Source organism: Plodia interpunctella, chromosome 12, assembly GCF_027563975.2.
Source record: "Plodia interpunctella isolate USDA-ARS_2022_Savannah chromosome 12, ilPloInte3.2, whole genome shotgun sequence".
Lineage (NCBI taxonomy): Eukaryota > Metazoa > Arthropoda > Insecta > Lepidoptera > Pyralidae > Plodia > Plodia interpunctella.
The window spans coordinates 1,454,029-1,742,386 of NC_071305.1; the positions used below are offsets into that span (position 1 = coordinate 1,454,029).

A 288,358-nucleotide genomic window follows, 5' to 3' on the forward strand; every position below is an offset into this window, starting at 1 on the left:
AAAGAATGTGCAAGTTTTATTTTAATATTAGAAATATCGAAACTTGATGTAAATAATTTTAAAATTGTTATATTAAAATAAATGCAACGATAGATTTACTATATTTGTGTCAGACATAATAACGCAAGTAAATCTTATATATTTACTCGTGTTTGAGGAAATTTGGTATAAGGTAAGGAATATTTCAACTATTCCTTGTCCGATAAAAATTCTGTCAAGACAAAATAAATTCTTTTAGTCGTCACAACTGCACATAAACAGATGATGTCGATCAAAAATTAATGGCGGGAAAAAACGAATTTCTGCTTAATGGTGTGTTGTAAAATTTATATAACATCACGGCGAGTGATCTCAGTTTTATCGTGTTATTTATAAACACATACTTAAAGCGTACTTTACTAACCGCGCCAAATTTTAAATGTCTACGTAAAATTTCTCATAAGCTGTAATATTGTTATGTTTGTTATAAAATTAGGAATAATATGCCCAATACAACTAACTGTATGTAGTCTTTGTCGGTTTAGCATTAAGGCTATATAAACCTAAGCGCGTCGCGCATCCTAGCAACACATACATTTTTATAAAACTCGTTTATTATCGAAACCTACTCGTATCGCTTCGAGTTTATACACCAATCTGTATTTGATTCCGATAAAGAAAAATATTGTGAGAAAAACAGTTCGCTGGTTGAATGGTTATTTAGGGTGGGTTGCATCAGTCAACTTTGACGTTAACTTCAACCTGCGCGCCGCCGTCTCGCGTCGTTTAGATAAAATGGCGTACTATGCGCGTTTTCTGCGCATATTAAAGTTAAAGTCAAGATGGTGCAACCCACTTTTAGTTTACTATTGTGTATTTGCATCTATTTGTCGCTAGATGGCGGTAGGTAGTAAAAGTGAAACCAGAGTTGGTGACACAATAGATAACAAAGAAACGTTTATTCTGTTTTTTTTTTAGTGTTTGTTTTTATAGCGGCAACAGAAATACACGATTTGTGTAAATTTACAGTTGCAAAGTAGATGAGACGAAGAAGTAGGAAAGCGGATTCGGGGCTCCGACGCTCAATACGCTCAAATAAAAGACAGACATTATCAGTGAGGATGTAGCAATCATGCAAAAATCTCAAAAATCAAATTACAATGGATTTTCATGAGTTTTGATCACAATTTACTTTTGGAATCCTTGCGCAAGCAAAGCATACATATACTAGCTCTAGTAGTATATATATTTTTAATAGCCTGTGGTGTCCCACTGCTGGGCAAAGGCCTGCCCTCTACTTTGCCATCCATCTAATAGTTCATCCAGTAAATAGTTACGTAGAAATGTTTAGAGTTCAAAAAATATTCTGGATCATAAAATAAGCAAAATAAATAACAACCTTTGGATATTATGAATCTCTCATCCCCAATATTAATACCTTACAAGGGCAGGGCGGCCCTTATCCAGTGAACAAACAAACAAATTACAATTTTCCACCGGGGAACGCTTATGAAATAGTCGTTCGTCAGGATTCAGGTAATAAAATATACAAATCATAGAAAGTTCAAAGTTCTCGTCAACGACACAGATATAAGAACATTATAATGTTCTTAATCTGTGTGGTCAAGGACGATGGACGAATTTGGTACTCCGGCGCCAGTCATATATAAGCGAAGAAAACGTCTACGCGACAGAAAATTGCGCCAAAAAAAACTGTTGTCTTTCGCGCAAGTGTTATCGCGCAAATGTCCTGAAATGCTGACATACATTCTAATGGTCTGACAACTCGGATAGAAAAAAAAAAATAGATCCTGGGCTCCTATGCTCTGCAACTGCGGAAGTAACCGGGAAAATGCTCACATATAACAGAGGCCGGCGGCACATGTTATCGTTTTTCAAATTCCGTAAATTATAAGTAAACATCGACTAGAGCTGGAGGAGACACAATAAGTATTAACTTGTGAATTAAATACATTGTGGAAATTCAGTAATCGATAAGAACACGAATTTGTTCACTACAAAACAATAATAATTCATTAAATATTAAAAAATACTTAACATTTTTGTCGGTCACTTTTCAGTTATTGTTTTCTCCTTCTGTCCTTTATTTGGTCTTTATAAGCCCTTCTTGGCTTTTCTCTTCTATTTTGCCCGTTATTGGTATTCTATTTTTAATTATTATTCTATTTTTATACTGACTTAAAAACCTAATTTTTCACGCATGCTCTGCTCATGAGAAAGGTCACATCTGTGTATACTTACAATTTGCGTCACTGCTGTAAATCATTTCGTTTCAGTGTAAAACACGGTTCCCATGATTTTCCCTTTTATCTTCTCTGCCGGGATTACCAAACGGAATTTTTTTTAAAAGATTAGACTAACAGTGAAATAAAATGAACTGAGTTGATTTTTCGAAGTTGATTCAACTATATTTGTTGATTAAAATTTTATTTGTCATTAACGCATTCGTAATCTTCACAGTCACATTTTCGACCGATGCTGAGAAGAAATGCATATTATATCATGTCTGAAGAGTATTTTTTGAAGTTCAGCCGAATGGAATATTATTTATTCGCAAAATGCTCTTCAAAACATATGAATTTATAAAACATAAAAAAAAATATAAATTGATATTAAGATCATTTACGTAGTGTAGTATTTGTTAAGATTATTGTTAAGTTTTTGCTGATAATTAAAAAAAAATGTTCAATGAAAATGGGATGATGGCGCTAGTGTGCGGGTAGGTATGGCCTTAAATGAAGTTATTAGAAATGATGCGACGCAAAAGCAATGAATACTTGATTAAAGACTAGCACCTCGAGATTTCTTCTAAAATTTACTTTTGAGGATTTGGCGACATGATTTATGTGACAATAGCAACTCGATTTTACGTTTTATTTATTAGGGAATTGTCGTAAATTTAAGGAATTCTTCCTAAATGTAAGTCAATGATTACGATTTTTATTTATTTTTTAAAATATAATAAAAGAAATTTGACATTTGATTCAGCAGTGGTCGTTCCGAAATGCCAGTAGTTTGTAGCTTGTGAGAAATAACTATAAATATAAAAATTGACGAGAAAAATTGCCTGTGAAGGTCTAATTTCTGAATAAATGATTTGAATTTGAATTTGACGAATTCTTTCTAAAAAGAAATGACCCATTGACAATTTTATAATCTTTTGCGAAAAAACAACACTTTGGCAGACACGTGGCAGTGACAGAAATAGTCGCCACGTACGACATCCACGGGAAAATATGGAATTATCAAGTTCTAGGTTAGAATCACACGCTTTAATGATGACCTCATCTCATCTAAGCGTTTTTCCGGGTTCTTCCTTATCTGTTAAGCATCGGCGCCCATAGTCAGCTTTCCTACATTATCGTCTCCACTTCACACGGTCGTCGGCATCCCTATTTGTCAGACCGTTGGCACTCGTATCATCCTTGAGAAAATTATCATGACCGCATGAACGACGAAATTACAATGGTCAAAGGTTCAAAGAAACAATGTCCTTTTTCGTGTTTAAAGCACCTTTGTCTAAAATTTAATGTCACTCATAAAATTACTCAAATAACAAAATGAAAACACGACATGAAACGCGGTGTTCCAAAATGCTCATATCTTATTTATCGGGGCTTGATGAAGAATTAATTAATGTTACCGCAAAACGCGAGGATACGAAACAGCCCAGGTTTTCCTTAAACAACCCTTGAAACCACAGAGCTTGGAATTTTAGACAATAGAAGTGTCAAAGATCAGAAAAGAAGAAGAATTTGCTGTTTGCCAGGATAAAAAATAAAATAAATAAATGAATAAAATAAATATATTAGGACAAATCGCACAGATTGTGTTAGCCCCAAAGTAAGTTCGAGACTTGTGTAATGGGATACTCATGCATGAAGGTACTCAAATATTCAAACAAGATTATTAAGTATCAATATAATTCATCGGTTTTATTATAAGAAATAAAATATGTTTATTGGGTATCTACGAATTACAATGGTTGTGCATATTGCTGGAGCCTCCTTTTAAGCAAAAATATGCTTGTGCCAGGAGACTCCGCTCCTTCCTTCCTATGTTATTTAATTTAATTCTACATACACATTCTTCTTATTCTACAGATACAAATCACAATAATTTCATTAAATTATACACTTTCAATACGTTAACACAATAGAAAATAATTTTATAAATAGCTATTATAGATAGACAATAGAAAAAAATTAAATTTGAAAATGAGTCTTTTTGCGGACCCTGCTTCCTCGGTTGCTACTATGGGTGCAACCAAGTGTACGCTTGCTATGATAACACTAGTATATTTATTAAATTACAATTTTATACCTATACATTATATACAATACATATATACATGTATTCAGATATAAATACAATGAGTAATAACTTGTTTGTGTGTAAGTTATGAGGGAGGATCACTAATGAAAGCTTCTATTTCTTCATACGTTTTAGTTTTTAGCCAAGAGATTAAATTTTATTAATATGAGATTTACCATTCTTTTGTTATGATATAAAGTCTATTACAAATGTTTTTTATCTCTAATATGTTGACGTCACAAAATGTCACCGTCGTACAAGCTCCGTATAAAATGTTGTTTTTGACATAAGAAAAAGTATGTATTTCGTATTAGTTCTCAGTACAATAACTAAATAATTAGTTATTCCTATTATATAGTGGATAAAATGTAGGTGTAATATGTAATATCCCGGCCGCTATCTGTCGATTTTACACACAATTAAATGTACTGTACCAATTGAATAGAAAAGCAGATTTTTAGCCAACGTAAGAAGTAAGGCGATTTAATGAGAACTAAAGAAAGAAAAAGAAAAGTAACAAAATTGCGCTATATTGTATTGTAGCCACACAGTAATATGAAGCGCGCAAAAGCCAAGTTCGTTTCAGATACGAGTTCAAAACCACGAAACATTCTAGAAAAAAGGCATGTAATATTATTTATACCATTAATGTTTTAGTGAAGGTCATACCAATTGACATTTCGAAGAGAGCAAACGGCACTTCTATTTGATTTATATTATTCAAATTTCTATGCATGAAACGCCAGAAATTTCACCCTCAAGAATGATCGGCCCGAAGATATAGAGCTTTTGAGGGAGGTCTTAAGTAATTGACCATAGAGATGCCAAGGTAAGAGCTATTTAAAAATTTCAGGCAAAAAGGTTTTCTTAGAGGCTTTGAACTTGAGATTGATATACTTTTAAAGATTTTTTTTCGGTTACCAGGAAAGGAAAGTTTTTGAGTGTTTAAATATAGGAAACGTTTTTTTATACAAATACAAAGTGGGTTGCACCTTCAACGTTGACTTCGAAGGGATTTTCGTGGTTACCCGCGTAAGCCAAAATTCTTAATTGTTTTTTCTAAATAAATAATAATGGGGATTGTATGTTTCGGAGTGGAGATAGTTTGAGGAATAGAGCGTTCATATAACATAAACTATTTTGTACTACAGGCGGTACCATGGGATTTTTAGTAGGTATAAAATATTTAGATATATAATAATAAACTGTCTTTTAGAATAGATAATTTATCTTTTTGTATAAATAATAGAAAAAGGCACAGAAAAAAAATAAAGACTTGTTGCTCAATATTTATTTAATAAACAGATATAATTATTGGTTTAAGTCTATTAATAATATAAAATTCGGTAAATTTTATATTTATTTTAAGACAAGTAACTGAGTAGCTTCACGTAACTTAATTTTAATTTTTTCAAAAAAAAATGTTTCATTCCTAAAATGTGTGCAGTACAAAAACGGTAATCTACCGGTAAAGTCTAACATTGAGCGTAGAATCAAATAAAAGCCCGATATTGCATTTAACTTAATAATTTACCATCTAAAAAACCTGCGGCAAACTTTTTAATTCTTTAAAAGCCAACACGCGCCGAAACCGAAGTTTTTCCGGGTTGCCGTCAGATGGCGCTGTCGCTTGTATAAAGTAGAATATAGGGGTGTCTCGGTGGAAATTGTCGGTGAAATCCGGTAGAAACATCAGTCTATGTTTAGCGTCGGAGCCGACCTGTCGTGCGGTTCGGCGTAGTTTCGTGATCGTGCGAAAATGTTTGCGATTGTTTTGTGTTTGTGAATTTACGTGTTTTCCAAAGGATTTGGCCTTTGATAACGAGTTTGAAGGTGAGTCTCACAGTTTTTGATCTTATTTCTGTGTGATAAGTTTTTAACTAGCAAAATAATGTAACTTTTTAATTTCATATTGTGTATTATATAGATAGTATTTTAAAATTACCAAACTTTTTGGGGATATTTAAAACGAACATTGAAGATACGTATTCGAATCATTTTATTTTTTATTGAATTTAAATAAATGGACAACATAAAGTTAAATTATGTACCTATATTTTTTAATATTATACAAATTTGTAAATAGATTTATTTGTAAATATATTTTAGAAAAAGTATTCGTTTATTTTAAATAGGTACGACAATATTTTTGTCCGAACATAAATATTTTTATACATATATATATTATTATAATTCTTATATAAATATATCTATTAGTAACGGAAATCACTAAATTAATACTATTAGCTTTTAGAAATTCCGCAAACACTCGTAAATTTAGACTCTTCAAATATTTTATTCCTAATATTATGTTTTTATATACTGGTTAAATAGGTAACTATAATTCAATATAAGAATTATATATACAACAATTACAAGAACTTTAAATATACATTTAAAGTAAAAACACATGAGTATATTAAAAGTACATTCGACGTAAGTTTCTCTACTTACTACTTTCTCTACTTATTTCTTTTAATCTCATAGAAAATTTAACTTACAATTTAATATTTATTTATTATAAGTTTTTGCCCGCGGCTTCGGCCGTGTTTATTGTGTGTCCGCTCATAAATTATGTTTGACAATATCTCGCGTTCTAAGCAACGTATCGCGATGAAAGCTATACCAGATTTTAAGTTAGATCATCTGCTATAACACAGATAACATTTCCTTAACATATTCAGTTAGCCACTAAAACATAATTAAGAAAATGTATAAATAAAATATTTTTAATGTTTAAAATTTTATATAAATATTATTAATCGGTGGACTGCTGAGGCCTTCATTTAAGCAATAATTATTTCAGGAGGCACAACTCTTATAATTGTATTATGTATATCAAAAATAATATACTTTTCTTAGTCGTTTTGGAAACATAAATCTTACTTACGGACTTTCTCCCAAAGGAGATGCGCATTGTCGCCTTTTCTCCGGAGAAACGTTAATTTTTTTGGAACGTGAACTTTTTCATAAAGCGATAAAAAAATTTCAAGCGAGTTTTTGAGTGTGCAAAGATTAGGACATTCCTTTTTTTAACCGACTTCAAAAATGGAGGAGGTTCTCAATTCGTCGCGATCTAATTTTGGTTAAATTGGACTAATCTGCTGGCCAAATCGGCTTTTACGCGAGGTATTAAAACCATTAATATGGTCCATGAGCGAGGCGACATATTCTCGTGCGCTTTGAGTGAATTCACAAAAGTCACTTTGTCATTTGTTATGTGTTGTAATTAATAGTATATAAGTCTGCACTATCACATTAGGTGTATACGTGTAATGGTAGTTGTATGAATAAATAAATAAATAAAATAAAATAGAAACGTAACGCTATTTTCGATATGAGTTACTATCGAACTGCACTTGCATTACTATGCGATTATATGGGCTCATTGTGACGCTTGCTGGTAAAAGATCGATTAGTCTATACACAAATCGAACTGATAATTTTAAAAATGTGTTTCACAAGTTTTGGATAGTCTTTGATGACCAGTCACTTCAGACTTATCTAAATGTCAGTTCATTAAAAACTACTGCACAGATTGTCATGAGTTTTTAACCAGTAGACAGAGTAGTTTGGCTGTATAATTTATTATGTTTTTACACGAGCGAAGTCGGGCCACAAGTGTTATATAAGATTTGTCATGAAAAGTGTCTGTGAAGGTCTAATTTCTCAATAAACTATTAGTTTTTGACTCTGTCCGACTACTCTGACCTGGTGTTACTCTTAGCTATACCGTCACGAAGCTTCTATGACTGTTCCCATTTCTTAAGTCTGTCAACAGCATATTCCTCATAATTATAAGTACTAGATGTTGCCCGGGGCTTTGCTCTCGATGAAATTTTGACATAAAATATAACCTATAGCAATCTTGGATAATGTACCTTTCTGAATTTTTGAAACCGGTTAGGTAGTTTCGGAGATTACCAGTCTCATAAAAATCACAAACGCTTACCTTTTTATAATAATAGTCGACAGCACATCAACCTACCCAAACTCATTGAAAATTCGCACCTAATACCATGAGATAAATATCTAAAGGGTAACTTTAACATGCGGTCGGCTGTACAAGTATATGCATATGAAAGTATAGATAAATTTACCACCCGCCTACGTGATTATCAGAGCGTGTCTTATTATCTTGAATACTGAAGCTAAGTAGACGTACCAACGCGGAGAATTAGCTGGCTTAACGAGAAAATTACATGCATTTTTATTACACACTTGATGTACTTCAAATTAAGTAGGGGACGGATTTTAATACTTCCATCCTAAATTTGGATTCACGCAGAAGGCCACTGTAAATCATATGGTATATGGTGTAGTAAGGTTTAAAAAGCCTGAAAAGTTACATCTAAAGCTTAAGTTTACTATCACTACTAGCCCACGAATACATCGACCGCCTTTGTCAGTACCACAACATAGAGCGATCCCGTTTAGGGGCAGTTTCCGTTTCCAGGCGACCAAATGTTGGAATGATATATCTCTTTTTTTATACCTGTTCTTTTTTGTTAAGTTTTTCATTTGATTGTGACAAAAATAAATTCATTATCTATTTTTGTTGAAATGAATTAACTATTTATCTATTTTTGTTGAGTAGCCTAATAATTCTTTCACGTGTTCCCGTTTCGGCATTCGGTGATGCGACGCCGCTAATAAGCACGATATTGTTAAATTAAATAAATAAAATTAAATAGGTCAAGACGTATATATCTGCAATGTATTAAAAATAATACAGGTATTAGATAGCGCCAATAGAGGTGCTAGTATATTGTATTTGTATTGTAGCTTGTAGTAACCGATTAAAATATATTGTGTACCGCTTATGTGTTTCGAGTATTTATAGTTAACTAGGTGTGTCTTGAGGCTTCGCTCCTGTGGGAATTTTGGGATAAAAGTGATGTGTGGTTCCAGGTTATATTCTAACCGTGTACCAAATTTCATAATAATAGGTCCAATAGATTTTGCGTGAAAGAGTAACAAACTTACATATACACATCCTCACAAACTTTATACTATAATTTATAATTTAACTGATGTCAGCATAAGAAAAAATCCTTAAAAATGTAAACATTATGTGATGGGACCCGTGTGAAAGTCAGGTTGGGTGGGCGAGACATTAAAAACGACTTATGATGATGAAAACAACTCGACACGATACTTACTTAACCTTCTTTAAAGTACATGTTCTCAAATAGGCACTTTTAGAATGACATGAAAATTCTCCAATCATATCGAGTGTGTAATTGCTAACATTGGTGTCAGATTTTATTTAAGTCTCCTAGAGGCATCTGACATCTCTTTTACGACTACTTACCGCCATCTAGTGGCATGTAGTCGCGTACACACTAGTGAACTATACTGTCCACCAGTGTGCAGGTTTCCTCACGATGTTTTCCTTCACCGGAAGCAAGTGGTGGTCTATGAAAATTGGTGAACAGATTGGTATACAAACTCATGTGGCACGAGTAGGATATGAACCTGACACCTTTCGATCCACAGGCGGGGGTCTTAACCATTACACCACCACCGCTTCAATTCTCCAATGCTAAGCTTCATGTCCACCTAGTACTTGATCACTTTTTTATTTGCCCAATTGATATTTCTCACGTACAGCCTAGTGTGAAGACACCCTTAAATTGAAACGGTAAAATAGGGTCTCGGAAGTAACAGACTCAATTAACTACCGTTACTGCATTTGTCCGACAAATTGTAAGTATCTCATAAACTGGGGTCGGTCCCTGAGGTATGAGCCATCTTTTTTACATCCTGGCCCGAAATTTGTATAACTCATATATGTGTTTATGTATGCTTCATAATAATTTTCTGAATCACTCTGTGGCCCACTATTGGATATAAGACTCCTCCCGTCTACAACATCCTTGTCTATCCTGCGCCATCCTTACCCAGTAGCTGCCAGCAATTTCTTTTACGTAGTCAATCCCTCTATATACTTATTTCGCTTGTACTCCAAGGTGGACCTTTTTAAATTTTCAAACATATTAATAACGTTATTTAAAATGAAAACTAAATGAAACACCTAAAACCAAATACAAATTTAATTAATGTTTTATTTACTTCTATCAAATTCGTTGCTGTATATATGTAATAATAATAATGACTTTTCTTTTGATGCCGAATGCCGGTCAATTCGTAAGTTTCATGTCAAAATTCTTAAACTCATTTTTCTTGTCACTTGGCCAGGCCACAAATCCGCGTAATCAATTATTAACCCCGAATTTTATTAATTTGGGAGAAAAAATAAGAAAATACATATAAATAATAACAATATACAAACTAATTACACGTGTAAAGGTAAATTAATATAAACTTGACCCATACAATGTAGCAATTTAGGTTGATGGTGGTTTATTAACTTTCCTTTACCAATTAATTTTACAGTATTGAAATGGAACGCTAATGAAAGTTTTGGTAAAATTTATGTGGCTAACTGTAAAACCAGTTATAAATAAATAAATATATTAGGACAAATCACACAGATTGAGCTAGCCCCAAAGTTAGTTCGAGACTTGTGTTAAGGGATACTAACTGAACGATACTATATTTTATAACACATACATATATAGATAAACATCCACGACCCGGGCCAATTAGAAAAATATCATTTTCCATCATAACCCGACCGGGGTTCGAACCCGGTTCAGAGGCAAGCACTTTACCACTGCGCTACCGAGGTTGTCAAATTACCAGCACACAAAAAATTTCAAATAAATTGGCGCAATTTGTATTTTAATTTTACCGACATAATTTGGTTCTGGACATTATCGCGTTCGAACAAAACAAACAATCAGGTTTCGTGTATAAGTAGTAAGCCCTGTAAGTAAGACTGTTCTTTGGCCTTACTACCTAACAGCAATCGTATTCATTCGGCACTACATAAATGGCGTAACAAACGAAACTGTAAATAACTAACAATGCTTTTTCCCTAGAGATTTGAACAGGATTCTTGCGATTAAATTTAATAATCTGATGAATATTTTAATATATGCTATGAAATAATTACTGCAAACTTATCCGTAGTTTTCATTTAGATCATTATTAATACATGTATATTTTTGTCTTAATGGTATTTTTTCTGCTTATTTTTATATTTTTATACTATATAGTTTTTATATTTTTATGGTATATAAAAAAAAACACTGGATGACTGTGACTTATCAACGCACAGCGCAAACCGCTGGGTTTAGAAGCTTCAAATCTAGTACGTAGGTTTCTTATTCTGTCTAGGGGTAAACCAAGAAAGGTTTTTTCTAAATTCATCCTTTAAGGGGGTAAAAAAGGGGTTCAAAGTTTGTATGGGGAAATTAGATTAGTTGAAAGAGTCAAAATATTTCACTGAAGGGATAATCACGCAGGCAAAAGCTGTTTTTATATATGGCTTTAAAATCGGTCCAGGTTGTATAAGCAATTTATTTCCTATAAGACGTCAACAACTAACGCTTGCGCTAATCCACCCTAACAAAAGTATCTCTAGGGTCCTTTATCTAAATCCCTTTTATTTTATTAACGGGGAGGGCGGGGTAAGGGTTCCGTCATTATTCGGTGGAAACTCAATAAGAAATTGTCCTCTCATAGAATTAGGTTTGGGCAGATTGGAAGGAAATGGACGGACGCTGATGGATTTAAAGAGGCACCTAAGACTTATATTTTATGTCTGTAATAGATCATATATTGTTTCATAAAACTTGACTTCATTAGATTCCTTCATATTACGGGTACAAATAGGTTAGGATATTTAGGATATTAGTAATTGGTATTCAAGTTCAACTTGGACGTTAATTTTGACCCGCGCCGCTGACGTTTAGACAAAATGGCGTAATTTGCGGTTTTCCAGGTCACAGTTTACGCCAAAGTTGACGATTTAACCAGTTTTCATTAAGCTGTTATATTACTGGGTCTGTTTATAAGTGTGATTCGTCATTTCATTTTAATTCAATAAATATTACTATTATATGTACCTATCTCATGGTATTTACGGGTCGTAGCCTGGGCTTTTAAGGCTTGAATGGGGACATAGGTCCATGTTAGCTTTTGCCCGCGGCTAACCCCGCGTAAATTTCCCACAAGAACACTTTTACTGAATGAAAGGTAGCCTACGTCCTTCTCCATATTTCAATCTACATGTATGCAAAATTTCAAGAAGATTGGTTAAATAAATAGAGCGTGAAGAGGTACAAACTTACTTTCGCATTTATAATATTAGTTAGAATTTATTATCATTAGTAGTAATTCATCCGTTTCAAGTTCAGTCATGCCTCCTCATATAGTAAAAGTAAATTTTGCAAATTTAATACACGGATCCTGTTTCCAAGTATTATAAAATTTGACAACGTAAAGCTGTTATATCGGCAATGAAATTTCTGAGAAAACCTCTACTGTTTGAACTAAATATTCATACAGAATATAGCCATTTGCTTGGTCGAATAACAGAAATTTTATACTTAATAGGAAATGAATATATGGACCAGGTGATAGATCAGATTAAATTATTTGAAGACCTCCATGGCCTAATGAATATCACGCCGAATCATTATTACACAGGGAAGGTCCTTTTTGAATTTATTAAAATCATTTCGCTAAGAAATTAAATATGATAAATATGTGACTGTAATTTTTGTGTTTGGGCCTTAAGAAGAAATACCATAATTATTACCTATGCCATCATATACATACGTACAAAAAATAAATATATATTGTCTAAGTAAAAGAGGTCTTTGTGGTCATAGAGACCCTTCTAGATCACTTCAATTGTATGTAATTTAACTCAACATACCATTTATATATTCAAGACAATTCTGTGAATAACAATGGCCTTTGTAAGTCAAGCCGAAATGATAATGTGTCTAATTTTCGTTGAAAGGGATTTTTTGCGGAATGCTCGTTTAATTATAAGAATATATAGAATGTTTTTTATGCCCCTGAAATATAAAGCCCATAAACAAAATCAAAAGTTCTTTATCGGTTTTATTTAGGACTTACTTCCATTGGGAAAAAAATATTTACGTATATACACAGGTTAATCTATTTGTTAAATTAAAAATTAACTCACATCATAAAATTAAAAATACACACGCAATCAACTTTTTCTTTTTCTGGTCTGAGAGCGAGATAAACCAAATAATACGCCAGCTTCCGGCATAGAATGTAAAAGTCGATTAAGGGAAAGGGCAATAAACTGGACATTCCTCTTATAGACTAGGCTCATAAACTGGCTCTGTTTCAGAATCTTATCCATCAAGAAGCTCACTATCCAGATAATAACGAGTTTCACGATTCCTTACTCTGTCTACCTCGTGATAGATAAAAACGTGATGATGCAAGTTAACTAGCCCCTATATCACGTCAATGTCGTGGAAGAACACTAAAATAACAAAATTTGATTGACTTGAAACTAGATTAAACAGTTTTGTTTTCCACTCCGTAGCCAGCCCTTAGGGCCCAATTCCAATTATTACTAAAACCTTTATTTATCCGTATTTGTATAATTCAAACTGACGTGGACGGCCATCGGGGATACGATCCATTATCGGGCCTAGTCCTATTTATTATGTTAACGATGGAAAGATAAAAGGGATCCAGTGTTTGTTTAGATGAGTTTTCCAATAAATTCAAATGTTTTAATTAAACCCCCTAAACAATAGGCTGTCGATTTGTAAAACTTTATGAGGTTCGGAAATGGAATTTGGAACTAGTTATTGGTATTTGAACTATTATGGAAGCCATATTGCTGGCCGGATATCAAAAAGAAAAATATTTCCCGTTTGTTTTATTTTTTCCATACTATTCCAGCCAGCCAGTATAGTTATTTCAGAAGAAAATAATAGGGAGTATTACTGCACATTTATACCGCCAGAGTACAGCACTGTATGTTAGGTACACAAAAGCTTTGCCGCCTTTTGCTATGTCGAACGTAAAACGTTTATTTTAGAGTATTTTATTAATCCTTCCATTATGTAAGCATTCGTTTATGAAAATATACAACAATGTAGCATATTCGTGTGCCGATATATTGGGAAAAATCGTTTTACATATGATAAAAAAACTTCGAAAACTATGAGATACGCCTCACGCTGTAAAATTTTCGAGCCAGAAAACGATCCAAAAGAAACTCGGAACACTTCACACGTGAAGACTTATTAAAATATGGACTTCATACAGGTAAGATCTTCAGTCAAAATCAAGTTTATATCAGTTTATGACCACAGTTGACCAAATAATGTAGAACATAACCTAAAATAGTGCTGTTATTTTCAGGATAATCCACTAAATCTTTCCTTTTTCCTTTATTTTCGCACCACGATTGCGTAAATCTGCAACAATATTGAAAATTGGCGCTTTTTGTCTCCATTGGCAATGTTTGTGTACCTTAGTTGTACCAGTAGCGCCATCTGCGATGAGCTTTGCGTAATATGCCCTATTCAGTGCAAAATGTGTCCCGAGCAGCAAATTTTACACAGATAAAATCAGATTGTACAGTTGTGTACTAAAACTAAACACATGAAATCGCAAAATGCTCCAAAGAATATTAACAAATTATTTTTCATTTGAATGCTCCGTTACGCACAAGAAAATACTGGCAAAATAATTAATTCAAAGCTTTAAAAAATTGTCTAGCAAAGATAAATTAGGATCATAAATCCATGTCCGCTGTACTAGTTAGCCTGCTGTCATGACTTGCTGATAGCTCGCTTATAACTTAACATTTTGCAAGAATTAAAAATACGACATGACATGACTTTATTAATATTTTTTAATATTTCCAACTACCTATCTTTACAACAAAAAATACTATCAATTTTAATGTGTCATTCTGCCGTGAAAGTACAGACTTAAAACATCCTTTTAGATATATATATATCATCCTCGCGCCAAACAGGAATACTCTAGTCTAAATTAATTTAACCTAGTCCGACAAATCAACGCTTTGAAATAGCATTACAAATATTGTATTTTTATTATTAAAAATACTTTATTATTTGTTAGAATGCGATTGTATACCGGCCAAACCCGATACATATATATATATATATATATATATATATATATATATATATATATATATATATATATATATATATATGTATATATATATATATATATATATATGTTATAAAACTTTTTAGTGTTGTATAGCTTTTGAATAATGAAAAAGAATACTAAGACACTTCAAAAATAAACTCTGTCATAGAAACATTTTAATTTCTTTTAATATCTTAATATTCGTTATCAGCACGAGGAGCTCTAGAATTTAAAGGAATTTAAGCAGATATATTTTTGTTGTCACTATCGCTGTGTATTTTGTAAAGATTTTGTGGTTTTCTTTCGAATAAACTCGGAGTTCGAGACTAAACAAAAAGGACTCGAAGATGTCATCTGGAGATCAGTCAAATGGATCAAGTCTACGTTCTCTCGCGGGGATCACTCCACTAAAAGGGCGAGATGGATATGCGATTTGGAAATTCCGAATGAGCATGTATTTAAAACATGAAAATCTGTGGAATTGTATAAGGGGTTATCCAGAAGGTGACAGTACTCCAATAAATGTGAAAGAAAGAGATGATGAGATCACTTTGGCCAAGATATGCTTGACTTTGGATGGCCCAGCCATCACAAACGTCAGGAAATGTAAGAGTGCTCAAGAAGCATGGACTGCTTTAGCAGCTGCTTACGAGGATAAATCCTTGGGACGTAGGTTAGCATTGGAGCGGAAGTTGTACAGGTACAATTTAAGTGATTTTGATTGTATGGAAACGTACATAAATGCCGTGATGTCTACTTGTCAGGATTTAGCAGATATAGGCAAAGAGATTGAGGATACATCTTTAGCAGCGATACTACTAGGAGGTTTGACAGCCAGATATGACCCTCTAGTAATGGCACTCGAGAATACTACGATTCAGATTACGAGCGAATATGTCAGAGGGAAATTGTTAACAGAATTTTCAAGGACATCTGTAACTGAAATGATAGAACCTGATACTGCTATGAGTGTTCAATGTAAGAAGCGCAATAAGAAAAAGGAGATAATTTGCTTTAACTGCAAGAAGCCAGGTCATAAGAAACCAGACTGTCCAATTTTGAAAAAGAAACGGGAAGGAGAAGAAAAAGGCAGATCTTCGAATTTACTTTATGCTTTGAATGGACATACAGTAGGGGAAATCAACAAAGATAAATGGTATGTAGATTCTGGAGCGAGTGCGCATATGTCCGGTCGGTCAGATTGGATGGAAAATATTAGAGATTTTCCAATAACTGAAATAACCATTGCAAATGGAGAGACTTTATTGAGTGCCGGAGTAGGTAATGTTCCTATTACCACTAATTCTAACTCAAGACGTGGTATTAAAGAAGTAAAGAACATTTCTAATGTAGTATTAGTTCCTAACTTAGCTACTAATTTAATTTCCGTTAAGAAAGCAGTCGAAAACGGATTTACTGTTCTTTTTAATCAAAAAGGTTGTACATTTTTTGATGCTCTTACTTTTTCTTACACAGGTGATGCTATGTTGCATGGGTCCTGTAATGGTGGATTGTACTCCTTAGATTGTACTGTAAGTCTTCCCAAACAGTTATCAGCGTTCGAAGTACAGTGTGATGTATCAAATTTTCGTTTATGGCACAAACGACTTGGTCACTTATGCCGAATAGGATTACATACATTAAAAGGTAGTAATGTTGGCGTAGAGTATAAAAACGTTGATAAAGAGCCCTGCATAGCGTGTATACAAGGTAAACAGGCTAGGAAACCTTTTAAACCCATAAAATACCGCAAAGCAACATCTAAGTTAGAATTAATTTTTTCCGACCTCATGGGACCTTTCCAGGTAGAGTCATTTCAGGGTAATAAATATACTCTAACTTTTATTGACAATTTTACACGTATGGTTTTTATTTATTTTATTTCTTCGAAAAGTGAGGTGAAAAATAAATTTTGCGCTTTTAAGGCCATGATAGAACGTGAGACAGGGATGAAAGTCAAAACTTTACGAACTGATAACGGTACTGAATACGTTAATAAAGAGTTATCAGACTATTTAGAAAAGGAGGGAATTAGACACCAAACTACGGTTGTATTCAGCCCACAACAAAACGGTGTTTCTGAAAGAACAAATAGAAGTATAGTAGAAAAGGCACGTTGTATGCTTTCAGATAGTTCTTTGCCTAAAAGTTATTGGCAAGATGCTGTACAGGCTGCGGTTTATTTGAAAAATCGTTGTCCGCATGCAAAGCTGGACGGCAAAACGCCTTTTGAGGCTTGGTATGGTAATAGTCCTAATTTATCTCATTTGAAGATATTCGGTTGCCGAGCAATGGTGAAGGTTCCAGATTTTCATAGAAAGAAATTGGATCCTAAGGCGCAGGAATGCATTTTTGTTGGATATTCAGAAGATCCACGAAGTTATTATTTTCGGAAACCAAGTTGTCCTAGAAAGTTAATAAAAGCTAGAGACATCGTTTTCTTTGAAAATGTGTTCTCAGACTTGGAAGTTCAAGAGACAGAATCCCATCCTTCAACATCAGTTGATGTATTTTTTTTAGATACGCCGAGTAGTCACACAAGAAGTCGAATTTCATCAGAAGAAAATTCTGTGGGTGTTATACCTTCGCGACAGGAGCCTGAAGTGGATCTTCATCAAGTAAATGATCCAAATACTTCAGAATTTTTTACTGCTGATGATATTTCTGATGAAGATGATTCAGGAAATCAGACAGTAATTTCTCCTGAAGAACGATATCCACTCAGAAATCGTTTGGCTAGACGTGATGATGCTCATATTGTCAGCCATACAGGTGACATTGATGAACCCCAGAGTTTCAAGGAGGCTATAGAGTCTGGAGATAATTTTCAGTGGCGATCAGCAATGGAGACTGAGTACAACTCACTGATTAAAAACAAAACCTGGACATTAGTAGAAAGACCAAATAAAAGGGTTGTGCCTTGCAAGTGGGTGTTCAAGATCAAAAGAGATTCGGATGGAGCAATTGTCAAATATAAAGCAAGACTAGTTGCAAAAGGTTTCAGTCAAGTTTGTGGTATTGACTACAATGAAACTTTTTCGCCAGTAGTACGCAATTCATCTCTCCGTACGCTGATAGCATTGGCGGCAGAAATGGACTTGAAGATGCATCATTTAGATGTAGATACTGCATTTCTAAATGGCGATTTGGAAGAAGAAGTATACATGCAGCAGCCTGAGGGATTTTCTGAACAAGGGGCAGAAGGGAAAGTATGTCTGCTCAGAAAATCGATTTACGGATTGAAGCAGGCGGCTCGTGCTTGGAACATAAAATTGCATCAAACTTTATCTTCTGTAGGTTTTACACAAACTTCTTCGGAACCTTGTATTTATTTGAAAAAGGTTGGTAATGAAACCATAATTATTGCGGTCTACGTTGATGACATTATTATTTTTTATAAAGAAAATATATCATTAGACAAAGTCAAAAGTGACTTAATGAAGTATTTTTCATTGAAAGACTTAGGCCCTTTATCTTATTGTTTAGGTTTAAATATAAATAAATCCATTCAAGGGGAAATATATTTAAAACAGAAAACGTATATTGAAAATGTATTGAGTCGATTTAACATGACGCAATGCAAAGCAGTTTCAACACCTTTGAATAACAACAAATTAGAGAAGAGTAAAGGTAATAGCGATTCTTCTTATCCTTACCAAAACTTAATTGGTTGTTTAATGTACCTCGCGGTTAATACTAGACCTGATATTGCGTATGCAATTAGTTATCTTAGCCAGTTCAACAACTGTTTTGATAAATCGCACTGGTTGGCAGCTAAAAGGGTTTTACAGTACTTGAGAGGTACATCGGATTTCTGTATTGTTTACAGAAAAACTGGCAAATATTTGGTAGGTTTAACGGATGCAGATTGGGCAAATTGCATAAGTGACCGGAAGTCATACACTGGATACTATTTTGTACTTGCAGGGGGTCCAATTAGTTGGGAATGCAAAAAACAACCAACGGTTGCTCTCTCTTCGACAGAGGCAGAGTACATGGCTTTATGTAGTGCTGCAAAGGAAGGCGTATTCTTACGCAGGTTAGTGTGTGACATAACTGGTAGGTTTGATACATTGACACTGTACAACGATAGTCAGAGCGCTCAAAAGATTGTGCACAATCCCGTCCATCATAGCAGGACAAAACATATCGATACAAAGTATCATTTTATCCGTGAAAAGATTTCTGAAGGAATAATAGATGTAAAATTTCTAGCTTCGGATAAAATGAGTGCCGACATTCTGACTAAGCCTTTGAGGCGAATAGCACATGTCAGGTGTATAAAGGATATGGGTTTGATAAATAGATTTTAATTTCTATTTATATTTCTTTATATAGCTATATCGGTTATTTTGTATCATTTTTCAGATTTTTTTTCTGTACGTTTTGATTCTTTTTCATTAAAGGGGAAATATGTTATAAAACTTTTTAGTGTTGTATAGCTTTTGAATAATGAAAAAGAATACTAAGACACTTCAAAAATAAACTCTGTCATAGAAACATTTTAATTTCTTTTAATATCTTAATAATATACCGGCCAAACCCGATTCCAGGATAAACTAGTTTTGCCTAAGCTAAACAAATTCTTCCTACATACGATGGGATAAACTGGTATAGCCTAGGCTAAACTAGTTCGTCCTAAGCCCGATAGGATAAACCAGTTTAGCCTGGGCCAAACTAGATTATCCTAGCAGAAATACACACTCTCAGGATAAACTGGCATGGCCTAATCTAAACATTATAAAATATCTTGAAAGACAAAATAAATAGGTAAATCGAAGCAAATACTTTTTAGTTAAAATTAATAATATCATTAAAACGATAACGGTAATACAAACAATCGCATTCTAACAAATAATAAAGTATTTTTAATAATAAAAATACAATATTTGTAATGATATTTCAAAGCCTTGGTTTGTCGGACGAGGTTAAATTAATTTAAACTAGGGTATTCCTGTTTAACCTGAATGTGTTTATTTTTATTTTCTATTGATAAACAAGTTTGGCCTAGGATAAACAAATTTATCCTACATGCGATAGGACGAACTAGTATAGCCTAGGCTAAACCAGTTTAACCTATCGCATGTAGGAAGAATTAGTCTGGCCTAGGCAAAACTAGTTTATCCTGAAATCGGGTTTAGCCTGTAACATATATAATAACAAAACTGGAAGAAAGCTTTGTCTGTACATAGGAGATATTAAAAAAGACATAATTATGCTAAATTATTAGAATGCAAAACATTTTTTTTTAGAATTTTTGTCTGACTCTCTATCTTTCTGTCTGTATGTCCGTACGTACGTATGTTTGTATATGTATGTATGTACGTTTGTTACTCTATCACGCAAAATGTACCGGACCGATTATTATGAAATTTGGTACACGGGCAGAATAAAACCTGGAATAACACACAGGGTACTTTTTATATCGAAATTCCCACAGGAGCGAAGCCCTGAGGCATAGCTAATATTTCATAATTTTTACACTGGCTTGTAATCTTACAGCAAATGATTTGATTTTTTGATTTGATTAATTTTTTTCAGTCAACTTGTGTCGTATTTTAATATAAATAAAATTTTACATAATCGTCAATACGGTTTCACCAAAGGTCGTTCAACTACTGATGCAGCAGCCACTTTAGTCGAAATAATTAATGAAGCTTGGGAATCCAAGCAAGATGTCGTAGGTATTTTCTGTGACTTATCGAAAGCTTTTGACTGTGTAGATCATAATATACTCAAAAATAAACTTCAACATTATGGTGTCACTGGCGCGGCTCTTAGTGTTCTTTCGTCTTACCTAGATAATAGAACACAGAGAGTAGAAATTAACAAAACAATTTCCGATAGTGCACCTGTTCACATAGGCGTACCTCAAGGCTCCATTATCGGTCCCTTTTTATTTTTGATTTATATTAACGACCTCCCATGCCTTGCCCAACATTTATGCGAAGTAGTTCTATTTGCAGACGATACATCCTTATTATTTAAAGTCGATAGAAAAAGTGAAAACTATAACTTTATAAGTAATAGCATGTCGGTAGTGCTTAACTGGTTTACAACCAACAACTTAGCTCTAAATACAGAGAAGACAAAATGTATTAAATTTTCTCTCTTAAATAACTCGCACAATGTTATACCTTTAACAGTAAATGGTAAAGCTCTGGAATGGGTACATAGTACTAAATTCCTGGGCATTACTGTGGACGACAAATTAAAGTGGGATAAACATATTGAAATCACGGCCAAAAAACTTAGTACGGCAGCTTTTGCAGTGAGAAGGATCAGACAGTGTACGAACATAGATACAGCTAGACTTGTGTATTTCAGCTACTTTCATAGCATTATGTCCTACGGACTATTAGTTTGGGGTAATGCAGCTGACATAGGAAAAATTTTTGTATTACAGAAAAGAGCTATCCGTTTTATTTATGGGTTAAAACCTCGAGATTCTCTTCAAGAACTCTTCAAATCAATTAACATCCTCACTGTGGTATGTCAGTATATCTTTGATGTGCTTATTTTTGTCAAATCAAATTTACATTTATATAAAAAATTAAACGAAGTAAATAGTGTAAACACTAGAAATAAGCACAAACTTTGTATGAATAGATTCAGGCTTAAAAAGGTTCGGCGGTCTTTCGTGGGTCAAAGTGTAAAATTATTCAATAAACTCCCTGCAGAGGCTATTAATCTGCCAATGAAAAATTTTAAAATTTATGTTAAGAAAAATTTAATGGATAAAGCGTATTACACAATTAACGCCTATTTGACTGATAAAAACGCTTGGATCCTCCCGACAACTTTGCCACTCCACACATGATCTCCTAATTTTTATTTTACTGTTTTTTATTATTTTATTCACAATTTTGAATTTTGTTATAATAATTCGTATGGCATTTAAATTTTATTTGTAAAACATGTACGTGATTTGTGATCTTCAAGTGTCTGAATTATACTTCTATTTCGACGAATAAGAATTGTAATTATGAAGTCATGGGAATCGAGTGTGTCATGCTCACTCAAATGGTCAATCTGGTGGTGGCGTCGTGGGCCGGGTCGTGAGGTTCCCTCTATTATGGTTGAGCTACGCGATGGCTGTCCCATGCGTCAACTCGTGAACGGGTGCTGCCAGAGGGAACTGGTCATCTCGTTTCTCATATATTTTCATGTAAGTTAATTGTGTTTCACATCGATATATAAATATATATATATATATATATATATATATATATATATTATAATCAGCACTCGGATCACAATCATAACCTGTTTTGATATACCTTTTGACTATGTACATTATGTACTTTTATATATTATTAGAAAGAAAAGAAAAAAAATTTTTTTTGTAAGAAACAATAATGGTAAGCCGATCTGGCATGATAGGGACCAACACTGTTCAAATGAGTTTCTTTCGGCATTTCTTCTCAGCAGTGGTCGTTCCGAAATGCCAGTAGTTTCTAGCTTGTGAGAAATAACTATAAATTTAAAGATTGACGAGAAAAAGTGCCTGTGAAGGTCTAATTTCTGAATAAATGATTTGAATTTGAATTTGAATTTGATTAAATTAAAATCTTCTCCGCTAATTAAGAAATGAGAAATTCAACCCGGCTTAAAAATTAGGGTTTAATTTCGCGCCATTTAGAAGTCTGCGTCCGGCATTTGTCACTTTCCGTCTTGAAATGAAGAATGAATGAATGAAGGAATGAATGAAAAGATCACAATCCCACGAATAATAAGCCCTTCGTCGGTTTTTTTTTGTTGGGATCTCGACAAATTAGCCTTTTGTTTCGTGGCCGCTTTTAAAAAGACATTTAGGGAATAGTATGGTTATAGTTTGAATGAATTATATTCATCATATTTCGAGTACTGTATTGGGAAAATATGACTTTGTTTATGTAAAAAATATTGATTGTTAAATATTTTAAATTTTCTTTACCTTACTTTTTTATATCATACATCTATTGTAACAGACACTCAATTATTATTGAAACTACGGCTATGATTTTATGACCAGCCGCCTGCCTTATATTAACCCTTATTGGGCATGCCATTTTTACTTCTATAATAAGTTTTTTTCTTCTATTGCATTTTTTAGTCGCCTTCTAAAACATTCATGGCAGGATTTTATTTATTTATATTTATTATTTGAACAAAACAATTATTGTTTTAATTTATTTTCGCTACACGCCGAAAATAAAGCATTTGATATGATTTTATAAATGGCACACTATAAGCTATAAATAAATCTCTGGCATATCAAAAAATAGTGCTTGTTCGTTGTCAGCTCATTCTTGATTTATGTTCATTCTTTTTGGGCTAGTGGGCCAGTGTAAGCCGAGCGCATCAATATGTTAAACTATTCAGTCACTGTGGTACAGTTCGTACGTTCGTACATAACGGTATGTACAATACCTTGGTCATCCCAGATTCATACACAATTTTTTTTTATGTAAAACTACAAGTGGTCTGTCTGTACATTGGAGATATTAAAGATAAATAATTATGGTGGCGATTTATGGGACTAATAAAAGCCAAAATATAGTTTTTTACATTTTTGTCTATCTATCTGATCCATCATAATCGGTGCTATAGATTATTATATGGAATGGTCCTATTCTAGGGCGGAAGCACACGCCATCCTCGCCAGCCTTTATAGTGTATTAGACAAAATAAGTAACATTTTTTAATCATTTTTGAAAAATCCATCTAAATATTGGGCGTATCGTATAAATATATCAGAATATACTCCGTGATATAGAGGTCTGATTCTCTTGTAAATAATGAATATTATGCCCAGCGGTGGGCGTAGATAGGCCTTGATTTATAATGCTATAAACAGGCCAACATAATATAGTGTGAATTGATCCACTTAATGTGATTTATTAATAGATTTTGACATGGTGTTATATACAAAATAAACTTCCTTAAATACATACTAATATTAAATGCGAAATTCTGTCTGTCCGTTTCGCTTTCATGGCTAAACCTCTGGACTGATTTTGATAAAATTTGGTATGTATATAGTTATAAGATCCATGTTCAAAAATTAATTTTTTCAAAGACCAACCCCCATATAACTATAATGTGAGGTAAAAGTTTGAATGAATCATGTCTGTTTCGCTTTCGCAGAGAAATGCACGCGGTAGAAGCCGCGGGAAAAAGCTAGTTAATTTATAAAAACTTTTTAACCATTAGGAGAAATCGCTTTTAGCGATAAGACCGCCCATATGGCGGTTAGATTATTATTGCTTCAGTTCCCCAATCATTAATCTGTATTCTACAATAAAGTGTTCATTCATTTAAAAAAATAAATAAATATATAACACACAACGGCCGAATCTAATTTAGTAACATTTCATAATCGACCATAATTATCTTAAAATTAATTTTAGTTGATTCTGAGAGAAGAATAAATATCGGCAAATAAAAATGTCAATATTTGCGTGTTGTTTATCGCCGATGCGCTATGAAAGGTGTTTATTAGTTACTATCTTAGATCGCGGCTTCGCCCGTGTAAATTTCCTACGGGAACAGGATTTTTTCCCTTGATACTTGAAAATTTCGAACGTGTACAAAATTTCAAGTAGATTGGTTGAGTAGAAAGAGCGAGAAGAGGTAACAAACAAACAAAGAAACTTACTTTCATATTTATAATATTATTAATAACTTTGGCTAAAAAATAAGATCATTTTTAACTTAAAAAAATGAGGGATCATCATTGCGAAAACCAACCGAACTTCAATTTTTCTGAAATCATCCAATTCTTCTAGAACCGATATTCTTGAGCTAAATCCCACGGTGTCAGGTTTCCTTGAAACTTTTTTGATGAAGGATTTAGAAAAGTGTCGTCGGTTCAAGGTTTTTGTTCCACGAACGATAAAGCTCGGTACAGTATAACAATTATGTTTTCCTGGGGGAAAAAATATTGGTATTTCTTTCCGAACTGAAAACATGGCTGCTTTTAGCTAAATATTTCCAAACGATTGTTATATTTCAAATTTTTTAAAAGAAAATCAACAAAAAGGAAAAAAATAATATGAGAAAATCAAAACGATAACTTCGAAGGTCGCTCATTAACAAAAAAGTGGTGGAATTTGAAGCATTTTTTCACAGCTGTATAAGGGATAGTCAAACTTAAAATATGACATAGGTTTCATCGCGATACGTTGCTTAGGACCCGAGATATTGTTAATAATAAGTTATTAGCGAAATTAACGCTGGAAAAAGTTGGTAAAACAATAAATAACTAGCTCAAATGCTTAAAATAAATAATGGGATGAGAACCTTGCCCAAGTTGCAAACACTTCAGACTTTTCTTCCTGGCCCCGCAAACTCTACGATACTACTGATTCTGATTAAACTGGGATTAATTAAAACAACCTCTTAAGCAATATCGGTAGAATGGAGGGAAAGTTAAAAAGTTTTGCATATTTATAATGCGATTTTTATAAAACACTTGGTAGCGGGAAAATTGCCTAAATTGAACTTTGGTCTTGCGTCACATTTTTGTTGCCACTAGCTTTACCGCGCGGCTCACGTGACAATTTAAGGATTCTGGATATGTTATACAGATGAAGATACGATATGAAAATGTCATTTATATTTTTATCCGACTAATCCAAGAGATCAGTGCATTCAATCAAACAAACTCTCCAGCTTAAACACTATCGCTTGGGATATATATAATTTTTTTTTTGTGTCAAGTCAAGTGAAAAGTCATTCAGTAGGTTTTTCATGAAAACTTACCACTTAAAAGGAATATACCCTACTCCTAACATTTAACAACACCAATATTTATTGACACATTTTTTTATTGTTATCTATTAGCTGTTTGAGTCCCACTGCTGGGCAAAAGCCTCCCTATCTAGCTTCCTCCACGCATTCCTATCCTTTGTGATCTCTTGCCATTCTTTGTCGATTTTTTTACGTCATCCGTCCTAGGCCTTCCTATTTTCCGTCAGTTGGAATTCATGAGGTTATATGGCCTGAAAATGCAGGCTTCCACAACAGGTTTAATCCACAATGAAGTTATTGGGGTTCGAAATTGACCTGAATTGCTTCGAGAAACGGATGGTACGGCCGTGCCTTTATTTTTGTGCCCCCGTGCCCCCAGATTTAGGTCATGGACACCAAACACTATAGCATGATGACCGCACTCGGTTTGGCAGACATTTTTGTATAAACGAACGTCCATCAGAGGATACAAGCGTTTGGACATCATCCAACCTGGAATATTTTCGTATAGGTAAATGTGTATAAGTTTGGAATAACACAAGCCAACATGAAATTGGCTTAAATTCCTTATGTATTTTATATCTTCATTAGCCTAATACCTGGATGGACATAAGCCTCACCAGGGTTTGGATTTTACGCATCCAGTTGTACACTGCAAGTCCTGCAACCTTCCGCTGAAGCGGTGGTGGTGTAATGGTTAAAACGCCTGCCTGCGGATCGAAAGGTCTCAGGTTCGTATGCTACTCGCGCCATATTAGTTTATATACCAATCTGACTCATATATAGTAGTTTTCATAACCACCATTTGCTTCCGGTGAAGGAAAACATTGTGAGGAAACCTGCACGCTGGTGGACAGTAGTCGTAAAAGTCATGTCAGATGCCTTTAGGCGATTTGAATAAAAGCTGACACCAGTGTTAGCAATAACACACTCGATATTATGATGACCTTTCGCAAGTCATCGCGCCATCTGTCTGCCCAGTGGGAGTCCCAAACTTTGTTTACCCGGGCGCGGTCTCCACTGGAGAACACGTCTATTTAGCCAGTGTCTGTTCTTCGTTATTACCTATATCCTAATGGAATCGTTTAGCACATTTATTTACCAGCAATGTATGCAGAATAAGCCAAAATTTGGCAAACTGTTCTACGACAATATGGAGCCGGCCTGGCTTACAACAAACTCCTTGAATGATATTGTTACCTATCGGCTGCCTAGCCTGCCTATGTATGTATGTGTGCCCTTGGTTGGAGCTGATGATATGAAGAAGTCTTATTATAAGGCGGAACTAGACGCCACACTGCGACACTCGATAGTATATATATATGATGGAAAATGATATTTTTCTAATTAGCCCGGGTGTTGGATGCTTATCTATATATGTATTTGTTATAAAATATAGTATCGTTGAGTTATTATCCCATATTACAAGTCTCGAACTTACTTTGGGGCTAGCTCAATCTATGTGATTTGTCGTAATACCTATTAGAACAAATCATATGTTAAGACATACCTAATATATAATTTGTTCTAATAGGTATAAGTATTTTTTTCTTCAGGCTACTGTAATTGTATTATCCAACTTTTTACTCATCCCCTTTTATCACAAAAGTGTTACGTATTACCTACATTAATATTCTCTAGGCCTTTAATGCTCGTTTCCGTAAATAAATTAACTCGGTAAATAAGTTAAGAGTTCACGAACAGTAATAAAGGCGTAAGGTCCAGAAGTTGAAGTATTCGAACAGTTTCACCAAGTTTTATCATACTGGTTATTTGGTATACTGTTAAATAAGGCTTTATCCTTATGGTTAAGTTATTTTAAGAGTGAGTTACACCAGTCAACTTTGAAAATAATTGTAACTTGAAACACATTTCTTAGTTCAACGCCCGACTTTTTGCGAACAACCATGCATAGTGCACAGCCCAGTTGAGCGGCCCTTAAACGAGTAACTTAACTCCCCATCAGTCACGTCTGTAGCCCTAGATTGATTCCCAGCTCGCATTAAACTCCTTATAGGCATAAAGCTTACAAATAGGCTTTTCTTCACAGATAAGCAAGAACCAATTTCCGCACAGAAGCAAATGTGTTTGCGAGAACTCGTAATAGAATCGGTAGGGGATCGATTCTGTGCCATGTCCCGAATAATGTATGAGATTTTTACAATATACGATTAAGTTGTGTGGATGTTTGACTTTGTGAGCTGTTTTCGATTTGATACTTAAGATGATACACACGCTTGAGTCAAAACGATATATTTTTTTAATATATTTTTCTTATTTAGGTTTATGTACGCATATTAATATTACATGAAACACTATACAATAAAAACAAGTAATTATAAGGTACCTACTACTTATTTTATAACCGGCGTATGTATTAAATATAAATACATACACACACACACAGAAATAAAAGAAAGTTTATTAAGCCCATACAGTCAAAAACATAGTTTCGTTTTTACATTATTATTAATCCCAACTAATATTATACTTAAATGAGAAAGTAAGTTTGTTCGTTCGTTAGTTCGTTTGTTTATCTACTGAACCGATCGTAATGAAATTTGGTACACGTGTATAAAATAACCTGGAATAACACATAGGGTACTTTTTATCGCAAAAGTCCAACGGGAGCGAAGCCCCATGGCGCTGCTAATTTAATATAATTTGTACAAATGTAATGTAATATAATATAATATATGAAAACATTTGTATAAATTAATACTTATATAAGCTATATAAATATATACCAAACTACGCAAACAGACGGACAGACAGAAGTTATCAACTTCTGTCTGTCCGTCTGTTTACGATAAACTCAAAACCAACTGGATTTTCATGCGGTTTTCACCAATAAATATTGTAATTCCTGACGACTGGTTAGATGTGTATGATTTAATATGTTTTTACTCCTGTGAATCCGGGACCGGCCGTTAATATTAGATAACATAAAAAAATTTCCTTGTTTATTACTTTATCCCTTTGTTTCATGACAATATTATGAACAAATTAACTGAAATTCCACTACGTACAAGAAAAGTCAGTAATTTCCTTCTCATATCAGTCCCAAACAGACAATTATCACCGTTTTACTACCCTCAGAACCCTTATATGACCCATTTAGAGATTCTATCGTAATTATGAACCAACTGCCTTTTCTACCTATTATTACATTTAGTTTTGTTTGCTTGGGAATTTCGGGAATATTCTATGTGTTAATTTGATTTCATGATAGTCTGGGAGCCAAAGAAAAATATAGAATGCATTTGTGCATGTGACCAAGTTTTTAAGAATATTTTATTTATATGTATTTTATTCTGTAAAGTATTTATAATATGGGTCACTGGAATTTGTATTAGGTTTTTTATAGTGTACTTATGTTATTACCTAAAATAAAATGATTATTATAATTTAACTCTTTCTCCTCAAATTAAATTGTAAACAATTATGGGAAAGGATTTACTGTCGCTAAATTAGTCGCACATTTAGCTAGATAGCGGGCTTATTATTGGATGAGATTTTGTAATAGTGAGATTTTGTTTGATCAAGATCCGATAGGCATCGGACTTCCTGAACTAGGGCTCAGTTAACTCGGCTTATAAAGAAGAGAGACATAATTAAGGATTATACTCTCATCCACCAATAAGCCCGATAAATCAAAGTGGCCATCTCTCTACCACATGCTATCTCCGTACGAGGTAGTCAGAGTCAGAATTTAATACATCCGAAGGCCATATTTATTTATTGGGTTCATTGATGGAAAAGATTATGTAATATGTTATAATAATAACTCATGTTGTCCGGGGTTTCGCTCTAGTGGAAATTTTCACATGAAAATATAGCCTATAGCAATTTTGGATAATGTACCTTTCTAATGGTGGAAGAATTTTTGAAAACTGTTCGGTAGTTTCGGAGATTACCCGCCTCAAACATGCAAACTGTTTGTGAGTTTCACACAAACGCTTACCTCTTTATAATAATAGTATAGATTGATATATAGCTCAAGGATGCAGTGGCTACCGCGCTCGGCCTGTGATAGTGGCGGTTAAGATACTCTCAGAATGGTCGGTCATTGGATGGGTGATCAAAACATAAACAAATACATATATAAATACATAGATAAACAGCCAAGACCCGGGCCAATCAGAAAAAGATCATTTTCCATCATGACCCGACCGGGGATCGAAGCCGGGACCTCTCGGTTCAAAGGGAAGCACTTTACCACTTCGCCACTGAGGTCGTCAACAAGAGATAGAAGGAAAAGGAAACACTAGCAATGATGGACTTATCCCATGGAGGGATCTCTTCCAGTGAACTCGCAGGGGAAAAACATAGGGTATATACACAGAGGGCCAAAGAAGCAATACAAGTTTATTTGTTAGACAAATTAAAAGACCTTGAAAAATTAATATTGAAAGTCGGGACTTTCAATATTCATTTCGCTACAAATTTTGAACAGCTTAACCGATTTTCATGAAACATGGGTGAGAACACTCGGTATAAAATTATCTATGACACAAAAAAAAATCTAAACGAAAATCGGTTCATCCGTTTGGGAGCTACGATGCCACAGATGATAGACGATGACAGATACACAGACAGATACGTTAAACTTATAACACCCCTATTTTTACGTCGGAGGTTAAAAAATAAAGTAAGTTACAAGTAATATCAATCAAACAAATAAAGTAAAATCTGATGTCTATCTGTAACATATGGAAAAGATAGTATTAAATTGTGTTTCACGAGTGTTGGATCTAGTCAAACTTATCAGGCCGCTTTATCTGGCAGTTAGTTTTATCTGTTTTATATTACAATATATTTTATCAGAAAGTAGTGAAACAGGCAGAAAGTAGTGAAACAGAAAGTATCTTCATTGAATAAAATTACCTATTTAGAAGCCCTATTACCAGTTCAATGTTCCGCAAAATCTATTAGATATTTTAAGAAATTCTACACTACAGTATAGCAATAATAACCTGTGAAGGAAAACGTCGTGAGGAAACCTGCACGCCGGTTGATTCTTATTAACTTGTGTGTGAAATGGAGAAGGCAATGGCAAACCACTCCATTAATAATGCCAAGAAAGTTGTTGTGTGTGTTTCATTCCACGTAATGACCACGACCGTCAGCCATGAGGAATACGACTATGAAGAAGATAGCAATAATAACAGAATAGGTAAGTATCTATTCCCGAATCCCAATGCAATTTTGCTTGAAAATTTGATATGGGATCGACACTTTGAGCCCTTTGTATTCTCCAATTTTCTAACCATATTTGTTACTTTTTGAAAGAATATATTTCTAATAGAAAAATATTATTGAAAACAAGATAAATCAAACATAACATATGCATTACTAACGGTCCGTAACAGATCGGGTAAAAACTTAATAATTTATACACCTAAATCTTCCTCAGGAACCACACTATCTATTGGTGAAAATCCATGCAGTAGTTTTTGAATTTACAGAGAACAGATCGACAAACTGTCGCGGCAGAGAACTTTGTTTTATATTGTATAAGGAAGGATATAGTACATACGATAGTACTGAAGCATGCAGGTGGTAGAACACTCAGGGCAACAGTTTGTGTTTTGTATAATATGAGCATCATCTGTTTATTACATACATTTTATAAAAAAACTTGTTTTTATATATAAATAAATATATTAGGCAAATTACACAGATTGAGCTAGCCTCAAAGTAAGTTTAAGGCTTATGTTATGGGATACTAACTCAACGGTACTATATTTTTATAACAAATACATATATAGATAAACATCCAAGGCCCGGGCCAATCAGAAAAAGATCATTTTCCATTATGACCCGTCCGGGGATCGAACCCGGGACCTCTCGGTTCGGAGGCAAGCACTTTACCACTGCGCCACCGAGGTTTTAAGATTTTTTGCGATTGACTAAAATACACTCACACTCTAAGCTTTTTACAAAAGTGACATTTTTGATCACAACCTTTTATTTGTTGTCAAATAGATCTTTGCGTTATAAAAAATAATGTCCTTGCGTAAACCGTTGAGTTCTCTCATCGGGAGTCATTCCAGGTTGCACCATTTAATCATGTTTATCGAACAAATTGTACAAGTGTACAAATTTTCAACACAATCAGTTGATATAATATATTCTTCAAAAATTGAGTTACAAGATTCTAACCGATTAAATTACATTGGAAGTTAAAAAAAAACCGGGTTGCACTCCGAGAGTACCGGCAGAAGTGAAAACTTGAATATTAGCGTTGTGCATTTTTGACGTCTTAAGAATTTTCGATGAGGGTCACGTGTCCTGACGCGAGTTTAACTTTTTTTACCCATCAACAAAAAGACAACACCCACACATCAAAAAACTCGTAAATAAAATTGAGAAACATTCAAGCCATGGCATTTATAATATAACATACTTTTATTAAGTTTGCTTCAATAAACTTTGCCTTAGAAATTCCTGATTGTGGTTGTCATCTATTTATGGATCCGGAATATTTATTTTTAGATGTTCCTTGAGACAATACAAGTTAATGGTCTGATTTGTTCGGATGAGTTGCGAAGCTAAATTTATAAATGAAAATAGACAAGATAAAATTTGCTTCGATATTGAATTAAAATAAGTTAATTATTTGCTTGCTTTATTTGCGGCATTTATTCGATTTTGAGTTGCGCTTTTTACACACGAAATATATCTTTTTGATAAGTTGAAAAGTTGCACAGATCACCACAAATTGACAGGTTTGACATTGAGACAGATTTCGGCGTGGTTCGCAACAAATGGCTCAGTATAGAGACCTTTGGAAGACAGAAGGGGAGGCATTTGCCCAGCAGTGGGACACAAAAGTTGAAAAGTAGTAATGTTAGTAACGTGCTACGTATTTGTATGTTTCATAGTAGGCCTTGTGAGTGTAAATAGGACATGACCACGTTTTGAGGAAAACGAGGAAAATTTCAAATCCACAATGTCCACGCCCGTCCACGCCCGTCCACGCCTGTCCACGCCCGTCCACGCCCGTCCACGCCCGTCCACGCCCGTCCACGCCCGACCACGCCCGTCCACGCCCGTCCACGCCCGTCCACGCCCGTCCACGCCCGTCCACGCCCGTCCACGCCCGTCCACGCCCGTCCACGCCCGTCCACGCCCGTCCACGCCCGTCCACGCCCGTCCACGCCCGTCCACGCCCGTCCACGCCCGTCCACGCCCGTCCACGCCCGTCCACGCCCGTCCACGCCCGTCCACGCCCGTCCACGCCCGTCCACGCCCGTCCACGCCCGTCCACGCCCGTCACGCTATCTGGGGGTACTGGGTTCGTTTCCCAGTAAGGGCAATTATAGAATTCGAGATCACATATATAAATCTGTGGAGATCACACATATTTCTTCTTCTGCTTCTGTACACGTTTCGTGTTTGTTTCTATCGACGCATAACAAGCTTAGTGCTTAGCATGTGCCGTTGAGTATTAAATAAATAAATAAATAAAATAAATTATTAGTTGAGTATTAAATAAATAAATTAATTAAATTTAGTCATCATCATATCGAGTGTGTTATTGCTAACACTGGTGTCAGGTTTTATTCATGTCGTCTAAAGGCATCTGACATGACTTTACGACTACTTACCGACATCTAGTGGCAGGTAGTAGCATACACAAGAGTGAACTAAACTGTACACCAGTGTGCAGGTTTCCTCACGATGTTTTCTTTCACCGCAAGCAAGTGGTGGTCTATGAAAACTACTATATATGAGTCAGATTGTTATACAAACGTATATAATTGATATATAATACGAACCTGAGATCTTCTCATCCAGAGACGGGCGTCTTAACCATTACACCACCACCGCTTAAATAAAATTTAGTACACGGGTAGAATATAACCTGAAATAACACAAACTTTTATCTATCGATCCTACGAAAATGGCAGATGGTCAGAAATTCTTCATTCTGTAATTTGTCGTCATTGGGACGTTACCATAATTTATGTTACAATATAATTAAGAGGTTCTAATAATATTTTTTCGTTTCAGATACAAAATATTTACCTAGCAATTGACTGACCCCACCGTTATAGGCAAATATTAATTTTTATATATTAATACTAAAAAAAAAATCATATCGTTAGTGAAAATAGAGCGAATTAATGTGATGCGGAAAAAGTGATTGTCGCAGTAACGCCACAGGAAGTAAGTATTATTAAGTAAGTAAGTATTAATTACTTATTTCCTGCTACCATAAAAAACACTTAATTGTGTGAATATTCAAGTTATTTAAATTTTAATCTCAGCTTTATTTTCTTTATGAGTATTTATTTTTATATAATGAAAGTGCCGTATCCTTGTTTTTTTTAAATCGTTTAGGAGCAATTTATGTTTTGTTTGGTAATTTAAATTAGAAGAAAGCTATACTTTCTTATTTTAAGGTGGAATCACATTTGTTTCCACTATATTTGTATCAAATAACAAGGCTATGCTGTACAGTTTGCATAACGATATTTCTACTGGTTGTCCGAAACTCGGCACAGCACATATTCTATCGAGTTTCAGCATTTTTCAACTGTCTGTACCAAATAAGCTTATATTATAACTAGATTTTGCCCGCGGCTTCGCCCGCGTGTATTGTAAAATCTCGGTCATTCTTTAAGAAAAACGATGAAGTGTATGTTCACCAATTTTCATTTTTTTATCTTGAAAATTGTATGAAGTCCCATGCAATCTTTCACACCCCTTTTTAATGGGTTGAGGGTTAATTTTCAGAAAAATCTGAAACACGTATTCATTAATTTGTTGTAAAAAACTAAAATCCAAATTTTCAAGTCACCAACTTCAACGGTGTAGAACTTTCATATAAAAGAATTTCACCCCTTTCATCCCCTTCGGGGTGCAATTTCAAAAAATCCTCTCTTAGTGTGCACCTACACTCTCCGGGGAACTTACATGCCAAATTTCAGCTTCCTACGCCCAGTAGTTTCGGCTGTACGTGGTCTGTTAGTCAGTCAGTCAGTCACTCAGTAACACAAGAGTTTTATATATATATAGATGGTATTTTATTTCAATGAACCGAGTCTAAAGGCATTAATAACATCGATTCAATATGGTCCAAATTCAATTAACAACGCGTACAGGCAATGCAGTTTTGCGTTATTCATTAATTTCCGAAGGCACTGTAGCTTCCAGTGATTTTATTATTCGCTAATGGAATTCGGCAATATGTTTACCAGGGTTGATGTAAACTTTTAAAAATAAAATTTGTTTTCCCATTGTGAGAATGCGCATTTACATATTACTAGAATTTATCCGCGGCATCGCCGGCGTAAATTTCTCCATGGAACAGTATTTTTTCAGAAATTAAAGGTCTATCAATTCTTGCTATATTTCACGCATGTCAATTGAATAGAAGCTTGAAGAGGACATTAACGTAAAAACTCACTTTAACTTTTATAGTAGATGAAAATTTCAATCATTAGAACAATAATTGAATTGAATATACGAATAAATGTAAAAAATATTATGAAGAGTGAGCGAGTGAACGATTTAGATGGCCCTTTACATTTTAAGATTGCGATGTGGTTTAATTTATATCTGTGTCATCATCAATCATTTAAGAACTTGAGGTTCTTGTCGATAGAGTATTTTCCATTCTACTCTGTTTTATAGATTTTACGTCCCAATTCGCCACGACTTTTATCTTTTCTCAACGTAACATTATTATAAAAAAAAAATCTACTCGATTTTCGAATCGAGACACTTTCAAATCTGTACAACTTGGCCAGTTTTCAACAAACACCATTGACTGTACTCATTACATTAGTAAATATTTGTCCCCGAATATATGTTGATTTGAAAAGTTCCAGTTGAGAATCTGCGAAAAATACTATCTTGCAAGATTTGGTTCAATCCTTAGACGACAAGTTTAAAATTCTATAAAAATAGTAGAGTACGTGAGACCGAGGAAATCTCAACTAGAACGTCCAACCGGAATGGAAATGGAGAGGAAAAATGCGCTTGTGCGAGCAGAAAGGATTCCGCCACAGAATTTAGAATTAAAAGAAGTGCTTTCTGCTGTCTTTTGTAATAAAAAAAAGTAAATAATACCACAGAACAACGCTTACCGATGATTTATATACTACCAGTACCCGACTAGTATTCGAAAATTGAAATTCGAACTGTGGGTTTAGTGTGGGTTTGCATTACACCATCGAATCGATTCGAAGTGAGATGCAGAGAACCAATCACATTGCAGGGTTGTCGTGCGTCACAAAGGTGCAATGTGATTGGTTTGCATCGCAAACCGGCACTAACAACTCTGCTTCCGTAATATAATGTGCCACTTGCTTCATGCCTCGCGGAACGTCATTCAATAAAGTCTAAACCACTAAACTGTAAATTCTTCTCATAGGCGACATGCTAGCAAGCTATTTTAACACTATTTAACTATTATACCTAAATGTGACTTTTGAGTTACGCAACTCTCGCCTCTATCCCGTAAAAGATAAAACGTTATTTGTTTCTGAAATTTGAAAAAAATACCAACTTCATTCAATGATTGCTTTACTTCGTGTCACTGCGAAAAGATTCGATAGTTAAAAGCTACTTAAAAACTCGCACGACAGAGTCTCAGGCAACAAAATAACAAGTCTTTGGCATTTCTATTCTATTTTTATTTCAAATTCTAAGGATTCTACGGATTACGGGTATATTATGTAAGTGAGATTTAAGCGTACGCGCCGGGCCAATGAATATTATATTTGTAAGAAAACATCAGCGTTATGTTTGTCACTGTGGTTCAGTAGACCTTGTGTATCTTATTTAGTTATGAGATATTTTATAGTACATTATCGAGGATGTCGTATGAGGAGACTAAGCATACCATTGAAATAGTGTTTTTTTTTTTGGTGGATTTCGATAAATGTTAGTCATACAATAACAGTCATCGTCGAATCGGGTCTTATTCCAATGTGAAAAAGTCTAAAATCGAATACAGTTGCAGGTTCCATTCTAGCCATAGTCATGTGGTTACGATATTAGAAGTGTAATATTAAATTGTAAATAACACTTATATCAAAAATTAGGTCGTCAAAGGATAGAATACAATTGCATTGTTTAAACATAAATATTTTATGAAATGTTCGAACGAATTTTCTTCTATACTTCTGTCATTTTGAGAACCTGGGTTGTAAATTAAAATTACCCAGGGAGTGTGTTCTATGAGGGTGTGTGTTGCTAACTGAATTTTGATATTAAATTGATTTTTTTCCGTTGAGAGTATGTTTTATTAAAAGAAAATACGGATTTATCGTTGTTGCTTACTGTTCAGTATTTCTTTTATCTGTTCACCATTTGACCACATGCGTGGCCAGTATCGTGTGGACTCGTCGTCTATATACATATATACATATTGTAATAAACGAAAATAAATAACGCAAATAAATAAATAAAGCAAAACTCGGACTTATACATTAAAGAGATTGAGTTTAAAAGAAGTTCTATTAGACTTTAAGTATATATATTAGGACAAATCACACAGATTGAGCTAACCCCAAATTAAGTTCGAGACTTGTATTATGGGATACTAACTCAACGATACTATATTTTATAAAAAATACATATATCGATAAACATCCAAGACCCGGGCCAATCAGAAAAAGAACATTTTTCATCATGACCCGACCGGGACCGATCGAACCCGGAACCTCTCGGTTCAGAGGCAAGCACTTTACCACAGCGCCCACCGAGGTCAACAGAACTAAAAAATAAAAGGATATTCTAAAATCTTTTATTATTTTCAGGTTCTATTCTCGGGGGAAAACCATACGCCACATGGATTTTTAGGATTCCGTACCCAAAGGGTAAAACGGAACACACTAAGACTCCGCTGTCCGTCCATCTGTCCGTCTGTCAACAGGCTTTATCTCATGAACAGTGACAGTTAGACAGCTGAAATTTTCAGAGATCATGTATTTGCTGCCGGTGTAACAACAAAAAAAGAAAAGAAAAGCGGAATAAAAGAAATATTGTAAAATATTCTCTTTGGCATTTTACAGAACTAGATAGAGCTTTTGTCCCCGGCTTCGCCTGCGTATTTTTCCCAAGGAAACAGTTTTTTCCCGATTAGATTAATCGAACATTTCTTATTATCACATTTATATTAATTAGGATTGTACGGAACCCTTCGTGCGCGAGTCGGACTCGCACATGGGTTTATATTGCACATTTTTGTTTTTCATTTATGCGCCCCTAATAAACTAGGTCACAAATGTTCCCCTTATAATGAACTTCCTTCATAACTCTTCGCAGTGCCAGCGGAACGTTCACTCAAAACTTGTGCATCTTCACAAAAATATGCTACAATAGACTTGGTACCTGTTCTCTATTACTTTATTATATAGAACTAGATGTTGCCTCGGTGGACCGTCGTTTTTGAGTTTATCACGAGCAGACAGATAGACGCGGCAGAGGACTATGTTTTAATATGTAAGGATAAGCATCTTCTTCTTTTAATGCCGTCTTCATGGAAGGTCGCCAATCATCAATGCGATCTGTATCCTTGAAACGCCCGCTCGGAACAAAGATCGCGTACTTTTGTTGTACCATAGGCGTAGGTTTTTCAACCACGAAATTCTTCTTCTACCATAAGGATATATTATGTACTAATTTATGTATTTAATAATTATTAAATACAGTTTATATGAACAAGGAAACAATATACTAAAACCTTAATATCCCTACAGGCCCAAAGCAACAATTAGTATATTATTATTTTCCAACATAACATCGCTCTTGACAACAACATGTCAGAAATGTAACAGACATTATACGAAGCTAACCAGAAGTATTGTGAGAGACATCAAACGCACAGCCGTCTACCGCCTTCCGTATCCTTAGGATATACCCTTATTGTTGGTATCCTGGATTTATGGGACTGGATGTGACGTTACCTGTAAGGTAATATATATTTGAATATTCACTCTTATATCCATATTCTTATATCCGTATTCTTATATCCATATTCTTATATCCGTCCACTTATATCTATGTTTATAAATCCATACTCTTATATCAATATTAAATGTTTGAAAGTTAAACAATGTTGGTCTAGGAGTTTTATAAATAGAATATGCCAGCTGTCACCTCTCCCGCGCAGATTGTAAAACTCTATAAACGAAAAGGTATAAACTGGAGATTCTTCTCATAGGCAATGTGCTAGCATTTAGCCCATTATTTAGCTAAACGTGGCCTTTGAAATTCGCAATTCTTAGTTGTCTACTTTTTTGTGAATCTTTATTCATATTGTGTAGGATTTAGTAGTATTTGGACTAGTGGTTTTTCTTTTATTTCTATGCTTTTATCATTTAAATTGTGAACTAAATGACTTCGAATTAGATCACATTTAAAATATAAAAACTCTTTCAATTCTTTGAAAGCTATTATATATTTAAAATTTTGGCTCATCGAGTATTTTAGTGTCTACGTGATCGCTTCGCCCGGGGAGTTTACAAAGGTACCCGTCTTTTTGTGCACAGGAATTTATTGTGTTATAATTTTGTTTCGGGTGTTGGAGGAAATCTTATTTGGTCATTGCCTATGCATCCTCGTAACCGGCTTTAGAGATGAATAGTGAATGGGAATGTGAAACTTTTTCCTTAAGTTGTTGAATACTAAACGCATTACCTTGCAAGTGAAAAAGCCCCACATTTCATTTAATAGTTCCATAAAAGTGGCCATGGTGTGAAATTATATAATTAGCCATAATGACTCGAAGTTAGTTCCTGCATGGTCTACCTTTGGCATCCGTGGAAGACCAGCGACGTGTTTCACACCATGATATTATGCTGAGCGGAGACCATTTTTGTATAATCATTCATGTAATAACTATTACTTAATGCCTGTGACATGATGACATTACTATTATCGAATTCAGACACATGCCAACGCGAATGCGTGAACAATGCGTAGTTACTATGAGTCATTTTATTTACCGAAATTAAAAACCAGCTATGTATATAGAATCCGCTAAAGTTTAGTGAACTGTTCGACGACAGTGCGAAGCTGGTATTAAATATTTTGTTCTCTTTCATTTACTGATTTTTATGTTATGCGTGTGCTTCAAGACAGATAGATAAATAGTTGTTCTTTCGGTACTATAAAAACCCCTCAAACAAATCTATGCCCAGACTTGACAAGGTCAAAAAAAGCTTATTATTTTGACCAAACTTACATATTCTGAATAAATGTTATAAAGGGTTTAATAAATAAAAAAACGGGAGTAAAATCATGCAGGAGCCTATTTGTTTCATGCCCCTTTTTATCTTCATTCTCTGGGTAAAAGGATGTACTATTCGTCTTGGCATCATTTTACGTCAAAAATAATGTTTTCCGCGATGAGGCAACAAATATAAATATACGAACTTGCAATTGGTAAGAAAATAGCGTAGTTTATTTTTATACTGGATCCGTAGTTTATTATTATACTGGGCGTAATGATATGTATTAGGTTTAAAAAATAAATAAATAATAAATATATGAGGACAAATCACACAGATTGAGCTAGCCCCAGAGTAAGTTCGAGACTTGTGTTATGGTATACAAACTCAACGATACTATATGTTATAACATATACATTATATAGATAAACATCCATGATGGAAACTGATCATTTTCTGACTGGCCCGGGGTCAGAAAATGATCAGTTTCCATCATGACCCGTCCGGGGATCGAACCCAGGACCTCTCGGTTCAGTGGCAAGAACTTTACCACTGCGTCAACGATGTCGTCAGTTAAAATATATGTTTGTATTATTTCTTTTTCATATTTTATGTAAATAGATATATGACTAAATTATATACGAGTTAATAAAGACTCACTTGATGTGCCCGGTGCTTCGCTCCCGTGGGAATTTTGTGATAAAATATAGCCTATAGCAATCTTGGATAATGTACCTTCCTAATGGTGAAAGATTTTTTGAATTTGACTACACGCCTCAAACATACAACTCACAAACGCTTACCTCTTTATAATAATAGTATAGATAGAGGCTTTCTAGTAACAAAAATGTGACGAATATGAATGTGGATGGAGAAAAATAGGTGGAGAGAAGAAAACAGAACACTGATGTGTTCTCTTTTCACACACGACAACAACGAAATTTTATAGACTTTTAAATGTACATTAATGTATGTTAACATAAATACAATAAGTACATTTATACTTAAAACAATTTACGAATGCCAATTGGTAGGATAATTCACAATGGATTTGCTCCGTACCATTCGTCTTTCTATTAAATCCTGTACTTTATTACTCTTTTAGAATATACTCTTTCGAATTGGGCTTCCAGAGTTATTTATATTATTTCACGTGTAAATATAGAACATATTTTTTACATTCACTCACTATATAATGTAAATATATTAGATACACGGTGCGCTGTAGCGGAAGCGGTAGTGGTGTAATGGTTAAGACACCCGTCTGTGGATCGAAAGATCCCAGGTTCGAATCCTACTCGTGCCACATGAGTTTGTATACCAATCTGACTCATGTATAGTAGTTTTAATAGACAACTACTTGCTTCCAGTGAAGGAAATTATCGTGAGGAAAGCCGCACACTGGTTGAATTTTATTAACTTGTGTGTGAAATGGAGAAGGCAATGGCAAACCACTCCATTAATAATGCCAAGAAAGTTGTTGTGTGTGTTTCATTCCACGTAATGACCACGACCCTCAGCCATGAGGAATACGACTATGAAGAAGAATTAGTTATATCGCTGATATTATTAACAAATAATGGAAAATAGTATAGTTATATAAACATGTAAACACTTAGTATTTCTGCTACTAAATACTAAACATTTGTGCTTAAAATCGACTTAATATCGCATAGAACGGTAAACGATCAAAAAGGACATATGATAGTAAGTGATCACCACTGCCCAGAGAAAATTACAACAAAACAAACACATGACAAATATGATTAGACAAATTTAGTATTTGAAAAAATCTCGTTATTATTAAAAAGACAAAAAAAAAAATTGTATCTAAGTTAAAGTTTCATCTCTATTGTAAGTACAGTCATCCACAATTACATATCGCGTCAGCTTTGTTCATTATACCAATAGTAATAGAGGCGAATTTGCTAAAATTTGTTGTTGAATATTCCAGAGAAAACTTGTGTAATGACGTCACATACAGTGTTTTGTTCGTAGCGAGAACTTTGTTCGACAGCGACTCTTAACAGGAGTTTATGAGAATAGTTGTTCAACAAATTTCGTTCCATATTTAAAAGGTTTTGAAATGTTTTTAGAATAGATTTTCCTGAAATATTTCACAAATTTGATAATCCTATTATTAATGCGAAAGTAAGTTTGTTTGTTACCTGGTCCCACTCTATCTACTCAACGAATCTTCTTGAAATTTTACATACATACAGTTTAAAGTAAGGAGAAGGACATAGATAACACTTCAATCCCGGAAAATCATCTGTTTTCATGGGAAATTCCCGCGGACGAAGCCGCGGATAAAAGCTAATAAAGTCATCAATAAGAACAACAATATTGACATCGATATATTAATGGAAAAAAAATTCTCTTTATTTTCGTCCGTCTGTATTTTAGTAAAAAACTTGAAATTGCCAGTACATTCAATCAATGCCAATATTGAGAATACAGATCGGCGATTCGTTTACGTTAATCAAGGGATAACAATTCCGACGGTGTCTGTAAGATTTGAATTAATTAAATTTCAGATTAATAACCTTAATACCTGTTCCGTTGTTCATTATGCGAATGTAATTGGCTATAGGATTAAGCATATAATTTTATTGTATATTTTCAGTCTGTGAAGATAAGATCGATCTAGTCACCTTTTTGCTGCTTGCCGGAATGATGAGCAAACCCTAACTAATATTACAAATGCGAATGAAAGTTTGTTTGTTACCTCTTCACGCTCTAACTATTCAACCAATCTTCTTGAAAATTTGCTTACATGTAGTTTGAAGTATGGAAAAGGACATAGGGTATACACCCTTCCATCCAGGAAAATTAACGAGGGCGAAGCCGCGGGCTAAAAGCAAGTATTTTTAATGAGTTTAAGACATGACCTGTTACAACCAAACGCTGTGTAAAGTTTATTATGCTTTTACATATGCCATATATTTCCTTATGAAATTACTTGAGCATCAAAGCGTGCGCTAATTTCACGTCAACCAAGTTGTCAATCAAAACCTCTTTGAAAATAATGTCGTTATGACGTCAAAGTTGTATTTTGATGTCTAAACAACCACTTAAAATTTAATTAGCTCATATTAAGATGAAATTACGGTGGATTGATGTTTGTGACGTAGAGTTAAATGACTAGATTTGTCATGTAACCATTTTTTCGTTTTGTAACCATTGATGTAAAATATGTAACTTTTGAGTATAGAAATGTATGTAACTTTATAGTGTTGTACCTAGAGTTTATAATGTAATTGAGGGCCTAACTAAAAAGTGTGTCATTTTCTGGTTAGGTCTTCAATTTTTCTCATTAAATTATTGTTTGTTAACTTTATTGCATAACGGACTTACGTGCCAAATGAATGGATCTCTTATAATCGATATAGATTGAGTATATTTTTCGGATAATTTAGACCAGGGTTCGCTTTCTTAGTTTTACTTCTCCCATACGTATTCTATGTAGAAGTGCAAATTTCTCATGATTTTCAATTTACCATTATATTGATTTTTATGACATAACTTCTCTCTTCTCTTGAACAAATAGTATCCTACTTACAATATTAACGCAAAAAATTATGAGGATTATATATGTGTTTGTATATTTGTTACACGGGTTACATAACCCGGAATAACACATAGGGTACTTTTTATTCCGATATTTACACGGGAGCGAAGCCCCGGGATGCAGCTAGTGTAAAAATAAACCTCTAAAACTATAGTATATATACAAATCGTGCCTCTTCAAGTGAATCAATCATATTACGTAAGACACGATTGATTTCGTAACACATATAATGTATTCATGAAATATACGAAATGGCGTTTCAGCATGGATTTAGAGGGGGTGAGGGGGAAGGAATTAAACCGATTATAACAATTCCATCCTTAAAGAGACGTATATCTTGATTTATTACGGCTACGCGTTTTAAATGTAACTTTTTGGGGCAAAGTTTGCATTAAATTATGATAAAATATATTAGGTGACGTGACAAATATTTTAAGTGGTGTTAGGTAAACTCTTTTTCTTACGAGTCTTTTTTTATGTAAACATTCTTATCACGTCTTTTTATAAATCAACATCAATATAATTAAAATAGACTTTTCGAAGAAATCACTTTCGTGTTTAAGAAATGCATTTGAATTATTTCGATTTGATTTATTTCCAATAAAATTCAACAACAATTACTGTGAAAAAAAAGAAAATATATATGAAAAATGGATTGTACTATACATAGAAAATAGTAATTTTATAGTATCTCTTTATAAAACTGGTTCTTGATTCTGAATAATAAATATCCAAATAGAGCTAAAAACCGTGAAATTCTGACAACCACTTAGCTGTCCATACAATTGGGTATAATATAGTATAAAAGTATAATTTAGAAAAGCGTAGATAACTATTGTTTTATTTTGATGTCTGTTCGAAGGCCCTTATATTATTTGAAACACCATTGAAAAAAATACTCTAATAATAACAATACTTTCATAGATATGACAAATATAAAATCATGAATTTTTGTACTCGTCCAAATGCTCCATACAATATGATACTCTAACATAATGTCACAATTGAGTGAAAAAAGCTATGTTTGTTCCACAGCTACTTTAAATATTGCGTTCGTGCAGATTACTTCTTAATAGAAATTGTTTAAAAATTTTAGTTTTTTACGATGACTGAATTTATTTTTAAAATACAGAGTTTATTTTTACAGTACGAAAAAGTACTCAATTTTGTCTAAATGCCAGCAGCACGCAAGTTAAAGTCAACATCAAAGTTGACTGTTGCAACACGCCTTTAGTCGGTATGTACACGTAACAATGTACCAACTAAAAGTGAGCATTTATTCATATAAATATAATAATATTATAATTTAATAAAAAAACCATTTAGTTAACGCTAGGATGGATCTTCATCTCTGAATCTTCAAACTCCATTCTATTAGCTAACATACTTTCAGCTACTAAATCATGATTTACAGACTACCTATTGTAAGGGAAAAAGTACCTAAAAACCTGACAAAACTCCCATAAATCTATTGTAAATACACTTAGAAATATTTAAGGCTGTCACCAAAGGATGTAATTTATTAACGGACTGTTTACAAAAACATGTTTACCACATTTTGTGTGATGTGAGAGAAAAGCTACTTTATTTTTTGAGCATTTTTTTCGGGAGTCACAGAACTTAGGACGTTATGAAAAAAGGGATATTAACTAAAAAAGGGCAACGCTCAACAACATTCTGAGAACTATTAAATGTCGTGGTTTCAATGGATTTATAAACGATTGTTCTCATAGATGGAACTCGTGCAAATTAACAGTGGGTTTGGCAAAGTTAAACTCAAACTAAGAAATCCAATTCAAAATAGATAGATAGATAAATCATTTATTCGCACTACTGTTTCACACCAACATACAATAACAATCTTAAGAAAATTTTAAAGATTACAAATGTAACATGCAGTAAGTGTGCACAGGCGCACAAACAGGCTGCAGCTCAGCTCAATGTTGCCCGGGGAGAGCAACCGCTGATTTTCAGCTGTCACCTAAGCGAGGACGCAAGCAAACATAATTCAATGATCAAATAGTGTAAATAGAAATTAATAATTAAAATTTAAAGGTGCTAATATTTGTACATAATACAAATGCAAGAATTTAAATGATATAAAATATAAATCATGAAAAACATACAAAATTATATAATTCAAATGCAATAATATTTAATGGAAAATATAAATTAATTAAAGAATTAACACAGCAAAAATCAAATAATTATTGTATAAATATTAATCAAGATCTATTATTAAACCAAAAAAAATATATACTATAAATAAAAATCGCTCATAATAACCTGAACAATGTGCAAATTAGTTCGACACGTTTCTAGTGTTACAAAATTATCGACAGTTCCCCAAAGTTTCCAATACGAAACTATACGTAAGACCAATAAATTCAAGACACAGTTCGCTTCGTCTTGCATAATGACATCCATTAGAACTGCAGCACTGGGAGGTAAGGCAATGGTCTAGTTGTTTTAAATGACGCTTGTGAACCGAAAGATCTTAGGTTCTATTCTACTAGTGCCACATGAGTTTGTATACAAATCTGACTCGTTATGGTAATTTACAATATTTTTGTAGTAATAAACCTTCAGATGAAGGAAAACATGGTGAGGAAACCTGCACTTTAGTTAATGATTTAAAGCACCACTTGTTTCCTATGAAAGAAAACCGGCAACATGGCAAGGAAACCTGCACTTTAGTTGATGATTTATCATCTAGAATTTGATATGGAAAAGGCAATGATAAATTTCATTAACTGCCCAGGAAGTCGATTAGTGTGATGAGGTATACAAGGAAGATAAGATACAATAAAAGAGAAGAAATAAAAACCTCAGCTTAAATATTTTGGTAGGTTTGGTTTGAAAGTATTCACGCTCGAGTAAACGTTGTAAAATATTGAAAGTTATTGCGATGTACTAAAGCTCATATTCCTTTGACGATGCCGCCATTCCGCTGATCGACTTTTGTAGTCAAATAAATTAAAAATACCCCACGTGTGGTTGAACGTTACGAATTATGACTACTAGACTTTATTTTAGTTATAAAATAAAGTATTTTGCCCGCGGCTTCGCCCGCGTGAATTTCATAGTAAGATCTCGGTCATTCTTTAAGGAAAATGATGAAGAGTATGTTTACCAATTGTCAGCGTTTTATTTTGAAATTTGTATTAAGTTCCATACAATCTTTCACCCCCATTTCGAAGGGGTTGAGAGTTAATTTTCAGAAAAATCTAAAACACGTATTAATTAATTTGTTGTAAACAACTACAAACCACATTTCCAAGTCACTAACTTCAACGGTGTAGGACTTTCATATAAAAGTTTTTCACCCCTTTTACCCCCTTCAGGGTAGAATTTCCAAAAATCCTCTCTTAGTGCTCACCTACACTCCCCAGGGAACCTACATGCCAAATTTCAGCCTCCTACGCCCAGTAGTTTCAGCTGTGCGTTGTCTGTCAGTCAGTCAGTCACTCAGTAACGTAAGCGTTTTATATATATATAGGTTTTAGATGTATGTATGCGTGGATGTTTCCTTTCCCAATTGCCGTGCCAAACAAGTCTATTTGGCACGGCAATTGGGAAGCTGATATTGGAAGAATATCAGCTCAGTCGAGCTGATTTAGACAAAAAATATAACTACAACACACAACTATAATACATAAGTTTTCGATAGTATTTGTTCCCCTTAAATCTTAAGTGAGAAAAAAGTCTGTTTTCTTCTTTTTATATATACTTTAAATTTTCGGTTAAATCAGGACCACTTAAACTGAAATTTTTATCAGATAACCAATAAAAGCTGCGATTTTATACCCTGTTCTTATGAATATTTCATGAGATACCTACAAAAATTCACACCTATATTCAAAAGCGGAGTTCCGAACTGAACTATGTATTCTTTTCAGAGCGTAGAACTCGCGAGTGTTCGCATATTATTGTTAATCTGTCGGTCCAACAAAACATAGAGTGTACACATGAGCCTTCAGATACTTAAATAATTATTCCTGAATAAGAGCCCGTCCATCGTCCTCCCTTACTTGACGTGACTTGTTGCGAACAGATAGACAGACAGACGCGGTAGTGGAATTTGTTTTATAATATGTAAGGAGCTGCGTGCGGCAGCGACCCCACCTGACTCTCCGCAGGTCACTGAACAGACATAGCACGAAAATCGAGTCAAGTGGGACTTCTCTAACTATTAGAGCGACTGCTGTGCATAAATTATATAATACAATCTATGGTTCACCTGCTGTCCTGTTCCAACTGCCCCACGTCCTGCTATGGTGAACTTGAATGAGACCAATGATGGAGCGAACAGCGCTTGATTTGTCATACCGTTTCAACATGCAGAAGAATATTTAGGGGTATATTTCTCTACCCACCTTAGTTTACGTACATACCCTACATGCCGTTCATTTAAATGTAGTCAGAACAAGTCAAGCGTGTAACTTAATTTCAAACAACTACACACGGTTTCCACGATCCTTGTTCCATTAAAATATTATTTTTACAGCGTTTCTTTTAAAACGCATTTTATTTCTTTCTATGTTCTTCTTTCGAAGACCAATTCCTGTCCCCCAAAATCGCGCTATTCCTTTTCAGTTGAACCTAGATTGGTCTGGTATTTTCTTACCGTTCTGGTATCGCCAAAATAGTATAATACGTTATTTCCCATTTCCGCAAGATGTCGCTTGCCCCGGGTCTAAAAATGCCGTCAAAATAATATAGTCGGTTGTGATTTTAAACCGGCCGCCTGGCTGACGTAAGATATCCTTGGGAATGCTATTGTCGCCTATGAGCTTCCTAGGCTGTGTCCTTTAGACGCCTCATACGACATAAACAAGAACAATAAAAGTTAACAATACTACACTATAAAACAAAAAAAAATTGCCATGAATGAATTGTCGTTTTGCTAAAGGGAGGTGTGCAAATGATATTTTAACCGATAAGGTCATTAAAATAAAATGTCGGTTTATTTAGGATCCGGCCTTGTTAAGAACATATTGGATTTTCATTCAGTTTTAAAGTCCCATTTATTTATTATACAAGTGGTCACACGAGGTCATTTATGTATCATAAACTCAAATATCGAGAATTAATTGTCCACAGTGAAATCTGCATAAAATTGACTGTATAAAAATAAGAAAGTTTAGTAACAGATCGACGCGAAGTGCCACTTGTTTTGTACTTACTACTAAATATTGTTTTATATTATTCTCCTTCACAGTCGTATTCCTCATAACCGAGGGTCGTGGTCATTACATGGAATGAAACACACGTAAGAACTTTCTTGGCATTATTAATGGAGTTATTTGCCAAGGCCTTTTCCATTTCACACACAAGTTAATAATCAACCAGTGTGCAGGTTTCCTCACGATGTTTTTCCTTCACGGAAAGCAAGTGGTGGTCGACGAAAACTACTATACTTGAGAGAGATTGGTATACAAACTCATGTGGCATGAGTAGGATTCGAACCTGGGACCTTTTGATCCACAGGCAGGGATTTTAACCATTATACCACCACCGCTTCGCCGCACCGTTTTATATTATAGCATATTAGTAATACATAGTGAAGGATAATTTTATTCATTACTGATAATTTAAACCCACAGTGTGTCCCACACAAATTAAACATTAGCAAACCATTTCTATTGATATTAACTCGAAAGCATACTATAGTTTAAACAAATGATATTATGCAAAAACTTCCCAAAATCATCTCTAATTCATATTTCACAGTTTTAGTTTGTTTTGTTAGAACGAAACGTATAATAACAGGGAATTGGTGTAGATGTTATAACAAAAGGATATTCAATCTATTATATATATATATAAAACTCTTACGTTACTGAGTGACTGACTGACTGACTGGCAGACAACGCACAGCCGAAACTACTGGGCGTTGAAAGCTGAAATTTGGTGTGTAGGTTCCAAGGACAGTGTAGGGGAGCACTAAGAAGGGATTTCCTGAAACTCCCATAGGAAACGGATTTTTACTCATATACGAAGTTGTGGGCAAAAGCTAAGTTTTCATATAAAAGGCATTCATCTACATAATCTTTTCAGCCTAAGCCAATCCACAGCTGACTGTTAGGTACAGGTATCTCGTTTTTTGTGTCACTTCCTACGGTCCATCCTTGTCCATCCATCGCTTTCCTGTGACTCAAACAATGTCATCTGATCAGCAGCTGGTGGTTTACCAACCGGTATTGCCCTGTCTCTACCACCACTCCGTCACTGCTTCGGTCCATCATTGGTCTTCTCCAAATGTCTTGCTTATTTCCACTTTTATTCGTGTACGTACTATCTATGAACTTCTTCGACGTTGTATATACAACTAGATGCTGCCTGGGGCTTCGCTCCCGTGGGAATTTTGAGGTAGTAGTCTATAGCAATCTTGGATAATGTACCTTTCTCATGGTGAAATAATTTTTTAAATCGGTACGGTAGTTTCGGAGATTACCCTCCGAGATCCGCCTCAAACATACAAACTCACAAACGCTTACCGTTTGTGTGTTTGTATGTTTGAGGCGGATCTTTATCATAATAGTATAGATCAAATAGTGTAATGACGAAGCATTAAAATCTCTCGTTTAAGCTACTTATTATCAAGTGTTATTGCGAACGCTTAAGTGAAATTTTATTCATGGCAATGGCTTTTATATTATTATATATATTACGTTTGTTTTAAAAAAAATCTTCCTGACACACACAACGAAACTGTGGAATCAACAGCGGCAGAACTTTCAATCCCATACGACTTTGAAATCTTCAAGAAACAAGCATATGACTTCATAACCTATAAAATTCCCGCGCGGCCCGATCTAACGCGATCCTATTGTTGCTCAATTGTTTTTATTATCTCCAGGATCGATGTTAAAGGGTCAGTATGTATCCTATGATGACCCTGGTAGGTATTGCAGTTGTCCTGGGCAGCGATGATCACTTACCATCTGGTGACCCGATTTCTCATTTGCCATTACTTTCTATAAAAAAGGCTTTTACGTGATAAGTAGTCGCACTAGTAAACTAAATAGTTAACCAGTGTGAAGGATTGCTCACGATGTTTGCCTTCACCAAGCAAGTAATATTCTATAAAAACTATTATACATACATGAGTTGGAAACTCTTGATCCTGTTAAGAAAACTGGCTGAAACTGTCCGAAAACCATGCAAAGTGGAAGCAAAAATCTATAGGAAAGCTGACCCTGACTCCGACGATTAACGTTAGATCTCACAAGAGAGAAAGTTTCTGTTAAAAATTAATTTACAATAACTCCGGGTAAATCACACCATAGCAAAGACGATAAAAACAATTCGAAGATCTCAATTCCAGAGGTACAATTGTACACAAAGCCTTTGTAATCGTACAATATTTCAATACATGGAACTTTCTCGAAACACCCGATGTCTGATGAGTTTCCCCCTCCACTCCCCCCCACTCTTTCCAGTTCAAATATTTCTCTTTTGTGAGTTCCGATGCACGATTTGACACTTTTAATTGGTAATAGAACTTTGAATTCTAATACAATCTGACGTCAGTTTCTTTAAGGTTTTAATTAAATTATGTTTGAAACACAAATGTTTAGACAAACAGACTTGGGAAATCACTAATGCAAAGATAAACACCGGTTAATATCAGTGACGGGTGCTTTTATCACGTCTTTTTCTCTGACGGGGCGAACAGAGCCAAGAGTTATGAAACTCTAAGGCCACGCGATTAGCTGTCTTCCCGGTTACTTCCTCGGCCAATGGGCGTTGTAGTGTTTTAACACATTATTTTTAAGAAATTTATCAAATATATAAAATTCTCGTGTCACAGAATTAGTTTACTCCTCGGAAACGGCTTGACCGATTTGGATGAAATTGTTTTTAATTAGATCTTAGATTAGATTATTATCTCTTTTGTATATCGTTCGAGCGAAGCCGGGATGGGCCGCTAGTAACATATAAAATACATATAGAAGCCAAACACATATCAACGAAGTTAACTGGTATCTAAAATATCTAATATTATTGTATATTATTTGTGGTTTGGAATGGTTATTAAATTAATTAATTTCATATTTGCAAACTCAGTTTATTATATTAAATTAGAAACTAACTAAACTTCATGAATAGTTTTAATTAAAACTAAAACAAAACATTTAAGTATTTAATATTTGGAGGTTAAATTCCACATGTAATTAAAATTCCTATGTACATTTCTAAATAATGTAAACACGGTACATTCAAAAAATATTAATTCGTTTTTTTTTTTAATTTACCGTGCGTTTAGACGAAATGTGTAATGTGTAAAATATTGTGTTTAACTGCTCTCAGTCAACTTTAACCTTTACTTTAATATGAAAGTTAAGGTTAAAGTTGACTGGAGCAAACCACCCTAATCACGAAAACTGCTTTTCAACAATTGGGGTTAGAATTTTTCTAACAAAAGTTAAATCGGATCAGATTCTATTTGTTATGGCATCGATCGGGAGTGTCATTAAGAGTTGCAAATAATCTTAAACTATTTTTAAGACAATATTCAGAAAACATCGATTGACAAATACCTATATTTTTGACAGTATGACAGTACCAATATTTTTAAAAGTTGTATAATTTATTTATAGACTAGCTGCGCCCCGGCGTTATGATTACGATTTAAATCAGAATATTAGAAATAATAAATCTAATGTCATAAAGTTATGACTAAAACCGAATGTTAATGTTACATTTGGAACTGTCACAGACGTGTTAGGAATATAACTCTAGTGAAATGAAACAGTTAACAGACATTTTGAATATTCATCGCTGCACATGCACATATATTATTGCAGTTTGAATGCGACATAAACAAATTTTAATTGTGTTTTGACAAATTCATGATTAAACGGTGTGATATGTGGCGTGTGTGAATTAGAATAGTTACACCATATATAAAAGTTTATTTATTTAAGAAACAGTTTATTTATTTATTTATTTATTAGAGCAACAAACAGCTATTTTATATATAATACAGATAAATAAGAATCAAACATGACGAGTTACTAATAATATAGCTCACAACATTTTTACAGAATTTACACCTTCATATTCGTTAATGCTGTACAAAGTGTGTTTATATATATATATATATATATATATATATATATATATATATATATATATATATATATATATATATATAAATAAGAATAATATAATAATAGAATAAAGGATTTTTATGTATGTTACATGTATGTATGTTTATCAATGTAATTATTATATACATATGTTTTTAATATTTTTATTAGTTTTCTCTTATTTTAAAATAGAGTAAATTTTCTTTTAATTTATTTTTTCCTATTTTTTGCACTTTATGGCACCACCTTGCTATTTCTGTTTGATTCTAACGGTTGACTGGTAGAGAACGCCATATGGCGTTAAGTCCACCTTTTGTACAAATACTTTTTTTGTAATTTTGTGCAATAAAGTTAAAAAAAAGCGACCAAGATATATTCACATGGTACGTTGAGCTGCAAGCCCACGTTGAACCAAAAAAATATTTAAATTGAAAATTCCTTTCATAAATAAAATAAAGACTCGATTAATAATGAATTTTCGGGCATGAGTTAGCATTTTTGAATAATCCCTCATGTAAATGAACTGTATCTGATCGTCCTCATTCATATGATAATTTTCCAATAATATTCTATGAAACATTCTGTTTCACAGTTTTGAATATTTCATAAATTACGTTAGTACCTATTATTTTAGGGTTCCGTATTTCAGAAAGAAATAGACACTCTTAAAAATCACTCGTACCGTCCGTCTGTCTAGCCGACCTTTACAGTTTTAGTTAGCTCAGAAACTACTATACTGAACTTTGAGTTAAATTTTAGTATGTGTATAAATATTCCGTAGAAACCGCGATAAATAGTAGTTTGTCTTTGGTATAACCAAAACTGTGATATAAATATAATAAAATCTTTGTTTATTCCACACAATCAAAATTACAAACAAATTAAGTTTTGTTGTAATTTTATTTAATTAATTGTTAAACAATTTATGATTAGAATTTAATGTTTAATAAATATTAACATTTATAAAAAAAAGAAAATTTCGAAGTGAAAACAAAGATGTCTTCTATAAAAATTGTAATAAAATTAAGACGAGATAAAAAATTGGACTAAAATTACCAAAAACAGTGTTCGCGATTTAAATTATACGCATGCGTATTATTTGGTTGTATGCAAAGTAAGATATTTAAATTAATCCAACCAAAAAAAAAAATACTACAAAGTTGGCTTTAAGCTTTAAGAGTATAAAACACAAGGTGGCCATGACAGTTTATTTTTATTGAGTGTTTTTGCGCAAATGAGTGTGGGTATGCATAAAGCATTAGCTATCAAATATGAATTTATATTTCGGCGTAATAAAGTATTATCTCTGCTATTAAAGTATTATCGGCCCAAGCGTGGTGCAGTATTCTCATAACATATGTAATTGATTTATGACATTATTACGTACGTTTTGTACATTTAGCTTTTTATTTATGTATTGTGTGACAATTTTCAATAATTTTATTGGAAATACAACTTCAATTTTATTTATTTATTAAAATTTTGTCATTTTTAATAATTATGTAAATTCGTCCTCCTAAATTTTAATATACCTACATTTGTTAATTGACGTCCTTGGAGAAAAGGCTGCGGTGAAGTTTGTTGCGCCGCTTCTTCACCTGCTCTTTAGAAGCCGGTAGTAAACTTAGTTTAAGTAATTTTTTTGACGTCAATAAGGGACGTATATCATCCTAAATTGAATAAAGAATTTTGAATTTGAATTTGAATTTGAACTTTCTCTATCTCATTTGATCGATTTTACGGTTTCTTCCCCAGCCATAAATCGTCGGTTCGCTTTTCTTTCTGTTTTTTCTCCATTTTGTATCGTCATCGGCGTTCATGTATTTCAGCAATTTGTAGTTTTGAAGTTATCAGTACATTTTTTTAAATGATCGAGCCGACGACAAAATAATAAGAATCTTTTTTTTATTATACTCTGTGGTGGTCGTATTCTGTTTCTGTGTAAAGATCTTCTTCCTCTGTTTTTTTTTTATTTTTATATCAAAAAACAATTCCAAATTTGGCTGTTTCGTCTGATTGATCTTGTTCTTGGTACTCAGAGTTAATTAATAACTTCTTTATAGTCTTATTTCTTACGTCCGATCATTGCGTGGTATTGAACACACATAACAACTTTCTTGGCACTATTAATGGAGTGGTTTGTCATTGCCTTCTTAATTTCACACACAAGTTAATAATCAACCAGTGTGCAGGTTTCCTCACGATGTTTTCCTTCACCGGAAGCAAGTGGTGGTCGATGAAAACGACTATACATGAGTCAGATTGATATACAAACTCATGTGGCACGAGAAGGAATCGAACCTGGGACCTTTTGATCCACAGTCTTGACCATTACACCACCACCGCTTTAATTAATCTAATCCTATGCTACAATATTAGTATAAATCTATGTGAGGTACAAAATGAGATTATAGGCTAAGCAAAGTGCATTCAACGGCCACAGATTAAACAGACAAGATTTGTCTATCCCGGTACAAGACCAGACGGAATATAGAAGCGGGATTTCTGCAGTAATCCTTTTTGTTACGAATGAAAAATGTTTTGCATAAAAGCATTAAAGATTTCCCGATTCAGTTTCTGAAAATACTTTGAGAATATTCGGAATTTTAGATGCTTTAAAATCATTTCGAATTGTCTTTCTTGTCTCTCTCTCTCTCGTTTCCGCAAGTTCCCGATTATTTTCAGGGCTGTGATGTCACGAAATCCAGGTTCAGTGTAACAATAATCTTGAAATTTTGATAGTTCGACTGTTGCGCTCGGTCGCCTGCCTGAAGTAAACTCTCCTTAGGAATGCTATTTGTGCCTAACAGCTATCATCCAACCAACGCATCCAATAACCGACCATTGTGAGAGTGTCTTAACCGTCAGTATCGCATGCCGAGCGCGCTAACCACTCTGCTATTGAGCTCCTCATCGCGATAGAATGTTGGTGATCCCTTTTAGAAATAAAGTTTTGAACATGGGATAGACCTCATAAGTAAGGAAAATTGTGGCAAGTTTAATATCTTAGTCGTTCACACAGGAATAGTTGCCTGAATGAACTGGATACGATTTGTTGAACCTTAAAATATGTTATGGTACTACAAGGGACATGTTTAGATTATTTTTATGTAGGAAATTCACATAGCTTTTTTATAAAGTACTAACTTTTGTCTAAATAAATAAAATATAAATAAATAAATAAATACCGAACTAAATATTTCTTATTTGCAGCTTTGCCCGCGGTTGCCAATGCTTGTTCTAATCCTTTATTCATAGTTTTATCGAAATCGGCCTAGTTGTACAGCTGTGTAAGCGCGACTGACTCGCATTCGTAGTAATTGTATGGAATTTCATATAAACAAAAGTTTCTAATTTTGTTTTAAGGTACAGTCGGCATATCAAGTTACCCTGCAGAAATCTTTATGCCGCGGTAATAGGGGCGAATTTTACTGTACATCTTTTTTCAATTCTAATATTAGCTGCACCCTCGGGCTTCACTCCATAATTCGCTTCGATAAAAAGTACCCTGTGTTAATTCAGATTATATTCTGCCCGTGTACCTACCAAATTTCATAACAATCCGTCCAGTAGGTTTTCCATTAAAGAGTAACAAACATTCACACGTACATACATATATACATCCTCGCAAACTTTCGCATTTATAACATTAGTAGGTTAGGATTAGTGGGACTAAACTTTAAAGCACAATACAAATGTGAATTTGAGTGTCATTTGAAATCCCACTAATATTATAAAGGGCGAAATTTTGTGCGCGTGTTTGTTATGTCTACACGCTCAAACAGCTGAGCCTATTTTTATTAAATTTGATATTTAGGTACCTGATACCTTGAATTAATACAAATGGTACTTTATATTCTAAACGTACGCGATTTTCGTAAAATTCAGTCAAAAAGTTAAATGGCGCTTTACAAAGTAGATGGCACTACTGTGGATAAAATTAAAAACGTAAGTAAACGTTGAAATAATTACAACTAATGATAAACTGCAGGCAACGCCACGGGCTGTAGCTAGCGTTTCATAAAAGCGTTAACAATCCACAATTTTAATTACATAACTGTTGATCACTGATGTACGTAACATTCAGACGAACGTAATTACTTTTTCAATAACGCTGTCAAAAGTTATACGCGATGCTACGGGAAATTAGCATTATTTTTATGTATAGTAACAGCACATCAACCTACCCAAATTCATTGCAAAATCGGCAGTATTACCGCGCCATAGAGGTTCATACAGGGTAACTTGATGTGCTGTTGACCGTATGAACAGGCAACAGGTTTTGTTGTTCAGTGCGTAAAAAGTAGTGTCATGTTTCAAATATTTTTAGTTCACAATGCTTCGAGGATAACTTCCATAAACAGTTCTAGGCATTTTTGTTTAGCGTAATGCCTGCACTACACACTGTCGCCGAACTCAGACACATGCCGACGCGAATGCGAGAACATTGCGAAGTTTGTATGAGTGCTTTTATTTACCGCAATGAAACATCAGCAATATATACCTAATCCGGCAAAGGGCATCTCGGGCAATTCGGGTATCTACCTAGTACCTAAGTTCTTTAATTGTATGTGTGTTTGTTTCACAATTATAAACTAACGTATAGGCCTAGCCTAGTGTGTGATCATTTGTTTTTTTATATGCATGTAATTCTTTTCGTGAAATAAATAATTCTTATTCTTTATTCTTATTTAGATTATATGTCTACAAATCACCCAGATTTAGTTAGCCGCAAAGTACCTAAGATTCAAATTGATTCGTATTTTTTGGTGAACTCAAAAATATTCTGAATCTCTCTCATCTCTGCATGTTTATTTATTGCACGGGTAGTATATCACCTGGAATAGCACAAAATACTCTTATTTTAAACCGAAATTCCCATGGGAGCGAAGCCCCAGGACGCAGCTAGTTATTTAACAGCCTTACCTTATCTATCTATTCTATATCAGTAGATACCGTCACCTTTTAATTATTCACTAACCTAAACTTCACTTTTATCCTAAGACTGAACTCCCTTCCGCGTGACTTATTAAAAAGGGTTGGAATAACATTTTTATAGGATGCTACAAAAGAATTATTTCCCCTAAGGCCTAAATATTGGTTTATTATTAAATTTTACGGGCCATGGTTCTGTAATGAATTGGCTTATTTTAAGTATTAATAATTCTTGGAAAGTTAAAGACCATTGTTTTTATACGCTTATCAAATACCTATTATGAATTGCCTATGATTAAATGTCGTATTTAATTTTTGATTTCTATAGTAGTACTATAATAAAAATATATTAGCCGGCAGTTCTACCAGCCGAGGCGTCTTTCACGGCAGTAATAATTGGTAGTAACAGGAGTAAAAAAATATGAATTTATGTTAGTCATTATGTTATGTTTTCCTCTGTTTGATGAAACAAATGTATTGCTTTTGTAAAATGTTAATTCGAAAATATTATAATAATGGCTGTTGCTTCCTGCTCAGCAAGATAGCCTATTTGACCTCGGGTCGTTAACTACGTCTGTACCAAATTACGTCAAAATTGACGCAGCTGTTTTTTTTGTAAAAGAGATTTTTGTCTTTATCACCAACTTTTTTGTTAGTGTGTATAATATGGATTATGAAAACAACTGAACTGAAAAACTAAATATCTGTAGTCTTTTATGCTTTCTAAAAATTACTCAGTATTTTAAGAAAAATAACGATTTTTCTTAATCTATTTAAATAAAAGAACAAGAGTTGTTTACTAATCAACGCCCAGCCTAAACCATAGAAGCTATAAACGCGAAATTTGGGCAGTAGCTTTAAGTTATTACGTAGTGCTCGGATAAGAAAGGAATTTTCAAAATTCGACCTCTAAAAGGGTAAACATTGGGGGTAAAGTTTGTATGAAAAACAGCGAAAATCTTTACTGATCTACTTGAAACTTGACCTTTAAAATTTGACCTTTAGTGTAGTTAAATGAGGGTGATAAGAAATAACGAATAATCCCATTCAAAATTTGGTCAACTAAAGCGAATGAGTAGACAGCGAAATTAATAGTACTAGCATTAGCGCATTATATCTACATGGAAATTAGTAATTCAATCTGATTATTTACATAGGGTGATTTCTGAGAAAGTTTTAATATGGTTTTACCCGAGCGAAGCCAGGACGAGCTGCTAGTTATCTACACAATGCTATATAATCATGTGACTAATAAAGATTTTATAATGGGTAAAGTCAGAGTCTTTAATTAACAATCGCTTTTATAGAACATATTGAGTTTGTTGTCCTCTGACAACCTTTTAATTAGACCAAACATATATAGAACAACCAATTAGTCTAACCATTCAGCCTTTCATTAGGAACAATAATAAATCACAAAGGACTTTAATATTAATACTAATTTTAATTGTTAATTCAATGGCATGAAGACAGTTCCGTGGTGCATTCTCGGCTGTCTTCCTGTCCTGTCAGCACTCCTGGAGTGTATCTGCTGTGACAGACTATCTCACAGCAGATAAACTTCAGGAGTGCTGTCTGCGCTGGTACGGTAACGTCTTGCGTAGACCGGCAAATTACAAACAAATGTCTGGCTATGCCGCTCCCGCCTGGCCCTGGCAGCAGGAGCAAACCCAAGAAATGAGCTATGGTTGAGCTACGCGATGGCTAATCCATGCGTCAACTCGTGAACAGGTGCTGTCAGAGGGAACTGGTCATCTCGTTTCTCATATATTTTTATGTTTTGATATACCTTTTGACTATGTACATTATGTACTTTTATATATTATTAGAAAAAATATATTGTAAGAAACAATAATGGTAAGCCGATCTGGCATAATAGGGACCAACACTGTTCAAATGAGTTTCTTTCGGCATTTCTTCTCAGTTGTGGTCGTTCCGAAATGCCAGTAGTTTGTAGCTTGTGAGAAATAACTATAAATATAAAAATTGACGAGAAAAAGTGCCTGTGAAGGTCTAATTTCTAAATAAACAATTTTATTTTGAATATAGTATTAATACCCTTCTACCGTAATTAACTTTTATAATATGCTTCGAAGAAGCAGCAGCTAGTGATCATTATCATATTCAACAGCTATTTAATCGTCCCCAGTACGCGGCACAGGCTTACAAATGTCTAAGGAGTATTGGCCATGACCACTGTTAATGGATGAAAATATTAGGAATGTATTTAATAATGCTGATGCAATAAAAGGTATGGAGGTGATAAAATGCGTATATTCGTCCAGTAAAAGAGGGGAAAAGAGAGCGAAAGAGAGAGAGAGCACGCGGGAAACATAACCAAAGACAAACGTCATAGACAAATACTAAAATGTTACTATTTCCAACACCCACCGCGCGTTTAATTGCGGATTGGCTGATTAGCAACTAGTATATTAGTTTAATTTATTAACCAAAAATGTCATATGATAACCGAAAACATTCCATACGCGAATTAAGTAATATTTTTCACTGTGATAAATACGTGAATACATATGAGTTTGAAGCAATATGCTTTACGAGGACGGTGAAGTGAGACCAAATGAATTTAATAACATCACGGCGATCCTATAACTCCGTCCCGGGATATTATTATATATATTCCTTGTTTCATATCATGTGTGAGCATATTTCGACGAATAATAAATGGGTCAAACATATTGTAGGATAGCTTTTCTCTTTTATTAGATGAGACAACACTTGAGTATAGCGTAAGGAAGGTCATGATACATACAATAAAACAGTAAAAACATTTTATTATTTTTGACTGAAGTGGGTAGAGGGACACTGAAGAAGAATAATAGAGAGCAAGTTTTTTTTTTTGTCTGACTGTCTGTCTGTGAACACGCTTATCTCCGAAAGTACTGGACGGATTCGAATGAAACTTTTGTTATATAGCTATTAAGCCTGGGCAACATATACGGTATAAAGTATTTTGAAACCAAAAATTGTTCGGCCACGCGAACGAAGTCGCGGGCATCAGATAGTAGAGCAATAATATTATAAGTTGTGGATACGCCAGATATCTTAATGAAAACCTATATACATATCAAGAATATTGATTGAAAAGTGAAAATGACTTAGTTCGCTTTAGATGATCTAAAATTAAAATACAACATACAAAAGCAATGAATGCATATTCATTGCTCATATGAATGTGATGAATGAGAGAGACACAGAATGTGGCTCTCTCATCCATTTATGAAATGAAATTTTTATTTGATGAATGTGGTACATATATGGTGATAAAATAAAAATAGAAGCAATCATCCAGACATATTCTGCCGATGTGTCAGCAGGCAAACATTACAAAGAGAATATTTTAGAGAAACACAATATTACATTTTTCCATTAGTCAAGCAAATAATTTGAATACCTAGTCTTATTATATGTTAGAAATAATGACTATAATATGCATTCAAATTGAAGAGAAAGTGGAAATAATTTTTATGCTATCGTGTCATTCAAATATTCCTTGACTGATTAATAAACTTTATCAGATTGCAGGGAGAAAAATTAGTATTTAAATTTACGTAAACTATATAAATTGAATCTATCAAGCAACCGATTATATATTTTTATATCCTCATATAATTGTTTTCGTAGGTTCTCTGCACGTTCGTTCGTTTACGTTCTCTGCTGGAGGATGGCATATGAAATATGTTCAGCAGTGGGCTAAAAACTGAAATTATCAAGAATAATAAAGAAATTTAGTACAGAACGCTTTTATGATGATCCTGATGTTGTCATGGGCAGCGATCATCACTAGCCTTAACTTCATCGCATTCATTCATCTGCTAGCATTCGCTTGCTCGTTTACCACATTATAATAATAATAAATAAATATATTAGGACAAATCACACAGATTGAGCTAGCCCCAAAGTAAGTTCGAGACTTGTGTTATGTGATACTAACTCAACGATACTATATTTTATAACAAATACATATATAGATAAACATCCAAGACTCGGGCCAATCAGAAAAAGATCATTTTCCATCATGACCCGAGACCGGGGATCGAACCCAGGATCTCTCGGTTCAGTGGCAAGAACCTTACCACTGTGCCACCGAGGTCGTCAATGCCGTAAAAACAAATATCTTTTTGTTATTTGTCGCAGGGAAAATATTAAGATATTCCCTTCACTCTGCACCTGGAAACAACAAGTAAAATTATATCAGTGGCGCAGTGGTAAAGTGCTTGCCTCTGAACCGAGAGGTCCCGGGTTCGATCCCCGGTCGGGTCATGATGGAAAATGATCTTTTTCTGATTGGCCCGGGTCTTGGATGTTTATCTATATATGTATTTGTTATAAAATATAGTATCGTTGAGTTAGTATCCCGTAACACAAGTCTCGAACTTACTTTGGGGCTAGCTCAATCTGTGTGATTTGTCCTAATATATTATTATTATTATTTGTATCTCTCAAAAGTTTCACGGGCCGTAGCCCGGTCCTTTGAGGCTTGCATGGGGACATGGGTCCAACATGTAGAGGCCTTGTGAGATGTTTGATCTAAAATGGTGTGGGGCACGATCCAAAGCATGCTCGCCAAGCACACCACGGAGATGTACTTGCGAACAATTTTTAGAAAGTGCAGGACTATTGGAATATAATGTATACTACAACGTATAGGGCTATTGGGTTGAATAGGCTTGTGTATGTGTATTCAGGTCTATGAAACAAAACTATGTCGCCTGCCTGACCAATGTATAAACACGGATAAAATAGGCAGGCGGTGACTCGCCAGCTGTGTCAATGGGCCCCCGAAAAAAGCTGCACGATGCAAAATTGCAGCAAAGAGGGCAACACTAGTAGAGCGGCTGAGGGTGTCGAGAGGTGCGGCTCCGGTTTCACCATCACGGGGCTGCCCGAGAGCGGGTTTCCCCGTTATTACGCCATTACGTGCAATACACTTCCACCCTGGAGCGAATGTTCTGCTCTTGCTACTCCACTCTGACCGGCCGGCTAAGGCAAGACAGAGGCAGGGACGTGTTACTGTGTGTATGTGTGTGTAGGTGCATGTGTGTGTGGTCCCCTGGAGATCGGGTCCGTGGTGACGCCGCTCACCAACAGCTCGCCACAAGCTGCCCTGCGGTGACTGATTGCACTGGAAATCCAGCGGGCGATGGGGTCGTCACATCCCTACGCACTTATTATTATTATCAGTCTCATTACACCAGCGCCACGTATTCCTTCATTCGGTGCGGGCAAATTTAATGGCAACGTTTAATGCACTTTTATGCAGAAATAGTTGAAATGTTTTCAACCTGCACGCGAGCACTTACGACATAAGTGCAGCCATTCATAGCGACGCGGTATTTTAGCAGTTTTATTTTTTTTTGGGTAAAAAATTATGATTATTTTTTTTATGAACAAGTTTCATGAGAAAGAGTAATTTATATTACGTTACTAGTGAGTGCATTCATTGCGATGAATGATGATTGTTTTTTTTTGTATGTTTATTTTTAAGTTATAGTATATTATTACATACAAGGTGAAATTTTTGTTTTAAAATAATGTTCATTTCTTATGAGCACTTCAAAGCTTAAGTTAATTTCAAGTTACATATTTTATTTATTTATTTTTTTGTTTCTGGATAAACCTTTTGAATTTTTCTACAAGTATTTTTAACGAATTAATGTCAATTCATGTCGTATCTGTTTCATTCTTTTGTCAGTAGCAAATTTTGAAAAAAGGACGATGTCTTAAGTACTTTTTTTGACTTTATGTCATATTTAAGGGTACAAAAACGTTTTCTCTTTTTGTATGGCCGGTACACGTTTCTCTTAAAACAATCTTATAAATAGTTCCTAACTTCTCTTTGGGGTTAAAACCGTTGCGATGAAAAACTTGAAAATAAACAGAAACTGGATATTTTTGTTTAAAGTTTTCTCAAGATAGTTTACGACAGCTACGACTAAAACTTCGCTGTACAGACGGACAGTTGGTTTGTTTGTTCCAACTATTTATATACTTAGTTCCCAGTGGAATGCCAACTGTTCCTTGGAAGAAGGAATGGAAATTCTTGCCTTTATTTTGTTTATCGTTCAAAATTTGATTTGTCTTTCTATCCATTAGAGGATCGAAGTCCTCGGTTCAGTTTCCTACTTTTTTTTCTACACTTGTTACGATTAATTCTAATACTAACTAATATTATTGACGACCTCGGTGGCGCAGTGGTAAAGTGCTTGCCCCTGAACCGAGAGGTCCCGGGTTCGATCCCCGGTCTCGGGTCATGATGGAAAATGATCTTTTTCTGATTGGCCCGGGTCTTGGATGTTTATCTGTATATGTGTTTGTTATAAAATATAGTATCGTTGAGCTAGTATCCCATAACACAAGTCTCGAACTTAACTTTGGGGCTAGCTCAATCTGTGTGATTTGTCCCAATATATTTATTTACTTATTATAGAGGTGAAATTAAAAAGTAAGTAACAGTAAACAAAAGTAAGTTTATTTGTTTGTTTGTTACCTCTTCACGCTCTATCTACCCAATCAATTTGCTTGAAATTTTGCATGTAGTTTGAAGTATGAAGAAGGACATAGGATACCTTTCTTCCTGGAAAATTAACGCGGGCGAAGCCGCAATCAAAAGCTAGTAGATAGATAAAACGCTTATTTTATGATTAAATTAACATGGTATTACTATATATGTACCTTTCTTCGCCTTCTTAGGTAGACAACAACATTTTTGAGGACCAATACATGCCATTGAAACAGCCCTATATATAAATATATAAAACATTACAACAAATTCGTGGACTGCTCGCTATTTGCTCTCATCTTGTCAATGCAAAGTATGTCTACAGTGTACGTTTTAATGCTCAATTTTAAATGAACGTCATCTTGCCGAGTGGGAGCGATGCGGTAGAAGTGAGCGTGTTCATGCAATAGTTTCTTGATCACCAACCATCACTTACGAACCACCAACTGGTCCATTTGTACCGGTATCCTCTCATACCACTTAAAACTTTATTTTCAAGGGGTTAGAGACTATTTTACCACGAAGAAGTTGAGCTATTTCCATTTTTGAACATGTTACCAACTTAATAATAAAAATAAAATTGCACGATAACTAAGTTCGTTAACTTTTTATTTAACATTCAATTCAAATTCAAATCATTTATTCAGAAATTAGACCTTCACCGGCACTTTTTCTCGTAATTTTTTTTTTAATATTTATAATTATTTCTCACAAGCTACAAACTACTGGCATTAAAAAGTTTTGCGTGAAATTCTCGTTTTCGGCGAACCCGCCATATTGGTAGCCGAGATGGTAATATATAACTTTGAATTAGTAAAACAACTAAACGTTTTTGTAATAATTTTAGTTTGTGACCGGATATTTAGGACATTAAACCATTACTTAGTACATTATTATTTATACACTAGCTTTTGCCCGCGGCTTCGCCCGCGTAAATTTCCTACGGTAACATTTAATTTCCGGGATGAAAGGCACCCTATGTCCCCCATATTACAAACTATTTATATGCAAAATTTCAAGAAGATTGATTGATTTAAATAGAGCGTGAAGAGGTAACAAACAAACTTACTTTCATATTTATAATATTAGTTAGGATAAGATTAGGATATTAGTTGAGATCAAAAATTGGTATAGGATTATCGCCATTTTTTTCACAAGCAAAGTGTCAAATGACGAATGAGAATAATTATTATTTAAATATCACTTTACGCGCGTCATAAATTAATTGCTTTTAGTTGTAGAAGTAAGCTCAGAGCATTGAAATATCTTGTAGTAAGTAAAGCATATTAGATAAAGCCGTAATCTAGTTTCATTGGCTTTTGAGGTAGCCCCAGTGAATACTAAGTACCGAAACATACGGGTGTTAACTCGCACATTGTTAAAATAAATAAATTTTAATAATCTAAAAACCTTGAAGGAACTTTGTATGCTAGTTTGCAAGGGCTTTAAACAATCATTCGAGGCAATTTCAGTGTACTGAACTGTTATGTGATTTAGGCGTTCAAACATTCTAAGGTACAGGCTTAAAATCAACTCAATAGAAAAAACTACCATTGGAACACTTCATTTTAATGTAAATGCCAAAATATCTTTAATACACTTAACTAAACTTACCCTTTGGAATATCATATATATAATTAGTTATTTTTATCCTAAAAAATCTAAGAAATTCTTCCGACACAATATTTAAATCAGTGCTCAAAATAAATTTTCGAAGAACAATAATAATTTTTTTCTGTCCTAAATAACCGTGTTTTCGTGCTTACGTTAATTCACACGCTCACATACTTCTATCGATATATCAAGAATATCGTATAGTCACATATCAAGCACATTGGACAAAAAATTGATTATCGATTTTGTTATGTGAACTATACGACGATTGCCACAAGCAAATGCTAATTGTGTATTTACCATCAAAAATGCCTTAAAAATTTTCAATACGAAAATTATAACTTGCGAATTAATAAATAAATAAAATAAAATAAAAAATATTTATTTTCAGACGTGTGTCCATAGATAGATTGATTGATTACAAATTATAAATTACAAATTGAAACTTTGAATTGAATTCACAACCGTGTGTCCCCAAAAGATGCCTGGAATCCTTTGTACCGTCGAACACGGCACTCCTCCAATGTCCCGTGTTATTTCAATAGCCATTTTACGGTTTAAGTAGTGTGCAGTGGATAGAACCATAATATTACTAACTGTACTCAAAGTGGAAAGTTGGCCGGAAATTAAACTAAGTTTTAGTTCAATTTTGTCAATTACAGACACTCTGTCCCATCTGAAATGAAATAAAGGTAAACATCATTATTTAATTACTATTTTACCTTTAGTCTGAAGTAAAAATATTTTTTTATTATATTATAATAAACCTTGGCACATTTACTATACATATACTTATATAAATATAAATTGTGTTGTGTAAAATTGTGTTAATGAAAGAGCGATGTCTCCTGTCAAAGGCGTAATGCTTAAAAGTAAACTGTAAACTAATTTTCGAAAAAAAAATTATTAATATCTGAGTCTTTTCCCGGTTTCTTCCTCAGCCCAGCCATTGAACCACGGAGCCCAGGTTCGCTTTTCTACTTTTTCGTGTTCACTTTGCACGGTCGTCGACATTCCTAGTCCTGCTATTGGTACGCGTATCAACCTCGACGACATCAAGCCAGCATTTCTTGGAAGTTATATTAATGGCCAATTCTGTCGTTACCATTCAGCTGTTAAGTTTTTTCTGTCCCTTAGTCCCCTTTTACGACATTCCCTGGAGGATATCAAGTGGTCAATTCAAACGGAAATCAACATACAAAACTAGATAATTTCTCGGACATTCTTAAAAAAAGAGACTAAAGTTTTTATCAAATTTATTCCGACTATTAGAGTGGGGAAATCCGGTGTTTTACCGGAAAAAAGTTTCCTTTATCAGAAACTGTAGCGAATACAATGGACTAATGCAGTAATGTTGTGGAGTTCCAAGTATGTTTTAAGTAGATTGAACAGTTTCTTAAGAGAAATATCTTTTGTGACGATATTTGCATAGACATTTTGTTATAAAATATTTACTACTCCGGAAAAAGTTTTGTGAAAAACATTCGTGATTATGACACTACATAATTTAATCAGAAGTATGTCTACAACTTTCAGTCTATTTATATGTATGTATATGTTTATTCTATTTATATTAAAAACTATTGTATTAAATTAATTTTAATGATGTTTTCAACAATCGATGAGGTGATATTTGAAAATAGATATTGGAGACATTGCGTTTGTGGATCTAATTTTTCTATACCGTTTCTTAAGACATAGTCGCTTACCGTCTTAGCTCTCTCATCTTCGACTTTGAAGGTTGCATTAGGGGCTATGACGCTTTGAAGATCCCGGAGTCGGCACCGAAACGTAACAATTTTCAAGGGGCCAGTTTTTATCGCATAAACTATTTCGTCCTATTGTACTTTGGCATACAATATTTTGGCATAATAGGCCTAAGGCATAATTGATTTTTGGCATACCTACAGGTAAATTTGGCATAATTAACTTAAGGTTGGGTTAGTTTAGTTATGGTTCAAATTGTTATGCTTAAAAATCATTATGCCATAGTACAGTATGCTGTGTTACATTACGGTTTAAATTTTTATGCTTATAGATACCCAATATAGACCCAATGTTTAAGATACGGCTGTGATACTGTACAACCGCCTATATATAAATGATTACTAGCGACTTCGTTCGTGTAAAACCGTAATAAATTATAGACTTAAACCAGAAATCACAATATCTATTGGTGAAAACCGTACAAAAATCGGTCCGTTCATATAGATAAACAGACGCGACTTATCATACTAATATTATAAAGAGGAAAGATTTATATTTGTTTGTAATGAATAAACTCAAAAACGACTAGACTAATTTTGCTGAAATTTGCCGCATATATAGGCGAAACCTTCAGGTATGACATATACTTTTTATTACGGTTTTAGCGAAGCCTAGGCGAATCGCTAGTTTTATATTATGTAACGTTATACATTTAAAATCTCACGGTCGTTACCCTCAAAAAAGGGAGGCATTTGTTCATTACAATGCCACCAAATTAATTACGGGCTTAATCGTTTGTTGGAACAAATGCGGTCACATCCCTTAGTTTTAGTATTTCTACTGGTATGGTATAAGCTAGAACAATAACCGGTAATTTACGGTTAATAATTAATTTGTGTTTAAAAATTAATTAATTCGCATTCGGTGCTGAAATCAATTAATTAATTTAGGCACTGAATGCATGCTCAGCACGTATGCAGCACGTTTGCTTTGGGATTTTAAGGCCCGCGTGCACGCACGTATACACGCATGTGTATACATGCGTGCATATTCCATACCATCTTGCAGAAAATATGCTGCGCTTGTATTCGACGTGCACGGGATTTTTGAACGGTAGCTGGAACATAATTTTTATCGTTCTCAGAGAGAACTTGATTAAGCGTGATACGTTGTGAGAATCATTTCTGAGTAGTAATCTTATGAGGATTTCCCTAATCGCAAAGCGATCTTGGGTGCATTATCAGTCTTATTATCTAGTCTTGCATATTATAATAACTGAGAATCATGGCCATTAAGTAGAATGAGACACAACGATTGTCTTGGCTATATTAATGGAGTGGTTTACCATCGCCTTCTTCATGTCACATACTAGATGATAAATTATCGACTAGAGTGCCGGTGAAAACTTCTAAACATGAGTCAGATACACAAAAAATTCAATATGACACGAGACAGGATTTGAACCCTGGGTCCTTTTGATTACTGGCCGAAGGTCTTAACCACCGTACCACCAACGCTTCACGAAATTATGTAATTCTGCTTAATTTGTACAAAATCTTGTAACTTACACCATGTCCTATGCATACCTAATTGTCTAAAGGAAAGGTGTCCCAGCGGGTTTGAATAAGTCGTTTTCCTTTACCAAAATTAAGACGGGAATATTACGACCCTAGTTTATGGTGAGAGGCGAATTTTTGGCTTTATTTCCATACTGAATATTTTATTTAACTTAATTTCATTAATATTCATCTTGAAAATTCACCGTGGCATAAAATGTCGGGTAACTCGATATCCGGAGGACTGTACAAATAATTTATTTGAAAATGTACCTATTTTAATCTGTCTTTATGATATTGAAACCGACTATAAAACTGAAATAAAAATTGAAATATTATAATGAACAAAATAAATGCGCGAGACAAATGATTTTGATTGGCTGCTGAATTTCATTCTTTGTTATATTTATTTTATAATATTTTTTTGGTTATATTCCTTTTGATCCATTTTGAATGTTATTGGATATGATAAACCGTTTTTATTGGGTTTGGTTACCACTGTAGGTAGGCATGTAGATTTTTTAATACTAAAATATTTCTTTTTCATAAGTTTTTATTGTCGTCAGAGATATTGAGTTGCATTCAACGCATGACAAAAAAAAAATTCAAATTTGTGCAGTAAATTATTGCGGCTTCCGTTTTCGGGGGACGATCCTGGGTGCACTACACACATCATGCATTATAATAATGTATTCAGATGAAAACTAAAGCGACTGGTATGTACCTAGTTTATATGTAAAAGTATTTGACTTAAAATTTTTCTTACATTCACTCAATATTCTTTAAGAAAAAAACAATTAGGTATCCATGGCATTTTACCAATATAAATAATTCTCCAATTGGCTACACGAGTTATTCAAATATGTATGTACGTAGAGAATTTTGCTTATATCCGCCCGACACACCCCTTTCCATCAATTTTATTCTCTGAAAATGTTTTGCGTTTTTACCTTCGTATAAGGCAACAGTCCATTCATTTTTAACATATATAGAAAGTTTACCATAAGCACTTTATTTATATAAATGGTGATAGTATTTTCTTTGTTTTACGTACACCTTACGAACCGGTGCAAATGCACCGTTCAAACAATAGGCTAGTTGGCAAATTTTTGTTTTGATGACTATTCGAAGGCCGTTTTATTAATAAAAACACCAGTAAAAAAATTATATGATAATGACAATGCTTTCCAAAAATATGACCAAAACAAAACCACACATTTTTGGACTCGTCCTATAGCTCCATACTAAAAGACACGAAGAAGTGACGCCACAATTTGGTAACACGTTCGCAAAGAAAGATGTTTGTTCGACAGATACGTTAAATAGTAAATGGTGATGACTCTTTAATAAAAGTTTTTGCAAAATTTTAGTTTTTTTTTTTATTATGGTTCAATTGGTTTTTACAATGTCATTTCCTTTTTGAAAATGAACTTTTCGAAGATTTGAGTTTAATATAAGATTTAAACTTTTATTATTATTTTTTTATACACACGCCAGTCTTCCGCTATAAACCGCTTCTCTCACTATTGAAAGAGATTTCATATGAAACAAGTAAATCTCTTATACCTACTTGTTTTATTGCATACTTTTTTCTGTATTTTTTATGTGTATACAAACCTATATAAATAAGTTTAGTACACGACTCGTTCTTATTCTACTATAATTTGACTAGAAACTATCCTACAAACATCCTATTTTAATTCCATCAATAAACGCTACAACTAAACGTGGACAAGTTTCGCAACCCTGGCTCTGTCTTCCCCATAAGGGATAAAGACGTGACACTGTAATTTTTCATGGTATAATAGGCAAAACAAGCATGCAGGTCGCCTGATGGTAAGCAGTCCATGGACACCGGCAACCCGTTCCGGGCACCGGTGCGTCGCCGACTTTTTAAGAAAGCGATACTGTTTTCTTGAAAGACCCAATGTCGAAATTATTAGAATTATTGGAACTTAATTCCATAAATTGGTATGCGTAGTATCTGTATCAACACAAATCATTATACTCATTATAAGCAATAAATCGGATTTTTATCTCGAGGTACACAGTTAGAGAGAAGTTCCTAATACATACTTAGGAGTCCACCTGTGACCCTAAGCTTCTTACAATAGCAGCAAATTGTGTTACAGCTAAATTACATTTAACCGTACCTTTTGGACCCAGAAAAGGGGCCGGATTTCTAATATCCGTCCTGTATTTTTCACTTTGATTATTATGTACTATTTGCTTTACTGTAAATAAACATTAAAGTTGAAAATTTATACTGGCAGTCACATTATTTTTTCTTCATAACAAAGCTAAAAGGTAGGAATTATTACCAATTAAATGTAGATATATAAGGATTTTATTTACTAGTACATATATACAGGTGACAACGATAGAAGTCTTACACAAATATAAATTGAACGAAAAAAAATTTTTTTTATAAAATATGTACAATACAATTTCAATTTACTTATGATTAATCGATGACGTCGTTCTTGCAATATATACTAGTATATAATCAATTAGGGTGAGTTGAAGCGTCAAATTTGACGTTGATTTTAACCGGCGCGCCACTGACGTTGAGACAAAATGGCGTACTTTGCGTTTTTCTGCGCACCCTAAAAATAAGATTTTGTTTCCTCATGTACAATTTCATTTCACAGCGCATTTAAAAACTTTGAGAAGATTCTCGGGTTTAATTTACGGTCATGTCTTTTACGACTACTTACCGCCATCTAGTGGCAGGCAGTCGCATATACACTAGGGAACTATACTGTCCACCAGTGTGCAGGTTTCCTCACGATGTTTTTCTTTACCGGAAGCAAGTGGTGGTCTATAAAACCTACCTTACGTGAGTGTTTAAACAACACAGTTGGCACAAGCAGCATTCGAACTTGATACTTTGCGGGTGTCTTAACTATGCTACCAGCATCGCTTAAAAATAAATAAATAAGCATATTATTATAATACTTCAAAATTAAGCAACTCCGCACTTGTGCCCTATTATCACGACACGAGAAATTGTGGAACACCGTGATTCTGTATTCCGGCGACGCTACAAACTTGGCAATATGCAAGTTGGCAATATTCGCTTACAACACGACGTATACCTATAATGGAAGTCATCTGTGTATCCTATTATGTCATATCGCGCAACGGTTGTTGCGGTGCAGCCGTTTAGACACGACGCAGCACGTTGCGGCTCCGTTGTTTTTTCTTAAGATTTGTTTAATTTTTGCGTTGCTTTGCGTTGACTGTCGACGTAATGGAGGGCAAGGGAGCGTAACCTTAGCAATGGGACCGGGTTCTTACGATGACTATGACGAATACGAATGATCTTTTTCTGATCTTTGACGAACTCGGTGGCGCAGTGGTAAAGTTCTTGCCACTGGACCGAGAGGTCCCGGGTTCGATCCCCGGTCGGGTCATGATGGAAAATGATCTTTTTCTGATTGGCCCGGGTCTTGGATGTTTATCTATATATGTATTTGTTATAAAATATAGTATCTTTGAGTTAGTATCCCATAACACAAGTCTCGAACTTACTTTGGGGCTGGCTCAATCTGTGTGATTTGTCCTAATATATTATATATTTGATTGGCCCGGGTCTTGGATGTTTATCTATATAATGTATATGTTATAAAATATAGTATCGTTGAGTTAGTATCCCATAACACAAGTCTAGAATTTACTTTGGGGATTCATTTGTGAATATATATTGGACTATATATACATTTGTAATATATGTTCTTTTAAATATAGGTACATCAAAAACTGTATTTTATTATTATTTATTTCATTTTTTCGCATAGACTGGTGTCGTATAAAGCCTTGAAAGAAACTACGATTCACAATTTGCATGTTCGCAGCACTCGACTCCGTCTCGGGCCTCAATATGTTTGTACTTTTTTATTATGTTTACCAGACAGCGATAAAAAAAGGAGTGTTTTGTTCAGTTTATAGCTAATTGGAGAAATTGTTCCCCTTGTTCAATTTATTCGTGTACAAGCCAGTAATTAAGAATCTTATTTGGTAATTGGACTGTAGACAGCAGCTGGGTTGAAGACAGGTGAAGTAAAACTCATGACTGACTCGTGACGGCTTGTTAATTCGTCTTCTGCTATTGTTATTTTTTTAAAAGGCAACTTACAACTAACTGATTCCCTTATATTTCGAATTTATAACGAGAAAGTTTACTATTTTATGTTCACCAATATTACCTTATGAAATAAATAAATAAATGACACAATACATGGACATTTTTTTATATATTTTTTATTTTAAGCAATAAATTATATACCGGTAGACTATTTTATCGGATCTCTATCTATAAGCATAAATATTTAAGCCTTGTGGCATTATGATTTTTAACCCCGACGCAAAAAGAGGGCTTTTATAAGTTTGACCACTAAGTGTGCCTGTCTGTCTACGTGGCACCGTAGCTCACCGACGGCTGAACCGATTTCAATGCTGTTTTTTTTATTCGATAGCTAATTTTTATGCGATGATTCTTAGATATGTTTGATCAAAATCGGTTCAGCCATTCAAAAGTTGTAGCGAAATGAATATTAATGGTCAGGATTTTTTTTAATTTGTCTAACGAATAAACTTGTTAGGCATAATATTCGGCTGTGACTACACCGGCCACGCGCCCTACGTCAATTCTCTTTGGGAATTCATTGTTGTCTATCAGCTGTAAAAAAACGACGTCAAGCCAATTCCAAATACACTAAAGATGTGAGGTACCGTTAACAGCTCATCAACCCATACAAATTTATTGAGGAGAAATTCTCCCCTATTACCGAGACATAAAGATCTATGTAAAGTAACTTTTCATGCAGAACTAAGCGTACTGTGTGTTTTCATCTTAACTTACCGGTTTAAACTTACTTGCGGATTCTATGAATTTACTTGAAAACTTTGAATTTGTTAAGTACTGTGGTTTAGTCACAATTTTGTCTCCATGTTTTGTATAAAGATCTATCTATTTATAAATAAAACTCATTGTCAATTATAATATAATATGTAATATAATGTTTGGTCCTATGGTATAAAAAATAAATGCCATATGGCGTCGAGTCCACCATGTACTTATTTATTTACCAATAAAAAGTGGAAAGTACATAGGTACTGTTTATTTCTAAAGAAATCTCTTCCAGCAGACACGAGAGAGGAAAGAGAATGAAAGGGTAAAGTGTGCGTACTTACCTAAAGTGTACTTACCCAATTTTTGTGCAATAATGTTTTCAAATAAATCAAAATATATATAATGACAAAACATAAACTAGTTGTTCGCCGCGAACTTGGACCTCGCGTACGCAATATTTATTTACAAAATAGTGAATATTTCATAAACGACTTAACCGATTTTGATGCCCCACAAACTTAAAAACTATGATGCTAGATCCTGCATATACCTCTTAAATTTCATCAAAATCAGACAAACAGTTCGAAAGTTATAGCGTGAAACAAACATACATACAAAAACATGTATTTTTGCCCCAAGTTGATTTGTAGACATCGCTCGCTTCGCTCGCTCTATCAAAAAAAATCTCAACAACAATTATTTCAACTTTTTCGAGTCTGTTGTCAGATTTCATTCAAGTCGCCTAAGGGCATCCGACACAAAGTTTTACAGCTACTCACCGCGTTTAGTGTCATGTAATCGCATATTTAATTGATATATATCGAAATAAAATATATTCAAAGCTTTCGATAAGAAGGAATTTCGCTAATAAAACGCATTGAGCAAGGCGTACAAGTTATGGAAGTACATTTCATTATCAAGTTTAAACTTACATAAGTTAATATGGCGTTGGAAAACTACGTAACCATTTTATCGCTCCGTATATTCCAAATATTCCATATTCCAAAATAACAATGGAACTCGAATATCGCGAATGTTAATTAAAACACATTTTACCAAAGTACAAGGAGACATGCCGGTGAAACCTCAGGACTGTTAAAAACAACTGAGAAGCCTTCCGAACATGCTGGCAATTTTGTTATTTCCAACATCAAATTAAACACAACTGTATATTATCGGATCGGATGCGTAGCTACCGCCTTATCAGTCGTAGGAATTAAGCGGGGCCCCCGGACTACAGGGGTCCCTGACGAGTGTAATCAAAAATTTGGAAATTTGCATTGTGTAACTTAATCTCGGACTTTCAGGAAAAACACATATGAGAAAATTGTCATACCTATAGAGTTCTCACTTACGATATGACAGAATAATTAAAAAATTGCAATCTCTTCTTTACACACATACGTTTATATTGTTCCGTTACTTGTCCCGATGTTTTCTTGTCTGTCTGTAATCAAATCTTGCAAGTTAGATTTATCAGCTCACTTCCAGTTATCCCGCAGAGTTGAAATTTCCCACACCGCTTCAGTGTACATGACAATGCATTACTATTATAAGCATGACCTGAACCGCAGTCATAATCGACTCCCAACGAAGAAACTTGACAACCTCGGTGGCGCAGTGGTAAGGTTCTTGCCACTGAACCGAGAGGTCCCGGGTTCGATCCCCGGTCGGGTCATAATGGAAAATGATCTTTTTCTGATTGGCCCGGGTCTTGGATGTTTATTTATATATGTATTTATTATAAAATATAGTATCGGTGAGTTAGTATCCCATAACACAAGTCTCGAACTTACTTTGGTACTAACTCAATCTGTGTGATTTGTCCCAATATATTTATTTATTTATTCATTTATTTAAACTTCTCAATGGTTTACAGCACGGACATGGTCTACATAAGACTAGTCAGGCGTTAAGTTATTATTATTATTATTTTATTATTATTTATTTATATATATATTTCCAAATGTTACAAATCAGACTAATGTATAATATTCCTGCATGCAATTCACATTACAATCTAGTTTTCACGTGCCAAATAAGATCCAATCCAATATAAATCCAATATATTATCGATATAGGCCGAGCCTGTATCTCAGATACTATGTCCACTTTATTCCACAATATCACTTTGATGAAAATAAAAACTTGTGGCAAAAAATATACATGTGGTACATTTTGTAAAAAAACTTGTTTCAGGGTTATGCATAGATGTAGAATGTTGCCCAAAAGTTGGCAACATCCTACATCAATGCGATATTGCGGAACATTATTTAAGTTAATAACTTAAGAGGAATCCTGCAATAACGGTTTACAATATCAAGAGCAATATTTACGCTTTTTATTCAATTCTTAGAGTCGAACCCTTTATTTGGGCCACCTAAACAATTTTGGTACAGGGCCAAGCACGCTACGCCACTGTGTATAATCCAATTTATTTGGGCGTCGATTCTCAGCTTCGATCATAAAATCGTAAACGGTAGGGTTGGGATTGACTTGCTATTACTCGATATTATGTAAAGACGTAATACGTACCTATTGGGATTAGAAATATTTGCTTTTCACTCGCGACTCTGCATATTTGAATTGATTCATTGCTTTTTGGTTTATAAAGGCGAAAATAAGATAAGCTTTTTGATGTTTATATTCAATTGTAATTAAATATAAATATATTAGGACAAATCACACAGATTGTGCTAGCCCCAAAGTAAGTTCGAGTCTTGTGTTATGGGATACTAATTCAACGATACTATATTTTATAACAAATATAGGTATAGATAAATATCAAAGACCCGGGCCAATCAGAAAAATATCATTTTCCATGTTGACTTGACCGGGGATCGAACTCGGGACCTCCAGTGTAGCAGTCCGGCATGATGACCATTAATATTGTTAATGACTCGAGGTTAAACATAGATATGGGACAGAGTTTCGGGTAACATATTATATACTTGTAAATATTTTCTTTAAATATATAATACGAAGTATATATATATATATAAGCAAATAAATTAAATACAACGTACATGCTTCTAACTTATCAAGTATGTACCATATTTAATTAATTCCCAAGACATCTTACGCACCACCTGATACACTTGTGTACACACGGGTGTGAATTACTTAATGCGACACATTCATTAAAATCTGTATTATTTAACGACGCCGCGTCTGACTTGCCATTTCGTTGGAGAATAACAATTTGATTATTTATTAATATTCCGTTGCGTTATACATATGTTTTGTGAGGTATATATTTTGAAGAGGAAGATATTGATAAGCAAATTTTGATGTGGAAGTAAACATATGTAAACTTTTTAAACTTTCATTGGCTAGTTGAAATACGAATAAAAAAAGGCGAAAAATTTAACATGAGCCGGCTATACTTAGATTTAGCCAGGGTGGTAACGTCTAAACCTATTTTTATTCGAGCATGACCAGACAATCCTGGTCTAGCCAACTGAGGCCGGCTACAACTAGATCTAGCCGGCTAAACCTAGGTGTATCCGCACTTCGAGGTTTAGCCGTAACAAATGTATGTAGTTGCGGGTTCAAAAGTTTAAAAAATAACATAAGAACGACACTTTATATAATCTTAATTATGTTTAATGATTGGGAATATTCTCAAATGCCACGTGTTTACGTACGCGAAATTTAATTTACGCATTTCATTTGCTCCGTCAGATTTTGCCCAAAGAGTCTCTCATATTTCCTTAAACATTTTTAATGTACCGACCGTCGATATTTAATCTTCAAGGAAATTAGTTTATATTTAGATCCAGAAGACTTTAACTTGGAAATTAAGAATTTTAATCTAAAATTGAAGCATGGAACCATCCAGATAGATTAATTTTTGACTTCTGATCTACCAAAAGACGCGCCACTTAACGTGTTTGCTGTTACACACAGTTCCGTCCCTTTTAACAAATAAATATATTAGATAGATAGATAGATAGATAGATAAACTTTTTATTGCACCATTCACAAAGGAGTACAGTTACAACAAGTTATTCAAACATAATGAGTGCAAAGGCGGACTTATCGCTAATGCAATTTCTTCCAGCCAACCTTTGGATGGAAAGAGACACAAGTAAACTAAGAGGGTGCAGTAAACTTAACAGTATTAAATAATTAGACAAAAAAAAAATTAAAATAAAAAGATATAGAAGAAATATATAAACATACAGACAAGTGTTGTTATAGAACATTGAATAAATATATAATAGATTAAAGAAGACTAATATAATGAGACTTCACTTGCTTCCTAAAAGATGACAAGGTTTCGGCGTTGCGAATTAACGTATATATAATATTAGGACAAATCATACAGATTGAGCTAGTCCCAAAGTAAGTTAGAGACTTGTGTTATGGCATACTAACTCAACGATACTATATTTATAACAAATATATATAGATAAACATCCAAGACCCGGGCCAATCAGAAAAAGATCATTTTCCATCATGACCCGACCGGGGATCGTTATTACTGCCGATTCAAAGACAAAATGCAGATAATACAGTAATATTACCAAAGCCATGGAGTCGTTGAGGAGTTCTCACGTGCGGCCGTTCCTGGGTGCACCACTAGATCATGTTTATCATAATGCATTGTCATCCAAACTAAATCGGTTGAAGATTGATATCTACTACAAAATTGATTTCAAAGTTCCAAGATTCTATTCGAGACACAGGGACATACATACTTACATTTCAATTTAAATAAAAGCTTGTAAAATATTTCTAAACTAACGGTTTAATCGCTCCTTCCTAAAGTTGGCAAGAAAAAACGACACACAAATTCAAAGTGGCACAATTCCCGATTTCCCAGTTGTCTAAATGCTCCAGAAGAGATTTATTTCAAACTAGATGTTGCCCGGGGCTTTTGCTCCCGTGGGAATTTTGAGATAAAATATGGCAATCTTGGATAATGTACCATTCTCATGGTGAAAGAATTTTTGAATTAGTTTCGGAGATTACCCGCCTCAAACATACAAACTCACAAACGCTTTCCTCTTTATAATAATAATATATATTTCATAAAGTTTATTTGGGCCGTCATAGGACTGTATCAGGTGTTCTAGATCTTCAATTTTTATACCTCAACAGAAAATGCTCATCAGGCTGAACAACTTTTGTCAGGGCGTCATTTCTATATTTCCTAAAGTTGAGACGTACCATCATGGATCTATGTCTTAATACAGAATCCGGCGAATTTTCGTTATTATTGTAGGTACTTGAATCCAAAATGAATTACTTTTTATTACAAACGTGTAATTTGTTTCTTTGTTATAAAAGTAAAATATATTTTAACCCTCAATCAGAGGACTGTTATACATTTGACGTGTCCTTAAGTCTCGTCTATCTATATATTTGAAATCCTAAATGAAGGAACAGATTTTGATCCAGTGTTAATTTGTTTGAAAGAGCACTTGTAACTATAATAAATAGTGAGAGAGATTGATGAGTATTTTCACACGAATAAACCTACGAATTTAAGCATAGTTTTGTTTGTACTAAATAGATTATATTAGTTGAACGAATTACTTATAGAAGTTGTAACAATTCGTCTATTAGGCATTTTCTTAAATGCAATATTTTGGGAATGATCCCATTTATTTATTGTGCACTGGAAATAAGCTACTTTTCACAAAAGTACAAAATAACTCTTCCTTTTTGAAAATTTTCAATGTTTCAATGTTACTGGCAACACGGCTCTGAACGTCTCGCATATCGAAGATTTCAAAGGAAAATATTCATAAGCAACTCGAATATTCCAGTACAAAATTGGTATTATCTTAAAAGCATTTCAAATGTTCCTTTTCACAAAATTGACTCAATAAATTTAAAACATTATATTTTCAAAATTCACATGAGTAACATAAGTATGAAAAATAATTAAGAAAGCTGCCAGAATTACAATCGCCTAACGCATGAATATTCAATTTGAAAATTGAACGTCATTCCGTCTTCGAAAATTCAAATTGGAATCATACCGAGACTTTACAATAAGGCAAAAACTGTGATGGCCTCCAGCGAAAAACCGCTTCGGTGTACGATATACCAGCTTGAACCGGTTTCCTCTAGTAAATTCCGGATCATTCTAGAACTTGGCTGGCCATATTTCGTACGCCGGTTGCCGGCGTTCTGGTGCAAAATTTAATTCCACAGCATCTTGTACTAAGTTCGAGCTCAAAGTATACATTGTTACGTGCATTATATTTACGTATATGTGGACCGCGTTATTATCTACAACACTTTTAGATAAAGTGGGTCAGAGCAGTTTATTTCAGGTTTTGTTTTGACTGTAAAAATGTTCCCGCTTAATAGTTGCAACTACATTTTCGTGGAATATGAAAGAGAATTGCAAACAGCTTTCTTTAGTGCTGTGTTTAAAATGCGAAAATACTTTTTAGTCTTTTCTTCTACGGTGCACTTTGTTCGTTTACTCTTTTAACTCGAATTTAAAAGTAAATGAAGTCGCAAAAATCAGTAGAAGGAGACTAAAAACGCTGTTCAATATAAAGGAAAGTATTGAGAGAAAAAATATGTAAACTACTTGTGCCTACTCTAATACAGGTAATTTTAAATTAAAAATATAAATTGGCAAAAATTAAAAAAAATCTGTAATATTGTATTATCATCTGTAATATTGAATCTTTAAAATTTTAAGAGTTTTTTTTAAACTCACCCTGGGCTTTGCAGCTTCACAACCCCGAACGCAACCCGGAACATGCAGACATGAGAGAGATTATATTTAAAAAAAATATAGAGTACATTGCATTTTTCTGCGCAGATTAAAGTTAACGTCAACGCTGGCTGGTGAAACCCTTAAACTCCTAAAACTCAACTTTCGCTACACAATAATGATTCTTTTCAAATGTACACAGAGTTACAAATCTATAGAGCCGATAGTTCCAATACTAACAATCGGTCAAGTTGTAATGTTCCCAAGTTAGTTTGCATAACGAGTTTTCAATCTTACCCCTCTTGGTCTAACAATGCTATAGGCATAGCCAATTCTAATGCCATTTGGCTCTATCCAGCATTGCATTTTGAACTTTATTTCTTTAAGAGTAATTGTCATTTTAGCATAAAGCTGCAAGGTTACAGTCGTAAAAAAGGTTTATTTCGACAGCAGTAAACTTAAAAGTACTAGCTTTTTGTGTTCTTAAAATACGAAATCAGCTTCGTATAAAACATTTTTTCTTTCATAAATGTTGTACAATTTTATTTAAATTTTCCATTTCTTTTACCTATAAAAAATTCGAATGCGAATGAAATCTGAAAGATGTGAATATAATTTTTTCACAATCATGCGAACGTACTTAATGAATTTAGATGAAATTTTATACATAATAAATATAAAATAATGTAGTGTTATTTTTATCCCAAAGATTTCGTACAGGTGACGCCTGTCTTCAAGCTTCAAGTCAAAGTTAAGTAGTATTAAACAAGTAATTGCAGAGCCCAAGATGTGGCGAACAGGTTGAGGCGTTGCTCATCTTAACCTAAACCCGAAAGCCATAGTGATAGCATAAAGGTCTCTCGAAATCTGGTAAAGACGACTGAAAACTTAATTACTCCTAGTGACTCACATGACAATTCTTTGATCTCTTGAAAGGCAGAGACTAAACGTCAAAACTCATTAGTTCCAGCTAGTGACGTCATAGACAATATTTATTGTATATCCTCGCGTATAGCTCGAGGAATGTATGCTCTATCATGTGGGACATAAGAGTAGTTTTAGTGTCAACGGATGGGGTTAGATTCGTAGTTATGAAATATCTCGTCTATTTTGCTTCGCAGTGGGAGGCTACGGATTAAATTTTGCGGTGGTATAAGTGACGAACGCGAAAGTTTATACGGAACTTTACATAGCACTTCTAAGCGGAAAATTGTATTTTGAAACGGATGCAGACGAATCGAAATTTCAACTTTGTACTTGCACTATGCTGTACTAGAATATATCAGACAATAATTATTAGTTGATTGGAGACCAAAATATAGGCTTATTAATTACTAACGGCCCGTCCCGGCTTTGTTTGGGTAAAACCATAATAATATATATTCACATAAATATCATTCATTCATTCATCTTTCATTCATGTAAGCATACATAGAGACAAACAGCGAGAAGCGACTTTATTTTATACTATCTGTAGTGTTAATTAATTATATTAACTGCTAACATTGGATATCCCGGGTTCGATTCCCAGTTACGTCAAGGTGGAAAATGATCTTTTTCAGTTTGACTTAGGTTTTTTTATCTTTATCTTTATATGTGTACGTTATAGTATCGTTGAGTTAGTATACCGTAGATGTGATTTATCGATATTTATTTAAATCTACCATAATGTATTATGTACAAACATACATACATACAAACCGTTGGTCAGGTGACATTGTTTGTCACGGGAAAGCGATGGTTGAGATTGACACCTAAATAAAGGAAAAGGACCTAAAAAAGTGGCGCGAAAAAAAGGAGGGCTATTACCCAGCAGTTGGTTGATGTAGGCTGTGCAATGTTGATGATTAATGATGATGTACTATTATCAAATGCTAAAAGTTATTTGCTGGACAAACTAAAAAAAACTTCGGGGACTTTCATTATTCATTTCGTTACAACTTATGAGCGACTGAAGCGGTTTCGATCTAACACAACTAAGAACCACCACATAAAAATCAAAACCGGATCGAAATCGGTTCACCAGTTTATAAGCTACGTGGCACCGTACAAAGACATACAGGCACACTTATAACACGTCAAACTTATAACACCCCTCTTTTTGCGTCGGCGGTTAAAAAATGACATTTATTTGAACCACAGAACTCCCACCGTTGTAGGGATGTACCATGTTAGCAGATTACCGTTGTTTCGTATGCTGTTATTTGAATCTACATGCGACTGCAGCTCGCTATGGCCGTTGCATAATTTGATACGTTTGGTTAAATTTCATGCATTATAATGTCAAATGATTTATCCTAATTAGTATTATTAATGCGAAAGTGAGTTTGTGTATTCACTTGCTTATATGAATCTATCATCGATTTTTTTTCTTTCGAATTTTAAAAATAACGTATTACGGAATAGGAATATAGAAGGATATATTTTTATACCGGATTAAAGTACTGTTATACAAGGGTGAAGTCGAGGGAATATCTGTAACTCGTAAAAAATTTGACGCTGACTGGTTGACCGATACAAATATCAACATAAACTATTGCTTAAAAAATATTGATATTTTGCAGAAAGGACGAGGTTTGACCAGAATGTAGGAATTTCGTCGAACAGATAAAGATAAAAAGATAAAAGCTAATTTTAAAGCGTTAATTGGAACAAGGCAAAGGCGTTTAGCAAGTGGTGAAAATTTTGGTGAAAACATGCGAGATATTTTTAACCACGTGCAATACATAAAAATATATTATTTATTTGTTCAGTAACATATAATTTACACAATTTAAAAAATCACAAACTGAACTAAATGTCTCACTTCGAATCGATTCGATAGTGAGAAGTGAAATACAACCCGCATTAAGCCCTCAGGTTACGTGTCCTGTGACCTGACGCGACACATTTTTTACCCATCACAAAAAGTGCACAAAACCGCAACAAAAAGAAAAAAAATAATTAACTTCCCATATTCTTACTCCTTGAATGGATTTTAATGAAATTTTATCTATGCATAAAGCGAAACCCACAATCGTACAAAGGTTACTTTTAACCCTAACTTTTCCTCACGAGCGCATTGTTATGAACATGTTTTCAATTCCACGTGTTCCATGAATTTGAATGAAATAATTGGAGCGCGTTTCGTCACGCGCAAAATTCGGTTACTTTGATGTGTTGATCTTATATTCTTATAACTATATTTCTCAATTTGTTTTGAAAAAGAACGATCTAATAATTCGGATACAGACGATTATACGACAGGCGATTCATCACATGGAATAATGATAAAAGTGTCTTCGTCTCCGGTTCTTTTTCTCGCTGCCCTACTTAAACTTAGGTCAGTCTTAAGATCTCCGAAGCGTAGTTACGCTTTTTCGTTTGAATTTACTTGACTGTGCTGTAATTGGAAAAAGATTTTTTATCACATACAATACTATCTACTGCATAGAAAATTACATCATATCTTATGTTGACTATACGTTAACACGATACCTTTAGCGAATTTGGTATACGTTGCTGGTTTTCCATTGCGGTAAATAATAATTTTTATTAAGGGGTGGTTCTCCGAGCGTTTCGACCGCTGCGGCCGCGCGTCATTGCATTTTTTTCAAATTTTAACACAGACAAGTGTCAGTTTTACTATGTTACTTTAAAATCATAATCTGTACTATGCGATCAATGTCAATTTTATGAATGATTGATTTTGGAAATGATTTCTTCCTCAAGAAAATTGACGGATCACAACGTATGACGGCGCGACCGCAGCGGTCGATACGCTCGGAGAACTAGATCCTACTTAGAGATTTAGACTTACGATCGTGATGTTGTAGAGATAAATTTCAACCGTCACATGTCACAACCCATTGTGGTTTATTCGACAAACACTTGATGGCGACAGGAACCCACGTCTTAACGTGTCTTCCGTAGTTACCCATGTACGAAAATGATTCATTTCCTTGAGCTTTTAGCTTGTAGCACTGAACTGGACAATTTGGGAAATTGACATTACAGGTTATAAGTACTGGTTTAATAATTCGCTAGATGGACAATGCAGGTTGTAAGTGTTAGTCATTTCGCTTCACACACGTGAATTGTAGCAGGATAAGAATTTCTTTTTTTTTTATATATTACCACTGCGCCCAGCTCTATATTTGACCTCAGTTTATGAAGTAGGTACATATATTCAATTAAGTAATATGTCTGTTTAAATTTTCATCAAAAAGGGCCCAACAATTTATCAGTATAAGCGTGACAAAGTCGACGAGGAATCAAATACCTTCTCACCTTCGCATTTATAATACAACTGAATCGTTATTCATCTGCGTAGAATAGTTTCTTCTGACAGCATAATAACAGATTACTAATATCCACCCAATATTTTTGTGTGATAGCCAAGTCGTTTTTGGTCGTCTTTTCAACACGATTTTCATACACACGTTCTGTCGTTCACTGAGGGTTAATTTTTTAAAAGAAAAGCAACCGTTGTTTTAATTGAACTCTTTGAACATATCAAATTTTATTAAAATCTTACATAAACAAGACTTTCTCATATATAATATTAGTATTGAAGTAGCGATATTTATGCCGGCGGTTTCATTAAAAAAAAAATTCGAAATTATTTAACAATATCAATGATCTTTCCATTCGACATAAACCAGTCCTGAATGAAATTGGTAATATCGTAACAAAAACATTATACATTGTAATATAAACACCAAGATAAAGTTTTAATAATGCGTGTTTACTATACCTACCTATAGATACGGGATACGAATAGAAACTTCGAGATCACATGTAAAAAGGTCGCCGGTATAAGAATTCCATATCAACGCGGTGTTTTCCTTAAACTTATTCCATATATCATTCGACGAGTTCTTCTTTTCTAGTGAGATAACTTTTGCTCACATGATTGTTATGTTAATGGCTTGTTATAGACTGAAGCTAAGGAGGCTTTATAATGTCAATAGCGGATAAAATATATCGATGAGCACAATTTCGTAGTGGTTAGCGCGCTCGGTCTGTGATAGTGGCGGTTAAGACCCTCTCACAATGGTCGGTCATTGGATGGGTGACCAAAATTATATTGAACTCATCCGTGTTTTGGAATGCATGTAAAGCCATTGCAAAGGCTTTACGTGCATTTATTTCGGCATTTCTTCTCAGTAGTGGTCGTTCCGAAATTCACCCCAGCAGGCCTACCATCAACTTGTACAGAATGATTCCAATGCAACTCAGTTCAATTTAGGAACCTAAAATGAATCGCATTCGTACAAAAAATTAAGTCGATGGTACGAATTTGCGTTGCAGTTCAGCTTAGGTCGTAAAGTGGATCGCGTTAAGAGATGTTGGTGAGCCCCCTGGGAAAGTCTAAATTTCTGAATAAATGATTTGAAGTTGAGTTTTAGGAAAACAAATGTGAGAGAGACAAGGTAATAAGATGAATGGAATGGAAGGAAACATAAAAAAAATAACAAATTGAAAATACATCTTACAAATGAAATGAACGTTTAAAATATTCTTGCATACATTTTCTTATTACTCAATCTGACACAAAAGAGAATAAAAAATTTTCCATGTTAATTATTTCAGGATGTCGTATCAAATGATTTTATTTGCATAATAAACTCTTTGTGTCTCTATAAGGCTCGGTTGCACCAGTTAACTTTGACGTTAACTTTAAACTGCGCGCTGCCGACGGTAAGACAAAAAACGTACTTCGCGTTATTCTCCACAGGTTAAAGTTAACGTCAAAGTATATGTATGTTAAATATTGTAGAATAAAACTTTCGTTGAATCCAATAAATACTCCATTTATATATATAATAGACGTAAGCGTTTAACTTTTTTATAATAAAATAACTCGCAATATCATAACAACTTCAAAGGCATTCAAAGCCGCACAAAAGTAATAGCTTTTCTTGTTGCGATTTATTTGCCAAGTTTCGGTAAAAAAAACAACGCGTATTATGCCACCAAGTTAAGGAGGGACAGAACTCACTCCTATTGGCGTAAGCTGGCGTCCTAGGCAAGCAACGAACGCGGCAATATAGCGCGATATTTGTCCCGTGTCTTACGCTCGCCTGGGAATTTTTAGATATTGTTTTTCCTTTTTCCTATGCATTTTTCTTGTTTATCTTCGAAATCCTTGTATTGATTAAATGATTGAATAACAATATAATTCCTAATACTTATGCTTTTCCTGTAGTAGGAACACAGTAGTAGAAAGTAGGACAAAAGCAGGGACTCAGAACATAAAATTCATACTTCCCAGTAGTGCAATATAGTGCCAAAAATATTAAAACTTTCGCATATAAGATATTCGTAGGAACTTAAAGCACAGAAAGTCGCAGTAGATAATCACACATACACGCCGCGCGTCGCACTGCGTAGTGCAGCAATCCGTCGCTCATCTAGAACGCTAACGTTAACAAACACAATTTTTCATCCCAATCATATTTTCCTTGTTATGTTGTTCTTTTGTACAAAAGGATCGGCAGCAACAAGAGACTCAAAATGAATACTTTTACGCGACTGTGAAAGAGATGTTGTTTCCAGGAACCAATCTTGTATGCACTTGCACTCCTAAAAATAAAATTTAATATTTCATAAGACATCTGTTTCAGTCTGACAATGTCTTTGTTATTAGATTAGCTGAAAAAAAAATCACATCTACTTAGGTATATACTTATTATTATTATAAAGAGTAACGTAAAGGTAAGCGTTTGTGACTTTGTATGTTTGGTATCGGATTGGCAGTTTCGGAGATTATCCGCCTGGTAATCCCCGAAACAAACATTAAAAAACATTAAAAAGGTACATTATCCAAGATTGCTATAGGCTATGCTATATTTTATCTCAAAATTCCCACAGAAATGAAGCCCCGGGCAATATCTAGTCTTGGTGTAAATTCGTAGTATATTTGCATTTTTATTATTTGTATACTTTTAGCACGTGTTTTTTTTTTTGTACAATTAATTGTGTATCGATAGTTTTATTTAAAAATAAATAGATTTCATAGCAATTTTCTTACGTACACAGAAAATTTTTCCATTCGTGAATGGAGCGTGATTACTCATTGAGAATGAAAACTCACGCCTCAATTTAATGAAGGTTCTAATACATTTTTGAGCGCAAATACAAGTCTTAATTTCTATTTAGGGCTCCGAAGTAAATGAGGAGAGCCATGTGAGCCATGTCCCATTGCTCAGTCGTACCGCGTTGCGACGATGCATCGACGACGTGAGTTGCACCACTTACTTAACTTTGACGTTGAATTTAATCTACGCATCGCTGACGTTTAGTTAAATTTCCAACGAATTTCAGTACTTTGCGTTTTTCTGCGCCCGGTTAAAGTTAACGTCAAAGTCGACCCTACCTACCTACCTACTTTTAGACATTCTGCTAGTTCACAATTTGCTGTATGATGAACGGAAGTGGATAAAAATTAACTTGCAAGATTTTGATCACAAATTCACATAGGTACAGGTGAAAATCTATACTATTATTATAAAGAAATAAGCGTTTGTGGGTTTGTATGTTTGAGGCGTATAATCATCGAAACTAACGAACTGATTCCAAAAATTCTTTCAGAATTAGAAAGGTACATTATCCAAGATTGATACTGGCTATATTTTATCTCAAAATTACCACGGGAGCGAAGCCCCGGGCAACATATAGTATGTAATAAAAGCTTGTTAAAATGAATACTGGGCTCTGAAATACATAAAGTGTCCTGACTGTCTATGGCTAAGGAATTAAATCGAAAAGCAATCAAGAGATTCACTTTTAATACTTGATGTGGTTTACATAGTATATAATAGTAAATATATGTCGGCACAATGTTAGGATTTGAGTATTATGGCCTGTATTACACAACTCTGATATCCAATAATGGTTGATGCTAAGCTTGGTAATTAATAATAATCCGTAATGTTGATATCTCACATAACCAATATTACATATAATCGCCATAGTTTGAGACATTAGATGTAAAACTAATTTTTTCTACAAAATATATAAGCATGCTACTTTTTAGGGGTCAAGGAAGTCAAGTCTCATATTCCACTATGTTACCTTGAATATTTCGATACCTTTATATGTTTTATATATATTTTACAATAAAATAAACCAACACTGTTTTTACCTTTGTATTTTTGAAGTGAAAACTTCTTTAGCGGCGTTGTGCACTTTTTGTGATGGGTAAAAAATGTTAAACTCGCGTCAGGACACGTGACTTGAAAATTGGTAAGACGTATATTATATATACAACGATAATATTCAAGTTTTCACTTCTGCCGTCGCTCCCGGAATGCAACCAGTCTTTCATTTTTAAATTATTTCACAATTACGCAATTCTTTACCACTATTCCTAAGTAACATATATGGTACATTTTATCCCGATATTCTCACCAAAGCAAACGGAGCTTTGCTTCGAGTTTGCTTTGCTTGAGTCGCAGCTAGCAATATAGCACACTATGCTTAGGATTAACATAGCCAGATAACTTAACCTCATCAAATTCAGACAAACGAAACACTTTCATAACTCCCTAAAGTCCCACTTTACCACAAGCATAAAGATAAACTCCACAAACGAAACATTTTACGAGTACCTGCCACAAGATCGCAAATCTTGCGAAACTGGAATGACACCAAGTCGTGGACAACTTTTACATTCGCCGCCATATTGCCGAATCGCTCCCTAGGGACCGCAGTGACAAAGTCGACTGTGCTCTTTATCCCCCATCCGCTGTCCCACATTGAAAAGACTGGATAGAGGAAGTGTCGTGAAATGTTAGCGGACATTATTACTAGTGTATCAGACGTATGAAGCTATGGTACGTATGAATATGCTATGGTATGAAGCTATGGTGTACTGGATAAGACGCCTGTGTATCGAAAGGTCCCAGGTTCGAAGTATTCGAACTGCCACATGAGTTGGTGTAACAATCTAACTGTGTGATGTGTAGTAATTTTCATCGACCACCACTTGATTCTGCTGAAGGAAAACATCGTGAGGAAACCTGCACTCTAGTCGATAATTTATCACCTAGTGTGTGAAATAGAGAATTGAGAAATACGACTCATCATCATCATCATCGTGTAGAGTGTGTTATTGCTAACACTGGTGTCAGATTTCATTAAAGGCATCTGACATGGCTTTTACTACTTTTACGACTTCCGTGAAGGAAAACATCGTGAGGAAACATGCACACTGGTTGATTATTAACTTGTGTGTGAAATGAAGAAGGCAATGGCAAACCACTCCATTAATAGTACCAAGAAAGTTTTTGCGTGTGTTTCATACCACGTAATGATCACGACCGTCAGCCATGAGGAAATACGACAATGAAGAGTGGGATACACCAGTCAACTTTGACGTTTACTATAACCCGCGCGTCACAGTCTGCGTTTATCTGCGTAGATTAAGTTGACTGGTATAACGCATCTTTAGTAATAAACTAGAACAAAAATATTAAAGAAGATATAAAAAGAGAGAAATTCATTGTCAAAGTTACGGTAACAGAAGGAATTCACTCATATAGTAGACCAAAAGGGGACAGACATGACAGAAACGGGCAAGCCAATTGTCCGACCAAAACCGCTTCCAATATGTCCGGTTTTTGTCCAACAGACAGCAATCGTGCTCCGTTGCAACGACGCAGCACGTTGTAGCTCCGTTGTTTTCCTTTGTTTTGATACCGATATACGTACGTTGACGTAAACTTCATATGATTTCTTCGATGTCTTTCGATGGACGTCAAAAAAAATCTCATAGATTGGTTTACTGTTGTGATGGATTTTTCGAATGTAAAGGTTTGTTTTTTTCTTTCGGCTCCTTGACTCCGATGCTCTTCGACCGCGGAAGAAACCTGCAAAACGAGTTATAAACGTACAAAAAAAGTATCTTAATAAAATTGTTTTAATGTAGATATTGCTATTTCGAATGTAAACGTTTTCGGACTCTTGACTTCGATGCCGACTTGCGATTGACTGCGGAAAAAATAATTTTCTGAAACAAACGTTTTGTTTTCTTTCTAATCCAAAAACAGGCTCATTTAGTCCACATGGGGTGATTTGGTTTGACCGTTGCCCTCTTTAGACGGACGGACGGACGGACATGACCGCAAATTGAACGTTTTAGACGGGGACGTGAAAGTATTTCAAGGCTGACCTATGTCGTATAATATTTGAATAGGGCCGCCTCATGTTTCCAACAAGTCAGAAAGCTTTTATAAGATAAATTTACTTGGGTATAACTTTTTACAGATAACTACCTAATAGAAAACAAAGTCGCTTTCCGCTATCTGTCTGTCCCTATGTTTGCTTAGATCTTTAAAACTACGCAACGGATTGTGATGCGAGTTTATTTTAATAGATAGAGTGAGGTACTTTTATATATTATTAGAAAAAAAAAACATTGTAAGAAACAATAACGGTAAGCCAATCTGGCATGATAGGGACCAACACTGTTCAAATGAGTTTCTTTCGGCATTTCTTCTCAGCAGTGGTCGTTCCGAAATGCCAGTAGTTTGTAGCTTGTGAGAAATAACTATAAATATAAAAATTGACGAGAAAAAGTGCCTGTGAAGGTCTAATTTCTGAATAAATGATTGGAATTTGAATTTGAATTTGGTAGAGTAGAAAGGTCAGTGATGATATTGAAGAGGAAGGTTTAATTTTCATTGTCATAAAGATCTCCTTTCTTGGATATTCAAGAGATGTGCGCAACACTGACAGATGACAGGCAACAACAGACTGTAAAATCATTGCCAAATGTAAAAAAAATAATGGTTACTTTTACGCAAACCCTGAGTTGTTGGGCCTCACAGCTCTGGATCTAAAGAGGAGTGTTCCTCTTTAGATCCAAGTGTGCAAGGACGAGAGATGCAAACAAAATTTGGATACTATGACGCGGCATCCACGTACCTAATGAGGTTGAAAACATTTGGGCGGAACCACAACACTTCTAAACTAAACAAACTTGTAAACCACAGAGGAACTCTAGTTCCGAACGTTATTGCTAGTAATTACATTAGATTTGAGTTTATAAATGAGTAAGAACTAACATATATCGTTAAAAAACTAATTTTACATATTTTTTTAAATCAAATGTGTTAAGACAAAAAATTATAGATAATTAAAATTTAAATAAATAAAGAACAAGTAAATTTTATATTTTAAAAATTTTAGTATAATAAATTATGTAAGTAATTGCACTGATAAAAAATCTATATGAAAATAATATATTCTTAAATATGGTGAGAGCCAATAATTAAGCATAATTTAACTCAAAACTGGGAAAGTACGAAATAATAAATGTGTTTCTGACAAAAAAAAAAGGTTTTTCAAGTAGAATCAAGATTATAAATTTCAATTAATACCTACCGGAAAATATCACAGGCAACAAATCGAAAATTGTAATTTACGATACTGCAAGTAGAAAAACCTCTTGCGTATACCGATAATATTATTACACCTTCGAATAATATTCAAATTATAAATAATAAATGGCGCCTAGTTTAGGCGGAAAGTCTACACAAAAAGTGCTTCTTCTTCTTCAATCTTCTTATCAAGATGTCAGATTATGTGAGCCTTTTGTAATTAAGAATTCCGGCAACCGCGACATTGGCGAAGAAAAGTAGGAACGCGAGCTCTGACGTTTTACATCCAATAAAGAAAAAGAGGCGACTACTACCTAAAAAAAATTATTACAACATAAAATTTTGCAAATATAAAAAAAATTACATTTAAAATAAATTAAGATTATACTAATTATAACAACATCGATGACGAAGTTTAAGTGATTTTTGAATTTAATAATCTTATGACGACAAGAAAGAAAAAAATGGACTCTCGTAAAAAAATATCAACTGACTCAGCATACATGTGTACAGACCATAGATAAAATTAATATGTTTCTTTTATCTATGGTACAGACTAAGTTAATTGATGTAAAACGATATGGTAATAGAAATACAGGGCTTTTTTTTATTATTTTATAAATATACCGGAAAAACAATCATCATAAGAGAGATAATTAATTTTAATGTAACAAATACAGCATAATATTTGAACTGGATTAAAAAATAGGACGTCAGTGGCCTTTGTAAAGCCATGTTGACATCCAAACGAAAAAAAAACCAAACAACCTTTGTTTTTACACTTTGAGCGCGGTGTTAAAAGTATGCTTTTCTGCATGACGGTGAAAGAAATGTTATTTTTACGCCTCGTGCTGATTAATAGCGTGTTTAATGGTCAGAAAATTTACATTACCTTCATATTGCTTTTCAGTTTATGACTAATAATATAAACGTGAAAGTTTGTGAGGATGAAAGTGTGTTTGTCATTTTGTCACGCAAAACTTGAGGGATTGTTATGAAGTTTGGTTGTTACCGTGATAAATGTACTTTTTATCCCGAAATTATCAAGGGAGCGAAGCCCCGAGGCGCAGCTAGTAATATATAAATAGATAGATAGATAGATAGATAGATCATTTATTCCTTAGAACATGGTGATACAAAGATGTTAAAGGCATAAGGTACAGCATATTCTGCCTATTTGGCGTAGAAATATTAAATTAACATGAAATAGGACACATTACATTTTACAGTACATTTTAAAGTTAAACATAAAAAAAAAAAAAAAAACATTAAATAAATCAAATAGGAATTACATTACAATGCGTCATCTGTTACACAATAATTTGTTACATTTTTTATTGTCATGCATTTGGTCAAGATTAGTAACATCATAACATTTATTACCAACAATTTCTATTTAAACATTTCCTTCGAATCATAGTAGCATTTATCTAAAAGCCAGCCAAATAATCTAAATTTAAAATTTTGGAAACTAGTGATTTCTCTAATTTCTTTTGGTAGGGTATTATACATTTTAATTGCCATACAATAAACATTGTCACTATAGATTTTTAGTCTATGGGTTGGGGTATACAGCTTAGTTGGGTTTCTGCTATGATCTTTATTACATACCTTGTCATGTAAAGGGAAGAAATGTGAATGTTGTCTTACAAATAGGCACATTTCAAATATATAAAGACAAGGCAGGGGTAAAATTTTTGCCTTTTGAAATAGAGGTTTGCAATGTTCTAGGTAGTCCACTCCGTGTATAATTCTCATGCACTTTTTCTGAAGAATAAATACTTTATTTACTTCAACTGAGTTACCCCAAATAATTAAACCGTATCGTAGTATTGATGCTACATATCCGTGGTAAGCCAGAAGGGCAGTTTCTTCTGAGGAAGTTGTTTTTAATCTGCGAAGAACATAGATAAAACTTTCCAGTTTCCCACAAATATTATCGATATGTTTTTTCCAATTAAGATTTTTGTCTATAGTTACACCTAAAAATAAGTTGTGGTCTACTTGCTGTATCATGTCGTTGTTGTACGTCGTATTAATTTGTATTGTAGTATTATTATAAGGGTGAAAATTCATTAATTTTGTTTTTCCTACGTTAATGTTTAATTTATTTTGCTTTAGCCAATTGTCAATATTTTTTAGTTCTAGGTTTATAACCATGTCCAAGTTTTCTACCTTTTTACATTTTATTATTAATGTGGTGTCGTCTGCGTAAAGTACAGAGTCATGATTTAGGCATTTGGGTAGATCATTTATGTAGAGTAGGAACAACAACGGTGAGAGCAGTCCACCTTGTGGTACCCCTCGCCTGTTGTTATACTGGAGAGGAGATTTGAATACAACTTTTGAGTTATTTATCATTTTTGACATCTCTGTATATTGTTGCCGGTCAGATAAATAGCTCTTAATCCAATCATTTGCGATGCCTCTAATTCCATATTTATTTAATTTATTCAATAATATGTCATGGCAAATAGAATCAAAAGCTTTGGACATGTCTAAAAAGACACTTGCAACAGACATATTTTTATCTAGGGCTTCTGATATCATTTTAACTAAAGAGAAGCAGGCTACTGCCGTGGACATATTTTTGCGAAATCCATATTGATTTGCTACTAATAAATTATTTTTTTCTACAAAGTCATAGATTTTATCCCGCATTGCCATTTCAAATATTTTTGATAAGATGGGCACAAGTGTTATTGGCCTAAAATTACTGAGTTCGCTTGTGTCACCTTTTTTGAATAGTGGTATGACTCTAGATTTTTTTAGAATTGTCGGAAATATACCTTGTTCAAATGAGCAGTTTATAATATGACAAAGGGGTTGAGCAATGTATGGTGCACATTTTTTTATTAATTTGGTGTTGATTTCATCGTAGCCGGCAGAGGGGGTGTTTTTCAATGATTGAATAATTTTTATAATGTCTTGAGGGTCAAGTGGATTTAAGAATGTACTATGTGTAGGAGTGTTTGTGTCAGGGTATGTATGTTTTTCGTTACTGTTATTATTTGTTTGTGGTGTTACGTTAACAAAAAAATTATTGAATAGTTTACAGATCTCTGTTGGATGTGTCACCTTTTTACCGTTAGCATTTATTTCTTTTATGTCAGTTCTTTGTTCCGTAGTCTTGTTTTTAATAATGTTCCATGCCGCCCTACACTTATTCTTTGATTTTAGTAGCATGTTTTTGTTATTTATGCGATGTGATGCGTTTATGCACTTCCTTAATATTTTTGCATAGGTCAAGTAGTCCTGTTTCTTTTTTTTCTTATTACTAGGGTCTAATTGGTAATTATAGTAAAGTATTCTTTTTTTTATAAAACATTTCTTTATTCCTTTTGTAAACCATCTGTTTTTTATTGGTTTCAGATATTTTTTAACACGTATAATCGGAAAACAAAGGTCAAAAAATAATTTGAGATAGTCATGGAACATTTCACAAGATTTATTACAGTCTGTTTCAGCGATGACGTCACTGAAAGATAGAGAAGCTATACATTCACAGAATTTGTTTATGTTATGTTGACTAAAGTGTCTTTTTTCCTCAAAGTAATAACACTTGCCACGTGTGGTTCCAGCATTATTTCGTTGACTTTCAGGTATGCGAAAAGAGACTGACTGTCCAGTATCATGGTCGGATAGTGCTAAGTTATGTGTTTTACTACTAATGTTTGGCAGCGGAATGTTAGTAGCTATCTGATCTATACTTTTCAATTTTCTTGTAGGTACATTTATATGGATATTAATGTTATAGTTACTGAGAATGGAAATAAGTTCGTTTGATGCTTTCGACTTTATTAGAACGTCTATATTCCAATCACCACAGACCACAATGTGCTTATCATTGTTATGTGTAGCTTTATTAAGAAGAGTTTTCAATTTATTTAAAAAAATATTAACATTTGAATCTGGTGTTCTATAGATGCATAGAATTATGAGTTTAAAATTTATTAATTCAATTCCGCAACATTCGAAAACAGAATCGCATGATAGTTGTGTAGTATATTTCAGGGACCTATATTCAATTTCATTTTTTACATGTAAATGTAAGGTGTATACCTAAACAACAGTTAAATACCTTACATTATACTTACTTATATATAGTCTTTAACAATATACATCCAAGAAAAATCTCTGTTTAATATTTATTTGTGAATTTGGTAACGTTTATTTGATATTAAAATTTAAATCAACTTCATCATTTTATCCCTTTTCCGTCTACTGCTGAATATATATCTCTTTTCGCATAATAAATGTTAATTATTAAATATTATATTCTCTTTATTTCAGATCAAAAGACTTGCTGTAACCACATGAGGTGAGAAAATGTACAATTTTTTAAACAATTTTCTTAAAGAAGGCAAACTTTACGCTGACTCCGGGTTTCGAGGGCTCATGGCTTGGAATGTAACTAACTAAACTAATACAGGAAGATAAGATAAAAACACGGTTCTGCGACAAAATATTGCAAAGTCTGCTGCACTGCACATAATCACTTCTTTGTCGGAGGTAAATCTAAAAGGCTGCCTGCAACTTTGCTCGTGTTTTGACATGTAGTCCGGGAGCTAGACGTAGGAAGTTGTCTATTGTTCGATGCCAGCTAATAACCTTGCCATACCTTACGTCTGAAATGACAATGTTTTTTATGAACACAAAATACTTAAATGCGTCTACAGGAAAACAAATAGTTGATAATAATAATAAATATATACACTAGGACAAATCATACAGATTGAGCTAGCACCAAAGTAAGTTCGACACTTGTGTTATGGGATACTAACTCAACGATACTATATTTTCAAGTAAATATATAGATAAACATCCAAGACCCGGGCCAATCAGAAAAACATCATTTTCCATCATGACCCGACCGGGGATCGAACCCGGGACCTCTCGGTTCAGAGGCAAGCACTTTTTTACCACTGCGCCACCGAGGCAGTCATCCGTCGAGGTGATGAACCGGGAAAATTATAATTAATAATGAGAAAAATGTCACGGGCAATTGCAGGTTAGGGCTTAGTTTCAACCACATGCTTCGACTAGTATGTGGATGAAACTATTTACGTTAGTTTATTTTACAAAATATCGTTTCTATATTTTACACCAAATCTTGAAGACCACAACCGAAAATGATTATTAATAATGTGAAAAATTCACGCGGGAAAAATTTCGGGCAATTGCTAACAGGTCGACGATACATGTAAGTAATAAGTACGTTATTTGCTTTTACATAATATTGTTTTAATATTTTGAACCAAACCAAAAGACAACAAGAAACTTAACGTATAATTTCAACAATCTCATCAAGTTTCCAAAGAGACCATAACAAAAGCGAACCTTAAATCTTCCAACTATTCTTTTGACCATTCAATCAATTGAACCCGATTGATTTATGTGACAAAAAATAGCTGAAGGATACCTGGAAATACCTGGGAACATTACTCAGAAGATAAAGTATAAATTTCTCAAAGTCGTAGTAAATTATAGGAATAAGGAAGATAATTAAAAGTTACGATGATGTTAGAGAATCAAGTAATCTAAGGACAAGGAAGTTTTTTTTAAAAATAAAATTAGTAATTTTTTGGTTAAATTGTAAAGTAGCTAACTGATGAATGGTTTGAAATAAATTTGTTGTTTCTCAGGATAACGTTAATCGACTGAGCAAGCGAAGCGAGCGAGGTTTACAATACATTTTTGTATGTATTTGAGTATGTTTGTAACGCGATAACTTTCGAACCATTGGTCTGATTTTGATGAAATCTGTCAATAGAATTTTTAAGTTCGTAGGGCATCAAAATCGATTCAGTCGTTATTGAAATATTCACAATTTTGTAAAAATGTATTGTGTTCGTGAGGTCTCGGCGAACAACTGTTAATTAAATCTGTTAAATATTGGAAAAACCTCTAAAAATTAAATATATCAAACAATTTTTTTTATAATTTCTATTTCTATTATCAGTCGCGCCTATGGGACATTAAATAGTATGTTTAGCAAATAAGTTTCTGTTGTCATGCTCGGAGTTCGACCTTTGTCACATCCTACATCATCCATTAATGCCACTGCAGTATGTCAGTATGAATTAATATCATACCTTATTTAAAAACAATTGATAAAATTGTAATGTTGGAAATTTTGTATCTGTAACATCTCTTGTTTTTTTTTTCATAAGCGGAGATAGGATGGAATAAATTGATACACTATTCCTATCTAAAACTTGAGCCTTGAATTTGTTTCTCCATTTTGATATCGCAAGATTTTTTTTCGATCGTTTTTGTCAGGAAAACAATGTCTGGATTGGGGAAAATGATATGAAAGCAACTACTTATTTTACTATCATCTTTTATGTCACACAATAATGCAGGTATAACGGTATACCTCCATATTTATTCTATAATAGAAAAATCATGACAGAAGCTCGTGGTCAGTACGTGGAATAAATAAATAACAAATAAATATATTAGGACAAATCACACACAGATTGAGCTAGCCCCAAAGTAAGTTCGAGACTTGTATTATGGGATACTAACTCAACGATAATATATTTTATAACAAATACATATATAGATAAACATCCAAGACACGGGCCAATCAGAAAAAGATCATTAACAATAATTTTCAAAATCGCTAATCAATTCATATCAGCTTCCTTGCAAATGACGTTGACAAAGCGCTTACCAACTAATCCAAAGCAGGAGTTAATTAATTAACCATATTGACTTTGATATGTTACATGACTTACTGAGCTGACTTACTGAACCATACGCTTGGAATGGTTGTATGATTATCAAAATTGATAGAGCTACAAACACCGCTATATCTTCAGTTTTAATCATACAAGAAATTCCTCTTCATAATTCTACCTCATACACTCATTCCATGTCTGTTGAAGCGGTCAGGTTATGGAATCTACTTCCAATTAGTATACAGGAGTCAAAGCAATTTCGGACGTTAAGAAAAGGGTTAAGGAACATCTGCTTTCTGTTTCATCCTATTACATTATAGTTTTATATATTTTAAAGAAAACAAAATACTTACACTTCCGTCTCTTTACATACTTGAGGTAGCAACATTTGTGAAAACCAATGCTCATTTATTCCCTCGTCTAGCTGATGTTGTATTGAGGAATCATCGAGATGTCTATCGATTATGCATGCACCCATCAAAAACTGCTTTACTCGGTAATAGCATACTAATGTATGGCACCGAAAACTTACAACAAAATTCGAAATCAATATAAATGCTTAAATTTAAATCTATTTAAAAGGCACCTGAAGTCTTTATTAACTGATAAATGTTATTATACTTCAAATGATTTCTTTAATGATAAACTCGGATAGAATTTAGTGCTAGTATACATTATAATTCTTTTTTTTTGTTATTTGTAGTGGACAGCATGCTCCTCTTTATTTATTTATATTTGCATACCTATATTCGGTAAAACATGTAGGTTTAATTCATTTTGACATCAATTTGTATATTTGTAATATGTTTTTGGCAAATGTTTTTTTTTCTTTCTTTATATTTACTTATTTATTATATGTAGTTCTTATACATTATATTATACATTATATAAAATATTTAAGTTTATTGTATCTTCTTCTTTTTTGTACACGCCAATGCCAATTTTTTTCCCATTCTTCTTTCGCGGGTCTAATGGAAGTCTGTAGAAATAAGGAGTACCTTTGTACTTAGTTTCCTATTTGTAAGTTTTATATTTACATTGTTATGTTGGGTACATGAATAAATAAATAAGAAAGAGTGTAAAGTAGACCTGGAAAAGTTGACCGTTTGGACAAGTAAACTGATGATAAAGAATATCGATCATTCCGGAGTGTAAGAAATTCACTAGATGAAATAACAGAGCGCTACAAGTCTTCCGTTCCTCATCGTGTGGGCGGATTTTTTTTTATTAATGAAACAAATTATTCAAGGGAACACTTATGCGAAGTATCTGGGTAGAACGCACAACGGACTATTCCTATAAGGATTTCGTTTTTACCTATTGCGGTATGAAACCTTAAAAAAAATATCGGTTGTTGATTGTCTCAAAAGTTTTTTTTGACTTGGTTTTTTTAACATTACAGTCTGGTGGATTTCCGATAAAAAATATAAGTCAAATATGAAAACAAAACAAACCTTGATATAACCGCCCTAACCCCTTTCGTCATTGAGCAATATGATAATTCCGATTTAATGAAATCTTTTATTCATAAGGAATTTATTCGAACTCCTTCGATGTCATGAAAAAAAAAATAATTGGTTATTTCCACCGTCCCAACAGTTTCCGTTTGAATATTTTTTAAAAATATTACGTTTATTTTCTTGGCTCCGATGGATGAAGTGTTGATTTGCACATTATTCTTTATTACGCAATATTTTAAGCTGTTGCCGAGGAGCTGTATCGTATTTATATAATAGCTGTAACCCGCGATGTTACCCACGTAAGTATTATTTAAGCACGCACTCTATAAAGCACCATTAACTATCAGACTTTTTGACCAAATCTTTCGGGAATCGCGTTTCGGTTTTAAAAATTATTATAAAATTGGCCTATAAATCAATTAACATAACTGTACATAATTAAATATTGTTATGGAGCGAGGTAAGTGCTTTATTTATTTATTTATTTATAAGACTTTATTGTTCCAAGTAAAAACATACTTATAAACAAATGGCGAACTTAATGCTATAAGCATTCTCTCCCGGCTAACCATTAGGAGAAACAGAGAAAAGTTGTGCGGCGCAAAAATATCAAACACAAATAAGCACTACCACATACTAAAATACAATAATAACTACCTATATAAAATATAAATATAAATAGCAAAGCATATATACATAAGACTACATATATATCAACATATGAATACATACAAACCAAAATAATAAAAATTATGTCCAAGAAATACAGATAAAAGCTAAACAGAAAAGAGAAAATCAGGATTTATTTCAGCTTTAGTGATTAATATTTTCGAATGAATAAAGATGCAATAGACAAATTAGGTATCGAAATAAAAACCTGAATGAGGAAGCAACGAGAGGAAACTCCTTAACGGTTTACTGTACAGACAGATATATTTTTATCACGACTTTAATGTGATAAGAATTCAAAAATGTTTTTTTTTGTAAAGAATTAAACTCTTATTTAAAATATTTATTTAAAAGACATCTAGCTTTATTAAAGGCATATTTTTTATAACTCCCGAGCTTCTTAATAAGTTTATTTATTAATGTAACGATCGTCACTTAGCGAATCGTTGAGTTTTAATGTTTTCGAAATGTATTTAAGTGTGATTTGGACTGTCCATTAAAAAGTTTGGTATTGTCTTGACGATTTTCCGACTCACAGTTATGTGAGTTCAAATAACTGTTTAAGTACTTCGAAACATTAATTGCTGAAATGGGTGCAATAACTGACTGCCTTATTTAAAGCCTTAGCCCATTTAAAATTCAATAAAATAGAAAAAGATTTACTGGTCACAGTCTGTTAGTAAATTTTCGTAGCTACGCCGCTTCACCGATTTCGATATGAGGTTTTAAACGACGGCTAATGACGAAGCGATCAACATGGCCGTATAAGGTTCGAACACCGTTTGAATAGCAATTCTGACTCGACAAGATGAAGAACCAGTTTCCATGTTTCGTACTTATACATATTATAGTTTCTAGATCAAAATTCAATCGTAGATTATTTTTTCAAATATGACTTTACTGATAAGCATGAAGTGTGAAGGTAATGCCCATAATAACTTAGTGCGTAGTGCAAATTTGCTAATTATATCTCAACATCGAGGCGATTCGCAGTGAGACGCACCTAACCGTGCGCCATTGTGACGCATCGACTACCACAGCTTATTGTGATCGGTTCGCTGCGTCCTTCAAATAGTCAACTCGATAGTGAGAAGTGAAATGAAAACCCATACGTCTCCCTCTGTTGTGTGTCAAAGCCGAGTTCTACTTGTGTCCAAGGGCCACTCGCAAAAACTAGAATGAACGTCTTGCAGTACAAACTTAACACTTGACAATAATCAGTGCAACGAAAGGAAATCTACATTTAAGTACGAGTAACTCTCGCACTTTACAATAATCTGAAAACGATCCAGGCTTTATTATATTAAATCTTTTTTTGTTATTGTTAAATAAAAAAAAATAGTTTATTAAAAATATATGTGTGTGTATACTTTTTATTTAAATAATACAGAGGCAAATACAAACTGTAACGCTTGAAATTTATATTTACATAAGCGGAAAAGCTTAAACTTCGAGCCTTTTCGTAAGCTCAAACATGCCAAATTGCAATCACGTAACATGCAATGTTCTATTCAATGGAAAGCTGTTTTAATAGAAATAGTCAAGTCTAAAGTATAAAAGCTTTACTTTTATAGATATTAAGTTATGACAGTGATCAGACATTGAGGTAGGTGTTTCATACTGGCTGCATCCCACGGTAATGACGACCTCGGTGGCCTAATGGTTATCATACCGGACTGCTACACTGGAGGTCCCGGGTTCGATCCCCGGTCAGGTCAACATGGAAATTGATCATTTTTCAGATTGACCTGGGTCTTGGATGTTTATCTATATACGTTATAGAATATAGTATCATTGAGTTAGTATTTCATAACACAAGTTTCGAATTTACTTTGGGGCTAGCTCAATCTGTGTGATTTGTTACTATATATTTATTACCCGCGAAGATTTGGTTTCAATTTTGAGCATTCACAATTTCTTATTCTCACACAAAAATCATATGTTTCACGAGCGCTGTCGGGAAAACTTAAACGGGTGCGCTTAATGGAAAATGATGTGGTGATTTTAATTCACAAACCCTTGGCGTGATGGATGAAGGCTCCAGGTCTATTCATAACATTATTAGTTCCACTAGATGGTTGTTGCGTCATGACGATAGATTAATTTGGTTGTTCACTTTTGTTCCCATTTCTTTTATCGTCTATATGTTTGTTTGTTCTATTTTTTATCTAGACTAACTTTACAGGTTTCTTCGCAGATGCGCGCACTTTTCCTGTCATAATTTTAAGTTAAATAATGCTTTTTTTTTATTACAAATAACTAGCATTCAAAACTATATTTCAATTACTTATTACGAAATCACTCACGTAGGTAACCTTAAAACAATTTTTCGATAATTTTGTAATCTTATTTTTAAAATAAATCAAATTCAAACCTAACCAAAACTTCACTCATAAATAAATTCAACTCGAAAATAAGTGAAATAAAAAATTAAGTACCTTTTTAAAGGCTTTTTAGAGCGATGCCCGCTGCAATATGCCCAAAATGCTTATGCCGGCTCCACACTGTCGTCGAACACACAGATACCGACGCAATGAGAAACAAGCAATGTAGATACCAAATCCACGAAAAGTTTGGCAAACAATTCGACGACAGTGTGGAGCCGGCACTATATTATCGAGGTTAATATATAAGTATGTGCTTACATTGCTAAATACATATGGAAATAATATGCTAAAGTGTCGTTCGCAGCGTTTCGGCCGCTGCGGGCGCGCTGTCATTACGATCCGTAAATTTTCTCGAGGAAGGAATAATTTCCAAAATCAACCATTCACAAAATTGACATTACTATAGTATAAATTATTAATATTATAGTCAGATAGTAAAACTAATTCTTGTCTTTATTAATATTTGAAAAATTGTAATGACATCGACATGACCGCAGCGGTTTAAACACTCTAAGAAACACCCTAAAGAAGATTCCAATCCTTTGATCACGTATTTCAAAAATACTGGTCAAGACCAGTATTTTTGAAATACATTAAAAATACTGAGAGGAAGCTGATGACAGTTGTTTGTTTAAATGTTGAAAATATGTACATAAACCATCACATATAAATAAAGCATACAAAATTACCAACGTTGAGCATTTGAATCCATATATAATATTAATTAATTGTAGACTTTGAATTAGTTTAATTAATTGGCGAAAAAGATAATAAAATAACACTGATTTAGTACTAAACTACAAAATCTATAAATATAATATTACTAGCTGTTTTCCCGCGCCCACGTGTATTATCAAACACCATCATAGTTATTCATTCATTCATTCATTCATTCCAAACGGGGATCATTAACTGCACATTTCATAAAAATCGATCCAAACGGTTTAGCCGTGAAAACGGAACAGATAGACAGATACTTTCGCATTTATAATATTCGTATGGATTGTCTTCTGCTGATATTCATGTGACCTTTTATTGAATAGTCTTAATTGGATCTTAATTAATTAGAGACTTATTTTCAAATTTCAATTGGGAATTTCAAGATAAAATGTCTTAATTTAGTTTTAGAACTCAAACTGATTAATATTCGGAATATACGGCAATGTAGCTGTGAATATAAAGAAAACACATAGAAATTAGGTATATATTACATTTTAATTTTGTCTATTATATATTTATTTAAAAAGTTTACATACAAATTTGTAGTACCTTTGTACTTTCAATTTGTTAGTTTTATACTGTTATGTCGTATTGATAAATAATTTAGAAAAACAGTCATAACGACAGATCTATCCCATTGAGGGATCTCTTCCAATTATTAACCGTTATGCATAAGGGACGGACTAAATAATAAATAATAAATATATTAGGACAAATCACACAGATTGAGCTAGCCCCAAAGTAAGTTCGAGACTTGTGTTATGGGATACTAACTCAACGATACTATATTTTATAACAAATACATATATAGATAAACATCCAAGACCCGGGCCAATCAGAAAAAGATCATTTTCCATCATGACCCGACCGGAGTTCGAACCCGGGACCTCTCGGTTCAGAGGCAAGCACTTTACCACTCCGCCACCGAGGTCGTCAATAGAAGCTGTGCTATGATGTGCTAACCGAAGCTAAGGGTGGATTGCGCCTAAGAGTCAAACAACAAATAGATTTTCATTTGTCAAAACAAAGCAATTTTCACAAACGTAATTCTATTACTTGCTTGAAACTTAGCTCCATTAAACATTGCGTAACAGAACACTAGTCAAAATTTAATCCTACCATCTGACACCAGTGTAACCAATAACACTTGATAAAAAAAAACGGGTTGCACTCTGGAAGTGGCAGCAGACGTGAAAACTTGAATATTAACATTGTGCATTTTTAACGTCTTAAAAATTTTTGATCAGGGTCTGTCTTGACGCGAGTTAAACATTTTATACCCATCACAAAAATTGCACACGTCGGTAAAGAAGTTTCCACTTCAAAAACCGAGACCGACTGAAAAACGAAACTGTAAAAATATTTAATTTACGCCGTTTGGATACTACTGTGTTATTTTGAATTCTGTAGAATAAACAGATAATTATCTTTTTGAGAGCAGTTTGAACAGGCTCGACGGATCCTTTTAAAAATATCACACCAATATCCGATCTTATTTCAAGATTAAAGAGTAAATCTAAGTTTAATTTGATACCCTTGGAAATTAAGGTATCAAAAGTCTGGTAATGATTACGGAGCAAAATTCATTAATACCCATAAACAGAGTCCTTCGTTTTCCTACAAGGACCTATTTAAATTGGTCGTGTTAAAATTCAGATTTACTGCCTACAATAAAGACCCTAATATTAAAATATTCCAGTTGCGGAATATTGTAAAAATAATATTTGTAATAGTATTACAAATGTGAAAGTTGGTCTATCTGTCTTTTCCGCTTTCACGGCTAAACTACCGGACTGATTTTGATGAAATTTTGCTAGTAATGAAATAACCTCGTTCCAAACCAATTTTGTGATAATTATGTGGAAGAGACGACCAAACACGACTTAATTGGTTATCATACTAAAATATTACAATTGTAAACAAGTTAATCACAAAAAATAAATATAATTGTACGGTCAGAAGTAACTATTCTACGCTGACGAAATCGCGGGTATAGATAGTAATGTATAGTAACAAACAACAAACAATAGTAACAAACAAATATGATTGTTCGTTTCATTGTTAAAATTTAGTTTGAAAATCATGTGTGACAAGCCTGGACTTGACTACAGGATTATAGACTCATAAGTCACTGAGACTCATCACGTTTATGAGAACCATAATTAATCAACATCTCACATCCTGCGAAGGATGCGAATTCGATGACACCGCCGGAAGGAAGTATCTGTTATATACGACGTCGTAATCCCGAAGGACAACACTAGTCACTTTGATGGTTGTAAATTCATCTAGGTCACGTCACAGTCCACAGTTACAGGCTAGCGGTTGTTAAGGGCATATTCACCTGAATAGTCTGATTGACCGAGCGGACGAAGCGAGCAAGCTATACAAATCAACTTGGGGCAAAAATACATTTTTGTAACGCGATAACTTTCGAACGGTTAGTCTGATTTTGATGAAATTTAAAATGTATATAGGATCTGTCAATAGAATTTAATTTTGTGGGGCAACAAATTCGATTAAGTCGTTTTTGGAAATATTCACGATTTTGTAAAAACTCGTCAAAAATTTATTATGTTCGTGAACGACTTCCTACAGATTCCTGTCTATTTACGAATACAAAAGTACTTTTTTTCATACTAATCCATACTAATATCATAAAAAGTAAATATTATATTTATCAACCTCGGTGGCGCAGTGCTGGCGCGTTGCTGACGTTTAAACAAAATGGCGTCCTTTGCGTTTTTCTGCGCACTTTAAAGTTGACGTCGAACAATGTTTTAGTTTGGTCATTAAAACATAATTCAATTCGTTGTCAGCGTATATTTGTTTGTTAATTACTACATACCGCCGAAACTCTCCAAAACGAATGAAGTTTGTGGTATTGTTATGTTAGTCTTGTACTGTTTTGGCTCAGTGCCCATTGGCAACATTAGTAGGCAAACAGGTGTACTCACTCAAGCTTAGCTTAATTATTGGATATATGATCAACTAATCTAACTTTTGTACACTTTTTATGAGTACCTACATGATGAGTGTTTTTTTTTTTTTCACTTTGTAGTGTGTGGTCCCGCCCCAGAATAAGACCACTCCTCAATATCCTCCCATTGATGTCGTACAGTCAACAGCACTTAAAGTTATCCTGCATCATCAATCAAGATTGCAATGAATTTGGGTAGGTTGATGTACTGACGACTGTACGAGGCGACTAAGACACATATGCCTTAACAGCTGATAGGAAATAATTGCATCCCGAAAGAGGGTTGACGTCAGGTAGACAGTAGGTTGTAAGCCCAAATTTTCAAAATGTAACATTTTATTTTTTACGTCACAGCTATGAATGTAACCGGGAACACAAGAGGATGAGAGAGAGACTTTGTTTGTGTACACCGTTTCATAACAGCTGTAATGATACAAATGAAAAAAAAAAAAACTAATAATTCAAAATGACCGAGGCACTTAATTCAATTTCGATTGCGAATATGAGAGTATTCAGGTGAATATCAATTAAGTCAGGTCTAATGCTAAAACTATACGAAATTGACAGACGATATTTCTAAAAATATTGATATCAGAATTGGTATATTGAATTCTTAATAGAGAGTACTTCGGCTGGTCTGTCCTAAATTAAAAATCCATATTAAAAATGTATGAATAGATGAGAATATTTGACAAGACGTATATTTTTACTATGGAAATAGATATGCATGCTCCATAGCCGAAAAGCATGTATGATATTAGATAGGATCGTGGCAAATAGAAATATATCATCTCTCCACAGGAAACTCTGCGTTGACGCAACGGAGCAGTGAAGCTGCTCACTTAAGGAACTAAAACATGCTAAGGAATAATTACATAGAATTGTTGTTAAACATAATAATTTAATAAACACAAACGCTTTCTATTGTTGATTTTATATGATATTAAATAAGTCTTTCGTAATTTAACAACAATATTTTTGTTTGTATATCAACATAAACACCAATAAGAACAGCTGTTGAAGATACTGGCAGCAAAATTAATAAAAACTTATTATTCAAAGTTCAATTCAAACAATTCGAAATATAAATTATCATTGTAGGATTTATTATGAAATTGGTGACTATGAAACTTAAAATAAAACGTAGGTAGTGATAATAACCATCTTTGATGAAGCTTGAATATATTTTGTGGAAATAAACCTTATTTTTATAAATGACGTCTATTTATAAAACAAACCGTTCTATCATAGTACAAATTAACGTTGTTTTGCCTAGGTATTTCCTTGTGTTTGTAATTTATGTTTCCTAGTAATGTTACACCAAGTGTTTTGATACGTTTTTTTTTTAAACAGGATGGTGGACCCTAGGCTCCGATACTTGACAGTTAATGAAGAAACTGGGTAAACGTTTAGATGAGAAACAGAGTTGCAAACGTGTTTTTATTGTTAGATAAAAAAGATAATTTTAAGCTATAACCTGTAGCGATGTGACGACCTCGTTGGCGCAGCGGTAAAGTGCTTGCCCCTGAACCGAGAGGTCCCGGGTTCGATCCCCGGTCGGGTCATGATGGAAAATGATCTTTTCTGATAGGCCCGGGTCAAAATGTTTATCTATATATGTATTTGTTATAAAATATAGTATCGTTGAGTTAGTATCCCATAACACAAGTCTCGAACTTACTTTGGGGTTAGCTCAATCTGTGAGATTTGTCCTAATATATTTATTTATTTATTAACCTGTATGAAATTAAACAGGGCGGGGTTCTTATCACTACTTAATTACAAAATAATGTGAATCGCCACGTCAGTCTGTTTCTAAGCTTTCTTCTTTTAAACAACGCAACGGATTTTCATGCAGTTTTCACTGTTACAAAGACAATTTATTCCTGAACATTCATAGACCTATTATTGTGATTCAAGTTTAAAATCTCATTGTAATAATTGTTCACTATATTTTTGGCAAAAAATATTCTGCACTATTCTCGTTCAAAAGATATCCTTAAGGACATCGCTGAGTCGAGTTTTATCTTGGCAGTGCCAGCGTGCCACTTGGATCTCAACCAAAACACTGCCATAGACAAAAATACCTATAAAATACTCGAAACTATGAAGTATCGTAACATAACGCTTATTGTTTATATAAGGGGTGTTTGAATAAACATGGTCGGAAGGCAAATTTGAGAGATAAAAATACATTTGTAAACAATGAATGGTCTTGATAATTTTGTTCGGGCTTTATGGAGTGAAAAAATATTTTTAACATCTACTTAACTTTAACTATGATTTGTTTTCTTGTTATAGAGTGAATGAAACACATCTGTGTGCCAGTCGAGTATGAATAATTATAATCTCACTATGTCTTATCTGAGCGATTTATCGGCTCCATCCGCCGCTATAGACCGTCGAATACTTCTTCTCCAGTTCGACATCACTGGCGTCTCCATTAGCACGGATATTCTTCTTGATAACATTAAGCCAGCACTTTTTTCGTTCGCTCGTCTGCCATGCTCGAGCAGGAAAGTTTTCTATATGTTTTTCACGTTCATAACAATTAAATTATAATATAAAATCTTAATAAATAATAAAGACACGCAAGACATCGCATAGTTCATTGTAAATACAATCTTATTATCGCGTTTTAACTCTCTCGTCTAATAACTTGTTTGTCGGAGGAACGATATCGGTGCTTGTAGCGATAATTGTCAGGTTGGAGTGACAAGCGGGAGCGATTTCCTCGTAATTTTCAAATTCAGTCCGTGGACGTATACGAGCGCAATAAAAATATCAAGTATAGATAAGCCACGCTTCTACGCGGTTGTTTTTTGAACGTCATAAACAAAGTCATGTCGCATAACATATACCCCAAACATGAGTTTAAATGACCGATTCTTCATTTATCACAGTTGTTAGTGTGAACTTACGTCTTTTGTACATTCCGTTTGAAAATCATTACAATACCTGCACGTGTAGGTGTCGCGCAGCTTATATTGATATTTTCATTGCAATTTTAATTGTGTATCATGTATTTTTTTCAATAACACTTAATTAACAATTTTGTTATGCGGTAGCTATATTTGTATCAGAAAAGTGCTAGTTAACATTTCAAGAATTTGTTTTAAAATGTTGATAATATCCAGATTACCGATCGTTTCATTCAATCATATCACATAAACGTTGAAAGTAGTCATGAGAATCATTGGTGCCAAGGATTCACACTCGAATCGACTCGACACACAGCGGTTACGAAAATCGCTACATGCCGTAACATAAACTACAGCGAATCCTGTTGTCGGCCCTACGGCACCGACATCAATCAATCACAGGGATAAACTGTGGCCGATGTCAACCCTACCAACTTGCCCGATTAGCCCGTTTGCCAAGAGCGAATTCTTAAGTAGGGCTTGACGAATTGCCGCCATTTCCAGTCAAGTATCAGCTTTTTTACGATTTTATTTGTATTTTTATGCTACTTTATGAACGTACCGTTAAGGGTGAATTTCACAGGCGTTTGAACGCGGCATGTAGCGTTTCATTCGTGTCCGACATTTATTTTAAAGAAAGAATCATTGTTTTTATCTGAACATTTATAAAATTAACATTGTACCAGTACATTACTTATTTATAAAAATAGGATAATTAAATTTCTTACTTACAATTTAATAAACACTAATGACATCCCGCGGCGAAGTTCAAAGCGCTCGTGAAATTCACCCTAAACAGATTGTGGATCATTTAAAAATATATATATTAGAAGCACGCATAACCTGCCAGCTTGAGTATAGTGATGTTAGTCGTATTATTAGATGTAGATGGCAAACTATTCAATTAATAGTGCCAAGAAAGTCCTTGTAGTCCTAGTCCTTCAGTCCACAACCCTCAGCCATGAGGAATACGATACTAAGGTAGGTCCGACAATTGTGAGCCATGTTTTTTTTCAAGAAGAAATGAAGATCTGAGACGCTAGGATAGGTAAATAAAAAAATATATATAAGAAGTATAAAAAAATTTGAATGAATAGATAAATCAAAATCACTGTATTGGCAATTTATTTATATGCGCATAAAACTTACATTATTTTGACAAACAAAAATGTAAGTAAGTACCTATATCATGTTTTTTTAATATCAGAATTCTCCCTTGATAAATAAACTCGTATGAAAACGTTTTCTAATAAACATAAGAATTGCGAAAAATCTAATATGAAATCATATTAGAAAAATATTAGAGGACCAGGGTAAATGAGACGAAAGTACAAAATGAAAAGAAACAAATGTCTTTGAGAGAATATGCAATGGGATCTCACTGAAATACGGAATAAAACTAATCTGGATGTGACTTAATATAAAAATCTCCAGAGGCATCGATTTCAAAACTTCAGTATGTATCTATTTATGAAATAATAGCAATTTAAATAAGAAATGTAAGAAACCCCCCCCCCCGACTTCGAAGTACATCCTGTGATCTGCTAGAAGAGTGATGATGATTTCCAAACGGCTGTACACACATTTTCCAAACATAGCTAAGAACACTCTCGATTGAATTCTCTTTCAAATAAATAATACTAGATCAAAATCAGATTCCCCGTTTGATTTCTCACGATGTCACGGACAAACAGATACATAGACACCTGAAACTTATAGCTTCTGTGCTTTCTGTGATTGGAAGTTCAAAATTACCATTAAATATCCAGAATTAGACAAACGTTCCTCTTTTAATAATCCAATATATAAATGGTGTAGTGAATTTTTGCTGATACAGATTTTAGATTCTATACTAATCACATAAGAGCGAGACGAAGCGCAACACAACGAAGGAATGAGACAATTAGTCTGTTGTGTTGCGCTCCGTCAACAGATCGACGCAGTCTTTTATATGTCGCTTGTAATCCACCCGTGGATATAGTACGAGGCGGCTAAAAAACAGCCTAGGTAGCTGATAGCCAACAAATAGTATTGTCAAGAATGGTTGACGTCAGGCAGTTTGTGAAGTCACAGTCGATGTTTTCACTGCCTAAAATGAAATCGGGAAAACGAAATGATTGATTTGATGAGAGGGATACTGTTAGGAGGATTCCACTTAGTAATTTGTGTAGCTTTATTAGTTTTGAAATATCCAGACATGTGCTCAAAAATTGAAATGAAGGAAATCTATTTCCAGTATTTTAATTCCACGGGATAGACCGTATTCGTAACATCTTTTACTTATTTTCCTCATCCTGCCTGCTACCTCCGGGGTATAATGGAACAAGCGTCTTCAACATACGCGTTTGCTCTTGTACATTGTCCATGTTTCGAACTCGAAAGAGTAAAATTAATTTCCATTTCACATTTTCTATTTTTATTACATTTGTTGATGCGACGAAGAAGGCACAGTAATTGCAGTTAAATCTTTGAGGTGCATTGAGAATTTGGATAATAACAAATCTTACGTGTCCTAGGTTTTAAACGATTATATGTTAATATTTGTTCCGAAGATTTTTAGCAGTCAGTCGATGGAGTACTTAAATTACATAGTGAACAATTTTCTTAGTAATGCAATTACACCAGATTCTAGCAGAAAACGCAAACCCCAAAAGTGTCGTAAAAGAGAATATACGAGAAAGTGGATATATGAGAAAATCAGTACGAGAAGGAAAGCAGACCCTGGGCTGTGAAGCTTTATTTGGCTGTGAAGAATTCTGGAAAGCATTCATATAAAGAGAGATAAAGAGAGATAAAGAGAGATAAAGAGAGATAAAGAGAGATCAAGAGAGATAAAGAGAGATAAAGAGAGATAAAGAGAGATAAAGAGAGATAAAGAGAGATAAAGAGAGATAAAGAGAGATAAAGAGAGATAAAGAGAGATAAAGAGAGATAAAGAGAGATAAAGAGAGATAAAGGGATATAAAGAGACATTGAATGAGATGAAGAGAGCGGTTGAAAGTCTTACCGAGCTAAAAGTTATCGCTTACGATGATTAATGAACGATGGAATTTATCGATTACGATGAACTGTGGGGTTCGCCGAGTCTCACTTCGAATCTATTCGATGGTGAGAAGTGAATGCAAACCCGCACTAATCCCTCTGTTTATGAAGCATCTTTGATAACTTTCAGCTACCATTGGCTAGAACCTAGAATTTTATGTAAGTCATAAAATTAGTAACACAGCATTTTTTCACAGCGGGTCATTGAATATTTATAACAGTCGACAAATCACGGCCGTCGCAATATCAAACAACTCTATCAGATTAACAATCCGTTCAAATCAATAGGATTTATATGATGGATGTCGGAAAGCCGAGAGCGTTTTGGCGTATTCAAATATTAATTTGTATCTCCGAAGCCATTTATATTTGTTTCAAGGCCAATCAAACTATAGCTGGGAAAATATTGTGTAGACACATAAAATACAGTGATTTGAGACCTTAACCGCAAATTAAAAAATCTTAATCCTAACTAATATTATATATGCGAAAGTAAGTTTGTTTGTTACCTCTTCGCTTCTATCTACTCAACCAATCTTATTGAAATTTTGCATACATATAGTTTGAAGTATGGAGAAGGACATAAAGTACTTTCATCCCGGAAAAATAACTGTTTCTGTAGGAAATTTACGTGGGTGAAGTTGCGAGCAAAAGTTAGTGAAAAATAAAAGAAAGACAGCGTCTCAACTACCTATAGATCAATCAATACAAATAGATCATCAAGATAGTAAAACGAAATATTTTATACGAGAAGTATCTTACATCCAATGTGAAATATCGCTAAATTGTCGAGGTGCATTACGTTGATTTACACTTAAATTGCCAGAAAATATAGACAAGAATGTTATATAAGGATTCTAATATTATCTTGTTCAATTGAATTACTTGGCCACTTTTAACTAAAGCTAATAACACGAAGATTTTACTTTATTCCTCTAAAACATTTTACTGTATGAGATTCTTTGTTACACTCTTGAACAAAAATATAAATTCATAGACAAAGATTTTGTTTATTTCCAAAAAAACAAAGGACTGTGGAGCTTAAACTAGAATCAGGGATTTAGTAAGTCGGAGTACCTACTAATTCTTCACGTTACTCGCCCACGAAGCCCTACCTCAGCGTTCCTAATTTTTCGTAATCCATGACATATCCAAACTGAAAAAAGTTTGAAGAGTCTAATAAAAAACATAAAAAATATACAAACAAAACTGTAATCACTATCAAGTAACCTACTAGCAGTTATCTGCATAGAAATTTAGGTCATGCCGGGCGACACTCCAGGGATTTCCCCGGTAAGAACTGAATGCGTCAATATACCGTTTAAGAATCAAATTTATAATTCAGTCCCATCGATCAAGCGGAGTTCTCAAGTGAATAAATAAATATATTAGGACAAATCACACAGATTGTGCTAGCCACAAAGTAAGTTCGACACTTGTGTTATGGGATACTAACTCAACGATACTATATTTTATTACAAATACATATATAGATAAACATCCAAGACCCGGGCCAATCAGAAAAAATATTTTCCATCATGACCCGTCCGGGTATCGAACCCGGAACCTCTCGGTTCAGAGGCAAGCACTTTACCACTGCGCCACCCACCGAGGTCGTATATAATATTCAAAAATGTCATAATACATTTCGTGGTTTTTTAAATTTTTAGCGGTTGAAACTATTTAACCGATTCTTTGACGACCTCGGTGGCGCAGTGGTAAAATGCTTGCCTCTGAACCGAGAGGGGTTCTCTGAACTCCCGGGTTCGATCCCCGGTCGGGTCATGATGGAAAATGAACTTTTCTGATTGGCCTGGGCCTAGGATGTTTATCTATATACATATTATGTATTTGTTATAAAGTATAGTATCGTTGAGTTAGCATCCCATAACACAAGTCTCGAACTTACTTTGGAGTTAGCTCAATGGGATTTTTCCTAATATAATTATTATTTAATTATATATTTATAAAACTATATTTCTTTTTGTTGTTTCGGGTTTAATATTGCGACTGTTTATACTTTAGCATACTTGCGGATTCGGTATACATTGCCGGTTTTTCTTTGCGATTAATAAAAGCACTCGTGCAAATTACGCAATGCATTCGCATCGGCATCTATCGGCGATAGTGTGGAGCGGTCATTAGACCAATCAAGCAACAGATTTGTGGGTCGGGTCGTGAGGGGGAACCTCTATTGTGGTTGAGCTTTGTGATGCATCGTAAGTTAAGAGTTCGTTCACGTTCATTCGTTGCGAACCCATGCATTCGTTCATTCGTGGACACTGTCGGTGGAACTGGTCAGTTTGACATCATATAAGTATTTCGTTTATTCAATTATGTGTATCTATTTTTAATCGGCACTCGATCTCCATTATGACGGCATCGGTGGCGCAGTGGTAAAGTACTTGCCTCTGAACCGAGAGGTCCCGAGTTCGATCCCCGGTCAAAATCAAAATCAAAACATTTATTCAGAAATTAGGCCTTCACAGGCACTTTTTCACGTCATGATGGAAAATCATGATGGAAATTGATGAAGATCTTGGATGTTTATCCGTATATGTATTTGTTATAAAATATAGTATCGTTGAGTTAGTATCCCATAACACAAGTCTCGAACTTACTTTGCTACTTAACTTACTTTACTAGCTAGCTCTATATGTGTGATTTGTCCTAATATATTTATTTATATATTATTTATTATTATTTACCAATGTAACACCTTTTGACCATGAATGCATGTATGTGTACTTCTTTTGTTATATTATTAAAAATATTTGAATACCTAATTCCTTGTATCTGCATCATCAACGTCAATCGTTTATAAAGTTATCATCTTAATTTATAATACCATTATCATATGATTTACCTATTATTTTCTAAAAACATCAAAGACGCTCATTTCTAGCTGAAAATCTCGTTCATCTTAACAACGTCAACGAAAATTAAACCTAGCAGTGTCACACTCAAGATTCAAATTCGAGTTAGCGAAAGAGTGGAGCGATTATGTAAACGATGCTATAATGACGTCATCACGGGTTATGTCGTTTGCCGTGATGCGTGTGACGTCATAAAAGTGAAATGTTTTCGCTTTCCAGAGAAATAGGGTATTGACTTCGAGAATAATGGGATTATTCATACATTCATCATTCTGTAATTTAGTCAATAATATTCTAATGGTGTGTGCGTTTTAAGTCAAGTAATTCATAGCATGTCTTCGGAATAGATTGTTAAAGAACGAATTTTGAAGTCTTCAAGGCATGCAAAGTTGTGTCCAACCTAAATTTATCAATTTGAACTTCTGCCTGTACTATTTTTATTTTTTACATTATTCAAATCTTAATTTACATGATCCAAGTCAATGGAAAGGAAAAAAAAAATGTTTCGAATTTATTTTCCGTTTAAACATTAAAAAAAAGAAGCACGTTTCGTATGAAAACATGCAAACAGGGGCGACTGTTGATCAGCTTAAAAAATCTCTTTAATTTTTCCATTAACGGAAACAAAATGGAAACTGGATGACGTCACAAAATAGGCGGCATCAGTGACGTCACTGCCATTATTGTAGGGTAAAAATTAATTAAAATCTACATTGTTCAACGTAGCTATTTCATAGGCCTACTTCACAATCAGTAAAAATGCAAAATTGCATTTTTTTTTCTATTTTTATTCGTTGTATGTTCAGAGAATATTGGGAAAAAGCTGGAATCAGCTATTTAAAATATGCACAATATTATGATTATTTCAGAGTTATTAAAACATGAATTTCGCCCATCGTATTATTTATTAACTAAATTAATAAATGTTTCGAGTAGGTAATGCAAAAAGTAATGACATACCAAATTTCAAAAACTTGTTTCAATTGAAATTTAATTCAAAAGGAATAATTTATTGCAGTCCGCTAGTGAGTATTATACTTGGAATTTTCAAATAGTTAGGTACAAATTTTAATTACGTACTCTTTTGCGAGTTGCACTCTGTGAATGGAGCCTACTCAGAATCAATTTACGCTGACTGATACAAAACTAGTGAGTACAGAAAGGTATTAAATATATATTTTCGATATTTACGGATTTTTTTATTATATTTTTAGAATATGCCAGTTTATTTTCAACAATTTGATTCGACAATAATACTAAGTAATACGGTAAGTGTCCGTTGACCAAACAACGCTTTGAAATACAGAATTTTAGGCGTAAATTAGACGTAATGACGTGAAAGCAACATTTTTTCTATCCACGGAAAACAGAAACTATGACGTTATCGCTAAGCTTCTCACCGTTGAGAAACAAGTTTATTCCAAGTTCAATAGTGCTGCAGACTACTGCCAATCCCGTGAATATCTTACAAGATCACAAGAGTAATAAAAAGCCATATGTTATTAGATAGGCTATAAAGCTTTTCAAAGAGGGTTGGCGTCAGGCATATAGCCAGTCGAAAAATCACAGCAGAATATTCAAAATTCAATGTTTTCATTTTAACTAAGTCACGGCAAATGTGACTATCGACGTGGCCAACCAATCACATTGCGGTGTGGTTGTCGTCGCGTCACAATGCCGCATTGTGATTGGTTGACTCCATCCCAATGGAAGCGGTGTCTAATGTGAAATGCTCTCAGTGCATGAATCCGATTTGTATTCTATATAATTTGTGCTCTTGCGGTGATTCATCAGGATCCAATAGAAATGATTGATGCCGTTATATAAATTAGCCTTTCAACTTGCTCTTTTTCATTATTATCTAATATTCCTCTGGTTTCTGCGTGATGGATCGCGGTTCGTAATGATTGAAGGGCAAGGATTATTTATGAATATTAATTAAATTATGATAATGCGACTATATGTGCGGTGATTTATGTATTTTAAATCGTCATCATATCGAGTAGGCATATTATTCCTAACTCTGGTGTCAGATTCTATTCTAGTCGCCTAAAGGAATCTGACATGACTTTTACAACTACTTACCGCCCATCTAGTGACAGGTAGCCGCATACACACTAGTGAACTATAGTGTCCACTAGTGTGCAGGTTTCCACGCGATGTTTTTCTTCACCACAAGCACGTGGTGGTCTATGAAAACTACTATAATATGAGTCAGATTGGTAGACAAACTCATATGGCATGAGTAGGATACGAACCTGAGACCTTTCAACCCTCAGGCGGTCGTCTTTACACCACCATCGCTCCACTTATTTTAAATAGCATGTTATATCGCCTCTCTCTAGCATCTTAATATTTATTGGGACCCAGAGTTAGACCATGACACAATGGTCATCTGAATGGGTACCTCACTCTATATATATTTTCGATTTATTAAAACTGTAATCACTATCAAGTAACCTACTAGCAGTTATCTGCATAGAAATTTAGGTCATGCCGGGCGACACTCCAGGGATTTCCCCGGTAAGAACTGAATGCGTCAGTCAATATACCGTTTAAGAATCAAATTTATAATTCAGTCCCATCGATCAAGCGGAGTTCTGAAGCAGAATATTTAAAAAATGTTATAGTGCATTTCGTGGTTTTAAATTTTTTTTTATCGGTTAAAACTATTTAACCGGCACTTTGACGACCTCGGTGGCGCAGTGGTAAAATGCTCGCCTCTGAACCGAGAGGTTAAACCGTTGAATTAGTATCCCATAACACATGTCTCCAAATTAATTTGGGGTCAATCTGTGTGATATGTCTTTAGATCAATCTGTGTGATTTGTCCTAATATATTTATTTATATATTATTTATTATTATTTACCACTGTAACACCTTTTGACCATGAAATGTATGTGTACTTCTTTTATTATATTATTAAAAATATTTGAATACCTAATTGCTTGTATCTGCATCATCAACGTCAATCGTTTTTAAAGTATCTTAATTTATAATACCATTATCATATGATTTACCTATTATTTTCTAAAAACATCAAAGACGCTCATTTCTAGCTGAAAATCTCGTTCATCTTAACAACGTCAATGAAAATTAAACCTAGCAGTGTTACACTCAAGATTCAGATTCAAATGTTAATTGAAATAAGATGAACATTACGTATATTATGTACCTTGATAATACAGTAAATTTTGATATTTTTGATTTATAAGTATTTATAAGTTCTTATTAAGATAGATAGTTTTTAGTTTAAATTAATATAATTCTGTGTGTATTTAAAGTAGTTCTTATATATATTTAATTTGTAATAAAAAAAATATTTTACATTTATACAGCAAGTTCCAAACCAAATTAGCTTACATATATCCCGTTAACTAACCAAACTTCACTAAATTGGGCACTAAGTTTGCCGTAGTCGGATCAAATCGATTATGCATTGTATCTCACGATACGGCCAAGCACGAGTCGTGTATTATTAAAACTACAAGAAACTTTATTTTCTTGTACTGTACTTGTTAATATTAGAAGCTCATTTGGTGCAGTGCAATAATAGCAGTTAAGATACTTGCAATTGAATCGGTGAACAAAAATTATTAGATTTATAATTATAGATTATTCAGACTGGTATAAAAACTCATGTGGCATGTGTAGGATTCGAACGTGGGACCTTTCGATCCATAGGCGGGCGTCTTAACTATTACACCACCAATGCTTCAGATTTTTTTTTTTTTACTTTTTTTAAAATCTTACACTTGTTGCTAAAGCGTCACTTGATTTTCTCATTTAAATGTGCTTCGTAAATTAGCTTTTGTGAAAGCTCTCCTATTGAGCTTCTTTGCATTTTTAATTCCACGGTTCTTAAATTCATTTGAATTGTATGTCTTAGTTAAGAAAATATATGCAGTTATTTGAATAATTCTTTTATAAGACTAACATTGGACATAGTTTTATACAGGGTTACAGGTATCAAACGCAAAATCTCCTAAAGACTACTTGGGTACATCAAAACAAGCAACTTCTATTCTACGACTTTTCGTGATTCGTAGTTATTTTTTTCATATGAAAAAAACAATCTAATTTGCGATTCTACACACCTTAACTCAATGTAACAATAGCCAAGCAACACAAGGCTGTACAGTAGCGTTATGTAGCGGAATCGAACATAGAGGTAACGTATTTATTACGTTTAGACAGAAGTCGTAGAATAAAAATATTAGTCTCTATGTACCTTATGCGCCTTTGGAAGGTTACACGTTAGGTAGATACCAGTAATCCTGTGTATTTCTTTGTGCATTTACATACCTAATATGGTATTTTAAATAATTCCATCTGGTCACAATAACTTCTTTGAAAATGTAACACCACTGTGACAAATAGGCCGACGATTATGCGAAGTGGAGACGAAAAAGTATGAAAGCGGACCCTGGGCTCCGACGCTCAGCGGCTGAGGAAGAAACCGGGAAAATGCTCAAATGAGAGATTCATTCATTCATTCATTCATTATCGAGTGTGTTTTTTCTAACACTGGTGTCAGATTTCATTCAAGTCGCCTAAAGGCATCTGACATGACTTTTTACGACTACCCTACCGCCATCTAGCGGCAAGTAGTCTAAACTATCTGTAACTTATAGTGAACTATACTATCCACCAGGCGCAGGTTTCCTCACGATATTTTCCTTCACCGGAAGCAAGTGGTCTATGAAAACTACAAACAAACTCATGTGGCACTAGTGGTATTCGAACCTGGTATTTTCGATCACAGGCGGACGGTCTTAACCACTGGGCCACCACTGTTTCAAGATGACAGATGAGAGAGAGGTATACAGACTTATTTGACATCTGGCGTGGTAACCACTTGCCCTTTACCAGTTCATAAAACAGAACCGCAGCGAACTGGCATAATGAATGACTATTCTGAAGCAATGAAACATTCCAACACAACACAAAATTAAATTCCTGCCACTGCATAACTCGAAGATTAACACATAACTCATTTTTATTACAGACAAACCGCGCTAGTTATAAATCTACACGTTAAAAATGTTTGAGTAACTCGATTAACATTTATTGGTGGAACGAAGGGGTTTAGTTCCTTTACATCTGTGCATTAGTCCCTGTCTAGATTTTTTGATAAGCGTAGGTACATTTTTTCCATATCCACTAGTATCATAAATAGAAATTAAATATCTATAGTCATAGAGACAGATCATTGTATTTAAATTACATAACTTTCAAATGCAAAAGTCTGTCTCTTTGGCTTTCTGTCTGTCTGTCTTTCTTTCTTTTTCTGTCTGTCGTGGCCAAACCGCTGACTGATTTGATGAAATTTGCAATAGATAAAGTTATTGCTAAAAGTTATATAAGCTATCACGGGAGCGGCTGCGAGTAACAACTAGTGTTATGATATTTGCTCTGGTTTATTTAGTTACATAAGCTTACCTTTCGACACACGTCAGTATTCGCAAATTTTGGAAAAATTCTTATGCCGTGCCATAGAGACATGTAAAATTTAAGTTTTTTTAATTGCTAAGTGATATATAAATCATTATAAGTGATAAAACATTATAAAAATAACTTGTAACACTCATTGATAATTGTGTTTTTTTTTGTCACATAAAAATTGCTTTGTTTTTTTTTTTGATATATTTTTTCAAGTGAAGCAGATTTCATTATAAAGATTTTCCATCAGGTAAGAATTTACAAAACAAATATGTCAGACAATAGAAATTAATCATATTTTGAAACAGTATTATGATACGTAGTTTATTTCTAAATAGTTTAATAGATATCAATTATAATATTCTAGTAGATACGCTTTCTATTGTCATTAAAAAGAACTGTCATATTCTATTCATTATCACGGATATTGGCTTTCGACACAATATGACGCCAATTCTTGCAATATTGTACCAGTGTTAAGTTGCATACAAATTTTGTACAATTTATTTAGCCAACCTCAATTGCGATGTAAACTTTAAATTGGGAACATTCGCAAAACTGCATGTGGCAATCCACTGAAAACTAGTTGGCTAATAATACAGACAAATGGCTGCTAGCATGCTTGCTTGTATCGGAAGTAGTTAGAAATTTAGTCGAAACAAACTTCATCGCAGTTCGTAATTGGCAAAAGTTTTATTCAGATTTCCAATGTGGAATTTCCACGTTGCATTTAGGCATGTATTTCCTTGATTGGGAGAATAATAGATTATCAGGTACTTGTATCATTTTTTTAAATATATTTTTGTGATTTGCTTAATAGGGTGGGTTGTATCAGTAGACTTTGATGTTAACTTTAAACTTCGCGCCGCTGACGTTTACATAATGTTTATATAATGGCGTACCTTGTATTAATAGCGCAGGTTAAAGTTAAAGTCAAAGTTACCTCTCTTTTGTAACTGGTAAAAATTACAATGGCAAAGGTAGATTTATTTACAAAAAACATGAGTGTACATTGTTTACAATGTGTTATTGAGGAGAAAACTAAATCCTATATGTTTTAACAGCAGAGCGACTTGCAGAAAGCGTGTCAGAATCTCTCTCATCTCGAAGCCTCCTTGTGGAACGCTATTGTTTGCTATCAGCTGCCAACGCTGTGTATCCTTTGGTCGCCTCGTACGCCATCCACGGGAGGATATGGAGTAGTCATATTCTAGGTCGGAACCACACGCCACAGCAAAATAGCAGAACGTCGAAATATTCAAATCGGTAAAAAGTAATCGCAGCTAGCTACCTACTTATTCTGTTTTCAGAAAGCGCAACTCTCTACATATTTATGAACGGCCTGCATCCAAATTTTTGCCTTTGTTATTTCAACTTATTTCTTGAATTTATTGTACATGTAAAATTTTTAAAAGCTCTATATTGAGTGTTTGGTAATTATCAAGTATTTATATAGCTCTTTAATATTTAAATTTTTTTGTTGATACATGTTTATATTTATTTTTAGTAAAGACTAATTTCACATACGTATTTTTATGTGCAGGTTGCAAGTATATAAAGGCGATCAAATGGTTTGTTTATATACTTAGATAGGTCCTAAGAAATGTTGTCCCCATTATGGGATAATTATGAATATGTGTTCGTTTATTTGTCCTTTTTTCACGTCAAATACTTAAACTAATAAATAACTTTCAAAATTTAAAAGAAGACAAAAATATATTTGTCTTATCCACGCGTTCCGATTGCATTTAGGGCTGTGATTTTATACCAAAACAAACCTTAAAATTTTGAAGATTCATCTGTGATTAAGTAAGAGGAGGCCCGGTAGTAGTCCGGTACTGTCTGAGCCTTTTCAGTCGCCCATAATGGGTTTTAGCTTGCCTCCATGGTATAAAAAACGGCCTGTCTGACGTCAACCGTCCTTGTGAATGCTATTGTTACCTATCTACTGTCAAAACTATGTGTCTGTTAATCATATTGTCTGACATCAACAGGAGATTATGGTTTCATTCCAATACGGGAACACACGCCACAAAATCAGGCGAAAAATCACCATAAAAATTTCGGATCACAAATTTATCCGCTTATAAGCAACCAAGAATCGTTAATTTTCAACTTAATACTTGCAGTCTCGGACACGTTAATTAATAAGCTGCATTAAATTTAAGTAAGCTGTTTCACGCTCTAGCTAAAACGGTAAGAGTATTTTCTTTAATACTATTTATAATATGATAGTGTTTGTCTTTACTTTGTTCAACTGTAAATAATAGATTGATAGACAGTTCAATAACTATATTTTCATAGTTTTCATTGCAAAAGGTAAATTTGTTACTTATTACTATAGCAGAACTATCATCATCTATTCTACTAATATTACAAATGCGAAAGTTTTTGAGGATGTATGTGTCTATGTTTGTTGCTCTTTCACTCAAAATCTACTGGACCGATTGTTATGAAATTTGGTACACGGTTAGAATATAACCTGGAATAATACATGGCGTACTTTTTATCTCGTTATTCCCACGGGAGCGAAGCCGCGGGGCGTAGATAGTTATTTATATTTATGGATGTAAGCCTCATGTGATACTAACATTGGCGGTTGGGCTTTAGCCATTCATCATTTAGCACACTCAAATAGTCAAACCGGTAGCGTCGTGGATCGGGTCGGGAGGTTCCCTCTATTGTGGTTAAGCTTCGCTATGACTGACTCACGCGTCAACTCATGAATGGGTGCTGCCGTGGGGTACTGGTCAGCTCGATCTTTTATTAAAAGTTTTTTTTGTTTGGTTAATTATACATATATATATATATATATAGGTATATATATTTTCCTTTCATCAGCACTTGATCACAATCATAATATGTTTATACCTTTTGATTTGATACCATGTACTTTATTGTGTACTTACATTGTTATATTACTGATAAAAAATTATACATACATTTATATTTAAAAAATGGTAAGCCCTTCTGGCATAATAGGGACCAACACTGTTTGAATGAGTTTCTCTCGGCATTTCTTCTCAGCAGTGGTCGTTCCGAAATGCTAGTAGTTTGTAGCTTTGGTAAACATCATTTAATTTAGAATATGACGTGAAAAAGTGCCTGTGAAGGCCTAATTTCTGAATAAATGATTTGATTTTGATTTTGCCAACCTGAGCTCAACCTCTCTTTTGTCTGTTAACCATTTTTATGGAGATTTGTTGTCAGCAGTCTACTAATTTAGAACCCATCATGACCAGACCTAAGACTGCATAATACAATATTTGGTTACAACTTCAGAGCACTGTGGCTTCTACATAATGTACTCGTAGACTAGAACACAACAGTCCAAACTATTTGTTGACTTGTCTCAAACAAGTTGCCGGATCAATCGTGAGTTTAGAACTTAGTATGGACACGAGGATCAACTTGCACTATTCCAGAACTGAGTAATCAGGTAACGTAACACGATTTACTGAGATAAGACAAGCTTCCAGTCGACGTATTTTTTAACCCCCAACGCCAGACGGAGGGGAGTTATAAGTTTAACGTGTCTGTGTATCTGTTTGTCTATCTGTCCGTGGCATGAATAGTTGTTAAGAATTTTCTACACATTACTATATTTTTCATAGTTCATGTAAGCTTTACACTGTACAAATTAATAGTAGGTGCATGTGAGTGGGTATTAAATTCTATATTATTAAATATAACTTCTCAACAAATACAAAATACTAGAGCTTTATTCAACGCACATTTACAAATACAGACGATAAAACCGAAAATTTACATATCCCGAAACTTGTAACCCAAAATATTAATGGAAATGTTGATTAAAATAATTACACCATTTAATATGCAAAACAAACTTAAACCGGAAGATGCCGGTCCAAATTAAGAACACCTAACACTTATGCGTTTAATTTTCAAGCCTGTAATTACACTTGAAAGTATTGCGTTGTGTAAAATTTGTCTCAGTGAAAGTTGGTCGAAGGTTCGACGGTTCACATTGGTAGAGTAATTTGGAATAGTTGGTGAGATTTCAGAACGTAGGTATGCCGGCTTTATTCTAAGTATTTGGTATTTCGTTTTATTTTTTTATTGATTTCCGTTATGTGTTATCTTAACTAATATAATAAATGCGAAAGTAAGTTAGTGTGTTTATTTGTTACCTCTTCACGCTTTATCTACTCAACCGAAATGTTGAATACATGTAGATTGAAGTATGGAGAAGGGCATAGGGTACCTTTCATAACGGAAAAAATTACGCGGGTGAAGCCGCGGGATAAAAGCTAGTGTTATAAATAAAACAGGCCGTAGGTCTGTACTACACAGTATAAAACAAACCACACAACGGATTTTGATGTAGTTTTCACTGTTATTAAGATAATTTTATGCTAAAAGTATATAGAACTCAGGTGGAGCTGGGATGGGTCTAGTTGTCTATAAAAACTTAAATTATTTCAAAATATAAAACATTCAATAACAGAATTCTCATTTATTATTAATGTTCATGTGTAATAATATGGTTAAACTTACCATGTGACCATATCATTTCCCGTCATTATACTGAGGTTAAACATAAGGTAAGTTATGTATCACATGACGATATAATTTCTGTCAATATATTGATAAAAACTGTTGTTAAGTAAAACCTAAAGTTAAAATAAAATCTCCAACCATATACATAATTCATAAATATAATATGCACCTTCCAAATATATATTCATAATTATATTATGTGTACATAGGTACTTTAACATGTGTGAATCAATAACACGCACCCGACGTGCCAGTAAACTCGCCCTGTTTGAACTAGCCGCACCACCAGAGGTTGTCTTAATCTTAAGCCTTGCTATTCGTCAAGAAGAAGGGCTTTAGGGTAAGACGGTAACGAGATCCGCTTAAAATTAGTTTGCAAATGACGCTACTTTATTTAAAGCAATGTGTAAAGCTTCTGGCCCTTTACGCATGTTAAGGACCGAAACTGTATTTTTTTTTTGCTATACCTCTTTTTCTTTTTGACGACCTCGGTGGCGCAGTGGTCAAGTGCTTGCTTCTGAACTGAGAGGTCCCGGGTTCGATCCTCGGTCGGGTCATGATGGAAAATGATCTTTTTCTGATTGGCCCGGGTCTTGGATGTTTATCTCTAAATGTATTTGTTATAAAATATAGTATCGTTGAGTTAGTGTCCCATAACACAAGTTTCGAACTTACTTTGGAGCTAGCTCAATCTGTGTCTTGTCCTAATATATTTATTATTTTGTTTATTTACCACAACCATAAAGAATCTAGAACTGACATAGATTTAAATATAAATCAGTGAAACAAAGATCTGCGTATACCTAAGTACTCTCTCTTATTTGTATTCACGGTTTTATTCTCGGCTGTGTTGCATTGAAATATCTGCGCGCACTTTAAAACTAACGCCTACCTAATATCAAACCTGTTAATTTTTTAGTCGATTTTTTAGGTTGCGTTCGATAACTAGTGTACTGAATTTTGTTAAATATACATAATGTTGTTACATGCTACTTGGTTGGATGAATTTAAAAACTCCTATGAATATACCACAGGATTCACTAGTAGGTAACAACTATATTTTTTTTTTTGTTTAAGGTATGTCCGTACATGTATGCAGTTTGGCAGGTGACAGAAAAGTTTGAGGTAGTAAGTATTAGTGTAATATTGCAACATCTCTCTTTAACGTCGGTTTTTCTAATTCTCTCCAGAGCTGTGGCCATTGGGCCCTGTGTAAATTAGAAACAACCAAAAAAATATTCAACATAGGTAATTTCGTTTCACGCAGAAATATGAAATGGCTAATTAAAAAACAATTTTGCAAGAAACAATTAATCTTCGTTAACGTTGGGACCTCGTTTTTACGCCGGACTTTAGCCAGGTAATTAGTTTGAGAAAAACATTAATTGACTTGATATTTTTGAACAAAAACGTTCCGGTGTATCGCTTAATTGAAAACACTTCCGTCATTTTTGTTTATGATTAAAACAAAAAAGCTTTTTAAAAATCTGGCCGCGGATTATACTGTAAACAAAGGTGGTATTGATAATTAAAAGGGTTTTAACACTCCAAACAATATACACCGTTTCACGAAAAATATTATTAGATGCGAAAAAATGTAAACGTAGACAAAGCCAAGAGCTGCGAAACTCGAAGCCGACGTGTAACTGTGTGGTGGGCTTATTAATGGAATTGAGATTTACGAGTAGTGACAAGTTGTTAGACCATCACCTATTAAAATAATCTCCAGTTTAAAGCCAGTTCCCTTGATTTACTTTTACAATCTGCGCAGAAGGAGAAGCAACTGACACATTCTGTTTTTATCTTGTCTACCAAATCAGAATGGAAGATTAAATAATAATAATAATAATAATAATAGTTATTTATTTTAGGTAAAAACCCACACATTTGTACATTTACATATGTAAAATAAATACAATGAATTATCTAAATGAAATAAAGTAAAAATAAAGCCACAAGGCGTATTTTCAGTCTTACAATAATCATTTTTTGTTAGGTTCCCGATGTGCTCTGATCCAATATCGCATCATCAGGCTTGTCAAGTCTTTACAAATTACTTTAAGAATGCTATTACTAGCGTCACGCAATCTGTCCCAGAAGGAAGATATACATGACCTTATAATAGCAAAGAAATCGGGCATTCTCCCCTCAGCGAACATGCCCGACGCGCTGCAGTAGCGAGGAAGCTTCATAAGGATGCGGTATGCATTATTATACTGCACCCTTACGGTGCTGAAGGAAGACCTCTTATAATTATACCAGAACTGGCAAGTGTAGAAGCACTGGCAGTAAGCTCTAAAGAGGGTCTCCTTCACTTCTCCACTACATCTAGCAAAACGGCGCGCGAGCATGTTACACCGAACCGACAATGCCCGTCTCTCACGCTCCATATCTAAATCATCTTTACGGTCTCCAGTCACAATATGACCAAGATACTTAAACTGTTCGACAACCCGAACTACTGAGCCATTCAATGTAACTTCGGTGACGTTCTCCGGACTCGTTCCCGCCCTGAAAACGAGCATCTCGGTTTTCGCTACATTATATTTTAGCCCATGAGATTTAGCATAACTCTCACAAACTGACAGCAACTGGGTGAGCCCACTGATCGATGGGCTGAGGAGAACCATGTCGTTCGCATAACTCAGGTTATTGAAGCAAACACCGTCAATATGGCAGCCAACCCTAGTTCCCCTAGTTCTTAGTTAAACATGATCCCGATATTATATTCGGTTATGATATCTCAAAGCCGAGGACCGCCAAAAATATATCTACATTTTGGTTGTGGTTTTACAAAGCCACGAGCTTGACCGCATCACTCTTTCGGAGTGCTGTTGCTTCTCAGCTGTCAAGGCTTTTAGTCATCTAATCAGGAGATAAACAGGACCTTATCTAGGGCGTGATCCACACGCCACGAAATTTGGAAAGTCTTCAAGAACTCGTTCTACCATTTCCAATTGTTGTTAAAGGTTGTTTTACTAGTTCTGAACTACTTGGCTATTCATGAAAACCTGGTAACCTTACCAATTATTTTGCCGAAAAGGTAGATCTAAAAGTTAGCGATTTATAGTTCTTTTATATCTTTTCCTAAAGGTAATGCGGTGGTAAGGTAATAGCGGTGGTGGTGTAATGGTTAAGACGCCTCCTGTGGATCGAAAGGTCCCAGATTCGAATCCTACTCATGCCACATGACATTGTATACCAATGTGACTCACGTATAGTAGTTTTCATCGTCCACCACTTGCTTCTTGATTCTTATTAACTTGTGTGTGAAATGGAGAAGGCAATGGCAAACCACTCCATTAATAATGCCAAGAATGTTGTGTGTATTTCATTCCACGTTATAACCACGACCCTCAGCGATGAGGAATACGACTATGAAGAGACAGGTAATACTCCAATTAGTTTATTTTTATTTAGAAAAAAAAAAATTAGGTAGGTACAAATCACGCAAATTGAGTTCCCTAGCTCTAAAGTTCGAGACTTGTGTTATAGGATACTAACTCAACGGTACTATATTCTATAACATCCTACTAATATTAGATGCGAAAGTTTGTGAGGATGAATGTGTGTAATGTATGTTTGTCACTCTTTCACGCAAAATTTACTGGACAGATTATTACGAAATTTGGTATATGGGTGGAATATAACCTAGAATAATACATAGGGTACTTTTTTATACCGTAATTCGCACGGGACCGAAGTCCCGGGGCGCAGTTATATAGTTTACTATAAATATAATTGTTTGTTCGTCTTGCACGTCAAGACCGAGCATTGAATTGAGGTGAATTAGAGAATTATCTAGGATACTTCTGCAACTTTCAGACAGTCGTTTTGCAATTTGGCACTAACGTGGTAAAACCTATTCCCGTTATAAATACAAAGCAACACTCTATTACCGATGACGCAATTTGTTATAACAGTGACACGAAATACACAGAATTGACATTGGTAACTAACGCACTATGTGATCAAGGGCACAATGTTTGTAACATATGTGGCGAATGGTTCCGCCCTGGAATAGGACCAATCTATATCCTTCCTCGGGGATCGCACTAGTCGACATTACAACACATATTTTTAGCAGCTATAGTGATAATATCATTCCCAAAGAGGGTTGAAAGTTAGCAGGTTGTAAAATCATAGCAAAATCTTTCAAATTTAAAGGTAATTTTTTTACGCGAACCCTGGCCATTGGGACTAGTTGTTACCGGGAATACATGATTATGAGAGAGATGGAAATAATTTTTGTACCATATTTATATTTAAATGTTTTATTTTGTATCTGCGTTATATTATATCTGCGTGCTAACAACTTAGTCTGATACGGTGCACATTTCGATGTAACATTCAATTAGAATTCAGCAAATATCGCGCCGGATTTACGTTTAGTTTTTTTTTTGTTTTATTTTTTACTCGTAATAAGTTTTTTGTCCTTCAAACTTTCACCCGCCATTGTAGTCAATTGGTGGTTGATTTTTCAAAAAAAAAGTAGTCTTATGTTTGAAAGACTCCAGTCTTTAACCATATATGTATACCAAATTTTAAAAATCAGTCCCGCGGTTTAGTAATGAAAGCGGAACAGACCGACAGCAGACATAAAAAAATTCGAAGTGTTTTTTTTTTTTTACAAATTTAGATGACAAATAGCAAATTTTTCTAAGACGTAGTAGAAAATTAAATCCACTACCTGCGATCCTTGTACATATGCGTAACTTCCTTCACGTTTTGTTTTGTTTGTTTTTATATATTTTTTTACATTTATATCATGCATGTGTGACGCCAACGATGTCATCTCTTTAACAACCCTTCAATGTGCGACCCCCTCAAATCCGAGTCATTGTTTGAACTCATCCCCAAAAAGCTTATCGTGTCACACAATGAAAGCCATAAAACAAAGTCAGCACTTCTAAGTAGGTGCGCGGTAATTTGTGAGATAAACTCGTGTTCGTGGCTAGTGATGTGACTAGTCTCAACTTAGTGAGATTTGTTATTGAGATTTCATTGCAATATTTCTATTCAGATTACCAATGAGTCGGAGTTGAAATAAAACAAAATTGCTACAGTTAAATGTCAAAATAGTACTAATAATATGAACATATTATACTAGTAATATGAACATATTTCTATGAATATAATGATATTCATTCAATATCATTTGATTTATAGAAATATATATTCATGTCCATAACATAATTATCATAATTTAGGATACACATCATTATTCAAGTCAAGAACAAGAATTTCACATTGCTGAACGTGAGTCATAAAATACGCACCTAAAAATATAGTATTGAAAATTACTAGCATATAGTATATTATATCTATATATATTTGTCAGTTTCACCCTAACCATATTCAAACATTTTTTGAGTCTTCAATTATGTATTTCTAAAAAAAAATAGACACAAAAGTATTTTTGCTAATGATAATTCAATGCAATGATTTACAAATGATAATACAAATTATGAAAAATTTAAGTTCATGCATTATATTGTAATTTTATATATGTAGGATTTATTTCATTAAAAAAATATATAGTAGGACACTCAATGAGACGCATACCTACTTAAATTAGTTATAATGGATTGAAAAAGTGAAGGCGAGGGAAGGAAGGGAGAGGGGTGAAGGGCGGATAGCGAGAGGTTAGACGGTTAAGTAAGACAAGATGTAAGATAAATATTGGAAAAAATAATAAATAGAGGTTTTGCTTATCGGCTGTTTTCTTGAAGAATCCTACAAATATTTTATATATTACTTTACACTGATGACACAAAGTTCGCTCCACCAACAATCGAGCCTTTATAGCATAGTCTCATAATAGCGAAGCTCAAATTCCCGACTGGAGTCTTCTACAACACTACCTGAACCGTTTCTTTCATTGTATCAACCCTTTGTGACCGATCCTTTGTCGCCGCAACACTATGCAACTTTGTCTTCGCTTTGTTTGATTACAGGATGTTAATGGTCTGTGTGATTGAAATCCTGGAGACTGCGATTCCCTATTTATAGGCTTGTATCTTAGAGTATTATCTGGTTTAACATTGTTTCGCTTTATTATCATCATTTCTGCTTCTTTCTGCGACTGCTGATGCATATGATTCTCTTTTTACACGACCCTTACCTGATGTCGTCTGTCCGTCAGATTGTATGTCGTCTGATACCCTTTTCTTTTGGTCTGGGTTACCATTCAAACTCAAAATTCTTTATTCAACCTAGAATGGTATTTATTATCATTTAATTACGTCAGAAATTTACTTAAAACTAAGTCTACTTACTGCCGACTTCCAAACCGCAGGTGAAGAAGAAGCGGCGCAACAAACTTCACCGCATTCTTTGCCATTCAGCCAGTACCTTATTGCATTTGCCATAACTTTAGCGTGTCAGGTGTCCTGTTCATTTTCAGTTTAGGTTCACGACCAACGTCCCGTTCTTTGATATGTTGTCGATTCCAGTGTTTCGTTTTTGTATCCATTTCAAAAAATCTTTCATCGCAGACTAACAGACAACGCATATCAAGAACTAGACTACCTATGCGTGGAAAGTTGAAATCGAGTATGCAGATTACTTAGAGAGTGTAGGGTAGCTAGCACTAAGAGGAAATTTCCTAAAATTCAAATAGAAACGGGCAAACTAGATATTTTACGCGCGTATTCAGTCGCGAGCGAAACCTAGTTTTGTATTTTACATGTTAAATAGTGTACCTACTTACTTTTATCTTATATAAACAGTATCTGTCCAGATAAATGATGAAGTAACGTATTGGAAATTTAGTTTCTATAGTAAGTCTTCAAGTTCTTTAAGGGAAAGCAAAAACAATCACTTATATCACTACAAATACAAGCTTCATTTTATCCATTCATCTGATTTGGCTGATGTTTAAAAAGCCATTCTGTATAACAAAGAAAATGGTATCCGAAATTAGCTTTAGAAAAATTGCTAGCAAAACATCTGACAGATTTGTCCGGCTAATCCGATGAAAGTTTCACTGGAATGAAACTCGGACGTAATTCCGGCGAGTGCAGTTCCGTCCAATAACTTGTATGATATCTGAAACTATATACCTCACGTACACTTTATTTAATTAATAGTACATCCTACCTAAATAAATCGAGTTTCTACTATGATGCCAGCAAATTTTGTACAAAATAATGAACAAATATCTGGATATGACAAAGTCAAAGATTGAAGCGGTGGTGGTGTAATGGTTAAAACGCTCGCCTGTGGGTCGAAAGGCCTCAGGTTCATATCCTACTCGTGCCATAGAGTTTGTATACCAATCTGACTCATATAGCAGTTTTTATTGACCACCACTTGCTTCCGGTGAAGGAAAACATCGTGAGGAAAACTGCAGACTGGTTGACAGTTTAGTTCCCTAGTGTGTATGCGACTACATGCCACTAGATGGAGGTAAGTAGTCGTAAAAGTTATGTCAGATGCCTTTAGGTGATTTGAATAAAATCTCACACCAGTGTTAGCAATAACACACTCGATATGCTGATGATGAACGACCAAGATAATTTATTTGCCAAAACATGAGTTTACAATGCTCACAATGTGATGTTAAAACAAAACTTAATCAAAGGTACATGTTTCACTAGCTATTGGTATTCCAAATTAAATGGAGAGCGTGCTATCATCCCAAACGTTGCCGCATATCGCTACCTTTTGGTTCTGGCAGAAGGGTCAAGAAGCGCTGGCTTGACGTCGTCAAGTATATGCCAATGGGATCCCAGATAATGATGACCACACGCAAAGAGGACAATCGCTTACGCATCAGCGATAACGCTGCCTTTTGCGCTTTGTCTTGTTCATCTATATAAGTTTTAAATTATATGTATAATACGTTTTTGTATGTATATTTTAAATGACGTGCAATAGCATTTAGTATTGTATTGTGTCGATGCCGAGGGCCATGCGAAGTCCATAATCTCCGAATTAAGAATCGACAAACCCACATAGAGAGACAGACAACATAGGATCTGTCGTGCAGACCTTAAAACGTAGTAATAGACATTTTAAGAGTTTTTAGTTTAATACTGAACCTTACTTACGTTATAAGGAGCGGATATGATGATTTTCAAGATAAAAATAATAGATAAAAGTCAACCACCTCTCTCCAGTTAAAAACCTCTTAGTTTACTTGTGTCTCTTTCCATCCAAAGGTTGGCTGGAAGAAATTGCATTAGCGATAAGTCCGCCTTTGCACTCATTATGTTTGAATATCTTGTTGTAACTGTACTCCTTTGTGAATGGTGCAATAAAGAGTTTATCTATCTATCTATATATCTATCTATCTATCTATAAAAAAACATTTTTAGATTGCAGTAACTTAAATTCGAATATCAATAAACTAACAGTAAGAGTTACGTAAACGGGGTTCCATAAATTCACCGACTCAAACGCAGTAAATATCGTCACCACCTCAAAAAATCTTTAAATGTGGTCATATTGTTGAACTCTTTGAGCTTGATAAATTAAATCAATTGATGAGATATCCCTTAAAAGGGGTTGACGTCAAGATGGCAGCCATGATCAACTAATGTTTTGTACAGGTTCATTTTTTAGCAGACACCAGGCACGGCGGCGTCACGTTGTATAGAATAGAAAAGTTATATAGTAGTTGGTACTAAAATGTTTTACTTGTAAATGTTTTTCCTCGTCAGACCATTTAACCCTGAAGTAAGTCATAAAACGTAGTTCTTTTATTACTTGCTTGGAGATCCTTGTAAAGTTTGGTGAGCAATAAAAAAGTTTACCAACGGCGCCATAATAACAATATTTGAGGTAAACGCCGATTTGTTGTCGTATTTTTTTATGATTAAGCACTATTGTGCTGTGTGGCTTGGGGGTTCCCTATGTGTATTCGAAGCTTTATACTGCGACCGACTATATTTCACTATTTTAATAGCACGATGTTTTATTCCAACGTTGCTTTGTCAATGCGATGTTATGTTAGTTCGAAAAACCTTGGTACTACAAACCTAACAGCGCCGCTTCATTAGACCGATTATTTACTAGTCCTGTGGTATGTTAGTTCTATATTTTGAAATTTTGTTCAAAAATCTCTGGTAAGTAAATGACGACCTCGGTGGCGCAGTGGTAAGGTGGTTCTTGCCACTGAACCGAGAGGTCCCGGGTTCGATCCCCGGTCGGGTCATGATGGAAAATGATCTTTTTCTGATTGGCCCGGGTCTTGGATGTTTATCTATATATGTATTTGTTATAAAATATAGTATCGTTGAGTCAGCATCCCATAACACAAGTCTCGAACTTACTGTGTGATTTGTCCTAATATATTTATTTATTTATTTAAAGTACTGAAAATCTTAAAGCGGTAAGTTTGTTTTAAAATTGCAAGAAAACGTTATTTATGTAGGTAGTTTTAGTCTAGAAATGAATAAAATAAATGTAAATATATGGGAGCAAATCACACAGATTGAGTAAGCCCCAAAGTAAGTTCAAGACTTGGGTTATGGAATACACACTAAATGATACTATATAATAAAAGTACCTACGTAAATGACAATTTCTTAGGTACTTACTAGGTAGGTATTAGTTACTTAGGTAGGAAAAATTGTGGAAGTATATAAGAATATAGAATTATTTTGCATTTAGTATCTATGGTGTAAAACTCCAACCGCGTCTTGATGATATAGATGGGACGGAAATACGATGGAATAGGTATTGTACATATAATATATATTATATATATATTATATATATTATACATATTTTTATTAAAAACTAGCGGCCCCTCCCGGCTTCGCTCGGGTAAAAATATAAAAAATTATACACCGAAACATTCCTCACGAATAATCTTATCAATTGGGGAAACCGCATAAAAATCCATGCAGTAATTTTTGAGTTTATCGCGAACAAACAGACAAGCAGAGGACTTTGTGTTAATTATAATATTTATGGATGTAAGGATTAGAAACGTCATAATACAAAAGTACTACTAATTTGTTTGTATTAACCTTATTGCACATAATAAAATACAAAAATAAAATACGGAAATTAAAGAAAATCTGATGAAATTTAAAATACTTAAAAATAGTTATTGACCCGAATTCAAACATAAATGCTGCCACGGGCGGAGCTACTACCTACAATTTGTATGATATAATGTATTTATAACTAACTTATTTATAAATACATATAGCATAGCTAGCAGCCAGTCCCGGTTTCGCTCGTGTACAAGCGTGTGCAGTAAAACCATAATAAAGCTTTCTCAGGAATCACCCTATATAGATAAACAGATTTATTGCAAAATAAGTTCAGGATTCGAACAATCAACACTAACAACGTGAAAATCCTGAAACAATGCCAATTTTCAAGTAAATCAATAATGAATTTCGTTATTTTTCATACAAAGTTTACCCCCAATTTTTACCGCTTTGGGGGTCGAATTTTGATAATTCCTTTCTTATCTGAGCACTATGTAATAACCTAAAGGTACTGCCTAAATTTAGCTTTTTTAGCTTCTATGGTTTAGGCTGGGCGTTGATTAGTAAACAACGCTTGTTCTTTTATATATAAGGTATATGCTATGTAATAACAGAAGTTATATTGCTATGTAATTATGTATTTATAATAACATACAGTCAGCACAGTACGAGAAATTCTATTTATGAATCTAACCACCATTTAGCTTTGTTTGGTTTGTTTTAACAAAAACTTGTACAAATATTTCCCTCCAATAAAGATTTTACCAAAAATATGATAATATCCAAATGCCTACTCGTTCATATATTTTTGTGTGTTTTTATTATTACGGATGGAATCTTAAACAAAGGAATTCAAAGGCTACTGGCAATATAATAACAATAACAGATATACCTTGTTAAGCCGATTTTTCCTGTTAAATGTACCTAAGGATTTTATTACCAAAGGAAACATTGTTTTCGGGATGTTTTATTTAGTTATAACATAACTGAGTTTGATGTTTAATATGTTATTGTACTTCTTTTTATGCTTGCTAATCTCAGTTTTTTTGCTGTTACACCAAGAAAATGTTATTGTTGTCTAAATGCTACAATAACATTTTCAAATTATTATTTCATTCTTAGATGTTTTATTTTTATTTTTCTTAAATTGTATTAAGGGTTTAAATAAGTTTAATAAAAGAAGGAGAACAAAAAAATTACAACACTAAAATATATTTGACGATAGTATATTTACAAGTAGCAGCTTAATGTAATTTATGTTTAGCTTAATGTAATTTGACGACCTCGGTGGCGCAGTGGTAAGGTTCTAGCCACTGAACCGAGAGGTCCCGGGTTCGATCCCCGGTCGGGTCATGATGGAAAATGATCTTTTTCTGATTGGCCCGGGTCTTGGATGTTTATCTATATATGTATTTGTTATAAAATATAGTATCGTTGAGTTAGTATCCCAAAACACAAGTCTCGAACTTACTTTGGGGCTAGCTCAATCTGTGTGATTTGTCCTAATATATTTAATATTTAATTTAATTTAATAAAAATTTAATTTATGTATACTGTGGTAAAAAAAAAAAAATCACAATCGACTTCTTATTGCACAAAAGTATGACTTAAACTAAACTAAAATAATCATTTAACAATTGGCTAAAATTATAAGTAAAAAAGAGGCACGTCGCCGCGAGGAAGGGTTCCAAGAAGGCTGGCAGCATTATCCCACTGCACTGCTCGCCCTTGGATCGCCCTTACCTCACGGAGGCGTGCTGAAATCTCAATTGTAAATGTTTTCGCTTCTGGACCCCAATAAAAAATCTGTAGTCATTTGAAAGAAAAGGTAGGAATTTGAAAGAAAAGAAAAGGTACATTTTAGTTTGATATATAGAATACCAATATCTGTCAACCAATTTCAAAACCAGGTTATTTGAGTTCACAAAAACATTTGATAGAACAGAAAGAAGTGTACAATGGCGAAATTCCAATCAAATAACCACGGAAGAAAAGGGAATCGGTATTTTTAATTCCCCTCAAATATACGAAAAACGATGGATGAAATGAATTAGCGGGACACGACTGTCAATGGCCGTGACGCAAGACGAACTTTCGCAAAATGACATCGTAATCTTTTTTTCACTTTCGAATGCCACACTAGTAAAATATACCTAATTTACGGAGAAACAATATTTCTTTTTTATTTTTCTTGTCTTTTTAAACTATTTTTTTTTACATTATCCTCACTTTTTCTTTGGTGAAAAATGAATATAAATTTTTGTTTTTTTTTTTTTTATTAAGTTTGATGGACTTATTGGTCAATTGGTATTTTTTGAAGAGATTCGTAAAGATTTGAAGGCACTAATTCGTTTAACTTGCTATGAATTTTGGTTGTATTGTTATAAATTACGTAATTACATGATTCTGTAGCGATATGTAACAGTAGGTATTAAATGAAAAAAAAAATCCATATTCATAACATTCTGCGAAAATGACATTGTGAGACGTTTATCACGATGACATTTTGCGAAAGTGACGTCAACGCGTCGTGTGCCGAGGCCCTGTCAAGATGAAAAAAGGTCGAATGGTTTCAATTGCCGCCCTTTGGGAATATAATGAGGGTTTCATAATTCCATGATACTTTGTCCATTTCCTTTTTTTTGGATGACAATTAATTTCGTTAAAAGGTTACATTTTTACTATGAAACACATCGCTTATCACTTTATGATAATTGAATTTGGATTATATTGTGAATCATCAACGTATCGATATATCATGTGCTGTCAACAACATACGTGATATTGTAACCAGGTTAAATTTAGATTGAAATATACAAGCATATACGTAGCTAATTGGTATTTTTCCTATCAACATTTACTTCAATAATTCAAGGTAATTTACTATACTAATTGTGGTGTATGCCTATATTTCACTTCCCCTCCACTACTGTGATATAAGTCATAGCGCTGCGAGCAAGCGCTCAGTTGTTTACGAGACGGCGAGACGCACAGACGTTGGAGCATCAGTCATGTGGCTGTGATGTACAATTACGTGCGAGGACGGGGCACGTAATCTCGCAGGTATACCACACAAATATACTCGTATTTTGTTGTTCTACACTGAAAATACCTTCGGGGATGATTAACCTACTTTCTCTTTTGGTCCATTAAGAAAATATTGTCAGTTTGATCAAGGTACCAAGGTAACATACAGATAGATCTGTATGTTTCTGGAATAATAGATTCGCCTTTTTCATTAGTACACTAGTCTCAATGATTTGACGACCTCGGTGACGCAGTGGTAAAGTGCTTATCTCTAAACCGAGAGGTCCCGGGTTCGATCCCCGGTCGGGTCATGATAGAAAATGGTCTTTTTCTGATTAGCCCGAGTCTTGGATGTTTATCTATATACAAGTCTCGAACTTACTTTGGGGCTAGCTCAATCTGTGTTATTTGTTCTAATATATGTATATTATTTATATTTGCTTACCTATTTGGTCCACTCGTAATGATCTCATCACACACCCACGTTTGATCTACACTTATTTATCCACATTTAGTGTATGTGCGACTACCTGCTACTAGATGGCGATAGTCGTAAAAGTCATGCCAGATACAAATACGCGACTTTTAAATTAAATCTGACACCGGTGTTAGCAATAAAACACTCGATATAATGAATTACCTACATATTATCTCAGTCCAAAACTACGATTCACTTCTTGTGACTTTTGATCGAATTGGGAATAGTTCTGATGGACCTAAATACCTGCGGATAGTAATACATCGATGCGCACTTATAAACAAACCACAGCGTGTGAACCGCTAAGCCAGCGCCATCTAGCAACTCGCTAAAGACATAACTGGCTATTATACTCTCTTAACTGCACACTTTTGTACTGAAAGTGTAATAAAAGTGTCGTTTGTTATTTTATTGAACGCATTTTTCTTCTTTAGTGAGCCGGATTAGCGAGGACTACAAGCGATGCGGAGTATTCCGTCAACTGATCCCGTGGGTCCAGTTGACCTATTGAAATACTTAAAAAAAAAGCTTACCAGTCCGAATTGGTATGGTTTTTTTTACGGCTCTAAAAAATTCATAATCATCAGGAATTGTAAAGTCAGATTCTAGAAAAATATTTGTGAATCGCTCGAAGTTGAAGTTATCCACGAAGTGTTAAACAATTTTCTCGTTTCACTTATTTTAATATATTTTTTTTTATGACAGAAATTAAGATTTTATTTTCATAATTAAATAAATTGGATTTTTTATAACTATATAATAAAGGATAAATTAAATATTTACTTTGTTTTACGTTAATAAATAAATTTACACGATCGACAAATCTACAAAAATGACAGTATTTGCTGTTTGTTACCATTTTTTCGAGTAATATCGATAGAAGAAATAAAAGAAAGAAAAAATATTGCATTTTTTCACTGGTCCGACGGGATCAAAATATGGGGGTTTAGTCGACGGAATATTCTATAAGCAATGCGAAGATTAATTTGTTTGTCCGTATTTCTGGCAATTTTTCGTGATGGATCCCTGTTACGAAATTGTTTTTCCCGCTCAATAAGCTAGTTGATTCATTGGGGTTAATGTTCTGTGTAAATTAGATGTAGCCAATAGGGTAGTTTCCGGAAAAACAAATAAAATACATAAGTAAATTTAAAAAAATGAAATAGTTTTAAGTAAAATAAATAGCGAATTCATTTAAATATTTGAAGATTTGACGTGTTCATTCCATGTTGAGCAACTAGTTGAATAGCACCTAGCCTATTCCACGAAGGGCATTTGTCTTTCGCAGGCTATTTTTATTTTTAAATATAATTTCTTTATGATACAACTAATTAGTATGAGTATTTGTGCGTACATGTTTCTGAGATTTGATTTTATTATATATATATTTCAGACTATATTTTAACAAAACTAATATTACGATGAATTTTGCATACAGAAAAATATATAATAGTTTCTTCTGTAAATCGTAATGAAATCATTTTCATTCATTAAATAAACTTAAAAACATAAATAACTACTAATTGAAAATCACGTGTTACAATATCAAATTAGGCGAAGACAAACAATTAATTCTCTTCTAGTACAGTCACGCGCAGAAATCTCTATGCGTGAATCTAATTAACACGTCCTTCTTCACACGACACGTTGTCATTAATCACTGTTGTCAACGATTGTACAAGCTTAATCAGCCGCTGTCTCCCAGATGCCTTCACATGTGAGGATGTACTGTATTCATTTGATTAGAGACAATCTGGCCTATTTTCACAAAGACATTTTAGAAGTTAATATATTAGGACAAATCATACAGATTGAGCTAGTCCCAAATTAAGTTCGAGACTTGTGTTATGGGAACTAACTCAATGATACTATATTTTATAACAGATACATATATATAAACATCCAAGACCCGGGCCAATCAGAGAAACATCATTTTCCATCATGACGCGACCGGGGATCGAACCCGGGACCTCTCGATTCAGTGGCAAGAACTTTACCATTGCTCCACCGAGGTGGTCAATAACAAATCGTTGTATATTCAAGACGCTATTTAGCTATAAGCCGCATACTAGAGCCACCATAACGTTATCAGTGAATTTCTTCTTGAAAAAAAAAAATGGTATACTCGTACATAAAAACGGCCCTAATTTGAGTCTAGTGTTAGATAAAAATGGCTGTAATTTGAACAGTCGAATATTACGATCATTATCTTTCAGTTCAGAAACTAGAAATATAAATTAGCAAAATAGTGATTTCTTGGTTATACTTTGGCTATACTGAAAATACTATTTTGAGAATCTAATATTTTACGAATTAATATGGGTGGATTGCATTAAGAAATATAACGCTAAAATTAAACTGCACGTCGTCGTCGTATGAATGGTGTACTTTGCGTTTTTCGCAGGTTAAAGTTAACGTCAAAAATTGACTGGTGCAACCGCACCTAAGCAAATGTATCTTTATAAAATTACATTTTGAAATATATAGTTACAATCAATACATGCGTTATGTTTAAGTCAAGAAAAATAATATTACGAGTGACTTTAAAAATATATATTTCTTGTAGGAAGCTGAAGTTGTTCAAAGCTAAAAAGAACCACTCGCTCTAGAGATCCGTTTAATCCAATAAAAATGTCAAAAAACACATTACGAAAATTCCGTACACATATAAAGTAAGGTTATGGCTTGCTAGGGTTCCGTAGTCCAATTTGCATCAATTTAAGATTGTAGGGGAGCTCAATGGAGCGAGTAAATTTTGAAAAGAAATTTACAATAAATGAATGACTTTTATATAGATGTAATATTAAGTGTTTTTAGTGACGCAGCAAATTGAATGTACTTATATTTCGAAATATCATATAACAAAAAATATGTATATTTATCAAAATTACTGAGTTGTTCACAATAGAAATGTTTTCAATTTAATTTTAAATGGAAAGTGCTCTTTTTTATTCAATTAAGCTCCAGTCCAATTTCTCGAAAACTTTTAAATTAATTAATTTTGTACATTTCCAAACGTGATTTTCGAAAAACACTTAGATATTTCTATTTCTAGCATTCAGAATAATAAAGAACACATAAAGTGGACTATATTATTCCAAAAAGTATTAAATTTGTTAATCTAGGTACATGAAAACGATATAAGAGAGAATTGTGTCTCCATCTCTTATAGAGTAGACAGAGCCTGTTAAATACTGGATGGTTGTAGATAAATCTTTACATATTATAAAACAAAGTCCGCTGCCGCGTCTGTCTGTCTGTTTGCGATAAACTCAAAAACTGACGGATTTTCATGCGTATTTTACGAATACATAGTGTGATTCCTGAGGAAGGTTTAGGTTTATAATTTATTATGTTTTTATCCGAGCAAAGCCGGGACGGGCCGCTATTTAAAGATACATTCGATATAAATGGACTGTAATCTTTAGTTTTAAATTTGTCTTTTCTCGATTACTAGAAAATTAACTGAATAGAAAAGTTTGGCGTGTGGTCTCCGCCCTAAAACTGGACCACTACATATCCTAGAGTCCCAGAAGTCGTATTAGAGGATGGGATAAAATGGGGAAATTTTGCCCGTAAACTTTTTAGTTTTTTGAACAGAAATCTGGTCGAGGCACGATACCTCGACCTTGATTAGATTTCTACTCAAAAACAGAGGGCTGGTGAATTCTTCGTACACATAGCAAGCATTGTCCTATAATGTGCCAATACTGCCAGCCTTCTGGGTATGCTTCTACTTAGCAACGACCCGCAGGATATTTATTTATAGTTTTTGAGCAATAAAAAGAAGTCAAAAAGGGCTTACGATCAGGGCATGTATAATGCTATATATTTAACTAACATAATATAATGTTACTTTCACTTAGATTTAATTCACAATAATAAATATGGTTAAGTTAGACAAATGTTACTACACCTAATCTTTTATTTTGTATTCATGATCTCTAGAGCGAGTGGTTGTTTTTAGCTTTGAACAGCTTTAGCTTCCTACAAGAAATATATATTTTTAAAGTCACTCGTAATATCATTTTTCTTGACTTAAACATAAGTTGATTGTAACTATATATTTCAAAGTGTAATTTTATAAAGATACATTTGCTTAGGTGCAGTTGCACCAGTCAATTTTTGACGTTAACTTTAACATGCTAAAAACGCAAAGTACACCATTCATAAGAGGACGACGTGCAGTTTAATTTTAGCGTTATATTTCATAATGCAATCCACCCATATTAATTCGTAAAATATTAGATTCTCAAAATATTATTTTCAGTATAGCCAAAGTATAACCAAGAAATCACTATTTTGCTAATTTATATTTCTAGTTTCTGAACTGAAAGATAATGATCGTAATATTCGACTGTTCAAATTACAGCCATTTTTATCTAACACTAGACTCAAATTAGGGCCGTTTTTATGTACGAGTATACCATTTATTTTCAATAAGAAATTCACTGATGACGTTATGGTGGCTCTAGTATGCGGCTTATAGCTAAATAGCGTCTTGAATATACAACGATTTGTTATTGACCACCTCGGTGGAGCAGTGGTAAAGTTTTTGCCACTGAACCGAGATTGTAGAGAAAAATAAAGATTTTTTAATTTTTTTTAGTTCTGTTATATAAGTTTTATATTTATGATAATTTTTGAAAGTAATCTACACAAATATATATATATATATATATACTTATTTCTCTTATTTAATTTAAAAATATAATTTATATATATATATATATATATATATATATATATATATATATATATATATATATATATATATATTAACTTAAAAAAAAATATAATATATATATAATCTAGTCAAAACAAACGCCAATCTTCCCCTTATTTATTATACAATATAACGAATACTCAGTCATTTTTGTTGTTATTGTAATTCACCCTTTTGATCTTACACAATTAGATTTGACGCCTTTTGCATTTTGATAACAAGCGAACTCAAAATAAATTTTGTTAACGGGAATTTCGTATGGAAAAATGTTTTGTCACAATCAAGTTCTGTTTACATTATAAGCAGATCAAATTATATACTACTCCCCGGCTGAAACTCTCGTTTTGAATCACTCTATCTGTTTAAAAAGAAAACTCGCATTAAAATCCGTTGCGTAGTTTTAAAGATTTAAACATACATAGGGCCAGATAGACAGCGGAAAGCTATTTTGGTTTTAACCCCGACGCAAAAAGAGGGGTGTTATAAGTTTGATCGCTAAGTGTGTCTATCTGTCTGTGTACGTGTCACCGTAGCTCATCAACGGGTGAACCGATTTGGTTGCGGTTTCTTTTATTTGATAGCTAATTTTTATGCAGTGATTCTAAGATATGTTTGATCAAAATCGGTTCAGACGTTCAAAAGTTGTAGCGAAATGAATATTGAAAGTCTTAATTAGGGGGTTTTAATTTATCTAACAAATAAACTTGTATACTATGTAATCATAATGATATATCCAACAGCTTTTAAATCACAATATGGAAAATTTCATCAAAGATTTCGCAATCTGTTTTCAGCAAAAAAAAGAATATCGTCCATAAAATCTCGTATCGTCGAATTTCAATTCAGTATTCAAAGATAGGGTTTAAAGAAGTTTTAGCCGCTCCGCTTAACCCAATGCTGAGCGGAACCCTCCCAATATAATATGGACGAAGATTGCGAACGAGGCGAAACGAAACGGTGTAAAATTGAGATAGATTCGAGTAACATCGAGCGGAATATTCTGAGGCAAGTTCTTACAAAAATGCAATTATATTTGCAACGAAATATGACGGTTTATGTGTGAAAAATATGTAATTATAATACTATACATTGGAAATAAATCCCGAATAATATTAGAAGTGGTTTGAAGTGCGGAGAAGGACATAGTGTACCTTGCATCCTGGAAAAATTAGTGATCCCGTGCCCTGAAAGCCGCGGGAAATAAGAATATATTTTAGTTGATATCATTGTCTAGATAACTTTGTTGTCGCAATACCCAAAGTTTCACGTATCTAATTTAAAATATTTTTAATATATTACCTCGTTATTCAAAAAAGATAAATGATACTTTAAGATAAAGTATGTCTTGTCACTATAGCACTTTGTAACATTTAAAGTGGACAGAAAGAGACATACTTTAGCATTGATTTTAATTACAATGCACTGCAGAAAATACTGAAAATAATTTTGTGCAAAATTGCATATTCCATATACATTATATCCAGTCTTCTGCGTTAGAAAATAGACGCAATGGATTCTGGGCGTAAAATAAACCACTTGTCCTTATTTATATCTGCCATCCTCTCTGGTAATGTCTTTATTTTCCCCTGAAGAGTGCCTTCGCAGCTAAGGAATTATGAAACCGACGATTTAATATTTCTTACGATTTTTCTAGTGTTTTTTTTTATACTAGCTTATCCGGCCACTTCGTTCGCGTACACTCATCATCATCATATCGAGTTTGTTATTGCTAACACTCGTATCTGTGCTAACATTGGTGTCAGATTTTATTCAAGTCGCCTAAAAGCATCTGACATAACTTTTACGGCTACTTACACCTAATATAGTGCCAGGTAGTTGGATAAACACTACCATCAGTGTGCAGGTTTCCTCACGATGTGATTTCCTTCACGGGAAGCAAGTGGTGAACTCACTAAATTAAATAAATATTTTATTTTACAACATTAATTCATTAATGTACCCATAAAATTCAGTTCTGAAGTTCGTTTAAATACTAATGTATTTTCAGCTACAATTTCAACGAATTGTCGCTGGAATTCTGGCATTGTGATATTGATGAATGGAACGTTTCTTGAATATATTTTTTTATATATTTCTAAAGAAGCATCAGTTTTGTCAAAAACACAGGAGTATTCCATCGCAAAGGGGCCGATTGCTCCATTGAACACGCAAAACGGGCTAGCCTTTTGTGTGGTTCGATTGAAATGAAATTAGCGACCCTAGTCCTCTCTATTCTTTTGTCGGTGAAACTGTGCGCTGGAAAAATGCACTTACATATATATTGGCTATTTCGGGTGTTTTTTTGGTTCTACTGTACGGTATGCCAAAAGTATCATGTTATTTGAAGCATTGTGATGGTTACGACGCCCGCCTGTGGATCGAAAGGTCCCATGTTAAAATCCTACTCGTGCCACATGAGTTTGTGTACCAATCTGATTCATGTATGTATATTTTCATCAAATTAAATTCTAATTTTCAGCTTTGTTCATATGGACTGTTATTTGAAATTATTTTAGTGATAGAGATACATTATAGTAATAAATTGTGTGCAAAATAAATTAGTATTTAAATAACTTAATATATAACTGCGGCTCGTCTCGGTTACGCTCCCGAACCATAATAAAAAAGAAGCCGGAAAGTTTCGTCTAATTAATTAAATTATATGCCTTTTTTTGTTTTCAAAATCGGCCCTGTACTTTTTGAGTTTATTCACTACAAAGAAAAACACAAATCCTTTTTGTCTACAAAATTAGCATGGATAAAATATTTTCACACAACGAGTATTGACACAAAAGTATTGTCAACGAACGAAAAAAACTGGACGGTTCGGTGAATGGCGAAAACAAAACAAACGTACGGACGGACATCAAAATGCATTGGGATCCCGCAGAAACTGGGAAAAACTAGAAAAAACTGGAAAATTGTGAATGTTGTGGACGTGTCCTTTTAGCACGACGTGAATATGTATTGATACTGGCGGCAGACGAGACGTTTATTAAATAAATAATCAACGAAGCTAGTTGACAAATCTCTGTTTTCATGACTATTCGAAGGCCCATTTATTAATAGAAGCACCAGTGAGAAAATTCCTTTAATAGATGACAAATGCTTTCAAAGATATATTATTTCAAAAATAAAATCACACATTTTTGGACTCGTCCAAACGCTCCTTACTAAATGATAAGCAGAAGTGACGTCATGTTCGCAAAGAAAGCTATGTTTGCTCAAAAATATTTTTGTGTTATTAAACGTTGTACCTAATCATGATTCTACGTATGATTTCTAATTGTAAAAAAAAATATGTTTATTGGGTATCTACGAATTACAATGGTTGTGCATGTTGCTGGAGCCTCCTTTTAAGCAAAAATATGCTTGTGCCAGGAGACTCCGCTCCTTCCTTCCTATGTTATTTAATTTAATTCTATTATACAAATCACAATAATTTCATTAAATTATACACTTTCAATACGTTAACACAATAGAAAATAATTTTAAATTTAAATGAGTCTTTTTGCTTCCTCGGTTGCTACTATGGGTGCAACCAAGTGTACGCTTGCTTACACATAATTGTCGATTAGTACTAGTACTTTTCATAGATTACCACTTGATTTCGATGAAGGGAACATCGTGAAACTGCATTCCGGTTAATAATCAACTTGTGTGTGCAACGGAGAAGGCAATGGGAAACCACTCAATAGAGTCAATAAAGTCGTTGTGTGTGTTTCGATCCACGTAATGACCATGACCCTTAGCCATGAGAAATACCACGATGAAGCAATCTGGACAACATAGTAGTAAAAAAAAAACATTTCGCAAAAGCTTTCGTATTCGTGTAAAGGATTACAAAAATACTCGAAATTGTTTCCTGGACTAGAAAAAAGTTTACATCCAACCGCCGGATATTAACTGGGGACTTTGTTTTTCGGGTACATGGAAATAGTAACATGTCCAACACATATCCGGTTTGCAAAGAATGCTGGCGTTGCAATCGACACCGTGATCGTATGAAAGCGGTCTGATGTTGACACTTTTTAATTTGAACCTGCGGTATAGAATACGAATTGTGCAGAAGCAAAGCTGTGATGACGTTCGCGGCAAATTAATTCAAGTCATGTATCCAGATATTAGACCTACACAGGCACTGTTATACCTCAAATTTTATATTCTATAGTATTCTCTATTCTATTTGAGATATTAATCTCAAAAGCTACTAATTACCGACGGGCTAATTGAGCCTTCATGTTTATGGAGTAATAACTATTACCATAGGTGTGTTAATGTCAAAAAATATGAATTTTGTTCGGCAATTTTGTACTTAACTCGGTGATCAAAATTGGAAACTTCCAAAAGTCAAAAGAAAAATTATTTTATACAAAAGTAGACCCACACCAACCCAAACAAAGGATGTCAAAGACCCCCTCTATTTTTATATAAATCTCTGTCGAGAGCAGTCTGTTGCCTCCTACTGGAAACCATCAATATTCGCCTTTGGCGGTCTTCCTTGGGCCCAATTAGGTCCATCTCTCCGGTGGCATGCGGCAAACATGACCATCACCTATATTCTAATAAGAACGTAATCGATTTATTTCTGTATAGTAGTATAGTAGATTCGACGTGCGACCATAATGGAACCCCTGCATGATTATAATAATAGTATTACTCGACCACCATTTGCTTTCGGTATAGAAAAATATGGTGAGGATGTGTAGGTTACACATTAGTGGACAGTTTAGTTCATTAGTATGTAAGTGTGCGACTTGAATAAAATCTGAGAACAGTGTTAGCTATAACATAGGCGATATAAATGAATTTGTTTCTATACTCTCGATGTGCCATGCATTGGTGTTTGTAAAACTGAGGTCAGATGGATTTGCGGCCAATCCCGCTGCGGTGGGAAGATATTTCGCTTTTTCATAGCGTCCGGTTTTCGAATGAATAGCGATTACACTGGTTTCTGTTTTCAAACAGATTTATATTGAAATATGAAATCAAATTATATTTTTATTTCAAGTAACCATTAGTCATATATAGAGAGACTCATAAGTATATATATATATATATATATAGTTAGTACATCTGCTGCCTATATACGAATTTTAGTAAATAAATTCCCTGCACGGGAAATGCAAGCTCCTACAGAGGGCCATATAGGAACAGTCTAATCTAGTATTAATTAATATTATATATTATGTGTATATAATTTCTAGATATTATATGTGTGGGTGTGTATTTTTGAGTACTTTTGAGTCCAAAGGTAATGATTAGAAATTAAATATGTATTAACACGTTATTCGTGCATTCACACAATAACTAAGGGTGAAAAATATGTTAAAATTTAAACATTTTATATCCTACATAATCTGCTCAGAAGGAGAAAATAAAATTTGCCAAATAATTATTTATTTGATATAAGAACGTGACATCAAAAAATGGTAGGATGATGAATTAAGGGTGAGTTGCAACGTCAAATTTGACGTTGATTTTAACTGGCGCGCTGGTGAAGTTTGGACAAAATAGCGTAATTCGCATTTTTATGCGTACGTTAAAGTTAACGTCAAAGTTGAAAGTGCAACCCTACTGTAAATGTTTACTTTAGACACCTTTAATAGTAAATCAAAAGAAGATACAAAAAAATCACTTTTACATCAAACAGAAAGCAAGAATCACTTTTACATCAAACAGAAAGCAAAGCGACATAATTTATTTGAGATCGACTGAAAAATAGCAGTTTCATAATTTTAAATGCTTTTGAAATATTACTATAATATTTACTTGCCAGCTTGAACAAAATGGAGCATTTCTTTCGGAAGCGTAAAAGCAAAATCTAATGATGAAGTTTTGATTCGACTAAACATTGTTCAAGAAAGTCGTTAGACTCTCTCTCTCATTTGAGCGTACTCCTGGTTGCTTCTTTAGACATTTAGCGTCTCCACTTCGCACGAATCCCATGGTAAGTCCCAATATCATCTTTGACGACATCAAGCCAGCATTTCTTGGGTTAACCCCTTTTGCCAGGACCGGGCGGGAGCGGCATATTTTCTCTGACTTTTCACTATTCTTCAATAATGCAAGATGTAACTATTAAGTACGCGTCCACCAATGCGCGCTCTTCTATATAGGTATACAGTCGATTCAAATAATACTCTTTATTTTTGGAATTATAACTGTAAATCTTTCACATTGATACACAAGTAAAATAAATTACGAAGCTTACATTTAAAAGTTAATTTTGCGAATTAAAATAATTCGGACTATAGAAAGATAGACTATGATAGGACTATGGAAGATGCGAGTTAAATTCCCTCTCGATTACAGATTTCTTTTATTCAATTATAATTTTCAAAAAAGGGTTTCTACGAAGTTTATTGACAAATTTAATAACGGGTGAAAACTGCTGTAGTAATATTTTGCTTATACGCCTCCCGGAAGCGCTGCCAAATAATTTATTTCACATCAGCGCGTCCCATTTTTACCGTTGCCAAGGTACCAATGTACCGTTGCGCCAATTTCATACAATTCGTTACCTGGCAGCACTTAAAGCATGCCACTCACAACTGTGCATTCGTACAAATGATTGATGGAATGATATGTTTCTACGATTCATATATAGCAACCGGTTACAAAAGGTTTTTGTCAAATTTTCCGGCCAGTATTTTTAGCAAGTCGATTTTTCAGAATTCCCAATTTAAATTGATATATTCTATTTGTTTCAACAGAGTATATATATATTTCCGAGGAAATTAATCAAACAAATTGGAAATCGCTTTAGCTGTTTTCAGTTGAAAAAATACAATAATAAATAATATTTTATTCGGTTTGGAAAACCTTTTAGTAAACACAATTAACAAAAAGCAAATTGTTTTCCTAATAAATTGTTAAATGGATTTTATTTTATTATTTTATTTCACTTTAGTATAGAGGATATGACAGAACACGATGGTTGGGGGTGAATTCACGTGCGTTTTGAACTCCGCCGCGGGCTCTCATTAGTGTTTACTAAATTGTACCATACACAGAAATCAATTTAAAATTATTATATTTTATAAATAAGTAAAGTACTGGTACCTACAATATTAATTTTATAAATCTTTAATTAAAAAAAAATGATTCCCTATTCAAAACAAAATTCGTTCACTAATTAAGCCGCGTTCAAACGCTTGTTAAATTCAACCTCAGACGATATAGATGCGATGGATAAAAACTGGATGAGTTAGGTAATGGACAGGGATGGATGGCGAAGCAGATGGGAGGCCTTTGCCCAGCAGTGGAACAACACAGGCGGCTTAAAATAAATGGAGGATATACACACAAAATCTTGTAGTTTGTCTCAAGCGCATACGTCGCCAGGGTGCGGATGCCCTATAGGCGCTCCGGCGAGCCAGATACATCCTACTAATATAATAAATACGAAAGTTTGTGAGTATGTATGTATGTATGTTTGTTTTGAAACCGATTGTTATGAAATATGGTACACGGGGCCGGGTCGTGAGGTTCCCTCTATTATGGTTGAGCTACGCGATGGCTGTGTCCCATGCGTCAATTCGTGAACGGGTGCTGCCAGAGGGAACTGGTCATCTCGTTTCTCATATATTTTCATGTAAGTTAATTGTGTTTCACATCGATATATATATATATTATAATCAGCACTCGGATCACAATCATAACCTGTTTTGATATACCTTTTGACTATGTACATTATGTACTTTTATATATTATTAGAAAGAAAAAAAAACATTGTAAGAAACAATAATGGTAAGCCGATCTGGCATGGTAGGGACCAACACTGTTCAAATAAGTTTCTTTCGGCATTTCTTCTCAGCAGTGGTCGTTCCGAAATGCCAGTAGTTTGTAGCTTGTGAGAAATAACTATAAATATAAAGATTGACGAGAAAAAGTGCCTGTGAAGGTCTAATTTCTGAATAAATGATTTGAATTCGGGTAGAAAATTACGTGGAGTAACACATAGGGTATTTTTTATCCTGAAATTCCCACGGGAGCGAAGGGCGCCGCTAGTAGCCTACAGACGTATGTGTGACCACGAATATTACATACACAAATAGTGTAAACATTAGAAGAGTAAACATAAAATAAAAACTAATTGAGATATCAAATATTTTTACAAGAAATTTTTATTACTCCATTCTAAGACGGAAATATCTAAAGTAAAACTCGAGTCTTTGTCTTTTTTTCTGTCACACGTCAGGAGCCATGACAAATATCAACTGAATGGTGACAAAAGGACATTTAAGGCGTTCTCTTATCGTCTCTCACAAAAGAAAATATCTTTCCCAACACATTCTGGGTGGTATCATGTTTATATCTCTATTTATGCGACTCCACGCAAGCAATTGTAGTGTTTATTGCATTACAAGCAGAGGTCTTAATGATGGCGTAATTAATAAGCGACCTTTTATCGCTATATTGGTGATTTTAGGTAAAGTGAAAGTACTGACATTTTGCAAGTTTCGGTTATTCAAGTTTATTATAAAAGTCTACTATGGCGAGTATAACTTGTGTGCCTTTAATTAAATAATAATTTACGTGAATAACAAAAGACTGAACAATATAAAAGTTAACAGTAAATGGACTTAAGTCCGTAATGGATTTTCTGCCAGTCAAACCTTGGGAACAAACAGAAAAAGATAAAAGATAGTTCAAAACCCCACTCATTTTTTAAAAACTATCCTTACATGATAAAAAACAAAGTCCTCTGCCGCATCTCTCTGTCTGTGTGTCTGTTCACGATAAATTCAAAAACTACAGCACGGATTTTCATTCAGTTTTCACCAAAAGACTGCGTGTTTCCTGAGGAAGATATTGGTGTATAATTTATTATGATTTTATCAGAGCGAAGCCGGCACCGGCCGCTAGTTAAATATACAAGTAAAAAGTAGCAGCAACCATTGACCCGCTATTAGATGAAAACGCTGTCGCTGTAATCAAAACCTCAGCTTTACCGAAAGGGGGAAAATAAATATTGACATAATAGTGCGCTAGTATATGACTGGAGGGGTTTTCAAGTTCGTATTTATTTGTTATGTTACAGACTTTGCGTGTTGTGTGTGTGGCAAGCAATTACTGTGTTGAAACAAAAGTTATTCAGTGCTTGTTTGCTTTACATTATATACATCATAGTGTATATGGTGATGGTATACAATACATTGATTATGTATTAAAAATTTACTATCTGATTTACTTAAATTTCTAGAAGATGTTACGACGAATTTGACCTATATTTTTATAAAATAAAAAAATGTACGACGAATTTGACCTACATTTTTTATTGTATAAAAATGTAGGTCAAATTCGTCGTACATTTTTCGTACAAATTTGTCGTAACATCTTCTAGAAATTTAAGTAAATCAAATACGAAATTGTCACTTTAAATGTATGATGGCTGCCAGCAATCCGTTTTCAGAAGTTAAAATAGATATTTTTGTTTGATTTTCCTATCACTTCAGCGGTAAGAAGCTATGCTATAAACACAAGTTTATGGCATGTGGTTCCGCCCTAAAATAGGACCACTCCATATCTTCCCGTGGATGTCGTACGAGGCGACTAAGGGCGTCAGCCTAGGCAGCTGATAAGCAACAATAGTACCGACTACAACAATGGCTTGAACAAGAGAGAGAATATTTTAAAACAACATGCACATCAGTAAGATAGCCAGTCAATTGGCTCTGACGTCTGGCTGCTACCACGGCGACTGGTCGTTGAAACGTCAACAACATTAAATAAAGTTTATGCTAAGTTCCGTTAATATAATTTATGTAGTCATGTGTTCAAAGCGCGAAAGTTTACTAGAGATAAAAATAGATATTATTTTAAAACAAGCAACATAATTTTCTTCATTCAATAATTCCTTCAGGAAGTTAAGGGCGAACTTGTCGGGAATATAATGAAATTAAAACTTGGTCACAGTTTTCTGACACTTCATTATTATTCCTCGCCCGTCCCACAAACAGGGACAACTTGTTCCGATATAAATCAAAATAAAATATAGCCGAAAAGAATTTTAATTTGCGATTTGAGGAGAATCTCTTGTTGCTGTAATTATAAGGCACCTACTACTTATCTAACAAAAAAAAAACAATTAATATACGTCAGCGGAATTTCACACGGGAGCGTTAATTTTTCCGGATAGAAAGGTATCCTATGTCCTTCTCCGGACTTAAAACTAGATTTATACATTAACTAACATAACTTACTTTCGCATATATTATATTTATTAGGATGATCTTCAAACGACAGAGCAGATTCTCTCAAATCGTGGCTTATTTCATATGGAGTGTGTTATTGCTAACACTGGTTCATAGTATGGTATGGTATGGCTTTTATTCTAGTTGCCTAAAGGCATTTGACATGACTTTTACGACTACCACATACTAGTTTTTTGTTAGTTTTATAAGTCCCATGCGTGGAGGAAGTTAGGGGAGGTCTTGGATGGTATCTCATAACACAAGTCTCGAACTTACTTTGGGGCTAACTCAATCTGTGTGATTTGTCCTAATATATTTATTTATTTATTTATTTTGCCCAGCAGTGAGACTTAAACACATACTAGTATTTTTCAATAAAACAAAAGAGGTAGACTGGAAGCGGTTTATCTGTTAGGGAACTTAAAAGCAATAAACATACAGATTCGTCACTTATACTAATATCCATCTGTTTGCATGGGGTATACTTTGTACGCAATGCTTGTAGAGTATTTTTACATTCTCCCTTTCTATCTTACATTCATTCTCTGTGGCTGTGACGTCCCGTAGCCCGGAATCAGCGTAAAAAAAATCCTAAAAAGTTAAAGACTCCCTTGTGATTTTACGTAACGTAACGTTACCGCTCCATGGGAATTATATTCTATTATTAATCACATTATGTCGTATGCTAGTACGGAACCACATTTCTATCTTTAACCGGTAAAATAAACAATGTTCACATCAGTATTTACGTTATCCACACTATAAATCAGAATTGATCAATGCCATATTTGATGTCGTTTCTGGTGACGCGCGCCCCTAGGGACCACCATCATATAAAGAGTTTTGCAATATGATATACCGCAGTAGCAATACTGAAGTGAATAATACTGATTATAGTTTGTAACTAAATCGTCTATCTTACGTTGTTGATATTTTTTATTCTATCAATTTATTTATTTATTTAAAAACTTCATTGCAAAAAATTACTTATGCACTTAACGACATATGTCGATTCTCTCATTCATATTTGATCTCATTTGAACGGTTTTCCTATTGCATTTGCCCGCGGCATCGCTCGTGTTTATATCGTGTGTCCGCTTTTAACTTATTATGGTTTTAAGCAACGTATCGCTATGAAACCTATAGGAGAATTTAAGATAGACTATCCCTTATACATTTGTGATAACAACATCCGATTCCATCCAGTAGATTTTGCGTGATGCGCAAATAAATAGAAAGAAAGACAGACAGAAAAATATTCTAAAAAAAACCGTGTTGCACTCCGGCAGTGCCGGCACAAGTGAAAACCTTGAATATTAACGTTGTGCATTTTTGACATCTTACGAATTTTCGATCAGGCTCACGTGTCCTGACGCGAGTTAAACATTTTTTACCCATCACAAAAAGTGCACAACGCCGCTAAAGAAGTTTACACTTAAAAAATGCGACGAATGCCAAATGGCACAATAATGATTAAAAGTATTATATGTATATTAATATATACGTAATAGATGTATATTAATATATACGTATAGATATATAGTAATAGATGTATATTAATATATACGTCTGTCTGAAGTTGGTTAAAATTATATTTAAACATGTTTTTTAAACAAGTATTGCACAATAATGATTAAAAGTATTATATGTATATTAATATATACGTAATAGATGTATATTAATATATACGTATAGATGTATAGTAATAGATGTATATTAATATATACGTCTGTCTGAAGTTGGTTAAAATTATATTTAAACATGTTTTTTAAACAAGTATTGCACAATAATGATTAAAAGTCATGTATATATTAATATACATGACTTATTCTTACTTACTTATATATATTATTAAGTCATGTATATTAATATATACATGACTTTTATTTATCATTGTGCAACACTTGTTTATGTTTAAATATCATTTTAACCAACTTCAGACAGACGTCAGACTGACCGTCTGACCGAAGTTGCTTAAAATGATTGAGAAGCTTTCCGGAATGAGGGACATCAAAAGATAATGTTATTTTAAATTCAATTTTGAAGTAATAAAATACTTGACTGTCTCTTAATACCCTATAACAGATTCTACGGTGGGTAATAAAAATTTTACAACCTCAATTCAACCTGTCTTTGCTCGATAGTCGTAAAATTATGACATTTTCATAGGTTTTATTTATTTATTAATATAGACGCGACCTGTGCTTCAATCTCTTGAAATTAAAAAAAAATCCTAAAAATGATTTTGCCATTTTCTATTTAATCTTCTTATTCTTCTTGAGTTATTATACCCATTTATGTATTCTACTAGATGTTGCCCGGGGCTTCGCTCCCGTGGGAATTTTGAGATAAAATATAGCCTATAACAATCTTGGATAATGTACCTTTCTAATAGTGAAAACAATTTTGGAATCGATTCGGTAGTTTCGGAGATTACCCGCCTCAAACATAAACTCACAAATGCGTAAGCGTTTATGAGTTTGTATGTTTGAGGTTACTGTATAAAATAGTATAGATATGATTCTATATAATCCTTCATGATTTATGTCCATCCTTTGTTAATTTATTTAATTAGTGTGTTAAAACTAATTTATAAATGTAGCTGAATAATAAAGAAATTTCAACAAAATTTACGCAACGAATATTATTTTTAACTCAGCATAAAATTTAACAATACGAAAGCCGAATCCATTATTTATCTAAAGTTTTCGTGGAAATCGAAATCGAATCGAATTTCGTGGAAGTGAAGCAGTAGTGGCGTAATGGTTAAGAAAGCCCGCTTGTTAACCGACAGGTCCCAGGTTCGAATCCTCATTGTGCTACGTGAAATAGTACCGGCTTCTCTCAGCTATAAAAATAAAAATCTGTATACTTCCTCAGGAATCATATTCTACTAATTATTACAAATGCGAAAGTTTGTGAGGATATATGTAGACATGTTTGTTACTCTTTCACGCAAAATCTACTTGACCGATTGTTATGAAAATTGGTACACGGGTAGAATATAATCTGGAATAACTCATAGGGTATTTTTTATCACGAAATTCCCACGGGAGCGAAGGCCCGGGGTGCTGCTAGTACATACATATACAAATCAATACATACAACATATTTAGGTAATATTCTAACATTCAGAGGCATACTATGCATAGAATAAAGTTTATAATTGAATGATGCATCGCAGTGAAACTTCTGATATACAATCTTGTACAGCAAATTGCAGATAGGATAAATGTGTCGCTTCTTACATTATTATTCAAGAAGATTATAAAAAATATTATTAATATAAATCTCACTTATATCATCAATATAACAGACTTCCTAAATTTTTTACTCCGATGTTATATTATAAAGAATTATTAATTTTAAGTTATATATGACGACCTCGGTGGCGCAGTGGTAAAGTGCTTAAGTGGTTGCCTCTGAACCGAAAGGTCCCGGGTTCGATCCCCGATCGGGTCATGATTGAAAATGATCTTTTTCTGATTGGCCCGGGTCTTGGATGTTTATCTATATATGTATTTGTTATATATTATAGTAATATATAATATTATATATTACTAATACTACTTACTATAGTAATATTATATAACAAATACATATATAGATAAATATCCAAGACCCGGGCCAATCAATCGTTAAGTTAGTATCCCATAACACAAGTCTCGAACTTACTTTGGGGCTAACTCAATCTGTGTGATTTGTTAAATTTATTTATTATTATTTATTTATATATTATAGCTGCCTGTAAAATAACATTTGACTGATTGAAATTCTCTGTGATAGGGGAACAGATATGATTTTCATACAATCTTTGAACCCCCGTACCATCATTTGTGGGTTGAAATTTGTAAAAAGTAGCACAAGTTTGAAAGGTGGTCTTTATCTACACGCATACCAAATTACATCAGAATTAATTAGAAGTGAAAGCGGAACAGACAGACAGGCATACAATATAAACCTTTTTGCATTTAGAATATTAGTATGAAAATATGGATTGTATAGATACATACTTCAAATCAAAGAAAGTTCTAGTTTTGTTCACTAAATATTTTATGAGTGTGGGAAAAGAATTCGTATGGGTTCATATTGTATTGAGTAACGGATACCTCTTCACATGTTTGTTAACTTTTAAGGGTCTTCTCGAGTTATTGAAGGAGTTGTGCACTAGGTATTGATTTTAAAGTGCAGCCAACAGCACATTCATTAATCTAGCCAATGCATTACTAAACTGCAGGAAATGTGATATAGTTTGACATACGGCTGAGTGTAATCTACGAAATGTTGGTATAATAGAATATCCAATTTCGTTTGTCTGTATAAACTCTTAATTGTAAATATTATTGACCTTGTAATTGTGTGTTTTATACTTTAAAAAAAAGTCGCATCCCGCTGTCCCTATGTTAGCTTAGATCTTTGAAACTACGCAACGGATATACAGTTTTAATTTGTCCTATATTTTTGGGTCGAAAACGTAAATAACCTAAGATAATTTTTCTATGTCGTATACCTACACAAATATATTGCTGTCACGCTCACAAGTCCCTTGGTCGTATGGGACGGCTATATATTTTCATACGTGCGAAAGGGAGCTATCAATTCGGATGTTGACCTTTTTTCCGCCTTGTATGCCAAAGTATATATTTTTTAATTTCTTTAAACTCGTATTTCAAAATTAAAAAAAAAACCGTTTATTTATTAATCAGCTTATAGCAGTGTTACTAATGGTACATTTTAAGGATAAGGAAGAATTGCTAACACTGGTGTCAGCTTTTATTCAAGTCGCCTAAAGGCATCTGACATGACTTTTACGAGGACCTACCGCGTCTAGTGGCAAGTAAACGCACAGTGTATTTAAACTGTCAACCAGTGTGCACTTTCTTTCACCGGAAGCAGGTATGAAAACTAATGAGTCAGATTTGAATTCAAAACTCATGGCACAAGTAGTATTCGAACCTAGGACCTTTCGGTCTCAGACGAACGGTCATAACCACTTGACTACCGCCGGTTCAGCTAATATTATTTATTAAGTCGTTTTACCCAATAAGCAACGCAAAAGTTTCAAAGTCATTTGTGAATCCTACAATATGCACATTCCCCTGACACATCACTTCTCGTTATAAAACTGTACAATCGCCCATAACTGTTACACAAACGCATTTCAATGTGAAAATACACAATAAACTGACGCGACATTAACTCGCAATAAAATAATCGAAATGAAAAACATAAAACTGCATACAAACTCTAAAACTCGTATAAAAGTCCGTGGGAATGTGACAATAAATTTTCTACTGACAATAAAAATAACTATTTGACCGGACTGAGGTAATAGTAATAGAATTCAGCCGTCAAATCGTACAATAGGCAAGCAATTACAGCCGTTTGAACGCTCCTCGATGGCCCGTGCCTCGTTCAGACAAAGTTGCTAACTGCAAGTGCAACTAAATTGGCGTAGTAATTGCTGAAATGTTGCTGACTGTAAGTAATTAAACGGCGACCCAGTTCGAAAGTTGGAGACGTCAGAATTTATGCAATAATTTTAATTCACTAACGCGGTTTGGAGTGTCTATTGGATGCGATCAAAGTCTATTGGTTAAAATAATTTCATAATTTAAGTGAATTTATTAAATTGAAATTATCTATAACTAAGATTGGGGTTGAGATATTGGAGTCACAAGATAAGATGTCACTAGCTCTTGAAAAAAAAATAATATTATATTTATCTTGGTTGCTGAAAAAATTTTTATACATATTTTATGATTATTTATTCCAAAAACTACTTAAAAAGAAGAAATACAAAAATTTTTATATTACTAATTTTCAAATTAATTTAATTTTGTAATACATAAATATTAAATAAAATCAAAATATATTTATAATTCTATCATATGTATTCTTTAATAAATTTTGTGTTACTGCAATCTTTAGAAGTATTTTTGGCCGGCTATAATTATGTAACAAATGTTTTAGAACAATTAAAATATTTCTGACTGAATATGATCTGGTATTATCTTTGATAAAGCACGCTCATGTGATTCCAGATAGTTTGTCGGGCTCGAGTTAGTGTTATTTATTAGTGCTAGTGACAGTATAATAAGAATAGTTTATCATGTGCAAACGCAGCATGACCAGTGGTTAGTGTTAGCTGAATAGATTGAAACCATTTGAAACGTACTCTGCAATTTTGCCACAATCCTCAACTTTGTCATTTCACAGCCTCAAAGGGATACTGTTAATTCGCCGACACCTCATGCTAATTGCAATTGGAACCAGTTGCTAAATGCTTCCACAATTTGTAGAATGATAGCTGAAATGTTACTGAAACGTTAACCACACGCATAATATATGTATATATACAATACATATATATGCGTGTGGTCTGAAGGCCCCCTTCTTGAAATTCTATGAAAATATGCTTGGGAATTAATAAATAAATAAATATATTGGGACAAATCACACAGATTGAGCTAGTCCCAAAGTAAGTTCGAGACTTGTGTTATGAGATACTAACTCAACGATACTATATTTTATAATAAATACATATATAAATAAATATCCAAGACCCGGGCCAATCAGAAAAAGATCATTTTCCATCATGACCCGACCGGGGTGATGTAATGAACAGAACACTCCAAAGGAATTGTGAAAGTTGGAATTAGTTTTTGTGAAAGTCAACTGAGCGAATCACAATGTTTTAAGTAGGGCCCTCAGTCCTTATAGTGTGATCTGAGGGCCCACCTGTATCTTCAAAACTATACATGCTACAGATAAAGTTTTTACGCCAAAATCTTGCATAACAAAATTTTCGAAAACATCATATTATCGTAAAACGCTGTTTGTCTTTATGTTATCACGATTACAGCATCAAAATAAGTAAATTCTTACGGGGTATATCCTAACAGTCGTAACACTACGCTGAAGATTGTAGTCATTAAGTGAAACGAAACATTACTTTTTTGGCAATATTAATGGAGTGTTTTGTCACTGTCTCTTCCGTTTCGCACACTACGTGCGAATAACTATATCAACAAGAATGTAGGTTTCCTCGTGATGTTTTCCTTGAAGCAAGTTAAATAAAACTACTATACATGAGTCAGATTGGTATACAAACTAATGTGGCACGAGTAGGATATGAACCAGGAGCTTTCGATCCACAGACGGACGTCTTAAGTCTTAACCATCACACCACCACTAATTCAATTTTTCATAAAGAATTCTTTAATAACGTGGGACTTATATAAGCTAAAGTAGTTTCTTTAAAAATATGCAAGGCGTTCATTTCCACACAGTATAGCAATATAATACAATATTCGTTTTGGATGAAACTATTAGCGCGTGAAGCAAACTACGTTCTAGGTGAATAACGGCACATAACACGTTTTTTTATGAATATGTAAATAAGAAGTTATGGGAACGATGTATGCTTTAATATCGCGAGAGTTATAATGTAATATGTTTTTCCCAACTACATAAGACAGGACGATGTTATTTTCATAATGATAAAACTTTGAATTTATCTATACGTAAGAAATTTTAAGTCTCTTTTATGTTGTCGGTCGTGACTGGTTGAAAAATATTAAAATTAAATTGATCCGGAAATTACGACCGCGTTCCAAGGTTATTGTTAGGTTATTGTCCCTTTGCTAATCCTGAGAATATGTCCAGTTGATCAGTCCACTTGCTATGAAGGGTAAGTAACTTAGGTTCAAGTTTCCGATTATTACATTAAAATCTATTTTTAATTGGCAACAATTCAAACAGAACGGAAAAAATGGCTTTTAGAACAAAAATTCTATGATATGAGTATTTTGATTATGATACCATATAAAAAAAACAATAAAAACCTCTTAGATCTAAAAAAAAAACTTCTTATAGTGTTATGTACATTTTATTTTATTTAAAATTTTGTTATTGAAAAATATTGCATATCTGAAAGGGCAATCTGTTGAAACTCTCACTTAAATTTACCATTCTTGTATATATTGTACATGTACAAACACAGATTTTACAATGAATGCTTTTGACTTTGAAGATATTTTGTTTAGACGTTTGATATTATCTGAAATCCTATTGGTTGCAGGCTTCAATATAACTTCGTTGTCAGGGTTCCGCAAAACTAACAACGTCACAGGCGTCCTGTGACGTCATAGTTCACTATGACTTTGTCCGAAGGCGAGGCCCGACTTTGATAGTGCTTGTACTGGATATCAGACACAATTTGTGTGTGTAGCATAACATCTCATCGTTTTGCTATGAAGGTATTTATTAATATACTAGCTTTTGCCCGCGGCTTCGCCTGCGTCAGTTTCTCACGGGGACAGTTCAGAGATCTATCATTTTTTGCAACATTTCACGAATGTCGATTGAATAGAAGTATGAAGAGGAATATATAAACTCACTTTACATTTATCGTAGATATTAAATTAAATAGAAAAAGTGGAATAGGATTGAACAAATCTGGAATTATTTTAGGACTCTGTTGTATAGAATATTGATTGTTTTCTCAACACTACAGGCCTGGGATGGGAAAAGCATATCTATTCTAGATGTACTTACCTACTTCTGCAATCTTCTGTGTCGGTCAATGGAAAATTAATGGGGATTATTGGGCCGGAGGCTAGAAGAGCTTTGTTCTGTGTCCATGATTGTATCAATGGATAAATAACGCAATGCAATATTGCAGTGTCGTTAATAGTAAATCCCACAGGAATAGAACTTTTTGGTTGCCCTTCATCGTACTCCTGCGACTGACAGATATGCGAAATTTGTAGAGGTAACAAACTACCAAACAAACAAAAGTACTTTCACATTTTTTGTGTCGGATCCAAAGTCAACAAATCTCATGAAAACAGTTTTGCGTTTCAAAATACACTCACACTTAGCGCACTCTATTGTATAGTACGTACTAAAATACCAAATCGCAAGAGAGAACATTTCTGAGAATAATTCATTTCTCTGTTTTTCTCACATCTCTAGTCGGGAATTGTAAAAAACTAACCATTTCGCGTTTTAATATACACTCTGCGCCATCTACTAATTTTTTATAGTACTAAAATTTTAAAGTCTGGCAGTCTTTTACAGCAAATCCCACGGCAATTGTGGTATTTGGATAATTTGGAAATGTAAATGCAAAATTTCATGGCGCTTATTTCTAGAAAGACCAAGTTTCATACAATCACCCCTCAGGGAAAGAAATTCAAAAATTAGCGGACGTCTTCACCTTCCTGTTAATTTTTTAATCATTGATTCAAAATTCACTCAGCGCGTTTAACGCCACCTGTTAGAGAATACAGATTTTTCGCATCCCACGGGAACCATGGTTTTTTCCGGGAAAAAGGCACCCTATATCCTTCTCCATACACTTTCTTATATATATGAGAAATTTCAAGAATATTGGTTGAGTAGATATGTGATAGACCTGTGAAGAGGTAACAAATAAACAAACAAATACTTTCGCATATATTAGTTGGGATTGGGATTGGGATTAGTTACGACTGGGATTATGCAGCATATTCTTCAGAATGCGTACCAGGCTTGGATTCAAATCATAACTAATATTATAAATGCGAAAATAAGTTTGTTACTTCTTGACGCTCTATCTACTCCACCACTCTTCTTGAATATTGCCGACGGACACTCGAAATCACATTTTAATTTCCTTGTATGTGGCGCCATTTTGTATCAGATTTAAATGGCAGCGATTTCAGCTTCTATATTCAATGGTACGTAAGCTCGACAGCTAGAGTAATATAAACTGTCAATTTTTATTCTAACAGAAATTAATTTACTGCGAATTATAAGTATAATTTAAGAATTTGGTTCATGCGCGATTTACTTTTCAATTTTATGTGTTCACGTGTCGCGCCATCTATTATCAGATAATGAATCTAATTATCTGTGCGCCATCTATTATCTGATAGAAAAACTAACAATCCAGATTTTTATAATTGAAATTCTAAGTATTTTTTAAGAATTTAAATAAAAACTAATTAATTACAAACTTATTTTTGAAATAACAACCTAAGGGAAGACGTAAATCTAAAATTATACGTGTCTTACTTCAAAAATAACGAAGTTTCATACAAATTTACACTGCCTATTTTTCCGCTTTCGGGATAGAATTTCGGAATAAAAAGTAAGTAAGTCTATATTCTAATTCAGGCCACAATCTATCTCTGTGCCGAATTTCATTCAGATCCGTCCAGTAGATTTTGTGTGACAGACAGACAGACAAAAATTCTAAAAAAAAATTGTTTTGGCTTCTATGGACCCTAAATAGTCCTCTCCTATTTATTTTTCCTAAATATCTCCAATGTACAGACATAATCCAGTTACAGTTTTATTATAAGTATAGATTTTATGAGTTCACATGTGGCGCCATCTATTATTAGGTAGTAAAATGAATTATCCGCATTTTTATAAAATAAATAATTACAAACTTGTTTTTTAAAGTTCAACCTAAAAATTAACGTAAATCTAAAATTGTTCATGTCTCACTTCAAAAATAACAAAAGTTTCATACAAACTTCCACTCCCTATTTCTCCCCTTTCTGGATAGAATTTCGGAATACAGAGTAGCCTATATTCTAATCCAGGCCACATTCTATCTCTGTGCCGAATTTCATGCACATCCGTTCAGTAGATTTTGTGTGATGCGCGTACAAACATCCAGACAGACAAAAATTCTAAAAAAAATTGTTTTGGCTTCTATTGACCCTAAATAGTCCTCTCTTATTTATTTTTCGTAAATATCTTCAATGTACAGACATAGTCCAGTTATAGTTTTATTATAAGTATAGTTATGTATATTATTAATTTGAGAATATAATTATTTATATTTTACGAAGTCCCCGGGTGTTTCGAATTTCTCCTTTCTCCATTTGTCTAATATAGCTAACTCTAGCCACAATAATGATATCTATAAGATAGTAATGAATTACTTTCGTATATTCAACTGTTACAGTACATAATTATATCCCTAGGGATATAAATATGTTACGCCTTTATTTACCTTACTGTGACATCTAACCGTTCATCACATCTTTTTATTTTCATTTACGAAATTATTATTTATCTTCTTCTTGGCATATTGTTAAATTCGAAATAGATCATATGGGATCATTGTGATGATTTAAATCTAAACTAAAACATGTTGGTTGAAACCTATCTTCGAACTACAATCTTACAAAATAATATTTTTAAAAAATCTCATATTTTTTTACCCATTATAAATAACTTTGTTTTATCCAAACATTTTTTATGTTTTTTGTGATATATATTTTCGCATCAAATTTCCGGCGGTATGACCTTTACTCCGCAGTTTATTTATCTGAGTTGGGTCGTCATTCAACTCCTATTGACCCTCAGACATGAAGATGTGGGTCATGTGTAAAATAACAGTTTCTCGACAATACATAGATATATTTATTTAGTTTCATAGATTCCGATATTTATAACTTAGTTAAAATTAAAAGAAAAAAACATGCACAAGCTGGCACGTATTTTACACTAAAAACTAAATCGCGTTTTTAAAAAACTTTATTCTATAAAAAGTGTCCCATCTTTTTTTATGAACACGATAGACTCGAAATCTATCATACGATTTTTTGTACTGTTTTCGCCAATTGATAGTTCGATTCCTGAGGAAGGTTTAAGTGTACACCATATAATACAATTTATTATAATTGTATCCGAATAAAGCCTGGACGGGGTTGATGGCAAAAATATTGTTACAACACGAACAGAAAATAGTAAAAACAAATGCGAAGGCGAAAAGAAACCAATACATTTACAGCGGACCCTCTAATATTGTCCTTTCATAACACGTGGTAGTACATAATTGAATAGCAGTAAATACGGCCTGAAATAGGCTTTATTACAGACGTAGACATAAAACAACGGCCTATTAAGAGACGCGTGTCAACAACAAAGTTGGCCCGTAAAAGATATTTACAAGTCACAAGATGGCAGCGATATTTTTCTTAGCTCTTTTACAGCTAAGAAAAATATTGCTGGCATCTTTTGTGACATCTTGTACTGGGATGCCACGAAGCCGCTTAAAAATTGACCATAAAATTTTGATGATTTGGCTATGATTTTAGAACCTGGCTGACGTCAACCCTCTTTGGGAATGCTACGGTTGCCTATCAGCTGTTAAGGCTGAGTATTCTTTAGTCGCCTCCTATGACATCTACAGGAGAGTTTGAAGTGGTTCTATTCTATGGCAGGATATACGTCATAACACTAAAAAAATATTTAATTAATTCAATATTTTACGCACATTACAAGAAATTTAAAGTCATTTCAACTTATTCTCAATATACACCCTCGTTAGGACCTGTGACTTTAATTTCTCAGTGAACAATATAAGTATTACATAATTACTAATTGTAGTGACAATTTATCATATAAATGGCTTGGTGCATCGAAAGTTGCCTACAGCGATATGCCAACATATCTATGATATGTGACATCGATAATACCCCATATCAAAGATACGAGGTAGCTACATCTACAGTTTACCATATCGAATCATCGGTATCAGAAGTGGTTTATTTATAGGTTTAGTAATGATCCATTTTCTTATGACTTAAGCCACGATAGTGTTCGGTACGATAGATTTACGGCAGCCATTACGATTACGTCACCGTAGGCGGTGTCTGAACAAACGTCGGTTGCCAACTGCAGTTTTTATCTTAGAGCATAGAATTAGAAATTACTTCAGTACATATAACCCGTACTGCGGGATGTAAAGCCTTAACAGCTTAGAGGCAACAATAGCATTCTCAAAGAGGATTAATGTCAGGCATATAGCCGGTCATAAAAACAGTCGTATTCTTAAATGTTAATTTATAATTTTCAAGAGGAGACGATACAATCGCGATTGTAACCGATCTGACGAGAGATAAAATATGTGGACATATATATGGCTCGTGCAGACCTAATGCGTATGCAGCACGAATGCGTAAGTATTGTAATATATACGTGCAAGTGTACTCAACGCAGCATGTCACTTTACAATACAATATCCGCGCATGCAATGGCCTGTATGATAAATTGCTTATCATTGGGTCCAGCCAAGGGCACAAGTGAAGAACAACTATTTGTCCAGCCAAGTCCTACCAGGTACCAAGTCTACCTGTCAACTTACACAAGTAAAGAATCACTTGTATAAGTTTTTGTATGAAAAGGATAACTTCAATATAACAGAAGTAAAACTTGGTAGACAAATCTTTTTGCATGAGTAGCCTTGTCTAACACTCATCTTTTTTAGCTGCCATACGGAGTTTGCATTGTTGGGTGTCTGTTTGAAGAGTGAGAGAGACAGGCAATAGTATACTGTAGCAAAAGACCCTAGGTCAGGTACAGGCACTTGCAGGCTTCTGTGACATTATTTTTAAAGCTATTGAGCAGAAAAGAAAATTCAAAAACGAAGATTTCACTATATGCTCGAGAACTTAAAATTTTAGGCGGTTTCCATCCAATGTCATACTATGCGAGCATGAAAAGGAAAAAAAACTTATTAAACTGCTAACCACTTTCCATCAGGTTTGCCGCGTGTCTGTTTGCCAGCTAGAATAAACATCAGTTTTGAATGTTATTAAATTCCATGGATATCCATAAAAACCTATACATTTCGTCTCATTAAAGCCAGAGCGGTGAACAATAAAGATTTGACTTCGAAATGGCTTTGTCACACACTGTTGGCAGGTTTAGATGGACGGTTTTTGCCACAAAACTCTCCACATGTTCACTAGAACAACGTAATTGTATTACTTGACAGCGCATCGGGGATCAGCTTTCGTTAAAATTTCATTATAATCCTATAAACCGTGGCTCGCAGATTCCATCTGGTTTTTTATATATTTTTTTAAATTACAAACACAAAAAATCGCATTACGGAATTCTTGTTTTTCTATGAAAAGATTTCATTATTATATACTTTTATTTAAACTGTTCCTGATTATATTGTACCCTCACACCTCAGCCATGTGGACACGATTGTGATGATGAATTAATTTTCTTTAAAATCTTTTTAATTTTATAAATGCGTAAGTTTGTGAGAACGTCCTCGTATTTCGCGCAAAATACTAATACGCTACTGGATCGATTGTTCGGAATTTTTGTACACCATTAAAATATAACCTGGATTAACATATAGGGTACTTTTTATCCCGAAATCCCCACAGAAGCGAAGCCCCAAGCGCAGTTTATAATCCTGTACTATTGTGGACTTGAACTTGACAGAGCGATCAGTGTAACCACCTACTATTTCAACACCATCTGAATAGCCATTGCGACTGGACAAGAAGAAGACTTTATAATAGTGAACAAACCAAGCAATGGATATCAATACTTCATGTCTACATATTTATTAGTCATTAGCTAGTTTAATAAACTCACAGACATTCATTACACTAAATTTCCATTAATTATGTCATAACAATAAGTTGCAACACTATCTAACTTTAAAATAAAATGTCCACTGAACTAGTCCACACCTCTCGGGACCCACTTAAAAACTTTCGTAAAAAAATAACATTTTTCAACCTAAAAATTTCAGCGGCAGTTTCATTAAAAAGTCGTCACTTGTAAACAATATAACAGGGTTGGAAAATAAACAAAAAAAATGTTGAAAAGCACTGAAGAGAAAGCTGCATTCAAGAAATCCTTTTAAGGCGTTTCAAATTGCTTTAATTCAGGAGTTGGGAGTTGAACAGGAAAGAGCTTGAAAGTAGAATAATATGAGTGTCTAATTCTAGAGGTGGATTACTATGTGTTCTCATTAATTCATTGTCACGAAGTGAAATAATAAATACTGACATATTTAACTCATATTTCCGTGTTGAAGTAAGAAAACTAAATTTTCTTAAATAAATTTTGCATTTTACTTAGACAAAACTTAATATTAAGTAAGATTTAACTCGCTAGTGATGCGAGCGAGCGCTCTTTAAAGAATTAAAACTTTGAATTTTGAAAATTTGGCTGTGATTTTTGATCGTCTTCATCTAATTCATCTTTGTAATAGTTTTCTATCACCTCATAATGATTCTTTTATCTATGGTTCTCTCGCACTACATCTATTTTGGGTCGGAACCATAACTCTATATGCTCGTTTACTTACCATACCATAAAAATAGGTGTATGATCCCGTCTTAAAAAAACCACCACAATATTGTGGTATACTCCCGTGAATTTCGTGCGACTAGTCTTGGCAACAATAACATTCCTAAAAAGTGATGGAGCTAAACGAACGCGGCGAGGCACGAAATGACAAACCACAATCGAATCTTTAAAATTCTAAGTTTATTTCTATCTAATGCGCTTCGCGGTCTAACAGCTCTGAATGAATCAAGAAAAGACGCATATGATAACACAGATCACTCATGTATGATTATCGACGATAAATACGACTATAGTTTCAGTCTTACAGCAGACATTTTTACGAAAACTGCATCTCGGCCCGTCAGCAATTTATTATTACCTATTCGAGTTCCCATAGTAGCGTCCTGCGGAAACACCAAAAGTCCCGAGCGGAAGCGTCACGTACGTCGCGACATTCAGAATCAACACTTTGAGTGCAAGTTTCAGTACTTGTTCATGAATAAATTTTCAGGTTGTTTGTGGAACTGTGCTAGTTTATATTTCATACACGGGGGAGTACGGTGATTATTGTCTATGATTTACATAGTCTTTGGCGTGAATTGTTCCGTTAAATTCGACTCAAAGGCAAGGTTGTCTATGACTTTCTCTAGTAATTGAGTATGACTGCATATAGTTTAAATTACCGGAAAAAATTACTTCAGATTAATAAAATTATTGGAGTCGTGCGAGATTTTTGTTCTAAAAAATTACACTAACATTTCTTCGCCATTCAATAAATTAAGGTGAATTGCACCGTCAAATTTGACGTTGATTTTAGCCGGCGAGCAGGTGACATTTATACAAAAGTCGACGTCATAGTTGACGGTGCAACTCACCCTTAAAATAGTTAAATAATATTTGAAATGGTAAATTATCATATTATCATACCTCCTTACATAATACAATGTAATGTGGATAACATGTTACATGTAGTGAAAAATGATATTATTTATCTTGTCATTTGTATTGACGTTCACGTATTTCTCATTCTCAGTCCAAAGGTCGTTTTAGGAGAACCTGGCTAATGCCAGGTAAGGTACTAAGTAGCTAAGTAAGGTACCCGCAGAAAACCAGCGTCATGGCTCAGCCACGACACATGCTGAGTGGGGGCCATTTTGGTGCATGTATTGTCAACTTAGTTTTTATTGTCATTATGTTTATTTATTTTATTTATTTATTTATTCAGTACGTACACTAGCATTACAGATGACTCCAATACAATGGCGTACTTAATTAATTTAATCTATGACCTTAACTAATTTAATTATAACATAAAACATATAAAGTTACCCTTGTGAATTCAGCCAATGAGCAACTGAACAAATCCAACCGGTTAGCAACCACGTTTAAAGTGTTCAATGTCAAATAAAGTATTTTTCTTTCTTTCTACAGAACGATAATCTATAGTTAATAGTTTAGATTATCGTTCTGTAGCTTTCGAAAACGAATGGCTATAAATTTCGCCCGTCACAAGAGTGGACTGGCAATATTTATGTTGTTTAAAAACTATTGCGTTTTAAAATAAAAATGTATCATTTTTATTTTAAAATAACATGTTTCGAATGTTTCCCATTGGGCTTGGTTAATAAATCATTTATACATTTATTAAAACTGTAAGTAAGCTATGTTTTTCCATAAAAGATATTAAATAAAAACAATTATGGGACTAATATAATCCAAAACAATTTATTTTAGAAATTTTTGCCTGTCTATCTATGTATGCTTGTTCGCGTATCACGCTTAAACTACTGGATGTAAATCGGTATTATGTACGAATTTTTTTTGTTTAAGAAATGTTGTATTAATTACAGTTACCTACATAGAATTAATTTTATATAGGTTAATAAAAAATCGCGATCGTATTAGCTGTCAATTGGAAAAAAAAATTTAACTGAAAAAATATTTGTTCAGGTTACTTTGTATATAAAAATACAAAAAAAAATCCAATCAATTTTATTATTGCTGTATTTTTTTCTATAAATTATACTAACATTATCACTAACATGATAAACATACAATAAACATATTGTATGTTAAAATTTTCACAGTACATGTTAGTGAAAATGTTAGTATAATTTATAGAAATAGTTTGAAAAATATAAACTATTCTCAGTGGTTTTGAAGTAATTGAACGTAAAATTTAAATAAAAAACATCTGCATTCGAAATTTCGTCAAAATACAGTGGGAATTGGAACAAAACGCAATTTTTTACCAATAAGTTTTAGTTTTATTTTAACTTTCTGTACGATTAACTGTAAACCAAAGTGACAGATTTAGTACAACAATTCAGTTATGGAAATCCCAACTAATATTATAAATGCGAAAGTAAGTTTGTTTGGTTTTTGTTACCTTTTTGCTCATTATCTATTGGACCGATTGTTATTAAATTTGGTAGAAAATAACCTGGAATAACACATAGGGTTCTTTTTATCCCGAAATTCCCACGGGAGCGAAGCCCTGTCGTGCAGCTAGTATTATATATTTTGTTCCCAAATATGATATCTATTATATATATATAATAATAATAATTTATTTAGGTTCAATTTTAAATTCAAGAAGTAAATTATCGATATTTTTTAACGTAACTAAAACTAAAATAAAATCCTCGTTTCATGTCGTTTCTCGTTGGTAAAAAAGCGATTTTTTAGTTTGTAATTTTTTCACACTATGTATAGTTTGAAAGGGGAGGCTGTGCCCAACAGTGGTACACATAATACAAAACTATAAAAAAAAATATCATGCATACTTTAAGGCTCTCATTTTTCAAGCTACAAACTACTAGCACGCGTTTAATTTGAAACAACAGTTTTATAAAACGCCACACCGTGAACTCTGCTACAAATCCTCAGAACTCAACTGAATGTAAATATACCCTAGTTCCGATAGACCAGTTCTTACATTTATCTTATCCACGTTCCCTTTTAGTATTAAACGATCCGTTTTATATGTTTCATAATTGTTTGCGTGTAAAGTATATGTTTAGTCTCGAATACAAAAACTAAATTAAACATTTAAGAAACTTCCCTACAAATTTGCTGGCATCATCTCATCTGTTAAAAGAGGGCTAATTGTTGCAGACGTCCATAGGCTGCGGTGACCACTTCACATCAGGTGAGTATATTTGCTAAAAAAAAAGATCTACCTATCTTTGCCGCCGTAATAATGACCATAATTTTTTTTACACTGAATATCTATTTTGAAGTTTTTTTGTTCAACGAAATAATTAAATTTCAAATTTAAAACGGATATATTTATCTTTTTATTTTATGACAACTCAACAGTCAACGTCACGAAGACAAAAAAAAATATCACCGACGGTCAAATTGTTTTGTTGAAATATTTTTTCACGTGTGTGAATTTTCACGGTGTGTGAACCGGGAAATTGTAAAGGGTGTCCACGAACTGTCACAATCATAGCTGTATGTGGTATTTTTTTTTAAACAACTGATCGTTTATTTCATATTTCGGGTTTATCTGAGAGTTTTTGACCGTCTATATGTAATCTAAAGATTGTATTATGGGATTATCTATACTATTATTATAAAGAGGTAAGCGTTTATGAGTTTGTATGTTTGAGGCGGGTAATCTCCGGAACTACTGAACCGATTTCAAAAATTTTTTCACTATCAGCAAGGTACATTATCCATGATTGTTGTAGACTACATTTTATCTCAAAATTTCCACGGCAGCGAAGCCCCGGGCAACATCTAGTCTATACTATTATTATAAAGAGGTAAGCGTTTGTGAGTAACGTTTTAGGCAGGTAATCTCCGAAACTACTGAACCGATTTCAAATATTTTTTCACCATTACAAAGGTACATTATCCAACATTGCTATAGGCTAAATTTTATCTCAAAATTCCCACTGGAGCGAAGCCCCTGGCAACATCTAGTGTTTGAATAAAGAAATTATCTCTCCCATCTGGCTGTTCCCGATTTCTTCCTTAGACGTTGAACATCGGAGTCCAGGGGCTCTTTGTGACTTCTACCTTTTCGTCTCCAGTCGGTTGTCGGCATCCCCAGTTGTCGGATAATTGGCACACATAAGTAACTACACGACACAGTGTAACATTGAAACACAACTAACTATATACCAACACAACCAAAAACAAAAACGAGTCAAGAAAGAGTTGAACTCGAGCAACGGTGTTCCCGATTAAAAAAAAAAAAAGTTTTTTTTTTCCGTTAATGCAAGGTTGACCGCTGGGCCATTGAATTTGAATTGGATTGCCTGCATGTGGCGACCTGAATACATTGTCATTGTTATTATGAAATATGAATAAACAATATGGGTACAAGTAAAGACGCTAACTCAAATTATTTTGAAGGCGAAGTAAATTTTATTCATTCATAACGAAGTTCAAAGTTTTATTGTTTGCTACATAATTTTCTTTATGCCTCAGTACAAAGTTGGCTGTCAACTTCAATTACCCTAGAGAAAGGAGTTCGCAAATAATTTCCATATAAATGAATAATTAACATAAGTTTTAATCCTTTTTCTTTGTGCCCGATTTAAGGAGAGTTTCATTTTGTTTGTGAGATTTATTTCTCGTGTAATATTATAATTTCAGGTTCACATAAAATTATGAAATCAATTATGAAACGCTAATGTGACTGACAGACAACACACAACCTAAGAAAGATACGTTCTACATAATTTTCGATGTTTTTATTCAAATAACTAATCTCAGCGTGTTCCCGTTCAGATTCGGAGCTGTAACGACACGAAGCCCAGGTTTCGGCATATAAAAATCAATTGAATTTTAAAGAATTGTCTATGATTTTACAACCGACTTATATAGACTGGCTGGCGACACCTTTGGAAGTCTTCTTTTTGCCTATTAGCTGTTAAGGTGATACATAACTGCACACTAGCGATACCATCACATTATTACCAACTTCTTTTGTTTTTAGGTGACTGTTTATACATTGGCAATATTTTGTCTACATTTGTTTATTAGTGAAAAGTAAAAAAATCCTTATTCCAAATTATTTTACACTAGACAAAGGAATTTAATGCAAGGTATTTATATATATTTAGTTTTCCATTATATATGAGAGAGTATAGAGAAGATATTAGTGTCTTATTTTAGGATGGCACTACACGACATAATTAAATATCTAAAATTAGTTATTTTAAGTGAGTGAAATCGCTGTTCATACGACTTTTTTTTTTATAAAAGCGTCAATATAATTAATTATACTGAAAACAAATTGTGAATAGATAATTACGAAACTTAATCGGTATCCAAATATGTCAAAATGTGACAAAAAACTTGATTTCCAATACAAAATTTTCGTTCTACTTTCAGTATTAATTTCCATTGCAATTTGTTTATATTTCACGTACTGAAAATATGTGTGATTTGTGAATAGAAAGGTTGTTGTGTTGTTCGTTCAGTTATTACACTTCGTAATTCTTTAGATCACGCGCATGCTCATCGACATGTGTATATTGCCCGTCCTATGGTGGCCAAACGTGCTCATTGTCTGAAGCTCTTAAATCCAAACTCAAGGTTTGCCAGAGAGCAGTTATGAGTTTCTTTCGTCATTTCTTCTCAGTAGTGGTCGTTCCGAAATACCAGTAGTTTGTAGCTTGTGAGAAATAAATATAAATATAAAAATTGACGAGAAAAAGTGCCTGTGAAGGTCTATTTTCTGAATAAATAAGGCGTAAAAATAATAGATCGCATGCGAAACACAACTGCACTTCGCTCCAAAACCGGAATCGCTACCGTGGGACGCAAAGCTGCCAAGCTCAAATGGGACTGGGCGGGTCATGTCTGCCGAATGCACCACAACCGCTGGGCCTTTGTAGCTACCAAATGGCATCCACACTATGGCTGCAGAAACAGTGGAAGACCACGTACAAGACGGAGCGACGATCTGAGGGCATTCATAAAGAACTGATCGGAGCTTGCGCAAGATAGAGAGAAATGGAAGGGGATGGGGGAGTTGTTGTCCCACTGCTAGGCAAAGGAGCAGTGGAACAACAAGGGTTAGAAACAAATCTTTGGATCACTAAATATATAAACAAACACGGGCGGGCATGTATCAAACTGTGTCAATATGTCAATAAGTGCAGCCAATATACTAAATCGATAGTACTCGAAAAGTGCTCGATCATAAAACGGGGACGGTGTAAAACAAAGGAAGGGGAACTGCACAGAAATGGGGGAATTCTTTGTTATTGACCTGAATGTATGTAACATATGGTCACCTACTTACTTGGAAGGTACTTTGGAGACTTTATGTTTTAAAAAAGTATTACCTATGAAGTTACCCTATATATATATATATATACCTAGTTAGTAGTAGTAGTTACCCTATATATATATATATATATATAACCATGGGAATTTCGGGATGAAAAGAACCCTATGGTTTATTCCAGGTTATATCCTACCCGTGTACCAAATTTCATAACAATCCATCTAGTGGATTTTTGTGAAAGACTAAGAAACATACATAAACACATACATCCTCACAGACTTTTGCATTTATAATATTAGTTACGTTTACTTTATAGTTGTATTCCTCAGTAGTAGTTTGTAGCTTGTGAGAAATAACTATAAATATAAAAATTGTCGAGAAAAAGTACCTGTGAAGGTCTAATTTCTGAATAAATGATTTGAATTTTGAATTTGTCTGAGGGTCGTGGTCATTACGTGTTATGAAACACACACAACAACTTTCTTGGCATTATTAATGGAGTGCTTTGCCATTTCCTTCTCCATTTCACACACAAGTTCATAAGAATCAACCAGTGTGCAGGTTTCCTCACGATGTTTTCCTTCACCGGAAGCAAGTGGTGGTCGATAAAAACTACTATACATGAGTCCGATTGGTATACAAACTCATGTGGATTTGAACCTGGAACCTTTCGATCCACAGGCGGGCGTCTTAACCATTACACAACCACCGCTTCATAAATTACTTACATAAATGTATCTATTATAGACTTCCAACAGTTATATTGTTGTGGCGTTGACGTTGTTGTTGTGGTTCCGCCCTGCAACAGGACCATTCTATTTTATACCCTCCCGGTTGTCGTAATTCTAGTCATAATGTAAGAGACACAGATTTAGCAGCCGATAGCCAACTATATTATTCCTATGGATGGTTCATGTCAAAATTTCATCTAAATCTTCAAAAATGTAAGGTTCATCGCTGACACGAAAGCAAAAAACAGAAGCATTCTGGGCATCTTAAAACACGAGAAGATGAGAGAAATAAATTCAGTATGAATCATAAGATTTTATGTTGGCGACCGACAAAGCCGTCACAAAACTTGTCTGGAAACGTTGTTATTAAAATCATTGGAGAGCTCAGTTACGCAAAGAAGAAAAAGAATTAACAGGTTTCAACACAACTTGAGCTGGCCCAAAGTAAGTTCGAGACTTGTGTGATACTATTATGGGATACTAACTCAACGATATTATATTTTATAATAAATACATATATAGATAAACATCCAAGACCAAAGACCATTTTCCATCATGACCCGACCGGGGATCGAACCCGGGACCTCTCGGTTCAGAGGTAGGCAGTTTACCACTGCGCCACCGAGGTCGTTAAAAGACATTCCAGACCGTTTTTCTCCTAATAGGATCACGTGATGCCTGTGTCTACACACAAGAAACTATTTTTCACTTTGCGCTATTCCGGTTCTGAATTTTCATCATTCATTTCGTCCTTTAAAAAAATAGCAGTAGTAACTGCAGAAACTAAGCCTTTCTGTCATAAATGCGACGCAAACAAGACAATGGCTAGAATTGGGCGCTTCCATCAAAAACAGACGATGAAAACAAAGCCATATGAGAGTGCGGTGATTTTGTGATATTGGACTTTCAAAAGACTTTTTTTTTCTGAATGAAACCGTTTTCTGATTGATAGTTTTTATAAAGTTGCCAGTTTTAAATGTTGTAATCTCGTATTCTTTATTCAAATTTGTTCCAAACTTAGATTACATGACTCCATTTTCATTTCATTTTATTTATTCCATTTTAACAATGTTACATTGTGTCGGGATTAACATTAGCACATATTTAAGTCAAATATAAAATAAATATAATAATTAAATAATATCCTATCCATACAATAAATTACAATTTAAGATTTAGTGATACAATATTCACATAACACAATTAAATTTTAAATTTGTCATTTATTTATAAGTTTTATTTAACATTTAAATCTAAGTAGGTATGTATGAAATTTGTGTCATCAAGCTAATTCATCTACCCCGTAAAAGCACTTGTCCAATAAATCAGTAGTATTACTACCTGTATTGATGAATAATCGTGACACGTTGGTGGTCAAATTTTGACAGTTGATGGGGTCTCTTTTGTCGGGCGCCTGACCTAATTGATGTAGTAATGTAAACTAAATAAAAAATGGTATTTTTTTAAGTTTAACGGTTTTATTGCAAACAGACACGGTAATAAATAAATAAATAAATAATAAATAAATAAAAATATTAGGACAAATCACACAAATTGAGCTAGCCCCAAAGTAAGTTCGAGACTTGTGTTATGGGATACTAACTCATCGATACTATATTTTATAATAAATACATAATAGATAAACATCCAAGACCCGGGCCAATCAGAAAAAGATCATTTTCCATCATGACCCGACCGGGGATCGAACCCGGGATCTCTCGGTTCAGTGGCAAGAATCTTACCACTGCGCCACGGCGTCAAAATAAGAGGTCGTCATAATGTTGCAGATAAATGGACTAAAAGCTAAAAAAATATCAAATAGATACAGTCATGGGTTTCAATATGTATACATTGTTACTTTTCAAAATAAAGTAACTCATAACCTACTCACTTTGTAGAAATATCTATGTTCACATAAATTTCTAAACATACAGTGTATTATAAGATTATAAGAAAATATGTCAAAAGAAAATACTCTTAATTTTGTATATAAGAAGGTAAAATATTAATAACATATTTTAGAACATGTTTGTATTTTCATTTTGTTAACTTTGTTTTCGTGTACCTAAAATTTTCTTCCATGTAGCAAACATTATGGATGTTTAAATTTCTGGAAAATGAAAATTTTCTTAGAATCTGGGTTGTAGTGTGGTCAAATTCAAATTCAAATCATTTATTCAGAAATTAGACCTTCACAGGCACTTTTTCCTCGTAAATTTTTATATTTATAGTTATTTCTCACAAGCTACAAACTACTGGTCATTAAATTACAACATAAGTTAAAAACACTTTGTCAACGATTTATTCTTCAACTTGATTTTGTAAAAAAAATGAATTATTATAACATTCTATTGAATATGATTATTAATTTAAGCGCGTAAATCGAGCTTGTGACATCGCTAATACATCAATGGTTTGTGGAATTGGTCAAAATAAGTGATCACACTTCCCATACAATTTAGACCTTACTGTATTTCTACTCAATGTAGGGATTAATTTTGCGATTTCGATTGTACCGAATTAAATTATTTGTTTTTTTTTTTCAGATACCGAATTGGTCGCCGCTCATACTGAACTGCATTGGAGAGAATCGGTGAGCAAAAATTCAATTTTCAATTTGTATACATATGTACATTTTTATTTCATTCACGTAGAGTAGACGTATATCAGGAATAGGAGAAGGCCCACCAGATGGCAAGTGGTCACCACAGCCTATCAACGCCTGCAACATCATGTGTGTCACGAGCGTTCTGATTACTTTGTGTCCGAGGATCTTTTGCCACAGTACCCTGTAATTACAACACTACAGTCATGTGGGGTCGGCACAGTATGTTCCTTCCATTTCGTTCAGTCATTTGCCATATCCATTGATACTCCTTTCCTGTTCATACTATCCTTGACACACTCCATCCATTTCTTCTTAGGTCTTCCTCTATTCTTGGAACCCTTTACTTCCATCTTTAATGCCCTTTGAGTGATGTGATTTTCAAATCTTCTTAAGATATGCCCGTACCAGCCTAACCTGTAACTATGTAATAAGCTTATTTTATTATGGTTTTACCCGAGGAAATGTAGCTACAATAGCATTGCAATAGAATTGAGAACCTCCTTTTATTGATGTCGTTTAAAAATACAGGCCACATATTGTCCGCTCGCTCCGTTTGCTAGTAAGCGACGAACTAGATGTAAGAGCTATTTCTACAATTTCCAATCAGAAAATGGAAGCCGATTGGATTATATTTCACCATACAGTGCATCCGAATGGAACAACAGTTTCTTAATATTATTTGATAAATATAAAGTTTCGTTCCGGATTGCTTATATGAAGTTGAGTGAGTGGAAATAATTAAATAATATGTCTTATCCGTACAATAAATTACAGTTTAAAATGTAATACAATGTTCACATTAACTTAAACAATTAAATTTTAAATTTGTCATTTGTAAGTTATATTTGACATTTAAATCTAAGCAGATGTCGATGAAATTTGTGTCATCAAGTTAATCTAATCTAATTACCTAATCTAATCTAATCTCACCTCATCTCATCTAATCACAATACATTTTAGCGTAAAAATTCATCATTAGACTTACAAACTAGCCGCTAAGCAGGTTCACGATATTTTCCTCAAGTAGAAGCAAATGATGGTCTATTAATACTAGGTACTTACACATGAGTCAGATTGATAATATCACACACATATCATGACGCACGATTGTATAAACCTGATAAAAACTCTGAATAAAGCTATATATATTAAAAGGAGCCCACGATCAAAAATTATAAAGTAAAAACAAGGAGATAAAATACAATTACTATAAAATGAGAACCATATAATTACGAGCCTATTTGTTAGACAAAAATTAAAAAAAAAACGACTATTCACTACGCTACAACTTTTGAACGGGTATACCGATTATGATCAAACATATTCCAAGAATCACCGCATAAAAATTAGCTATCAAATCAAAAACAACGGGATCCAAATTGGTTCACACGTTGATGAGCTACGGTGCCACGTACATAGACAGACACACACACTTAACGGTCAACTTGTAACACCCCTCTTTTTGGGGGTTAAACAGAAGTAGATGATGAAGTTTATGAAGAAAAACATTTTTATTACACAACTCATATTTCATTGATATTCTAAATAGTAAAATATCTATACCATAATCAAGAAAAATCACTATAAAAAGGGTTCATCACGTGCACATCAGAAAGCATCAAAACAAAAAAGATCTCGAAATAAACAATCCCAGTGCAGTGCGACCCGAATTGCTTCAAAACTCATCGCCCTAACAAATGAGGCCTTTAGAAGCCATGAGCCATGTTCGCTCTGTAGATGAGACTTCTTTTATACGTTGCCAGCTGAAAGGCTTATTTACTTAACGTGCGTTTGTGCAGTGACGGATTTAGGGGACCGCAGGCGTGGCTTCTGCCTTGAGGTTGGGGACACAGATATCTCTTTTAATACCTTAAATATTGATAGACAAGTACAAAAACTTAAGAGATACACATACTTACACAGACACACATACTTTTTCTATTTAAATTGAATCAATTCAAGAGGCTACTTCTGCTTTGTGTATCGACGCTCGATATCAGAATTAGATTTTTCCTGACAAATGTTGACACAGCCTCTTCTTTATCGGTGCCTAACATTAAATCATTACGAGTACAGGAGTTAATATATCGAGTTTATTAAAATAATGCAACTGTCACTATTTTAGGATCTCTAGCAGTGGGCTTTGTAAGAATAATAAGCCCTTCTGGCATGATAGGGACCAACACTGTTTAAATGACTTTCTTTCGGCATTTCTTCTCGGCAGTGATCGATCCGAAATGCTAGTAGTTTGTAGCTACAAACTTGTGAGAATGTGAGAAATAATTATTTATTATAAAAATTGATGCGAAAAAGTGCCTGTGAAGGTCTAATGTTTGAATGAATGATTTAAATTTTAATTTTTGAATTTTGATTCAGTTTGTTCGTTTCCTTAGGGCCCCAAGACTTCTGAATGCGGCTCTGTATTTTGGTCATTCCGTGTTTATGTCCGTATGCGCTTTGGATTCTGCTTTTCGGTTGTTTTTACGGTTCTTTTGCAGCTGTGTTTTTGCTAATATAACGAGGAATTGAACTGTGGTTCCATAGGTATGAGCGATTTAGTATGTTGTTTCATCCATGTACGAATTTTTTAAGGTCAATTGACGAGCGTCGAGGGAAGCGTTTTGACCATAAATAAATATTAAATATAATGTGTTTATTTCAGGCAAATTCGTCCATATATTTCCGAAAACGTGTGAAAAACGTATTGTACTCAGAAATTAAGGAGAAAGAAGTGGAAAACTGAGTAGAGCTAAGTGAGATACGACGTCAGCTTTGCAATTCAGTAAAACTCGAAAGTCACATCACATCACATAAATCATACTTGTCAAATAATTTTCACTTCTCCTGACTTTGATGTGTGTTTTTTGACGTCTCTTACAGAATCGAAACACAGATCAAACACTAGACTTTAAAAAATCTACTTTGTCAGTCCAAATGGCAGTTTAATTAAATAAGTAAAGTACTAGGACTATGTCATTAAAACACAATAAATACGCATGCCGGTACAATTCACACTCCTCATTCATCTCTTTTGAATACGGGACTGAATTTGCGTCCGCATTATCAGTTGAATAACGTGAAATTAAAACGCACCGTGAATGCGCCAGATTTAATTATCCGAAGGACAATTGTTCCGATCGAGTCGCCAGAATAATTCATCGCAATCAGATTCAGTAATTACAGGGATTTTAATACAAAGTTTAGGTACAGTAGTCGCCGGACCATGTGTGGGGTTGTTTCCATTAAATTTTCAAACGCCGACAGGTAAAAATTTAAAATTATGTTCATTGGAATGTGAACTTTACGGCGCTTATTCTAAACATAATTTGCATCGGAAATAAAATAGAAGACAGGGGTGCAGTGTCAGCGGAATATAAACGGTCATACCACGCGATAAGATTTCTTTTCTTGTACAATTAAGCATAAGGCTCAAATCAATTTAAGTTATTGTTACACTAATTATCTCGTTTAACGTGCCCTACCACTAGCTCATTGGAAGATTATATGACGCCGCAGATAATGCTGTATAATGCGGTATTGTAATGGTTGCTGTACTGAGAAGAAGTTAAAGTCAATAGCTGTGAAGAGCGAATGAAATATGAACGCTCATACTTGGCAATAAGGTTTGATTTCGTATGACATTTGTTTTGATAATGAACCTTCTGTAAAGCAGTACTTTTTCTATGGCAATTACAGCAGTTGAAAGACAAAAATACGTAGAGCATTCACATTATTTATGATAAGTCGCGGCTTACTGGGAGATTAAGCGTGTCCGTTAAGACAGTAAATTTTCAGCAAAAAGCTGTCAAGCACGAGTCGCATTTCTACAGTTTTAGTGATAATTACGTCTCAAAATCTCGATATTAATTAATTTAATAGTTAGCCTTTAAAAGTCGTGGTTATTGTTGTATTTGCAGTTCCCGCGACTTCGTCAGCGTAGAATACTTACTTCTGACAGCATAATTACGTGTGTGATTTGTAATGATTGTATGCTGATTATTATAATGTTTATAGTGTTTGAATTATGACAACAACACAAAATGGTTACACGAAGTTGAAATAAACCAATTTTCAAAAAAAAAAAAAAACACAACTAGTTTTATTTAAAGGATTTTCATGCTTCAACTATGGTACATAATCTCGAATAGCACAGTGAGAGTGAGAATAATATTTTAAAAATTCCTACGGGAGTGAAAACACGACGTTGTTAATAGTACTCGTAACCGAAGCACGACACCATATTAAAACCACAAATCAATCTGTAACAATGACAAACAAACATAATGAAACATGTATACTTAAATAGGCATCAGACACCAGCATTAAGGTTTAACCAATACCACAGATTTGTAATAATAAAGCGATCAGAAGGGTCGTCTGATGAAAATAACTGTATGATGCTATGGTTGACTTTTCATGTTTATAATAATATGACGACCTCGGTGGCGCAGTGGTAAAGCGCTTGCCTCTGAACCGAGAGGTCCCGGGTTCGATCCCCGGTCGGGTCATGATGGAAAATGATCTTTAATTCTTTAGATCGATCGAGGTGTATTTAATTTCAATTGATTTTTCGTTTTCAATTTAAAATTAAAAATGAAACAAGATGGCGCGTCGTGTAACGGCTAAACCGACCTTGTTTGTGCACTTCTATAGTTTTAATATTTTCAATTTCTCTGTTCATAACCGAACACGATTTCGGGAATACATTTATAATGTAATGCGCGTACAGTTTCAATTATAACAGAATAGCTGAGACAGATTGAATTAGAAACATGAACTGAACTGAATTCGTGGTCTATGTTTTAGTTCGAATTGAATCATAGATATACAATGTCTTAAACAGATACAGCATCCCGTCGTCATCCCTGACTGCCTCATGTCTTGCGCGATGAAGGACCTAAATGAGGCCAGGGATATGGTCGAAAATTACATAATAGCCATACCGACTCGACAAGAAAACAGGGTTAACAAAATATAAAATAATTATTTGCAAAACTCGTGTAAATTGATACATCGATTCCGACTTAAAAAGAAGTTACACGTGTTTTGAAATTAATTATTTTATACCGAAGCATATTGTTATTTTGTACCGAATACATAAAAGATTTTTAAACTATGGAATGAATATAATTAGAATCACTGTGTGACACATACCCTAGTGAAAAGAACAGAAGAAAAAAACATGTATAAAGTGAGCAGTTAAATGGCAATTTAAATGGCCATAATATTAAATTTTATCGGTCATAAAATCATTGAATTATACAATAACGTTTGCCAATTGTCATTATACTGATAACGTTGATAATTTATGTATGTAGGTAGGATACATACATAAATTATAAACTTTCAAATTAATAATCCAATTTTAACTCTCCTATTATTGTTTTTACCAGTGTAATTATATATACTGTCTATTTTTTTAACCCATTTTATTTCTTAAATAACGTCCTAAATTGTGACATTGTAAACTCCAGTGGTAAGATATAGCAGACTTCATTATCACCTACTAATACCATCTAATGTGCCTGTTTCACAATTAATAAATTAGTCGTTCGTCACGAACTTAGAGCTCGCGAATACAAAATCAAAATCAAATCATTTATTCAGAAATTAGGCCTTCACAGGCACTTTTTCACGTCATACTCTAAATTAAATGATGATTACCAAAGCTACAAACTACTAGCATTTCGGAACGACCACTGCTGAGAAGAAATGCCGAAAGAAACTCATTCAAACAGTGTTGGTCCCTATTATGCCAGAAGGGCTTACCATTTTTTAAATATACATTTTGATGAGTTTTATTTCAAAAACGACATAACCGATATTGATGCCCCATGAACTTAAAATATCTATTGACAAATCCTACATACCTTTTAAATTTCATCAAAATCAGACCAACGGTTCGAAAGTTATCGCGTTACAAACAAAAAATATTTTTGCCCCAAGTATGTCCCTAAGTTTGCCCCAAGTAAGAATCTGAGACCTCGCTCGCTTTGCTCGCTCAGTCAATGAATTATGAATTTTATGAATGAAAAGACGAGAGCAAGGAATTCTCAAATTCAAGCGTATTACAAGCAAATAGGCACATACAACGTACCTCAGTTTACATCCATCATTCTAGTTCGGAAATTGCAAACGAATAAATTTGTATACAGCCAGGAACAACGTCGTACGTACTTTATGATCGTTAGTTTCTGAACGTGTCACAGTGGTATTTTAATCTTTAGTCTGATACGCTTTGCGGTGCATCTGCAAGATTTATTGTTATTATTTATATATTGCAGTTTCAATTTTCTGATGAAGTATATGTATAATTGACGAGGTCTACAAATCAACTTGGGGCAAAAAAAAATGTATGTATTTTGTTTGTTTGCTTGTAACGCGATAACTTTCGAACCATTGGTCTGATTTCGATGAAATTTAAAAGATATGTAGAATCTGTCAATAGAATTTAAAATTCGTAGGACATAAAAATCGGTTCAGTCATTTTTTAAATTCAGGTATTCACAATTTTGGTTAATATTTATTGTGTTCCCGAGGTCTAAGTTCGCGGCGAACTAGTAGTATATAAATAGTCTTCATTTTTTGCAGTCGGTTAAAAAGCAGTATTCTGTGTTTGGCGGTGTGATTAAAAATGAATCCTTAAATTGTTAGCGAGACTTCATATTACTCGCAATAATTTCTTCCGTCCCTTTTTTTAGTTTGCTTTGTACTAGCTTTTGTGGAAAATTTCCCTCCAGTGATTTTTTTCTGTTTCGCAAATTGACATCAGGTCAGGGATTGGTGTAAAAATCACGTAGTCCATTCCTCTTGTTTATGATCCAGTGAAATTAATGGCCGACCTATATAGTGGAACGTGACACATTTGTTGTTTGGAGACTTTGACGTCTGATCCAAAAAACCTGTTAACTTTTAATCTACTCTCCTCCGATTTTGGAGTCTTCCGCAACGTATATTTGTTAAGGAAACTTATTTATAGCGAGTATCACGATACTAAAAATATAGTAACAGATAAAACAATAATGGACTTGGTGAAGTCTATCGATGGTTGCTTAGGTAATTTAGGTATCGTGAATAGAAAACCTTTGGCTCTCCCTAATGTATATTTATGAACAATTCATAAATAACACAATTCTAAAATTATACTTATACTTCATAGTTGTATTCCTCATGGCTGAGGGTCGTGGTTATTGCGTGTATTGAAACACACACACAATAACTTTCTTGGCATTATTAATGGAGTGGTTTGCCATTGCCTTCTCCATTTCACACACAAGTTAATAAGAATCAACCAGTGTGCAGGTTTCCTCACGATGTTTTCCTTCACCGGAAGCGAGTGGTGGTCGATGAAAACTGCTATACATGAGTCAGATTGGTATACAAACTCATGTGGCACGAGTGGGATTCGAACCTGGGACCTTTCGATCCACAGGCGGGCGTCTTAACCATTACACCACCACCGCTTCTTACCTTCTCACCACATACTTGTACAGTCATTAGAAAAAGAAACTATTCAGTATCATTTAAATTTTCTATCAATATTGACGCTGTATAAACTTTTATGCGACGTGCGGTTGACTGTAATGTACGCGAAAAAAGAAACTATTGTAATATTGTCTGATTTTTTTAATAGCCTGTGTGTGTTACGTGCCCCACTATTGGGTAAAGGTAAAGTAAAGGTTTCCCCTTTTGTTTTCCAAAGACCTCTATCCTAAGCCATTAACCACGCCGAAACCGGTCTGAACCATCCCGCCATCCACATCCACATGCGCCCTTCAGGAACGTAATGTTGTTGTGATCTGTGGCCATTTCTCTGGCGCCGTTCGATATATATATATATATATATATATATATATATAATCATCGTTCATCATCTCCTCACCGAAAATCAACTCAAATCAATTCTTCGTTAAAATGAAACACAGACTAAAACAAAGACACTTTCACGTTTTGATATTACAATAAAAGTTTTGATATTATGTCACAGATTTATATATATTATACTTAGACGTACGCTTTTCCACGCAAATTGCTTTTTCTTGTGTATGTAATAAAACTCTGCTGATCTTACAAGCTAAGCTTAGATGCTTAGCCGCTTAGCTTAAGTAACACTGAAATAATATAGTTACCCCAGTCTACTTTGAAGTGTTAATGGGTGCATGAGAGCATGTGAGTTTATATTATGGAAGTAATGTACTTAAAGTGTGGCGGTAGTAATCATTTCTTGAGAATTGTTCAACTAAGAAAACAGTAAAATAGGTTAAAGTTTGCAATAATAAATAGGAAAAGAAAATAAATAAATATATTAGGACAAAATCACACAGATTGAGCCAGCCCCAAAGTAAGTTCGATACTTGTGTTATGGGATACTAACTCGACGATACTATATTTTATAACAAATACATATTTAGGATAAACATCCAAGACCCGGGCCAATCCGAAAAAGATCATTTTCCATCATGACCCGACCGGGGATCGAACCCGGGACCTCTCGGTTCAGGGGCAAGCACTTTACCACTGCGCCACCGAGCTCGTCAAAATAAATAATTGACGGGTGGAACCCACTCTTTAATGGTATTCATATGTATATATATATAATGTAAAATTTCAAGTTTTTACTTTTGTCTATATCTATTATCTACTTAAGTCAATGTGTAAATTCATATTTGTCCATCTATATATTTATTGCACTGCAATACAATATATAAAAGTAGTATATAAAATTAATGCTAAAAGCATTATCTAACAGTCAACCTTAGGGTCAAACCGATAATGCTATGTGTGTGCAAAATATGTTACATAAATATTTAAATATTAATAATACAGTGCCTACGACTATACTATACAATATGGTTCAGTTGATAATAGTATTCTTCGGCGTTCGTTAATCCGTAGAACACAGTGCTGAAATATTTAAAATAAAAAAACTGCAGTCTTTTCAGCCAAGAATGTCTTTGAGAGTTTGTGCTGAGAATTTAATCGTACTTACAATTTTATCCTTCGACATCGATTTATTGAAATGTTTGAATATTAAAATGGTTGACTTTTACTATTGAAACACTGATTTCAAATTCTATGTAAAACACAGCAATACCGTAATTAATTCTTGTAAATATATTGTTGTAGTGTTTTGAGCGAAGTTAATATTTTTATGTTTTTGAATTCGATTTTCGATGTTTCAATAAACATTTCTTTTTATTTAGTTATTATTTAACAACGCTACGTTTAGTTTTCACGAGTTAAATTTTACTTTATTATTGATTTATTATATTAGTGATACGTGTTAGGCTAAAACTAACAGTAATATACGTCAAAAACTCATGAGTGCCAAACATCTGGTAACGGAATCACATCAACAAAGGCGTGTAGGGTCGTGGTCATTACGTGGAATGTAACATACACAAGAACTTTCTTGGCACTATTAATGTAGTTTGCCTTCTCCATTTCACACACAAGATAATAATCAACCAGTGTGTAGGTTTCCTAACGATGTTTTCCTTAAACAGAAGCGAATGGTGGTCGATGAAAACTATTAAATATGGGTCGCAGATTGGTTTGAAAACTCATGTGGTAAGTAGGATTCGAACCTCGGACCTAATTACACCACCACCGCTACCCTTTCGTGTAAAAAATATCGCAAAGTAATCGGTTGTTCAATAGAAATTTATCACAATCATTACAACCGTGCAAACATTACATAACGCGAACTAGATACGTTTTCATTTAAACGTCTATCCTCACCGCAAACCGTCAAATACAGTCTTGCCCTGACTCAATAGTTGATGTCGCCATACAAATAGTAGTCCAGGAACCTATGGCTGTCACACTCTGACTGAATAAATAGTGAAAGAGAGAGCAATAACGTTTTATATTCCAAGGATTAGCCGGTAGCGGCAGAGTTGTGTGGAACTGACGGCACGGAAATTACTGCTTCGTGAATTATCACTGCCAGCTATATTCATTCCGTTTAGACGGCACGATTTCTTCTTTTTTTTTGTTGTTGTGAAACGTCGTGTCGGTTTGTGTGAAATGACACGGAGTTTGATGATCAATGTTTGCACTCCGACTAACTAAATAGACCATGGTTGTTCCGAATGGATCTCGATAAGGGAGTTTGCTCCAATTATACAAACTGATTGTTTGGCTGTAATAATATGGAAAATGTTTTGTAAATCGTACAGGTTTTTTTTCGACATCCTCCATGACGTAATGGGCACCACGCGCGTCTCTATCTATATTGAGTTCGAATTCCAGCGCGAGCGCATATTTGTACCTGTGATCAAAGATTTTTGTCTGCTGCATTTGCTTTGCTTTTGTTACACGTCCTTCAAGTTTCACAACTCTAGGCTCTGTCTACCCCGTAAGGAATAAAGGAGCCACCAAAACTATGAAATCCTGTTACTGGTACCTTCTTACAAAAAAATATATAAATTATATATTGTGATAACATTTATTTTAATTTTTAATAATGATGATTAATTTTAACTATATTCCTATATCTCACAAATAGACGGATACACGTGTATTCGCAGATGTATATTCTTAACATCCAGTTTTCTCACGGAACCCTCAAAGTCTGTATCCTCTCAAACAAGGATAGAACACGGCAAACAGGTGTAGCTTCCGACAATTGATTGCTAATAGAATTGAAAACTCGAGTTTTCTAAGTCAGAAGTTGAAACACAAGTACTTCCTTAATGAAAATCCCTAGTTAATTGAGAACTTGTTCCTTTGGCTCAATGATATTATAGGTATTTATTTTTCTTCAAATTCAATTTTATATATATTTGTATAGCTTCCTTTATTTCTACATTCTTTCAAGGCTAAACCGCTGGACCGATTTTGATAATTTTGTGTGTATATAGTTAAAAACCCCGATAAAATATAGGCTACTTTTTTTTTTAAATCAACCTTTAAAGGAATAAAATGGGGGGTGAAACTTTGTATGAAAATCATGTTGAAAAGACGACCAAAGAAGCATTAATTGGCTATCACAAAAAAAATGATCTTAGAAATTAATAATCTCGCATTGGTATATACACTAATCACGAAAAATATATTCAGGCTATCAGAAGTAACTATTCCTTGCTGACGAAGTCACGGGTAAACAGCTAGCTATATATATATATAAGAAGAAAACCGTTTGAGATTCGCAGTTGACGGCACCTATCGCATTAGACCTCAATATGGCTAACCTTACCTTTGCCAGAATTTATGTTACCTCAAAGGTCACAACCTTTTCCTATGCTGCTTGCGAATTGGTATGAATTCAGACTATTTTTGATATATATTTATTTCTATATTAGCATGTATATGCTATTATATATCTATTTTATGGTAATTAAACTATTATTAATATTAATCTTTTACTTGTGAGGCTATTGTTGTTAAATTGTTTTTATTATCTCCAGGCACGAAGGGTTTTAAATTATATCGGTTTATTTATTACTAACTTATACCTGCGGCTTTGCCCGCTTCAATTTCCCACGGGGGCTGTATTTTTCTTGCAATATTTGCGATTGAATAGAAGCTTGAAGAGGAACATACAAACTTCCTTTTTAACACTTATCGTTTTATCGTCAATAATAAATGAGATCAAGAAAGTATTGAAGAAATCTGAAATTATTAAAGAACACTGTTTGTATATAAGGTTTATTTATTATTATTACGACAAGTTAAATGTCCCACTGTTGGGCAAATACATCCTCACATTCTTTTCATTTTCTTTAAGTTACTATATCAATCATCCCTCATATACTATATCAAGTATCGTGAAGTGTACTTTTAAAAAGTACCTAGCACAGCAAAATAATTTTTGAACGATTCACACTTATACGGAAGAAATTATCAGCAGAAAAATCTTAAAAGTTACAATGTTGCAAAGCAAAGTGATGTAAGCGTATAAGACTTTAGAAATAATAAATTTAAGCACGATACTGATGCGAGAACAAAATTCTTGCGACGGGTATTTTGTGTCAAAGTAATAGCAGAATATCAAATGAACTTTGGTTAGTGACGGCCGATAAAACGACATTGTATTTTACGCTGCACACGACAAAGATTTGTTGTAACTATATGCACTTACAGACCGCAGTTAAGTGAAGAATTTCGTGGAAGGAATTATTCTAGATTATGTTTTGTATGCATTTTGTTTTGTTTGATATTGTACTAGCTGCGCCTCGGCGCTTCGTTCCCGAGGGAATTTCGGGATAAAAAGTATCCTATGTATTATTCCAGGATATATACTACCCGTATACCTAATTTCATAACATTACTAAATAAATAAATATATTAGGACAAATCACACAGATTGAGTTAGCCCCAAAGTAAGTTCGACACTTGTTTTATGGGATACTAGCTCAACGATACTTTATTTTATAATAAATACATATATAGATGTAATCCAAGACCCGGGCCAAACAGAAAAAGATCATTTTCCATCATGACCCGACTGGGGATCGAACCCGGCAACTCTCGGTTCAGAGGCAAGCACTTTACCACTACGCCATCGAGGTCGTCCAATAGATTTTGCGTGAAAGAGTAACAAACATACCTACACATACATCCTCATAAACTTTCGCATTTATAATATTAGTAGGTTAGTGTGTAAAGGTATCTAACGCATAACCTTTCAAAGGCGCATAAGGTATACAGACATACTAACATACTTTGTACTATGACTTTTATCTAAACGTAATAAATACAAAAAACATCATTTTTTATTTCTAATGTCGTGTCTATAAAACGTTAACTCTATGTTAGATTCCGCTACATAACGCTACGGTACTGTCTCGTGTTGCTTGGATATAACACATAGAGTTAATAGGTATGTATAGACTCGCAAATTAGATTGTATTTTTATATAAAAAAACTACGAATCACCAAAAGTCGTAGAATAAAAGTTGCTTGTTTGGATGTACTAAAATAGTCTTTAGGAGGTTTTGCGTTTGATACCAGTAACCCTGCATACGATGATAAAAGTTAAAACGAAAATAGGTATTTTATTGAATTGTTCATGTTACATTTTTAGCGTATCGTGTACGTGTGCTATTCATTTCAAAAAATATTATTGTTCTCAAGTTTTGTACCTCTTTAGAGTTACTTTTACAAAGTTTTGTTTACATTACTGTGACAAAATTTTGTGTCATTGCGTGACAATATTTTGTGATATACAATCCCATTTTCATGTCAAAATAACTTTTAAATTATGAAGATTCTGCTCTGATTCTATGACCCACCGTCCTGACGTCAAAACTCTTTGAGAATGTTTTTGAGATTTTATGTCCCTTACCTCAGATGACATTCACGTTCGCGTTTAAACTATTCTATTTTGGCCTATTCTAGGGCGAGCACCACACAACTCCCACAGAGGAGAGACCTTACCTCAAAAAGTGATGAGCCTCATTACGTAGAATTTCATTCTAAAGTGACTCATAAATTTTATTCCACTAATAAGTTATTAATTCAACGAATAAATTATATCACTACAAAAACTATATCTATACTACTCATAGGCACTTTTTCTTCATAGTCGTATTTCTCATCTTTTTTGGCATTATTAACGGAGTGGTTTGCCATTACCTTCTCTATTTCACACACAAGTTGGTCATAACAATAATCAACCAGTGTGCAGGTTTCCTCACGATGTTTTCCTTCACCGGAAGCAAGTGGTGGTCGACGAAAACTACTAGATTGGTATACAAACTTATGTGGCACGAGTAGGATTCGAACCTGGGGCGTTTCGATCCACAGGGCGGGCGTCTTAACCATTACATCACCATCGCTTCGTAGGTACACACCACATCTAATACAAAACTTTTCCCCCAAAACTTTTGTCTGTTTTTCTGTCAGTGGCATTCAGGCGTGAAGATATGTTTGCTTATTTTCACTTACCTGAGGTCTTAACTTCGGTTTGTTCAGAAGGAAAAGCCGTATCTATTTGGAAATGAAGTTAGGAAAGTTGAACGAATAAAGTTTTTAGGATGCCCTCATATAAACCAGCCATGTTATGAAGTCACATATAATATAATGTTTTTTTACGAAGTGTGTCTAAAAAAGGGATATATGTAACGTCCAGTAAACCAAGTTTATTTTTGTGTTCATTTGAAATAATTTAAAATACATAAATCCAAAAGTTGGATTAGTTTATTTATTTATTTTCATCGATTATTACTTACACAATACGGTTATTACCAAGAGAGTTGTTGTGTGTGTTTCGTTTCACTTAATGACCACGACCCTCAGCCATGAGGAATACGGCTGTAACGAAGACAGGTGAATGAATGAAATGCAAATGGACTGGTTAAATCTGTTCGTCGTAATTTTGTGTGTCCCATTCTAGAGTGGAATGGGTTCTCATTGATGTCGGACAAGGCGAATAAGGGACATATACTTTTGGCAGCTGATAAGATACCTATATAATAATAGCGTTTCCTAGTCGGGTTGACGTCAGGCAGTTGGCTGGCTGTAAAGTTACATCTCATCATACATTTTCGCGGCATCACCGAAAGTAACCAGAAACATGCAAAGACGAAAAAGGGAACCACTTTATTTTATTATTATTTATTTAATATACGGGATCTCACAGTGTTTATATAATATTATTGTATACGCGTACAAAGCCACAAACCCTCAATAACAGAAAACTAGAATTTAAATTGCCACCTTCGCTGCGACATAACGTGTCGAAATCGCAACGTGTCGCAGACAAATCGGAATATTCGTATTCCCAACATACGCCCAGGAACGCTGTGACATTCTGCTGGAAACAGACGTGTTGAATTTTATACTTGTTTGGAATGTTTTCTTAAAGTTTGAACTAAAAGTAACGTCTTGATATATTACTGTATTTTTTTTATTATCATTTTTATTTATAATAAATCTTATTAAAGAAAATACTATGTGTAAAAGTAAACGAGGCGGACTTGACGATAAGCGATCTCTTTCTCATATCCACATGAATATCACAAAAAAACATTGAGAACTTTATAGCAAATTAGCATTTGCCCACAACTTCGTATGTGAGTAAAAATCCATTTCCAGTTGGAATATCAGGATATCCCTTCTTAGTGCTCACCTACACTCCCCAGAGAACCTACATGCCAAATTGCAGCTTCCTACGCCCAGTAGTTGCGGCTGTACGTTGTCTGTCAGTCAGTCAGCCAGTCACTCAGTGACGGAAGAGTTTTATATATATTGATTAACAAAGTAAATCGATGCGTACAGAGAAAAAGTAGCTGAAACGTACTTTTTTAAAGACAAAATTACGTTTTGTTCGCTATTACATTGCCAATACGTATATACAATTGTGTGTTTGTAAAAAGAAAGAAAATATAACGAGAAATAAATTAACAAAGTCAAATCTAAAATAACATTTTCATCATAACTTAAAATAGTTGGAATTTAATATATCATAATAGAAAGATATGGGAACTGGTGCCAAATTGATGAATGAATACGTATTAGAACTTAGACCCGCGTACATTGGTTAACCTCAACATGGACTCAATTTATCAAAGAATTCAGTTCGATGGAAGGCAAAATCGAATTGTGATTATGTTATTTTAATTCAGGAGAAGAATGTGAACTTTTTAGCTAAGATTTATTTATAAGCCCTACGTCAGTTAATTAAAATCTTTGGAGAAAAGGCTGCGGTGAAGTTTGTTGAGTCACTACTTCTTCATCCGCGCTTTGGAAGTCGCCAGTTTGAATAAGTGACGTAATAATCATCGTAAAGGATTTTGAATTTAAATTTGAGAATTTGAAGAACCTTTAACCTTAACAGCGAATATTTAACGTGGTGATCGATAATCGATGTGATGTGACAATCAAGGATGCCGACGATCGAGCGAAGTCGAGACAAAATAGTAGAAAAGCGGGCCCCGGGCTCAGATGCTCAAAGGCTAGAGAAGAAACTGGGAAAACGCTTAGATAACAGAGGGAGAGTTTATCATGGGAATCGTTTTATAATATTTATTAGTTAAGTGATTTTTCTTGATGGGTTCGACAAATGGTTTTGTGGAATCTATAATATTCGGTTTCATAGGTCGCGCATTACGCGTATTTACGCAAAGAAATGTAACTAAAATCATAATTGTTACCAGTTTAAAAATGATTTACTTAGTTAACCGTTAACTTTATTGCAAAAAAAAATATTAAAGATTTAGCCTAGGGCTTAGAAAAATATATCGTAGCGTCCACCGACAGCGAAGTGATGTAATTACCATCCGATTAGTTTAAAAATACTTAAGTTTAAGGGCGCGCAGAAAAGCGCAATACACACTAAAACACTTACATACATACTTACGTTCATTCACACGTTAAAATCAACGTCAAAGTTGACAACTCACATATTTTAATCAAATAAAGGACTTTTAAACCTCACAAATGTCCACTGGCTTTCTCTAATAGGCTTACACTAGCCATCTTAGAGCTAGCTTCAATATATCTCCAGTGACAAATATTAAAGTCTGCGGTCGCCATCCTGAGTATATCTTGGCTTGGCATGAAGCCAAACAGCCGAATTAGAACAACCGTACATCACAGAATTCTAAAGGCAGGAAGGTGGAAAGAATGATTTAACTGTTAAAGTTTGCCTTAAGTAAATTCCAGCTTATATTTTGGAGATAATATTGTTGACGGAACTGCAGTTTCGATGTTCCCACTAATGTTATGGCTGGGATTTGAGTGCTGATAGTGACAGTGTGAAAAGTTTCTGTTGTGTACATCTGCCAAAAACTTAAAGATGGTTCCTTAGTTATTCTGTGAATTATTTATTTATTCGGATGAATTTGTCATTCTTTCATCCCCATTTATGAAAGTAAAAATTTTAATAAATAGTAGTTTATGTTTTGAACTCAAATCTATTTAACTAGATGTATAAAAAATCTATACTATTATTATAAAGAGGTAAGCGTTTGTGAGTTTGTATGTTTGAGGCAGGTAATCTTCGAAACTACCGAACCGATTTAAAAAAAATAGAAAGAAACCTTATCCAAGATTGCTATAGGCTATATTTTACCTCAAAATTCCCACGGGAGCGAAGGCCCGGGCAACATCTAGTTTCATTATAAATCAGTTAAATAATTTGAATTACATGCCAACTTTTATAATACACTAGACGTTGTCCGGGGCTTCGCTCCCGTGAAAATTTTGAGATAAAATATAGCCTATAGCAATCTTGGATAATGTACCATTCTAATGGTGAAAGAGCTTTTGAAATCGGTTCGGTAGTTTCGGAGATAATCCTCTCAAACATACAAACTCACAAAGTCACAAACGCACAAACGGTTACCTCTTTATAATAATGGTGTAGGTTACGTGCAATACTTATAGTGATTGGAACACACATATAGAGTGTATGTGTAAACTCTTTGATAAATAAAAAAGGCAACACATCTGACAGGCTACACCAGCATTTCCAAACGTCACGCCTTAGGCGGAATATCAAAGACGAATCTTAAAATCTTAAAACATTTCTACGCGTACCCTGGGCTTTTGGCCCAGAATGTAACCAAAAATACGCATGTATGAGAAAGATAGGTACATATAGAAAAAAAATTAATGATTATTTACTTGATTTTAGTATTGCCCTAACAGAGTTTCATGTTCAGCTTTTACCATTCGGGAATGAATATAAATAAAATCAAACGCCATTTTTCAATTTCTATAGACTTTTACATTTCCGACACAGATTTCCCTAGACAATATATATATATATATATACATATATACCAATTCCATTTTAATCCCAAACAAAGAAAATCTCATTACTATTACTGTATTAAAACCAGATGGGCCTTTGTATAGCACTCTAAAATTTCCTTAATTCCAATAGCAGACTCACATTTTGGGTTTGTTCCCACTCATCCAAGTTCACTCATTCTTTCAGAAAAGAAAGTTTTGTGAAATTATTGAAAACTAGATGTTGCTTGTTGGAATTTTGAGATAAAATATAGCCTATAGCAATCTTGGATAATGTACCTTTCCAATGGTGAAAGAATTTTTGAAATGGGTTCGTTAGTTTCGGAGATTACCCGCCTCAAACATACAAACTCACAAACGCTTCTCTCTTTATAATAATAGGATAGATAACAAAATTCTTACAGTCTTTACACATATGTATACATACATTAAATTACCAATCGGTTAGAAAATATTTTACTTTATGGCACCATTTTTAAAATGTTGTAGATTTATTTGTAGGTATTGATGATGTAAATAATTGTAATGAGCAATATAGTATTTCTTCGAGAAACATTTGACTATTCCCGTTCCTTAGTAACAATAAAAATTGGCTTTGTCTCGGAAAAATTTTGCCTCTAAAGGTTATATTTTTAGCAAATATATATTATATATATATATATATATATATATATATATATATATATATATATATATATATACTATTATTAGAAAGAGGTAAGCGTTTGTGAATTTGTATGTTAGAGGCGGGTAATCTTCGAAACTACTGAACCGATTTCAAAAATTCTTTCACCATTAGATAGGTACATTATACAAGATTGCTAAAGCTATATTTTATCTCAAAATTCCCACGGGAGCGAAGCCCCGGGCAACATCTAGTTTCTTATACATTTGAAAAAATATTCGTTTTTGATTAAGAAATTCTTGAGCCGTATGGGTGCGATACTTCACATTTTAAGATAGTCCCTAAGATCCGTTAAGGCGATTTGACGCTCCGGTAGCTTAAGGCCCGATGCACACTCAATGGTCGCAGATGCGATTTAACTTTGTAATAGTATTCTATTTGAAGTACTCGTATTTACTATTATCTATATCCTAGTACAGATAATGAAATCTAACTTATGAAAGGAATCCTTTGTTGTAAGAGGTAAAGCATTTGTGAGTTTGTATGTTTGAGTCGGGTAATATCCGAAACTACCGAACCGATTTCAAAAGTTCTTTCACCATTAGAAAGGTACATTATCCAAGATTGTTATAGGCTATATTTTATCTCAAATTCAAATTCAAATTCAAATCATTTATTCAGAAATTAGACCTTCACAGGCACTTTTTCTCGTCAATTTTTATATTTATAGTTATTTCTCACAAGCTACAAACTACTGGCATTTCGGAACGACCACTGCTGAGAAGAAATGCCAAAAGAAACTCATTTGAACAGTGTTGGTCCCTATCATGCCAGATCGGCTTACCATTATTGTTTCTTACAATGTTTTTTTTTTTCTAATAATATATAAAAGTACATAATGTACATAGTCAAAAGGTATATCAAAACAAATTATGATTGTGATCCGAGTGCTGATTATAATATATAGATAGATGTGAAACACAATTAACTTACATGAAAATATATGAGAAACGAGATGACCAGTTCCCTCTGGCAGGCACCCGTTTCAAAATTCCCACGAGAGCGAAGACACGGGTAACATCTAGTAATAACACAACAACAATTATATTCTAATAAACCCTAACCATGTCATTACATCGCTAGCAATTAAGTTCACTAAAGTAACATCTGTCTAAGCAAACTCGCTTAGTTCCCCCAACTTAGCGACGCGGAGACACAAAACATTCTTTGTTGTTTTTCAAGATGGCGGTAGGTGACAGCTTAGTTGTAAAGGGTTGTCAGCGAAAAACTCCAGTTTCTCAGTATGTTTGTTACGCCTCTGCTCTTGAACTGTGTATTGCGTGGTACTTTTGTTGGTTTAGGGTTGCTTAAAAGAGGTATGGTTCCAAATATTCCAAAGTTCCAAGATTTCCTATGACAATTTCAACAGTATTTTTCTAAAGTAATATAAAATCCGTAAGTATATCTGAAATACGTAATTGTTTGTTTGTTTTGTGTCGCTTAGTATTTGATATCATTAAAAATATATTTACTTTGTGTATTAGAAGAAGAAAGGTACCTATTCATAAACACAAACAGACAAAATTTTCATTGTTGTACAGAAGCTCGTATTTTAATCAAAATTTTATTTTCTAAGTATTTTTATGAGTAAGGGATCATCATTTTTTTCTAATTTTATAACTAGGTGTGGGATTGTAAAAATAAGTTTGGTACAAGTTATAAAAATACTAGCTGTGTCTCGCGGCTTCGCTCCCGTGGGAATTTCTGGATATAAAAGCACCGTATGTATTATTCCACGTCATTTTCTACCCGTGTACCAAATTTCATAAAAATCGGTCCAGTAGATAATGCGTGAAGAGGTAACAAACAAATTTACTTTCGCATTTATAATATTAGTTTGGATTTAGCAGTTACATCAAAATTATCTTTACAATGTCACGTCCCACAGAAACCCTTTGACGCGAGTGTGTTAGATGTCTGCAAAATTTTGTTGTATTCAATGAAGTTATGTGAAATAAACAAAAAAAAACGTTAATTTTACACACGTGTCAACCAGATGTTTTAGTATTTTGAAGTGAAAACTTCTTTAGCGGCGTTGTGCACTTTTTGTGATAGGTAAAAAATGTTAAACTCGCGTCAGGACACGCGTGATCCTGATCGAAAATTCGTAAGACGTCAAAAATGCACAATGTTAATATTTAAGTTTTCACTTCTGCCGGCACTCCCGGCCGGAGTAAAACCCGTATTTTTTTTAGAAAACACCACATTACACTAACTTGGAGGTCTGTGATTCTATAAAAATAAGCCTTTTCCTTCTATTTTTATCCCAAGATAACGATCACGTGATATTTATGTTTCTAGAATATTTATATGTTTATAAGGAAAGGGCTTGCTCACATTTGAGACCCCTACGTCACCCCAACATATTTTACGAGTTATTTAATGTTGTCTGCAATTTGAGTGGTCCAGTGATGGATTGTAATTTTTTGTTGCCCGTGGGCTATTAATTCTTGTCTCCCTTTTTGATATTTTCATTTAACTTTGTTTACAAATGATGATATTCAAAGATCCATTTTTGTTTGTATTGTGTTCATAAACGTTAGTTATTTGTAGCTTCGTTCCCAAATGCTAGTAGTATGAAGCTTTGAGAAACATCATGTAACTTGAAATTTAATTTTCTTTTCTGAATGCTTTAACTTTGACCAAAACACATGATAGATTGTGATGGTTACTAGCGCCGGGGCTTCGCTACCGTGGGAATTTCGGGATAAAAAGTACCCTATGTGTTATTCCAGGTTATATTCTACCCGTGTACCAAATATCATAACAATCCATCCTGTAGATTTCGAGTGAAAGTATAACAAATATATACACATACATACATCCTTACAAACTTTAGTATTTATAAATTAGTAGTATACGATTACGAAAGTGGGAGTCGGAGTTTTTTTATGGGTGAGGAATTCGTTATTTTATTTGTTTAATAAATATCGAATAAATTTACAAGAACGCCGTAGTAAAATCATTGCTTGTATTTAATTTCACATAAAACAAATTTATTATTCACATATAACAAAAAATATTATTTTTATTTTTTTAAAGTAAAAAAAAAAACCTCAAATTTGTCGCCCCTAAAATCTGCAACCTTAGGTCCATCCTGCTCAGAATCCGTCACTGGAGGCCCTTATTTTGGGGTTGATACTGTTACTTGCCCTTCTTTATGGTAATTGTTCTTTGGCGTTACCCATAATATCCAAATCCCTAAGGTGTTTTTCGTATTAGGGCTGAAATGTGTATAAGGCAGAAACTAAGATTGTCATTTTCCCTATTTGAAGTTTTTAACCCCCGACGCAAAAAAGGGGCGGTATAAGTTTGACCGCTAAGTGTGTATGTCTGTCTGTGTACGTGTCACCGTAGCTCATCAACGGGTATACCGATTTGATGCGAATTTTTTATTCGATAGCAAATTTGTATGCGGTGGTTAATAGATATAAATAAATAAATAAATAAATAAATATATTAGGACAAATCACACGGATTGAGCTAGCCCCAAAGTAAGTTCGAGACTTGTGTTATGGGATACTAACTCAACGATACTATATTTTATAACAAATACATATATAGATAAACATCCAAGACCCGGATCAATCAGAAAAAGATCATTTTCCATCATGACCCGACCGGGGATCGAACCCAGGACCTCTCGGTTCAGTGGCAAGAACTTTACCACTGCGCCACCGAGGTCGTCAGATATGTTTAGATATGTTTGATCAATATCGGTTCAAGTTGTAGCGAAGTGAATATTGAAAGTCGACGGTTTTTTAATTTGTCTCATAAATGAACTTGTATAGAGTTTGAAATCGAGGGAGAGTATTCTATTTTCTTGTACCTAAAAATTATTTTGATAATAAGTCAATTTTAATATTTTCCAGATTTAAATTTAACCCTGGGAAAGCGTAGATAATCAAATAATAATCAAACCATTTATTAAGAAATTAGACCTTCATTGGCATTTTTTCCCGTCAAAATCTAAAATCATTAATATTTAACAAAGCTACAAACTACTAGCATTTCGGATCGACCACTGCTGAGAAGAAATGCCGTAAGAAACTCATTTAAACAGCGTTGGTCCCTCATCATGTCATTTTTTTAAGTAAATAGGTAAATATTTTTCTTTCAGTAATATAACAATGTAAGTACACAATAAAGTACATGATCAAATAGTATACAATATCGCTTCCCGCTGTCTGTCGGTCTCATGTATCCTTGTATCTACGGATTTCGATGCACGATTTTTTAATAAATATATAGTTTTACTATATGATGGTTTCACTCTAGCGAAGCCGGGACGCGGCGCTAGTAAATAATAAGTAAATACTCATTTTGACCTAGACAGAATGGAATTTTCAATTAACAACAAATTTTTTAGACAATTCGCCTTAATTCTTTCGGTAGCATAGTTCAAAAATACCTACAAAACATTGGCTTTTTCTACTTTACACACGGATGAGCATGTTCGAATCATGTCAATATTTCCTAAGCAAAAAGATAAAAGATAAGCAAACATATATTTTCTCGTCGATTTACTTCCTGATGTCTAAAAAAAGCTGAACATGTTTGGACGTTGACGCGCGTCTTCCCTTTGCCTTTTTCCGATTATTTACGTAAATGTCATCCACTTAATGCTAGTTCGGTCTTGCCAGCACTTGGACTTGTGTCAGGACGTACTTTCATGTCGTTCTGTACACAAATTTGAATCGGTTGGATCTCCGAGCGTTTCGAACGCTGCGGCCGCGCGTCATTGTTATTTTTCAAATTTTAACAAAGACAAGAATCAGTTTTACTATCATACTTTAAAATCATTAATCTGTACTGTGATCAATGTCAATTCTATGAATGGTTGAAGCGGTGGTGGTGTAATGGTTAAGACATCGTAAGGAAACCTGCGCACTGGTTGATACCAAACATATTAAAGAAAAAGTGTGTGTCGTCTCGTATCGAGAAGTGAAGGAGTTGGCTTTGGAGAGAGAACAATGGAAGTAACTCCGCTGACAAGAGCCTCGCTCTTAAATTACATGATGACATATAGCATTCTTCATAGTCGTATTCCTCATGGCTGAGGGTCGTGGTTGTTACGTGGAATGAAACACGCATAACAACTTTCTTGGCATTATTAATGAAGTGGTTTGCCATTGAATTCTCCATTTCACACACAAGTTAATAGGAATCAATCAGTGTGCAGCTGTGGATTTCTATGCCAGCTACCAGGCATGACAGATCATTTATACATATGCCAGTACATAGCGCGTACCGTTAGTTGGAATGCAAGCTATTGATATGTAAATTTTCGCCTTTAGGCCCATGCCTCATCGCACCGACGTCTTTCGATATTTAAAAAAGATTAATTGAGTTTTTAAGGAGTCTAACCATATCATTTTGCCTTATTAAAATATATAGTAACAAATACAACTTATCATCCAGTTGTAAGGTAAACGGCTATAAAACGGATATCCTGGTATCTCGGCCATTTTTCTCCGAACGTTCCCCATCTGGACTCCGCAAAAAATATCGCCAATAAGATTAAGGAAGGAAGAACTATAGTGCTACTTGCTTTCATCCAAACTCCTTTATAAGGGAGCCTGCACACCGTTCCCTTTATCACCAGTTACAATGTTTTGTTGTTGTTGAGAATTTATGCGTAATTTACACTCTTTGTCACCAGTTTTTCTTTATAACTGTGTCGTAAAAATAAATTTAATAATAGTTACTTCGTTATTCTAACCAGCGTCATATGTTGTGCAATCCTACTATCTCTAATTTCTGAGAATTTTCCTGGTTTCTTCCTCAAACTATAATCTACGGAGCCTGGATCCACTATTATACTTTTTCTTCTCCACATCGCATGGTCTTTAGCATTAACTATTTATATTGATACTTATATCTAAGTAAATAATCGGTGACAGTAACTTTGTAGAAAACAAAACGCAAAAAGATTCATCCATTATATCAATTAACTAGATGTTGCCCGGGACTTCGCTCCCGTGGGAATTTTGAGGTAAAATATAACTTAATCTTGTATAATGTACCTTTCTAATGGTGAAAGAATTTTTGAAATCGGTTCGGTAGTTTCGGAGATTGCCTGCCTCAAACAGTCATACAAACTCACATTTTTTTTTCGATCTGATTAAAGAATAAAAAAATATTCCTCGATTCTCCAAAAATATCACATTACTAAGCGTAACGCTGTCATACAAGCTCGATATAAAATTTTATTTTTCACACTGGAAAAATCTGATTTGATTAGTTGTTGAAAAATAGCCATAGCAATGGAATAAACAGTGCTCAAAAGAGACATTGACAGATAAGCTAGCCACAGATAAGCTAGCTACGTGACTGTAATTTGCACGAAATGTATGTATGAAAGTGTGCACTTGGGCCCCTACAGTTTCGCCTCGGTACGCGCCGTTAAGTTCACATTTAGGCAACCGGAATTAAAGCAATTAAGTCCCGGGTGAGCCCCTTAATACCATTATTGCTTTATACTTTGTACAATTCTGAGTCTTGGCTAAAACTGTTAGTTGACGATAGTAAGAATTTAAATTCTCTCTTGACCCTTTAAATATTAGCATACGTAGGCGTATAACACTAGATAAAGATGTAAATTTTAATAATAGTAAAAAAATACTGGCCATTCTTACTTATTTATGAAAGACAAATAAAAAAAAATTAACTCATTGTTTGAATCGAATTGTTATTCCAATTCGAAAAACGAACATACATTCGTGGATAACGAAAAAATCGCACAAAAAAACAATTATTATTTCTTCTGCACTTCCATCGAATACGCACTGGACAAGTTATTTAAGATATAATATGAGTAGACCTTGTGGTTCGAAGTACTGCATCTGTATCGGTTTTTGACAGTAAAAAAATGAGATCTTATTGTATCAATTTGTGTGCAGCAAACACTTATTCGTAAAGCAAACCATGTAGCTGCAGCTCTTTTTATATAACTAAATATTAATCACGTTGTAATTAAATAGCGACGATCAAGAATTTCAAACTCGTACAGAATTCGAAATATTAAATAAAAATATTCAACGGAAAAATTTCTATTGAAAGCACTGCGCGGGAAAATGTGAGATTTTTCTACAAAATTTAATTAAAATCCTAGAGAAAGGTGAAATCTCCTTAAGGAGCCCCGACGGAGTTTTTACCTCGAGCACACTTCTCGCCCTAAGTCTCGCTAAGTTCTTGTCGTTAAGAGGAGCTGTTTCTATGTGTTGCACAAAGGGCTGGAGTTTGTGGCGATTCTCTGTATGAATAGGTATATTTATACTATATATAGGTTAATTCTTTCATTCTTACGAAGCGGTGGACCAGCGGTTAAGACGACCAAAAGGTCCCAGCTGCTTTTTTTTTTGTTTCTCTGTGCAAAAATAAAAAATAAATTTATATAAATTACCACACTACATTAAGAAAATATTATAGTTTTCTATAGTACAATGTGGTCACTATAGTCTAAAAGGAATTTTGTGGATATCATGCAATGGAAAACTGTAATACTTAACTACACTAATTTTTACTTATGCCACATAAGTAATAATATTTTAAAACATTACTATAATTTTTGCAAAAAATCAAAGAAACATGTGATATGGCGAGAGTTATCGCCTTGAGCCGTCCTGTGATCAAATGGTCCCCAGTTCTTGTTGTAATGAAGCTTTACGAGTTTGTATACCAACGTATCATATTGTAATAGTGTGACAGAGACTCAGTTCTCACAAAATTTAACTATTAAGTCACCCAGACTACCAAAAGAAAGGAGTGTTTTACGATATGCATTTACAATGGAACCATTTTTAACCATATATCACCGGAAAAGCTTATGCGAGCTTTACCAAAGTCATTTAAATTCAGTAAATCCAGGGATGGCCCTACTAGTGGTAAGGGGTAAGACTCACCCGGGCGCAAAATCAATGGGGGCTCCGTTGGCCTTTTATATTACACTTGATCGTATACCAAATATTGAAATTCGATGTTGTGTAAAGATCGCAGATGTAGGTAGATTAATTACGCAGTTAAATAAATAATAAGCGAGACACTTGTCTAGAAAAGAAGCCATTGATTGATTAATTATATGCATGTAATTATTTTTCGTGAAATAAATAATTGTAATTATAATAATAATTCCAATTGTAATAATAATTGTAATTGCAATTGATGGAACAGAATTTGAAAACTATCATACCGCTGGTCAGACCAATGTCTGAGCAGCGGTCTCATCTACCCAAACAATTTTGGGTAGATGAGACGGGCACAGGCCCGTAGGAAGAATAAAAAGAAACGAAAACCAGGCGTGGGCTGTACGCTGAAAATGATGATACCAGAACAGAAGACCACAAAACCTAATTACCCTTCTCAGTCCAGTGGTATTGTGAACTTATTGGGGGCGTCAAGTTGGCCAATAGCCCAGTGTTGAATAAACTAGGGCCGCCCTCAAGTAAATCCCGTGTACTGACTCTTTCCGCCATGTTAATTTTCACCGCAATCGAACCTTTTATTGTAATGCTCGTTGTAGTGGACCGAATCGTTTTTGTTTTAATATATTTACAGGATTAAAATGTAGCTACACCCCGTCGCTTATTGTTCGTTGTAATTATTTTCAATAAATACTTAATTTTTTTTATTTTTATGCTCATTAGCGCCATCTACTTTATGAAGCGCCATTGATTATTAGAATTTTTGACCAAATCCTACGGGAGTCCCATGCTTTCGGGATAAAAAGTATCTTGTGTGTTAATCCAAGGTATCAGCTATCTCAATAACGAATTTTATATAAATTGGCCCAGCCGTTTGAGCGTGAAGAAGTAACAAACACACTCACGAATTTTCGTCTTATTATATTAGTGGGATTAGGTTTGAATTCATGTGATATAATTATAATAACACTAGATGTTGCCCGGGGCTTCGCTCTCGTAGGAATTTTGAGATAAAATGTAGCCTATAGCAATCTTGGATAATGTACCTTTCTAATGGTGAAAGAATTTTTGAAATCGGTTCGGTAGTTTCGGTTACCTCTTTATAATAATAGTATAAATTTCGTGCACGTCGTTCCGCTCTAGAAAAGGACCATTCCATATCTTATCGTGGATGTCGTCGAGATCACCAAGGGGCACTGATAGGTAACAATAACATTCCCACGTTTAGTTGACAGGTAGGCAGTATGTTGTAAAATCACAGTCGAAACTTTAAAATTTCAAGGTTACTTTTTTCACGGCATCACAGCTTCCAACGCTAAATGTGCGGAGATGAGAAAAATATCATTATAATATCATGACATCATTGCAAATATAGTATCAACATTAAATGACAATCATGGTCGAGTAAGAAAATGATAAAACGCTTAGATAAAAGATAAAAATTCAGAATCGTCTCTTTAGTTCTGACCTTATGTATGGGATAGACGTTAGACTGGAGTGGTCTTCCAGTCTGTCTGTCTGTCCAGTGTGTATGTCTATCGTTTTGAGCTGGGTAACTAGACTGTCAGCCTATATCCTACGCGAGAAATTTCTAAGCCCCTTTTGGCTGGGTTGTGGTTATTTGCCACCCTCTAGATAGGTACGCCACTGCTAGCCATTTTTTACGCCCACTGAATCATAGTATAAGTTATTTATTTATTTATATTTCGGGGTCTTCCCGCGAAATATAGAATAAAGTTACATGTGTTTCAATGTATAAAACTATGTTAATTATAAAACTCTGTATATTAATTTATGCATATAAAATTCTAACTCAGTGAGATCAACGTAACAGAAGTTCAATGGATTGAGTCGTTCCTCTCCGATTGTCCGCGCATCGTTAGGGTTATTCACTATCATATTGTGGGTCATTCGCTATTAGAGGTATTTACACGGATATGACCAACCATGCGATCAAATGGTTAAATTCAAAAATCACTCATATTTTTTTGTATTCTTCATGAAACCTTGCTGCTCGGATCATATGCATTGACATTAATATAATTACATTTTTTAAAATGAAATTATTCATTTTCTGTTTGTTGACCACCTATTGGACACACAAACTGATAGTTAAATAATTACAACTAAGCTATAAATTCAATGTATAATCACGACGCAGTGCGACAAGACGTTTAATTTTCTGTCCACAATATAAGTTGCTAACAATAGAAGTTAAAAAATAGAGGAAAACCCATGAATAGGATAGATTGCATCAAAGAAATATATGAATAAGAAGGGAGTGTTGTGTGAAATAGCAAGTGACACAGTTAAATGGAAATAATTAACATACTTTTCCGACCCTTATGAGTAGAAAAAAGGTCAAGAAGTATACTCGTATGTATAAATCTAATCCAATATCGTGTGGTATCCGTATATCGTGTGGTAGATTGGTGCTTAGACAAGACTAAAATATTTCTGGACACTAGGTCTTTGCTCCCAGGGACTAACAGTTCTATTATTGTATACTATAATACGCTATAATGTTACATCGCGTAGCGTTGTTTCGCTTTGTACACCGACCCGTTACTTAGTGTGGACGTAAATCTGTTGTGGTATTTCTAACAGCTTATAATATTATCGACTTCGCTTCAGAATGCATTAAATTTTATGTAACCATTGCTTCAAGATATGGGCGAAAAAGTAAAAATAAAATGGTTTTAACCAGCGCGTTAGAACAGGAAAATTTTCAGAGATTTATTATAATGCTCTTGTAAATAAAAATAAATTACGTTTTTAATTTAGACTGTGGTCTTTGTTTACGTAACGGTTCGTCCATATTTTTTTTATAAATAGTGATATTGTTTGTTTATTTCAACTTTTGAGCATATTTTGATGAAATAAGACAGATATAGCCTAATATGGCGAATGTACAAGATTTTTGGCCCCAATTTACACAAGCACTAAAGTTGTCCAGGAAAACAACGTGTTTACAGTCATGTACATGCCTAACTATTTCAATTTATCAGTAGGTATGTACGTACGTACATTTAACCTAAGCAGTTTACGAACTATTGATACACTTAAAAGGATATTAATACTCTAATACATAAATCAAAACCCATTGAAATAGAAATCACATCCAATTTACCACGACTACGGCAATCGAAAGGGCTGAGTCAATTTCATGCTCGACCCACGTGGGCTGCCAACTTATAGTCCACTCTACCTGAAACATTACGATATTAGTATACTACTGTGGCTATTAGTTACATTCAGTAACAGAGTAAATTTTCCTCTGCCATGGTATTTCACATTGTCAGTTTCATGGTCAACTTGAGTACATGTAATTGTCTCACACACCACACTTTGGGCAAAAATACGTTTTTTGTATGTATGTATATTTGTAACGCGATAACTTTCGAACCGTTGGTTCGATTTTGTTGGAATTTGAAAGGTATATAGGATAAGCCAATGGAATTTTTATGTTCGTGGAGCATCAAAATTGGTTAAGTGGTTTTTGAAATATTCACAATTTTGTAAAAAAAAAAAATGTATTCGCGAGGTCTACGTTCGCGGCGAACAACTAAGTATTAGTACCAAATAAGTACAAAAATGTCATTTTTGTAGTTGTTGTCATTTTTGAAATTGTTGTCATTTAGTAGTATACTAAGGGTGTCTAAGGAAGAATCTAGAAAAATGCTAAGATTATAGAAAAAAATATGTTGATTGTAGTAGTGTGTAGACGTATATATATAGAAAAAAAAAGTGAACAAAGAACAAATAAATTACCAGCTTAATATGAAAATAAAACGTATATAACATGACATTCGTATGAATAAATTACTATAATCAGAGTACATTATTGCCTTTGCAATTTTTATGGTTTCTGCCAAGAACCCTTCGCTAGTAATCTGAGTGGGTTCGTCTCGTTGAGTTATAATAGTCTAGATACCCCATGCTATGGCGCTGAGCCTAATATGCCTACAAAAAAAATTAAAACATAGCTGTAACTATGCATTGTTTTGTCTACGACTGACATAAGGCTGCTTCGGATTTGGAAGTGACTTAGCTCACATATACCTAATCCTATTCAATTTCTGTTTAAATCTAAATTTTCATTTACATTTGTTTATGAGTAAGCTTTAGATTTTTCCATACACAAAAAGGCACTCCTTCATTCCTTGTTATTTTAAATAAGTGTGCTCTATATTTTTACAAAGTAAATGAAATAATTCACCAAATTTTTTTGTGCTATTCGATATTGCTCTATCATTTTGTGTCAACTGTACAAATTCCATAAAATTTGCAAGCAATGGCGATTGCGTCAATGAGCATAATTTTCAAGTCAAAGAATTGATTCAGTACTCACACCATTGCTGAATTAATTCTTTGCCATAAGCACATTTTTTAAGAGAAAATTTAAATTGTACTTATTATTTCTCGCAATGAAATTCTAGTAGTCATTCTAACAGTAGAATACTACGCCGCCCGAACATCGCAATTAGATAAATGGGACACTCTCCATCCAAGATCACCGCATAATATCCTACAGTAAGTTGTACGGATGTGGTATCTAGCCAAATATACATCAATGGTTCATCGGGTATAATTTATTGCACGCACGCAGAAGGACAATTGGAACGGGAAATTGTGATCCCACCGAATATGTAAGTGTAAAAAATGAGCTGAACCTCTCATATGTTACCAGTTCTTAGCAATATAGGCAAAGGTGGTGTGTGGTTCCGCCCTAGGATAGGACCACTCCATCCTCCCGTGGATGTCGTACGAGGCGACAAAGCCTTCGCAACTGATAGCCAATAATATAATTCCCAAGAATATTTAAAGTCAGTCGGAACTCTTTTTAAAGCTCTCCGCGCTAAACAATAGCAATTCGCCACAAAAAAGGGAATGGAATATTTTTTCTTGCAACTAAAACGAATGAAACACGAATAAAACTCGAGCAATACTGCTCTCGTAAACCAAGCGACGGGGGGCTCTTGTACTTAAACATAACTTACAAAACCAGCTTCAGAAAATCTTTACAAGCGTTTAAACGTTTACGAAAAGAAAGAAATCGGCAGCTCATGTTACATTAGTTGTTTTTGTTTCTAAGAACAATAAACACGAAAAATATGTTAACGGACAAGCTGGTAATAAGATTTAGGGTGAGTCGCACCATCAACTTTGACGTTGATTTTGGGGCACTTTGCATTTAAAGTTAACGTCACTGGTGCAACACACCGTACGTAAATAATAACATATTGATACTAAACATACATGTTCTGTTTGTTTAAAAATACATTATACATTAGTGATTGGCTAGCGGTTTGATTATATGTTTTTGTGTAATCTTACAGTTACCAAAGTAAGTTCGAGACTTGTGTTATAGGATACTAACTCAACGATACTATATTTATAACAAATATACATATAGATCAGCGTCCAAGACCCAAGACAGTAAATGAATAGTTTAGTTAGCTTTTGGCTTAAAATTAGCATAGTTCAAAATTAGTTTTATTTTAAGAAAATGCCTTCAATTACCGCGAATTAATGGCAAGGTAAGGGTGAGGGGAAGTTATCAACTTTGACGTCGACTAAAACCTGCGCGCCGCTGACGTTTATACAAAACGGCTCACTTTGCGATTTTTTGCGTAGGTTAAAGTTAACGTTTAATCTGTAACCCACTCTATGTTTATATTGTAGTCTTTTATTGTTGTGCAACTTTTTAAAGTTTATGCTTAGCGCTTGGTAATTTATTTGAGGTAAATAGCACAAGAATCGGATAGCGTGTGCTTCCGCCCTCTATTTCTTCCCGTGGATGTCGTACGAAACTTAGGTAACAATAGTATTCACAAAGAGGGTTAACGTCAGCCTGATAAAATCACAGCTGAATCTTCAAATTCTTTAGGTTATTTTTACGCTGACCCCAGGGAGTCACAGGCCCGAACACAACCAGGAACCATAATGATGAGAGAGAGCACAAGATTGGTAAAGCACCAATGTACTTTGTGGTCACTCTCTGTGTGTGTGGAGCGCACGCAGGTCTGAGCAGGTGAGTCCTGCGCAAAAAGCGAAAAAATAATGAAGGAAAACCGTGAAAATTATATATATTAAACGCGCACATACCTTTCTTGTTTCCCATACGTATCGGACCTTGTTACAATGGACTGGGCAACTGACTCGCCGTATCTCGCTATATATGGCGACGACGTCTGCCCGGTAGAATCTTGTACCGCCATATCAGTTTTCTGCCAAGTATCGTCACAAAACTAATTATGCAACGCGAACATTTAAAAGTAGTTAATCCGTGAAAATTCTAGCCTCTACCTAACTTCACAGGAAATAGATTTGCATATTTACCATGATATATGGGACGAATGTGTTTAATTACTAAATCAAAGCTAGCATCTGTTCCTGTAATATCTAATTCACAATTGAATTTCACATACGTATTGAACTAGATTTGAGAATACCACACGTATGAAGCAAAAATGCTGCGTATTACATTAATGGTATGCTCTAAAATTGCTTGCGTTAGATTGATTTGGTAAATGTAACAATAATTTAGGCATTTAAACCAGAACATGCTTACACAAATACCAGCCTATATAATTACACAAATATCGGCTTATTTGATTTATTGGTGTTGGGTATGTAAATCGCTAATGAAGTAATTTAAATTATAATCAGATATAATTTTATCATTATCTGAGCGTGAAGAATTGAGACATTAACGAAGAAACAAACTTATATATTAGGATTTATCTTGACGACCTCGGTGGCGCAGTGGTAAAGTGCTTGCCTGGACCGAGAGGTCCCGGGTTCGACCCCGGCCCGGGTCTTGAATGTTTATATATGTATTTGTTATAAAATATAGTATAGTTGAGTTAGTTTCCCATAACACAAATCTCGACTTACTTTCTGTTTGATTTGTCCTTATATTATTTGGGATGCATTTATAATACTAGTATATGGATTGCAGTGTAAGATCAATTTCAAATACTGATTAACTACTTAAGATTTTTAGAAGCAATATTTTGTAGATCTAATCACTGCCCATTAACATTGAAACTTTCTAAAAATATTTAATATTCAAAGCTTTACAAATGTTTTAGCTAAAATAAGCTTTCAAATTAAGTTAGTAAATCCTAAACTAATAGAAAACTTAGTTAACGAACCCAGTCCATAGTTGACAACTGTTACTAGGTAACTACTATATGACGACCCATGTGGCGTAATACTCACCATGTCTGTCCGCTACCTTGCGGTCCTGAGTTCGATTCCCTACCATGCGGTTATGGGTGTGTTGTGTCCGTTTCTATCAATGGGACTCGCAAGCTTTGTGCTTAGTGTGGGCCGTTGAGTTTTGTCTATTTATTATGTTAGTCTATAAAGCGGTAGTGGGCCAATGGCTAAATCGTCCGTCTATTGATCGGATGATCCCTGGTTCGAATTCTGTGAATTTCATATGTAATTTTGGCACTTGGTTTTAATGAAGAAAAATATAGTCTGGAACTTGCAAGGTTCTTGACTATATGTTTCTGACCAAAATGAAATTCCAAAAAAAGCATTTAAAAGATATAAAAAATAAATACCTAATTAAAAAATTTAAACTCAGTCACACAATGAAATGAATTTGCTATATAAATAAACTAGCTTTTTCCCACAACTTCATATGTGAGTAAAAATCCGTTTCGCGTGGGAATTTCAGGAAATCTCTTTTTGCTCCCCTACACTGTCCTAGGAACCCACACACCAAATTCAGCTTTCTACGCCCAGCAGTTTCGGCTGTGCGTTGTCTGTCAGTCAGTCACTCAGCAACGCAAGAGTTATATATGTATAGATGTAAATCAAACAAACAGAATACGAAACGGAAAATATCCAAAATGGATTTTGTAAAAAGGCAATTGGAACACGCAGAATCTGATAAGCGTTCCCAATCAAGCTACGAGTATAAGTGGGGTCGAATCCTGGGTTCGTAAAACATGATCTTTATTTTAGGGCCACAAGCTAACATACTGCGTGTTTGGAGGTTCAAATTCTAGATGAGATACATTTTGAAAAATTTTAGCGATCTATCTTCCTAAACTTCCATTTAAAAAATTGTTGTTTCTTTTTTTAATCTGAAATTTGATATTTTATGTACGTATTTTTTTACGCAACCAATTTGATATTTTATGTGATTTCCCAAAAATATATTGCATTAATAAAAATCTTTTGTTAGTTACAATTTAAAAACAATTGATTTTTATTATTTTTACCGCAACACAATAAAAAAATATATGAAAATAAAAAAGGAATGAGTAATTATAGTTTTAAGGAGAAAAGAAAATGTAAATAGAAAGTAGTTTTCATTAAAAAATTTACCAATGTCCTTCAATCTTTCAACTTGAGATAAGTCCGTCATTTTTATATTTCTTCTTAGTAAGAATTTGTGTACAGTCAACAGCACATTAGTCTATCCAAATTCATTGCAAATTCGTCGCTATTACCACGACCTAAAGATCCATCCAGAGTAGCATCCCATACGGCGACTGTGCCACTTACAATAAAGGTATTACAATCTTCTGTCTTGAATCGTTTCCATTTTACTTTACCTCTTAGTTGGAGAACAACATTTCGCACCAAAACATCCCTAAGGGTCTTTTACTCGCGGTTATGATCCGAGCAGGCTACCTCCATTATTGCGAATTAGAATGGTACAGACAAATCTAAAATTGATAACCACTTTGATAATGATTTTTTGCTTTTAACATTCAACAGGCGCGCATTTTTTTGGCGTTAGTTTTGGATGTTTGATTGATTATGACAGTAAGAATGCATTGGAACCGACGAATTACGTCTTTATAAATAATGATATATTTTTTTTTGCATTTAATTATTAATTGTATCTGACTCGTATACTTCTGGTGTACTGTCTATCCGGCTTGGCGGGGAGATCTTGACTCGAGTTGGACTTGATAGGAGCTATTTTTTTTTACGACCTCGGTGGCGCAGTGGTAAAGTTCTAGCCACTGAACCGAGAGGTCCTGGGTTCGATCCCCGGTCATGATGGAAAATATCTTTTTCTGATTGATCCGGGTCTTGGATGTTTATCTATATATGTATTTGTTATAAAATATAGTATCGTTGAGTTGGTATCCCATAACACAAGTCTCGAACTTACTTTGGGGCTAGCTCAATCTGTGTGATTTGTCCTAATATATATATATATATATATATTTATGTTATACCGTGATAATACAGCAATTAATTGACTGATTTCAAACTAAATATGACTAAAATCTTTGATTCTGTGATACGTATGACTGAGATTACGTATGTTAATTTGGCTCCTTTTTTATCCTCACCCATTATTTTCCATACTATTACTACTATTTTGTTGGTATGTTTGACAACTGTATCAACTTTGACGTGAACTGTAAACCCTCACAGTCCTTAAGATATAAAATTGCGTAATGTGCGATTTTACACGCACCATAAAGATATAGCGATAAATGCATTTCTTAAAATTGGTACTGAAATTGTTCATAAAAATTGCGTTTACCACTATACAAGATGATTTGGGCGTACTCTAGTCAGACTGCGACCACATTAGATACAACTCCATTAAAACGTCAGCCGCAACGAGTGAACTAGTGGGGTTTGAACTAAGCAGTCGTACGAAACCTACCTAAAAACAAAACATTTTACGAACTTATATTGTGACTATCACTTAACAAATGGAAAATAAGATTTATACTCTTCACATGTTATTAAAATAATTTAATTTCCTTTATGAGAAACTAAACAACACTTATATAAGGTTATATTCTCTATATTACTTACAGTAATGGCATTCCAAAGAGGGATGACGTCAAGCAGGCGGCCGGTAGTGAATCGCTATTAAATGTTCAAATATTTTAAGCTTTATTTTTAAAGAAGACTCTGGGCTTTGAAACGTTACAGCTGAGAAATCATGAACGATTCGCCGACAAAATGTCTCATCTATTCTGTCGGCGAATCGTACGTAGATGATGGGTTCTGTCGTTCAAACGCCCGATGTCGAAACATTCTGTCGACGAAACGTTCGTACGTTACGTTTCAGACTCAGAAATCATACATACAACAGATAGGAGAGGGAACAAAATGAAATGATAAACATTAGTATTTAAATATACGGACACGTATCAAAACCAATCATCCCAAATAAACACCCTTTTAAATCCGATATACATTACCATAGTAATCGATTCCCTTTAATTTTGCACATGAATTAATGAACAAAAACTCATTTGCGTGGGCTTAAAAAATATTTGAACGTGATTATATGGGTGCTAAATGGAAAAAGAGATAAATTGTTTTATCGAGCCGTTTGCGAAATTGTTTGACCATCTAATATGTTATTAAATTTTTATTAAAAATTATAATAATATAACATAAGATAAGAGCAATTTTTCTCAGTAAGAATACGCATGTTAAATAAATATTAGGACAAATCACACAGATTGAGCTAGCTCCAAAGTACGAGACTTGTGTTATGGGATACTAACTCAACGATACTATATTTTATAACAAATACCTATATAGATAAACATCCAAGACCCGGGCCAATCAGAAAAAGATCATTTTCCATCATGACCCGACCGGTGATTGAACCCGGGACCTCTCGGTTTAGGGGCACTCACTTTACCACCGCGCCACCGAGGTCATCATATATATAGTTATCTAGCTATAGTTGTCAAATAAAAAATTAGTTTACCAACAATGCGTGATAAACAGTTAAGTATTGTTATGATAGAATTAATTTGTTTATTAATTATTTGTTACAGATTTGGATGTGCGAACGAAAAGAACTTTGAGTGCTCTGGTTAGTAATTTGAATCATTATTTGATAGTAAATGAAAAAAAAAAACATATACTCTATGCATATACTTATCAGAAGACGTATCGCCTTCGGACATTTGTATTTATTAGCAACACTTGCCACTAGATGTCGGTAGGTAGTCGTAAAAGTCATGTTAGATGCCTTTTATAATACACACGAAAAGAAAGCGAAAATGATACGTTACCCGCTTCGTTAAAATATGAAAAAGTATCTGCAAGTACTTTGTCAAATTGTTTACAGAAATATATCCGCCACAGGTTTCGTCACAATTTACTTTAACCACATTTGAAAATACTTTTTCAATAATTACAAGCAATATCCAAGAAAATAGAGATGTGGAACACAAGATTATTTTATAGATACATATCCCACTAATATTATAAATGCGAAAGTTTGTGAGGAATCATGCTTATATTTATGTTTGTTACTTTCACGCAAAATCTATTACATCGATTGTTATGAAATTTGTCACACGTGTAGAATATAACCTGGAATAACACATAGGGTAATTGTTATCCCGAAATTTACACAGGAGCGAAGCCCCGGGGCGCAGCTTATACTTTATAATACTAAGTTCTATACGAAGACGTTGATATAATTTTATTTACGACACAATAACAAATAAACGGGTTTCAAATAAACCTATCAGAACCAAACCCCTACCCTCATTCTGGAGCATCCCTTAATAAATAAACATGAGTGCAGACTTGACCAAATCGCTGAGATAAAATATGATAACTAAATATATTCTAGAAAATTGTCCATCCTCAGAAATAGTCATAAAATTGAGTGTCACGGATGGACAGCGGTTTTGTTCTTGGCTGTTCTCCAGGTTGTGTGGTCAGCGGAAATCAATTTTATATTGGTTTACTTAAAGTTTGATGTTAGAACCGTGATTAAAAGATGGAGCTTTGAAAGATGAACGATAAATTCGAATAATATTTTATGAGGACGGAAGCACATTGAGGTTCATAATATTGACTATAAATCTAGTAGAAGCTGACCTTGATATTGCAGAGAATTCAATTGAAAGTCGGCTTAAAATAAAAAAATCTGTAATTTTGTATTTCTTTTCTTCATTTTGCATGCAAGAATAATATATAATTATGCTGTCAGAATTTATTTAAATATAGCTCTACCGACTGCCAAAACCCGGTGACGAAATAGAAAAAATAGAAAACTCAAAAACATGACAAAGAGCTGTGTAGGTCAGGGTGTCTATTCTGCTAACTTTAACCCAAAACTGTTTTTTAATAGTAGATCTTATTGACACGCAATAAGAACTAATATTCAGACACTATAACGACTTATCGTAGAACCGGCACCCAGGTTTTTCTGTATGTAAATATTAGGGAATGAAAAATAAATGATCTTCAAAAGTTTAGGAGAGGCGTGTAATTCCACCCTACAATTGAACCACTCCATATTCTCCTGTAGATATCGTAAGAGGCGACTCAGAGACACATAGTCTAGGCAGCTGAGGCAACAATAATATTCCCAAGAAAGGTTGATGTCAGTCATTCCAATTCGCTATTTTACAACCCACCTAACGTTGTAATTCAAAGAATTTAACCCAAATCGGAGAATAAAAACTTTTAAGGTTAATTTTTACGGTGATCCCTGGTTTCGGAGCGTAACAACTCCGAACACAACCGGCAACAAGCGAGTGAGAATCAATAAATATGAGAGAGATAAAATGACTACTAATTAATATTTTATTGTTAAGATATGCTTAACACGTGTACTATTTCAGCGAACTATCAATAATTCCGATGAGGAATCTGCGAGGATATAATTCTGGAATCATCGGTAAATTATCTGTAAGTGATCTATGTAATAATTGATTTCGGCTGAGTAAGCTCCAGACTGGTTGGAAACACGCCAGAGTTGACTTTAGCCGACGTCAAAAGGAAGTGTTTCGTGCCAGTCGTGTCACGGCTTTATTCTATTATTATATTCGTCTTTATACTTTGCTACAGCTGCAATTTTCAAGTGAAAAGTTATTTGATCTAAAAATAAGCCTATTTTAAGATAGTGTTGTAAGATTTTACTCAATCTGGGATACCTAACTAGTATTATGAATGCTAGATTTTTTTTTTTATTTGTTACCTATTCACGCATCGTCTACTCAGCCAATCTTCTTGAAATTTCGCATAAATATAATAAAGAGTATTTATAAGGATGTAGACTACATTTTTTCCCCGGAAAAATAACTGTTCCCGTGGAAAATTATCGCGGGCGAAGCCGCGTGCAATAGCTGGTGTCAAGTATTGTAAAGTGCACGAAATATTACATATATTCCGTTTACGCCAACCATCTCTGTGCTATCCTTATCTATTTGTTGCCAGCATAAAACGCTTTTGAAAACTCATTGATGATGCTATCGCACAGTCTAAAATTTTGGCCGCTGAAATCCTAACTAATGTTAGAAATATGAAAGTAACTTCGTTTGTTTGTTTGCTACTACCTCTTCACGCTCTTCTACTTTACCAGTCTTCTAATTCAAATTTTGCATACCTATAGTTTAAAGTATGAAGAAGGATTGAGTACCTTTCATCCCGGAAAAATAACTGTTCCCGTGGGAATAGCTTGTTATAAATAATTGCAAAAATAAGTCATTTTGTTTGTTTGTTATCTTTTTATGCTCTATCAACGCAACCAAATTACTTGAAATTTTGCATATATATATTTTGAAGCGTGGCGAAGGACCTAAGGTACCTTTCATCTCGGAAAAATAATTATATACCCCTGGGAAGCCGTGGGTAAAGAGCTAGTGATAAATATTTTGCTTTGTCTAGCCAATTGCTTACTCTATATATTGATTATAGAACAACATAAAATAACATAACTATCACAAAAGCATACTCTCAGCATCAAATAGCATTATTTAAGAACAAATAAAACCTTTATTTGATCGTTTCATGTGCGAGCTGTAAGTTCGGACAAGGTACTTTTGTATATTATTTGTATAAAATATCGCCTAAATAAAATAGTGTGGACATTTTTGTAAATAATATTTGTTAATAGACGTCACGAGGTTTTATTATAGTATTCCATAATTGACCGAGCGAGCGATGCGAGCGAGATCTACAAATAAACTGGCAAAAATATTTTTTTTATATGTATGTATTTTTGTAACGCGATAACTTTCGAACCGTTGGTCTGATTTTGATTTTTGAAGGTATATGTATTCGATTGTCATTATAGAACCAGCCGTCAGTCTAAAGTCAACCATCTATGGCAATGCTATTCTCTCCTATCGGTTGCCTAGGCTGTGTCCCTTAGTCAAAATACGACATCCACGGTAGAATATAGATGGTCCTATTCTAGGACGGAACCACATGCCCCACATAATTCGAAATAGCTTTAGCACATCCATTTTGATCACATGAAAGTCCAAAAACGGATAGTATGTTTCTTATTCACCGTTCGTTCCGATGAGATAGGTCGGAAAATTGAAAACTAATATCCGATAAAACTTTACATTGCATTCCAAATGTGAGTGTTCATGCAACATAGACATGTAATAATAGCACTGAAATGAAGTAACAGCAAAAACAAACAATAATCGACGCATATTTATAGAGGATCCTTAAGCTTACACGTTGTCGGTAATATAGTGTATGAGTGAGCAAGTGAGACGCAACCAGCCAATCACATTGCAGTGCGGTTGTCGTTGCGTCACAATGGCGCAATGTGATTGGTTCGCTGCCTCTCACATCGAATCGATTCGATAGTGAGAATTGAAATAACACCTCTGTCCTCAATTTTTCGTGAGTTCGTTACTGGACAAATCCAGTACATTAGAATCGTGAGTGGTTAAAAAAGTAAATATATGATACCTGTTGAACACTAGGGGTGTCACAGGCGCGTTGCCAGCCCTGAATAAATCTTTTCACGCCCTTTTTAAAGAAAATCACATCGATTGTGCGTACTTTAGTACTACTGCGAGTTGCACGGTCAAATTTGACGTTGTCTTTAATCGGCGCGGCGCATACGTTTCGACAAAATGGCATAATTTGCGTTTTTTTTCTATGGGCCTTAGTTTATTATGTTCATGCGACACAAATGTATAATATAGTGTTTTTTGCTTGCAAATTATTAAAAAATTGCTTTCAATTTCTTATAACATAAATGTACTGAAGTAATAATTAATAATTGGCCATAAATTAATGATGGTTCGCGTGCAAGTAATCGTCTATTTAAATATGACATAAACACGGAAGTTTTACAATAACAATCTATATACATTTTTGTTTGAGTAATATTTTCTCCATTGCATGTTAAAGTCAAAATTCGTCCACTTAGGGCGAGTTGCAACGTCAAAGTTAACGATGATTTTAATCGGCGTAGCGCTGATGTTTAGACCAAATAGCGTAATTTGCCTTTTTCTGCGCTCGTTAAAGTTAAAGTCAAAGGTCCCTTATGTATGCTTAGATATTCAAAACTACGCAATGGATTCTTTTGCGGGTTTTTTTAATAGATGGAGTTATTCAAGAGGAACGTTTATATTTATATGCATAATTCACCCGTGCGAAGGGGCGGCTCGCTAGTAAACTTGTAATACCTACATTTTGCGTCTTGACTTCTTTGGAGTAAAGGCTGCGGTGAAGTTTATTGTGCCGTTTCGACAGTAGACTTAATTTTAGGTAATATTTTGTCGTCAGCAATGCATATATAATCCTAAGTTGAATAAATAATTTTGAATTTCGGTAGTGATAATTAAATTGTGAAAAATTTGTTACGTTGAAAGACTTTTCTGCCAAAAAAAAAAACTCGCCATACATATCCTGAAAACATAACCTATTCTAAAAAATTCACTATTGTCAATACTGTCTAACTCTCGATGAGATGAGATACCGCAAAATTACCAAAGAAAATATTGGGAAATTGTATTTACTAAATAATTTAAAAAAAAAAACAATTTAGATATTTTTTCATGGATACATAAACAGCTTCCGGTAATTGATATTTTAATTACTTGTTTACGCTTCATGGGTTTTATAATGGAATGGTTGTCATGAGAAAACAAACGCTCTGGATAAAGAACACAGATTTAATGAAGGAAAAACATCATTTTGCTAAATTTTAAGTGGTAAAGGCCATAACATATCGGGAGGTCCGGTGAAGGAAAACATCGTGACGAAACCTGCACACTGGTCGATAGTTAAAACTCACTAGTGTGACTACTAGACTCACTAGTGTGTGGCGACTACTAGCTACATTTACGTCGGTAAGTCGTAACGTCACGGCAGATGCCTTCAGGCAATTTGAATAAAATCTGATACAAATGTTAGTTATAACGTACACCCGAGAAGGAGATTAGTCATAGTGAGGATTAGTCATAAAAAAGACTGGTCATGTTAAACTTCTTCTTAAAAAGTCACTTCTCGTCGATGATTGGCGCTCATTAAGGCTATTTTAACTTTTGAATTATTATGTTTAAAACGGATAACAATGTATGTTAACATAAAATTTAAGTAATGAGATGAAATTGTCGGTTTGGTTTCGCGAAATTATTTTGTTTTAGATAGTATCTTATATATATATATATATATATATATATATATATATATATATATATATATATATATATATATATATATATATATATATATATATATATATCTTATATGTATGATCTTATATATATATATATCTTATATATATATATATATATATACAAATAAAACTAATCAACGAACTAAGGAACCAACGCGATATTTTTGACACGATTCAAAGAGCGATCGTGTAAAATTTATGGGCGCGCAATTTTAGTTCGCACGATATCGTTATAAAATACCGATATTTTCTGCACGCGTTTGAAATCGATGAGTCAGTGGGAAATGCCTAGACTTTTTCGAAATATCTATTTTTAGTCTAATGAATTTAAATACAACCTAAAATAGGGGAAAAAAATTAATAGTAATATTTCCATTTAAAAAATACAGGTATATATTATAAGAATTTTAATCACTTGTATTGGACATGACTAATTAATATTGGACAAAGCGGTTAGAAGTAATACGACGTGGAATTAATTTTAAAAAACTGGTTGCACTCCGGGAGTGCCGGCAGAAGTGAAAACTTGAATATGAACGTTGTGCATTTTTGACGACTTACGAATTTTCGATCAGGCTCACGTGTCCTGACGCGAGTTTAACATTTTTAGCCCATCACAAAAAGTGCACAACGCACAAAGAAGTTTTCACTTCAAAAATGTTGTCTCAATAAAAACCACCACTTCAACGTGCCGTGTGACTATGTACTTTGTTATACAAAAAACTGTTATAACAAAAAAATGTAAGGAACAATAATGGTAAGCCCTTGTCATGAAAGGGACCAACACTGTTTAAATGAGTTTGAACATTTCTTTTCAACAGTGGTCTTTCCGAAATGTCAGTAGTTTGTAGCTATATAAGAATTTACTATATATTATAAAATTTGACCCGAAAAAATGTCTGTAAAGGTCTATCTGAACCATTGCTTCGACTCCTAAACGCCTAAAGCGGGACATTTTCAAAATGTCCGTTTCCCAAATCGGGCCTGCGCGACAGGAATACAAATACAGTAATTTTCCGTTTATTCGTAACCGATCCTGAATGGGGGCGATATAGAATTATCCCTTAGTTTCGAACTGTCAATAGGGGGTTGTATTGAATAAATGACGCGGGTGGAGGGTTTGATTCTGATCTAATTTTGCCCCGACCATCGGAGGCTGCAAAATTGCATGGATTTCAATATTTCAGTTTCTATACGATCAGAAATGTTTACGAGGAAATATTTGGATGTAAAACATAAACGGATTTATGACATAAAACCTTTAGTTACTATTAGTAACAAAAAAGATTTTGTTATTATTCTATGCATTATTATGTTAAGCATGACTATGGTGCAGCCAAGATCGGCACACGGAACTCCTCAATGTGGACTGCAAGAACATGATAAACAATATTAAATACGTTCCAAACATAGCATAGATTGTACAGTGGTAGCACATAATAGGTGTCGTAACATTTCGTAGTCGTCAATCGTCGTAGTACTCGCTCTGAGTGGGCGAGTGCTACGAGAGTATACGTTGAGTTGTTGAGTTGAGTTGTACCCAGCACTCGCTCTGAGTGGGCGAGTGCTACGACAAGAGTATACGTTGAGTTGTTGAGTTGAGTTGTACCCAGCACTCGCTCTGAGTGGGCGAGTGCTACGACAAGAGAATACGTTGAGTTGTCGAGTTGAGTTGTACCCAGCACTCGCTCTGAGTGGGCGAGTGCTACGAGAGTATACGTTGAGTTGTTGAGTTGAGTTGTACCCAGCACTCGCTCTGAGTGAGCGAGTGCTACGACAAGAGCATACGTTGAGTTGTTGAGTTGAGTTGTTACCCAATACTTGGCGGTGTCCGCTAGCATTTTGGACACAGTTTATAATTTTGCAAGCTTTTATTTAGTTTCACATGTTCCGTTCTATCTGTAATCAAATCTTGCAAGTTAAATTTCAGCAGAAAGACTGCAATAAAAAAATAATCTTAATTTTAACCTTTATATAAGTGTGTTAGAAAAGTTTTTATAATTTTGGATGCTTATAAATACTAAACAAATGCAATCATGTAACGCTTAATTAACAGGAATCTAGAAAAATTGCTGGAGTTTATACTAGGTTAAAGAATCTGTTTAGCAAGACTATTTTAGAACATAATATATCCTCGGATTAAGAATTTGAAGAAAGAAATATATATATATAACCCCGTTCAACTAGATCTTGGAATAAATAAAAATGACAAATGTGTTGACCACAATAGCCATTCAGAGCCGTTTTTCAGTTATTCTGAATCGGGCGGCCATTCTGCGATAGTTATTTATGTGCTACCTGCGTGTGACGTCACAGGAGAAGAAAGGATTTATCGGTGGTCTATTCTTGGTGTAAAAACTGGGGATATTTTGAATGGAACCACCGCGAACGTTTGAATACAAGTTAAGAATATCTAAAGCGAGAAAGAAAAGATAATTTTATTTATTTGCAAAAAAGCGTGAGCCAAAACAAATCTGAACCTTAAAAAAGTTAAGTTAACGTCAAAATTGATTGATTTGCTTGATTGTAAAGAGTTTCTTTTTAATACTGCACAAATTTTGTGTGTTGGCTCAGATGATGAAAATGAGTCGGCATATAAAGAAATCGTAGAAAAATTATAATTTGGCTTATCAACATTATGAAGTAATAAGTATGATAATGATATACAATAACTTTTCATATTTTGTGTTAAATTTAAATATTAAATTAAGTTAGGAGAAATTTACAGTCAATTATTATGGTACAAAATAATAAATATACAACAATGATTGAAATTTTCAGATTTTAAAACATAGCCCTAAAAGGCTCAGACCTTTGTTTAAATTGATTGCTTAGTATATTAAATAGGTCACAAAATGATCAGCAATATTAATCCATTCAGCTAATGATTTGATAATGTTAGATTCATCGATAAGTTTGCTAAATTAATATTAGTCGAGTCTCGCTGAAATGATGTGTCTATCAGGTCTAATCTCGACTAGATTTATTGTTTAATTTGAGAACCTAACGTTAAACTAAATGTCGTAATTATGCCTAATAACGACGACACGACACGGCATAATTATTACAATAACAATTATTATTATAATTATTATGTCGTGATGCAGGATGATTTTCTAGGAATTTAAAAAAAAAAGAACAAAGGGATGCAATGTTGATACTATTTCAGATTATATTCTACCCGTCTACCAAACATCAAAATCCGTTAAGTAGATTTTGTGTGATTGAGTAATAATTATCACACACTCTAATCCAAACGTTCGAATATTTTATAATATTTGTGAAATGTAATATAATCAGTATTTTAAGCTGATCCGAAAGCGAAATAAAAAATAGAAAGGCGTTACTTCTATTCCCGCGCAAATCATAAAAATTTAATAAAGGGAAAGTACTACAAATTTGAGATTCTCTCGTAGGCGATAGGCTAGCAAACCGCCACTATTTAACTGCTAAATGTGGCCTCTAGTTTCGACTGGAATTTCAACTCTTGGCTCTGTCTACTCCGCATCGGATAAAAACATAGAATACATAAAAAAGTATGCAAAATATCTGCATGAAGACATAACACTCCTTTTATGCCATTTGTATTAAAACACAAATACTAAGTAGCTAGAATTTGGCATACGGTTGCTGTGGCGATGCCAAGACTAAAGTTCGAAACGATCACTCTTGGATATCCATCATGCGCTTATTAGACTTGTTAGAACTTGGCCAGTGTAGGATACAATTTTGAATTCAACATTTAGAGTCTAGAATCTAGTCTAGAAATATTTTTTTATCAAAAAATAAAATAAACTTAATGATGCGGACTTATTTAGGCATTGTATAGTTATAAATATACTTATATGATAAAGTTAAAATGGAAATTGTGTGTGAAAACCTAAAAAAAATAAACTCCTTAAAACTAGAAGCTCGGGTTTGCGCAACTTAACATACTTACCTAGATATACCCTATCTTCAGTTAACAATGTCCACGGTAAAATAATGTGGGAGTATTTTCTGTTTTCTGAGTATTTTCATCTATATTGAATGAATACCCTAACAATATTTGTGAGCAAATAATTAATTTGGAAACCAGTATAACCAAATGTAAATTAATGCTTAAGAACTATATATTAACTGAGTAAATTTGTAATGAGTTGTGACTCACCTTACCACGTATAAACCTATATAGGTTTTTGTTGGTAGTGCTTGTATTTTTCATATAAATTATTGTAACATAAATAAAGAAATAAAAAAAAAGGTGGACCATTTCTTTTGATAAAATTTATTTTAATGAATGAATGAATATTTATTGCCAAAAATTAAACACCACAACACAAAATAATGGTAACACGTAAGTAAAAAAAAATCTTATTTCCGATTAAATCTTATATTTATTATAAAATTTATATTTTGGTGTTGTAGACAGTATCTACTCATATAATTAGTCGACGAAATTTGAAATGTGATTATTCGTTATTTCTTTTCACCCTCATTTAACTACCCTTAAAGATCAAATTTTAAGAAATCCTGAACCACTGGTTTCATTATTTTTGTTGCGTAGCAAACTTTCAAATAATTTTCAAGTAAGTAGTAAAGATTTTTGTTATTTTTCATACAATTTTTACCCCTTTGGGGGTCGAATTTTGAAAATTACTTTCTTATCCGAGCACTAAGTAATAACCTAAAGATACTGCCCAAATTTCACGTTTATAACTTCTATGGTTTAGGCTGGGCGTTGATAAGAAATAAAACGCTTGTTCATGTGCCTGAAGTCAAAGATTAGTTTACGCCCAGTATTGTATCCAGTTTCAACTCAAAAAGTCGAAAGTAAACCCAAATATTTGTTTGTATTGTACAGAACATAAATAATAAAAAAAAAACAATTATTTATTGCCAATCATTCAACGCGATCAACTTATTTAAGGTTCATCGCCCGCGACTAGTGTTTGGCACTTGAGCTCGCCTGTGTTGCCAATTGTATGTAGCTGGCCACCCTGATATCCTTCGGGATATATTGGATTGTTAAAACGTCCCGGTTGGTTAACATCGCACATGTGTGGCGTGTGGTTCCGCCCTAGAATAGCACCACTCCATACATTTCATACATAGCCTTAGTAGAGGATTGACGTCAAGTATGTAAAATCTCGGGTTTCACTGCGCCATAGCTCTGAATGCTATCGGGAATACATGAAGTAAGAATGATAGATAAATTGGATCCTGGGCTCCGATGCTCAACGGCTGAGGAAGACACCGGGAAAATGTTCAGATAAGAGAAAGAGAGAGGTATATGTTAACCAGTAATTGATTATTCCTACTAATATTATAAATGCGGAAGTTTGTGAAGATGTATGTATATGTGTATGTTTGATACTCTTTCACGCAAAATCTACTGACCAGATTGTTAGAAAATTTGATACACGTGTAGAATATAACCTGGTATAACACATAGGTTACTTGTGATTCCGATATTGCGCAGCTAGTCTCAAATAAATAGTGACTTTGTTTTCCACTGTTTTCTATTTTCAATATTCGAAAAAATTAAGTATAAGTATTTCACCTATTTCACCTTATACGTGTAGTATAGTTATACCGCCTTATTAATAAACATTTAATTCTCTGATTAGGCTTGGAGTAGTATATCTTTGTTTTGTCCCTCTCTCTCTTTTCAGCATTTGACATTGAAAGAACGAGACAATACGAAGAATAACTCTATTCCGAGGCTAATCAGAGAATAAGGTTTTTATTAATAAGGGGGATAGTGTATAGTTTATTGCAAATATTATATTCCTATTTTCTTTGCCCAATATAATTACGAACATAACACTTACACTCTTCCAACGTAACTAGTTTCCGTATAGTATTAATGACCAAAACAAAATTAATCTAACTTTTTACCGATAACATTGGGAAATACTTTGTAACTGGCAAACTATAGCAAACAGTTGCTACTATATCCATCTCTATCTGTACCAATTTCCCAAATAAAACTTACGGTTATTTTGAAAGTAACGATTGATCGGCTATACTTCATTACTTTGCTACTTGTGTGATCCTGAATGACAGTCAAATCAATTTTGTGATTGACCTAAATCTGTATAAAAGAGATCAGTCATTTATTAATTATTCACTTGTAAAGATTTAGGTTAAATTTATCTATACATATAAAATAGCTATATATGTGGGCTATGTCTGTTCATAAATTAGATTAAAAGGTAATAATATGGGGGTTTTTATGTGACTATTAATTCCTTTTTTAATGTCTGTATATTTGTTCGCGCATCACGCAAAAACTGTAAGATGGAATTGAATGCGATTTTAAACGGATTGACGGACACTTGTAAACGAATGGTCTAACTTAAAATCTGGTATAGATTTCATCCCAATACGTTATTTAGAACCCGAGATATTAGCAATAATAAATTGCAAGTTACCATAATATGTCCTTCTCCATACTTGAAACTTCATGTATGCAAAGTTTCATGAAGATTAGTTAAGCAAGTAATGCGTGAAGAGGCAACAAACAAACTTACTTTCGTTTTTATAATATTAAGATATTATAAAAACATGTTTGTAATTACCTTATTAACTTCAACATAATGATACAATTATTTTAAACTATTTTCATATTCATTATTACTTCAGCAATAAAGAAGTACTGTCAACAGTAAAAGAACTAACCGAAATTTTCCAGTGAATCTCCATTACCGTTGCAGGTCTAAGTAGACAAACTCAACTCGTAGTCGACTGTACAAACAGTGTGGAGCTTGCCAAAACTTAAAAACAGTAACAAAACATAATCGTCATTTTGAACAGTGCGCATAAAAAAGTACAATACAATTTCTATTCAAAAAAAAAACTGTGATGACTTGGCAAGAAAACAATGTAGAAGCGCCAGTGGCTTTGGATCGTTTCATGGTCTGAATGCTCATGTAATATTTGCGTATATTGCACGGGACGACCGCAATGGTAAAGTGCTTGCCTCTGAAACGAGAGGTCCCGGGTTCATCGCCGGTCGGGTCACGATGGACAATGATCTTTTTCTGATTGGCCTGGGACTTGGATGTTTATCTATATTATGTGTATTTGTTATAAAATATAGTATCGTTGAGTTAGTATCCCATAACACAAGTCTCGAATTTACTTTGGGGCTAGCTCAATCTATGTGATTTGTCCTAATATATTTATTGATTTATTTACTGTACTGACATACATATCCTTACGCATTATACTACTATTACGCATTATACTGCATATTATATGCCTCTGCAACTATTCGCGATAAGCTCAAAAACTACTGCACAGATTTTTATGCGGTTTTCACTGACAGATCGTGTGATTCCTGAGGAAGGTTTAGGCGTATAATTTATTGAGCTTTTATCCGAGCGACGCCGGGACAGGCCGCTAGTTTGATGTTAAATGGTGGCAGATAAGCGACAAAGATTTTAATAAATTTCTATTGATTGAAATAAAAAGTTGTTAAAACTTTTTTATTTCAGCTCGCTGTGACATCTGAACGAGGGTATAACGAAAGGTCGTTGAACTTTGCGCAGCTGGCTTTTACTGCTGTAGAGCTTTCACATCTCATTGACTAAACGATACGATACTGTACCTGACATTAAGTATTATTTGTACATATTTCATAATATTTTTTTTATATAATATATATAAATATATAAGTATAAGGACAAATCACACAAAGTAAATTCGAGATTTGTGTTATGGGATACCAACTCAACGATACTATATTTTATAACAAATACATATATAGATAAACATCCAAGACCCGGGCCAATCAGAAAAAGATCATTTTCCATCATGACCCCACCGGGGATCGAACCCGGGACCTCTCGGTTCAGTGGCAAGAACCTTACCACTGCGCCACCGAGGTCGACATATATTATACATACATATACATATTCTACAAGATTTTCACTGTACGAGTCCATACAACATATTTATGTTGAAAATTGTGCTAAGTGGAAAAGAAAAAGTAGAAATCCGGACATCAACTATTAACGGCTGTGTCGAAGCGGTGGTGGTGCAATGGTCAAGACGCCCGCCTGTGGATCGAAAGGTCCCAGGGTTATATCCTACTTGTGCCATATGAGTTTGTATACAAATCTGATTCATATATAGGTAGTTTTCATACACCATTTGCTTCCGGTGAAGGAAAACATCGTGAGGAAACATGCACACTGGTGGACAGTTTAGTTCACTAGCGTGTATGCGACTAACTGCCACTAGATGACGGTAAGTAGTCCTAAAAGTCATATCAGATGCCTTTAGGCGACTTGAATAGAATCTGACACCAGTGTTAGCAATAACACACTCGATATGGTGATGATGATGATGACCGACTGTGGAAGAAATCGGAAAGACGCTCCTATTATAGAGAGATGAGGTTACGAGAGAAGAACTTGATAAATAGGCCGTCTGCGTGGGTAGGTAGGTACCTCACTGTTATATATTTCAGCTGCCACACAATGCTCGGTGCCACACAATGACGACCTCGGTGGCGCAGTTGTATATTAATCACCTATTAACCGAGAGGTCCCGGGTTCGATCCTCGGTTGGGTCAAGATGGAAACTGATCTTTTTCTGACTGGCCCGGGTCTTGGATGTTGATCTATATGTGTATTTGTTATAAATATAGTATCGTTGAGTTAGTATCCCATAACACAATTCTCGAACTTAATTTGGAGCTAGCACAATCTGTGTGATTTGTCCTTAAATATTTATTTATTGTTGTGTTTCGGTTTAGAGTGTGAGAGAGGCAGTGTGACTACAGGGTACTGTGGCAAAAACAATTTTTTAAATTTATTTATTCTTTAAATTAATGGATGCTGTAAATTATTATTATTTTTTATTTTGTACTTTATTTATTTTAGCAGCAAATTTATTTGGAAATTTCTAGGTCACCTTAACAGTCAGGCTAGGCGTGGTGTTCTAAGTGAGCGATGGTACGCCGCTGTGTTAGGACACTGTGTGTATGAGTAATTACAGCAATAACATAGACCGCAAATTCATATTTTCATACTAATTATAAAATGTAAAAGTCTATCGGTTTCGTTTTTACTATTCAACAACTAGACCGATTTCGATGTTATCTAGGTCTTACATGGGCCATCTTGTTTTAAAAATCAAAAATATTAATGTGGGGAAGAAGGTTTGTAAGAAACACATACATGATTCTATCTGTCGTGAGCGGAGCCGGGAGCAACAGCAATACCTGCTTACATCGTACTATCGTAAACAGTTTGCTGAACAAAGGTTTCGACATACACAGCTGGAGTCGGACTCACATAGCGTAGTTTTACGCGAATTAGTGTCGGCATCTGTTCTATCTGGCAGAAAGCTTCCCAGTATTGACACTACGTAATGCCACGTTTTACGTCGCCGCATTTATCGCTTATCTAGGACGCCGTGTAAGACTAATTATGGTTTTAATCAAAACCATTTTATTTGGTGTCTGTGGGAGTAATTTCTTAAAATGAAAGAGAAATGAAATCAAATTGCACAGAAATGTAACAGGTAACCCAAAAAGTGCGCGCTAATTAATTTATTATCTATACATATAACAAAACTGTGAGTGGCCTATGTCTGTAGATAAATAATTATGGGCGATCTTTATGGGAATAATAGATACCAATACCTTTTTCCTTTAATTTTTGCCTCTCTGTATTTTGTTTGCGCATTACGCAAAAACTACTGAATAGAATTACAGTTATACAGCGGAACGTCTAACTACAAATCTGGTATGGGTTTCATCTCGATACGTTGCTTTTATTCCGAGATATCGATAAAAATAAGTTAGGAGCGGACGCACGAAATGAACGCGGACGAAGTCGCGGATAAAAGGTAGTTTGTAATAAGATGATTGAAGCCTTTGATGTATTAACCATAATCAAGTTAGAAACAATTAAGTAAGGAATTTGCTTCCCGTGGGTTGATATCCCACGTCATAGAGCGCGTTTCCGTTGTTCAGTATCGCGCTGTGATTACATCCGTCGACGGATCAACTCAAATGAACGTAGAAATTGTATGAAATTTCGATATACGTCAACGCATGTCAGTGTCAAACCTTATAGAAAACAACGGAGCACGACGGAGCAATTGGAACACGCTCCTATAGTCAAAAGGCAAACGCCCACACCTAAAATACTCTCTCCCGTTCTCACGTGTTTCTTATCACATTTATTACTGTGAAGCATTGAAGCGTAAAAATCAAAGCTTTGAAGATTAAGCTGTGTTATTATGACCGGCCATGTCTTTGGGAATGTTGTGCTTTTTCAAAGCCTTTCAAAAGGCCTTTTATCCCGCGTCTTGTATCGTAATACATGAAAATATGGAGTGGGCTGATTCTATGCTATGGCGGAAGCTCGTCTGTCCGACCAGAATCACAACCAGGGGGCGATCAACTTTACGACCTAAACTGAATTGCATCGCAAATTTGCACCATCGACTAATTTTTGTATGAATGCGATTCACTATAGGTGCCTAAATTGAACTGAGTTGCTTTGGAATCGTTCTGTAAAAGTTGATGGTAAACTACTAAAAGTATGTTTAAAATTAACTTAAAATATAAACTAAAACTAAACCAATATAAAAATAAACAATAATACAATATTCATGTAAGGAAAGTTCTTTAACCTCCACTTGGGAAACGCAAGCTTAATCCCTATATAATGTCTCTCCGTAATGCCTTGGCTTCAACCAAAACTGACTATTAGCGCAAAACCAAAATAAGCACACTAAATTTTCCATCCCAAATATGTAGCTGGACGCTGGCCAGGCCATAATTTACGTAGTATCCGTAAATAACTGGGTAGGTGGCGCCACCGTCACCTATTTTCCTGTTCGAACCGGTTCTGTGCGGTTTTCGTGTAAAAAGTTTTATTTCTTTTGTATAGATGGCGCTGTACGTACATTTTAATTACGGCTGCCGATTTTAGACGGGAAAAGCTAATGCATTTGGGATTAGAACTAAGGGTATTAAATCGTTGCCTGGAGTGGTTTAGTAATGCTCGGTTCACACGTAGTGTTTCAAAATTAAAAGCATTAATTTTTTTTATAACTGTCTTACTTTAGTAGTTTAGAATGCTTCATTGATTAATGAGTTATTATTATAAGATTAATGTATATTGTTTAACTCTTACTTACGTATTTCGCATTCTAGTTTACTTTTTCTTGTTCATCTATTTTCATATTTCTTTCCGAAGTTTTTGTTCCAAAATTATGTTATAAAAAACATGAAAATTAAATTATAAAAAACATTATACGACAAAGGCATGGAGTTTTTGATTTGTATTAAAAGGTATTTATCATAAAGTAACATGTTTCCTTAATATTTGGTAGATGGTATCAGTGTATGTAGAGGATTTCTATCGTGTCGCATCGTATAGCGTTTAATCGCATACCTAGGCCAAGTTTGCCTTCACAAGCGATACTCCACCGTCAAAGAATATTAAAATGTCTCACTTGCAAACAGCATTTTAATACAAGTTATGATTCCTAAAGTGAAGTTATGCAAAGAGAATGAGAAGATAAGCAACATGACACATTTGAATTTCAAAGCCAGGCAGTGGGTAGGAAACTTCTTTGTGTCATCCGCTCATACCGTCGCGTAATCTAGCATTTTTTCTTGTTTGTGATTTGTGAACGTTTTCAGTAAAATATTGCTTTAAATATTTTAAGAACTTCTAAGTATACAACTTGTACTTGTAATTTATTTTATTATCAATTATTAATTTACTTTAGATATAAAATTGCAGACTAATTCCAGGACTGATGCCTTCGTTTACAGCTTATAATTTTACTAAATGTAGCCCGGGGCTTCGCTCCCGTGGGAAATTTGAGATAAAATAAAGCCTATAGCAATCTTGGATAATGTAGCTTTTTAATGGTGAAAGAATTTTTGAAATGGGTTCGGTAGTTTACCCGCCTCAAACATACAAACTGACAAAGTAACAAACTTACAAAATGCTTACATCTTTATAATCATAGTATATATAGATTAGATTCCTGAGTAAATCTTCACCAAATCGACTATAATATCCATAGGCAATTTGTTACAAATTAAATCATTTATCCGTAATCATAAAATTGTCAAACATGCAGTTAGGCAATTAGAAGTTGTTAATAATTAATTTGTTAGCCACTTTAGTCTTCATCTACTAATATTGCTTCGTCTATTACGATCAGATAGATCGCATGCCCGTTCAGTAGATAGTATAAAAATTAAAATAAAATCATACCATTTCGGTGTAACAAGTAGCCATATTTAGACTCACTGAAAGAAAGATACATTTATTTGCACTCTCGTCAGATTTAGTGATAAATCTTTTATATAAACCTAATACCTGCTTACTTTTACAGGTACGCATATCTCAAGGGATTATTGAAATATACCTTATCGGTATACTTTATTCTTATAAAATGCCTTATACCTACTTTTTAACTTCGCGTTGCATAAAACGACATATAATTTAATATTACCTTTGTAAAAAGGTCCGAAACTTCTGGGAAATAAAAAAGGTATGTGCGCGTTTAATACATGTCGTACGGTATAATTATAAAAATGCATTATTCTTGATTTTCCATCGCAAATAAGACGTGTTCTTAAGATCTTTTTTCTCGTATTCTAAATTCTGTGTTCTCATTCGCCAGTGTTACTGGTTGCTTCCTGGCTGTAACGCCTCAAAGTTAGGGGTTCACTTTTTCATCTTATCGAGTTATTGCTAACACTGGTTTCTAATTTGGCATATGATATGAGTATATGAGAAACAAACTAATTGTAATCTATACTATTATTATAAAGAGGTAAGCGTTTGTGAGTATGTATGTTTGAGGCGGGTAATGTCCGAAACTACCGAAGCAATTTCAAAAATTCTTAGGCTATATTTTATCTCAAAATTCCCACGGGAGCGAAGCTCCGAGCAACATTTAGTGTAATAATATTTTTCGAAAACTAATCTGTTATGCGAAACAACAATGAAAATGTTAATTCAAACCAGCATTTGCTGCGACGGTTAATAATGTAATACTGATTTACTCTCTTTCGTAATAAAAAAAAATATTTATTATTAATTTGAAGCTAATTATTAATTTTGATCAGTTTTAATTAGAATGATTTTTAAAATGATGAACCTCGTTGCGGACTACGGCGTGTTTCATTTTAATTTTGATTGATTCTTATGTTTTGTTGATAAATACGTGTAGAAATATTAAAAATTCACAAAACCAGATCTTGGCAAATACTATTTTGCAAACCATTTACTATCTTGTCAGCTTTGAAACACATAAACACGTGTCAATACAATTGACATATTAAATTTAAAATACACGTGGATAACTACGTTTACACGTATAATTTTTATCACTTTTACATACTTATTATTACCAAAGGCGTTATGAACATTATTGCAAGTAAGCTGGGCAGCCCAGTGTGGGCACATTGGTTTAAAACTCACGTGTCCCAACATGTGAAACTAGTTAAGTAGTTAATTTGTTTGAATTTCATGGAATTTAATGTAATTTGATATAATTTATAATTTCACATGATTTAATATATGATTACGATATGGACATGGTCTGAAATAAAGATTATCATTATTATATTATTATTACATTTTACATATTTCATATTTACTTTTAAATACATATTATTTGTTCCAGAGGTTGAAACATTAACTGTAGTATCAGAGAGAAACATGACAATTAAATGCATCGATCGTGTAATCCCTAATGAGATCCAAATAATTAACTAGATCCTAAGAGCTGTTAATGACAATATACAGTACTAACATTGCCCGCGGCTTCGCCCGCGTAAATTTCCCACGGGAACAGTTATTTTTCCAGAATTAAAGGTACCCTATGTCCTTCTACATACTTCAAACTACATGGTATGCAAAATTTCAAGAAGACTGGTTGATTAGATAGATTGTGAAGAGGTAACAAAGAAACTTACTTTCGCATTTATAATATTGGTTAGGATTAGGATCGGTTGCTATGTTTATTAATATAATAATTTTGAATATACGACATGCTCAAAATGTGTAATTAAAAAAACTTAATTGATTAGTTTATCTCATTGTTTTAAAAAACAAAATTACTTATTATTTTCTTAGATAAATATTAGCATACATAACTAATAATTGTCGCCCATTACTCAAATTTTTATTATATTATTAAATTATCCTCTTTTCTGGTTAACACTCGAAACCCAATGTTATTGTTTTTTTGTAAATTGAAATTATTTATCATATTGCCCTCGTTGTTTCAGGTGTTAACATGGAGCGACGGATAGCTGGGATCATCTATATATTGATAACATTCGCGCTTGTCAACGAAATGTCAATTAATGTTCAGGCTAAAGACAACAAAAGGCGAACCAAAGAGAAGGGTGGCTTTCAAAAGAATATCTGTGACGTCAGCGACCGAGAATCAAAAGTCCACTGCTACTGCGAAACAAGCAGAGAACCGAAAAATGCGACCAAAGCGGAATGCTGGGTTTTCAACGGCGGAATACCAAGAAATGACCTCATCTGGCAAAGTTTCGCGTCCCAACCTACTCTGAAAACTTTGTCTTTCAATGTCCGCGTCGATGGCGCGCTCAGCTACGTACCGACAGAAGCGCTCCAATACTTGAAAAACCTTAAATCTATTAACATTAAATACGGGACCATCCCAGAGATACAATCTTACGCGTTTGCAAACTTAACCAATTTGACCGAAGCGTTGCTTTCACAGAACGAAATAGAATCGCTGCGTCAGTACGCATTTGCCCATTTGCCAAACATTACCCTGATCAACTTGGACGAGAACATGATAGTGGAAATCGGCACTGATGTGTTTTACAATATGCCGAAACTGCACAAGTTAACGTTCACTAAGAACAACATATCGTCCATAAAGGATGGTGCATTTCAACACACGTTCAATTTACTAGAATTGGACTTGAATAAAAACAACATATTCCATTTGAACCGTCGTACGTTTGATGGATTGGCTAACTTGAGGAAATTGGATCTGAGACGCAACCGTATTTACAATTTGACAGAGTTTACATTCGCTGAGTTGTGGAATCTTCAGGAGTTGCTGTTGGGGAAGAATGACTTGAAGTATATATCGGAAAGAGCGTTCGATGGGTTGTCACAACTAGAGAAGTTATCTTTGGATGATAATAAACTGGCAGCCCTCCCTTCAGGATTGTTCGCCGGTGTGAGGGGACTCACCTCCCTAGATTTACGTTCCAACGAACTACACGCATTAACTTTAGACGACATCAAACCCATATTGGACAACTTGAAGCCACAGAACAGTAATTTGCAGCTCGAAGGTAATAATGAATATTTAATACCACCTTATGTAGACTTTGATAAAGTTTAAACATACGTTGAATATTAAATGAGTTGACACGGAGAGGTTATAAAGTTGGGTGATATGAGGAAGTTTGTTCTTTTATGATTCTTATGAGTATTTTTGATATAAAGTAGATAGGAGTGAATAAAAATAGAAGAAAATCACCACAATTTTTACAGGTAGTTGGAGTTGACATATTTAAATTAAATGATTGCTATGTTGTAATTTAAAAATAAATTAAGTATTCAAAATCTTACAGATGTTCTTTTATCAATTATTCATTAATATAATGACAATATAAAAAATATATATTTTATTTGGGCTTTATAATATATAGGATTTTAGAATTTGGACTTCAGGATAACTTTAAAAATTATATTCATAATTAAACCACTATTTTTCTTTTCACAGATAACAACTTCGTATGCGACTGCAGACTCGAATGGATGCATTCGTTGCGCAACGAAACAAGAAGCCAAAACACGAAGACTTCTTTAAACAATGTAACCTGCAAAATGGACCCGCCTATAGTAAGCTCGGCTTACAACAAAATGTCCGACGTCATCGAAAACAAAATTGATTATAACCAGGAGATTCTTCATGCCGGCATAACTATAGAAACTTTGAACGACAAAATGAATGTAACAGAAAAGAAAATACTCAAAGATGATTTGAATGACGAAAATGATATTGACGCGCCTAGCAAGAAAGCTGTTAAAAGGAACGTTCTTAAAATACCTCCAGGTACATTGCCATGTCCTAGAGATAACCCAAAAACAACAGAGCCACCTCAGTTAATAATAGACCCAGTAGTCCCAATACAAAATGAAATGAAGACATTCAGATTGCGCGATTCTAACGCGGCCAATATACATTGTAGGTACAAGTTAGTATTACTTAGTTGTTTTGCATTCTTCTTTACTTAGATTTTTAAGTCAATTCTGTGAAAACTAGTCGTTTATGTAAGTGAAAAGACTTTAAGTAAGCCACCAAAGTTTATTGTACGAAATTAACGAGCACTTAATTATAATTAAGCAAACAATGATGTGATTATTCACCGTAAATGTTGTAAATTACCGAAATATTAACAAGTGTAGACGATGGGCTATCGTAGATGAACGGCATAACCTAATTGTAAATATTAACTGCCAGTGACTGCAAAAAGTTTGCTCGTGTGTTATTTTTACCCTATAACTTTTCTTTTTCGTTTTTGTTAATCAATGCTTTATATATGCTGATCAAAAAAGAAAATTAGCAACTAACGCTACTGTAACCGAGCGTAAACAGTATTATTTTGTTATAGGTTGCTTGCGTATCGTATTAAGACCATTTGCATTATGGTCGAGGTGAATACTACTTATGAAAATATTTATATGGCCCGGTTACATCTAAATTTGTCAAGAAATTGACTTTGAGTGGGTGAGTTGCACCGTCAAATTTAAAGTTGATTTAAACCGGCGTTTTAATGCGTTTTACTGCACACGTTAAAGTTGACGGTGCAAACCACTCTTAATGTACCTTTTATTTTTTAATTTAAGTAACTCTTTCAAGTATTCGTTCACCATACACTTATTTATGACCTTCATCGATCGCTCATCCTCCAGCGCAATAAATATTTTATAGTAATCGATAAAAATAAAATTTTCAATTTTATGATTCTGTAGTCTCGTTTGCAGTCGACATATGTCGTTTGTTTAAGAGCCCAGCTCCATTGTTCCGTTACGTCGTCGTAGCACCTTACACTCCGTTATTTTCCATAGGTTTTGACATCGACATGCGTCGGCTTACGTCGAAACTTCATACAATTTTACGTTGACCCGTCGACGGACGTCAAAACAACGTAAAACGATACGATCAAGCAATTTAGCCGCGCTTATAGAATCCTAATATTATAAATCGATTTATTTCAATGAATTTGATTTGTAGGCTTAAGATGATATTCGGTGTAACTTGTAATTTTAGAGGTATGAGCAGTTTTCTGTAAACTCTTTAAACAATACGAGCGGATCTCAAATAATTGTGATGTTTCTTACTTTTAGATATAATTAGATAGCAATAAGTTAGTGGCTCTATAATTTTCGAATGTTCGACTGTATACATGCACGTACTCGAATAAAAAATAAATTTTAATGAAAATAAGTTTTTGGTATTTTAAGATTAAAGTACAAATTTTACTCATTCGCAAGAATTTTCCAATAACAAAAGTGAATATTTGAATTTTGTATTTAGGTAAAATTTATAAAAAAAAAAACCAGAATTAAATGTAATTCCTTAGTATCGTGTAAATCAGCTGCTGTGTGAAGCAAGAATTTCGAAATTATTTCTAAAATGTTTAATTATAAAAAACGCGTTTCAAAATTTTTCTGGCTATAAATTACTTCCATTTTTCCGAAAGCTCTTTAAATAATTGATTTACTTATGGCATCTTAAAAGAGGGTAAAGCATTTTTTTTAAATATGACTCATCATATTAATTCAAAAAGCCAGAGAGAAAACAAAAAGTAATCTGTCGTGTTTTACGATACATTCTTGGGGAGAAAAGAACTTGTAACCAACCCCTATTTCATCCCCCGTTAAGCAAATGATGCCTGTATCAGATGCAATTCTATCTTGAAGTTTCTCAATTAAGGAGATTAGGTAAAAGAACAAAACTTTCCCCTTCAATGGATTTTATGGCAGGCAGGTTTTCACAACAACAATTAGGGTTAAACCTTCCAGTTTTTTTTTTATTTATGGCCTAATATTTTAATAAGAGGGCACTCAGTTAGTTATTTTGGTTAGTTAATTTTGTGTAAATAATAAATACTGAATTTGTAAACGCAGAAAGTGATACACATTTAAAATTCGGGGTAGTTATATAATATTGTTTACTGTTTTAAACAAAAATTTAATGGAAATTGTTGTCTTTCTTGTAAAGATGGCCATACAATTTCGAATGTACATGGAAGTGCCAAAGACGCATGAATGAATAAATGTATGAATGAATGAATCTTTATTTGCTTCGGAAAATGGTTATTATAGATGGTTTATTAAAATAATAAGATTAGAGCATGCCAATATACTTATGTTTAAGAAAAAATATGAAATTGCATTAATGTGATTTGAGCGGTAAAATTATTAGAGTGTGAAACATTGTTTTACCAGTCGATGAAGTTATAATTTGGTCATAGTCTTTATTTCGCTCATAAACATACCTACTCATGCTCGTGTTCGAATTTTTTAATAAAGAAAACTATTTTTTTTTCTGTCATTTATTTATTATTCTGATTTTTCAATGAATCCCAAAGTGTTATACAATATATTTCTGATAAAAATAAAAAAAAAGCAAAAATTTGCAAATATTTTAATGTTACACATCAATTATAATAAAATTGATTATTGTGTAAAATATGATGCCAAAAAATTATATATTATATGTTGCACACCTAATTGTATAAATTTGCATATATTTTTTTTTTTTATTGTTAAAGAGACAATTTTTCAGAGAGACTTTGTGTTTCAGACAGATGTTGTGTATGATACATATTAATTACGTTCGATTTCACTTTAAATTATTAAATAATTATATTAACGTTATGTATCTACGTAACATTTATGAATCCACTAAATCTCTAATTTCGCATATTTTGTATCTAATTTGTGTATTCAATTTGAATATTGTTAACATTTAATGAAAATAAATATTTAAAACTGACAATTGCCGGTAATTAACAGCATTTCCTTAAATTAAAACTAATTTTAAGCTATGCTATATATATTATATATATAATTTTATGCCAAAAGCGACTGGTCATTTACTGTAAAATTATACAAAAACTTATAATCAAACCGCTAAGCTAATCACAAATGAATAATGTATTTTTTTTTACAAACTGAACATATGAAGTATATATTATGTCATTATTTGCATATTAAGGGAGGGTTGCTTCAGTCAATTTTGATGTTAATTTAACCTGCGCAGAAAAGAACGCAATTTTGTCTTAACGTCAGCGACGTGCAGGTCAAAGCTGACTGGTGTAACTCACTCTAATTGTTAAGAATACATGACTGTTACCGAATTGTCATCTTAATAATATCACCCCTATTAATAACTGTATAAGGTAGCTTTTCGCACGATAATATTATACTTTTAAATATTTTTTGCAATCAGGTATTAATTGATTCAATTAAATTCCAAAATATGAAATACATTTTCAAATTCACACATTCTCTATGTATTTTCTCTCATTAAGCTGGCGGCTACAGGAAAATTCTCATACCTCCATTCCTTTATGCCATTGTATAACGTTGTATAAAGTATTTTGACAAGGTGTTTTTGTATGAATAAATACTGTGTAAAGTTTTATAACAATCTCGTTTTATTTGTACACCTATAATATTGAACACTATCGCCAAACTCTGGCAGATACTGGCGCGAATGAACATACATTGCGTTGTTTTAGTGATAAATACATAAATAAATAAATAAATAGGGACAAATGACACAGATTGAGTTAGCCCCAAAGTAAGTTCGAAACTTGTGTTATGGGATACTAACTCAACATATACATATATAGACATTCTATAACATATACATATATAGACAAACATCCAAGACTCAGGTCAATCTGAAAAAGATCATTTTTCATGTTGACCTGACCGGGATTCGAACCCGGGACCTCCACTGTAGCAGTCCGGCATGATGACCATTAAGCCACGGAGGTCGTCAAAAGCCACGTGTGATAGCTTAAATTTTCCGCAAGTAAAAATCAGCAATAAAGTATATTTCAAAAGTCTGCGCTGGTATGTCTTGCGTATATTTGAAAATTACGTGGGGAACATATGTCTGGCTATGCCGTTCGCCTGCCTTGCCCTGTCCTGGCAGAAGGGCCAGACCCAAGAAGTGCTGGCTTGATGTTGTCAAGGATGATATGAGCGCCAAGAGTCTGACTACCATGGATGCTGATGGCTGACGTGCGAAGTGAAGATTATAATCTTCACTTCGCATAATAATTATTACACGACAGAAATATAGGACAGTTAGATCTTGAGCTTAACGCTCAGAAAGAGAGAGCATTATATTTAACAAATTCCATGTATCGAATAAGGTGGATATTGGAACATTTTCTTGAATCTAGTCGATTCAGGTAGTGTTCCGATATTGGGACAGTCACTATTCATCAAAAGTAAAGTATTATAATAAATAAATCAACAAGACAACTTACAAGCAATAAATTACAGTGCAAACAGTTACATTAATCCAGTAACTAGTAAAACAGCAATTGATTACTCAGAAAGACGCTGCTAATTTTAGAGGAGCAAATTAATCCGGTCACATAAATTTTGTTCGAGTCGAGCTAAGGATTTCATTGCACATAATGGCGGGGTTCTTTTGGTGATCATTTTTGTTTTGTGAATAAAGAAATTTTATTTGTATTACTTATTGTTTTTGTCCACAACTGCGGCAAAAGTAGGTAATGCTGGGGGTTCTTGGGTGATCATTTTTGTTTTTGAAATTTTATTTGTGTAACTTATTGGGGTCTGAAACGGTTCTCCGACAATTGCTTCGTTTACAGAATGTCTCCTCTATTCTGTCGACGAAACGTTCGTAGACGAAGCAATTATTATTGTCGGAGAGCCGTTTCAGACTCCACTTATTGTTGTTGCCCGCTACTTCTAATGCGGCAAAAAGTTGCTCGTGTCACTCTTCAACTCTCTAGCTCACTCCGCAGCCGATCAATATATATTAGGACAAATATATTAGGACAAATTACACAGATTGAGCTAGCCCCAAAGTAAGTTCTAGACTTGTGTTATGGGATACTAACTCAACGATACTATATTTTATAACATATACATATGTAGATAAACATCCAAGACCCGAGCCAATCAGAAAAAGATAATTTTCCATCATGACCCGACCGGGGATCGAACCAGGGACCTCTCGGTTCAAAGGCAAGCACTTTACCACTGCGCCACCGAGGTCGTCAATGATTTGAATTAAAAAAAAAACGGATGAACAAACTTTTTCTTTCTAACTTTCAACTTAATCTTACATCTACATTAGCGATCGGCTGCACCTGGGTATAGACGTGCTTAGTTTAGATGGTTCTAAATGATTCCACCACATCTAGATGGAATCTAAGAAATGATAAAGGCTTAGCTAAATTGATGATAGTTGGTTTAGCCAGTTTAACTTCGACTACATCTAGCCTGCTCTTAGAACTAGCCGGCTAACCCAAATATAGACCAGGAACCACTAAAACTAGGTTTATCCGTGCTTCAGTTATTTTGGTTTGAGGTTTAGCCGTAACGTACATATTAGATTATGGATAAATCAGTAAAACCCAGAATTCGGCCATAAACATAAAAGTCAAAGGCTAACCTCGCGCCAAGATAAACGAAAGTTACGTTTCAATTTACGATGACCCTAAATGGGTTCGCAAAATTCAACAAACGTTCAACCCTTATTTTAAAGCACTATCAGTTTTATCTAAAAGCCATAAGACCGGAATAAGCGCTTTCCGAATTCGTTAGAGTCCTGTTTTGCTACATAAGAAAGATTTTATTAACAAAGAAGTGTAGTGAAATAAAACTAGCAGAACTGTATTCAACTAATGTAATCTAATGAAGTGAACCTTATGAATTGTTAGTTTCCATAATTTGTAATTGCTGAACTTTTTGAATTTTTTATTAAAAATCATAATCCGATCGCTAAACTCAAATTAAAATAATTTATTTGCTTAAATAAGGCAGGCAAAATAGTGTTCAGACAATAGAATACTAGAAAAACATCGTTAATTAAGTGTGCAAAATATAATAGTATAGGCCGTTACGTCTGAAGTTTTTATTATAATTAACTTTAAATTTCAAGAAACACGTTTAAATTCAACATCTTGCGGACAACATGAGGAGACCGAAAACGACACAATAGAGAAACAGGAGTGTAGTGAATTAGGAAAAGGCCGACTATCAGTTTTATCTAAACAATATAATGAGTCTATTCGTAATCCAGTCAAGACCCAAATAAAATTTATGTGATAGGCTTAATGAGATTTAGGGGACAATGCAGTTTACAAGTGGGTGCTGTGGGTTACAATTCGAGGGCAGTGATTGTTTTAAATGAAAATTTGTTTTTAATTCGGTATTTGAAGCTAATATCTACTGAGGAAGGAAAATAATACAGTTACAATATCATATGTTTCATCTTACGGCACAGACATTGCCAGCCAGTGTTTTAGCAGCTAACTTATTATTTTATGACAACAATAAAAAAAAATATATAGGGCACATAAGTTCTTCTTCTTCTTGTGGAGGGAACAGACATTTTGCGCCGACCCCGTAGATGATGGGACAAGGTAAGGCAAATTATGACTAAAAGTCAATCCTTTAGATTTTTTTTTTGAAAAAGTTAAACACTCAAGTATTAGTACATTACATTTAAAAATGGAAATATATATTACACTTTACACATTGATGTAAACTTTGAATATTTCTTTGTGTCATCAACTTTTTTCTTCTTTCTTTAATTTAAAAACAGTCAGTGTCAGAATTTTCTTCTGCAGAAAGAAATGCTGCAATTAACAAAAAAAAAAAAAAACATCGAAGTTTCTATTCAGAAACTGTCTCAGAAGCAAGGACCTTATTATCTCGCTTCTTGGTTATAATGTAGGACAAATAAAAATACCCAAACATGGCGGCTGAAAGGCCGGGAAATGTAATAAAAAACTACAATGGCCCGACGACAATGCCCCTTTTTATGGACAAACCAATTCGATGTCATAACTGTAAGAAATGAATGAGGTTACAGAAATACCAATTTTTGACAATCTTTTTCCTTTTCTGTTCCCTTTACTTTTAGAATGGCCCTTTCTTATGTTCTGGTCATAGTTCAAATACTTATAACGTCTTCTGTAGACACCTTCTATTCATTGACAAGACGAAAGCTGACAGCGACAGCGCTATTATTGTCAATGTAATAAATAAATAAATATATTAGGACAAATCACACACACAGTTAAAACGTTAACTTATTTTTTTTAAGGTTCCGATTTGTTTTGGCTCACGATTTTTTGCAAATAAATAAAATTTTCTTTTCTTTCTCGCTTTAGATATTCCTCACGAATCACACGATTTGTCAGTGAAAATCGCATAAAAATCTGTGCAGTAGTTTTTGAGCTTATCGCAAATAGATGTAGAGGCATATAATATGCAGTATAATGCGTAAGGATATGTATGTCAGTACAGTAAATAAATAAATAAATATATTAGGACAAATCACATAGATTGAGCTAGCCCCAAAGTAAGTTCAAGACTTGTGTTATGGGATACTAACTCAATGATAATATATTTTATAACAAATACATAATATAGATAAACATCCAAGACCCGGGCCAATCAGAAAAAGATCATTATGCATCATGACCCGACCTAGGATCGAACCCGGGACCTCTAGGTTCAGTGGCAAGAACTTTAACACTGCGCCACCGAGGTCGTCAAGTAATGTCATCGAAGAATACTTTTTTTGAAATAGAATTTAATCGATAATTCTTGGCATGAATAGAGCGGCTTGGAAAAACTTGGGAGAGGACTTTTCCCAGCAGTGGCACGTTGAAAAAAATTCTTAGCTATATTTGGAAAATGTATATTCGGCCGGTTGGAAATCGTGAGCTCTTTTCTAGCTAATGAGATGATGCCAGCAATTTCATTGGTTTATTAATGTTATAATTTACTTTTTCAATAAATTAACCTTACCGAGTATCCACTCGTCTTCAAGTCTTAAGGACCAGAAAGTTACGAACGAATTACTTGAAGAACCAGGTGTTGCTGGCAACACAAGTAGTTTTATTTTTTTTATATAAGGTTGTTGTTCTAAAAAAAAGAAGAAAATCTGCGGCTACGAACTCTGTCATGTGTCCCAATTAATATAAAAATAAAATACAATATAAACATCAGTTTTTGGAATTTCACAAGATCCTAACACCAGGAAATTAGTTTTTCCGGTTTCATATCTTTAGAAACGGTTATCTATCAACTGTCTGGCTGGCAGTCTACCCTTACTTTTCGCCTTTGGGGGCCATCATCTGTGTTCTATTTTTTTAAATCAATGAACCAAAGATCTGTGGCAATTAAATCTAGAAGACAGATAAACAGAGGATGTTTTGACAGGCGGTAATAGAAAATTGTATTTGTACATTAATTTGTCTTATTCTATTTTGATTTCTGTATTCAGGGTCATTTATGACATATATTATTATGATCGATGTACTGAGCATGTCGTAAACTTATTACGACATGCTCAGTACATCGATCATAACAATTTGCAAAATATATTTACAGTGCAAGAAGAACATAATATTTCGACTTCAACAAAACAACTTTTCATGTACATGACAGACATAACATTAATATCAGATTTAAAGTTAAAGGGTATAAATATAATGAAAGTAGAAAAGTAAAATCTTCGTCTAACTTTATGAGTGGCCAGTAACACGACTGGCCAAAACAAATAGGCTCTTGCATCCACGAATATTAGAATGCTTTAACTATACTATTATTATAAAGAGGTAGGCGTTTGTGAGGCGGTATGTTCGAGGCGGGTAATCTCCGAAACTACAAAATCGATTTCAAAAATTCAATCAGCATTAGAAAGGTACATTATCCAAGATTGCTATAGGCTATATTTTATCTCAAAATTCCTACGGAAGCAAAGCTACGGGCAACATCTAATTTATTATATTATTGTCAATTTTCTCGCAATTGTAGTGAAAAATATACTACTTGTTATGTAGATCTGTGTATGAAGGTTTGTTACTCTTTCACGCAAAATCTACTGGACGGATTGTTATGAAATTTGGTACACAGGTAGATTAAATAACCTGGAACAATACATAGGGTACCTTTAACCCGAAATTCCGACGGGAGCGAAGTCCCAGGGGGCTAGTAGTATATAAACGCCTTGGTCAAAATGCTCAAATAATTTGCTATTTTGATGTACAATTTACTATTACTACTCTGTATATTATATCTCATGTATCTTAAAATGTAAATAGGTACTTAAAATGAAAATGTTGTGCTTGTAGCTAAACGGTAGCGTACAAGTTTTGTAATTAAATTTATGCAAACACGTGATTGAATGCGAATTAACAGAACGCAGTGCGATGTCTGAGAGCACAATCAAGATATGCGGGAGAACGCGCACAGTTGAACGCTTCGCTGGTAGTGATGGGACGGCGAGGAGTATATTTTATCGATATCGACAAATAATGTTTATCGTAGTCGCTGTAACATCATCAAGATATACGCGCATAGTTGAACGCTTCGCTACTAGTGATGCGGCGAAGACGAATATATTTTATAGATATCGAATAATTATGTGTCTCATGGAAAGTTAGAAAATGATATGAAAAACTAAACGCGCTGTGTTTATCACTTTGATAGTAGCTATGGTGAAAATGAGAAAAATGTTTTATTGTTTTCCGAAAATAGATTTTTATTATTTGGAAATTTTTACACTGAAATTGAGCCTAGTAGTGAGAAAGGATTCATAAGATTTTTTTATTTTTCCGCGCTTTTTATTTAGGTTATCCTATCGGCAAAGAAATTAAAAGTTCTATTTAATTAAGGGTACCTATGAATTTTGCTACTTGGATTCCAGCAAATTATAGTTATATGTTTAATAGCTTTATGAGTTTATCAATATTAAACAGTTATATAACAGTCAACTGCCTTAAATGTTGTCAGACAATACAAATTATCATAGTTAATTTATATAACATTGAAATTCTCGTACTACCATTTTGATTTGTAAAAGAATAGTTTCCAATTCTAACGATATCGTTAACAATGTCATATCTCAAAACGACTGAAGCTAACTCCAAGACAATCTTACCTATCTAAATATATGGCCTCTAAATATATCGCATCTAAATACATATATCGCCTCTAAATATATCCTATCTGTCTTAACACTTGATTGAACATACTGTAAATAACGAAGCACTCGAGTCGATTAATAATCGTGGTTACATCACTAAACCGTGATACTACGGCAAATGCTTACAGCGCGACCTACCTAGTTAACGATGCGGTTTGTTTCATCCGTATTCTGTGCTCTTAAGGTCGATTTTCGTATGTTTTTGGACGGAATAACTAGCAAAATCAGTAGCATACAGGAGACAGGCAAAGTAGATTTCGGTTTGCGAGTGTTAGGTGACTTTCAACTGCATACGTATTAATGTTATGAGATGCAAGTACTTGTGTTCAATGGGAACACAAATGTTATAAAAATTTAAAAATTATACTAGCTAATTACACATATTTGCATTCTTTATTTATTGGAAACTGTCTGCGCCCCAGGGCTTCGCTCCCGTAGGAATTTCGGGATAAAAAGTACCCTATGTGTTATCCTAAGTTACATTCTACCGGTATACTAAATTTCATAACAATCCATCCAGTAGGTTTCGCGCGAAAGAGTAACAACACACATACATCCTCAATCCCTACAAATTGTTTCGGATAGTTTTACTGTGGATAAATTTGCTATCCTATAGTCTCCTGAAAATCTACGCTCCAATACACGGTTGCGTAGACGCAACGTGTTGCTGCTTAATTATTTTACATATTCATATGTGACATGAGGTTCCACTCTAGAATAGTACTAGAAGAGCTTCGGCAGCCTTGTCTTCACATTGCAGGTGGCCAGTCAAATTTTAATGTCTCCATAAGTATATAGATTAGAAAGTTAGCACTAAAATTTTTTCTAGCATCTGCCAAATTTATGATTAGAAAGTAGATAGATTTTTCTTTTATATTTTTTCCCCTTTGTTTAGTTGCACTTTATGGCACCGCCTTGCTATTTCTATTTGGTCTAATGGTTGACTGGTAGAGAACGCCATATGGCGTTAAGTCCACCTTTTGTACTTTTTTTTTTGTATTATTGTGCAAGTTCTTAAATAAAAAAAAATAAATAAAAGTAGATTCACATATTTTCATAACTGAGGACGGTTATACTTGTACTATTACAGTATTATGCTTTATTTGATGTAAATTTTAAAATTTTACATTTAACCTACCTAGTACGTTTTATCTACAAATCGTAACGAACTATTTAATACTTATTTTGTCGAAAACTTCTAAAACGAAACTATTTTAGTATACCGTGTGTATGTTTCGGTACAGTCGACCGAATGTCAATATACCCTGCTAGGGTTTATGTGCCGTGGTTATAACGGCGAGTTTGCAATGAATTCACTGTATTGTTTCTCTCTCTCATCTACGATACCTTACGTTTATCTGGGGGCACGGCAATGCCCCCGCAAGTCGAGCAAAAAAAGGCACGGCTGTACCATCCTTGTCTCGAAGCAATTCAGGCCAATTTCGAACCCCAATAACTTCGTTGTGGATAAAACAGGAAGTCTGCATTTTTAGTAACTAAGCAGGTATTGTACAAACACTGTAAATTTCAAATTTCAATCAATTTGAACTAGTAGTTTAGAAATTTTAACTTGTTGAAGTTTCTTGTAAGATACATTGTATTTTCATGCGATGTCCAAGTCGATCTATTTATTTAAAACCTAAAAGATTTTTAATATTGATATGATATATAACTTGGGTAATAACTTAAGATAGAATGTCCCTTAAGTAGTGACTAAATAAATTAATCGACTTGGTAACATGGACCTCACAACTTTTTAGGGTAGAAAAACTGAGCTGCGAGACTTGGGCTTTTTACAGCATATTTTAGATGGCATAAGATACTTACGTTTTTAATTTTATGCACAGTAGTTTTACGCTATCTACTTTATAAAGCATCATTGAGTTTGAGTATCAGACTTTATGACCTAATCCTAAGAAAATCGCGTACTTTTTGCATAGTAAGTACCTGTTAATCCAAGGTATCAGCTACCTCAATTTCATAAAAATTTGCCCAGCCATTTAAGCGTGAAGTAGTTACAAACATACTAACTTTCGCCTTTATGATGTTAGTAGGATGAGATGGGATTTTACGCTAATCCCGGGTTTCAATGTACCACAGCCCCGAATGTAACCAGAAACGTGTAAAATAAAAGAGTGAGATATGGCTAGTTTATTTGTTGACAGCATGTGCGTGACGGAACATTGAGGTGCCATTTAACCCTACAGCTTACCTAACTGCGAAAACTCATTTATTTCCTAATTAACATGTTACTAGAAATCGATGAGCGTAATGTACCACGTTCCATGAACATATGTTTCGAAGTTTCGACAAGAATATTGGAAAGATAGGAGAGGAGTTTTAATGGATATGGCAACATTTGGCGGTTGGAAGTGGAATCGAGGACGGTTGAGACGACAATGCGTTAAAAGAAATATTTATTTTCTGCTTTCTCTGCAGTGTTTTCTGTTCAGTTTTTTATGACTATATTTTTGTACAAAATAAACTAGTTTTTTTCTAAAAGAAGAAGCGGTGCGGGTATGACGTTAAGACGAGATGCGAGTGTAAAGGTCGCAGATTTGAATCTTGTTCGTGCCACATGAGTTTGTATCCCAATCTGGCTAATGGAAGTAGTTTTCATCGTCCACCACTTCTGATTAAGGAAAACATCGTGAGGAAACCTTTGAATTCTGGTTGATTATTAACATTTTTGTGAAATGGAGATGACAATAGCAAACCACTCTATTAATAGTACCAAGAAAGTCGTTGCGTGTGTTTAACTTTTTTCAAATGAAAAAATTATATTATATTTCAAATTACCTATAACATATCCAAAAAAATTCTGGCTTCCAAACCCTGGCCACAGATTAGCCGAGATCGGACCGAGCTCGTATGAAAGTTATCTCGTTATCTGGTAATCTACAAACTAAAGCTAATATACTATAGTTTAATAAATAGAGATTATACCCTTATCTTGGGAGGACAGTAAAGTTTTTTGCTTAATGGCGCCTAAGTTTTCTGATAGCGGAACTTGCTTGATATAACGTAAGGAGACCTTTTTGTTTTGAAGTCATTTACCGAATTCTATAAATGACTAGACTTAGGATAGAAAACAGAGTATTCTTAAATATAACTCTTCACTCGTTAATGTAGACTAATTCGTAGCAATGCTTTTTGTACGAAAAATTCAAAAATTCTAAAGCCTACATAAATATATCTATGTACTAGCTTATGCCCGCGGATTCGCACGCGTGAATTTCATTTCTTAAAAAAATGAAAGTAAAATTTCAGTTATTCTTTTATGGCGTATTCTTAGACTGGTAAAATTTATTTATTACTATGATAAAAATTCGTATTTTTGTCATCTTTAGTTAAATTCCCCGTAATGTCTTAGATTTTCTGTCTCTTAAAAGGGTAACCTATCGATGTCGAGAATGTCTTCTTTTTTAATTTCAAACATATTTTATTGAAAAAATTCAAGATTAAGCGAAAGATGAAGAAAAAACGCTAGTATAGCTTTTTCCAAATCTTTTATTCAATACCTAGCTTTTAATATACAATATTACTTAATATATAGGTCGACTAACAGCCGCTGTTATGATAAGACTTTTTTAAAACTTACTTTAAAAGTAGTCTTTGTTACTCCTGATCGTTTCGGCTATTTCTGTGTCAAATTTCATCAAAATCGATCCAGTAGTTTTTTAATTTTTCATTACAAACAGAAATACAAATAGTTTCTTACTATAACATTAGTATGGAGTATGGATGGAGAAATATCTCATGGTAGTTCCATATAGGTCGCAGTGGCAAACCATAATCCAATAACGGATATAGGTAGTTTACGTGGTACCACAACCTGTGGACCACAAACTGTACATCCACTTAGCTCCTAAACCATGTGGCTTCGATATGGCGTATGGATATTACGCCTATACCAACTTAACCGCTTAAATAGACCAATAGTAAATAGTAGATTAGTACATATAATTTGTATGTAAGTATTATTAGGTATTTTTACAATATAGTTGATGGGTTTAAAGTTACATGTTACACACTTCATTTTTGTATATAACTCAATTCTTTTAATGAAGTGTTCTTAATTTCTTCCCGGACTTAAGTGTGATAATTTTTTTACTAGCTCTTACCCGCAGCATCGCCCGTGTGAATTTCTCTTCGATAACGGAACAGACATGATTTTCGAACAAAGTTTCACCCCCTATGATAGACATTTGGGTGATTTTGAAAAAAAAAATGGATGTTTGAAAGCATCAGTCATGTCTTTTACAACTACCAACCAACAGGTAGTAGTCACATAAATACTAGTGAACTAAACTGTCAACCAGTATGCAGGTTTCAGTCAGATTAGTTTAAAACTCATGTGGCATGTGTAAGATTCGTACCTGGGACCTTTTAATTACAGGCACAGGTTTTAACAAACATCTTAGCTTATTAATAACATTCTTTAGATATACTACAAAAATAAGTGAAAAGGATTAGTTTAGTTAACAAGAGATAATGCAAATTTTGCTTAGACCTGTGATTGAAGTTGCTTTCATTTTTAGATGTTGTAGGCCCACTTCTCCAAAAAATTAGATAATATATATAGTATTACAGTTGGCAGCAATCTAATGAATATAAACAACTACACTAGGTACTATTGAAGTTTGGAAAATAATTTGTTGACATAAATCTGTTGTAATAACAGTTACAATTATCAAACACTCAATGGAGGCACCAAAATCATAGTTATAAATAACAAATCATCTGCATTATCCATGGAGTTGGAGGATGGATGGAGTTTGTTTGAGATGTTTGGGGTCTTTAAATGTAAAATTAATTTAATATGTATCAAATTTAGCGGTTTAGCGGAACAAACAGACAGACTTTCACATTATATATCACTTATCCAGTCCAACGTCGTATTTTTACGTTTTTTGCGTTCACCGACACCAGTTCGATGGCTCCCGGAAATTTTTTCGAGTATTCCGCGAGGCAGAAATCATCAGATATCTCAAAACTTTTGTATGAACACTGGTATCATAAGTTATATTAATGAAATCCTTATTAAATAAGCCATCAGACAGTATTTATTTTACTAAAAATGTATTATGTATTATATTTTTTAATAAAAGTTGAAAATACGACTTACCATTTTTTTCCCAGAATTGTAGAGAGAAGTGTTGATAATAAAAATCAATAAACAGTATATTCCTTCTTTTTAGTTTTAAACTACACGTTATATAAATGAATAATATTTAAAAAATATCTAGTCTTTGCATTTTTTATAATATACGATATAACTTGTTATATTTATTTATTTTGGAAGAAACGTTGCACATCGCTCTGTCCCCACTACCCCTACGATTTGCCTATGACGAAGTTACTTGGAGGGAGGAGAGTGCGAAGCGGGTATTCCGTTGTTGTATCTAGTAATGGATAGACGTCTCCAAAAGGATATTGATTGATTGATATCGATGAAAATGATTTTGATTTCATAATGTGTTAATCTGTGGAAATGCATAACGAAGTTTTATTCGACAACAGCTCAGAAGCGGGATAAAGGAGTTTTATTTATCTAAAACGCTTCTCACTTACGCCCGAGAAAGTTTTAAAGTCGTAAGTATTTTAACATTATTTACACTGTGAGAAATATATTTTTTCTTGTTTTTAGTTTTATGGATTTCAGATCGTAACGAGAATAATTTCAGATTTGTTCAATCTACGATAAATGTAAAGTGAGTTTATATGTTCCTCTTCATACTTCTATTCAATTGACATTCGTGAAATATTGCAAGAAATTATAGATCTCTGAACTGTCCCCGCGAGAAACTGACGCAGGCGAAGCCGAGGGCAAAATCTAGTACTAATATATGTAACTATGTATATATCAATACATAGTACAAAGCCAGAAATAAAATAGAAAATGTTTGCTAACCGAACGACAAACTTTATTCCTCCCTCCCGGTCTTTCTTAGTCGTAGAGCGTCGAAGCCCAGAGTCCGCTTTCCTACTTTTTATTCTCCACTTCGCACAGTGGCCGGCATCCCTAGTTGTCAGACTATTGGTGCGCAAATCATCCTTGACCACATCAAGCCAGCATTTCTTGGGTGCACGGTAGTGTACCCACCAAACCGAGAAAGTTGTTGAAAAAAAAAAAAATGTTTTAATGGACGGGTGTCCCAAATATCAACAACAATAATTAATTATATTTTGTAGATTTTAAAGATAGATACTTTCCGGAAGCCCTTTAATGGTGTATAAATGCCAGTCTTAACTTTTCTATAGGCACATACTTCATAATTAACTCATAATTAATTACAAAGGAAGTTAATTAATAAAGGTATCTCAATATCCCAGGCAAAGAAGTAATAGTAATAACAGGAAGGACACTCTTAATTAACTGCGTTAATATCCTGTTATTGTTAAAATGGTAATTAACCTCACACAAATTCGAAACTTAAATATATGGCAAAAGTGTTCATATTTTATTGGCACCACGCCGTCGGTCGTATTGCTTATTGCAAACTCTTATTAAATGTACAATGATGTACCTATTTTTATTCGTAAGATAAAATTACACTTTTTGTTATAATGAGATCTCTCTCATTATAACAAAAAGTGTAATTTTTTGTAAAAAAAAAAATGACATATTTTTATCTGTTGCAACGTATAATAACGTTGGTATAGGTACTGCAACCCTACGACCGGTAATTTCTGGTGACGAGCACTTTTAATGTAATTACGTCTTTCCATATCTCATCGCGCCATCTTAGAAAGAATAGGTCTTGCTCAACAAAGAGATACAAATGAGGCTTAAAAATGTATTCATTATAGTAAATGAAGATAACCCCTCGTGGGGTACCACGCCTATTGTACCTAATGCCTTTTATATTTTAGATAAACGCCCTTTTGCTCAAGATTTTCAATACAAAAACTTTTCATGTTAATTACTGGTCCAATGTAAGCGGCAGTTACACTTAATTGTACAGTTAAGTTAACTGAAAGTTATACCGTGTGGTGCAAGTAGTTCATAATTTTCATAATTTGTTTTGCGAGGGTATTCGACTGGCACCAGGTTCGAAACCTGCGCTCGTCATGGCATTTGAGATTTTCGATCTTGCACGGTATTTTTAATATGAAACCACAAATGAAAATATTAAATTCTCCATAAGTATAACAATAACATGCTTGAGTTAACTTTCAAACAAAAAAACTACATCAAGTTCGGATCAACACATCCAACAAGATACGTGTGAAACTTTTGAAGTTACAAAAAAAAAAAAATACGCTTTTCTCTCATGACTTGACCACGAATTAGCCGGCAGGTGAGAACAGCGTAACTCCGTTATAGGATGGCCGTATATTTTTTTCTTATTTCCCACAACGACCACTAAGCGAGTGGTGGTAAGTTTTTTTTTTTTTTTTTTCAAAACAGTTAATAGTCCCGGAGTTTCATGCTTCGCTTAGAGAAGTGTAGTCTTTAAATCCATTGTTGGAAGGTTGAATTCTTTTTGATGCCATTTTAATAATATTTTTATAATGACTGATGCGGAGACTGCCAATTTTTCTTAAATATTTTTAAGCAAACAAATATATTTGTATCTGTTAGGCAACAATAACATTCTCAAGGAAGTTTGACCTCAGACAAGATGGTTGAAAAATCAATTTTTAATTTTTAAAAGTTTTATTTTACGCTGTCTCCTGACTCCCAGGCGTCACAGCTCCGAACGTAATCGGAATATGCCGAGATGAGAGAGAGAGGTAAACAGACATACAAACTTACCTTTGCATTTGTTTCGCAAGTATATGCTGCATGATGTATCACATTATATTATATGAAGCAAATTTTCCTTATCGACGTACTAAATAATAAAGTATTCGCTCCACATGAAGAGGCAATTTGCGATTTTGAAACGAGCACAACGGATACGCGTAACAGAGAGTAACATTTTTAAACATTCTTATGAGGATTGTTAAAAGTTTGCACGGATAAAATGCATACACGATTCTTATGCCTTTCGTCTACAATACTACCAGGATCTAGAATTAAATAGAATGCATATATGATTATATTTATTGTGCATATTTTTATATGATATCCGGTTTGACTGATTTAATGTGAGTTTTATGTCTTTAATCTTGGTACTTTTAGTTTTCAATTATATAATTATTTGAATTAAATTTATGAGTCTTCTGAGTTTAACAGAAATAAGCTTAAAACTAAGATCGACGTCAAAATAACATAATAAGAAAGAATACAAATATATTACAAAATTATTTTTCGTTACATACATGATGTTATTTTTATTGATGTTATCCTTACTAGATACACATAATTTAAATGAAATTACGGTATATTTATTTTATAGTATTATGTTTCTGACATTTTTAGCGCTGTCAACAATGTCATAAGTCTGTGATTTGATGTTATATAAATTAAAATCCACACCGTATGGATATCCACAAGAAGAATATAGAGCGATCTTATTATACTACATCACAAGCCGTCATAATCATCGGTAAAAATCAGTCTACACGTCATAACCATAAATAATAATACAATACGTCTAAAAATAAAAATACCTAAATGTCAACTTAAATAAATTAAAACCATAATAAAACTATCACTCCATATTGTTATCACCTCCCAATACCTGGGTGAAGTCTAGCTTTGCATTTCTACAAACTTATACGTCAGGGATCCGTGACGTTCGAAGAATATGGAGAAATCACTACCTGATAAAAAGTACTTATTTGATTTTTAGTAAATTACTTTGGACAACATTTCACAATTCGACTGAACAAATTAATGGCGTGGCCATTGCACGTCACTGAAGATATAGAAGAAAAAAACGTCATTTTTTTTAGAAGTTTCAAAATTTGTGTTTTATTACGCAAACGAATGATGTCATTCGACCTGATTACAGCAAATGCCCAAAGGTCAAACAACCTTATACCTGCGTAAAAAAGAATTTAAGTTCTATGATTTTAATTCGGATCGTTTGAGATAAGGTAAAGGAAATTATAATATGAGACTATTTCTCCAAATTGTGACATTAGTGACCCAAAGAAAAGAATCTGGTCAAGTGCGAGTGGAACTCAGCACCGAGGGTTCCGTAAAATTCGCTTTTATATTTATATAGTTTCAATAATTTCGAAGATTCGCCTGTAGTTCTATAACAAGTCGCCATACTTCAACCCTCCTTGGGAATACTATTTGTACCTATTAATTTATATTTATAATAATTAATATAATTATTATTATATAGTATTAAAATTAATAAATATAAATATACAAATATACAATAATACCTAAAATTTGCGAGTTTTTCACATGGGACTATTTTTGTTTTTGCATTGCAAGCACTTGGTTATTGCCAAATTTCTCAAGTGTTCAAGTTCCCTGAGTTTGAATGCCTTGTGAAATCACAAAAAAGGTAACATGGTTTGATGGTCGTATTGGTCACGATGATTTACAAGTTATTTTTTTTTTCTAAATTTCAACTTGATGCCTTAACGCGTTCGTGACGTGAAAAAGTGCCTGTGAAGGCCTAATTTCTGAATAAATGATTTGATTTTGATTTTGATTTGATTTCGTGAGTAGAAGAAACTTGACAGTCGTAAAACAAAGTAACCCTGAAGATGAGGGTTCTATTCTAACCATTTAAGGTAACACCGCACAGACACAGGTACAGAACCCATAAAACTAAGTACCAGGCTTCGTACATAATGAGTAGAGCTAGACGGATTTAAGACCCACAAATCCAGGCGTGTACAGTGGTTGGAAATACGAGGAAAGAAACAATCAGTCTGCGCTATGTCTCTGACACACGGACGGCAGGAATAGCGAGCTTTCACATACATTTTGTTATTAAATAGTGGCATCTTAAATACTACAGATAATTTGGTCATTTATATGGAAACTTCGAACAAAGTATATGCTAACGTTAATCAAGATTTTATTTTCATTTAAATTTGTTTTCGCCATTATTATTTAGTGACGCAAACAAAAAAAGAAAAATATCCTAAATGTATGATAACGTGTTCTTACGACTTGATTTGATAAAACAAAAAATCTTTATTGAACGAAATAACTTCTTGTGTCATAACTCGACTTTTTTTCAAACAAGCCAACCAAATCACTGTGTGATATTATAAAGCGACGACAACCACACGGCAATGTGATTGGTCAGCTGCATCTCACTGCTGATTACTATTATATGCTTGATGTAACTCATTCATGCAGTTTGCCACAAACTTCAGTGGTTTTCGAAGTGCAATTTATTGTCACGCGTAAATAATCCTTGTAACACGATGTAATAAATAATTAATTCGACAATGAGATGTGAATTGCAAACCGAGCTTAGTGCTCACACTAAGCCCTCCGAATGTTAAATCAGTATGTAGTATACTCAAAGAATTGAGATAAAATCTCAGTGTCGACGGTCAGGCGGAAATACGAAATCCAGCCGTTCTTTAACTGAAACAGAACTGGGGCTTAAAAGTAAGCTATTTCTTTCAACATCCACTAAAATCACGGCAAAAGTGTAATGACAATCCTTTTTTTGCATTTCAAATTGTGTTTTTAATAGAGATAAAAAGCGTGTATGTCCCTTGAGGTTTAATAACAAACTGTTATGAACATTGTGAGAGTTATGTTTAAGTCAAGAAACTTCATATCCATTCTACTCGATTCAAAGTTGAAATCCTGATCTGATTTTATCATTATTTTCGTATTAATAATAATAAAATAGTACATTTTATACACAAAATAATTTATTTAGATTTTTTTTGACGACCTAAAAGTGCTTGCCTCTGAACCGAGAGGTCCCGGGTTCGATCCCCGGTCGGTAGCTCAATCTGTGTGATTTGTCCTAATATATTATTATTATTTTGTTTCTATTCAATACAGCTTTTTTTTTTATCCCTTATCCCTGTACCTTCAACATTTCATAATTCTAAACATCAAAGAATCTTGATGTTCGCGATCTTGATACAAATATCCATCAAACTTCACACATTAGGCCGACCACATGCTCAAGATAACAGTTATTAAACTGTAACGTTTATGATGTCCGTTCATTGCGCCCTGGACAGATATGAAAATGTGGATGATGCTTTTAAAAACGTTTTTATTTTTTCTGAACGAGGTCGTTATGGTAATGCAGTTGGTTTCGCAAAACGGCTGTACAAATTCAAAACCTAGTAAGTCTCATGAGATAAAATTTACAGGAGAGACAAAAAACGAGTTGGTTACTTTGAAGTCTTGCCACTCCGAAACTATAAAGGGTATAAAGACGAGAGTTAGATCAAAAAATGCGTTATATCCTCGGCTAGATACCGTGTATGTTAAATAAAGCGTAAATGTTATGGAACAAATTTTATGGCACTTACTAATAAATAAATTGTATCTTTATTTTAAAATAACAGGCTTCACAATTTCTAGACCTAGCAAGTGCACTTACTATATTAATAAATTTGTTGAATAAATTTATCTCAGGGACAATGATCATTTATTAAGGCTAGTAAGTGTATTCTGTTCTTTATCAGTAACTATAACTCTTTGTGCATACATTTTCATAGAACGTAAACGTAAGAAAAGTAGGTTTTCGAAGCTAATATTTATTTTTTAAAAGTAATAAAAGAGACATAGTTAAAAGAGTTTAAACATACAAGTTAAAAAAAATCTTATTGTTCTATCATTTGCCCCCCCGAAACTAAGTCTTCTGAAGTATCAGAAACCGGTAAATTTAACCAAAATTGTTTTCGATTTGTAGGCATAAGCGGTACCAGTTTTGTTAAGATGCCATCTCTCTTGCTCTGTTTGATTCCTCTTGGACCATCAATAGTTTCTGGCAGTCGCTTTACATCAAATTTTTTTACAAGAAAATCGACTTCTTTGTATTGATCGTCAAAATCTAATTTGTAGAACATATTTCTACTTCCATTCACAAATTTAACATCTACCAAAGAATTCAAAGTAAGAGTATTAAGTACGTCGTCCGAGTTTCGCCTCGGGCTTCTTCTTTTTTTAACCCACTGGTATTTTTTCTGGACCTCCACGATATCAAGATTATTTCTAGAATTCTGCACTGCATCTTTATAATCTTCATAGTCGTAAATGGCCTCCCGACGCTTGATTTGAGTTTCTATATTCCCATGAACACTGTCTGCAGTCATGTGGGTATGCCCTTTAGTCAAGTACTTCAGATTTATTGTTTCAATTGAAGAAAATCCAGCGTTCACAAGAATTACAAGTGATGTAAACAAGATCCAGTTCTTGTTTTGACTAGTACAATTGTCACACCAAATGACTAAATGTTGTACATCTCTTTGCTTTTCGAGTAGTGCTGCAAAAGCGTCAACTATATTATTGCCATCTCTGCCTGCCCAAGCTTCGTGCCAGAGCACACAATTGCAGTTAGTATTTGACCCTTTTTGCAGAGGGGCGAATGTTAAATTAAAAACAATGAGACGACTTAAAAAAAATGAATCCTTGACTTTAGGCATATCCGGTAGTAACATTACTTTTTGGAGATCCATCGAGTAATATCTAACTCGAATAGTGTTTTCCTGAGAACTGTCTTCTTGATATTTTCGAATAGCTTTCTCTGCTTTAATTTTGTGGCATTCGTAATCAGCTTTTAATGTTTCCGGTACCGATTCGTTTTCGCATTCTGCGACTTGCTGCTCAAATAACGCACAATCAGCACATTTGTCTCCTTTCGGAAATTTAAATGAAATGTGCATCCGTTTCAAAGTTTGTCGGTAAACTTCTTTAGAGCATGATATGTTTGGAAATTTACTTTTAAAGTCCTTAAACATGATGTTCAGAGTTAATGTTCGGGGTAGATAACGAGCAAGTGGCGCATTGTTTCTTCTGTAATGAGAGACAGTAGGGTTAAAAGATAAAATGTGGTTTGAAATAGGATCTCTATCTAGTCTACGTTTTTTTCCTCCTCTCTTCTCTGCAACTTCTCCATATAATACATTTCGTTTCACACCTCTACTTATCTCAGTAATAACTGCATCGGTTTTGTAACCCAAAGTTTAGAGAAAAAAATTTTTGCAGACATTGACTTCTTCCATATTTTCGTCGCCTTCATTAAGTTTAGGTAAAAAATAAAATCGGGATTCATTTTTAGCATACTTTGGATTGGGATTTTTTTCAGTCACTTTACGTCTTTTGATGTTTTGAATTTTTATACACTTGATCAAAAAGCTTTTACGGCTCTCAAAATTTATGTTCCAGTAATTTTCCCAAATGGTTTTTCTTTCTTCTAAAGTAAATAGTGAACACTGCCTGTTACATTTATTTCCACATGTTTCTTCAATTAGTGGATATTTAAGTTTCTTTTTTTCAGCTCCCTGCCTATCATTTTTGGACGTTAAAACTTCTGCACTATTAACAGAAATATTATGCCGAGGATCTATTTCAAAGTTTGGCGGTTCATTATGTTCTTGACGGTTGGCTTGGTCTTGGTCTAGAAATATAACTGTGTTTGGATAAGTTGCAATATATATAGGTGGAAGTAGAGCTGGCATAAAGTTGGTTTGATTTGTAATCTCAGGAACTCTTTCAAATTCACTTAAATCAATATCAGAATCGTTGTTTACATAATCTCCAAAAGAGAATCTGCGCTTTTCGTTCCTTAAAGAATCATATAAAAAATCAGGGTCCTTTACGGAATCATCACTATCATACAAGTTATATAAATCTGATGGTAAATCGTCGTTATTCTCTTCTCTTGAAGTGCTTGGGATAGGTTCCTGTTGATTTGTAGTATTGATGAAAGAATGTGACCTGAAATAGACAGCTAGGCTCACAAAAGCAACACACACCCGTGCAAAAAAAAAAGTGCATTAAAAATAGGTTAAAGTTTAAAAGGTAATTGGAAAAATAATAAAAAAAAAACATGCGAACACCCAGTACCAGAAACCCATTGAAACTAACCCACCAATTAGGCATAGTGATGAGTGCAGTGCACAGGAATGCTTGTTCAATTTTGGTAGTTAAAATTTTGATTTTAAAATTAAATTTTATTGTGAATCTCATCCACAAGCAGCCAATATTTTCTGTACAGTTTAGAAGCATGGAATGGTGCTATTTAAATAAATGATTTAGAAAGCTATCGCGAGATACCTTTTTCCATTAATATATAAACTTACGTAGCTATAAAAATACTTTATTAAGCTAACTACTTTACACTGACCACAACTATCAAAACATAAAATAATCATCTCTAAAACCGGTTTCTAAAAACGGAGGTATGTCGAACAAACTAACCCTTTTCTCGAAGTCGGTTAAAAATGTAGTCCTTGATGTTTCATCCATTCCATTTCCACTAAATTCCATACATAAATTATTATAATAATGACTATCCTAACCATTTACTTTCTTATAAGACCACACCCACATGTTTTTAAGGTTATGAAAAAATATTTCGAAATTTGTACATGAACAAAACATGAAAACTTACAAATCAGCATCTTGACGGGAATTAAGAGCATTTAAAATTCTTTTTGATCTATAAAATTGCATGATTTCTTCAATTGAAATAAAATTATAAACGGGGGAAACTTAGCACGTCACGTCGAAACTCGTTCTGTCGCCATACTGAATTTGTGCGCGAACTTCACCCACTCTGTTGACAGTTTCAAAAACATAGTAAGGCGCATGACAACTTTAAAAACCTAGCAAGGTATGTCCTTTACTAGGATTTTAAAATTGTTTTGGGACTTGCTAGTTATTGAAATGGTATTTTTAATGTTTTGATCATACGGATGTGTACTTGCTAGGTTTAAAGATTTTAAAAATCGAACTTTCACATTGTTTTTTAATATTTTTATATTGCGAATCTGTGCGTCATAGCCTATACACCCGTAAAAAGCAAAGACCCGATTTTTCAAGGAGTTGTCCCTTGCTAGGTTTTGAATTTGTACAGCCGAAAAGTTGGAATCGCCTTTTTGTGTCGTAACATTTCAAGCATATATTATCACTGACTATTGGAAATATTCACAAAGACCGAGCAGAATTTTTATCTTTGGTCAAATAATAAGAAGGAAATTGTTGATAAGTTCACAAAATACTACATGTTGCCCGGGGCTTGGTTCCCGTAGGAATTTTGAGATGCAGTATAGCCTATAGCAATTTTTGATAATGCAAGGTGCATTATCAAAAATTGCTATATCTAATGGTGAAAGAATTTTTGAAATCGGTTCGGCAGTTTCTGGTATTACCCACCTCAAACGCACAAATTTACAAACACTTACCTCTTTATAATAATAGTATAGATAGGTAGCTTATTATTTGGTATGTTCTAATCTAAGATGACGTCGGAATTGTGAAGAGGTAAAACTGGAAGTAGATAAAGAAGTGACAAACAAACAAATACACTTCCCCATTGAATATACAAAAGTATAAAAGCCTTATAATAATATAACATAACGTATATCAAGCACATATCCAATGACCCGATTCATGGATAGACTCTATGATATATTAATAGTCGCGAATTTGCAATGAAAGAGTTGACGCGCAATACACACTACTTACATACACTGTAAGTACCACAAATATTGTAGTAAGGGTGACTCCCTAAAGCCCTATACCAAGCTTCTTACTCCTGGTTCAGTTATTAAACAAGATTACCCCTAACTTCCATATATTCACCCCCTGTGTGCAAGTTCGTGGTCATCTGACCTTAGTAACGTGAGTGTTACTTATTTATTTATTGTTTAGTAAGGACCTAAAGTGTCGTTAATGTGTGTGGTTTCTTTATTCCGCCTTTACACTATCAGGAAACAGTTCTCTGAACTTTTATTCGGCTACCTTGCTGGTTTTTCATGCGGTAAATAAAAATTCTTATGCAGACAATGTTCATTCATTTGTTTTATTAGTTCTTTTATTACTTCCGAGAAAAAAAAAGTGTCGTTATATAATGTTCCATAAATCAATTTTCTCCAATTTCTTTCGAAGGTTTAACACGATTTCTTGACTTACGCAAAATCACAATTGAAAGTGTTTTAATTCAATGCATCAGTCGTCGATCGATTTTTCCCATTGTAAGTTTGCTTCGATTGCTTGAAAATCGGGGCCCTGGTTTTAATGCGGTAAATTAAAATTTCATACCGACTATTCGATGTTAATTTATTTGAGTCTGTTTGAGTTCGGTGGTAATTTGTAGCCGGTATTAAAATAGCCATGTCTTCACGTGCATGTCGTATGAAGCGACAATAGGATAAAATCAGTTTTTCCAATTGATAGGTACAAATAGCATTCCCAAAGAGGGTTGAAGTATGGCGACTTGTTATAGAACTACAGGTGAAGCTTCGAAATTAAAAGATTTATTTTTTAAATGGACGCCTGCGAGGCGCAGCCAAGAACAAGGCAAGGAACTAACCCAGATGATAAAGAAAGAAGAATACAAAATGCAGTAACATATTTTAGATTATTCTATTATTATCATTCTCAAAGCGGTAGTGGTGTAATGGTTAAGACGCTTGTGGATCGAAAGGTCTCAGGTTCGTATCCTACTCGTGCCATATGTGTTTGTCTACCAATCTGACTCATATATAGTAGTTTTCATCGACCACCACTTGCTTCCGGTGAACGAAAATATCGTAAGAAAACCTGCACACTGGTTGACAGTTTAGTTCCTTGGTGTGTATGAGACTACCTGCCACTAGATGGCGGTAAGTTGTCGCAAAAGTCATGCCTTTAAGCGACTTGAATAAAATCTGACACCAGTGTTAGCAATAATACAAGCGGTATGGTGATGATTGTCATTAACGATTCACATTAAATCTATTAAATACGTATGAAGTATAATCTGGATTGATACATTAACATTAATTAACTAAGAAAGGTTAAATCTTTGTATGTATCTTAATTTAGATTAACTAATGTCACACACACACACTGGAAATATTAAGTTAAATGTTTCCACCCAAGCAGAATATAAATATTATGTTTTTGAATGAATTTTTAATGTACGTGTCCCTACCCTTATTTTGCATACCTTGAACGGATTAGCCATTTGTTTACATTATATATTACCAAAAGTAGCAAAGTAACGGTTGACGTCACAGACTAAAAATACCACAACGTTCTGTCATTAAATATTTTTTTCTTTACTCACTCCATATGTGTTACTTGCTTATCCGACAACAGTCAATACAAGCTTTATTTAATTGCAATGTATGTATGTATATATATATGGTATGTTATTTTAGATCAGGTGCAGCCAGAATCGGCTCACGACGAGGGCACTCCTCAACGGCTTACTTCACGGGCATGATATTTGTCGCTTGTTTAATGTAATGTCGTCAGAGAGATCACTCTCTGACGACGATAAACGCTTAGGTTTATTATGTAAAAATATCTTCTTTTTTCTGCTCATTATCGTCCAATCTTAATCAGATTGCCCATCCATCTAAAAATAATGTATAAATAAAAATAAAAAAAGCCTCTTATTTATTCAAAAAGGGTAATAAATTCAAATACATGCTATCGTAACTAGGAATTACATGTTTAATTTTTATTTGCCTAAACAAGAATTAGTTTTATAAAAAAATATTAAAAATATCGAATTTATCAAGAAATTTTTAATTTATAAAAACATTTCATTATATCAAGTTCAAATTGTTAACATGCATTGATCATCTAAAAGTTTCAGAAAACTAATGTATAAAACTGCTAAATTCAAAAGTCACGTTTCAAAATCGCGTCTTTTGGCACTGGCTGGCCGTTTAGCCTGGCGATTGTTTTCCCCTGGCATCCCGTTAGAGTGCCCGGTGATTTATACTTTGGCTTCCCAATTAGCCGGAGGTTTTATTTATCGCTTGTACTCTTTCTATTTTCCGCACTTTTGGCTGTGGAGTAAAAGGTGCGGTTATACTGTCCGATTTCGATCCGATTATTAGGTTCCTATATATTTTTCAATGATTTGAATATAGTCAAATGATTGAAATGAATGTGATGACCATTCTAATACTAGTTATTCGCCGCGAAACGTAAACCTCGAGAACACAATTTCTTTTTATACAATTGTGAATATTTCAAAAACCACTTAACCGATTTGGATGCCCCGCTTAACTTAAAAATTCTATTGATAGATCCTACATACCATTTAAATTTCATCAAAATTGAAGTAACGGTTCGAAAGTTATTGCGTTACAAACATACATACATACAAAAAAAAAATTTTGCCCCAAGTAGAATGTTAGACCTCGCTCGCTTCTCGATTTTTGTGCGAAAATAATGTAGTTCTTTGAATTTTATTTGTTCAGTTAGTAAATACAAATAACTGAGGTCTACGCTGATAATAACAATGTTAAGAAGATCTCGCTTGATATTTAAAACGAAAATTGAAAATTTTTAAAAAATGCACATTTCATTTATTTCTATATATTTCCCATTTAATATAATAAATAGAATTCTGTTACATACGAGCTTAATTGTATTCATTATATTATGTGGGACGAAACGGTGTTTCCAACGAATCTAATTAGATTCAATTTTATTTTTGATTCAAGTACATAAATTTGTAAATAATAAAAATACTTTTATGTATATTTATTTATTGGCATAAAGTGCTCATTGGTTGCTAAGACTTGCCTCATCTTTAATGTGTTCAAGTTTCCTGTCTAACCTCTCCAATTCTTGTCAGATACCATAACTAATGTGAATATTTCTAATCCTAACTAATATTATAAATGCTAAAGTAAATCTGTTTGTTTCTACCTCTTCACGCTCTATCTAATTAACCAATCTTCTTGAAATTTTGTATACATGTAGTTTTAAGTATGACATAGGGTAGGTACCTTTCATCCCGGAAAATTAACGCGGGCGAAGTCGCGGGCAAAAGCTAGTAGGAAAATAAAAGAAAATCTGAAGGTGTAAACGCCCTCCACTCTCAATGTGATCACACGTTACTCAGTAACGTATGTGAGTTTTGATTCGTTACGAAGTGCAGTGAAACGTTGGTTTCGGTAAACAAGCCGCCTGATTGATGGTAATGCATTTGAAGCTAATTCCAATTGTAAGCAGGTTTACCGTCACATTATGTTCTATGCGATTTCTTGAAGAAAAATGAAAAATTGTGGCTGTATTTTAGGATTATTTCCGTAAAATGGGAGAAAAGATCTTAACGTCTCCCGCTTATTTAGGAATTATTTCAAGAATAGGCTTAAGAGTATTATTTCAAGAATAGGTCCGCTTTACAGTATTATTTTTACATCCAGTAGTTTTTGCCTGATGTGCGAACAAACATATAGATAGAAAGACAGACGAAAATTAAAAACAAATGATTTAGCTTCTAATAATCCCAAAAAGACCCCATTAATACATTTTTTTTATCTCCTATGTACTATATAGCTCATTCACAGTTTTATTATTATTATTCTTTTATTACAACAATAAAATTATGTTATAGGCATAAAATAGGTTCACCGTAATGACGTACGTAAATGTATGTCAAAGTCGGAATAATTTTTCGCACCTATACAGAAATTTTATTCAAATATTGAATACGAAAGTTGAGTTCAGAAATTAATTTGAAATATCTCCGCTACACTCGACACCCAATATCCGCTCGGATGGCTGACAGTGTGATTTCCAAACGACAGCTGGGGGACACAGATTTTTTAGCTTCATTTAAATGTAGAACAAAAAGTGTAGTCTTTATTTTTAAGGAGAGTTTCTTGGTTGTTTCCGCGCCATGTAACAGCGGAGTCCAGCTTCAGTGTTTATTTGTAGCATGTATAGTTTGTGAGATACAGGTGGGCCCACAGGTCAAACTATGTGGACTGAAGGCCCGACTTGAAACAAACATAACTCGTTTATTTGGCTTCCACAAAATCAATCCAACTTTCACGATAGTTTTCGAATGTTTCTTAAATCCCGAGCATATGATCACATAATTTTGGGAAGTGAGCACTCAGATAGCACGCATATTTTATTATATTATACTGAGAAGTTTTAAATGTCACATCACAAAAAATGTTCCTTTACAAATGTAATTGTTTCTCTATCATATTAGCGTGTTCCCGATTGCATTCGGAGTTGTGACGCCCCAAAGCCCAGGGTAAGCGTCAATAAATTGCCATTAAATTTGGAAGATTAGGCTATGATTTCACAACCGGCCGCCCGCCTGACGTCAACCCACTTTGGGAATGCTTTCTTTAACTATCAGCTGTTAATGCTTTGTTTCCCTTAGTCGCCTCGTACGACTTACGTTAGATCCACGGGAGTATATGGAGTGGTTTCATTCTAAGGCGGAATCACATGCCGCATAATGATATTAATACAATTGTTTATTTCTTCATAACTCATTTAAAACAAAAGCGTAACAAAATTACAGCTGTTGAATTCGCACCGCTTCAGAATGGCGAATTTCGAAGCGAACGCGATACATTAATATTCATACATGGCGCCGCTTGTTTTATTCCATTTTGGCGGTTGACAACACCGAAAACTGTAATTAATGGACATTACAAAGGTATCAATTTGTATTGTGCAAGCCGAGTTCACTTGAGCGAATTTAATTACGTTTTTTTTTGTTGTTTTCAACAAATCGTTTTGGAATTATGAGTGATTTGGATGCAACTTTATTTTCAAGTGCTCATGCTCATGATCAATATTAAAAATATAATCGTAACAAATAGAAAAATTCCTAAGGTTTTTATTTAGATTATATTTTATTAAGTTTGATTGCTGAGGCAGACGTTTCGAATGAACCCAAAATTATTCTAATATTATAAATGCGAAAGTAAGTTCATTGGTTTGTTACCTCTTCACGCTCTATCTACCCAACCAATCTTCTTGAAATTTTGCATACATGTAATTTGAAGTATGGAGAAGGACATACCTTTCATCTCGGAAAATTAACGCGGGCGAAGCCGCGGGCAAAGGCTAGTTTAAAATATAATAATTTGCTTTCTTAATCTGATAGCTAAAATAGTACATTGTTCGTCGAGAAATGTGTCGCTTAACTTCAAACTTGGATAAATCCAGTTTCAGGAATTTTTGAGATTTTGGCATCAAAAAAAAAAGAGGGTAAAAAATGCTATAAAACGGTTTTGTCAGTTGCGTATAAATCTACATGTTTTTAAGAAATAAACTGTCAAAATCATTACATTTAATCAAAGTCTGATAGATCCAAATGACAGTCTTACAGTCTGCAACATAGTATACCCCCGGGTATATGTTGCAGACGGGTCCCCTACGTGGTTGATCGCGGCTCGAGCATTCGAGCGAGTGAAAATGTTTTTCGAAACAGAGTTGTTCGCAACCACATTTATCGAGTCCACGAGGCTTCGAAGCTATGAGGCAGTCGGAAAAAAAATTCACAACGGGGCGCGTTGCAACAGCGGCTTTCGCAACCACATAGGGGACCCGTTGCAGACACACGAGTTGTGAATCATACTTTGTCGATCTCGGTGGCGCAGTGGTAAAGTGCTTGCCTCTGAACCGAGAGGTCCCGGGTTCTATCCCCGGTTGGGTCATGATGGCAAATGATATTTTTCTGATTGGGCCGGGATGTTTATCCATATATGTATTGGTTATAAAATATAGTATCGTTGAGTTAGTATCCCATAAAACAAGTCTCGAACTTACTTTAGGGCTAGCTCAATCTGTGTGATTTGTCCCAATATTATTATTATATTATACTTTCTTTAGAGTGATACATACTTTATACGACTATAAAAATAATAGAATAAAAGTAATTTGCACTTTATCCACATTTCGAAAATTTTCCAATGTCGTCTCACATTTTCTTCACTCGTACAAACCGACATTATAAATTATATGCAAATAACCAAATGCAAATTTGATAGTCGACCCTTCTGGGTCTCCGGCGAATCACCTATTTGTTTGACCCGCAACGTCATTTGGTGAACCGAGCCGGGGGCACTTTCCCTTTAGTTTTTTCTCGGCCGTCTATATGAAAATAATTCGCAGAAATTTGAAAGAAGGCATTGTGAGTTTAAAATATGATTTGGTAGCTGTAAGAATAGTACCCTAGTAGTAATATAGTAGTGGCATTACGAGTATATGTTACTTTAGACGACCTCCGTGGCCTAATGGTCATCACGGTGGACTGCTACTCTGGAGGTCCCGGGTTCGATCCCCGGTCAGGTCAAGATGGAAAATGAACTTTTTCTGATTGACCTGGGTCTTAAATATTTATCTTTTTAATATATTATAAAATATAGTATCGTTGAGTTAGAAATCCATAATACAAGTCTCAAACTTACTTTGGGGCCAACTCAATCTGTGTGATTTGTCCATACATATTTATTTATTTATTTTATTTACCTTCATTAAACAAAAACTTACATGTATCTGATTTTTATTTGTTGATTTTATCCCCCAAAAATAGAATAAATTACAGCGAAATATTATATGTGTTTCAATCAATTGACTATATGATGGTTATGGTTACAAGACGCCGTCTTTATTATAAAATTAAATTAAAGGATTTACCACTATTTAGTGCAAGTAGTAGTAGAATTCTTCACCATTTTCCTTCAAAAAAAGATCTATCAAACTATTATAAGCACATAAGTCAGACGTTTTGAAGCTCGTGTGGCACGAATAGGATTCGAACCTGGGAACTTTTAATCACATGTGTCGTATAAGAGACTGGCGAAATATATTTATGAAGCAGAGGTGAATGAAATAGTAGATCAGGGTCGAAAAACACCGCAATCGGATTGCGATTCTTCTTTGTAAAGGAGATAACAAGGAGCACCCATAACCGGAGAAACCACAAGAGTTACAAGTAGCGAAGGGAGCGAGGAAGCAGAAGCGAGTGAGATTTGTCAGGATCGTGACAAATCCCAAGTTCTGGCTAACCCCATAGGAAACAGGTATTAAATGTATGTATGTACTATCACCAGCTGCACATCAACCTACCCAAATTCATTGCAAATTCGCCGCTATTACCGCGCCATAGAGGTTCATGCAGAGTAACTTGACGTGTGGCTTACTATACGTACGTATGCCTTGACCACTGAACTACCACTTCAAAGTTGTTCTGTTCAAAAACAAAAGTCTTTTCCTTATTTTTGCAGAACACATATCTATCAAGGCAGAAATTTCTAAACCTTTTTCAGAATTAGTTGCTCAAATTAAGTCACTTTATAAATTCAACCCTTGCAGCCCTTCCGTAATTATGTTTTATAGGTTAAGGTCCCGACCTAAGAGAAATGTGTATTCAGAATGTTCTAAATTGCATACATATTTAGTTATGGAATATATAGATTCTCAGTTGAGAAAGGCTAATTTTTAAATAATGTTTCCTGAAGTGCTATTTTTGTTTGACAATTTGAAAGAAAGAAAAATTTATTTGCCATAAACATGAGTACAATTTCGGTAAAATATGTTGGTTAATACCAATTTATGGTATTAATATAAATTAAATCCACATGTTTTCCCGATTGTGGGTATGTGAATATAAATAATTAAATAATTAATTAGAAATTATTTGACAGTCGAATATTTATAAAAAGATCGTCGAATTATTACCACTAATCGGAATAATTTTATTTCTTTCTTTCTATATTTCAGGTTTCTTAACAGGTTACAATAACATAGGCCCGTGTAACTTATACATTAAGGACTAACATACATAATAAAAAAATATAACTGAATACTTAACTGACACTCTCACGTTGTATTAGCAACATGAGGTGCAGGGCTTTAGGTAACCTTCCTCGGAATTTCCAGTACACAACTCTGCGGCCAGAAATCCTTTTTCATGATAGTGGATCCTTTTAATTAAAAGCTATCTTGCTCGAAGATAACGTTCTTGGGTGTTTCACAGATCGTTTTGACAGCTGCGGCCGGGCGGACATTACACTTTTTCAAATTTTAACAAAGACAAGAATTCATTTTACTATCTGACTTTAAAATAATTAACCTGTGCTGTATTAATGTCAATTTTATGAACGATTTTGGAAAAGATTCCTTCGTCAAAAAAATTGACACCCTCTTGCTAGAAATGCGGCGACGTATCGATCCAAAATTGATCTTTTCCGACACTAGATGACGCCATTTCTGGCTCGTCAATATCAACTGTTGCAATTTGACAAATCCAAGATTCTATAGAATCTTGAGAACTTCATCTTTCCAGAGGTACCTTAAAATACCATACTTAAGAAAAAAAAATGCTAAATATCGATTTTAAATTTTCTACACAGGCGGAGGCTCTAGCGATCTAGAAAAATCTTATGAAAAATGAAGATCTAGGTTGAGGAAGAAACCGAAAAAACCGCGCTGATCAGAGAGAGTACGATTTTACATTATATCTAATGCAAATACCCCAAAATATACGGAACCCCTAACGGAAACAATTCAAATCAATTGCCTTATACAGCTCAGCTATTGTTATAATGTTATTGTATGTAACAAAGCCAGAATTACAGGCAAATGTACCAAATGTGCCAGTTCAATTTATTATAATTCATCCCACATATCCCACCCGACCGTATCCGAGGCATATAAACATAACCGGACTAAATTTTGAATTCGGAAAAAATCTAATGGCTATCCCTGAAAGTATGCTCTTACTGCCACTATTTTTTGACAATAATATCTAATTACATCTATACTATATTATTATAAAGAGGTAACCGTTTGTGAGTTTGTATGTATGAGGCGGGTAATCTCCGAAACTACCGAACCGATTTCAAAAATTCTTTGACCGTTCGAAAGGTACTTTATCCATGATTGCTACCGGATATATTTTATCTCGAAATTCCCACGGGAGCGAAGCCCCGGACAACATCTAGTATGCCTATAAAGTATTATTTCATTTTAATTCCTTGAAATAAAGTTTCAACTTAGTGTTCATACGTATAACGTATACGTATACTTTTCTTTGGTATATTTAGATTATCGAAAATTACAGTCTGTTGATCGAAAATTCCCAGGTTTGAATCCTACTTGTGCCAACACGAGTTTGTATACCAATCTGACTCATGTACTTATAGTATTTTTTATCAATCACCACTTCCTTCCGGTGAAGGAAAAACATCGTGAGGAAACCTGCACAATGGTTGATTATTAACATGTGTGTAAAATTGACAAAGACAATGGAAAACCACTCCATTACTAATGCCAAGAAAGTTGTTATGTGTATTTAATTTCACATAATGACCACGACCCTCGGCCATGAGGAATACGACTATGAAGAAGTATTCTTCTTCTGTTATATTTAACAGAAAAGTACTTCTGGGAATCAAAGTTGAAGTTTTGAAGGGGCTGCGATCGATCGGTGAAATTCTACTCGTGTCATTTTAGTTTCTATGCTAATATATGGCAATTTTTGTACAACACAAATTTCTTTTCTATGCTAGGCTTTCTGCTAGGCTCTGGCCATAGACATTGTCTGATAAATTGTTTATTTTGATTGTAGTTTGACGTAGGGAACAAATGTTTGGCTTCCGCCTGGCTCTGGCAAAAACACACGCAAGAAATGCTAGCTTGATGTCGTCGAGTGATATATATGCGTGCCAATGGTCTTACAATTATGGATGCCAGAGACCGTGCGAAGTATTAGCGGAGAATATGTAGGAAAGCGAATCTTGGGCTCCAACGATCAATGGTGACGGAATGAAGTAGAAAAACTTTCAGATGTGCAATAATGAACTTTGCAGTCGATTCTTACCTCTAAAATATTCAAATGTCTATCAAAGGTGCGCACCAATATAGGGTTAAAATGAATCCACCTTCGGAGCGATATTTTTATCAACCGTCACCGCGATTTGATTCTTTTTTCAAAAGCACGGGATTAGTCGCAGCTAAATTAATTAATACAGCAACAATGGGAGGTGAGGCCGTATATTACTCGAACAATAGAGTGGAATGTGCACTGGGCTAAAATAATGCCTCATATACAGCCATTATATAGCCTTTGTCCCCTTTTTATTTCGGATATGGGAAATTGGCGGAATCCGTGATAAGTTTGTTCAAAGAATAATGCCTTTAATTTTTTTGTGCCATTGTGTTGGGTTTCGAGATTTAAATAATCGTATATATTGTAATGTAATGTAGTTACATATGTGGAGAAATTAAATATGGCTGGGCTTACAATTGTACTAGTCTTCTATTATAGATACTGATCCGAAGGACTTCACATGAGTCAAGGAGCATTGCCATAGTGAATGGTTTAACCTTTTCACGCTTCAAACAAGTAACTTAGGTCAATTCCCATTTCTTATTTTAGTATAACAAATGATAACAATTCAGACAGCAATTTTAAAGATTTATATACTTGTATTTCTATATACTTACACATTTCCATGCTAACCTATGCTAAATGAGAAAGTATGTATTTTTGTCTGTCACGCTTTCACGGCTAAACCGCTGCTGAGCAGAACGACTTTTGGAATAGACATAGTTAAAGAACCGATTAAGCATACACCACAAATGAAGCTATTGGTAACAGCTACAAAATTTACAGTTTCAAAATCAGTAGTAGTTTAAATAAATTATGCGGAACCCTAACCGTAATGAAATGCCCGTATAGATTACGCATACGTTACTGATATTTTATTCAGGAGATAATGTGTCTTTAACGTGATTTATTCGAGTTGTTCATGGGCAGATATCTGCATATTTGGACATATCGGTGTTACCAAAAAACGAAGAAAATATCTATTTGGTTGAGTTGCACCGTCAAAGTTGACGGTAATGAATAATATTATAGTTATCGATAACTAATCCCTTAACTTGTTCGCCGCGAAAGACCTCGCGTTTACAATATATTTTTTTACAAAATTGTAAATAGGTATTTCAAAAACGAATTAACCGATTTTTGCCCCACGAACTTAAAATACATACCTTTTAAATTCCATCAAAATCAGACCAACGGTTCGATGTTATACGTTACAAACATACATGCATATATATACACATACATACATACATATATACATTCATACATACATACCTATCCTAATTCCTGAATTCCGTTGGAAAGTATCTATGTAGAAAAGAAAATCATTATATTCACAATAGTCATTTGCTCATAGCTAAGGGTCGTGACCACTAATAGCTGAGACTCTCTTGACCAGGGCCTTCCAGGCTATATGATCTTGTGTTTGCTTTAAGGCCTGATAGACTTTGCAGCGTTAGAAGACCTTATCATAATCGTCCATCCAGTTGGTGATCTTTCTATAAATGTGAATGTCCGAAATAATATTTCAAATTACTTTCAAAGAGTAGACCCAATTCCTCTGAAATATTTTCACTCGAGACCCACTCGGATCGCTCACATCACAATAAAATCTTTCATCTTCATATTGAATCGTAAACTGAGAGAAGTTATAGTTTATAGAAGCATAGAATTAGGCATTGTCCGTTTTACGTTTACTTTATTCCTGTCGTAAGAAATAGACTGTGTTCTTCTTCATAGTCGTATTACCTCATTACGAGGAATGAAACACACATAACAACTATCTTAGCATTATTAATGGAGTGGTTTGCCATTGCCTTCTTCATTTTACACACAAGTTAATAATCAACCAGTTCACACCGAATTTCAAATTTTTTTATGTTTTATGTATGACGATGGCGCAGTGGTAAAGTGCTTGCCTTTGAACCGAGAGGTCCCGGGTTCGATCCCCGGTCGGATCATGATGGAAAATGATCTTTTTCTGATTGGCCCGGGTCTTGGATGTTTATCTATATATGTAATGAACTTACTTTGGGGCTAGCTATTGAGATAGCCCCAAAGTAAGTTCGAGACACAGATTGCTGTGTGATTTGTCCTAATATATTTATTTATTTATTTTATTTATATAGGACACAAGTTACAAAATTTCATATCAATCATAAATTTCATTAATAAAATTAATTATTACCTTACCTCTACTACGTACCTTTCAATAGGTCAAGTTAAAAAAGAAGATAAATATTGATAGAAAATTAAACTACCTACTATAACCGAAAAGGGAAAATGTATTGAATAGTGAGAGTGACTTGATGTTTAAAAGCATAGTATGAAAAATTTAAACTTCAATCCACGACTGTGACATTCAATTCGTAAAACAAACCTTGACATTTTATGGATTTGGCTATGATTTTACGACCGGCTGTCTGCCTGACGTCGACCTTCTTTGGGAATTCTGTTTTTGCCTTTCAGTCTGTTATTATCACTTAGTCGCCTAGTGATGGCGTGGTCCTAATCTAAGGCGATACAACACGCCGCAGTGTTTTTGCTCAATATCAGACCGTAATCCAAAACACCGCTATTTTCTTTTCGTCCGTTCATTTACCTACATGAATTTCAAAAGCATTAACAAAAACCGGTTAAGCTAAACGGTTGTTATATTACCGGTAAAGCGGCGACCGTAAACCCAGCTATTAAGATGTCGCTTTAATTCTTGTTAGGTTCGCTGCAACGTTGACCAATAAGTTCCAATCGTGCTTGTACTCTGTACACGGGGAAGTCCACTCGGATCAAATCAGAACTCTCATAGATAGTAAGTAGGTAGTTTGTAGCTTTTTAGGAAATTACTATATTATAACATTTGACGAGAAATGTGCCCTATTTCAATTTAAAACCTGAATGATTTCAATTTAAAACCTACACTAAAATATATATATTTTTATAAATATATGTTTTTAATTGAATGTAATATTCATTGAATTATAATCATTAGAAGTTTTTATTAAATACAATAAAATAGGTCAAAACTCACGATTGGCAGACTTACATTATTAATAGCCACTTGTTTATTTGTTTGTGATAACTTTATTGTTCATTAGTATGTTAGTATGTTTGTACTTTTTAAAATGATTAATGTTATTAAGTTAATACCATAATATGTGCAATAATTATACATTTACAACTAACTTATCATTTGGGGCTTTATATATTATTATATTTAATACCTATTTAAGTATTTTAAACATTCCATAATTGTTTAAAAAACAAAATGACTAAAAACGAAAACTATTTAATACTTATGTATATGGAATCAAATAATATAACTAAGTAGAATCACTTTAATTTTTTGATTTGTGATCTACAGAATTTTTTCACTCGAAACAATTAAAACGATCCAAGTGTAAAAACCCTATATAATAAATCTGTACGGCTATTCTGTAACTGTTACACATTTGAATGTATCCGCGTGAATTGATCCTGTTGCATTTTAAACCGAACCGACGCAAACCGGTATTTTCTGCCGGTATTTGCAAAAAAATTACCGGTTAAATTTTGTTGCGAAATGTTCCGTTGGGCAGCGAATCGGAAGATATATCTATTTCGGTTATTTGAGCTTCGTCAGCTGTTAAATCTACATGAACGGTTTTTAGTACATTATTAAAGTTTATAGATTTTATCTGGCTCAATGGATTTAGTAAGTGTTGTTTTATTTTCCCCCAACGACCGAAGGAGGGGGTTAATGTGTGTGTGCATCTGTATGTATGTTCGTGATATCGAAGCAGCCAAACCTATTTTAAATAAATAAATACACAGATTGAGCTAGCCCCCAAAGTAAGTTCGAGACATGTGTCATGAGATACTAACTCAACGATACTATATTTTATAACAAATACGTATATAGATAAACATCCAAGGCCCGGGCCAATCAGAAAAAGATCATTTTCCATCATGACCCGACCGGGAATCGAACCCGGGCCCTCTCGGTTCAGTGGCAAGAACTTTACTACTGCGCCACCGAGGTGGTCAATTTGATCTCTTTTTTTTTATTTGAAAGAGTTTAATCGAGAATGATCTTAGCCATTATAGGAAAATGTGCGTTCAGCCGTTTGAAAACCGTCACCTCTATGTGATTGAATTGTTGGTTAAGTTAATTATTCTTTGGTTGGTTCAAATTCAATTTTGGTAAATGGTATAGCTGATGACTATGTAAAAAAAATTGTAACAGACAATAACGGTAAGCCTTGGCATGATAATTACAAACACTGTTCAAATGAGTTTCTTTCGGCAATTCTTCTCAGCAGTTGTGGTTTCGAAATGCCAGTAGTTTGTAGCTTTTGAGAAATTACTATTTCATCGGCCAGTGTCTGGGATTTGTTATGATCATTTAAAAGTAGTGATTTATAAAAACTACCACTCACGAGTCCAATTGGAATTTAAACCCATGCGCAAACACACTATGGGGAGCGCTGCCCACTGGAATGAAACAAAATGTATGTGAATGTACGAAATATATATATATATATATATATATATATATAAATATATATATATATATATATATATAATGTGTGTATGTATGTATCCAGACTATGAAATCACCGGTGGGAGTCTCAACCGATGTATCACCATCGCTTTACTAAGATAATATTAAGGGATAAAACTCTTTAGCTAAGATTTATAGCATTTTCCGGATGACAATAGATCCCTAGATAAGCCGCAGATGCAATCTAGAACAGGACCGTGCGGACATCACTACTAAATCAATCTTCACTTCAAAAACTGGGTGGCATTCATATAACCGTAGATATATACACACTAGATATGATGTAGACGGTTCGCTATTTTTATGCATACAATTTTATGTCATAATTTAACATGGCATACTTTTACTATGGCATAATGATTTTTAAGCGTAACGTTCTTACGCATAACAATTTGAACCATAACTAAACTAAACTAATCTAAGCCAACCTAAAAGTTAATTGAGCCACATGTACTCGTATGCCAAAAATCAATTATGCCTTAGATCGATTATGCCAAAATATTGTATGCCAAAATCGTTATGCCAAATAAAAGAGGACAAAAATGCGATAAAAAGTGGTCCCGATGTAGACACAATCCGTTATACTACAAAGACGCGTGCTTAAAGGACATTATCTGTTGGGCCAAAATAATGCTTTACGCCAAAAGGAGATGAAGCTGCTCACACGCATACTAATAAATTCTCATTAGGTACTTAACACGGTTAACAAGATTGCGGGTCATACTTACAAGTAATATACGAAAAAGTCGACTATAGTTTTAGTCTTATAGTAGACGAATAATTTTGGATAGTTTCAGTCTCTCTCTCTCTCTCTCTCTTATCTGATCATTTTTCCGGTTTCTTCCGCTGCGTCGGAGCCCAGAATCCGCTGCAATTTTTGTCTATGTCAGTCAAAAGACCTTTTCTGCTCTCGGACTCGGCTCAAGTTTTTTCATATCTAGAATATGAATTTGATATCGTATCCAGTAATCTACATCAGATCAATTTATCGCTGTGTTCGTCACCGTCCAGGATCCAGATTAATGAGAGAGCGCGGTGCAGACAGACGGACGAGTCGGAAAACGTTTTTTAAACGTCGCCGTGATGAATTGCACCTGCTTCAGTGCATCCTTTGTAGGTATTTTTATTTTATTATTATTTTCTATAGGGTTACAATGTTTCTTCGAAAATAGGTACGTAGAAGAGTACATTCTTAACCATTTTTTTCATAAAATTATACATCAGTATCATAATATGTTAAGTTTTTGATTATTTACGTTAATCTGTTTACTCTACCGGTGAAGGAAAACATCGTGAGGACACCTGCACACACTGGTTGATTATTAACTTGTGTGTGAAATAGAGAAAGCAATGGCAAACCACTCCATTAATAATGCCAAGAAAGTTGTTATGTGTGTTTCATTCCACGTTATGACCACGACTAACAAGGGTTTACTCTAGCTTTGTGTTATAAAAAATGTCCTTGTAAACTAATAATTATGAACAATTAATCTTAGAATGTTGAAAATTAGGTTGTAATTTTCACATCCACGGAAGGACATCGAGTGGTCGCATTCTAGGGCGGAACCACACACCGTATTAATAAACAAATATATACTGTATTGTGTTCACATTAAAACACATAATAAACCTAAGTAACCTAATCCAAAGTATATGAATTGTTGTGCATGAGAAGCACGTCCTTCCCTTTGTAAAGGTTCCATCTCGCGTGAAAAGGGTTTGATTTATAACCTTTGCAAACTCACTCGCTGTATATTCCCTTATATGCGACACCTGACATAATAAATATGTTAAATTCGTTTTTATCTTCTAGATAAGTTAATTTATTGTTTTGGGATCACTTGATATAAAACGGTTTGACCTTAAATTTTACCCGGAAGGGTTGCAATCGTGCTAATTTATTTGAAAAATATTGTAAAAGATCATCTACGTGCATTTAGTTCATTGAATGAAATATAATAAAAATGTCAATCGTATGTAATTATATTAACATAATTTGTGTGAATTACAGATTTTGATTAAAATACAGTTATTTTTGTCGTAACTATGTGAATCACATAATACTATTGAAATTTTGTAGGTAATTCTAAAACTCTACTACTTTATATGAGCCATCTTATTGAAATTAAGATAAAAATATATTATCCAACTTCACAATATTTTTAAATGTCTCGTTATTTTTAATTAGTTTCATTTTTTTTTCTTTTACTTGCACTTTAATATTAAGAAATTATCATATTGATTGGTAAATGACATTTGAAATATTAAATATCAAAATCAAAATCAAAATCAAATCATTTATTCAGAAATTAGGCCTTCACAGGCACTTTTTCACGTCATAATCTAAATTAAATGATGTTTACCAAAGCTACAAACTACTAGCATTTCGGAACGACCACTGCTGAGAAGAAATGCCGAAAGAAACTCATTCAAACAGTGTTAGTCCCTATTATGCCAGAAGGGCTTACCATTTTTTATATATAAATTTATGTATAATTTTTTATCAGTAATATAACATTAAGTACATAATAAAGTACATGGTCAAAAGGTATACTGAAACATATTATGATTGTGATCAAGTGCTGATGAAAGGAAAATATATATATATACTTATATATATTATGTATAATTAACCAAACAAAAAAAAAAACTTTTAATAAAAGATCGAGCTGACCAGTTCCCCCGGCAGCACCCGTTCACGAGTTGACGCGTGAGTCAGCCATCGCGAAGCTCAACCACAATAGAGGGAACCTCCCGACCCGATCCACGATGCCGCTACCGGTTTGACCATTTGAATGTGCATGACATACTCGATCTCCATAATCTAACATAATAGATACCTATGTTACTTTCAGACACTTGGAGATCACAAATCACGTATATGTTTTACAATAAATGTCAAAATATATGTAATAAACATGTCAAGAAAATATATAAGTAATAATAATAAAAAAAAAAAATTAAAATCAAGTGTGAGAGGTGGAAGTTTTAGGAAGGGTCCAAGGTTTTTTATCATTTAAATAGTCGCTAATCGTGTAATAAGCATTAGCCATTAAAGCATTTTTAATATATGATTTAAATTTTGGCATTGGCAAGTTAATAGCCTCTACAGGGATTGAACAATTTAACACTTTGACCCACGAAAGACCGCCTAACCTTTTTAAGTCGGAATCTGTTCATACAAAGTTTATGCCTATTACGAGTGACTACACTGTTAACATCGCTCAATGTTTTATACAGGTGTAAGTTAGATTTAACAAAAATAAGTACGTCGAAGATGTACTGAGATGCAACAGTCATAATATTTATCGATTTGAATAATTCTCGCAAGGAATCCCGTGGCTTAAGCCCATAAATAAAACTAATTGCTCGTTTCTGTAAAACAAAAATTTTTCCTATGTCAGCTGTATTACCCCATAACAATAATCCGTAGGACATTATGCTATGAAAGTAGCTGTAATACACGAGCCTAGCTGTTTCGATGTTTGTACACTGTCTGATCCTTCTCACTGCAAAAGCTGCCGAACTAAGTTTTTTGGCCGTGATTTCAATATGTTTATCCCACTTAAACTTACTATCCACAGTAATGCCCAAGAACTTGGCACTGTGTACCCATTCTAATACTTTACCATTAACTACTAAAGGAATATCAAGTTGGGGTGCGTTTGAAAGAGAGAACTTAATACACTTGGTCTTGTCTGTGTTTAAAGCCAGGTTATTAGTTGTAAACCATTCAAGCACAAGTGACATAATGTTGCTTACATTGTTATAATTTCTACTTTTTCTATCAACTTTAAACAGTAGTGACGTGTCGTCAGCAAATAAAATTACATCACACAATTGTTGGGCAAGACAAGGAAGATCATTTATATAAACTAGAAATAGAAAAGGACCAATAATGGAGCCTTGAGGCACGCCCATGTGCACAGGAGCGCTGTTAGAGGCTGCTCTATTAATTTCTATATATATATACTTATATATATTATGTATAATTAACCAAACAAAAAAAAAAACTTTTAATAAAAGATCGAGCTGACCAGTTCCCCCGGCAGCACCCGTTCACGAGTTGACGCGTGAGTCAGCCATCGCGAAGCTCAACCACAATAGAGGGAACCTCCCGACCCGATCCACGATGCCGCTACCGGTTTGACCATTTGAATGTGCATGACATACTCGATCTCCATAATCTAACATAATAGATACCTATGTTACTTTCAGACACTTGGAGATCACAAATCACGTATATGTTTTACAATAAATGTCAAAATATATGTAATAAACATGTCAAGAAAATATATAAGTAATAATAATAAAAAAAAAAAATTAAAATCAAGTGTGAGAGGTGGAAGTTTTAGGAAGGGTCCAAGGTTTTTTATCATTTAAATAGTCGCTAATCGTGTAATAAGCATTAGCCATTAAAGCATTTTTAATATATGATTTAAATTTTGGCATTGGCAAGTTAATAGCCTCTACAGGGATTGAACAATTTAACACTTTGACCCACGAAAGACCGCCTAACCTTTTTAAGTCGGAATCTGTTCATACAAAGTTTATGCCTATTACGAGTGACTACACTGTTAACATCGCTCAATGTTTTATACAGGTGTAAGTTAGATTTAACAAAAATAAGTACGTCGAAGATGTACTGAGATGCAACAGTCATAATATTTATCGATTTGAATAATTCTCGCAAGGAATCCCGTGGCTTAAGCCCATAAATAAAACTAATTGCTCGTTTCTGTAAAACAAAAATTTTTCCTATGTCAGCTGTATTACCCCATAACAATAATCCGTAGGACATTATGCTATGAAAGTAGCTGTAATACACGAGCCTAGCTGTTTCGATGTTTGTACACTGTCTGATCCTTCTCACTGCAAAAGCTGCCGAACTAAGTTTTTTGGCCGTGATTTCAATATGTTTATCCCACTTAAACTTACTATCCACAGTAATGCCCAAGAACTTGGCACTGTGTACCCATTCTAATACTTTACCATTAACTACTAAAGGAATATCAAGTTGGGGTGCGTTTGAAAGAGAGAACTTAATACACTTGGTCTTGTCTGTGTTTAAAGCCAGGTTATTAGTTGTAAACCATTCAAGCACAAGTGACATAATGTTGCTTACATTGTTATAATTTCTACTTTTTCTATCAACTTTAAACAGTAGTGACGTGTCGTCAGCAAATAAAATTACATCACACAATTGTTGGGCAAGACAAGGAAGATCATTTATATAAACTAGAAATAGAAAAGGACCAATAATGGAGCCTTGAGGCACGCCCATGTGCACAGGAGCGCTGTTAGAGGCTGCTCTATTAATTTCTACTTTCTGAGTTCTATTGTCTAAGTAAGAAGATAGTACATCAAGGGCCGCTCCAGTGACACCATAGAATTTAAGCTTATTTTTCAGTATGTTGTGGTCGACACAGTCAAAAGCTTTTGAAAGGTCACAAAATACACCTATAACATCCTGTCCGGCTTCCCAAGCATCATTGATAATTCCAACTAGAGTGGCTGCTGCATCAGTAGTGGAACGACCTTTAGTGAAACCGAATTGACTATTGTGTAATATTTTGTTTATGTTAAAATAAGAAACTAATTGAGTTAAAATTAGCTTTTCAAAAATTTTACTTAATGCAGGTAGAATAGAAATGGGTCTGTAATTAGTGGGATCGTTTTTAGCGCCCTGTTTGAAAAGAGGTATAATTTTGCTGATTTTCATGAGGTCAGGGAAAACTCCATCTGAGATGCAATTATTGAATATAATAGTTAAGTGGGGAGCAATCAGATCAATAATAGTGCTAAGCACTGAGACAGATATACCCCACAGATCCTCTGTATTTTTCATGTTGAGTGCTTTGTAAGCAGATAATAATTCTTCAGGAGAAATATGTCTAAATCGGAAGGTAGATTTAGGATCTGAGGCATTTCTTTTTAATAAATCATCTGCAGCACTGGGACAAGACGAAAGGGAGCCCGTAATATTTTTAGAAATATTGGCAAAGAAGTTATTGAATTCGTTGGCCACTTCGTCATTTGAATTAATGGTTTTATCACCAATTTTTAAAGAAATATTGTTGTCGCGTGGGTTAAACTTGCCGGTTTCTTTATTAATGATTGACCAAGCTGTTTTGATTTTGTCATTAGAATTTTTTATTTTATAAGTTAAATATAACGATTTTGCTGTTGAACATACCTTTTTAAAAGTTTTAGAGTAACGTTTAACATATGATATAAATTCCGCATTAAAATTATACTGTTTTTGACCATAAAGTTCATACAACTTGTTTCTGCTAATATAAATACCATTTGTAGCCCAATCGCAAAATTTAAGTTTCACTTTATTATTAAAGGTCTTAAGAGGAAAAGTTTTTTTGAATTCTGTTTCCACTGTATTAAAAATCTTATTATAATGTTCATTAGGATTTTTAGTTAAATCTAATTCAGGCAATTTCTTATTTATGGTTTCGCGAAAACGCATTTTGCGGTACTTAGTTAACGGCCTACGGATTACAGGAGCGGAGATAAGGTTAGACTCTTCGTTACGAATAAGTGACACTTGTTGGCCCAGGTGGTCAGACCCCAGACAGGCGAACAGCTTTCCTTCAGAAACAGTACAATCACAGAAAATATTATCTATACATTTGGCTGAGGTCGAGGTTATCCTAGTGGGTTCAAAGAATGTGTGCTTTAAATTAAATGAATCGAGCAAATTTTTAAAGCCATTGCTTTCAGAACATGAAATCAAAATGTCTATATTAAAATCACCACATAAAACTATGTGCTTATTGCTGGAGGTAACTCGCCTGAGGGCTTCCTCTAAAACATCTAAAAGAGTTTCATAACAGGCTGTAGGAGGTCTGTAAGCACAAATAATAATGTATTTATCCAACTCTACACAGGAAAGTTCTATTTTGCATTCAACTGACAACCGTACTATGTCTTTCCTTTCTTTATGCTTATAATTTCTATTAATTAAAATTAAGGACCCTCCTTGTTCAGAACTTTGTCTTAGGAATGTACTTCCTACTATATATTTATTTGGAAAAGCTAATTTAATTTCATTTTTAAAAAAATGTTCTGTAACACAAAAAATATCAACCTCTCTATGTTCCAAGAATAAACAAATTTCATTATATTTGCTGGTGAAACCCTGTATATTTTGATGAACAAGGTTTATAAAAGAAGGTTTCACCTCTGTCTTATTACCTAGTTTAAAACTAAACTAGGTAATAAGACAGAGGTGAAACCTTCTTTTATAAACCTTCTTTTATAAAATAATAAATCACTTAAATAATAAAATAAATGTTTTAATTTGTTCCCAAAGTTATATGAATATTTAGAATAACGCTGCAAAACTAAATAAAATTTCAAAGTACAAGCAAGTTCAAAAGTGTTATTAAAATATAATCCGACCGCTAATAAGTGCACGTAGAAAAAAGCCATAAACAAAAGAGTAACATGAAAAATCCATATACAAACTCGGCGTCTGAAGCAAAGCTTTGTCTTTGTAAGTTCAGCCTCCTAGCTGATTCAATTTCCATGTTAATCCTGTGAACTAGGGATGCTGTGATGCTCCGTAACCATTATCGAAACGATCGGATATCCGAAATAATAAATCTAACAATAGCTGTAATATAAACAACGCTCTAAGTTTACTAGATTTTAATAGTTAACTGATTTTTAGATATTTATTCACTAGATGTAAACACAACGAAAACAAAATTAAATAACAAATTCGCTATACATATTTCTCCTCCTTTAAACTGACTGAAAAAATATCCTCTTACTTTCGTAAATTTGACAGATCATAATCTTAGAAGTGAATACGGAAGATTTGGGGCAATATTGTAGCGCTTTTCGTGCTGTGCTCACATGTTCCTATGCATTTTTTTTGTAATTTCTGTTTAGGTTAGTACGTTACATATTATAATAAAAAGCTAGAAACTAAAACCGACGTATTATTAAAAACAATAAGATAAAGTAGGTAATTTTAATAAAAATATCCAGAATCAAACTTTCGTCATCCACAACATCCCTAGAGAACGACACAAAGTCCTGCCGCCTTTGTAAGACTGTTCGGTTCTATAACTTTTGTTGTCGTATGTACACGTAATGTCAAGTGTAGACTGACTCAATAAGTGCTTTGTTTTGGATAGTCTGCTGACCGTCACAAAAAGTTGGCGGGTATAATTGTGTACACAAAGTTTTAGGTTGGTGTCAATTTTAATTGTTTGAAACTTTTTAGACCGCGACTCCCTTTTAGCCCCAATTTGCATATGTATTTATATGAAATAGGTAGGTTTTATTTAAATGAAAATGGTTATAATTATAAAGCTTTTCATTTCATGTATTAAATTATTTATCCAACCGGCAACCTTCCTGACGTCAACCCTCGTTGGGAAATTCAATTTCTCGAGTTGCTTGCAATTCATTGTGCCTATGTGATGTGTGTAATGCTGCATATTAATGGCCTCTGGTATTCCTAAACGATTACCAGAATGATGTAGAGGAAATTACATATTTTATAAAAACCAACTGTCAAATTAATAAAAGAAATGAAAAGATTTTTCCCGTAAAATTCGACTTCACGTTCAGAAATCAATAACATGATCATGCAACTGTGTAATAAGTTAAGCCTAATAATAATCTAGTGCAGTTTTATTTGAGAATAACCTCAAAATCATAATTCATGAGATAAGCTTGTGAAATTTTAAATTGTGATGTATGGTAAGTATAATGGCTCGTACGAGTATTACACGAGTTTTACAAGAAATATGGGAATGTCTGCTCGTTGCCTTAGGTTTTATCTGGAACTAGGTCTTGTGGTGAATTGATAGTCTAGGTAATCTTCAGTACTCTTAAAGATAACTTGCTTGGAGTGAAACGATATATAGTGTAATCAATTTTGTTCTTTTTTCGCTTTTAGCGTAATAAATCCATGTTGTGTTTTTATTTATAAAAATGAAGATAAATCACTTGATTGTTCGACGATACAATGTTACTGAAATTCAGATTATTAAATAAAATAAAATAAACTAACAATAAAGATTTTTACTTTCATAAAAACTTGTTCTTTAGTTAGGTACCTAATTACATTATATTTTTTATTGAAAATAACCTACCCAAAATTGTTTCGAATTGGCATAGTCTATACGTTTATTATATAAGTACGATTAAATCACAGATAACTAAATTCTGCACTGTAGTTATATAACACTTCCAAGTTAAAAAGAACAAGATGTCCAAAGATACGGTTTGCAGTAACACACTTTTCAATTTAAACATGGCAAGTACAGTCGTGCCAGAAAGAAAAGGAATAGTTGAAAGATTAGAAAAATTTACGAGATCGCTGCTTAGATAAAACAAAATGTTTGAAAGTGCGCAAAGAACTTCGGTTACTTATCTAGACAAGTGACAAGGGTGCAACCGGATTTATACGAAGACTCCCGTATAAAAGGAATTTGTCCACTACTGAGCGTGGATATGCTATCCTTATCCGAAAAAAAATTTGAAAAACTACCCAGATCAATCAGATTTGTGTAAAAAATCAAGATACTTATGATATTATTGGAATTTGGAACATTTTATTTAGTTCGTTTTATCTGTTGGACCACAGCTCTTCAATATGCTATAGAATAATCTTTCTAGAAGTGCAACCTTTTAGCAACGTGCACTTTAAGCACTAGCTCAAGTGCTAGCTCAAGTGCTCAGTGCATACGTTTGCGTTACGGGTGCGTTTCGAGGGATAATATAGGCACTTCTTGGAATATCTCGCTATAATTAACTATGTGCTGCTATCGTGCGTCTTCATGATTATATTAATATTTATTTAGAGTATATTAATATTTATTTAATCCTAGCTGAACCCTCAGCTTTTACCCGCGTAATTATAAAAAATACATATTTTTTATGCACAGTAGCGCCATCTATTTTTATGAAGCAGCACTTACTATCAGGCTTTTGACCAAAGCCAGTTTCTAGATAAAAAATACACTGTGTGTTAATCCAAGGTATCAGCTACCTCAATACCAAATTCCATAAATATTGGCCCAGCCATTTCAGCGTGAAGGAGTAACAAACATACTCTCAAACTTTCGCGTATATGATGTTAGTCGGATGGGATTAGTTTAACAGGTCGAAAATATAGCCTTGAAGGAATCGTATCTTTTCTGGTATAGCAGCCTTATCGAAAAATCCTACGA

The 288,358-nt window shown here is 34.0% G+C and overlaps 2 protein-coding genes across 6 annotated transcripts; one reads left to right on the forward strand and one right to left on the reverse strand.

The window, feature by feature from the left end:
- The first annotated feature begins 6,022 nt into the window (after positions 1-6,022).
- Positions 6,023-241,379, forward strand: LOC128674064 (connectin-like). Of its 5 annotated transcripts, none has more exons than XM_053752352.1 (6): positions 6,023-6,147; positions 96,478-96,505; positions 178,908-178,954; positions 216,073-216,110; positions 235,957-237,012; positions 237,447-241,379. In XM_053752352.1, the coding sequence occupies exons 5-6, from the start codon at positions 235,965-235,967 to the stop codon at positions 237,959-237,961; spliced, it is 1,563 nt and encodes a 520-aa protein (XP_053608327.1). In that variant the 5' UTR covers positions 6,023-6,147; positions 96,478-96,505; positions 178,908-178,954; positions 216,073-216,110; positions 235,957-235,964; the 3' UTR covers positions 237,962-241,379. The 5 variants fall into 5 exon arrangements, with proteins under 5 accessions (XP_053608327.1, XP_053608328.1, XP_064292352.1 ...); XM_064436282.1 differs by lacking the exon at positions 6,023-6,147 and adding an exon at positions 59,395-59,658; XM_053752353.1 differs by lacking the exon at positions 216,073-216,110.
- Positions 127,872-128,519, reverse strand: LOC128674465 (uncharacterized). Its single transcript, XM_053752986.1, has one exon. The coding sequence runs from the start codon at positions 128,517-128,519 to the stop codon at positions 127,872-127,874; it is 648 nt and encodes a 215-aa protein (XP_053608961.1).
- Positions 241,380-288,358: the final 46,979 nt, after the last annotated feature.

Excerpts from the sequence above, each read along its gene's own strand:
- LOC128674465 (XM_053752986.1), bottom strand. The coding sequence starts at position 128,519 with ATGGTTCTCCTCAGCCCATCGATCAGTGGGCTCACCCAGTTGCTGTCA.
- LOC128674064 (XM_053752352.1), top strand. The coding sequence starts at position 235,965 with ATGGAGCGACGGATAGCTGGGATCATCTATATATTGATAACATTCGCG. Across the intron at positions 237,013-237,446 it reads CAGTAATTTGCAGCTCGAAG|ATAACAACTTCGTATGCGAC; the intron begins GTAATAATGAAT and ends TTCTTTTCACAG.